This window comes from Ictalurus punctatus, chromosome 22 (genome assembly GCF_001660625.3).
Source record: "Ictalurus punctatus breed USDA103 chromosome 22, Coco_2.0, whole genome shotgun sequence".
NCBI lineage: Eukaryota > Metazoa > Chordata > Actinopteri > Siluriformes > Ictaluridae > Ictalurus > Ictalurus punctatus.
This window is the reverse complement of record NC_030437.2, coordinates 9,665,859-9,922,514: the sequence shown is the minus strand read 5'-3', so window position 1 is coordinate 9,922,514 and position 256,656 is coordinate 9,665,859. Positions and strand designations below refer to the sequence as shown.

At 39.0% G+C, this 256,656-nt stretch overlaps 5 protein-coding genes across 11 annotated transcripts; 4 read left to right on the top strand and 1 right to left on the bottom strand.

The window, feature by feature from the left end:
• The first annotated feature begins 1,899 nt into the window (after window positions 1-1,899).
• LOC108256022 (natterin-3) lies at window positions 1,900-6,131 on the top strand. The gene is made up of 3 exons (XM_017452486.3): window positions 1,900-1,975; window positions 2,419-2,512; window positions 2,780-6,131. The coding sequence occupies exons 2-3, from the start codon at window positions 2,419-2,421 to the stop codon at window positions 3,877-3,879; spliced, it is 1,194 nt and encodes a 397-aa protein (XP_017307975.3). The 5' UTR covers window positions 1,900-1,975; the 3' UTR covers window positions 3,880-6,131.
• A 22,860-nt stretch (window positions 6,132-28,991) lies between these two features.
• On the top strand, window positions 28,992-72,294 carry notch1b (notch receptor 1b). Its single transcript, XM_017452027.3, has 34 exons — window positions 28,992-29,336; window positions 30,671-30,743; window positions 40,274-40,536; window positions 40,776-41,114; window positions 42,452-42,574; window positions 42,734-42,967; window positions 43,069-43,224; window positions 43,408-43,593; window positions 45,298-45,411; window positions 46,942-47,055; window positions 49,023-49,256; window positions 49,397-49,507; window positions 50,146-50,338; window positions 50,995-51,140; window positions 51,243-51,356; window positions 52,194-52,313; window positions 52,475-52,627; window positions 52,723-52,951; window positions 54,131-54,332; window positions 54,552-54,705; window positions 54,862-55,046; window positions 55,666-55,798; window positions 56,088-56,345; window positions 57,011-57,123; window positions 57,469-58,043; window positions 59,163-59,543; window positions 59,636-59,781; window positions 61,364-61,580; window positions 61,809-61,896; window positions 62,353-62,515; window positions 67,233-67,531; window positions 68,623-68,770; window positions 68,918-69,015; window positions 69,279-72,294. Exons 1-34 carry the CDS (start codon window positions 29,279-29,281, stop codon window positions 70,605-70,607), a joined length of 7,449 nt encoding a protein of 2,482 aa, XP_017307516.1. The 5' UTR covers window positions 28,992-29,278; the 3' UTR covers window positions 70,608-72,294.
• A 7,490-nt stretch (window positions 72,295-79,784) lies between these two features.
• camsap1b (calmodulin regulated spectrin-associated protein 1b) lies at window positions 79,785-109,351 on the top strand. Of its 2 annotated transcripts, XM_017452183.3 has the most exons (18): window positions 79,785-79,938; window positions 80,660-80,820; window positions 86,561-86,823; window positions 90,848-91,009; window positions 91,647-91,721; window positions 98,211-98,352; window positions 100,925-101,064; window positions 101,181-101,277; window positions 101,439-101,604; window positions 102,518-102,609; window positions 102,736-102,814; window positions 102,928-105,175; window positions 105,262-105,398; window positions 105,756-105,970; window positions 106,787-106,889; window positions 107,015-107,124; window positions 107,342-107,460; window positions 107,588-109,351. In XM_017452183.3, the coding sequence occupies exons 2-18, from the start codon at window positions 80,661-80,663 to the stop codon at window positions 107,882-107,884; spliced, it is 4,605 nt and encodes a 1,534-aa protein (XP_017307672.2). In that variant the 5' UTR covers window positions 79,785-79,938; window position 80,660; the 3' UTR covers window positions 107,885-109,351. The 2 variants fall into 2 exon arrangements, with proteins under 2 accessions (XP_017307672.2, XP_053530272.1); XM_053674297.1 differs by lacking the exons at window positions 79,785-79,938; window positions 80,660-80,820; window positions 86,561-86,823; window positions 90,848-91,009; window positions 91,647-91,721 and adding an exon at window positions 96,049-96,169.
• Window positions 109,352-109,444: 93 nt separating this feature from the next.
• On the top strand, window positions 109,445-118,815 carry LOC108255390 (leucine-rich repeat-containing protein 55). 2 transcript variants are annotated; one of them, XM_053674300.1, is made up of 4 exons: window positions 109,445-109,644; window positions 109,745-109,843; window positions 110,015-110,542; window positions 111,950-118,815. In XM_053674300.1, the coding sequence occupies exon 4, from the start codon at window positions 113,806-113,808 to the stop codon at window positions 115,306-115,308; it is 1,503 nt and encodes a 500-aa protein (XP_053530275.1). In that variant the 5' UTR covers window positions 109,445-109,644; window positions 109,745-109,843; window positions 110,015-110,542; window positions 111,950-113,805; the 3' UTR covers window positions 115,309-118,815. Both variants share the same exon structure in this region, with proteins under 2 accessions (XP_053530275.1, XP_053530276.1).
• Window positions 118,441-214,934, bottom strand: kcnt1b (potassium sodium-activated channel subfamily T member 1b). 5 transcript variants are annotated; one of them, XR_008393201.1, is made up of 33 exons: window positions 214,237-214,934; window positions 212,134-212,179; window positions 211,566-211,733; window positions 161,692-161,771; window positions 158,202-158,307; window positions 157,013-157,093; window positions 152,990-153,038; window positions 152,747-152,806; window positions 150,591-150,665; window positions 150,204-150,287; window positions 148,568-148,662; window positions 147,289-147,469; window positions 146,992-147,156; window positions 145,410-145,546; window positions 141,776-141,839; window positions 140,622-140,730; window positions 140,273-140,381; window positions 138,410-138,559; window positions 137,854-138,089; window positions 136,148-136,361; window positions 132,652-132,757; window positions 132,013-132,185; window positions 129,282-129,353; window positions 129,034-129,168; window positions 128,824-128,935; window positions 128,135-128,236; window positions 127,570-127,653; window positions 127,181-127,309; window positions 125,976-126,273; window positions 124,686-124,748; window positions 121,704-121,788; window positions 120,403-120,932; window positions 118,441-119,223 (listed from the first exon to the last, which is right to left on the bottom strand). XR_008393201.1 is itself a non-coding variant. In XM_017452517.3 (32 exons), the coding sequence occupies exons 1-32, from the start codon at window positions 214,265-214,267 to the stop codon at window positions 120,815-120,817; spliced, it is 3,717 nt and encodes a 1,238-aa protein (XP_017308006.2). In that variant the 5' UTR covers window positions 214,268-214,934; the 3' UTR covers window positions 119,639-120,814. The 5 variants fall into 5 exon arrangements, 4 of the variants coding, with proteins under 4 accessions (XP_017308006.2, XP_017308008.2, XP_053530273.1 ...); XM_017452517.3 differs by lacking the exon at window positions 118,441-119,223 and having other exon boundaries at window positions 119,639-120,932; XM_017452519.3 differs by lacking the exons at window positions 118,441-119,223; window positions 124,686-124,748 and having other exon boundaries at window positions 119,639-120,932.
• Between the last annotated feature and the right edge of the window lie 41,722 nt (window positions 214,935-256,656).

The following is a 256,656-nucleotide window of genomic DNA, read 5'->3' as shown; positions in this document are numbered from 1 at the left end:
TTGAAATAGTCCAACACAATGAATTCTTTAAGTGGTTTCCCCAAATTCAATTGCAAATGCAATTTATAATGACTTCTCCAGTCTTAAAATTATTCAACTCCCTGAATAGAATCCCTCACAACAGCACAAATATGCAAAACAGGTGTTGTCTCAAACACACCTGATGCAACTAATCAAGGGCTTCATTAGTTACACCAGGTGTGTTGAGCTGGAACACATGAAATATCTGAACTGGCAAGGAGTAGAAAATTATGAAATACCTGGACTGGGAAGAAAAATGAAGCGGTCAACGGCTGCAACCAGATTTCTGAGAAGGCAGGTTGTGAAAAACCCTCGAGTGACTGCAAAAGACCTGCAGCAAGACTTGGTGGCAACAGGCACTGAGGTTTCAGTGAGCACAGTATGGCACGTACTAAACATCGAAGGTTTCCATGCCAGAACTCCAAGACGTACACCACTACTGACCCAAAAGGACAAGAAAAGTCGGCTCAAAATCATATAAATAAGCCACAGAAGTTTTGGGATTTTGTTCTGTGGAGCAATGAAACAAAAATTTTCAGCACAGTGGATCAGAGGTATGTCTGGAGGAAGAATAATGAAGAAAGAACACTCTTAAGCATGGTGGTGGCTCGGTGAAGCTCTGGGGCTGCTTTGCATCATTTGGCACTGGAAAACTGCAGCATGTGATACGTCAATGGATTAACTGAAGTATCAGAAAATCCTAGGAGAAAACATCATGCTGTCTGTGAGGAAGCTGAAGCTTGGGTGTCATTGTACCTTCCAACAGGAAGTCACCTGACTTGAACCCCATAGAAAATCCCTGGTGGGATTTGAAGAAGGTGGTTGCAGCACGCAAACCTGAGAATATTACTGAAATGGAGGCCATTGCTCATGAAGAATGGGCTAAGATTCCTCAGGAGCGCTGCCAGAAACTGTGCATCTCATTCGCAGCAGGTCATAACAGCAAAAGGGTGCTCTACTAAGTACTAAAGATGCTTGCCATGAAGGGTTGAATAATTTTGAAACTGGAGAAATCATTATAAGTTGCATTGTCAGTTGAGTTTGGGGAAACCACTTGAAGCATTCGTTGTGTTGAACTATTTCAATTGCTTTTGTTTGATTTGTTCATTGCAAACAATTTTGACAATTTACAATGATTTGCAATGGGGGTTGAATAATTTTGACTGCAACTGTATTATACAGCATTTGTTTACTTCAGCCATTAAATGTAAATTACATATAATTTGGTATTTCAAATGTGTATCAAAAATACAGCACAACCCTAATTTCAGTATATGGGGCCATTTCAAAGATCAATCAGCTAACAATGTTTTCAGCCTTTATTTATCAATGAAGCTCATCAGCCCATACTCATAAAATAACTGATTTTAAACACTCCTTGATGTCCTTAACCTATATACAGCTAATGATTTTATCAGGCATCTATCAGACATGTTGTGCCTGATAATCAATCATTGATAAAGAGGTTGTAATCCCAATATTTTATTAGGCAAACTTTTTCTTTGACCTGAGATTATCATTATCTTTGCACAGCAAATTCAAGAGGCCTGTTATTTGTGTGTCCCATGCAATTTAAAGAGACATTGAGATTGTTTATGAAAAGCAGCCAGTACAGTAATATTTTATTTTCTGTCCTTTAGTAGCTTAACTTTACTGAGAAATACATGGATGTACAGTACATATTCACCGGCAGTGCCTCCTGTGTGTGCTTTGATAAATTTGTTCTTATGGAAAATAAACAATGTCATTGAACATAAATAGTTTGTGAAGAAAAAGCTATACAAAGACAACAATTAAAAAATGCCATAATTTACAAGTGCATTTCTCTTATAAATGGACAGAGAATCACATGCGTAGGATGAACTTATCAGTGTTGGTTTATTGCAGCAATTATAAGAGCTTAAGAGCCCTCTGGCAGCAGCAGGCAGCAGCATTTGAAAAGGAGTCTGAGAAGGTAAGACACTCTTTTTTTATAGTTCTAAAACCCCGATGGTCTTCTTTAAACAAATATTTATATGAATATTAAACAGGTTTTGGTTATAAAATACAATTTTCCTCAGATGTAAGTCATGCTATATAACAATGTTAAGTGCATGCTAACATAAGCTTAAAATATATCATACAATAGTGTTTACCTAATTGCACAATTTTTATGGACTGATGAATTGTTTGCAATATATAATTGATTATTACAATGTTTTAAGAGGTAGTCTATATAATTTCATGACTATAATGTCAGTGTTTACCTTTAACATTGCAGATTTCTGATGAATATTTGTTTGTGTTCAAAGCCAAGGTTCCTGTATTAAGAAAATGCAGTGTGATATTCCATTAAAGTGCATATGGCTCTTTATTATTATTATTATTATTATTATTATTATTATTATTTCTCACCAGATGAGGGCAGCACTTCCTTTAGTGTTGGCAGTACTGCAGTTCTGTGCAACACCACTGCACTCAATCCCCACTCCAGATGTTTCTGCAGAAAACAGTGAGTTTTGTTCACACCCCCATAATCTTGAAGGGCAGTTCACACACAACATGCAGCAGAGGCTTGTCACATGCCACAGATATGAATTCAATTTAACGAGCGTTTCAATCCACACCAGCTTTGACAGAGGTGATTTAGATCTGCAGTTACACTGTTTCCTATAGGCTCAAGATCTACTGCCAGCATATACTGGCAATACTTAGATTATTCAAATAATCTTCCTTCTAAACTTTTTATTTTTTCATTCTTGTATTTCTTTTAATTCAGAGATCCATCTAAACCCTGACTTAGGGGATGTGGTACCACCTCTTGATGCCTGGACGACAGTAGTAAATTCTGATACTCCCCCAGAGTTAGTGTCCAAGGATCAGGGGAACTCAGCATTCATGTTTCAGGAAAATGTCAACTTAAAATGGGTTAGCTGGGAAGGCTCACTTCCAAATGGGGCTGTAGGCATCTACAATGGTTACACAGGACGCACTGACTATGTGTGCAAATTCAACTGTGAGTCTGGATTCTACACCCCAAGCAAAGGCCCATACTGCAAATACCCATATGCAGACGCTGAATACACTGCCACTAAGTTTGAAGTGTTGGTCAATGAGGACCACTTTGAGTTCCTGGAATGGAACCAAGGTTCCTATGGTTCTGTGCCCAAACATTCAGTGAAGACTTGTCCTGGAATTGACATCTTTGTCGGCAAAAACAAATATGGGCTAGGTAAAGTTGTAACTAAACATGAGGCCTTCTTCCTGCCTTGGGAAGGCAAGGAGTATTGGTACAAGTCATATGATGTCCTGGCCATTAACAGGGACACTTACAGCCAGCAAATCTCCCATGTTGTATATGCTATTGACCAGGTCAAGCTGTTCCATCATCCACCAGAGACCATCCAAATGGCCAGGGCCACCAACTATGAGTGCTCCAGCATTGAAAAGACAGTTCTTTTGCAGAAGTCTAGCACTGTAGAGAAGTTCTGGGACATTGGTAGAGAAACTCGAAATGGATCCACCTCAACCATGACTGGGAAAATCCCAATCATCAACCCAGACAATGTGGACTTCACCAAAGAACAGACAGTAAGTTTTTCTGAGGGGACAAGGATGATTGAGACTGTCAGCCACTCAATGTCTCTACAGGTCTTGGTCCCACCAAACCATTCATGCTTAGTAAGAATGGAGGCGAGAAGGATGACTGCTGATATCCCGTTCACAGCCCGGCTGAGTCGTACATACAACAATGGAAACACTCAATGGACCACTGTCACTGGGACATATGATGGTGTGAAGATTGGAGAAATTAATGCCGTGGTGGAACGCTGTAATCCTATCCCTGATGCCCCTCCATGCCTTTATGGAAGTGACTGAGGACAAAGGATCTGCCCTTATACTTCCACATTTGCATCACTGACAGAATAATTTCAAAAGTCCACTACTGAGTGACATGGTAATATCATAAATTAGCTGCCTTAATCGCATGTATCCGTGTTAATAAAGTACATGTTGCAGTTATGGATGATTGTATATTTCTGTAGCTTGATATACATTTGGTGACCATATTAATTTGCACACAACATTGTTTGTATTTTCATTTATAATCTATTATAGAGTTGGATACCAAAGGTTTTTCCCCCACAAATGCAGCCAGGAAACTTAATTTTGATGTTGTTTTGGAAAATGGTATTCATTTTCAACTATTACCTAAACATAAACTACATATTAATAAGTGACTAACTAGAACATGAAAAGCTTGTATAATACTAAATGCAATAGGAGATAAAGTTTACAAGTATACTGTGAAATCCAACTAAGAAACTTTATCAAACATGTTTTATATATTGACTACAGAGAAAATCCATGGAGTCTGATTTTTCACCATTAAATTCTAAAACCTTCTAATCACAGCCCAGAACAATGGAAAAGCTGTCTGGATATAATATCATAAAGATTACTTTTAAAGAATAGTCCTTTCATATTAACAACCAGTAGAGGTCACTGCAGTTTGAAATGAACATTTTTCATCACAAATCTGTATGTATATCTACTTTCAGACTGGGCGTTTATTATGGAAAACAGCTAGAAGTAAGGCCACCCTTTCTACTAGGTCTAACAAAGTAGGGGGAGTAAGTGGTTTAAGAAAAAATTCCCACAATCTACCTAAGATCCATAAGTGTTTTCCCTCAGTCAGCATGTTTAAACAAGTCCAGTTTCTGTCTCGTCACACATTACCATCTAAACAGTTGAACATTTGACAGGTGCTGTGTTTGGTGAGATAGTCTCAATCCCCTGGGCCCGTATTTATACTATGAGCCACACAGTGCATACTACTCCTATCTAAACAGTCGATCAGCTTGACAATCACACCATTTCGACTCTGTATGCAAACCCATGCAAACTAACACCAGACTCCAACTGTCCACACACTCTCCAAGAGCAAACATCGATATAAATAGGTAGTTGCTTGTCCCCATGCAATAAACGGTGTTATTATTGTTGGGACTCAACTGAAGAGTGTGGACATTATTCATGTAAACACAGGAATATTTGAGATTCACTCGCTTATGGTGTTCACACAAGGATTTGTTTGGGCAGTGTTGAGGGGTCAATATTGACTTTAGAGAATTGATGGTCTGTATTGGTCATGGTCACCACATTTACCTGTCGCTGTGGGAGATAGCAAGAAAAAAACGCTCAGGATAACGGACAGTATATGTAAACAACTATTAGACTTGAGATATGTAGACTTGTGCAAGTAGACTTGAGATATTAGAGCGATACATACCCATGATTTATTTTATTTTTTTAAAAGAGAGAGAGAGAGAGAGATACATAAGAAAGATTATTTTCCCATAGCATAAACGATTGGATGAGAGAACTTTCCCATTACACAATCTCTACAGTGTTCTCTCTTTCTTGCTCTCTTCCAGTGAGCAAGCGAATTGTTTCATTGATATGAGTATCAGCCTAATGAGGATAAGGAACATCTTAATATAGAATCCTAAATCCTCCATTAATCCTTCATTACAGCTCAAGTCTCATTCACAGCTCCTGCCTCCTTCATGAAGGCACACTCCCTCCATCCCATGCCATTGTTCTTCCTATGAAATACTGTATCTCTCAGTCTTTGTCCCATGTCACTTAAAGCTGATATGTTCTCATTAGGCTTTGATGTTCATTAGGGTTTAGACTGAAATATGCTTCTTTTGTGTGGTGTATGGTATTAGAAATATAAGACATATGTTTAATGAGTATAGGCCAACTGGGAGAGACTCATGTGAGATCTCAGGGAAGATGATATTCTGTGGTGAGAGAACTGTACTACATGGCTGCTTGAGTCTCTTTATGCATATACTGCATGCCTGATTTAGCTGTTGTTGTTTGTTTTGTTTTGTTTTGTTTATGGGGTTTATAAAGTGTGATGAAAGGCTCTGCTATTATAGATGTAGTACTACATTAAAACTAAATACTTTCATTTCCATTACTACTAACTGCTTTTGATATGAAATCGCCTCCAGCTGTAAATGACTCCAGGCCAAAGTCCAGTACATTTCCATGTTTCTAGCATACTCATAAAAGAGGGTAATATACTCATAAAAGGGTTTCTTGATGGTTTCTTTCTTCGGAGATGGTTCCAGGTTGTTCCAGGCAGCTTCTTTTAATTAGCTAAGAACTCCTAACTAGCCAAAAATAGAATATTGCACTTTAAAGATTATTAAAAGTTAGTATATCACTCATACGCTAATATAAAGGGAGTTTTGATGGTTCTTTGCATAGTTACGGGTTCTTAACTTATGAAAGAATGCAAATTTGAACAACTTGGGACTGTCTCTGATTGTAGGGCTGTCTGTTGTAGGGCTCTGTACAAAACCTCAGGGTGACAAAGTCACAGAACCCCTCTTAGACATAAACTACTTTATATTACCTTTTTTTTTTTTTTTTTGGTTTTTTTTTTTTTTTTTTGCAAATGGACAATTACTGGTTATAGGTATAGAAATTTCTTTTCTGAAAGGCAAAGCCCCTTTTGTAGTATTTTTAACAGAACCTTTAAAAATATCTACTTAAATAATCTAAGTAAATAATCTACTTGGCTGCTATATAACCCTCATTATTCTTACTATTGTACCAGTACACACACACACACACACACACACACACACACACACACACACACACACACAAACCACACCTTTGAATACTTCAGTAAGACTTATAAAGAAGGTCAATTTTGGAGCACCAATACAGAAGAAAAATACCTTTTTTTCCTCAGGGTTTTGATGAAATGATGAAGAGTGAAGCGAGATCAATCTAACTAGGCCTGTGTAGCTGAAGAGATTTAGGCCACAGTCTTGACATAGTGGGAACCCATACCACAAAATCCTCCTGTACACCTCAGCATGCTCCTCAGGCATAATTAATATTGGGTAGGGGTGAATTTCTTTTCTTTGTTTCTCGCAAAGAATATGATGAAATTTGGTGTTTACCTGATTGTATTCTGACCTGAGGGCAAAATATCAGCATCTGTAGTGTAGATCTTTGAGAAAATCCAGCTAACCTTGTGCCTAAGTAATTGGTATTACAGATTAATACAAGCTCTTTTTTTTCCACAAGTGAACTTTGGTATTAATAAATTCAATCATCCTGTGCTAGTTTTCTGTTTACACACTTATCAGTTTTGCATATGCAAATAGATTTCTCAGTTCATTCCCTCGGGTGAAATGTGGTGTGAAAATATGTCAGAAAATATTTTCATCTATTCACTGAATCATAAACATTGACAGCACTTCACAGACCTGTGCAAACAGCACACTGCCTGATCAAGTTCGAGCATGCCACCGTCTCCAGAGAGAGGAGAGACCAACACACCATCTAAACATGGTCATAGCAGTGCAGTCAACAAAAAAAAGGCATCACATGTAGTTTTGTTACTCTTACATGACCTTTGCCATTAGATCATTTCTGCAGCATTTTAAACTGATTAAAATGTGCAAATAAGACCCCAGCACAGCAGATACTATCATTTCGAGTTATCACCAGAGATAAAAGTGTAAACTGGGAATCCAGCTTTGTAAAGGTTAACACATTCAACCAGGTGTGTCAGGCTTGGGGAAAGTACCCTTTGTTCTGATTGCGTTTCTATTGGTTGTCCGTCTGCCTCCTCAGCCTTCTACCAAACCTTGCACTCCTCATTGCAAATGTTTGTCTTGTGCAAAGAGAGGAGCAGGTGCAGATCTGGCTCCTTTTTGTGTCAAATAGAGGGGGGAGCTTAACTGCAATCACACACCACCACATCTCTGGCACACCCCAGGCACACGTTAGAGCCTATGGCTTCATGCTCATGATGAAGTGTTGCTAAGATAGCTTTTTTTTTGCTACTGTGTGGAATGGGCTACAACATAATGGCTAAAAGCTACTTTTGTTCCTATCGTTGTCTTTATGAAAACTGGATATGTTTTGGCTTTGTACTGAAAGGTGAAGAGACATTAATGGTTGGAGCACAATAAAAGGCAGATTGTTAAGTATTTACCTAGAATAAATTAGTCATAAATAGATTTGATTTTTACAGACAGTTAATTATACAGTTAATAAATCATTAGACACTACTGTGGATTGGGTATCCTCTGTAATTCTTTGTTGACCTTTGAATGATTTGCTTGTTTTCACCTTAATGGAGTAACTAGAGCTGGAGGTCAAAGGGCTTCATGCCCTCTATTTAAGAGCGAAGGTTTTTGCTTTCTTTATTGACATGACTTTTGACTCAAGCATCCCTTGATGCCAAAGCTGGTATAATTTAGTGCAATTCAAATAGAAAATAATACACTTAAAAATATTTGGTTTTAAATGTTACCTATTTGTTAAGGAAAATACTAAAATTACTAAAATACTAATACTAAAATACTAAAATTAAAAATAAAAAATGTTGAGGTGTGTGCTGTTATAAGAAAAGAATTTAAGCCGGGGTTTGGTAATATGGCCCAATACAAAGCAGAGATATTGTTACAACCCCTCTGCTTCATGGAGCAATTGACCTGAAGACACTCCCATGGTGGCTTAGTGGTTAGCATGTTTGCCTCACACTTCCAGGGTCGGGGGTTCGATTCTCACCGTGTGTGCGGAGTTTGCATGTTCGGGGTTTCCCTCTGCGGGGGTTTCCTCTGGGTATTCTGGTTTCTTCCCCCAGTCCAAAGACATGCATGGTAGGCATGTTTAAAGTGTCCGTAGTGTGTGTATGTGAGTGTGCCCTGTGATGGATTGGCACCCTGTACAGGATGTACCCGATGATCACTGGGATAGGCTCCAAGTTCCCTGTGACCCTGAAAAGGATAAAGCGGTATAGAAAATGGATGTACTCTCCCATGGAAAAAAAGTTAGTGACCATTACAGTGCACTGACATCAAGACTCCTTCTATAAATGTATTAAAACATGTTAACTGTTTTGCAGAACTCTTCACCATATCAATGAAAATATGTTTTATTTGTTAAGCAACAACATACAACATATTCAAGAACATATTCAAGAACATATTCATTTTCGTTTAAGTAATTCCGTGTATTTTTCCAGTATAATTTTCTTGGAATGTTTCTTTTGTCCTTCAAAGCCACAATGTATATCACTAGTCAAAAGAAACAATTCTTACCAAATAAACTATTAGTAATATTAACAATTATTTCTTGCCCTTTTATTGATTTAATGAGTGACTGTGGTTGACCTGTGGTAACCCTAATCAGGAATTATTCCCCGTGAAACCACTTCTCTCAGGCACTTTAATAATCAAAGCCTTACAGAAGGGCTCATAATGAGAAGCAGTGGACTGTAGCACATTCTTTCAACAGAAAACTGCTTTAATCATAAAGCGTAGGTCTGCTAGGTTGGAAATTGGAAATTGGATTCTGATCTTAATGTTCCATTAATATGACACTTTAACCTGACATGCTTGTCTTCTTTTTGTCTGGGCGATATTATGTCAGTTTCACTATCTTTTAGCCATGGTTTAACTCTTTTTGAAAAGTGAGTAAAAAGATGAGCTCTCTGAACAAGGATAAGACAGCAGCACCAGAGAACATTGCTTGACTGTCTCTGAGACGTGTGCACATGTAGAAATGTTTTTACAGTAGGAAGAAGTCTTGCAATCATACAACGACTGTCATTTTTCATTCCCAAAAAGGTTCTTTCTGCCCAAAGAGCTTCCTAGTCCTTTATGTCTGCCAGTAGGGTGCATTAAGGAAACCCAATATCATGGGTGATCTGAAAGGGGGCAGGATCTTGCTAGAGACATCTTTGTCTCTGACATTCTAGGACAAGCTGTCCAAAGCTATTATTGTACCTGACTTTTGTCTCTGATAGTGTTGATGTCTTGTTTAGGGAGCAAAGAGTGATACATCCAGAAACTTCCTCTTCTAGATTTTTTTCTTTTTCGTTTTCCTTACAGAGAAAAGGAAGTTGTCGCCCACACAGTGGGCTTAAAAGCTTTAGATCTATTAAACACTACATTAAACAGTCAGGTCTGCAAAAGCCTTGTACATATATTGCGAGTCATCTATTGTTGTGTAGTACAAAAGTTTATTATTGTGAAATGTAAATGTCTGGGGAATAACATGAGTAAGGGAACCGAATGCCATTGAAAGGAGCCAAAACCAAAAAACTGCTTTAGAGGCTATCAGTGGAAAACAGCTCACTTTAGTTCATATGCAATAAGATGCTTTTGATTCTTTTTTTGCTTAGAAATCTCTAGAAGGATTATACTCAAAGATCAATGAAGTGCTACGGTGGTTGATCATTAGAGTGAAATACCTCTCCCAAAGTGTTAAAGAGTAACTTAATTCATTAACAGTGAAGTGACTAAACAGGCAACCTCCACTAAAATGAATTCACCTTTCAGGTTGTTTCCGTTGACTGATGTACTAACATTCCCAACCACCTGATATTAAGCCACATAATATCACTCTGAGTTCATTCAAAATTTTCCTTCATTCTAAGGGGTGGACAAATCTTAAAGTAATTAGTTTGCCCACTGCAAGTAAAAGGCCAGCGTGTTTCCCAGTCACATGTTTTGCTTGCCTGGGAACCTTATTGACTGGGCAAAAAAATTATCGGTAACACTTTAGAATACGCGTCTGTCATTAATGATTAACTACACAGGAATTAATGAATAATGCAATATTAATTTTCTAGTAGCTACTATTAACTAACTAGAAACTCTGATTAATGAATTAGTAAGTAATGGCACACAGATGAATGCGGTAGTTCATTATTAGCTAATCAATAACTACTATTTCTTTCATGCTTCCCGGAGAACTACTAAGAAACTATATACAGTTTCATAATTAATGCGAAACCATTACTGTTAATGAATAGACAAGATTGTTTACATAATCAATAGGTAATAGCAGACTTATGATTTGGGTAAGCTGTTTGTGAGGGACCAAGGCAGTCAAGGCACAACGGACATAGTTACCCAAAAAAGACTTTAATGAATTAAAATATATATTTGCAAATAAATCTAATTAAATTCAAATGATCAAAATCAACATTTAAGCCTATATAAGAGGTCACTTGTAACGGGGGCCACATCATATTCAATTCGTTACAAACTGAACAGAACTAAACTCAAATAACCGAGGACTGGACAGAACCAAACAAATAAATCAACAGAGGCGGCAATGCAGACGGACTAGTCCACTTTAGACAAATAGGGGTTGGAAACAAAATACTACAAACTTCAAAGTACAACATTAAAGACAAGGCCAGCTGAATAATTGAAATAAAGATAGAAGCAAATAAATCAAGAAAAATAAAGAAAGAAATACATGTGTGAATAAGAAAGTAAAGAAAACGATATAGATGTATATTGTTTCTTAGTACGTCTCCAGGAGGCATGAAAGAAACAGTAGTTATTAATATTGTTTCTTAGTACATTTACATTTATGGCATTTCGCAGATGCCCTCATCCAGAGAGACTTACAGAAGTGCTTTGAAGTCTCTATCAATAAATACATCCTGATATCGGTTCACTAGGTTACGGACTAAACTTACCATCAGTCTTAAAGCTCTGTTTGGGGGGGGGGGGGGGGGGGGGGGGGTAATATAGTAAGAAAACACACAGACAGTTTTTTTTTTATGAAAAGTGCTAATGTAAGTACTTTAAGAAGAGGTAGGTCTTTAGACGTTGTTTGAAGATCGCCAGTGACTCAGCTGTTCGGACATCTATGAGAAGTTCATTCCACCACCTAGGTGCCAAAACAGAGAACAGTCTTGATGCATGCCTTCCTTGTCCTGGTGTGGGAGAAGTTAGGGGACGGTTGAAAACCAGTCTACAGCTGCATTCTGGATCAGTTGCAGAGGTTGAATGGAGCTCAGAGGCAGACCTGCCAGGTGTCAGTTGCAGTAATCCAATCTTGAAATGACAAGAGACTGAACCAGCACCTGAGTGGCCTGTATGGATAGAAATGGACGGATCCTTCTGATGTTGTAAAGGAGAAATCGACATGAGCGTGTCAGATTATCAATGTAAGAGGGAAAGGACAGTTGATTGTACATAGTTTCCCAAAGGTTGTGTGCAGTAACCAAAGTTCTCTGGGGGGCATGAAAGAAATTGTAGTTATTGATTAGCTAATAGTGAACTACTGCATCCATCTGTGCGCTATTACTTACTAATTCATTAATCAGAGTTTCTAGCTAGTTAATCGTAGCTACTAGAATGTTAATATTGCGTTATTCATTTCTTCCTGTGTACTTAATCATTAATGACGGATCCGTATTCTAATATGTTACCAAGTTATGTAACATAATGTAATGTATGCGCAAGCTAGTTAGCTAGTTAAATGCACTAACATAGGCTAAGGAAAATTAGTGTATAGGTTGATTATTAGGTACATTAATTCTGCTTACACCGGCAGACAGATTGCACAACAGCCAGTGTGTGTAACGTAGCAGGCTGTGAGGTTTGGAAGCATGTGTTATAGTTATACCATCGTCGTGAAATGCATTAAGCTAAAACATACCAAATTAAATCTTTTGTTTAGCAGAAATCAATAAGAATTAAGGTGCTTTTCCTTGTTGTTGAACCTACTTGTATGCTGAGCAACTACAAAAAGCCCTGACATGAAATCTGCTTGTCCCAGATGCTCAGACTAGTTAATTTCCAACCCTGATTCTTAATGTCCACTTACAAACCTTCTTTCCTGCTCTTCACTCTTCACCTTATCTCTGATGAGGCCAAACACAACAACTGTTCCAAACTGGTTAATTTCCGGGGCAGTCACTGTGACTCTTTGGGCCTGGACTCTTCTTGCACAGGGGTCTAACCACGTCTGATGGCCGTTGACAGCCAGTCGCAGAGTTTCAAAGGAACAATGGAGGCTGTAGATGTGTGACTGCTCAGGCCCTAATCCTTTTAAAGCAGAATCCCTTCCGGATCTTTTTCATCCGCCCTCACAGAGACACGTCTTTTTCCAAGGACTCTGTAATGCAGCGCATTAGGAGATAAAGACCTCTTGCTCACAGCTGCGACGTGCTGACAGCTCCTCGGAAAAGTCACTCTCAATTTATCTCTCATTCTTTATCTCTCTGATTATCGCCCTCTCATTGTTAAAAAAAAAAAATCACCTGTAACCTCTTCATTTTCCTAAAGCCAATGTTTTCATGTCTTAAATCTGTTTTACATACAAATAATTCTGAGGACTTCATGACTGTCATAGGATCAGTCAGTTAATTTTATATTTTGACATACATCCTTGCTCTAAAACAACAACAAGAAATTTTTAAAAAATAATAAAAACATCTGGAAATTCCATTGGTTAGGACCAAATTATCAAATGTTCCCAGGGGACATATAAGCGTTTTCCCACACTAGCATTAGTTTGTTATTGAATGGAAACATTTGATACTTCCAACCTAAGGTTTTAACCTTGAATTCACTGTAAATAAGCTATGTTTATTATTATTTTTAAAATTCCATAATTGTGTTGTCGCATACTGTATATACTGTAGATCCATTTCATTTTAAGGACTTAGGTGGTCAATAAGGATGTTATTTGTGAGTGTATAAATGCACTATTGCTCATAGTAAGTGATGGATTCGAGTATTTTCCATCATTGCTTCACAGACTACAAGTTTGGCATCCCAGACGTCACATCTGCCACTGCTGCTCCCCAGAGACCTCTGGGGCATGGGAACCCGCCTCCTCCCTCTCGTGTGGGGCCCTGTGCTTTACCCTGCTCACTCTCTCCACTCTCTCTCTACACACTTCCATCATTTATCATATCACACTCCTACTCATTTGTTTTCCCTCACTCTCTGATCTCACCATCTCTCCTGACTAACCTCGGTGTCTCTTTTCCATTTTCCATTTTTTCTCCTTCTCTTGTCTCTTCCCTAACTCTCTCTCTCTCTCTCTCTCTCTCTCTCTCTCTCTCTTTCTTTTTTCCACCCTCTGCCCCAAGACAGTTGTTATGCAATCTAATTGAGGATGTGATATGAAAAACAGACATGGGAAGAGCAGGACTTTTTCCCAGAAAAGAATTCAGCTGCAGAACCCCTCCTGTCTGCAAAACTGTGGTTTGTGGGTTGTTCACTGTTACAGTGTAGTTGCACACCCAGGGATTCAATAGATATTTGGACAGTGGTGGAACTCTGACGGTAATTGGTGGTGGAGGTTTCTATTACTGTATATCTCATGCCAGTTATCTGTGAGTTGACCTGCATTAACATTAACGTAGTGTTAACCTACATAGTTTATATTTTGGCTCTCTACATGCAATCAACTGGGTTGATTCAATATCAGTTGGGATACCATGGACAGCAAATTAAACATTGCAATATTTGATCCATTTGATTCATTTGGTAGATTTAAATTTAGAAGATGAAACCTTTATTTGTCACGTATACATTACAGCACAGTGAAATTATTTTTTCAGTTTTGGTGGCAATAATGGTATATAAATTGTAAGCATGTGTGGGTATATTTGCATACAGAAGCTCAATACAACAGCAGAGATTAGTCACTTTATAACCGCAATATAAGACCAGGCATTAAATATCCAAATGCAAATATTTGCTCTGTTAAAGCTTTTGTGGTGTAAACCAAATTAAATACAGTATGCTCAGAATAATGGACTAGGATACGGTCCAAAAGTCTACATTTACTAATAAATGTTTTTATTTTATTTTTAACACACACACACACACACACACACACACACACACACACACACACACACACATACACGGTGCTATGAAAAAGCCCCCCCCCCCCATCCTGATTGTTGCTTTTTTATTGATGAAAAAAAGTTATCCAACACCTGTCACCCAGGTGAAAAACGAATTGCCCCTTTAAACTTAAAATCTGGTTGTGCCACCTTTAGCAGCAATAACTGCAACCAAACTTTTCAGATGACTGGAGATCAGTCTTTCACAGCGCTGTGGTGGAATTTTTCTCAGTCTGCTTTGCAGAACTGCTTTAGTTCAGCCACACTGGAGGATTTTCGAGCGTGAACTGCCTGTTTAAGGTCCTACCACAGCAACTGAATTGGTTCAAGTCAGGACTTTAACTAGGCCACTCCAAAAATTTAGCTGTTTTTGAGTCATTCAGAGGTGGACTTACTCCTATGCTTTGGATCATTGTCTTGCTGCATAATCCAGTTGTGCTTGAGTTTCAACTTAAGAATGAATATTCTCCTTTAGGATTTTCTGGTAGAGAGCAGAATTCATGTTTCTGTCAATTATTACAAGTTGTCCAGGCCCTGAAGCAGCAAAGCATCCCCACACCATCACACTTCCACCACCATGCTTGACCGTAGGTATGATGTTCTTTTTCTGGAATTCTGTTTGGTTTATGCCAGATGTAATGGGAACCCTATCTTCTAAACAGTTCCACTTTCGACTTGTCAATTCACAGAACATTCTCCCAAAAGGTTTGAGGATCATCAAGGTGTGTTTTGGCAAAATTCAGACGAGCCTTAATGTTCTTCTGGGTTAGCAGTGGTTTTCACCTCGCCACTCTTCCATGGATGACATTTTTGTCCAGAGTCTTTTTGATAGTGGAGTTATAAGCAGTGATCTTTATTGATGCAAGAGAGGTCTGCAGGTCCTTTGATGTTGTCCTTGGCTCTTTTGTGACTTGCTAGATGAGTAGTTGCTGTGCTCTTGTAGGAATATTTGAAGGTCGGCCACTTCTGTAAAGGTTCAGTGCTGTGCTGAATTTTTTCTGTTTGGAGATATTGGCTCTCAGTGTGGTCTTTTCAAAATAGCTTTGTAACCCTGATGTATTTCAGTCACCTTCTTCCTCATCATTTCTGGAATTTCTTTCAATTTTGGCATAGTGTGTTACTCAGTAAGACCTTTTAACCAACTTCATACTGTTGAAAAAGTTAAATAGTGTTGATTTGATTGAACAGGGTTCGCATTAATCAGGCCTGCTTGTGTCTAGTCCAGCTGAACCCCACTATGAATGCAGTTTCATAGATCTGGGGAATTAGTAACTACAGGGGAAAATACATTTTCACACAGGCCCAGTTGGTATTGGATAACTGTTTTTCATTATGCTGACTTGGTTTGTGTAGTACCTTTTTACAAAATTGTATTAGTTCATTAAGTAATATTAAAACTGCTCTTGGTACTGGAGTGTACTATACATTTACTTCACTATATTTCACTCAGCTCAAATGTGTTGAAATATCTCTGTATCAATCAAAGCATTTGGTCATTTAGAGAACTCTGATGACTAAATGTGCTTGCTCACCTGTTCCTCCCCAGCACAGGAGAACAGCTGGATGTCTATCAACACCCCCTGTGCCCCTATGCCTTTCCTTTGGGATCTTTGAATGATTCTGAACACATGGGCAAGCAGTTAAAGCAGTGTTTATCTGACCCTGAGGACAGTCCTAAATAAATGTTGTTTCTCTGTCTGTTTCCATTTTTTTTCATTAAGTAATAAATTCTAACAGAGTTTCTCTGGCCTTTATTGCGATGAACACTATATGTTGTATTTTATTAACAGTGGTTTAGGTATAATTACAGTATATGTTTGGTTTATTTAGGATTATTGGGATGTACTAAGGAAGAATATACTTATTCTCTTTCCCAGGCCGTGGGGAATTTAAGCCCCCACCAAGTCTCAAAATTCTACTTATGGTTTTGCATGTGTTTGCATAGCACAGGATTCCCAGCGAGTGGAGCTCATTTATACAACAAATAAGGGTTTTACCCTAAGTCTGTTAAAATTCTGTTAAGTTACAGTAATAACAACAACCATTAACCAATAACTACAACAGTCATTTAAATGAAGAACATCTCAGAGTTCCTGTCTATTTACTGTAAACAGACATGTGAAGCGAATTATCATTTTCCACCCGGACATCTCCGTTCCCAGGCGCTGTTGGAATGCAGCTGCTGAACCAGTCGAAACTGAGAGATCAGGTTGGACAATAAGCACGCTTCACTGCTTCAGGCTCACACACTTTGTTTCAAGGAGAGCTGTTGTGATAGGATATGATGCCAGGTGACAGGTGAGGGAAATCTGAGATACACACATATGCACAGGCTGTAAAGTCAGCAGTTTAGTTTTGCAGTCCTAGTGGAAAAGACGGATGGAAAAATAAGGGCCACTCACACTGCTCTCATACGACCCTGTAGAACATTCTTGTCCTTGTCCAACTGTGTTTTACATAATTATTTTGTTTGTGTGTTTAGCCTGAGAGTATGCAAAATATCTTGTGAGAGAGAAGGGACATGCTGACATGCTCTTAGCTAGACTGCTGTGAATGTTTTCCTGCTTCCTGTAGCTTAAGTAGGGTGAAACATTGCATGTTTTGCCAAGAGATCTTTAAAGCTATGGTCATTTCTTATTGACTAGCCCTGAAAGTCCGGGAAGGTTCTCAAGAACACACAGAAGAACTTGAGAGGTCTTGAAATCCATGGACCTTTCTCGTAGCTGTTTATAATTTACACATGACTCGATGGTAGGTTCTCAGGAACACCTAGGCTCTGTTTCGAAACACTCACCTAAACTATTTAAGAAAGAAGGTAGATTAGGGAACCTAAGTGAGTCCTTTGTCTCCCTTCTCACCATTTCATTCCCACACTACTCCCATATTGTTAATTTCTTCCTTTGTGATTTCCTATCCATTTGCAATTTCCTCAGCCAGACTTCACACCTCCCAGCTTAACATGAAAAGGCTTGACGTGAGCCGTCACCTAAAATTGTTGTTGTTTGACCAGTGTCGCTGCAGACATTTGAGGAGCCTGCGAACCTCATGGATTTGTGGGTCTCTGGTTAAGCTTCTGAACATGTGAGAAGATCTGTCTATAGTTGCTAGCCTGTTGTAAATGGATGTAAGTAAATAGTTAAATGAAGTACACTGGAAATCAGTGTTGTGTACGTTTGCTTTGTCCATACAATGAATCAGGAAGGACATGGCCACTTTTGATCTCCTTGCAACACTCTGTGTGTGGCTGTCCATAGGCTTTGGGGCAGAGTGGAAATGTGGTCATGGAAATAAAATCACTGGCTTCCTGTGGATATAGGATGTGTATTTGGACACTAAAATCTTGTGTAGTTCTTTTATTCTGACTGGAATACTGCACAGTATTACCCTGGAACACCTTCATGAGTCTGGCATCAATATTTTACCGGGTTATAATTTCATATTAAATATGAAAGACTTATCACCATTACACAAAGCCCTGATTGATTACATATACCCTCACCAGCCACTTTAATAGGAACACCTGCTCATTCATGCAATTATTCAGGTCCAAAACGGGACGGTTGAAGATTGGAAAAACGTCAAATGGTCTTTTTCCAATCTTCAACACCCCAATTTCAGTGAGCCTGTGCTCACTGTAGCATCAGATTCTGGGCTGACAGGAGTGGAACCTGATCTTCTGCTGTTATATCCCATCTGCCTTTCTGAGATGCGTTTCTGCTCAGCATGGCTGCAAAGAGTGCTATTAAAATAAAGAGTTACCACAGCATTCCTGTCAGGTCAAATCAGTCTGGCCATTCTCTTCTGGTCTATCTTATCAACAAGGCATTTCTGCCAGTGGAACTGGTGCTCACTGGATGTTTTTTGTTTTCAGCACCATTCTGTGAAATCTCTAGAGACTGTTGTGTGTGAAAATACCCCAGGAGATCAGTAATTTTTGAAATACTCAGACCAGCCGATCTGGAACCAACAACCATGCCACGGTTAAAGTTTTAGCGATGACATTTTCCCCCCATTCTAATGTTTCATATGAAGCTCTTGATTGTATCTGTATGATTTGGTGCATTGTGCTGCTGCCACATGAATGGCTGATTGGTTAATTGCATGAATGAGAAGGTGTACAGGTTTACCCATTAAAGTGGCCTGTGAGTGTATATTTATAATGATTCTATGTTACATACACACATATACAGACACATACTCTGTTCTTCTGTAGCAGCAAACTCCCAGCAATGAGAATAACAAGGTTAAGTCAAGTCACACCAGCATGGCAACTTTGTTTGGAGGTCATTAGCAAAGACCCAGAAGTCCAGGAGCTTCTTTCCCATGAGTGGCCTGCAGATATTTACCCAGAATATGGAGGAATGCCACAACCCCTCATGATCCATGATCCATAGCCTCCCACACACACACACACACACACACACACACACACACACACACACACACACACACACACAAGAAGTCAAGAAGATACTCTAGCTAAGTGTTTATTTTAGAAAGAGAGTCACATTAGTTTAACCTTAAATCCCAACAATAAAAGTAGTAAATAAATAACTAATTAACTGACCAAGTGGGTGCCTTATAATAAGGTCATTAAGGTCTAACTGACCTATTTCTGTATTTGCATGGAATGCTACCACAGTTCCTTGCAGATGCACTTTTAATGATCACTGTCTGGCTCCACCCTGACGGATATCATATCTACTGAATTCAACTGAACTTCAAGCTGACAGGCACGAACCAAAACACTCAGACCCCCACATCTAGAAGCTAGAAAAACGTAAAACAAGAAGACAAAACATAGATAAACTAGAGAGCTGAGTGGTGCTGCTGTGTCTCAAGAGAATCATGGATGGAAAAAGGCCACATGGTTCCCAAACAGTCCAGCCATGACTGGGTTTTTCCTCAACTTCACCTTCTGCCTTGATATCAGTGATTTCGCCTGATATGTACTTTGACGGTCACAGCTGAGGTCCTTGAGAAAGTTCAAGAGTTGCTGAAGGAAACTATAAATCAACCAAGTCTAAGAATAGAGTAAGCTCTATTCATATTGTCTCTATTTTTTTAATGCTTTACTTATTTTGCAAGTGCTTTTCTACTACTAATCTGGGTACAGGTGATGAAACACACAAGACACTGCTTGTTTATGTGAAGATGATCAACAAGGGAGACGTTTTGTGACATAAAATATTATATTTAATAGACTGCAGAGGAGGATTGTCATTCTAACCATATACAAGTATGCAGTAGAATGAGAAAGCATACTCCAAGGCCTTGGTGCAATATGTTATAGATACGTGACAACAGGGCAGTGCAAGGTAATCACTGGACATGTATTGCAAATTAAGAGAAGTTACAGTGCATGCATTGTCCAGTAAGAAAATCTTTCACATTGCCCTGCTCTACACAGGAAAAGATTTAAATGTACCAGTCATAAAGGAAATGCTAAGGAAATATATCAAAATAAAAAGTAAAGAAAATATAGTGAATGTTTCCCACTGTCTGATACAAAGTAACAGCTGATGTTAAGAAATTTCAGCACTGTTTTGGACATAATAACCAGTTTATTTTCACAAACTTGCTGGTGGAAACCTATCTATGAGGCTCACGGCTGGCATCAGAATGGTCACAAAAGCAACAATGAGGTCATGCCCCAGTGGGTGTGCCAAGAGAAGGATTAGCATTAAGAGATGCAGGGCGACACAGGGTCTACGCTGTGAACCTTCACACAACCTCCTCAAAAACAAAAAGGGGAAGTGTCTCTGTGTGACTGGCCCCAAGTGACTTCCTGTTTGTGACTCTGTGGCCAAAAACAGAGCCAGATACCATGCCCTTCTGCAGTTTGGACAGCGGTGGAGTGCCATAGTTTTGCCGGGTGTCTCTCCACACGTCGTCTCTCGACGTCTGTAGGTGGAGCGTCACAATGTTGGGAAGCAGCTGGGCCCACTATAAAAGAGACAAGTTTGTGTTTTTGTGTGCAATCATTAGTGGACCATAAACAAATGTTTTGTTGTGATATGTGATTATGTGACTCGTCACACACTGGTATGATATGACATTAGATCAAGTCTCTGTTTTTACATCACTTATCATTCATTACAATATATTCATTGTCTTAAACATTAGACAAGCCACAGGGCATTGTTTGATGAATGTGGGGGGTTGTGGGTGGTGGTGGAGAGGCAGGATGTATAAATCAATTGTTGATTCACTGAGGAAGCTATAACGCTACAATAGAACCACAATGGGACATTGTACCAATTTCAGGTGGTCACGAAAGGTCTTGAATTTGTAGTCATAGGCCTTAACAAATGAATGTTGCCAGAAATGATTGTGCCTAACCTCAGTTAAGCATTGAAAGTGCTAAATCACTAGAAAATATGTGTTTACTGAATTAAATTTTGACTGGAAACTAAGGATGTACCATGGTATTATATTGCATATTGTATATAGTAAATCTGGAATTTTGTATAGATTTATAGCTTATAGTATTATATGGTATAATATATATATATATATATATATATATATATACACATATATATTATACCATATTATACTATATATACAATATTATACCAATTCTAACAAGACAATACTCTGCGTAGGATAACCAGTATGGAAAATGAATGGATGAAGAAGAAATTGATAATAACATTGATTATCTCATTACAATGACCTGTCTAGGGGTGGACTATATTAGGCAGCAAGTTAACACTCAAGCATAATGGGCAAGCATAAGGATTTAAGTGACTTTGACAAGGGCCAAAATGTGATGGCTAGATGACTGGGTCAGAACATCTCCAAAAGGGCAGGTCTTTTGGGATGTTCCCAATATGCAGTGGTTAGTACCTACAAAAACTAGTCCAAGGAAGGACAACCAGTGAACCGGAGACAGGGTCATAGGTATATAAGACTCAGTGATGCATGTGGGGAGTGTAGGCTCATCATGTGGATGCCCAGGTGTGTTGCTTACCTGGGGAAGAGATGGCACCGAGATGCACTATGGGAAAAAGGCGAGCCGGTTAAGGCAGTTTGATGCTCTGGGAAATGTTCTGCTGGGAAACCTTGGGTCCTGGCATTCACGTGGATGTTACTGTGACACGTATCATCTACCTAAACATCATTGTAGAACAAGTACACCCCTTCATGGAAACAGTATTCCCTAATGGCAGTGTCCTCTCAGCAGCATGATACGTCCTGCCACACAGTAAAAATTGTTCAGAAATGGTTTGAGGAATATGAAAAAGAGTCCAAGGTGTTGACTTTAACAGATCTCAATTTTATTGAGCATCTGTGGGATGTGCTGGTGGCACAAGGAGGCTGATCGGTGTGTATATCCATCCATATATATATATATATATATATATATATATATATATATATATATATATATATATATATATATATATATATAAATCATAGTGAGTGTCTAGTTAGACTTTTAACCCATACTAGTTTCATTCTGGACTGAGAAACTTCCAAATGGAGTTTATAGGCTTCAAATTCACAGATGTTGAAGTGGAAGACACAACACCTAATGCTAAGCAAAGTGATTAGGGAAGGTGATTTTAGTGATCCTGCCCATTTTAGTGATCCTGCCAGGATCCATATACCCATTAAATAACTGTTAACACACACAGAAAAATGCCCAGTGTTGAATTAACACAAAGTCTAGCAGAGCACAAACTACAATTAAGAGTAAGTGTTTCTTAAATACTATGCTAATAATGAAATATGCATGTTTATCCTTGATATCGGCCTTTTGTATGATTTATCTTAGTTTGTCCCATCTGAGATTAGCTGGCAGTTTTGGAATGCAAGTGGTTTTAGCTCCAGCATCCTGACCAGTGTATAATGTTGTTTTTGGACAAATTCAAATCCTTTGTACATGTGAAAGCTTTTCTCACCTCTGATCCCAAGTCTCTGAAGTGTGAGGTGATTAGTGGTGATTTTGCAATGGTGTGAACACAATAACTTTTTGCGCTTTTCCACTGTACTTTTCCACTTTTCTCCAGATGGCACCACATCCAGTATTCACTTCATAGTGGAACAAGGCAAAACAACACTTAAATGCAACATACAGACATACATGTGTCATATGGACTGAGCTCTTTGTTCACTGAAGTTACAGAAGACCTGTTTAATCCACATCCTTCCTCTCAGCATTACTGAAATTGCTTTTTCCCCCCTTAGCTTCTTAGTTTCCCAAAGTGGCGCAGAATCTCTGGTGCAGACCATTCTCAACAGCAGATAAAAGAACAAGCCAAACTTGAGTGTACTTCTGTGCTCTAATCTCATGGTTTTATCATATTGTATGCTTTATGAGAGCCTTCTGGATTTAACCTGCAAACATCTGGGATCACGTTATCATCTCTGTTATGACTCTAGTGCTCTGGTCAGTGTTATCTTGCACTAGTAGGGAGCCCTGACACCCCCCCCCCCCCCCCCCCCCCCTATCATGTGAATAACTGAATAACTACAACAAATTTGGTCAATACCAAAAGCCAACCATCAACTTCTGTTCACTTGAGTTTTACGTATTCAGCTTTAGTGATGTAAATGTGTCTATCTGTATCTGCAGAAGACCACCAACCTACACGTAGATCCCCCGACTAAACAAACCAGAGCTAATGTACCTGATGATAATAACAAAGCTGTGTTGCTAATGGATAGGGACTGGCTGAGGATTTGCCCCAACATGTCTTGGGGCAACAGCTGCTGCTGTCTCTAGTAGCTCCTCCCAGTGAATTGATAGCAATAAAGGAAAGGCTTTTAAAAAAAAACTTTTCTGTGCAGTGTATTTTATCCCAAGCAAAATAACTTGTGGATTTAAGTTTAGCCCTCCTAATCTGTTTCTCAGTAACCAAACAGCATAGGTTCATCAATCAGGCAGTACATGAAGAACAATAAGATGTGGAATGTAGCTGGCTAAGTTAAATATTGGATCATGGAAAATTCTATTTTTTATGCTTTGGATTGATGTCTTGTTGAAGGACACATCCATGTTTCTTTCCCTTTTTTTATAAACTGGAAGTCACATTTTTCCTAATCTTTTCAAACTTTTGCCTTTAAATGTATATTTTCTAAGAATCTCAGAGGACGGTTATTTAACTGCATATATTAAGGTGGAAAAAGTAAAATAATCCTAGATCAGCACTACATGTTTGGCATATGTATCCCACGAGGTGACAGATGAATGCCAATCAGAGATAATCTGTAGTTTGTGGGTTTAGTTTGATTGCAGCACAGATATAAATCACAGCTAGTTCTGAGAAAAAAAAAACTTTTCTCTGGAGCATGAATGTATGAATCTTGAGACATTTGCCTGTTAAGCATAATTCATTTTTTACGTTTTCTGCCCTAAGTGTTGGTTGCACTGCTGTACTGGACTGGAGTATGGCATTTTAAAGACATTGTTGACAATACAAAGGTAAAAACATTAATATCTGTTGTTGGACCCTTCAAACATAAAAATTTGAGTAAATAAGTGTGTAATACTACATGTATAGATAACATATATTTTGTTACAGCACTTTCTGAAGAGCAAGCCTGGGAGAAAATACATTTATTGTTTGGCCTTGCTCTTAGAGGTTTTGTTTATTTTACAGAAGAATGATGTCTGTGTTGTTTCACTGTCGCAGGGGATCTGCAAATTTGTCAAATGTGAATTTCATGTGGTGTTTAATCCCTTTCCCATAACTATCTTCAAACGTTACTAACATGGATCAGGGGTGACAAAAGTTCAGAAAAATCATACTCAAGTGTCAACATTTAACTCAATTAAAAGTCATTTTAAAAAACTCCTCAAAATGATACTTGACTGAAAGTTGGAATGAATAGCGTCCAATTGTTTAAAAATAATCAGTGATATTAAGTGAAACTTGTAGTCACGGCTTTTTCCCCCCCAGTGCATTCCTATATTTGCTAATTTTTATTAAGTCAAATAACTCTATTTGTATTGAAAGTTATGAAGTTTAAGGTTAGAGTTCAGGTCATGGTTAGCCTTCATAATTTCTTACAACGTCAAGTGAAATTGAACAAAATAATTTATTTAATTAAATTATATCAATAATTTGGCTTTATTATTTTTTCAATTAAAGTATTACAAGCAAGTCAGACTGAGAGAGAATGATGAGTGGATGTGGTATTCCTACTAATGGGTATGGATTTGACTGGATGTTTTAATTACAGTTCATAAGTAAGGTTAAAGTGCACACAAATATAAATAATTGATATAGGTAGTTGAACAGAAAAAAAAATGTATGAGTCATGATTTTTGAGATTCGTGACTAAAAGTGAAAAATTTAAGCTGCAAAAGAGTGGATTTTTTTATTGAAAGTAATTGAGTATGAATTTTTAGTTATATTCAGGTAAAGTACACAAAATACCCCAAAACTATAATTATGAACAGTATAGAAAGAAATGTACAATCATTTAAGTATTTTAGATCTCTGACAGAGGGTCATGTGGATGCCACAGTAAAACAGAGTGGATGGATTCAAACAGAATGGATTTCTTTATTTATTTCATTGAAGGATCACCTTAGTGGTGGACGGTGATGTTTAATGAAAAGACAGACCATGTCAAACAGCTTTTTGAGACATTAGCGATACCCATGGCCTCAGCAGCAAAATGAATTCAGAGGCCCAAATATCCTTCTGAGGCCCAGACGAAGGAGCAACCACTCAAGTTGAATACATCAGCTGAAATTCACTTTTATAGACAATGTAGGCTATGACACGCAAAACAGCAAAATGAGACTGCAGTCCCAGATAGGATGACAGTTCTCACACTTCTGATCCCAGCGTGCAGTGTGAGAGCTGTTTCTGCATGTCTGTACACAGTTCTAATTATCTCCCTATCATGGATGCCGCCTCCACAATGAACCTCTTTTCCCCAGCCTTCAGGTCACACTGCCTCCAGAGATGTTTCCCACACTGCCTGCAGTTACCTGCAGCTTTTTGGCACCTACTCACACATACAAACCCACACCCTGAGGGAATGGTGCCAATTTGGAGTACTAAATGAATCAAGACGGAAAATCTAGAGCCTTGGGGTGTTGAAACTGCTTGTCACACCTTATACTTACTCATAATAGAGAAAAAGCAATTCACCTTACTCATTCCAGCAAGATGAATGGATTAAGTTGTGTTTTCTTTACTGTCACACAAGAAAGCTTTATAAGTTATATAGGTTTTTAATCACCACTTCTGTGAACTCCAATTTTTACTTTTGTCTATATTCTATTGCAGGTAGCCTATGGCATTTCTATATAAAACCATTTCTCCTTGTGGCAAATATATATAATTATGCCTTCTTGCATGAATTAAAACATAAGTACATACTAGTCAGAACGTTTCAAATGTTGAGGGTGCAGCTAAATGCTGGCCTACTGAAGGTGCAGAACTGCTTTCTTTAGTTGCTTAATCATCCTCATTGAAGCTTTTACCTACGGTACTTGCCTTGAAGATTAAGTAAATGAAGGTGGGGCACTATATGACTCTGTGTTTGCTGATAAACTCCTGAAACTCTCCCTGTGCCAGTCAACATTTTTCATCACATAAATTTATTTGTTCTTTAATTTCGTTGTAGTCCCAAAAAAGTGAAGCAGAGATTTAGTCACTGATCTGTACACAGAAACTTTTTATTTTATTTGATTTTATGTTTTGATCTGGTCAAGGGATTTTAAAGGTAACACACAGTATGTAGGCTATTAACGCTTGAAGTGTGCTTTTGATTTTCAATTTTTGTAGACTATATTGTGGTTTGTATTTGAAATGGAAGGCCTTTATCTTTAATAAAATAACAAAAACTTGAATAATTGAAAAAAAACTGCCATAATAAATAGCATGTCAGAAACAAATAAGTCAAAATGTCAAAATGGTATGTCAAAGATATATTAGTCTGGATATAAGTCCTGTCAGGATCATTATAGGATTTTGCAGCATTATGTAGCTTTTGTGACTGAGCACATTTGTAGGCACTTTCTGCTGTATATACTGTACACCCATGCTTCTCAGGGGTCAGTGAAGCATAGCTAGAGTGGTGGAAATCATTTATTAAAGTTAATATATTTACTATTGAGGTCTAATAGCTATTATTCTGTTTAAGTAGGCCTGTAAACATCATCGTGTCAGGACATTTCAGGAATAAAATACTATTTGACTGTTTGACTCCATCCATCCATTTCCATAGCGCTTATCCTACACAGGGTTGCAGGGGAGCCTGGAGCCTATTCCAGGGAGCTTGGGGCACAAGGCATGGACAAAGTGAATGGAGTGCCAACACATTGCAGGGCACAGTCGCACCCCCATTGACACACACCCTACACACTACAAACAATTTGGACATCGGCCTTCAACGCATGTCTTGGGACTGGGGGAGGAAGCTGGAGTAAACCCAGAGGAAACCCCCAAGTATGAGGGGGCTTTGCAAGCTCCATGCACACAGGGCGGAGGCAGGATTCGAGCCCCCACCCGGGAGGTGTGAGGCAAACATGCTAACCGCTAAGGTGATGTGCCCCCCTATTTAATGTCAATAAATAGCAAAATAGTATTGAAAACATTTAAATGAGGTCAATATCGGAATAGTTGTATTATGTTCATAAAATAAAATGCTCTGAGAGAGTCCATGATTTAAAAAAAATTTTTTTACAGTAAAAGTGGTCCTTAGCTGCAGAAAGTTTGAGAAGCTCTGCTGTAGAAACTCCACTTTAAGCCAGTTAACCCTTGTGTGTCCTTATGGACATTTTTATCTTTTTCATTTTGTAAAAATCATTTTGCCTGTGTAAATGCAAACAGAATCAATTTTCCAAAAGGTGTGAATTTTTTATTGAAACTTTAATATTTCACCCTCATTTGTTTTCATAAATCTATTTTAAACTAGGTACACAAAATAGTTGCACTCAGGACCTTAAGGATAAAAATGTTCCCACTGAAACACATTCAAACGGCAATATTTAATCCCTGTGACGTTTAAGCAAAAAATCATGCATTCTGTGTTAAGAGGCTTTTCTTTTGTTGACAAGGTTTCAAAACATTTATTTTTTATTTTCTGAAATGTGTACTATTTTCTCAGGTTTTGCCTAAAGGGAAAATACATGCTTTGTGTTTTTCTGATTCTGCTGTATTATAGAGCATTGCAGACCAACTGAATAAATGATGCAGCTATAATTATGTGGGTGTTTGTGTTTGTATGGATATCAGAGTTGTGGTTTGTTTGTGTGTACGGAAAATTGTATGTGTGTGTGTGTGAACGGTTTGAAAGAAAGAAATTATATTGTACTGGGAATCACAAATCCCACCCCATGTATATGAGTCAAATAAGGTTCTGAGCTTAGAAGATTTTTGCATTATGTAAAGAAACCGGCATTTAACGGGTTACAATTCTGAAAATGAATGAATCTTTGGTAATTATGATCAGTGTTGATGCTCGTTAAAAAAAAAAAAAATTGCAGTCAGTGAAAATGGAAAAAATATTAATATATGATATTTCTATAACAGTTTCTTGACATGGACATTTTTGTCCTCTATGGACCTGAGTGGTAGGGTTTGTTTTTTAAAATCTGACACTGCATAAAAAATATGAACACATCAACATTAATGTTGTTGTTAATCGCTGACATATCAAAGACTGTAATAACCAAAGAATAAAATTCTGCTTAGCATTTAATATATGGAAAATAATTATCATTTTTCTTTTTTTCATTAAAAAAAAACATATGTGGCATCATATAAATAAACCAGCATTTAAAGAGTTACAATTCTGATGTTTGCTAATTATGATCAGAACTGATGCTGATAAAAAATAAAATAAATAAAAATAAAATAAAATAAAAGTCAGTGAAAGTGGGAAAAAAATATGAATAGCCTATATAATATTTCTATGACAGTTATTGGACATTAACATTTTTGTCCTTTATGGACCTGAGAGTAACTTTTTTTAATTCAGGCACAAGGCTAAACGACTTTTACCATCCCAACACCCAAAACTAACTAGTACCCTAATTCTACAATATCAATTAACAATATGAATAAGCTACAGACAGAAAAATTAATGTTTATGTTTATTGGTGTAATGTTGCACATAAGAGTTTCATTGCATACTGTACACTGTCTGCTCCTTGACCACGTGACAATAAAACCTGAAATCCTTTCCCATCTATTTCCCGCTTCTGCGTTTTAAACGGATCGACGCGCGTGAAAGGGGCGTGTTTTTCCCACTGCCTCCGTGTGTGTGTGTGTGTGTGTGTGTGGAGTAAAGGAGAGCAGATGAATAGCTGTTGTAAAAAGTGTAGAGGCGGAGGGAGCTTTGAATCCCATTCACTGACACTGCTAAGGCCAGGTCACACGCGCGCGCAGTTTGCGGGGGAACAGGAAGAAAAGCGCCATATCTGGATATAATTCTGTATTCTCTCTCTCTATCTCTCAGTCTCTCTCTCTATATATATATCTCTATCTCTATCTCAGTGTGTGTGTGTGTGTGTTTTTTCTTTCCTTCGAACCAAACAAATGTTGGATCTATGTTAACGCGCGGAATCGTACAGCTCCATAAGAAGGAATGCATCTTTTCCTCGTGAACCTGATTCGTGTGATTTCGCTGATTGCTTTGACACATGGTAAGACGCCACGCCGGAAAAAAAAACATGCCTGTTTCTGTTTATTTACAAAGTGCATATCAAATAAATAGCTAAATAAAAATCTGAAACTGACCAGGATTATGAAGTGCGGATAAAAACAAAACAAAAACAAAAATCAACAATAAAGAAGAACCGAAAATAGCCCAGTATCAGTTAGAAACCCACTTGTTGCTCTCAGAATGAAAGTCACTCAACGCTGTGATTGACTTTAAAACGTTTTTAAAATTTACTATAAAAAGTTCCAGATGGTGTGGAAGGTATCTATATGAATGTATAGCAAATAAAAAGCACTTCACACACACTGAGCATCAGGTGAGTCAGTGTAAATCACATAACGGTTCCCTAACAGGCGCCGCTTCACTGCAGGTTAATGGTGTAGACTACAGTACAGCTAACTGTTAGACTCTGTAACGCGCTGCTCGTTAATATCTTATTAATAACTAATAACATAAGAACTTACCAGATATTAAGCTTTTTTTAAAAAAAAATTAATAACAACAAAAAAATGATAATAATTTTAAAAAAAGAGTTACAGTGTAACTTCGTTGACGCGTAAACAGCTTGTCTAACCGTAAACAAGAGAACTAGAGAAGTACACAGCTAACTAAATATGTACACTTTCAGAAGAAAAGGTAATAAAGTGTATTTGTGTAGTCGCCCGGTTGGTACCTTTATCTTTTGTACTTTTAATAGGCGATGTGTCTCCCACTTGGAAATGTAGGCTAGATATTGTGTACATTTTAAAATGTTTAAAGTTTACCGTAATTACCGTATAGAGTAAAGCTTGGAAAGTACTTTGCTAACATTTTTCTTGGCAAAAGAACAAGGGTACAAAACAGTTCATTTTTTTCTGAGTGTAGATAGATAGATAAGATAGATAGATAGTCAGTAAAGCTACTTTAGCACAGTTAGGTAAAGTTTCACAGAAATGGTTTAGCAGGTCTGTGTTAACAACCAAAAATAGCCTCATTCTGGAGAGCAGCTGAAGTTTGAAGGACTCGAGCAATGCTGGGTTCAGGCTCTCCTGCCACCAAACATCTCTTCAAGGTGTTAGGAGTCACACTTTTACGCCATCCCTTTTACTGTCTGTGGGCTTCGATCCACAGCATTTTGGTTTCTCTCCAACAAGTTGAAAGCATTCATTTACTTATAAATGAAAATTCGTTGGCACTTGGAGGAAAACAAATACCGTCTTTACGTGTTTTGTCTTCTTTCTCTTAATTAAGCTTGGGAATTTGGCATGTATATGAAATTTTGTATTTGTATCAGCTTGTGCAAGGCATTGTCTTACTGACATTTTCTTGTACTTACAGGTCTGAAATGTTCTGAGAAATGCCAAAACGGAGGTACGTGTGTGGCTACTGCAGATGGAAGAGGAGAATGCAAGTGAGTCTGAATCTCCGTGTGTTGAAAACATTGAGAGCACGAAGCCTGCCAGTTGTACCGTACCAATATTGGACCTCTTGTTTGATGCTTTCGATGAGTAGACTTGCCGAATTATGTTGTTAGTTTGACAGTAATTACTGATATAGAATCGTTGAAGTTTCATTGGGGTTGTACCTATCTTTTGTACCTTTAATAAGCATCTGTCTCTGAAAAATGTGGATATAGTGTACCTTTAAAATGATTTAAAGTACATAAATATACTGTAATTATGGTAATTAGTTTATAGGGTAAAATTTAAAGGTACTATATGTATGTATTTGTAGGTCAAAGATACATACTAAAAGCACAAAAAAGTGTACACCATCCCTGAGACAAGGAATAGCACCCTTTTTCCTTGACCGTGTACCCTGGCAATCGGGAAAAAATGTGTGATGGCATGCCTAAATACCGCTTTTAGACCAAGGCCCTACCTGACACCTAAACCCCCATGCTTTTGTAATGCTTACGCACGTTCTCGAAGAGAAGCCATGGTCCACACCAGCCAATGAAGGGGATGATGGTGATGATGTTGATGAAGGGAGGGAAATTTGGCTTTCTCTTGTCTTGCTATTTGTGCATCTTGTCTAACAGAAGTCTCAGAGACGCTCTAAGCCCCAAATCTTGTTTCTCTTTTCTTTTATGAAACGACAGCTGGGGTTTGCCAGAAACTCAGCATCCATTGTTCTCCCATCTAGATTAATTCTGTGTGACTAATCTGTGTCAGGCTTCCCAGAATGCCTATACCCCCCAACCCACACGCCCCTATCCTCGCTTGGGTGTTTTGTCCCATTTTGAATAGCTATTCTTTGATTTATATTAGAGGGACAGATGGCAGCAGAGTGTAATTGGACTGGATGTTTTCATAATTGGCAACAATTGAGCAGACGAATATAAAAAGCGAACCGCCCTAGAGCACATACCTTCACTCTCCTGATTAGAATTGGGGGTGGGTGGGTGGGGGGGTTGTTATGAAATCGCCGCTGGCTGTGAGTTGATTTCTTACTGAAGCTAACTTTTGATAGTTTTTTCTATCTGTGCACAATTGAGATACAAACGTGGTCTCGAGTTTCAGGGAGTTTGGCCGAGTTTAGTAGTGTCTTCTTTCTCGTTATCAGCAAGCTATCAGCGTGACTGGTTTGAAATAGGGACCGCGGCAATGTTTGCGGCCTCTTTTAGAGGGCCGTTCTCTCATGGGGCCATGCTGGCTTGGGGCCATGTCTTAATTCTGTCTGGCAGTCTCCCTGCCTCAGTTGAGCCACAAAGCGACCATTGTGGCCGGATACCCTCAGACTCCTCTAATTAAGCATAGAGATAGGACGAGGGCTGCTCCTCCCGCCCTGAGATGCTTGGTTACCATGTCCGCTGTTTGGTGTGTATTATTCGACTGTACAGAGTGGACGGGCCACTGGGCCTGCAGTGTGTCTGTCCAGCTCTCACAAGCAGCAAGTTCACAGGTCAGTTTTGACCACCCCATGCTGCTATCAGATGAGTCCATTGTGCATGCTCTGAAAATGCTTGGGAACAGTCATTACACTCATAGCATTTGGTTTAGCTTTGCTACGTGGGCACGTGCACGTTTGTTGGAATTTGACATTGAAAGTTTGTCTTTGCTGTAGTGGTGGATCGCATTCGGGAATAATGAAATGAAAGCAAATGTTACTATAGTATAATGCAAATGTCAGGCTTTTGATTTGACAGATGTATGGCATGCTTGTTTTATAAAACCAGCCACATGCTGTAATGAAGTGTTTGATAAGTTTACAGCTCCTAAACATGTGATTTTGCTTATTTCTCCCTTGAGCGCCAGCATGATGTGTGTGGCAAATTGTTCTGACACTTGCTTAAAGGGGTCATTACAGCTATTTGCACATTCATGAATAGACTATAAAACAGTAGAGGGGTGAGGTTTTGCTAATGGTTCTTTTGATCTTACAGCTTATGAGCATCGTTTTACTGCATTTTCCGGACAAAAACAACTTTGTGAAACATAGAAACTGTGGTATTACAGGCACTTTTTTTGGTAACTTTTCTCTAGCAAAGCAAGCCAACATTTTTGTCAATGCTGTAAGATGAGGTGTCTTTCAGCCAGTCTTATACAACAATGTGGAGATACAGAGGTCATGCTTTACAAACTGTGCCAGGAATGCCAAGGCCACAAATCTGGTGCTCAGTCTCTGGTGCTTAGCGAGGAAGTGCTATCTCAGAAGCCTGGACAAAGCCAAACATCTGCCTTGCTGAGAGTAATGGAAAGCAGCTTCCAGAGCTGGATTTTACAGCAGTGGACAAGGGAGAAATGACTGGACGAAACGAGCTTAGTATCCGATAAGGAGATGAAAGACGCAGGGCTTCAAGGGGATGTAGAACAGTTGAAGAACCTCAACCTGGCGTGCACCTGACACCTCAGAAAGCTAACCAGGCTTCTGCTCTACAGAACTATGAGCTTTTCTCAGCAAGGATGAAGTCTAGATCCAGTTGCAAAGACTGGGTGAGGGTTAATGTGTTTAGAAGGCTGGTGGATCCACTACACAACAGATGTCACTTCTGAATCTCTAGTGATAAAGCCATTTTAAAGTTCTGTGTTTCCTGATTGAGAATAAATAATGTTCTGGTTATTTATTATGTTCTGGTGATGAACTGATACATCAGTATATTGAACGACTGTTTAAAAGCGTGGCCATATTTTATTCAATGCTATATTTTAAAAAAGAATTCAGAATATAACACACAACTAAAAAATAATTTTTTAACCCAGGCACCAGAGTTTTCTTTATAAACATTTATTTCTAATTTCTCCACAAATTAGCTGACTCTAGATTTGATCATCACTTTCCAAATATGAGGATTTCTAAAAATTAATTTTGTGTCATTATTGATGGTGTGTAGCTTTCCGAGAGCAACCAACAAAAATGCCCATGCCTTGAACTTGAAAAATTTGAAAACAGATTAATCATAGAAAAAGCTGTCTTTAAATAGGATATGACAATTTCCCTTTGTATTTAAATAGGATATGACAATTACCCTACAATTACCCACATAACAATGCTCCTGTTATGTAACCTATAATACTCTTTCAGACATAATAACAGAGTAGTTTGGTGTCACATCAATCAGTCATTAAAATATACAAATATAAAAGAAATACAGTTAACTTGGATCCTGCCTCTCAGTGTTTAGTAAAGTGTTCTAAGTGTTCTAAGTCGCTTTATAATCATCAGTAATAACAGCTCTATACAGTATTCTGGGGACATACGATTTCTTCATTTTTATAGCTTTCTACAAAATTTTTTTCTTCCCCCTCCATTTTTCTCCCACTTCCACCCACAAGCCAGCTCTCTTCTATCAGCTACCAACCAGGAAGGGTGAAGGCTAACATGTGTTTCCTGCGAGACATGTAAAGCCAGCCGAATCCCTTTATCCTAACTGCTGCTCATGTTTCCTCACGGGGCAGAATAACACAGTTGAAGGGAAGCACTATCTGCCCTCTTCCACATACATTCATGTCCAAGCGTTTCGCTGATTGACAGGGGACAGAGAGTATTCAATCGCTCTCGCCCAGACAGTTTTGCTCTTTTGGCCAGTTGGAATTCAAACTCCCGATCTCACATCTTGGGAGCCCATAAATCATTTTTAAACCTTTTATGTTTTATATTGTTGAGGACATCAGTGACACGGTGGTACCGCACGTAGTGTTGCCCCTTCAATCCTCAGGTTTCTGTCTGAGAAGAGCTCTGTACGCTCTCCCTGTGTTTGTGTGTTTCCTCTAGGCTTGGGACGCTTGACAGTAGTATCGGGAATCGCCAATAATCACGATGGCTATCAAGTTGGATGATTTAAATGTCTGTCAGAAAACGTGGTGTCTGCCGCTTTCAGATCGGCAAAAACAAATTGTGTTGTATCTCGTAATATTAGTTTCCTTTTTGTCTATTTTGTATCCTGAACGAACCATAATAATCTGCTGTCTGACTTCAGAGCAAAGCAACAAGACAACTTTTTTCGATGCATCTTAGCTTCCCTAGTCCATGCTTGCCAAACAAATAAAGACGTGGATGTCTTTGCTCGCAAAATGTGAACGGGGTTTTAAATGAAGAAAATGAAACAGTTTGTTGTTTATCAGGGCTACTTTGCCAAACAAAAATTTAATAAGTATCTTCACCACAGAGCACATGCATGTGTATTTAAACTGACTAAACGCCAGCAGTTGCAGCTACAGCCGACTCGTAACCAGCTTACAGTGGTCTTTTCCATTGTAATGACATAACGTGTACACAGCACGCGTTACATATGTCTGGCCACGCCCCCTTCTCAACACCCCCCCTCAAAAGCCACAGGCGATAATATCATCAATCAGCAATAGTTAGGCGGCACAACAGGACGATGGCATGTTGCACATGATTTCTCAGGCATAGTTTCTTCTGGGTTCTCCAGATTTCTCCCACGGGATAGGTTCCTGCTCCACCTCAACTCTATCTAGGATAAAGCCGTTTCTGAGAATGAATGACAGAAAGAAATTATTAAGCACATAGTTTAAATTACTCATTCAAAAGGTTTGAACAGTTGTGTGTATGAAGAGTCATGTCATAGTGTTTGACATTTCATAAGAAATTACCTAGATGTCAATAAATACAGACGTATTTATTGAACCTCTGACACTAAGCTTGATATATTTTGATCAGTCACACTGTTTAAAGGGCAAACATGTCAGCAGCTGTAAAATACCCGTCTGTACATCTTTAACTTAAATATATTTGTTTAATGTAGCCTAACAAAGGTGACTTTCAAGTAACGGCATGTGTGGGTAAGCAATCAAAGCAGTCACTATTTTGGTCCATGGCCATCTATGATAAGTACTGTATGAAAGCACCCTCTTGTCTTTGCTCAAATGCTTCAATGCGAGCTTTGTTTACAGGGTCAAGGATGAGTTCCTCTGTGCTCCCCTCTGCATTCAAATACAGGAAATGCACTTCCAGAGCCAGGGAGGACTAGAAGGTCGAGCCTATTAGCATATCACTAGAGAAAGCCAACGTCTTAAACGAGGCATTAGTGTCAGAATCACTTAGCATGTACGTTATGGTAAGTTTTTGCGTCTTGTTGTATAAATGTGATACAAATGGTCACGCTTACATTGTGTTCTGCGAAACATTTGATCACACGTTCTCAAACAGCCAAGTGTGGCGGATCAAGTTCTGTATGCACAGCTGGCCAAGCAAAAAAAAAAATCAGCCGTGTTGTTTTTATTTGATGCTTTTGACCTGAGCCATCTGTCTGTGGAACATTGCATTACGAGCGATCATTATCAAGGTATTCATGCTGCTAGGTACCACACAATACATATCTACTGTCTGTGGTTTAAGCCATTCAGCTGTAGCAGTGGCAGCTGCCTCAAGAAATACCACATGCCGTTTGCAATTCTTGTGAAGCTATGTGAAAAAAGAAATGCTGCATATTGGAGATAAAGTCTCCTTGTGAAATGTCCAATGCAGCTCTATGTCCAAGGTGTTTGTGAAGGACATGTAGTAATATAGTTCCCAGACTTGCAAAACCATCATGACTAACACTCATTAGGTCCATATAGAGTTTCTAATGCCTGCTTCTTGCTTTATCCCTGGAATTGCGGGCCTTTCCCATGGGGTCCTACAGTACTAGGGATAAACAAGCATGTCTCTAATGAATACCAACAGATGTGGTCTTGGAAGATCAGGCATCCCATAGTGATTACAGAGCGTGCAGGGGAGCCTGAGGCCATCGTTTCCTAAAGATCAGACAAGGTGTTTAGACACCCAAATGCAGGAAATGAGGGTTTGAAGAGGGCTAAACTACTACCAAACTAAAAGGGTTATTCTAGTCTTGCTTTAAGGCATGAAAATTCCAGGTCAGTCGTAATGGCACCACCATAACCATCAGCACAAATCAACGTTTACAGTGTTTATCAGCGCCGATGAAGAAAAGGACTGAACTTTGAGCAGTTTCATTAAAGCAGCACACACATTTCCTCCCTATTCGAAAAGAGGAGTTCAGCCGTGAAAGGAAATCCGAGTTAGGGTTTGACTCCATGTGTGAGACAGAGCCTCCTCCACTGTACGACCTCATGATGGCAGATGGCAGATTGGGCCTTGGGGGAGGAAACCCCCCTGTATCTCATCTGGTTAAGAGGTCAGGTGTCAGCAAAACATCTGCTCTAGCCTGACCGCACATTGCTGCACTGGCAAAGACCTGTTGTCATGGGCTACGGGTGGCCACATAGAAAAGGAATCCCATCACAGACCAGAGGACAAAGATTTCTATTTAGTGCATAGTAAAGATTGAATAACATTAGTAGGGTCACTGTCTGGCCAAACAGCGTCAAATAAATCATGGCTGTTTACACCATGTCTGATTTGATGAATTTGTTTTGTTTTTATGAAAAACTTGTGTATGATTTGTGTGCAACCACACTTATTTTCCATTTAGAATACAGTTCGAATGCCTTTGGTCTCTAACCCGAACCATATTCACTGTCTTTCAAAGACAGATTTTGTGCTGACAGCAACATGACAAGCTTTTGCCAAATTAAAGACCAAACCGCCAAAGTTTTCTGCTCGAGTCTTATGTGCGCTTCCATTTATGTGTGTCTTATTAACAGAACTCATAGAGGGGATGACTATATGCATTCATGTGTTTTGACTTTTGTCATTCCCATGAGGCGTGGAACTGTTTGCCAGGCTGGGCAAGCACCAGCAGAGTTTTCAAAGCTGGTGTGATTTTTCGCTGGGCTCTGTGGAGTGCGGCTGCCAGCAGTCTCCACTGAGAAGTGCTGTCAGGGATGGGGACGCAGGCTGGGGTGAATTTTTTGTGTAAACGGTTACATTCCTCACTTACCAGGCTCCTTCCCTCAGACTGTCTGCAAAAACCCTTAAACCAGCCATCATATCTTTCGTTACAGACATGCTGGGACTGTTTGCTTTGTGGAACATAGAGTCATGTCTCCTAAAGCTCTTGACAAAGAAATTTATTAAACTATGATCTTTCTTATAAAGCTGACTACAATGGCAAAATCCCAAACTGATGATTTTGGAAGAGTAATGCCATCAATGACATTAGTGGGATGTCCAAAGTCGTGGCATGATCTGACCTACCAATACCCAAACACCTCCAGCAGGTCTACTTCCTGTATTAACCTGTTATCCAACTTGACATGCTTGGTTTAGTTTAGTATGAGGTTAAAACTGTGAAAGAATTAAATCTCTGACTTTGGCTACCAGTTGTAGCTTCACATTTCTCTCCAGTTTCCATGGCTGATGAGTTTTTGGTCAAGGATGGTGACCTCTGTCCAGATTGCAAAGTGATGAGAACAGGAGACTTTAGGGAGACTAGAGATGGCACGAGTAGCAAACCCTCGCCAAGACTGGTGACAGCAAATTGGCGGGAAGGCATTTAAAATGACATGCCCAGGATCTGAAAATGAGTGAAGGAGAGAGAAGGCAGGCAGGGGAGGGAAAGGAGAGGTTTGATAACTGAAGGCTCACTCAGAGGGGATGCAGGCGACCAAACCGCGTTCAGCCTGACTCTTGAATGGCAGCACGAACAATGGCCCTTCTCATGGAGCCTTTCAGCAGGGACACTATTCAGGGACTTTCAGCCTCTGCCGCCATATTCCAGGAGGGAAGTGGAGAGTGGGGGAGTGTACTAGGACCAGCAGCTGTCGCGCTCTCATTAACATGCGCACCTGCTCCCGAAGGCAGCTTCAGAAAGCCTGAGCATACTCTACCATGCAGGCTCCTGAGCACAGACCACCACTGTCTCTTCTATGATTGACAGCTTAAGGGCCTTGATTATGGATTTAACAGTGGCTTCTTGGTGGAAATGGGATTTGAACTCCTAAATGTCCATTCAGTAGCAAAAAGCCTTAAGCAATGAGACACCTTGGCTACTTATGTTAGTAAGCATGATAACAAAAAATATCATAATTAATAACCACGGTACGACTGTGATTTTCAATTGCATCAAAAACCATGGTTAGTTTTATAACAGTAGCTTCCATATAGGTGCGGGGGAACTGATAGTGGGACAACGACAGGAAAGGTAGCAGAAGCAGATGGAGTGCAGTTCTCACTGTGCTCTTAACTGGTCTGCCATTCCTGGTTTTCTATCCCTTGTTTTCTTTTCCTTGATAATATTATTGGCCATCCTAATCCTGATCGAAAAACAGTAAAAACACTACCACTCCCTCCAGGCTAGAGGCCCTATTGTGATCAGAGGCCAAACCACTGGGAACTTGTACTGCCTGCCACCAGGCTTTAAAGACAGTGCTTAGCTTTTCACCAGTGGTGTGGTTTCGATGTTAAAGAAAGGTTGTTTCAACATTGGCATAGTAGGGAAAAGCACCCTCTTTGTGTTACCCAGGAAAATCAGACGAAAGCGTATGCCCAAGCCAGTCCCTGTTACGAAGTCTGTTTGGCTCTTTCTTTTTTTATGCAGTGTTTGCTGTTCATCCCTTTGTGCCCCTAGCTCTTGACTGATGCTCGGATGAGCTTCTACTGTAGAAGAATACATGCTATTGAGGAGGTGGAAGGGGGCTTTGAAGTCCTGATAATGTTAGCCCAGGGTTCAAAGACTCTGGCATAGGCTCTGCCTTGTCCTTTGAGTGAATGGATGGTACAAAAATGCTGAGGCATGCAGAAATTTCCTACTAAGAGATGATGATGATGATGATTGGTGCTTTTCATGCAGCAGTTTCAAGCAGGATTATAGAAGTACAAGCCAGAATTTACAATGAGCTGAGTGGAATCCCATGATATTAAAAATGTTTTTTTTTTTTTTTACATTTTGTGTTGAAGAGATTTATTTTTTTTTACCTGACAGTTTATAGCTTCAGATCGGTACAGTGTAGCTGAAATAATTGTGATGGTTTATTGATGCGGTCCAGAATGCCAAACAGTTGAATGAATTTTGATGTTTTGCTTATTAGATAAAATAAATATCAGATGTGTGAATCCATAGCAAGTATGATTTATGCTTGTGGTTTATGCTTCAAGGGCCAATTTTATTTTTATTATATCAAGCCTTTGTAGAAGCAATATTTTGCTGTATATGACATATACACATTATTTAGCTGGTTGTCAGACATTCATGATTCTGTGTGTGTGTGTGTGTGTGTGTGTGTGTGTGTGCGTATGAGGGAAATTGCAACCTCACTGCCCACTTTTTGTGGTTGTTTGGGGCTTCCTTTATAGACACTGTTAAAACTGTACATTTAATGTCATACAGATTTGTTAGACAAAGTAATCTGTTCGCTTTCACATTACGATGTTACAGCAGTTGGATTAACAGTTTGTTATGATCAGTTGCCAAGTACCAATTTACAAAGTGAAAATCACACTTAAAATCACGGATCCTACGGGAAGAATAACAAACAAAAGCAGCGTGGCTCATGTCATCCACTAACTATGTTTATATTTTATGTAATTTATCAACCGAGCATTTATGTCACTGACTTGTGGTCTGTTTTTTTTAAGGTGTCCTGACAAATATTTGGGCCCGGCTTGTCAGTTTTCCAACCCTTGCCTGTCGAATCCTTGCTGGAATGGAGGCATTTGCCAGGCAAATATCCGTGACAACAAAGTGGACTATGTCTGCCGTTGTCCATTGGGTTACATGAACCCACGATGCCTCACTCCCACTGAAAACCCATGCCGAAGCTCCCCGTGTGGAAATGGAGGGTTGTGTGAGCTGACCAGTGTCCACACATTCAAGTGCAAATGTTCTCCAGGCTGGACTGGTAAGAATGTGTTATTTTGTAAACGATACATTTTCTCACAGTAAATACCTAATCTCCAAATCAGGTAACCGAGGGAGTATAACATCTACAGATTCAATTTCTACCATTATAATCCTATATATATATATATATATATATATATATATATATATATATATATATATATATATATATATATATATATATACATTTATTCCTATTGTATTATACTTCTATTATATACTATTCCATTTTTACAGGTAAAAACTGCCAGCAGGCTGACCCTTGTGCTTCAAACCCTTGTGCCAATGGAGGCCAGTGCAGTATATTTGATTCTCAGTACATCTGCACCTGCACGCCCTTCTTCTCAGGCGAGACTTGCAAACAAGATGTTAACGAGTGTGCTCAGTTCCCATCTCCCTGCAAGAACGGCGGTGTGTGCGTGAACGAAGTGGGCACCTATCGCTGCAACTGCCCAGCCGAATACACGGGGAAACACTGTGAGACTCTGTACCAGCCCTGCAACCCATCACCATGTCATCATGGCGGGACCTGCGTCCAGAACGGAGGCACAAACTACGAGTGTTCCTGTCTGCCAGGTAGGAAAGCATGATCTTATTTACGCGTTGCTGATTTCTAGCCAAAGAAGCTAAGTCTCCATTGGCAGTGTTAGCTTTTTTTTTGGTTAGTTTGTATTCATTGTGGACAAGACAAATGATAGCAGCCTGCTGTCACTGTCAAACACTGACACTAGAGATTTATAAGCACTAACTGGCCTTTATAATCACATTGTAGTGTCAGTGTTTTCCACCAGTGTGAGACTTTATCTAGGCTGGCTCTCCCAACATGTCCTCTCGTCAGCATGATGTAAATTCACCCAGTGTGTGTGTGAACTGGTCAGCAGGAAAGCATTAGCGCTTATCATGAGGAAGTGTCTGAGGGTCAGTGTCCTCACGGTGTTGTCTCTGGATTAAGAGGACATGGAAATGTGGGTCTTACCACATACTCAGAAACTCATACAGTTTAACTCAAGATGGCCAAACTACACAGCATGATAAGATCCCAATACTGTAGATAGTAAAATCAGAGAGCATGTTCTGTTTTGTATTTTTTTCCTGGCTGAACTTATTATTGTTATTTTATGTACAAACAAAGTGTACAACATGTGAAAATGTGGTTGAGGAACATCATTCTCAGAGTTCTCCAATCTGTCTGCATTTCTGCTGCCTACTCCTTGTGTGTACTACTTATTGGCATATGTCTTATCCTTTTCCCCCCTAGCTCTGTCACTGGCTGTTGTCCTTATAAGTTCTCCAACTACATGGGTGACCATGACTCAGAAAACCTAAGATTGGTGGTGAAATTGGGAAAAAAAAAATAAAAATCCAAGTGTACATTTAATTCAAAATGGACTTAGTGTAAAGCCATGCAGAACTCAAAACGATAGTGATAGTAGATAGCCTGTAGGCTTTATCCTCCTCACTCAATTCATTCAGGATTCCAAAAATAAGTAACAAATTCTGTAATATTTGCTCATATACCGCTGATATGAGGATATAAAGAATAGTAAATCAGGAATGTTTCATAACTGCTGTAAAAGTCAAAGGAAACTGTGGTTATTGTCAGTTGACTCTGCTGTCGCTGGTGTCTCTGACTTGAGACCTGGCACTGCCATTGTTCCTAGAAAAAGAAAACGGTCGACCACAAGACCATTAACCACACTTTTAGTGTGTAACAGTGGGTTTCACAAACACTGTATCCCTTTGTTAAAGCTAACAGGTATTTGAAAGCTACCAGCAATATTCAACATCCAACATAATAAACTGTGGAAACGTTGAATGTTTGAATTTAATCTTTCCTTTCCTTCCACTAGTCGAATGAACAAACTCAAAACACTTAAGCATGTTGAGTAAAGAAGTAACATCCATCTTCGCAGGTTTCAGCGGCCAAAACTGTGAGGAGAACATCGACGACTGTCCAGACCATCGTTGCCTTAATGGAGGAACTTGCGTAGATGGGGTGAACACCTATAACTGCCAGTGCAAACCGGAATGGACCGGTACGAATCCTACACATTTATTGTGCGTCATTGTATTCTGTGACAAATTACAGTGTTTCTAAAGAGCCACAATCACAAGATGGCTTTAGCTTGAAAACTCTGGTTGGATTCATTTAGCATGTGTATCATGGGTCTTCTGGGTCTTGTGTTCCCTGATAGGTCAGTTCTGTACCGAAGATGTCAATGAGTGCGACCTGATGCCCAACTCCTGTCAGAATGGTGGCACTTGCCTCAACACTCAAGGTGGATACAACTGCGTGTGTGTGAATGGCTGGTCAGGTGATGACTGCAGCAAGAATATCGATGATTGCGTTGATGCCGCCTGCCACACAGGATCAACGTGTCATGATCGCGTAGCGTCCTTTTTCTGCGAATGCCCAGCTGGACGCACAGGTCTGTATTTTTATACATTTCACTTTGCGTTCATACATTGTGTATATTTTTAGGTATATACTACTGTATATTATTAACCATTTCATTTCCATCTAATCCAGGTTTGCTGTGTCACTTGGATGATGCTTGCATTAGTAACCCCTGTCAGAAAGGCTCAAACTGTGACACCAACCCAGTCAATGGCAAGGCTATCTGTACCTGTCCTACAGGCTACTTTGGCTTAGCCTGTGACCAGGATGTTGATGAATGCTCCTTAGGTAACCACTTTAACACATTTTAAAGTGAGAGAAAAAAATACTCTACATCCAGCATGGATGGCTGGTATAAACGACATAGATAGATATTCGATTAGATTCATATCACAACCAGCCATCGCTGCTTCTGTCAATTTTATCATAGAGGACGTATTAGCTTGTAGTCTTTTGGTTGTCTTTCTATAGGTTCAAACCCATGTGAGCATGCTGGGAAGTGTCTGAACACTAAAGGCTCATTCCACTGTAAGTGTCTTCAGGGCTACGTAGGGGCTCGATGCGAACTCGACGTCAACGAGTGCATGTCCAGCCCGTGCCAGAATGATGCTACCTGCCTGGACCAAATTGGAGGCTTCCATTGTATCTGCATGGCAGGTAAAGAAACAAACTGTCAGTGTAAACATGCTAAGGTGAACAGTGACACACACACATAGTAGTTCAGGATAGCGTATGTTTTTTGTGTGCCTAAAGATGTCAGTGCATTATAACGTCTGACATTATAATAATGATTTATGGCTCAGTTTACATGTCTTCCATTTGGTATGTTAGACTAAGGTTGCACGGTATACCGGTACTACGGTAGTATCACGATACTAAAGTTTCAAAATATCGCCGATGCCACTATCTAAAACGACACGTCTCACTGCTTTTGCAGAATACGCAAAGGTTAGTGACATTTAACCTAAATTCTTTACTTTAATCTTGAAAGATTTTCTGTTTGCTAGCAAGCGAGCTAATGTTAGGCTAACCGCTGTGTCTAAATACTAAAATCAGGGCTTGTACAAGGTGCTTGAAGTGCTTGAATTAGGCTTTTTGAAATGTAAGTAATGGAAAACCTTGAAAATAGCCATTTTTAGCTATTTTCTATCTAGTGGTGTTTAAAAAGTGCTTGAATTGTAAAAAATCAATAAATACGAAATCGCGAAATAATTTGAAAGTGTTTATTTTCGACGTAACACGAACACAATCCTTTCGCTCTAAATATGACACCCTGCTGCAGCCCCTCCCCCTCCTTCCGCCATTCACTCACTCATTTTGACAGAGACAGCTCCGGTCCACTTCTCAGACTCCTTTTTTCCTCAGAAAAGCACCTAACGACAAATCTAGTGACTTTTTGGGCAAACCTTAACTACTTTCCGTAGAAGAGAGTAGCCAGTGCTGCCCTGCAAGCATGAGAGAACCCCCCCCCCCCGCCCCCCACCCTGTTCAGTGAGCGGAAGAGAGGAGCAGCACATTCATTCGCTTCTAGCTTTCTCTCGGAGTGATTTTACATATAGCTGAAATCACAGCACAGCCATTGTCAAACAGATGTAAAGGGCTGACACTAGGCAGAATGCAAAAGACCAATATGAATAGCGAATGACATCATCTAGCGACGTTTAGCAATTTTCCATTGAAAGTTGTTAGCAACAGTGCTCCTGTCACTCATCTTGACGTTATGGTGAAGACGAAGCAATGCCTGGGAAATGGAAATTTAGTCCAGAATTTATTAAGGTTTTTTTTAAATAAATAAAAAAAAAGAAAGAAATAAAGAATATGTTTGAAGGACATCTCTTGTATAATCCTTGAAAACAACAAAAAAATAGCTCTTGAAAAGTCCTTGAAAGTCCTGGAATTTCATAATGAAGCATCTGCACGAATCGTGTGAAATTAGCCGCGAGTTCATTCCAAATTCAGTTATTTATTCCTAATGTTGTGTTCATTCTCACTCTGAGGACAACTTCCATTTGCATGATTTCATTGCTGTCGGGAATAATGGATGAAATATGTGGCACATTTCACTAGTTGCTTGCCAATTGTATGATTGTTCTTGAGTTTTTTCCAATAGCCCGGTTTATCTGTTTCCTTTTAAATCTAGGTATTTCTATAAATTTGGTTCAGTTTGTAGATTTGAATTAATGAAGAAACACAATATCGCATGGTATCGTGATACTTCAGCTGGTACAGTATCGTAAGATATGTTTATGGTATCATGAAAACCCTATATTAGACAGAGAAAATAATCTGATCACATCATTAAGCCATGTTGAATTCTCTGACTAAAACTGTCTAAGCCTGTCTCTCTGTGCTAATTAACAGGATACGAGGGAGTCTTTTGCCAGATCAATACAGACGAGTGTGATAGCATGCCCTGTCTCAACAATGGGAAGTGCATCGACAAGATCAACAACTACCAGTGCGAGTGTCCCAAAGGTAAGCACGAGGGGGCCATTCAACCCCTGGACAGCACAGAGAGGAGAAACATAATCCTGCCCTCAGGCTGGCTTAGATAGCTCCAACCAAATTGCAAAAAAAAAAAAAAAAAAAATCCATATAGAAGGATTCTGAAACGTTATCTATTTCTACTAAGTTTGCAGACTTGCTCTCAAAAGGAAAATTTCACCATGTGACTTTATCAAAAGTATCCGGCATAACAAAGTGAGTACGTTTATGTGAAAGTATGTTTGCATGTCACAGAATAACACTTTGGGGACGTATTCCAGTTAGATCACATAATCAGGTGTAAGGTTCATTCACGTATTGCTGTTGAACATTGAATCTCCAGCTTTCCCTCCAAAGGATTTATTTTACTTTTATTTTGTTCATTCATTCCAAATGAAGTGGAAGTAATTTCGGTTGTAAAGTAGCAAGCATGTCATAAAAGCAGATCAGAGGGTTATTGTACAGAAAAGCGACCACTTCTTGTAGGGTGGAATGCATTTGTGATACAGAGGAATTCATGCATAAATACTGGGCTAATCGAGGTATGCTGTAAGGATTCTGTGATGAGGGGATGAGAGGCTTTTGGGGGTCCCTGAGCAAAGTGATTTGGAGTTGTGAGGAACGGTAAGCTGGGGAACGGAGTCCAGGCCACTCTACTCTGTCTTCAGATGCAAATTAGAGCACTGTTCAGAATGCAGGGCAGGGTTGCTTTTGAAGGGCATACATAGCGAGACCATGGTAACCACAATAGAGCTTTTTGAAATGTGCCATTTTAGAGGCCTGGAGGAAATCCCCGTTGGATTGTTAGGTAGCGCTGGAACACCACGACAAAGGAATTTCCACTGGGATGAGCGCTGGTGCTATTTACACTACAGCAGATGGCAATTTCTAATTTCAGCAATGACAATATTCAGGTATTTTAAATATAACTTAAGGGTTTTGAAAGCAGACGCTGGGCACAGACTGTACTTTTGAGGTAACTATAATGATAAGTGGCCTGCTTGTTGATCCTGAATGATGAGCTAACTGAATAGTGAAAGGTTATAGGTGGCAGAGATCTTTTTGGCGGTGTAGAGGTAAAGAGGGGGCCGAGGCAGGATGAGAGAATGCACATTGTGATGGAAAAGTTCTTCAGGACAAAGGAGGCAACCAGTGCAGCTTTGCATTTCATTGAATAGACTGTTCCCTTTTGTCTGGTGCCCTTGGTCAGGAGGCCTTGGAAGGTTTTTTTTTTTTTTTTTTTTTCCTTTCTTTTTTTTTAACAACCTCCTCTCCTCCTCCCTATGACGAGTTATTGAAAAAGGAGGAACCGGGAGCGCGCGAGAGAGGAAAAACATTGAGCAGTATGGGGAAATGTTAATGAAGCCTAGCTGGGGATTGTGTAGATGAGTGTGGTGGAATGAAGCAAGTGTGGTCTGGAGAGCTCACCCTAAAGGCGGCCTACCTTCTTTCTCATCCCCCTCTCACCCTGTCCACCCCCCCTCTTTTCACTCCTCCCTCCCTCCCTCCCTCTCTTCTCAGGATATTCTGGGAACCAGTGCCAGGTTGACATCGATGAGTGCGCCAGCACACCCTGCAAAAATGGCGCCAAGTGTATCGACGGGTCCAATATGTACACCTGCCAATGCACTGAGGGTATTGAGACCAATTGTTAAACACTTTTTATTTCAATTTTCAAATGAAATAATGCTTTTTCTCATATATTAAGTACATACAGGGTGCGTGTGGGTCCTTAAAATGTTTCATTTGCCTTAAATGACATCTTTTACATTTTAGACCATTTTATATCGCATATATATTATGCTTCACTCTGCTGGCTTTGCTTTCAATACACGTTGCTTCATGCTAATCACTGTGGCCTATTAAGTTCATTTTATGCCAGAAATAATGAGACACTGAGCTCTGAGACAACTAACAGAGACTGGAGCATTTATTTCTTGCACAGGGTTAGTTATTTCAATTAAACCCCACTAGGTAAACCTCACAAAATAACAAAAATATTTCATTTAATTGATAATGTTTCTCAATATGAAATAAAACTATGCTTTGTGCGCACACTTCTGGTGTAAAATAGGCGTAAAAACCTTCTTCCAAATGTAAGCGCTTAAATGTACAATCACAATGCAAAGTCTCCTGCTGTCTATGCTGAAAAATCACAATGTAAACATACATGAGCATAAACAATAAATATTTTTCATTTGTTCTTTGTTCTAGATACCTAAAAATGTATCTCATCACCGCAAATTTTTCTTACAATTAGGTTAAGTTTTAAAAAGGATTACATTTAGCTTACTTCCTGCATTAAATGCAGACGCCCTGTCTTTATAGAAGACATTATTATTACGAAACCTTCCATCAATGCAACCAAAGAGTTACAGTGTGTTAAAACCTTTCAGTTTTATATTATATAAGCATTTTTTCCCCTAGTTTTAATAAGATTCAGTATTTATTCATGTTTACTTAGCTTTACATTAACAAATTAAAAACTTCATAAAAATGCTTTTAGCTGATTGACCTCTGGCTTAGGAATGAGAAAAACTGCCTCCTTTTTTTGTGATTGCAATGGAGATTGTTGGAATTCTGAATTTTTGCACCTTCGTAAACTTTACAATAATCTGAATAGGGCATAATCAGGCAACCCGTGTCGGCTATCAAACAAAATGACCAATCAGCTGCCTCGCATCGTCTTTTTTTCCTCACACAGGCAGTCTAGTTTAGATAGTTGCATAAACAATGTAATTTAATGTTATGTCTATACTATGTTTATGTTACATTCATGTTCGGTATATATTTATTTTTATTCAAGTCCAGAGTTCTTGTGATGTAAATATAACACCAAGATACGTTGTTCTCATGTGACGAAGAACGTACGACCCAAGACGTACTACCAGGACTGAATTAAACCACAAAAGAACACTTTGTAATAAAGCTTACATTCAATTAAAAACTATTCCCTCTGTCATTATTATATCATTACAATAACCAACTGTCCACTACTGTCTAATCTAACCATAACTATACAGTGTTTTACTGTTTGATAAAAATGGATTTTCCTTTGTCAAATCTCATGAATCAGCTCATACTGTATACACATACAGTATATGGCCAAAAGTATGTGGACACCTGAACGCCACACCCATATGTGTTTGTTGAACATCCCATTCCAAAGCCATGGCCATTAATATGGATTTGCTCCACTCTTCTGGGAAGGCTTTCCATTAGATTTTGGTGAGAATTTGGTGAGCATTGGTGAGATGAAGCACTGATGTTGGGCAAGAAGGCCGGGATGCTCTGTGCAGGCCCTTTGAGTTCTTCCACACCAACCTGGACAAACCATTTCTTTATGGGCCTTGCTTTGTGCACAGGGGCATTTTCATACCTGACAAGTAAACTTATTCACCTGCTTTCTCTTAGCATATCACAGATAATCTCTGATTTGTACAGTAGGTGTCTTGAGATATTGACTGTACAGACTTTTTACCATGTTAACAGAACTATTTTAGATGTGTATACAAAAACAGAATGTTCTCAGAACGGAGGCATGGAACGATGAATGTTGTTGAGAAACACAGTAGTGTAAAGTATTCTCTATTATGGTCCAGGTTACACAGGACAGCACTGTGAGGCTGATATCGATGAGTGTCTGTCCAATCCGTGTCACTACGGCACCTGTAAGGATGGCCTAGCCGGCTTCACCTGCCAGTGCCACCTGGGCTATTCCGGTCGACTGTGTGAAGCCAACATCAACGAGTGTCTGAGCCAACCCTGCCAGAACGGAGGCACCTGTCAGGACCGGGCAAATTCTTACCTATGTGTTTGTCCTAGAGGAACCTCAGGTGAGGAAGTAATATGGAATTCTGTTACAGCCTGCTGTGGTTTAGATGCAAACTTTACATGTATATATCAAGCTTACTGCATCGACTGTGTCTCTTGTAATAGTTTTTGCTGTAGAGCTTGACTGGATTTTGGTTCACAGGTGTTAACTGTGAGGTCAATCTGGACGACTGTAAGAGCAGCCCATGTGACTATGGCAAGTGCATTGACAAGATCAACGGATACGAGTGTGCCTGCGAGCCGGGATACACAGGTCAGTTGCTTCCGGAAATCCACACAGATCGTGTCTAAGATGATGAGTGCAACTAAACCCTGTTTATTGACTGATTTTATATTCGAAATATTCATGAGCTGCATTTTTTTTTAAACCTGTGTGGATCAGATAAAGGCAGTGGGGTATGGGTGCTGACAAAAGCCTCCCCAGGTGAGTTCACCACAAACAAGGGTGTGGAGGGACAGCTGGCCAGCGAGTACACAGTCTGGCTGCGGTGTTGCCTTACACTCCCTCCCAATCCCCCTCCTGGCGCTCCGACATGCAACCTCTCCTGCTTACCCATTCAGCGGAAAGAGCTGCCAGGCATCTGGGGGGTGGGGGTGGGGGGTGGTTTTAAAGGACAAAAGATTTGCGAAAGATTTGTGTAAGCCGATCTTTTAAAAGGGGAAAGTTGGCGGGCGCTTTAAAGAAGATCGACAAACGAAACCTCCCTTTTCATGCTGTGCCTCGCGTCGGCTGAACGGTGGCGCTGCTTCAAGTGGCAGCAAAAAGCCGGTGCACAAAAAAAAAAAAATCAGTGAATGAGGCGATTCAGTTTGTCGGAAAAGAAAAAAATGGATTTATATACGTGTTATGTCTGAGTTAGTCATCTTACTCATAACGTTAAATGTTCACAGGAAAAATGTGTAACATCAATATCGACGAGTGTGCCATCAACCCCTGTCAAAACGGAGGAACGTGTATTGATGGAGTCAACGGTTTCACCTGTCAGTGCCTTGACGGCTATCATGACCCCACCTGTCAGTCTCAACTCAACGAGTGTCTCAGTAACCCTTGCATTCATGGACACTGCGAAGACAAAGTCAATGGGTACGGTGTCCTTGTTTCACTTATCAAAGGAAAACTCCAGTGTTTTCTTAACTTACTATCCATCCAGCTCATCTGTCACATATAATGACATGTTAATAATATTTTCAACATTTTCCTGTGCTGAGAAAGAAGAGTAAACCATTCAGTCCAAATTCACTCAAAACTATAATGAGGGTTGCTTAAATCTGTCATACATGAAAAATGAGAGTGTGATTTTTTTTTTTTGTAGTTTTATTCAACTTTCCAGTACTGAAGCGAGAAAAAAAAAGTAATTATGGATACATGCATGTTCTGGAACCTTTATGCTACCCATGTGCAATCAGGCTGAACCTGAGGCACTTGCATGATTACTATGATCCACACTTTTATAAAGCAAAACCACAGAAGGATTTAGAGCTTAATTTGCAAATGCCTTTCCCTAAAGAACACATACAATTGTTCTACAAAAACATATTCCTTAGTTTTCTGAGTAAGGATTTTGTTCTTTTCTCAGTACAGTGTTAAAATCACACACTGATAACAGCTAGAGATAGAATCCTTTCGTCATTGTGCTGATGGTGCATGAGGTCTGAGAGTGACTTATTTTTCTGATCTTAAAAATTGAGTGGTAGAACAGTAATATCTCACTTCCACCTTTTTTGTCTTTTTGCCTGTAGTTACAACTGTATTTGCGATTCGGGTTGGAGCGGCACCAACTGCGACATCAACAACAACGAGTGCGAGTCCAACCCCTGCATGAACGGTGGCACCTGTAAGGACATGACCAGTGGTTATGTGTGCACCTGCCAAGCTGGGTTCAGCGGTTAGTGCTGCTCAATTACTGTCGCTAATATACACCTGTGTGGTGGCTCCATTCGTAGCCTCAGTCAAACTGATCCGGGTTCCATGATTTTTTTTTTCTCAGGTCCTAGCTGCCAGATGAACATTAACGAGTGTGCTTCAAACCCATGCTTAAACCAGGGGACTTGCATCGACGATGTGGCTGGCTACAAATGCAACTGCGTGCTGCCTTACACTGGTACAAGCTTGATTATTTCTTATCATTCCACATCTTGAGGTTGACATTTTTCAGCAAAGTTTTTGTTGACATTTTCCTAGCTCATTCGCTTCCAAAATACAGCGATGCGAAAAACGTGCTCCCAAGGTCATGTTCTCTGCGCTCGGTTCAGCAACAGTGCTTCCTTTTTCCTTTCCCCACAAGCTGATTGCCTGTTTGGTCATCCTGGCCTGCTGAGTATACGCAAGCGCTGCTGATAACAGTATGGGAATGTGTTTGCAGAAGAGTCCACATTCCTTCCTTTCTCTGTATTATTTTACAAAACAGACAGGATCATTCGCAGCCTCGAACTGAAATCATGTTCATTTCCAGAGCCTTTTTTTTTTTTCCACACCGAGTTGGAGCTGGAATAACAAGTGGGTCCTGGTCCAGGCTGGGTGGGAACAGTAGCCTGACACATTTCCTGTTTGCCTTGCTTCCTCTCTCACAGAAAAGCAAATGGAAAGACAATGGGCGGAAAGGCCTGTCAGCTTCCTGTAGGGGCCTGGTATCGTGGAAACAGATAGGAAGACGGGCTGTGAGGCCACCCAGCTCTTCTCACCGCTGATCAAATGCTAATGTCTCTGAGAAGGGGCGAATCTTTAAAGGGCTTTTTCCAAATCCAGTGTCGTTAACTAAATATAGTGCTGTTAAGAATGCAAGAGCGTCTTCCTCCGGATTAGTTCCGTTCTTTAGGTTTTTGTTTTGCAGGAAGATCCAAAAGCAGTAGCGCAAACTGACAAAGTGCACTAATAAATGCTAGGAATCATTCGAGCCAGCTGCGTTGTGTTAAAACTGGTTGTCTTTTGTGATTCACAGGTGACAAATGTGAAACCTTGTTAGACCCTTGCAGTACCAAACCCTGTAAAAATGGTGGGGCGTGTAAGGAATCAGAAGATTACGAGAGATTCTCATGCGTGTGCCCTGAAGGCTGGCAAGGTTAGTAAGCACAGAGCAGCACAGCAAAATAAATAAGAAAAGTTGAATCGACAATAGCGTGCGATCTGCTCGTTATAAACGAATACTCCAACGCTTTTAAAGGAAGTCCAAGTACGTTTGTTGCATGTTTGTTGTGCTGATTTCCTTTCCTGTTATTGCAGGTCAGACCTGTGAGATTGATATCAACGAGTGTGTGAAAAACCCATGTCTCAATGGCGCCATCTGTCAGAACGCCATCGGCAGCTACAAGTGCAACTGCAAGTCAGGCTACACTGGCCGCAACTGTGAGACAGACATTGACAACTGCACGCCCAGTAAGCCCGTATCCTACTCTTTTTCCACACTCTGGGCCTTTTCTTTCTTGCTTATTCATCGATGCATGCATCCCCCATTCGTGTTTTTCACCCAGACCCGTGCAGTAACGGTGGGTTCTGCAAGGATGGCGTAGACACATTCACATGCACTTGCCTCCTGGGATTCCGTGGTCCCAAATGCGAGGAGGACATCAACGAGTGCGAGAGCAATCCATGCAAGAACGGAGCCAACTGCACAGACTGCGTGAACAGCTACACCTGCACGTGTCTGCCTGGTTTCAGCGGCATTCATTGCGAGACCAACACACAAGACTGCACCGAGAGGTAAAACCCACCCTCCGTTTGCTTTTCTTTTTTGAGCTGAGTCAGGTTCTGATGTGTAAATCACAGCTACACAGCACAGAACTAAACTGTCGTACTAAAGTCTTTAGCTGGGATCAAAAACAGGGAAAAAACTAAATGAGCATGGCAGTCCTGTTTTATTCCTCTTAAACCACAGCAATTTGCCAACAAAAACATTTGTGAAGCATACAGTACTGTGCAAAAGTTTTAGGCACCTTGTTTTTTTTAAGTACAAACTTTATTTTATTTGATGACTTTTACGTTATCGAGTCAGTACAAAAAACATTTTAGATTTCCAAATATTAGTTTTCTAGCACAAAATTAAATGTTACAGAAAAATGTTGGTATGTCAGTAAAGAAAGCATCATATTAAGTGGTAAGAGACACTTTTCAGACAAAAAAACATGACGCTTGCTGGATTTTGCAAAAATAAGAAGCGAGTGAGACAGTCAAAGTCTCCAGTAGAACCGTGTCAGCTTCTGGAAGATGCTCAATAACACTTACAGCTCATTTCCTTATAAACTGCACTAATTCTACTGTTTACCGCTGTTTATAGTATTTTTTAAATGGAGAAACATTTAATTTCATTATTTTTGAAGGTGTCTTTACTCTACAGTGTTTCTTTGCATGTGCTTAAGTGCACAGCACTGTGTGTGGAGCATCTGTGAGATTAGTTCCATGATTTCACTTATGTTATAGCGGTTATAAATACTCCTTCCCTCACCAGCCTCTCTTTATATGATTTATATGTATATGATCTATGAAATGATAGCCTATTAGAATGAGTGCATTAATATAAACCTGTGACTTGAATTGCGGTATTGTCAGAGCTGCTGTTATAGAAAATGAATCAACTACTTCTGACCAGTCTGATTCTGATCCAGCAGCCAGTATAGTGGCTCTGTGGTATAAAGCGTATTATTCAGCATCTGCTAAGAATTATTCCTAATTACAGTGTAAACAATAGGCCGAGCTAGGCAGGATTAACATGCGACAGGTATGATTTAATTAAATGTCATGGCAACAGGAACGAGAGCAATAAACATTCACCAAATGAGGAAAGTGGTCAGATTGTACAGATTCCTGAGATCGGCATCGTTTACACAGTACATGATGCTACAAAACCCTATTAATTTTTTTTCTTTGCTATATTTGACACAGTTCTTGCTTTAACGGTGGCACCTGCGTGGACGGCATCAATACATTCAGCTGCCTGTGTCTGGCTGGCTTCACGGGCAACTACTGCCAGCATGACATCAACGAATGCGATTCAAAACCATGCATGAATGGTGGCACATGCCAGGACAGCTATGGCACGTACAAGTGCACCTGCCCTCATGGCTACCACGGTTTCAACTGCCAGGTACCACCCTCTATCTGCAGTATGTAATCTGATGACACTGAAAAGTCAACCATTTATCAGTAATGTTGTAACGTTTTATAAATGACAAAGCAGTTCATTTCTTTTTCTAACACATATATTAAACTGGTGAGGTAAATCAGGGCACATCCTATAACCCAACACTCCCGAATAAATTAATGAATAAGGACCATTTAAAATTGTGCCCCCTATGCCACTCAGGACCTGGTGAACTGGTGTAAGCCGTCTCCTTGTAAGAACGGGGGTACCTGCAGACAGAGCGGCACTACTTACACTTGCCTGTGTCAGACAGGCTGGACTGGCCTCTACTGTGACGTCCCCAGCGTCTCCTGCGAGGTGGCAGCTAAACAGCGAGGTAGGGACTATGTGTGTGTTTGTGAATGCAGTTCTTTCTGCAACTGTACTCTCTTATGAGAGCAAGCATATTCAATGTATATTCTATGCTTTACCCAAACGTCTTTGCTTATGTTATGTCTTGCTCTTATTTCATTTCTCTTGGTCTGCTCTGTAGGTGTGGATGTTGCCAGACTGTGCCGTAACTCTGGTCAGTGTCTGGATGCTGGAAACACACACTACTGTCAGTGCCAGGCAGGATACACTGGCAGCTACTGTGAGGAGCAGGTGGACGAGTGCATCCCCAACCCTTGCCAGAACGGAGCTATGTGCACTGATTACTTAGGAGGATATTCTTGTGAGGTAAGCTGATACACAATGAAATGATACACAGTGGTACATAATGTTTATTTAGTCCCAGCTTCCTTGCTGATTTAAGAATAGCTTCTCACTGCTTTATTTGAACAAGATGACATGTTATATGAGCAGGAAAGCTGGCATTCTTAGGGTGTTTTCACATGTATGCTTTCTGATTTGGACCCAAGGCTGCACTGGGGTATTTGTATGCAAAATATCAATTGACCTACAGTTGCAATCAAAATGATTCAACCCCCATTGCAAATCAGGTTTACTGTCCAAATTTTACAGACTTTCAGCTGTTGAATAATTTTGAAACTGGAGAAATCATTATAAGTTGCATTTTCAGTTGAATTTGGGGAAACCACTTGGAGCATTGATTGTGTTTATCTATTTCAGTTGCTTTTGTTTGATTTGTTCATTGCAAACAGCTGAACGTTGTCTGTAAATTTTGACAGTAAACGTGATTTGAGATTGGGGTTGAATCATTTTGATTGCAACTGTATATGTTATGGACCTAATATAGTTAGCCAATTGACTAGGAACCGCTTGTCTGGTAAGACAATATTTATATATTAATATTTTGGCATTCAGTTTACACTCTTTTTCCCTTCCTCTCTCACAGTGTTTGCCAGGTTATCATGGAGTAAACTGCTCCAATGAGATCAATGAGTGCCTTTCGCAGCCCTGCCAGAACGGGGGCATCTGCATCGACCTCGTCAATGCCTACAAATGCTCCTGTCCCAGAGGAACCCAAGGTCAGCTACCTCCTCTGTCAATCTGTTCATCCCACACTTCACTAATTAGCAGACAGTAGTCAGCTTAGTAAGATTTTTTTCCTCTGTGATTGATTTTTTTCCTGGGTGTACAAAGGCCAGGAATTTAATTGGATTCTACAGGTAAAGAGAGGGAAAAACAACACTATACATGCATCAATCGTATTTTTTTCCACGTTTGTTATGATACTCATAGCAGAGCTTTGGGTATTATCAGCACAAGCCTGGTGCTAGATCTTATCCCTAATACGCTCTCCACATTATGCTCCAGGTGTTCACTGTGAAATCAACATCGATGACTGCACACCTTTTACTGACCCCGTGACCCAGGAGCCCAAGTGCTTTAACAAGGGACGCTGTGTGGACCGTGTTGGCGGCTACCACTGCGAGTGCCCACTTGGCTACGTGGGAGAGCGTTGTGAAGGAGACGTCAACGAGTGCTTGTCTAACCCCTGCGACCCACGCGGCACCCACAGCTGCGTCCAGCTCACCAACAATTACCGCTGCGAGTGCCGCACCGGATACACAGGTGCAATCGTGTGGATTATCTTCTATCTGTTCTCTTTTCTCCGTCCATAGATATTACCACCATCATAGAGCTTGGTCGTTAACTAATTTCATTTTCACTGATAACGTGGAGTTCGATAATGAGCGGCTGATGTACACTAAAGGTCAAAAGTTTAGAAAAACTCATTCTTTATTTTTATTATTTTCCCTACATTTTAGAATAATAATAAAGTCATAAAAACTCCAGAGTAACACAAATGGAACTATGGGAATTATGTTGTGATAAAAAAATCCAAACTAAATCAAAATAATCCCTTTGCATCTTCAAAGTAGACGCCCTTTTTGCCTAGAATTTCCAGAAATGAATTCTTGGCGTTCTCTCAACCGATTTCTTGAGGAATTCCCCTGAGATGCTTTTTAAACAGTATTGACACTTACTGGCTGCTTTTCGGAATATTTCACTTCAAGTCATCCGTTTAAAAAAATATTTAAATGAAAGAAATGAATATTCATTTCTAATGAAAGAAATGAATATGTTGGCACAATTATTTTTGTCTACAACACCGATTTCACACCTTTAATCATACACCTTCAGCTCAAAAGGTTTTTAAGATCAGAGAAACATTTCAGTCAAGTGTCTCCAGACTTTTGACCGGTAGTGCACATCTGTGTTTTTTTTTTTGATAGGTCTGCGCTGTGACACTGTGTTTGATGGCTGTAAGGGCAAACCGTGCCGAAATGGAGGGACCTGTGCTGTAGCCAGTAACACTCCTCATGGCTTCATTTGTAAATGTCCTCCAGTAAGTGACACATTTATGAATGATTAGATTCTCATCTATCTCCAAATGATTTCTGCACCAGAACGAATGCTTTTTATTTGTTTAACGCATGCCAATTCAGTGTCAAGGGTGTGTCACCTGAAATACGGTAGATGCACCTTTTTTTTCAGTAATAATCTTACGTAATAGATACCTGAAGAAAAACGGAAAGCATTTTTGGCTATAGAGTAGCATTTATTTGTCTAGAATTTGACCATATGAATTTTTCCAACAGAGGCAACTGATCACAATACTGTGATAATGAGGGGTTTTTTTTCATTTCTTTCCTTTGCTGAGGTGCAGTACAAACTCTCATCTCTTTTTCAGGGCTTCACTGGCTCAACCTGCGAGTATGACGCTTATTCGTGTGGCAGCCTACACTGTCATAATGGTGGCACCTGCATCTCAGGCCAGAAAGCCCCACTGTGTCTGTGCCCACCAGGCTTTAGTGGCCCAGAGTGCCAGCACACATCTGATGGGTACTGCACTTCCAAGCCCTGCTACAATGGAGGCACGTGCAAAGCCAACCCAGAGGCAGCACCCTACTTCCACTGTGTGTGCCCAAAGACGTTCAACGGCCTGTTGTGCCACATTCTGGACTACAATTTCGTCGGCGGCATCGGCCGAGACATCGCTCCACCGCCCAAAGTGGTTGCCAGCTGCCCGGTAGCTGAGTGTGCGGCTAAGAAGGGCAACGAGTTTTGCGACAGCGCCTGCAACAGGTACGAGTGTGAGTGGGACGGCGGCGACTGCTCACTCAACTTCCACGATCCGTGGAAGAACTGCTCGGCTTCGCTGCAGTGCTGGCGCTACTTCAACAACGGACACTGTGACAAACAGTGTCACAACGCTGGCTGCCTCTTCGATGGTTTCGACTGCCAGACGAGCAGCGGCGAGTGCAAGTGAGTTTCAGGCATCTGTTGGTGTAAATAATGTAGATACATGTTTGCTGGGCTGCATTATCTGAAGTGAATTGCTTTCAGTGAATTAATACACTGTCCAGACAGTGAAAAGACTCGTTTTTTTTAAAAAAAAAAACGCATTTCAATTTTGAAATAAATAAATAAATAAATGTAACATGATGCTACAGAAAGGTCTGTGCGATTAATCGAATTTTCGATTTCAATTTCGGTTATGGCCTCCGACGATTACGAAAGCAGCATAATCAAGATAAAACGGTTATTGTGCCGCATTGCGTTTCGCAATGTTCTCGTTTTTGTCTTTTACAAAACCGCATGACATTTTTCTTTACAGCGGCGCACTTTCACCCCTCCCTAAAAGGCCAAACTCTCTCCCCACCAGGCTGCGGCATTTTAGTTAAGCTCGAGCCAAGGCGACAGAAAGAGAGCCTTTGGTCGACAAGAAAGATAAAACCATTTCAGCCGTTTGGAAACAATTTGGTTTCAAGGACTCCGACTTGGAACAAAAAGAAGTAACGTTTGGTATCACTGGGCTTATTTGCTCTAGCGTCATGACGGCTGGTCTAAATACGGTCATTTCCTGTCTAGAGCTCACTAATAGTGGGAACCTACAGGCTGATCTAAACCGGCAGACAAAATTTCATTGTTTAAGGAAGTTTAAAGTTCAAGACATCTTCAAGATATCTTCGAGAGAGATATCAATACAGTAAAAAGAGATGCGGAAATCGCAGAAATTTCATGTAAGTAGCTATCCATAGCTCGAATAAGTAAGGAAAGTACTTGTAGAGGTATAGTGAGCTAATTAATTAAATATATATAATTTCATACAGTGAATACAAGGAAATCCACTAAAAAGGTTTTTTTTTTAAAGTTCAATAAATGCATGATGTTTCCAAAGTCAGTGAGTAATCATGTTTAATAATTGATTTCTTTATTGACCAAAAATAATCGTGATTATGATTTCTGCGATAATCGAGCAGCCATAGCTGCAGAATAATTTTCTACTTTTCTCCAGCCTACACCATCACTAATGCAGTCCAGGTTTCATCCATCTTGCCGTTCGAGTTTATTCTTTGCTCTGTCTCGCTGTGTATCTTTCAGCCCGCTGTACGATCAGTATTGTAAAGACCACTACGCGGACGGTCACTGCGATCAGGGCTGCAACAACGCAGAGTGCGACTGGGACGGACTGGACTGCGCCGAGAACGTACCCGAGAAGCGTGCGGAAGGCCATCTGGTGCTGGTGGTGCAGTTGCCGCCTGAGCAGCTACGCAACAACTCGTCATCTTTCTTACGCGAACTGAGCCGGCTGCTGCACACCAACGTGGTGTTCCGGCTGGACCTGCACGGCGAGCTTATGATTTACCCGTACTACGGCAGTACGCATGAGCTCAAGAAGCACAACATCAAGCGCTCGCTGGACTCACGGTCTGACATCTTTGGCTCAAGCCATCACGACCAAGACAGCGCTCAGGTCAAAAGGTAAGCCAAAAGCAAGCGTCTTTATCACTCTTTCTAGGAACAGTGAGCGAACGGGGGTTATGGTTTTATAGCACACTGTGTCTTCTCTCTAGCTCGGTGGTGTATCTGGAGATCGATAACCGGCAGTGCTACCAGCAGTCAACCGAGTGCTTCCAGAGTGCTACCGATGTTGCTGCCTTCTTGGGAGCCCTTGCCTCCAGTGGGAACCTGAACATGCCGTACATCAAGGCCGTCAGAAGTGAGTATTGAACGCCACTACACAGGGCTGTCATGGTAACTGTAAAACTGTGACACTCTGTATCTGCTGTGAAAAGTTATTTCTGTAGCCATCTTTGTTTTGTTAATTTCTCAAATCTGATTGGTCAGGTTTTGATTCATTTAATATAACATCATGGCTCTGACGATGACTATGTCAAAAAAAAAAAAAACCCAACCCTAATGCTAGGCTTTAGCGCTCCATTGACCTCCATTCAGAACCGAAATATGCTTATGCACATACTACGGTGAAAATTCAAATCTGGTGATCTCTGACCTGTGTAATCATCTCACATGAAGACGTGTGACCAGTAGATGATCGCAAAAAGAAGTGCAAGTGTAAAACGTAATTACATATGAAAACTTCAGTGCCCTGAAGTATGATGATGTCATATCTTGTTCCCACCCATATTCGCAGTGGTGTCTGACAAAAATACGCATGCTTAAAGTCTAGTGTGACCGCGGCCTTATTGTGAGGTATGGCAGAAGTTTTCTAATCAAGCAGTGACTGACACATGCACATACACAATAACTCGCACAAGAGCTTCATGTTGCCCGATATCCATAAATTCCCTGTTAAGGGACACTTACTAGCTCAGATGTTCTCAGAGTATACCAGCAGCACTCACTCTAGGCTCGACCTTTAACAGTCACCCCTTTCACACACACACGCACGCACACACTGAACACGGCAGGGATTAAGTGGATGACTTTGAAGTTCTTGTTTTTTTTTTGTACTCAAACACTAGAGCAAATGGAATTGCACGTCAGATGAGCTAAACAGTCAATGCTGCAGTCAGAGGGCAAATCTACCTGCTTCAGGCACTAAAATGGTTAATTGCCGTAAATCAAGCTCCCTATCACCAGATCTGTTTCTCAGATATCTCACACACACACACACACACACACACACACACACACATATACACACACCTAGTGTGGCCTAAGCATGGAAAGAAGCCGGCTGCTGCAACCTTCACCTCTCTGAATGTAACTCCAAGCCTTAGCCACATCTCTAAGGGTTTAGGTTAGGAGAGTTTATCATTTCAAAATCTTTAGCAGAGACAGGGAGAGGGGCAGGAGGAAAAAAAAAGAAGAGAAGCGGAGGAAAATTGATCGGGAGTGTGCTAGAAGTTGGGAGTCTTTGTTATCTTGAAAATCCTAATAAATCCTTCGTCTTTACAGCTTAAAGCGTGCGCAGTAATTTGAAGTTCATTAATCCCTCCCTTTTTTCCCCCTTAAAGAAGAAGTGGTAAAGTTGTCTCCTGGTACCCTGGGCTGAGGAGATGTGAGAGGAGGTGTTCTTTCTCTCTTTTTTTTAACTTCCTCGTCTTCCTATTTGCCAGCACCCCTTTTTTTTTTTGTCATGAAAAAATGGTTAGCGATTCTGATTATTCTTCCTGAGTGGCATGCGCACACTTTTGGAAGTGTATGCAAGAAACCTGGCTCACCTCGCTGCGTCACTAGCCCGAGCATCTTTTGCGTGTACGGGGACATGTGTGTGACCTCTTCGCACACCGTCCCGTACTTGTCCGCTGGGTCTGACATGTCTTTCCTTCTTTCAGCTGAGAGTGACCAAGACCAGCCTACCTCAGAGCTGTACCCGGTGTATGTGGTGCTGGCCGGCCTGGCACTGCTGGCCTTCGTGGTCGTGGGCATGGTGGCTTCCCGTAAGCGGAGACGAGAGCACGGTCAGCTCTGGTTCCCCGAGGGCTTTAAAACCAGCGAGCCTAGCAAGAAGAAGCGGAGAGAGCCCGTCGGCGAGGACTCCGTCGGCTTGAAGTGAGTACAGTGGGGGGTTTTTTCTGCGAGGAGTTTTCTTCGATGTAGGTGTAACCTCAGAAAAATTTAACATAAAGCTTATGGGATGCTTAAGGTGCGTTATAATAGACAGGAGGAGTTTTTATTTGCGTTAATGAATTGAACAATGGGTTGTTGGGACTTCTGATGCTGTAGGTTTGGGGATGGAGGGCACAGCAGCATGTCTGATGGGAATTTTTCTCATTACAGGCCACTGAAGAACTCCGATATTTCACTAATGGATGACAATCAGAATGAATGGGGAGAGGAAGAGCCAGCAGACACCAAGCGCTTTAGGGTAAGCCGAACATTATTACCGGAAAATAGTAATATTTTATTATAGGATTTTATTCATGAAAGTGTTGACAACTGGTTGCGATGATATCCTGGAGTGTGAGCTTTAAAAAATGTAATTGTTGATGCAATACTGTGTCCTTTTGTAGAGATTTATAGGAAGCAGAATCTTTATTGAATGCTTATTATTCAGTATTTAATATAGTATTAATTCTTATGTAAAATGATTTTAGCCTTAGACCATAGCCTGTTCACACTAGCGTGAGGATGTGTTTTCAACTTCAGTGCGTTTCTGTATGTCGCTCTGGATAAGAATGTCTGCTAAATACTATAAATGTGTATGTAAACATTGAGGCAGTTTTACAGCATGTCTTAGGACATATCATTTAATTAACCATTTAGTATGGATTGTGGTCATTTTCACAGCTTGTGTGTATTCGTGTGTCTGTGTGTGTGTTAGTTTGAGGAGCCAGCGATATTGAATCTGGAGGACCAGCAGGACCATCGGCAGTGGACTCAGCAGCACCTGGACGCAGCTGACCTGCGGATCCCCTCCATAGCCCCCACGCCTCCTCAAGGCGAGAACGAGAACGACTGCATGGACGTCAATGTCAGAGGACCAGGTAAGGTTACTGTACTCGAATACAATATATTGATAAAAAAGCAGACCCTGGTAGAATTTAACTTGCATCGGTTGTCAGATGGACTATTAAATGAATGGTAGTTATTTTTAAATTAAAGTAGCTTTTTTTGGGATGTACACATACAGTATAAATCCTCAACAATTATCCTAGAAATCCTAATGCGTATAACTGACAGTGTGAATGCAACATCACTACTTGTAGTCCACTGTTTGAATTGTACAAACACACACACAGTGTGTGGACCCTGAAAAAAGTATTTGCCCCCTTCTTGATGTCCTCATTTCTAGCATATTTGTCACACTGAATGTTTTTTATGTTAATACAAAAATCATATAATAATATACAGTAATATAAGTAATACCAGACAAAAGAAGCTTGACATTTATTAAGTTATTAAATGCTTATATTACCCATGTGAAAAAGTTATTGCCCGGTTAAACATAATAAATGTTGCATGGACTTTAGCAGCAGTAACAGCAACCAAAAAAAATAATCCTTTTGAAACAGTTGTTCACACTGCAGTGCAGCAGTGTTAGCCTGGTTACTTTCATAGTTTGGATTCATCAGTGCCCAATGAGGATAAAGTGGTCTAGAGTTCATTTGGAGCCTCTTGTGATTTTGGGGTTGAGTTATCACTGTGTAATTGGAAAGATCTGGCCAGGACAGCCACTCTTAGGAAGAGCCTCAGTTTCGAGTCGTATCTATATAAGAGATAATGGCTTTCACAACTGTGGTTCAGTAGAATCCAAGAGAATTAGAAATGGTTTAGTAACCCTTTTCACCTCTTCGTTCAATTACTTCATTCTTCAGGTATGGCTCAGTTGTATTATTATTATTATTATTATTATATTCAACATGGGCGGTTAAAAGTTAATGTGGATATCTGAGTAACATGGGGGCAATTACTTTTTTCCACATGTGTTATATGGGTGTTGGACAGTTTTGTTCCTTAAATAAATGATCATTTTAAAACATTATGTGTTTACTCATGTTCAATTTGTCTACCATTGCATTTTGTCTGAAACCATTCAGTGTGATATATAGTGTATGCAATAACAGAGGGAACTTGTTCATGTGTGTCAGTATAGCATTAAGTTGAGTGAACTGAGCACTGTTCAGGAGTTAAAGCTGCTGTAAGCAATGTTGGTTAACCTGCTAACTTCCACCTCATTGCGTCCATGCAGTAACACACTCGCCAGAACCTCCAGACCTTTTTTTTTTTCCAAAGCCTCCAAACACATGCACACACTCCATCACATGAGAAGCATCATGATGTAGGAAGTGCTGATGGGGTGCAGGTTTTATTTCACAAGCAGCAACCTGATTCCAGAGCAAGAACCTTATCGGTGCCAAAGCTAAGTATGAAAGGAATAAAACACAATGGGGCGTTTTGTTATAGGAAAGGAAAAAAAAAATCAACAAGCAGTTGGTGTGATGTGATTACCATTCTGAAGCTTATTCATTTCCTACAACAGCACATACCGAAGTGTTTCATTCCTCTTATACCACAGCAATTTGTCCAAAAATTTAACAGATTAAATAATATTTATTAACAAATGACATGTCATACATTTTATTTCTTTTAGGGTTACCTTTAATGTTGTGAAAGAAGTTAGTTCACTCACCAGTTCTTATGCTTGCCATTAATAAGGCAAAAATATGATCATGTCACCCCAATTGTTGCATGGCTCCATTGGCTCCCGATCCATTTTAGGATCCAGTTTAAGATTCTGTTGTTTGTCTTTAAAACTCCTTCTTATCTCAAAGATCTTCGCACACCACATTCGTACAGCAGATTTTTAAGATCTTCTGATAGGTTTCTTCTGTATGTCCCTCGATCCCGTTTAAAAACTAAGGGGGCTAGAGCTTTTTCAGTCGCCGCCCCTCGTTTATGGAATCAATCGCCACTGGACATCCGCCTCGCACCCTCAATTATCATTTTTAAAAAGAGGCTGAAAGCGTATCTCTTCTCCCAGGCATTTTAATCGAATTTGTACTGTTGTCTTTTGTCTGTCCTTATTTTATTCTTTGTAGTGAATCTATTTATTATTAGTCTTAGATCATGTGGAGCGTCCACATAAAAGATCCAGTCAGTTAGCTGTTACCGTAGATAACGTAGTAGAACGCGCGCATTAATATAAACTTGTGATTTGTCTTGCAGCCAGCACTACTGTCTGAGAAGTCCTGTCGTAGACAATTAATCAACACCTTCTGAGCAATCGCATTCGAGAATGTGAATGGGGCAGTGTGATAAGTTGCTTTAGCTATGTGAGCAAAGGCTCAAAAAATTCTACCTACAATCGCACTTTTGTAAGCAACATTGAATCAAAAAGAATTCACAGCTAAACACCGGTGTTGCATTTTTTAGTTTATTTATCATCTAGATAACTAAGTGTCATGTGTATAAATATAAATGTATACTCTGGGAGGATAAGCAACTTTTGGGAGGATAATAAATTACACCAAAACCTACCGAATACTCAGTCAGTTACCTGTCACGCGTCAGCTTGTTTCAAGACGGTTAAATCTCAGGTCTCTCCAGCAGTCACCTTCTTGTATGCTCCTATTTTTTTTTAAACGCTTTATTTTCTTAAGCTGTTTTGTAGTGTAAGCCTATCCTCATTTGTTGGCATCCGGGTTATCTCCCACTCTTCAAGCTAGCTCTTTGTTTCCCGACAGGCAGAGAGGACTGATTCCTTGTAAAATACTAGCCTGATTGGATAATGCAGCTGGTCGTGTCGAAATTTTAGTTGCTGATCACAGGGATGTTTTTTTTTTTTTCTTTTCTTTTCTCTCAAAGTAACTAATTTATTGATGGCTATCAGGATATAAAAAGACAGCTTTTTAAGACCGAATCATTCTTAAAAAATCGATCACAGCAGCTTTAATATACAGGGCCCACTGGGAAGAGAGATCAACTTCAAAGACTCACTGAAAGCTCTAAACCTTGGGGAGTGTGCCCAAGAGAAGCCCTCGTTCCCTCCATGATACCTGCTATTTCTTTACACGTGCCAATTAAACAGAAATGATATCAGACTCAAGATTTTTTTTTAATAACTCTCAAAAACCCAAAGAATGATGATAAAAATGTAAGGCAGTGTGCTTTTTGCAAGCATTTTTTTTTCTTTTCTCTTCACCTCCCCCCCTCCCCCCATTACTCTTTGAGTCAATGTGCTGGAATTGACAAAATCAGGATAGATCTGGGAATAGCTGTTCTTTTGAAGAAAAGAAGGCCCTGTTGAAGACGGCGTGTCAAGCCTCTTCTTAGAGATGATAATGCTCGCTTATACCAGCCATGAAGTTTTCAAAAGCCTAGCCCACTCTCTTAAGCTCCGCAGGAAAAAAAAACCACCTAGCGCTTGATTAGAATCTGTTATCGAAGAGATCTGGGGATGATTGGCAGAGGCAAACACGTCAAATCCGCTTTCGATTTGTTTGTTACTTTGGTGTAAGCTTTCCGTCACTTTGAAGAATGATGGGAGTAGACTATGCCCTCAGACTGCACCTCAGAGGTTCTTATAACTCACTCTCGGGCTGGGAACACGAGTGAGGGTTTTGGTAACATTTCTCTTTGGCTTGGTTTGAGTTGGCTTTTGTGGTGCTATCTTTCACCAAACCTAGATTGATGAACTGTCTTTACCTTTGTGTACCCGCACCGAATGAAACAGAGAATGTTCCCACAGTGTTCAGTTGGTTTTTCAGCTGGTTAGGCCGTGACATGCCATAAATAACATTCCCTGTTTTAAAAGCACGGTTAAATTTTTGGTTTGGTTTACAGCTGAAAAATGTTGCAGTAACGTTTTAGGAATGTTTGTATAACGTTATATAAAAAAATGTTCCCCAAACACCCAGGAAACTTGACATACGTGATAATCCTAAAACTGACTACATTTACATGGACAGCCGTAATGTAATTATTGACCGTGAATAAGACTACATTGTGATTAAGGTGAGTCAGTTTTAGAATATGAGTCACTTTTAGAATACTCCTTTTATGTTCCCATTTTACATGTTATAGAACATAGATCAATTACGTCCCCACGCCACGCCGTCCCCTCCAGAATTCCACGTATCAACATACAGTTGGTCTTCGTTATGGTACCGTATACAGTTTTGCATGTTTCTTTTGTAGTTTTACGAAAGCTTCAAGTGCAGTTAATTATTTGTCATGCTCTACGTGCAAATAGATGACTGCTTGAAGCTGTGGGCTGCGTCCCAAACCGCATACGTAACTACGATATAGTAGCTGAAATACATGTATCTCGCCTACTGTATACTGTAGTAGGTAAGTACGCGGTTTGGGACGCAGCCGTGCTCTCTCGTTTGCCGTCAAACGGTTGAGCGCTGCCATGTGTGATCGTGTCCTGTCGCAAAATGAGGTGAAAACTCCCACACGACGTTAATAGTGTGATTAAGGCGTGTACATGTGTATGCACTTCGATAATGCTACTAAAACAGGAATACTCCACGTCTTAATTCGATTTTTTGTGTTTACTTCGAGTATGACTTTACTCGGATTAAGGTAATCAGAAATCCCTGTTTACATGACAGTTTCTTAATCAGAGTATTGTCTTAATCGGGTTAATATCGGATTATTGCTGTCCATGTAAATGTACTGATTGTCAAGTTGAGAAAATGCTTTGACGACATGGGTCGGGTTTATACTGATACATCGTTTTCTTTCTCCCACGTAAAGATGGATTCACTCCTCTAATGATCGCCTCCTGTAGCGGAGGAGGCCTGGAAACCGGCAACAGCGAGGAAGAGGAGGATGCCTCTGCCAATGTCATAAACGACTTCATCTACCAGGGCGCTAACTTGCACAATCAGACGGACCGCACAGGTGAGACCGCTCTGCACCTGGCTGCGCGCTACGCCCGCTCTGACGCTGCTAAGAGACTGCTGGAGGCCAGCGCAGATGCCAACATCCAAGACAACATGGGCCGAACTCCACTACATGCTGCCGTGGCTTCAGATGCACAAGGGGTCTTCCAGGTGTGTGATCCTTTCTGTGTTGATTTGAAAGTACGTTCGGCTTATCCTCTTGTTATTGTCTACGGCCACGTCGAAACCTCCTGGCAGAGGCGATCGGGCTTTGGTCTGGAAATGTCCTGGTATTTAGCAGACGTCAGGATGCTATCAATCTTCACAAGAGCCCTTGAACAAATAGCCACAAAATAGCCCCAAAGCATCAATGATCCACGTGTATATTGCACAGTAGTTATCAGGTGCTTGTTCTTGTATCATGTCCTCTTGTCACCAAATATGCTGATCGTTTGCATGAGCAAAACTTTTGATTTAGTTCTCATCTGAACACACACAGTACCAGTTGTTTGATTTTCAGGTCCTGCCTTTTGTAACAGCTTGTTCTTATGAACGTGGCAGTTAAAGGTGCTTTTGAAACTGAAACCTACAGATGGGTGATAAATTAAAGGAAAACCCAGTTGCTCTATTACGCTGTTGGGGCATTTTGCTGGCATGGGGCGGCTGGGGCTCAGGTGGTTGAGCGGGTTGTCTACTAATCGTAGGGTCGGCGGTTCGATTCCCGGCCCACGTGACTCCACATGCCGAAGTGTCCTTGGGCAAAGCACTGAACCGCAAGTTGCTACCGATGGCAAGTTAGCGCCTTGCATGGCAGCTCTGCTACCATTGGTGTGTGAGTGTGTGTGTGAATGGGTGATTGAGACACAGTGTAAAGCGCTTTGGATAAAAGCGCTATATAAGTGCGTCATTTACCATTTACATGGTTTGGCTCAACTTGTCCCCCTAGAGCAGGGGTGTCCAGTCTTAACCGGAAAGGGCCGGTGTGGGTGCAGGTTTTCATTCCATCCAAGCAGAAGACACACCTGTATCTATTGAGAACCAAGATCAATTGATTAAACAGGTGGAATCAGGTGTGGCTCCTGCTTGGTTGGAATGAAAACCTGCATCCACACACACCCTTTCCGGATAAGATTGGACTTAGAGGGAAGCAAAGCATTTCAAAGTTCTTATAACTGATCACCTTATATCCCATGATGAAACATTTGCGTCTCCGTTCTCATTTCCATTCGAATCTCATTCCTACCAATATATCCTCATTTCAGATTCTGATACGGAACCGTGCAACGGATCTCGATGCCCGTATGCATGACGGCACTACTCCTCTGATCCTGGCAGCCAGACTGGCGGTGGAAGGCATGGTGGAGGAACTGATCAACTGCCACGCTGACGTCAATGCCATCGATGACTTTGGTAATGCTTAACGTCATACTTATCGCCATCGCTGCGGAAAAGTGATCTGCCCGGATCAGACCAAACGTCTGTGGGTTTTTTTCAGTGTTGTGTTTGCTGAAATGTTAGTGGAAGAGATTAAGATTTGTTTTTGTCTTCATGCACCAGGGAAATCTGCACTGCACTGGGCTGCTGCTGTGAACAATGTGGACGCAGCTGTAGTACTGCTTAAGAACGGAGCCAATAAAGACATGCAGAACAACAAGGTACAACAAATTTGAGATAAATACAGTATAGTGGAGTTAACAGTAAGCCATATCTATAGCTGTATTGGAGCTGCAAATCCGTTATTAAACACAATTGCTACCGCAAAGGTGCTCGAGTGTAGCACTTCTAATCGCTTAGAGTAGAGTAGTATTTGCATTATTTTCTAAGTGGAGCTGAGCACATTATGACTGCACAGCAGTGTAACTACGGAGTAAATAGTGATATCGAACACGAATGAACACAAATTCCTCTCACACTACAGGAAGAAACGCCACTGTTCCTGGCAGCCAGGGAAGGCAGCTACGAGACGGCCAAAGTGCTGCTGGACCACTTCGCTAACCGTGAGATCACCGACCACATGGACCGGCTGCCCCGTGACATTGCTCAGGAACGCATGCACCATGACATCGTGCGCCTCATGGACGAGTACAACCTGGTGCGGAGCCCGCCTATGCCCAGCGCTAACATGAGCTCCACGCTCTCACCTCCTTTGTGCTCGCCCAATGCGTATCTGAGTGGCATGAAACCGTCCATCCAGAGCAAGAAAGCCAGAAAGCCTGGTGCCAAGGGTATGGCTTGCAAGGATCCCAAAGACCTGAAGGCCAAGAAAAAGAAGCCACAGGATGGTAAAGGGAGCTTGTTGGACAGTTCAGCTGTGCTCTCGCCTGTCGATTCTCTCGAGTCGCCTCACGGCTACATTTCAGATGTTGCCTCGCCGCCTCTGATGCCCTCGCCCTTCCAGCAGTCGCCCTCCATGCCACTAAACCACCTGCAAGTTTCCGACGGTCATGTGGGAGTTAACCACCTGAGCATGGCTGGAAAGCAGGAGCTGGCACGCTTGCAGTTCGATCCCTTGCCTCCGCGTCTCACACACTTGCCCGTGGGTGGATCGAACGGATCAGCAGCCATGAACGGTCAGTGCGATTGGCTGAACAGGATGCATGCTAGCCTGAGTCAGCAGGGTCAGTTCGGAGCCATGAGGAACATCCCGGGCCAGGGTGGCATGTGCCAATCCAACCAGCACCCATTGATGACATCACTCCACAACGGCGTTCCTGCCAACGCGCTGCCGCAACTGTTGACCTACCAGGGCTTGACCAGTGCCCACCTCGCAACACAGCCACACATCCTACAGCCGCAGCAAATGCAACCCAACAACCTACAACAGCAGCAGCAAGCCAGCATCCAGCTGCAGCACCAGAACTCAAACCCAAATCAGAACCTGAGCAGCAGCCAAAACTTCATCAGCAACGAGCAGCAGCAAAGCACAGGGAGCAGCGTCCCCATCCACACAATCCTCCCTCAGGAGACGCAGCTCCTCAATGCTCAGACGCTGGCTCCCGGAATGGCCAGCACACAGTTCCTTACACCCCCATCACAGCACAGCTATTCAGGTGCCATGGACACCAACACACCCAGCCACCAGCTTCAGGTGCCCGATCATCCCTTTCTCACACCATCACCAGGCTCACCTGACCAGTGGTCCAGCTCTTCGCCCCACTCCAACATGTCTGACTGGTCTGAGGGCATCTCCAGCCCACCCACAAGCATGCACTCCCAAATCTCACACATTCCAGAGCAGTTTAAGTGAACCAGTTACATCTGGGGGTCTTTTGTTAGTGTACTCTTTGTGTAAAAAAAAAAAAAAAAAAAAAAAAAAACAGTAATCCAATTTAAATGAAACATCTTTTTTCTATGTATTTTGTACTAACCACATTTGTCTTTTCTTTTCTTTTTTTTTATTTATTAATGTATTGTAATTTATACTTTTTCTCACATGCCTGAGGAGTTTAAGTACATAAATTAGGTCACTGCCAAATAAGGAGTTTGATGAGTAAAAGAACCTTTGTGTGTTTGTTTGTTTGTTTGTTTGTTTTTGTAATATTTTGTCTTTTCACTAAAAACTACACTGGGTATTTATTTGCCTTTATTTTTGGAGTCAAATTGCCTTCACTTTTATTTTGTCATCTTTTTTTTCTACATGATTGTATAATTTTGTAAATCACGTGTGTAAGGGCATTTTATGGAGCAACTTTTTTTTTTTAATTAAATGAAGTTCTCAGTATTACAGCAGATGATTAGATTTGATGCTTATTTTAACAGTTACAGCTTATCTGTCATCACCAGAACAAGAAGAAGAACAGCGAGGTTTTTCTTGCCTGTACAGCCAATGGGGATTGACCACTCAAAGCTTTAGCGTATAACAGGTCCTCATCGGTTTCTGAAACCAGCCGTCTGGTCGTTTTTTGGTCATGGTGTCATAATTGCTCCTCAAATAAATGTACCGTGTATGTTCAAGTAGTAGTTCCTTATAATGATGGCTTCTTACTTCGGCACATTTGTACAGTTCATTTCGGAGAGGTTTTTTTTAATTATTATTATTTTTCTTAGAGTAAATTACCTGCGAAACGCAGAGTTGTAAAACTTCCACTGTGAGGGTGGGTGTGAAAGTGAGGATTTGGACTCCTTTATTAGGTGTTGATGTGATGTAATACAGTTTGCGGTTTAAAGTACTCTGTATTTTTTCCCCCTCCCTTTCAATTTTACTGAACTGGGCGAGTGGCCAGAAATGTATGGGGTCATGTGGATAGGTTTGTGAGCCTGTCTTTACTTCCTCTATGGTATGTAATGTTGGAGCCTATGGCTACTGTAAATAGACCTAGTGGGCATGATTCATATGAACAGGATTTTGTTTCAGAAATCTTAAGTCTTATACATGTCACTGAAAATTGAAACATTGGCTCAGTAGCTCTTTGTTTTCTGTCATAGAAAGAGACCATATATTTTGGTGGAGGTGGTTCCCTGGTAGACTAGTGGCTAGCATGTGGTGCTTTCACCTTCACGGTTCGATTCCCGGTCAGGGGGCAAACTCCAGCCCTTGGAGGGTTGCACGAGCCAGTGCATTCTCCCGGGTGATATAAGAGATGTATACAAATGATCAGTTCTATTTTACATGCCACATATAGGTAAAAATGAACAATTAGAAACCGAAAACGTTCTATCTATTGAGCATTAAGTTACAAAATCGATAATATTTGTGTTTGTTGGAAAAGGGGTAAGTTGATGTGTTGGTATAATATTATATATACATTTTGAGTGCTCAAATAAGATTACACAAGTCAACAGCATTGAATATGTAATATTTGTAAAAATAAATAAATAAATAAATAAATAATGCCTAACTCATAGTTTACATAAAGTATATTTTCTGTTCATTCTACTGTCAATCTTTAAATGTTATTATCTTGAGATAATAAAAGATACACATTTGTATCTGATTTCTGCATGTCTGGGTGTCTTTCATTGGACGGCGTATGGCTTTGCGCCGTGTTGTTTAATATGACGGTTCTTTCATTCCCGTGACCATTTGAGTGAAGACTCGTTTCTTCATATTCACCGAAGTGTCACAGATAATACTCACTATCATAAAGCATTTTATCCCATTTATATTCCGGCTCTAACTCGAGGGGTTTTTCTGCAGATTCAAATTAAATCGTCAATGACAAATCTTCACGGGACATCTGTTAGGACGTTTGAAGACTTTTGAAGACAATTTTAGGACTGGGCATAATCTGATTGAAGGACGCTGGTCCTAAACATTCCCATACATACAGTATATGTGTTATTATGGAGCCTAAAGGACTAGCTACACAGTGACGATTCTTTTGGGGGAAATATTGTAATATTATTTTTTCAATAATTTATATTTGTATGTGATATTGTCAAATGCATTTTTATAAGTGCATTTATAAATACAACATATATTTACATTCTTTGTTATATTTTCATTCTTTGGCTCAGCGAGGCATACTGGTAGTCATCGTCCTCTCGTAGCAATCTGCACTTCAAACAGATAAAATCGTGGAAAAGGACAGTATTTGAAGGTGGATTTTATGAGTATATGTACATTATATCCAGGGGTTGAGTGGTTGGCAATAGGTAATAGCATGTGCTGTACAAATAAAATGTACAAGGAATGGATAGGACTGTAGAAACAACTATTCCTTTCATCCTTTCATTCTGCCATCTCATTGCCAACTTAAACTAAACAATACTCATCTGCTGTGTTTTATTACTGGATTAAAGGGAAAGAAAACTTAAGCTCAAAAAAGACTCACAATGCGAAGGTGACCAGTCTGCAACATCTTTGAAAAAATGGACCAATCAGACTTCCCATTGTCAAAGCATGTGACATTACTTATACTCATTCTTATGGTCCATATTTGTTTATAGGGAAACTACAGTTAGTACTACTGTACAAAACACATTTATTATATACTATACTAACTTATTTGTGCACACAACACCAAGAGACAAAAAGCTCTAAAACATTCATTTTCATTCACCTTCAGTAACCACTTTATCCTGATCAGGGTTGAGGTGGATCAAGAGCCTATCCTGGGAACACAGTCCACCTACTGGTATGTTTTTGAGAAGGTGGGAGAAAACCATTCCACCATAAAGCTTGTCTGTCTGCATGACACACTGCCTTATTGCATGTCGTGCTTGGTTGGCATGGGACATGCATATAGGTTTACGAGGCCATCACTTTGAAAACACAGCTTTAAAGCCAAAAATTTTGAGCTCATGCTGACTTTTAAGTTTATTGCAGGTTCAGTTTTGCCTTTTTTGTTATGTATACATTTTGTCCAGAGATTAAAACAAAATCTGTGTTTTGTAATTGCCAGTAATCGCTGTTTAACTATGATATACATTCTCCAGTATTTCATGGAAACCACCCTGGAGGTCCTACAACCAATTGAAGGACTGCCAGGCCACCTGCCTCTTCATAAAACAACCAAAGGATGAGGATATTGCAGTGCAAACTTTTTATAGGCTATCCACTCCGCAAGGAAACAAGCACTAAGGAACACTCCACAAGTTCTGAAGGAAACTAACTGTCCTGGCAGTCTTCCACTTAGTCATAAACTTTGATATTTCTCTCTCAAAAGCATATCGCAATATTTCTCAAGAGTGTAGGATAAAGCTCAGTATAAGGTGAGACATTTATATAGCATTTATATCTTTCCCAGAAAAGACTAATAGTCGATTCCTCCTGAACATATTCATGTCATATTTATATTACTGTTTATGTAAATAAAACCCACCAAAGGTTGTGCAGGCTCAACTCAATTACTATATTATCTCATCTCACTATCATATGAATAATTCAAATACAGTGTCCGTTGTGTAGAGATCTGCTTTGGCTTTTGTTGCTGGCTGCAAGCATCAAAGCCATTATTATTATTATTATTATTATTATTATTATTATTATTATTATTATTATTATTAATTCAGTGTGCCCTTATGCTCAGATTTTTACAAGATAAACAATATTATTGTATTCCATTGAAGATCCCAAAGGTGATACAAGGCCATATGCATGAGACTATTGTGATTAGAGGTGGTATAATTCCTTATTCAGTCAAAAACATTTTAGACCTCAGCCAAGTATACAATCATTATTGTACAACCTTTACATACATAACTTTTTTATATCAAGGCTTTTTTCAAATTTCTGGCATTCCCAAATTTTCACTGACACCATTAAAATATACTCGAGGACTAAAATGTAATATTTATCAATAGCTCAACAATGAAACTATTAGGGCTGAGCAATGCATTAGATAGCCCAATGATGTCCTGAAGGGAAAATGTTAAATATATACACTAGCTTAAAGGGAACTAGGCACCTGCATACTGATTTTTATTTATTTAATATTATTTCAAGTACATACTGCTCTATTGGGTTCATGTTGTGTTATTTGGGTTCAAATTTTGTAACCCTTTTGTTCAAAGCAAACAGCTTTGTCTGTCCTTTTGCGTAATTTGTACTTTCATTGGACATTGTGTTCTTGGTCTGTTGTTAGTTTTTCCAAAACACATTTTTGAGATGACAGAATAAATAATCCACTTCATTTATGTTCATTTCACCCACAAATGTATTTCACATGCGCTTTCTGCTTACTACGTGTTACAGATGTGTCAGTGACATGGGCTGAAGTATATTAGCCCAAATGCAGATCAAATCTATGGGTGTACTTCACTCTGTGCAATCACTTTGCACCAGGGCCACCGGAGTAACAGGGGCGAGCTGGCATTTGGACCCGGAAATTTTCAAACTACGGGGGCGGCGACCCAGCACTTCAGGCAATAACAGACAGGTCTGACTGTCAGTTCAGCTGGGGGCTCTCCTATGAGTGATAAAGGGTTAACCGTGGTTTGGTGCTCACTACTGCTTAATAAACATGTGTTGAGTCAGTATCACTGACGTTTCAATATTTTAAGTGACATATGCACATCTTCTGTATTCTAAATCGATTACAGGGACATTCGTCAAATGACATCCTTCAAATATAGTAAGTAAGGCTTGCTGGAAAAATGTTTAGCGAAACAGACACTGATGAACAGCCCATCGCGGAACATGAACAGGCTTTCGATTTTTAAAACATATTTTAGTATTAGTGTTATCTGACTTTGTCAACGAATTTTTTGCTGTTATTAGCTTCCCAAGGAGTAAAATGCAAAATGATGGGTGTGAGGTTGAAAACAAACTTCACTGGTTAAAAGGTGTGTTATGCCCAGTTATTGTATTATAATCAGACCCTGGCTCCATAGCAATATATATAGTTAGTCTGTATTATTATTATTTTTTATTTATTTATTTTTTTTTAATAGACAAATGACAGATGTTCCTCTTCTCTCAGACAAAAATTTGCCCCACCACTTTTAGAGTAGTGGTGCCACTCCTGCTTTACACGTCTGTCACTGAAAGGCTGCATGAATCTACAGTTTGGTCTAGAAAGAAATCAGCCCCATCGTTGCTTCACGTCATTCTGTGTAGTTTCCACTGGTGGTGCTGTTGTTCTTGATTGCACAAAGATAAAAAGTAATTCACTTTAAGACATTTGTTAACAGCAAATAGTGTGATGTGGATATAAAAAAAATCAGTCTTACATTGATGTCTTTTATATTATTTATATATCTTTGAAAGCCACAGTAGCTGCTAGCACATTTATATCAGCTACTATTGGTTTATTTTTAGTTTTATAGCAGGGCTTCTATAATTCTCATCCAAATTCAAAATCCTCATAAAAACATGTGGATGAAACCAATCTACAATGCAGATTATAAAATGCAGATTATACCACATTCATAAAGCGCCACCTGCTGGTCTGAAATATATGAAACCGTGAAACATTCCCACATTCTCACTGGTCTAAGAAGTATTTTATTCACGGTTCAACGGTTGTCAGACAATACAACAGACAACATGGTAACTATTTAGAAGGTAAAATTGTAGATTCTATGTAGATGACCTGCATTCAGGGAATTTTACATGTTCATTCCTTTACCTAATTTGAAGCTCATTACGAAGAAATAATTGTTGTTGATAATTGTTTTTGCGAGAATTTATATTTGATTTTACACAGAATATATATATATATATATATATATATATATATATATATATATATATATATATATATATATATATATAGTGCATGGTATTTTCTTTATTAAACAATAAACAAATGGCTCTAAATAAACTCTTGACACTGAAACAAATATTTCAATTCGAACACTATCCAAAATCGAAGATTTTTGTTTTATGCAAATTATTGCATGCATCATTTAATAAATGTGCAAAACTATGGTACTCATATGTGTTTTATCATCATACCAAGCTGAAATATGAAGCTGTGACCATCGTGTCTCTTTCCAAAAAAAACTTTTAGGAATGAGAGGAATTAAACACTACAGGGGGTGTGTTTGTGTTTGTGTTATTGCTCTACTAAACTGATTTTGGTCTCGAGTGTGTGTAATTTACCTACAGTGACTTTGCTCTAAAGACTAAAAATTAAAATGACTGTTCATTTGGGAAATATTTCCTCCTGAGGCAGGGAAAACAGAAAAACCGTTACTGCTGGACGGCGGCCTAGAATAAATTTGGCTTGACGTTGGACGTTCGATATTCGCAGAAATGCGGAAATTAAGGGACTGTTTCTAAAGATACATACAACATTGTTATACATGTTTCTAAGTTCAATAGCATTTGAAGGGAATGATTTACAGTCATATACCTGTCATATAACTGTACAGTGTTTATCTAGGTGTCAGTAATGACGCACACTTATTAGATTTCTGATATTTATTAAAATAAGCTATTAAATCATATGTAAATATTGCCATGTATTTCACGACAGAATGGGCCCATACACAAAATATACCATGATTTAAAGCTCAATAGCATTTGAAGGGAATGATGTACAGTCACACAACCAACTGTAAAGTGTTGGACTAGGTGTCAGGTATGATGCACACCTTTTAGATTTTTGATATTTAACCTTACAATGCATGAACCAAAAAAAACCTTCACGAATGCATAAAGGGAGTCAAAATGACCCACACTGGATTGAATGGTTTTCTTCAAAAAATAGCTGTCCTATTAATTAAATAATTTATATATATATATATATATATATATATATATATATATATATATTGTGTAACAGTGTAAATTTGCTGTCCCCTCAAAATAACTCAACACACAGCCATTAATGTCTAAACCGCTGGCAATAAAAGTGAGTACACCCCTAAGTGAAAATGTCCAAATTAGGCCCAAAGTGTCAATATTTTGTGTGGCCACCATTATTTTCCAGCACTGCCTTAACCGTCTTGGGCATGGAGTTCACCAGAGCTTCCATTGCCATTGGATCCTCTTCCACTCCTCCATGACGACATCACGGAGCTGGTGGATCTTAGAGACCATGTGATCCTCCACCTTCTGTTTGAGGATGCTCCACAGATGCTCAATAGGGTTTAGGTCTGGAGACATGCATGGACAGCCCATCACTTTCACCCTCAGCTTCTTTAGCAAGGCAGTGGTCATCTTGGAGGTGTGTTTGGGGTCGTTATCATGCTGGAATACTGCCCTGCGGCCCAGTCTCTGAAGGGAGGGGATCATGCTCTGCTTCAGTATATCACAGTACATGTTGGCATTCATGGTTCCCTCAATGAACTGTAGCTCCCCAGTGCCGGCAGCACTCACGCAGCCCCAGACCATGACACTACCACCACCATGCTTGACTGTAGGCAAGACACACTTGTGTTTGTACTCCTCACCTGGTTGCCGCCACACACGCTTGACACCATCTGAACCAGATAAGTTTATCTTGTTCTTATCAGACCACAGGACATGGTTCCAGTAATCCATGTCCTTAGTCTGCTTGTCTTCAGCAAACTGTTTGCGGGCTTTCTTGTCCATCATCTTTAGAAGAGGCTTCCTTCTGGGACAACAGTCATGCAGACCAATTTGATGCAGTGTGCGGCGTATGGTCTGAGCACTGACAGGCTGACCCCCCACCCCTTCAACCTCTGCAGCAATGCTGACAGCACTCATACGTCTATTTCCGAAACACAACCTCTGGATAGGACGCTGAGCACGTGCACTCAACTTCTTTGGTCGACCATGGCGAGGCCTGTTCTGAGTGGAACCTGTCCTGTTAAACCGCTGTATGGTCTTGGCCACCGTGCTGCAGCTCAGTGTCAGGGTCTTGGCAATCTTCTTATAGCCTAGACCATCTTTATGTAGAGCAACAATTCTTTTTTTCAGATCCTCAGAGAGTTCTTTGCCATGAGGTGCCATGTTGAACTTCCAGTGACCAGTATGAGGGAGTGTGAGAGCGATGACACCAAATTTAACACACCTGTTCCCCATTCACACCTGAGACCTTGTAACACTAACAAGTCACATGACACCGGGGAGGGGAAATGGCTAAGTGGGCCCAATTTGGACATTTTCACTTAGGGGTGTACTCACTTTTGTTGCCAGCGGTTTAGACATTAACGGCTGTGTGTTGAGTTATTTTGAGGGGACAGCAGATTTACACTGTTACACAAGCTGCACACTCACTACTTTACATTGTAGCAAAGTGTCATTTCTTCAGTGTTGTCACATGAAAAGATATAATCAGATATTTACAAAAATGTGAGGGGTGTACTCACTTTTGTGAGATACTGTATATATGCATACATATATACATATGGATATTACAAATATATTCATACATATTCATACATATATATGCATATATACATATATATGTGTATATATAATAATAATAATAATAATAATTTTTATTATTATTATTATTATTATTATTATTGTTATTATTATTTCATTAATAGGACAGCTATTTTTTGAAGAAAACCCTTCAATCCAGTGTGGGTCATTTTGACTCCCTTTATGCATTCGTGAAGGTTTTTTTTAGTTCATGCATTGTAGGGTTAAATATCAAAAATCTAAAAGGTGTGCATCATACCTGACACCTAGTCCAACACTTTACAGTTGGTTGTGTGAGTGTACATCCTTCCCTTCAAATGCTATTGAGCTTTAAATCATGGTATATTTTGTGGATGGGCCCATTCTGTAGTGAAATTCATATCTAATTTACATATGATTTAATAGCTTATTTGAATAAATATAAAAAAAAATCTAACAGGTGTACGTCATACCTGATGCCTACATGAACACTGTACAGTTGGTTATATGACTGTAAGTCATTCCCTTCAAATGCTATTGAACTTAGAAACGTGTATAACAATGTCGTATGTAACTTTACAGACGGTCCCTAATTTTCCGCATTTCTGCGAATATCGAACGTCAAGCCAACTTTATTCCAGTGGACGGCGGTTACATTTTGAATTTCAAAGGGCGTTTCGCGCGCGTGCGCGCGGTCGGTCGCTAGGCTGAGCTACGTACGAGCGGCTCGCGCGCAGCTACCGCGGCGTTGTTGTTAGGAGGAGACGGTCCTCTGCTCGGCCAGCGGCTCCTCGTGAGTTCCGCTGCTCTGCCTCCTCACTCTCATGTTATCCACCAGCGGATTTCTTCACTTGGATTGAGATCATAAAACATTAAGGTATGGAGCGGAAATGCTGCGTTTAACACGGACAATGGGGTTATGCTGCTGTTGTTGTTTCCCCCAGCCCCGTTTCTCTGGCGTCTTCACAGCAGCGCTAGATTTAAGTAAAGCTAGTTAGCTAGCTAGCTGTCGTTATTACAGCCTGTGTGTGTATGTATGTATACACACTTCAACTCTGCAGCTATAGCTAAAAATATATTAAATATATGGTCATTTGTCACGGAGCTCAGTTAGAGCCGGACCGTTTACAGCAAATTGCTTTTATTATTAACGTAAACAGCGTAAATTAGTTGATAATCCCGGTCTGGGTGCGAGGCTTTGATAGAAGACTCTCCTATGTAGCATACCTGGCTACAGTTAGCCTGCGCGTCATCATTATAACGACGGCTAGCTGGCTAACAAAGTAGTAGCTTGCTAGCTGGGAATAATAAATGCTCTGCTGTTTAGTCTTTATTTAGCTGTCTGTATTGTCAGGCCGGTAGAAGTGTGCGCTGGTCATTTTGTAGCGTTTTAATACGTTTAAACAAACTCCACGGGCCGCCGGTTAGCGTGCTAATGCTGTATATTTGCATACAATTTGCTATTATGATCGCTAACGTTACAGAGCTGGACTTTCCCCCGGCCTAACCCTGTCTCTGTCATCGGTGCCTTTGATCTGAAGGTAAAGTGCAGATTATAAGGCGATACAGGACGCTGAGGTTGTGTTTTGTTGTCTCAGGATGGACTCGGATTTGGGGGCTGGAGGCGACAGCAGCACACGGCGGAAGATGGAGGCTGCTAGCGATGCAGTGGAGATCACACCGCTGGAAATGTATGATTCAGCGAGGGCCAAGATCGCGGCCAACCTGCGCTGGCTGTTCGCTAAAGCCTACGGGATCGGTAAGGTGTTTGTTTATCTTCGCACAACTGATGCTCCAGGGGTTAAGTGGCGAGCTGAGAGAAGCAGTGAAGACAGATACTCAACTACATCATGGACAAAATGTTTTAGAATAGGTTTGAAACACAGAAGGGCTGCTTTTGGCTTTAAAAACGTCACATGAGTGTTAAATACTTGGTGTGTTTAATATTAAGAGTGACAGTGCTTTATTTGTCCATTTGTATAATCCTCAGTGGACAATAACACACACCCCGAGCATTCAGGCTTCTCTCTTTAACCCTATTCGGACCCGGTTAGTTGTAAATGGGGAGGCGGGCTAATGTAGTGTGTCCGAAAAGTCTCCCATACATAAGGGAAATGAACATTTATTTATTTATTTTTAAGCAAAATAAAATTTTCTTCCAAAATTGTTCATACTTGGTTTATATCGTTGGCCGAGTTTAAAAAGCAGCACTATAAAAAAATAAAGACGGTTACAAGGAGTTGTCGGAGAAGTTTTAGGTGAGATTTTGCTTTCCTTTATCGGGTATAGCCGACACGCATGTTACTATCATGATCGTGATCAAGCACAAGAAGCGATTATAATGAAAGCAAAAACAACGTTTGTATTAATAAGTGGTGTGTGTAGTGCGTATGAAACATTTGCTGTGAATGACTACGGGTACATCATGAACATGACAAACACTCCAATCTCTGTGAGTTATACACAGATAGCTTATTATACATTTTTCCCCAGATAACCTTTAAGAACGCCTTTGAAGGGAAAGAACGTATTGAAAGCGTTCTCGTGGCTGGATCGGGAAGCTGTCGCAAGGTTGCGATGGACTTTAACAGGAAATATGGGAAACGCATCACACACATGACACCGCTATAACAAATGAAAAAAGACTGGAAGTGATGCGGACGTCCACGAACATCTGCTGTCGAAGACGCGACCGACGTGGTGCTGGTATACACAGTGTGTGTGTATGGAGACTTGTGGGACACGCTGTATTTATTACTGGTGTATCTCTCGGAGTTTAGTTCCGTCTGAATCCGTCATGTCGATAAATGTTACAGGCTGCGTCTTTTACATGATATAAAAGGACGTGTGTGACTATCCCCAGGTAATCCTGTTTTATCCTGTGAAGGAAGGAGGTTTTAGGCTTTTTTTCTGCAGCATAGAGACACTCCAGGGCTATTTTCTATCTCTAAACAGTCCGTACAGGATTTCAGAGTATTTTGCGATCGTTGTGGCCAAAAATGCTTGATTTTCCTGCGTCTTTTTTCAACATTTGCGATGCAATTTGTGGAGGGTTTTTTTTTGTGTGTGTGGGAAAACTACTTGAATTGGCGAGATTGCGATTGTGCGGTATTGTTTTGCATGGTCTTTTGCGGTGATGTTTGTTGGTAAATGAGAGCTTTTATCTGTACTCTTTTTCGACGCATGGGAATCTAAGAGGGCTATGGCTGAATGCGTGTCGTGATGACGTCACATGATGCGTCTTGGTGAAAATCTGTGGAAAATCTGCGGTAATTTTGAGAAATTGGAAGCTCCTCTGAATATTGCGGCGTTTGCTTGATTTTGCATTGATTTCTGCTGGCGCAAAATCCTGGCGGGACTGTCTAGGTAAAACCAAACCAACGCATTGGCCGAGTTTAAAAAGCAGCACTATAAAAAATAAAGACGGTTACAAGGGGTTGTCGGAGAAGTTTTAGGTGAGATTTTGGGTTCCTTGCTCGGGTATAGCCGACACGCATGTTACTGTCATGATCGTGATCAAGCACAAGAAGCGAATATAATAAAAGCAAAAACGACGTTTGTATTAAAGTGGTGTGTGTAGTGCATATGAAACTTCTGCTGGGAATGACTACGGGTACATCATGAACGTGACACACTCCAGTCTCTGTGATTTATACTTATCTCATGTGAACTGATAACGAGCACTACAGATGTCCTCTGTCAATGTTACTTCACACTCATTTCTCCGGACATTTTTTCCCCATCTGAACGGTAATTTAGACGTAAGGCACGATCTTTTATTTTGTTACTCGAGAATTATTCCAGAGTTTCTGTTCTCATACAGACTACCTTCTTTCTGCTATATGGCACACGGAGCTAATTTACTTCAGTGGTGGTGTTCAATCTGGGTCAACACAGGCATCGTTCCGGATGTGAGGCGCAGAAGTGTCCATTGATTGAACAGTCAGGATCAGCAGCATGTATTCTGTCTGCAGTGCTGGCAAGAGGGGAAAATGTTGTGGGTAAAACAGGAGCAAGGTCTCGCTTTAAACAGGGTTAGACACTTAATATTTACTTTCAGATATGCAAAGTGTGTGTGGTGTTTTTTTTTTTTTTAACGCCATGGGTTGTATAAGGAACTTCAAGTAAAGTAAATCTGGCGTTGTACAGGAAACGATTGCCTGTTTTCCTGATCAGTAATCAAAAACAGCAGATAATGTGTCATAAACTGTATTAATCTGTCGTTTGACTGAAAACACCCATTTATTTGCTGTCAAGACCAAATTATGACATCTCCGTCAGTGGTGGTCATCCATCTCTTGTGCAGTCGTTGCAAAATATCGTGCCAAAAAATTCTCCAGAAGTTTTATTTTGACGTACCTCTATGAACCCTGACACTTCTATACCTGAATTAGGGGAAATGTGTCCTGTTGATTGACGTGCATTGTGTTCAGGGAACTGATTGTATTCATGAGCAGAGAAGGAGGAAGGTGTGTAACCTCATTCTTCCTCTTTCCTTGTAAAATGTAACGCTTTAAAACATCCTCTGCGATGGGTGAAAAGCTGTGATTGTCACCTCTCAATATAACTGATGCTTTATCTTCGGCAGTATTATTTGCTTCAAACCGCTCCCTGCTGAGGTTTTATTTGTTTTTCTTCTTACGATAATTGAGCATAGTTTCACTACACTACCAGTCCACCACAGGATGGAACAGTGAGAACCAGTAATCCTGTTGTACAAAGTATATTTTTAGTGCTTTTCTTGGCACTGGCCAGCACAGGTCTGTTTTACACTGGCAGTGAAGTGCTCAGGCAAATGTCCCTACAGGCTGTAGACTGAATTTCTTGCTATTTACATAATTAGTGGAGTTTCTGGTAAGGTCAGTCCGTTTTATCCTGTAACGTTCTTCCTCTTATTTTGAATGCTCAGTATTGTTTCAAGGTCTTTGTAGGGATGAGTTGAATGAACGTTTGGTCCTATGGTCAGGTTTTGAGCTCAAAATTTGCCTTTGTTGATATCTCGGGGTTCATGCAAAGTTCTTGAAGACAAGTTATAAGAGAGCGTGTGATGATCGGCTTGGTGTCATGCAGTATATGGATCCTGTCATAACTGGCTGGGATTCCTGTCAACTGTGTAATTTCCAGTCAAGACTCGCTTGCTCTAGTATTCAGGATTTATTTTTAATGAAGCAATGATGGTTATCTAAGCAGCCATGTGGTTAGGACAATTTGTATGAATGTGTTTTATTTTCTCTAGACATTTACATGCAGCAACGTATTGTTTTCCCAAGATGTGTTGCAGATTTCACACACGTGCCATGCTGTGAGGTTTTTTTCCTTTTGACTTCTTTGACAGTGTGTCTTGCCGCTGCCATAGCAGCAAGTAATGTTTTTTCCCACCAATTATGATTAGTTATCCAAAGGTCATTATCCATAAATGCTGGACATGCTGTAATGCAGGCATAACCCTTGTCTTTTAAGACGTGCAACAATCATAACTGGCAGTCATACACAATGGAGTTGCTGTCCTTGTCTACTTTATCATCTGCTTCTTCAAAATACTAGCAAACAGTCCAGTTTAACCACAGGCGCATCGCTAAAACAAACTGATTTATTGGATTTATTATACTTGAAAAAATTGTAAGTAATGTAAGCTTCTGTTTAGCCCAGGTGTTATTTAAGGCAGCGCGTTGTATGCTCCTGTTCTGTGTTGTATTTGAGACATGTAATTAAAAAGTACTGGTGGATATGGAAAGGATATAATATCCAGGTTGATATTGCTGAGATTTGTTCCTAGAGTCAGTGTCTGAACAGCCGCGTGGTCTGAAAGACTTTGCTGATGAAACCAAGCATCTTAAGAATGGTCTCACCTTTACAAGACTTATTAGGGACTCGCTTTATACTTCCAATCCTCATGGGATAAGAACAATGTAAACAATAGTCCGTTTTCAGCCGTGGTGCTGTTTTTTGATTTTTATTTTAAAGTACAGCCCGTTATGTTCGACGAAGCTAACTGTTTTGAAATTCAAAATTCAAACAAATCCAGCCCGTCCCTTCAGTGTTCCCTCCAAAACCACACCTCTTTACACATGTTCATGCCTGCACAAGAAGAAGGGCTTTCTGGATTTACAGGCATGCCTCCTCATCATTACTGCTTGGATGCTGGGGTTCCTCCACAATTGTTTTCTTTCTGGTTTACAAAGCCTAGTGTGTCACAGAGATCAGCATTTCTCCTCGCTGCTGACTTTTGTCGACCGATGCGGGGACGTTACAAAGAAATTGAGGGGTGACACACAAGGGCTGATTTTGCCATGTGACGTCCAGCAGGACAGTAGCCCCGGATGATGCTTGTGCTGCTGAGTGTGGGAAGAAGGGACAAGGTGTTTCCTATCATAGGGCAGATCTACCGTCTCTCTTTTGTTAAATGTTTCCGCTCCGTGTTTACAACCGGGCCCCAGACGATACAGTTCATATAGCCAGCGTGGGAGCTCTTAAACTGTGAAACAGAGCATCACCGCTTTTTCACACCCTCCCCATGATAAAGTAACACTTGGATCCAAACTCCCTTCCAAGCAGTTAAATAAAACCAGGCTTAGTCACGAGGCGTTATTGAATCCAGTTTGCTGTACACATTAGCATTCGATCTGTCCTCAGCAGGGGGTTTATTTATGCATCCCTCATTTCACCGTGTAAAATTTCTACTGAATGAACTTTTATAGTCTATTTCAGTGTTCTGCAGCCAGGAACTGCTTTAACTGTAAAAATAAATAAATAAATAATAATCCAGATTTATTTTATGACCATGAGTCAACATTGAAACATTATTTAAATGTGTACAGTGTTTTACTCCGTCTATCTCCATGGTACCCACTTGTGCCCATTCCAAAACCATAGGTATTAATACGGAGTTGGTCCCCCCTTTGCTGTTATAATAACCTCCACTCTTCTGGGAAGGCTTTCCACTAGATTTTGGAGTGTGGCTGTAGGGATTTGTCCGTTCAACCACAAGAGCATGAAAGGCCTGGTGTGTAGTCAGTAGTGCATAGAGTTCCTGTTATTTCCAAAGGTGTTCAGTGGGGTTGAGGTCAGTGGGGAACTCGGTCCACTCGAGTTCTTCCGCTCCAACCATGGCAAACCATGTGTTCATGAACCTCACTTTGTGCACGGGGGGACTGTCATGCTGGAACAGGTTTGAGTCCCTTAATTCCAGATTGTAATGCTACTGTATACGAAGGCATTGTAGACAATTGTGTGCTTCAGCTTTATGGCAACAGTTTTGGGGAAGAACCACATTTGGGTGTGATGGTCAGGCATCCTCAAAATTTTGGCCATATGTTGAAGCTATTTATGGGGGCCATATAGCATTTAATTTGATAATGGTGGGTTATCTTGTACATCCTGGCTGTGCTTTATGGACACTTGGGTCTACTTATTAACCAGCTTAAATCAGGCTGCCAATTCAGTGTTATAACTTCATTAGTCTTTATTTCTCATTTATTTTCCATTTACCTATTTTTCAGATCACATCCCAGAGGACATGCGGGACCCCTTCTACACAGACCAGTATGAGCAGGAGCACATTAAGCCTCCTGTGATCAGGCTGCTGTTGTCTTCTGAGCTCTACTGTCGTGTGTGCGGACTCATTCTCAAAGGGGACCAGGCGGCCTCCCTTCAGTCCCACCAGTCAGTCATCCAGGCTATGTCTCGCAAAGGCATCTATGTCATGGAGGGAGATGACACCCCGGTCACAGATGGCGACCTCACGTGTCAGCCAATCAAAATGGTGAGAGTTGAGTCTACCTGCATTGTCTGACTTTCTTTCTTTAGCTGATGGAATTGGGACGAATGGGATGCAGAAAGGGTCCAAATGCGATGTGTCGGAAAGTCACTGCACTGCAATATAGCTTGCGATGATTGCTACAAGCCGTGATCTTCAGTGACAGATGCACTGGGAGGAAGGAAATATGGCATCGCGTGGCTAGAGTCTGTTCTTCTGTGTGCGGAAGTTTTCCTGTAGTAACATGCCTTATCTCCAGACCAACAAGGCAGGAAGGAGAAAGCGTGTGCTTTGGGGTTTTTTTTGGCTGTCTGTTGTTAATATCTCTTTCACCAGTGCAAACATTAAAGCAGGAACTTCTACTAAAAGCTTAGAAAAGCAGTGGATTACATTGACTTCTGTCATTGTGCTTTAAGTCTGCAGTGATTAGAAATTGAAAGTGCTGGTGATTCAGCACTGTCCACCCACCTGTGGCTTTATCACTGTAGATGCAAATGTTTTTGATCGAGTCCACACCCAGTACAAGGCTTTATGTGGCTTAACCCACATGAACCTGTTTGACAGAGCCTGATTGTTACTGGCTATGAGTTTGTATAATTGAGTTGATATTTGCTTTGTGTGAATCTGTCATGACCAGTATTGCACCAGCACTTTTAGTACCATACTTAAAGCAACCCAAACAAAGTAGAGAGAACATGTAATTGGTGTTAATTTGTTGAGTGTGATCTTTTATTTTGGGAATGATAATGCATAGAAAACCAGAGAGACGTACCACTTTATAAACAGCCTAACGTTAAGCACGATTTTTAAATTCTGTTTACAGTTACGTGTCCTATGGGTAAGAAAAATTACAGCAGATTAGGGTTGTCACGATACTAAAAATCTAGTAGTTGATAATCGATACATGCAAAAGTACACGATTCTCAATACCAAAGTCGATACCACTGTGTGGTTTAAAAAAAAAAACCATGAAAACATTTTTAAAAATAAAATTAAAAACTCTCCTGGAGGACATCCTTCTCTGTCTAATACTGGCAAAAAAAGAGAGAGGGGGATTTTTTTAGTTATCAAACACTGTCTGACTAATAAAACAGTGGAGGCTACATGTGCTAAGGTGCACAACTAAACACACACACACCCCTTGTACTCTGAATGCAAGCATTAGTTTAAATTCACTGATATGGTGGCAGGCCAAAAAGATTTATTAAATGCATGAATGTTTGAATAATTATTAGTGACATTAGGCTACATTTAGCTGACAGGACACGGGCTGAATGGCGATGCACGGTGGCCCATTCGGAGGTAGTTTATAACACTGCAATGTGTTAGCATCGTTAAGAAATAACTGGCTATCGCTAACATTACATGGAGCATAACGTTAGCTGGTTTCATGACTACAATGCCAGCTGCCTCAAACAAACATAATATAGGACCGTCTTTCAGGTGCTTCACCAAATTCCAGGTGTTTCCTCGCTTTGTTTGAAATGAACGCTAGCATCGTTTGCACACCGGCTTCACAGCATCAATTATATGTTTGTTGTCATCCGCCTCGAATGCAAAGTATTTTCATATTTGACTCTTACCAACTTTCGTCTCAACGAGTTGGGGTGGAGCTAAACCTGTCGTCGTCTTCTGTAGTTTTTCCCCATGTGCTTGTAGGCGTTCTTCTTCACCACTTGTGGACTGACTAAAACACTTGCTCATATTTGCTGCCCCCCTTCAGTTCCAGAAGAATTGCCACTTCGGTACCTTCATCACCAACGGTACAAATACTACTGCAGAAAAACAAATACCGTCACGTTTTAAGAATGTTGGTACCGAAGTATCGGTTTTCGTGACATCCCCTACTGCAGATTACTGAAAGTACAGAATTATGAATGTGGGGATTGGTTACAAATAAATTAGTGAAGGTAAGAGGCAGCCTAAATAGTTTCAGCACAGAGTGAGCGCAAAATGAAGAAGAAAACGACAACATGCAGACTATATCATAAAGGAATTTTTTTAAATGGCAAAACGCACCAAAATGTGAATCATTTTGCTGTGGTGTTCTGCACTGTCGTTTTTGTCTTTGCTTTGTACTCAGGCTGGGTATTTCCACCAATCACATGCGATCATGGCACGTCGGGGGAAATATTTAGCCATATTTAGTCTGAAGAAGTTTAGTAGTACTTCATTTATAAATAGCTTATAATATGTGATGAGAGCAGGGCAAAAAGCAGGAAACAAGCATGATTAATGAGAGACCGGTTACCATGACAACCCTGCTGTAAACAAACATGGTAACGAGTGTACTTTCAGGGTTGGGTTCTGTACAGTGAAAGTGAATGAACTGTTCCAGTGCTGGGTTTTTACAGCATGCTGATGCAGTACGTCAAAAGTATAAACTGTACAGTTATTAAATATTTGTAAACAGTTATTATGTTCTGGTGTTGTGATTATAGTCTCTTTTTGACATGGCTATTATACCACTGGATTTTGTGCTGATTTTCAGTCTCCGTAGGGACAACAGATACAAACATGTCATTTAACCACTTCTTTAACGAACACAAAAGAGTGACTAATTTCACGTACTAAGCATAGGCTGCTCACTTCGCTGTAAAATCCCAACCACGAAAAGTGCTTTCTTTTGGATCTAACTGTGGTCTGAGCTGGTCTGTTAAGGTTGTGATAAAACACTGCTGTTTTGTTTATGACCGTGATAACATCCCATATTATATTTATGAATGTATTATTCGTTTCCATTTTGACACGGCAGTTTCTCACACACACACACACACACACTCGCACACACAAAATATTAGAAGCACTTGGACTTTATGCTCCAGATTTCCTCCAGCATGACCATGTTCCCAACACAATTTCCCTGTGCACTGGTGCTTCATGGCCTACATTTGCATCTTTGGACACAAGAAATTAAGCTCTTTTGTGTTTTCTGGTGTATTTGCCTGTTATGTGTTCCAGATTCCAGTGTGCCATTGCATTAAATTATTATTATTATTATTATTCTTTTATCTCGTCTTGTTTCTTGATAGAATATGGTAGAGATTTGACACTCTGACCAGTCTGGAGACTCAAACGCCTGTGAAAAAATCCTGTCAAAAACAACAAATTTGATGCTTTTTTATTTTTTAGTCTGAATGTATATATGTCTTCTGGCATAGATTACCTTTTACTATCTTCCTTGGCAAACAGATTTCCTTTGGATGAAGGAGGATGTTAATCTCCAAGAAATGCTGTGTATAACTGAGCTGATAGATCTGTGTGGAATAAAAGGCCAGTCTTGTAATTTTGTGATTTTGCATCATGTAGCCTGTAGTTCTTTATTTTACTGCAGAATTACAGATTTAATTTTAACACTTAATGCCACAAAGGAAAATGTTATGATGTCTGCATATCTGTCCTTTATAATATTTAGGCTTTATTGCACTTGGCCTTATGACCTTCTAATTAAAAAGTAGCTCATTAATTTGATATTGACTTCAGTGTCTTGTTGTATAACTAGGCAGTAGGTGTATATTTGGGCAGCATGCACAAATATTTACATGTTCAGTACAGACTAATGGCCAAGATTTGTTTCCTGGCTTTTAGTCTCTCTTACTTTTATTTATGATAATCTCATAAATGATGAGCGCACTTTAATTGACATAATTAGGATTGTAGCCACTTGGGGAAAAAATGCTCGGTGCACCAGCCATCTACTTTTAACTTCAGCTTGCAAAGAAGTCTTAGGTGGTTTGTTCAGGGATGCACTTCTAGACCTGAGTACACTTCTGGACCTGACTAGTTTCATTCAAATGCCATTGCATAGCGTCTGAAGTGTCCTAGGCTTTTTGGATGTATGATGTCATTATGAATGCTTGCCAGCGTGCTGTAATATGTGTCGGCCGTTGCAGTTAAGAGAGTAGTACTGTGGTTTGTTTGCCTTTGTGCATGAATATGGAATATGAGCTCAGTGTGTGACTTTTTTTTTTTTTTGGTATTCGCCAAAAACATTGCTGTGCTGACTGTTGGTTTCTTAACTGTGTGATAGAGCTCACACATGCCTATGATTGATGCCCTGATGATTGCCTACACGGTGGAGATGATCAGCATTGAGAAAGTGGTGACCTGTGTGAAGCGCTTCTCTACCTTCAGCGCCTCTAAAGAGCTTCCCTTTGACTTGGAGGACGCCATGATCTTCTGGATTAACAAGGTAACGGGAACGATGGGGAATTTTTGTGTTGCAGTTAAATAGATTTGTCTTGTCTGTTGCATAACAAGGTAATGATATTGTGGGTGGCTGAGATAAACACCTCGTCATAGTTGTTTGAGCAGAATTGTTGGGTATATTTTCCTGATGTCAGTAAAACGGTGAATTTGTCTCCCTGTAAAGGAGCCTTTTAAGCCGATACAAAACGTGTCACAGTAATAAAATTATCTTACAGATAATTAAGAGAAAAACAACGAAGAGTTTTGTTGGATTTTCCCCCTCTTTGTCACTGTTTAGTGTACATGTCTAAAAGCGAGACAGTATTCATAGTGCTTAGGAATAAGATCCATTTATTTGCATAAAATATTGGAACATTACTAAAGTTTGGCTTACCTTTTAGACTTTGGTACCAAAACCTGCACAAGGCAAGACATGATAAATGGTAATTTATGCAATGCAGCATTGTGAGATGTCATTATTTCCAGTGATAATGAATGGTTTGTTGTAAAACTGCTGTGTAGGTGCACTTAATGTAATGGAGGAGTGGTTTACGCCGGGTGTAGAAGGTGTACCTGATTGTCTAGGAAAGCAGTCCGTTGCGTTATGTTTGATATTAATATTTCAGTGTTTAACACTTCAGGTGAACTTGAAAATGAGGGAGATCTCTGAAAAGGAATACAAAGTGAATCTTCTGGATTCTCCCAGTCATCAGAAGGTATCGCCCTTTTCTTCTCTTCATTTACTTTCACACTTTCTGTAAGTTCAGAAAAGGTGCAGTGATACTATGTGTACTATAGTACCAGTGTTTTGGTAGTCTCTTGTTTCTTTGGACTGTCTTCACTGTAACAGAGAAAAGATCCCTATTACCAGTCCCAACCCCCTCCTGTGCGCTCTCTCTCTCTCTCTCTCTCTCTCTCTCTCTCTCTCTCTCTCTCTCGCTTTTGCTTGCTCTCTGCTAGCAGTGTCAGTTCTGTTTTTTCCTTTTCTCTGACTGTACATTCCTGTCTACCCCCCCTCACATCTCTCTCCTTCTACCTTCCTCTCTCGCTACTTGGATAGTCTCCCTCAAAGTGGTATTGGAAGCTAGTACCTGTAAGTTTGCTGCCAGCGCAATCATCTCCACCACTGCACGCATTTAGTGTGTTGATGTGTGCACATACACACCCTACCATTGAGGCTTTGCAGTGAATTACAGTGGGAAACGCTGATGCCTAGCGGCTCATGCTGTCCAATAATCACCCAACAATATCAGCCTTCCACTCCCCTGAGCCCAAATGCATTCCTGTGTGTGTGTGTGTGTAGAAAATCTGCGCCATCCCAGCTTTTGGTCCATTCTTTCTGACTCCATTGCTTTTAGGCTGTATAATGATTTAATCATCTGTAGATGCTCTTGCATTACCTCAGGACAAAATCCAGTCATGTTGTCCTCAATTGTTAGCCTGTATTACTTTTAATCGTTTCTTATCTTTGCATTTTTTTTTCTATATGAATATGTTTATATATCTTCGTAGTTGCTAGGCGGACATATTGGGTCGGTAAGCTGGTGATGTAGTGAGTGCCAGTGTTTTTCCTTCTCTCTTACATCTTTGAGAAAAAGACAACACGTTTTTCAACCGTATGTTTAAATGTAATGTGTTTTACAGTGGAGAAACACACCTCGATGCAGTAACTATAGCGCACGTTACTCATTCTGTCTGCTGCACGACACACATCGGCTAAGGCACTGCCTGACCTTTAAACAAATATATTACTAGATGAATTTATTCATACGGAAGACTGAGCTATTCAGATTGATATCTTTAATAATGATGAAAGGATCATAGCTAGATGATAGCAAACACTTTTAGTCAGTAAGGGATTTTTTGCAGGAATAGTGTTTGTTTGTTTTTTTATTTAATTTTTTTTAATTTATTTGCCCCCCCCCTTACATTGAACCTGGAAGTATGAAAATTGTTACTTATGTTTCTGACCGGATTTGCTTTCACTTGCCTAGTAGGCTAGTTAATGAATTTATGATTTGTCCATCATTGCTTGTGATCCTCTTTCTGGGTTCCAAAGAAAAATGGTACAATGGCCAAGTTTTAGCAGTTGTTAAAATGTATTTATTTATTTATTTGATAAATGCTTGGAAATTAATTTTAACAGTTTTGCATGTAAGATATGTAAACCAGATCAGAAGTGCTATTATTATTATTATTATTATTATTATTATTATTTTATAGATAATCTGTTATTACTAAACATAACCTTCAATTCCTCATTTAAATACTTATTTATTTAATTATATGTATTACATATGCTGTTTATATGTAGCCTAAACCTGTAGTATAGTGTGGATCAGTTCAACTGGTGTTCAGGCTATTTATTATTTAATTTTTTTTTCCCGTTTTTAAGCTTTGTTGTACATCTCTGTACGATTGAATCATTCATTCTGTTTGTTTTTTCTTTAAAGTTAAGTTTCTTTAAACTTAACTTTAAACAAACATGTTTAATCCACTTGCATTCGGTCTCACAGATATACAGTGCCCTCCACTAATATTGGCACCCTTGATAAATATGAGTGTGAAAACTTGTCTTTATTGTTTAACCTTTTGATTTTTTTGTTCAGAAAATTAACAAAAGTACTCCTCACTCATGAATATCAAACAATTGCAAACAAAACACAGAAAATATCTTTGTTAAATATGTGTGTGGCACAATTATTGGCACCCGTTTAGTCAGTACTTTGTACTACCTCCCTTTTGCGAAGATAACAGCTCTGAGTCTTCTATAATGCCTGATGAGGTTGGAGAATACATGGCGAGGGATCTGAGATCATTCCTCCATACAGAATCTCTCCAGATCCTTCAGATTTTGAGGTCCACGCTGGTGGACTCTCCTCTTCAGTTCACCCCACAGGTTTTCTATGGGGTTCAAGTCAGGGGACTGGGATGGCCATGGCAGGACCTTGATTTTGTGGTCAGTAAACCATTTTTGTGTTGATTTTGTTGTATTTGATCTTTTGGATCATTGTCCTGCTGGAAGATCCAGCCACGGCCCATTTTAAGCTTTCTGGCAGAGGCAGTCAGGTTTTCATTTAATATCTGTTGATATTTGATAGAGTCCATGATTCCATGTAACAAAATGTCCAGGTCCTCTGGCAGAAAAACAGCCCCAAAACATTAAAGAGCCACCACCTTATTTAACCATGGACATGAGGTACTTTTCCATATGGCTGCCTCTCTGTTTGTGCCAAAACCACCTGTTTAGGATTCATCTGACCATAGAACCTGATCCCATTTGAAGTTCCAGTAGTGTATAGGAAACTGAAGATGCTTGAGTTTGTTTTTGGATGAGAGTAGATGTTTTTTTTCTTGAAACCTTTCCAATCAACTTGTGGTGATGTAGGGGACTTTGGATTGTAGTTTTGGAGACTTTCTGACCCCAAGACACACCTAACTTCTGTAATTCTCCAACTGTGATCCTTGGAGATTTTTTGGCCACTCTGACCATCCTCACCTTTTGTGAAGCTGAACAACATTTTGCTGCACATCACAGCTTATGTTCCTTGGTCTTACCCAATGTTATGAATGACTAAGGGAATTTGGCGTATGCGTTACCTCATATTTATACCCCTGTGAAACAGGAAGTCATGGTTGAACAATTTTTTGTTCCTAGTCACCCAGGTTTACTAAATTTTTTTTTTTAAATAAATAACAATGGGTATATACCTCAAATGTATTTTTCTCATATGAATTCATAGGTGTGCCAATAATTGTGGCACACCTATATTTTACAAATAATAATTTTTTTTTGGATAAACCTCTGGTGTTTGCAATTGTTTGATAACCATGAGAGCAGAGAATTTTTGCAAATTTTCTGAACAAAAGATCAAAATGTTAAACAATAAAGACGGTTTTTCACCTTCTTCTTTGCTCATATTTACCAAGGGTGCCAATATTAATGGAGGGCACTGTATATATTGGAGACTTACATAGCTGATTATGTCATGCTATACATAAGTGACGTTAGGCCCCTTGGACGAAATGTGAACGTCTGCCCACCGAGAATGCACGCTATAACAAAAAAAATGCACCTACAAACAAACCTTCGTCGGTGTCGGTGGTCATGACAATCGCAGGGGAGTGTCACGTAATGTTTCTGCTTGAGTGCGCACTATGACAAGTACAAAGTACAACATTTTGTATAAGTGTAATAATAATAATAACAGTTGCTATATCCATTTGTATTTATAGCCTTCCATATAGCGGGAGATTTTATATTAATACACATTACGTAATCATAATCAAACGCCTTAAATGGTGTTGTCTGTTAGTTTGGTGCGGGTTTGTTTGAGCGCGGCAAAATCCAGCCAGGCGACTTTTGCGATTTCACTTCGGGATCTGCCACTGCGATGGATCTTTTGGGGAAACCAAATGTTAAGTCTGCGATCTGGGAACATTTTGGATTTGTACCTAACGAACGAGCTGATCCATTAAATTTGGATGAAGTCATTTGTCTGCTTTGTGGGGGGGGGGTTTATATAAGTGTTAAACGGGCAAGCACTAGCCTACAAATCTCAGGATATATCTCCAGGCATGTCACTTGACCACATTTTCAATTTTATTTAATATTTAGCTTTTTAACATGTTATTTAGGTTTCCGTCCTACTGGTATTTCCTTCAGTTTTATAGGCTTGTGGTATACTACACTTGTAAAAGAAATAAAGTACACCTCAGCGAAACGTGCGTGTTTCACTTTTTCACATCTCCTCTATACCATATCCCACAGCTCTTTCTTATTGCATCAACACGACAAAAAATGGCTGTATTTTTTTGCTAAAATAAAGCCTCATTTCATTTTTTTTATATTTAGGTTTTTGTTTAATTTACGCCTATAAACTTATATATATATTAACAACCGTGGTGGTATAAAACTGCCACTGTCACAGCCCTACATACAAAAGTACATCATTGCTTTTTTTTTTTTTTTCTGTTGTTTTTAATCCTTCTTTATTTTCTTAAACATGTACAAAGAGTCTGCATACCATCAGGAGCGTTTGGGATTAAACTGGCTTTTAGGAATTTGGGTAGCTGACCGTGCAGGAGTGTCCATGCTGACAGTGGGGACATTGATGTTAAAATGTATATCATTTTGAGTTTTCAACATTGTGATCATGGAAATGTAAGTGATTTTAGTGATTGTTTACAATACATTAATTTATGTACTAATTTAACTCACTACATTTGACTGGCCAGACCTTAATGTTCAGTTTTCCTTTTTTGTTTGTTTTGGAATCAAATTCTATCAAATTGTATTTGATAGAGAAGAGTCCAGCTCTGTAAACAAATAAAAGTGTCCCTGAGCTCACCTATGCAAGTGTCATTTGAAAGCGCTGTACAATTGTAACGGACTTCGTTTTAAATTATTTAAGAAAAATCGGACAAAACAAAAACACCTCGCATGTCTTAAAGAAAACAATCTCTAAAAATAGGATTGAATCGATGCAGGCTATTGGAGCAGTGACTTGCGGTGTGCACCCTCTGACGCTATCGAGGTCTTTTAATATGTATATCTGCCATTGCGCTCTCACTCCATGTGCCGCTAGCCCCTGAACTCATGCTAGCACCCCTAAACCATTGCATGCTAGAGGCTGTCATGTAATCCACACATGGGACAATGCTTCTAAATCCTCCATGTCCATACTGTATTCCTCACTCACTTCCTGCTCTATTATAGCCCTCACTGTGTGTGTGTGTGTGTGTGTGTGTTTGTGTGTGTGTGTGTATGTGGCTACGCTGTGTTTTAGATAGCTGTTTTAGCTGAGTCAGGGATGACCGTTCCTCATCCTGTCTAACTAAATGTGCAGTGTTTTTAAATTGGACATTCATATGTAAAATTGCTGAAATGGTTCTTAACTCTGGTCAAGTATCGGTTTGCTGTGGAACGGACAACCTTGAATCTTGAATTTAGCAAAGCAAGTTAATGTGTGTATTTGGTATGTCTTTTTATTTGAAGCTATGCTCTGGGTATGGATTCTATTGCAAAAAAAACTTCAGTTGGAATGTGCACGTATACGGTCTCATCTGAAAGTATTTGAACAGCAAGGCCAATACTTTTGTTTATGGTATACACTGAAGACATTTGGGATTGAGGTGAAAAAAAGAATGAGTCTATAGATCAGAACTTCAGCTTTCACTTCCTGATATTTACATCTAGATATGTATAATAGAACTTAGAACGTGGCAGACCACCCAATTTTTACGTGAGCAAAGTATAGGAACAGATAGTCTTAAAGTAAATAACACTTAATATTTGGTTGCATATCTCTTGCTTGCATTAACCGCATCAAGTCGGAGACCCACTGACACCATCTTGTGGTGTGGCCTCTGTAATTCTGTTCCCAAAGTCGTCAAATGGTGGATTGTGGTACCTTTATTCCTGCCCCTATCAACTGCTGCTATTTTCCTTGGCTGGCCTGCTTGATGTCTGTTTGTTAGTACACCAGTGTCCCCCCAGGACATTCCAATTTGTTGTATTGGCTATGCCCAGTGCTTGTGCAATGGCTCTGAATATGGCTTGCTTTTCTCCCATAGACAGCTCTCCGGTCTTCAAGTTGGTTTATCCTTTTTAACAACAATTGCAGTCTTCACAGCCAAAACCCAGAGCCCAAACTATGAGTAGACAATCAGAGCATTTAATTGTTTAACCAATCAGTCTAACAGGGCACACCTGGGCAACAAGAAATACCTGTCAATCACATTTTCACAGTGTATTTGATCACTTGAAAAACAGGTGGTTTCTAACAAAAGGTGCCATGTTCTAAGTTACACATCTAGATGTAAAGCTGAAATTCTAGTCTACGGTCTCATTCATCTTGAAATCCAAATGTCTTCAGTATACTGGCTAAAAAAAATACAAATAAAATTAGAACTTGCCATTTTAATACTTTTGGATGGGACTGTATTATATATCACTTCCTAAGGGGTATACCCTCCATACTAGCTAAGATTAGTAAGTCCTGTTACAGCTATGCAGCTAAATGTATACCTGTTATGAATAAAATTCTAATTATTAACAGAGTTTATTTAAAGGAATTGAGTTGGTTCTTCTTAAAAGCTTGATGTGGCACTATTTGAAAGATTTTTGTTATATACGTTGTTAATTCTAGTTAGAACTTGTTGGCCAAGCCGCCCTGTTCCGGTCTCTTCTCTTGCCTGTTCAGGTACGCTATAGACGGGAACACGCCTCAGGTCGTCCACTTCCCCACTTTCCCCTGCTGGAGGATCTTATGAGGGATGTGTGTGATGGTGCTGCCCTACTGACTGTAGTCCACTACTACTGCCCAGACCTTATGAAGCTTGATGGTAAACTGTCTGAATAGAGACTTAAATATGCTTTGTTCCAGGATGTAGACTACATTTAGTTTGTTTACTGCAGCTTTTTCTGCCTTTTCATGCTACTGGTCTTCTTCTTTTTTAAACTTTAGATACCTTTCTTTGGGCATGTGTGGTCTTTTGGAAACATCTATTGACTGATTATACACTAACTGGACAATATTATATGAACACCTTTACACCTGCTCTTTCATGCAGTTATCCGATCAGTCATGTGGCTGCAGTGCATAAAATGAGGATGCAGGTCAAGAGCTTCGGTTAATGTCCCATCAAACATCAGAAACAAGGTTCTCTCAGTGACTTTGACTGTGGTATGTTTTTGAGTATTTCATAAACTGATAATCTCCTGGGATTTTCACACACAACAATCTTTAGAGTTTACACAGAATGGGGAATAAAAAAAAAAAACATGCAGTGAGCAAGTGTTCTGTGTGTGGAAATGCCTTGTTGATGCAAAAGGACTATGGCTAGTCTGGTCTGAGCTGACAGGAAGTCTACTCTCAAATATAAACTTAAAACCCTGGTGAACAGAATAGCATGTCAGAATGCACAGCATGCTGAAACTTCAAACAGATACAGTGGTGCTTGAAGTGTGGTAAAACCTTTAGAATTGTCTATATATCTGCTTAAATACGACCTTAAACCTCATCAGATTTTCACGCAAGTCTGAAAAGTAGACATAGAGAACCCAATTAAACAAATGAGACAAAAACATTGTACTTGGTCATTTATTTATTGAGGAAAATGATCCAATATTACATATCTGTGAGTGGAAAAAGTATATGAACCTCTAGGATTAGTATTTAATTTGAAGTTGAAATTAGTCAGGTGTTTTTAATCAGTAGGATGACCATCAGGTTTGAGTGAGCGCCCTGTTTTATTTGAAGAACAGGAATCTGTTAAAGTCTGATCTTCACAACACGTTTGTGGAAGTGTATCATAGCATGAATATAGTAGATTTCTGAGGACCTCAGAAAAAGAGTTTTTGATGACAATCAGGTTGAAACAAAACCATCTCTAAAGTGTTTGGACTCCACTAATCCACAGTCAGACAGATTATGTACAAATGGAGGAAATTCAAGGTCATTATTACCCTCCCCAGGAGTGGTCCGCCAACAAAGATCACTCCAAGAGCAAGAAATGTAATAGTCCATAAGGTCACAAAGGAATCCAGGGTAACTTCTAAGCAACTAAAGGCATCGGTCACGTTGACTAAGGTTCATGAGTCCACCATCAGGAGAACACTGAACAACAATGGTGTGCATGGCAGGGTTGCAAGGAGAAAGCCACTGCACTTCATACAGAACTGCCTAAAGACCACATGGACAAGTCAGAAGGCTGTTGGAAAAATGTTTTGTGGTCATATGAGACTAAAATAGAATTTTTGGTTTCAATGAGAAGGGTCATGTTTGGAGAAAGGAAAACACCGCATTCCAGCATAAGAACCTTATCCCATCTGTGAAACATGGTGGTGGTAGTATCATGGTTTGGGCCTGTTTTGCTGCATCTGGGCCTAGATGGCTTGCCATCATTGATGGAACAATGAATTCTGGAACAATGATGGAACAATGAATTATTCCATTGAATTCTGTTGGAAAATGTCAGGACATCTGTCCGTGAACTGAATCTCAGTGGAAAGTGGGTCATGCAGCAAGACAACAACCCTAAGCACACATGTCGTTCTACTAAAGAACGGTTAAAGAAAAATAAAGTTAATGTTTTGGAATGGCCAAGTCAATGCCCTGATGTAAATTCATTAGAAATGTTGTGGAAGGTCCCTAAGCAAGCGGTTCATGTGATGAAACCCACCAACATCCCAGAGGTGAAGCTGTTCTGTACTGAGGAATGGGATATAATTCCTCCAAGCCAATGTGCAGAACTGATCAACAGTTATTGGAAATGTTAAGTTGCCGTTATTGCTGCACAAATGGGTCACATCAGATACTGAAAGCTTAGGTTCCCATACTTTTGCCACTCTCCAATGTGTAATACTGGATCATTTTCCTCAATAAATAAATGACCAAGTATAATATTTTTGTCTCATTTGTTTAATTGCGTTCTGTTTATCTACTTTTAGGACTTGTGTGAAAATATGATGTTTTAGGTCATATTTATGCAGCTATATTGAAAATTCTACAATTCACAAACTTTCAAGCACCGCTGTAGGCTACTACAGCTAAAGTACACATTAGATTCCACCATTATCCATGAACAGGAATCTGAGGGTACATTGGGCAAAGACTAACACAAATTGGACTGACGATTGGGAAAAGCCCAGATGATGTTTTTCCAATGTAATCTGGGCTATTTTGGGGAGATTACGTTTTTCCTCCTATTCTCATGTTTGATGTGAACATTAGCTGAAGCTCTTGGCCTGTATCTGTATGAGTTTATGCAGTTTGGCTGATTGGCTGATTGGCAGGTGTACAGGTGTTCCTATAAAAGTGGCCAGCCAGGTGTATAAGTGCTGGCAAGTGTGATTTGAAAATGATGCTAACTACATCAGAACCTGTTTGGTAACTTTATCTTTTCTGCCATACAGATATTTGCTTGAAGGAAGTCACCTCAATAGCAGACAGCCTGTATAATATCCAGCTACTGAAGGAGTTTGCCAATGAGTACCTAAATAAAAGTTTCTATTTAACACTAGAAGACATGCTGTATTCACCTCTGGTGCTCAAAGTAAGAAATTTGACTATATATACTTGCTTTGTATATGGCCTTTTTCTTTCTTTCTTTCTCCCCCCTATAGACCCTGTGTACTGCTTATCCTCTGTTATTTTCCCCGTATTTTTCAGCACAATGTGATGGTATTCATCGCAGAACTTTTTTGGTGGTTTGAGTTTGTGAAGCCTGAGTTTGTCCACCCAAGGGATGTGCAGGAATTGAAAGATGGTGAGAAATGCATAATTTGTGGATGTTTTTAAAGCTGTTTTTCTATGTGCTCATCCATTGTTTCTGTGCAGTGTTTATAATGTGTGAATGTGTTTAACATGGTTTGTTCCATTAGGTTTAAAATGACTAGATTTCTCTGCATCTGATGCATCTCTTTACAGCAAGAGCAGTGACGCAATCGAAGAGCTCCCGGCCCTCCGTGCCCATCTCCAACGCTACCAAACGAAGCTTCCTGCTCTCACCTGGAACCGATTCAGCTCATCCTGTCCCAAACAGCCCCGAAGTGTGTAACAGGTACTTCCTGCACACTGAGGAATCTGATCCGTCGTAAGTCTTGAAATCCCTCATTTCTTCGTGCATAAACCTTTCATCTCGGTATAGGCTAATATAATCTGATTGTATGGGTGTGTGTGTGTGGTCAAACACAATCATCACTCACGTTTTCGAAAAGTTGCTCTGTGTTAAAAAAAACAAAACAAAGCTTATTCATGTAAAATGTTTAAACCTCAAAACTTTGTCTGTATGTAGGGGGAAAAAAATCACAAGTTTATTATAACTGTGTGTTAATGAACTCCTAAATAGGTTCGTGCAGTATTTCATAAAGCAGAGTTAAATAACTTTTTAAAATATGATCATAACAAATCTTGTTTGCGTTCAGTCACTGAAGCCTTTATCAGTTGCTTTCTGTTAGATTATCTGTGATCCTCTATACACCTGCCTTTCTTTTCTTGTTTTTTTTTATATAATTTATCTTGAGTATCACGATTATAACCAAATCAACATACAAAAGAGGAGAGTGGGATGGGCCTCCAACTTGTGTTGTGAAGCAGAGTAACTCCTTTGTTTCTCACCTTTAGGTCAATAAGTGCTCACACTGGCATAATTTATGACTTGTTATAAATATACACTATTTTAAACAGGTGATTAAAAGCGTCTCCCGTGTTGTCATTAAATATCACTCCTTGCATGTGCATAAACATTGATGTGGATTACACGTACCATACAGTATTAAGCACGCAAACGTCAGGCTAATTGTAGCAGTGGAGTGTTTTGGTCACATTTAGGGTGAGAGTACATTCTGTCCTAATTAAGGATTTTAAGCAGATGAAAAACTAGTTGTCCAGCCACAAGAGAGATGTGTAGTGTCAGTTAAGATTAGATATTGGGCGTAAGTGGGCTTGGATATCCTTTGCCCTGATTTAGTTTTTTGGTGACATGGCAACAATTTTGTCTGTTTCAGTAATAAAGGGAATTCCACCTTCAGCCCCTCACATCCACTTTTACCACTGAGACAGAGGCAGCAAAAAGCTCAGCAGGGAGAGGATGTATCAGGTAGGACACTAGAATTAGCAACTTTTTTTTGAGGCTTTTGAATTCTTTTTCACAGTGGTTTTGTCAAACAGTGAAATCTAGAAGAGATATTTATCTGATGTCCTATTTTGTGTTTTGTTGTTACAGGCTGTAGAAATCGTTCTAATTCGCTGACACAGGAAAGTCACTCTCGAGGGTCTGTGGCCTGGTCAGAAAAAAGACAAAGGTATAAGAAAAACAAATTTTGTCTTTTGATGTTTGCATCAGTTAACATGCTTTACTCTGTACTGTTAATGACTTGACCATTGTATGACCTGTTTCGCTTGTAATCCTAACCAGGCCACTCTCCCAGCTGAATCGCTATGTTCTCCACTGTGCCGTGGACACTGATGCAGACTTGGCCTCAGGTGACAGTGCTAGCCTCACATGCTCCATCAGTGAGGACAGCCTGGCCTCTACTGTCACGCCCATACACCAGGGTCATCCAAGCCAGGGTGGTCCTCGACGAGTCAATGGTAATGGTCATGGACTTCTTCTAAATGTTAACATGGATGAAGCAGATGATACGATGACTGTTATTCGGGAGGAGTCGTCTAAAAATGAGGTTACTTTGTCAAACTCATCGGATGTAGAACACCGGTCTGCTACCCCTAGTGCTAAAACAAGCTCACGGGGAAGACAGGAGGAATCTCCTTCAGATTCCAGAACAGCCAGTTTCTACCTGGAACCACTGATGCCTGCTGTCCTTAAACCAGCAAAAGAAAAGTCTGTATGCTTAAATAAGGAGGAAGAGTCAGGAGAGGGACGTCAGCGTGGGTCAGCACGGAGGGGTGGTGCTGGAGAGGGTCCCAACTCTTCAGCTAAGCGAAGACCTACATACAATCTTAATCGGACCTTCAACGCCAGCTCCATCTCAGATCTTGAGATAGCTTCTGAACCCAAATCCAATGAATCTGTGCCTCCCTCTGCTGGACAAACTCATGCCTTCAGACACGCAGCCCCAAACAGTGTTGAGTCGTCTGCTGAACATTCCCCTGGGTTCTACCTGCACTCATCAGTGGCTGAAGACAAGAGGCCTGTTCAAGCTTGGGGTGTACTGCCTGACGACAACACAGAGACTGTGGAGACGATTGAAGATCAGGATGCAGAACTAACCAAGGAACTTCATCCACCTAAGAGACCGTTTTGTGAAGAGGATCAGGAATCTGCAAAGCTTCAAGAGGACCTGAGTGTGAAGGAGCATGAGGATAAGGATGAAGGAAGTAGGTGCTCCAGCCCTGCTCTCAGTGTTCAGTCACAGGTCAGTAGTGTGGCTAGTGGCAGTGTGAGAATGACTAGCTTTGCAGAGCGAAAGATGCAGAAGTTTGGCAGCAATCAAGACATTCGCTCCAGCACCAGCAGCTCGCAAAGGACTACGCCAGATGGTTCTGAGATCTTCCCTTTTTCCCTCACCTCATGGAGGGTGAAAAGGGACCAGAGTCCTACACAGCAGGGCAAGGACAACAACAATATGCTGGCTTCGGAGCTTGTACAGTTACACATGCAGCTCGAAGAAAAGCGCCGTGCCATTGAGACTCAGAAGAAGAAGATGGAGTTCTTGTGTGCTAGGCAAAGGCTCAAGCTCGGAAAAGCTGCCTTCCTGCATGTAGTAAAAAAAGGAAAGAGTGACACACTCCCTCAGTCCTTCAGATTAGACCACTTGAAAAATGGCCAAAAGCTTAATGGAGAAAAAGAGCAGTCATCGAAAGACGACTCCTGTCTTGATGCTGTGAGGGATACGGCGAAAGGCACTGAGGAGCCAGAGAAGGCATCCCTTGAGTGGGGGAGTGCAGCTGCTACACCATCTAGTGCCTTAGACGTAGATGAGGAAATAGACCTTAATGAGTGTAACCGCTCCATAGAAATGCTTAACGAGGCCATCAGCAGCATTCAGCAGCAGATGATGCAATTGTCTCTCCAGCAGGACCTACTTATAAAGCAAAACGTCCAGTCTCCTCCAGGTGCTGCCCCACCCCCTATCGATGACCGAGGAAATTTACATGAACCAAAGGTTCGAGCAGCTGTTCATTTTGTAGAGCCGAGCGGCAGCCCTGCAGTTCGTAAGCCCCCCAAGCTGACCTCCGCACGGTTACGCTCCAAACCCTCTGAGCTGAAGCTATCCAAGGACTACAGCAAAGGGCAGAAAATATCTACGCCCACTCCCGTTGACAGTCCCACTGCTAGAGTGAGTCCAGGAGGCAGGACCCCCAAAGCAGAGCCTGAGACAGTCAGTCAAACTGATGCGACACTAACGAAGACCACATTCCATCTCCATGACGAAGCTAACTTGCGTACAGTTTCAAGGGAACCGAGCTCTGTTGCACTCGGAGTGACTTACGATGAAAGTATGCCTAGTACGTTACAGAACCCTGAGGAATCCTTTGACATTGGTCCTGGGATTGAGAACAGCTCGTGCAACAAGGCCAATCTGGTCGATGTGGACATGTCAGTCATAGCCCAGTCAGATGAGCACAGTTCTAATGTATTAGAAGTACCTACTGATGCACTGGATGGAGAAAAGAAAACTGGCATGGGCTTTTTCTTCAAGGTATTGGCTTGTTTCACTTCAGATACATGCAGTGATAAAGATAGCATCTTACTCACTTGTTACTTTTGGGTTTTTTTATTCTTCAGGATGAGCAGAAGGCAGAGGATGAAATGGCCAAAAAGCGTGCAGCATTTCTCCTGAAACAACAGAAGAAAGCAGAGGAGGCTCGGCTACGCAAGCAGCAGCTAGAGGCAGAAAGTGAGCTTAAGAGGGACGAAGCCAGGTATTTCCCAACCTCCATAATGATCTAGAACACTTGTGTATGAACATGAACGCTTAATCTAGAGATGTTAATATGGTTATTAATGAATGAAAGCTGCCTAGGGCAAGTTAGTATTATAATGTCACTAGCTTTCATTTACATATTACCTGTATGTTAAAGTATAACATATAATGTAGTACTCGAGTGAGATAGTTTACTGCAGGTACATGCAGTAGATTAAAAATACTGCAACATGCTGCATGTAAAAACAGATTCTATGCTGCACTGTCTAGTAAGAATGTTTTTTTTTTTTTTCTGATTTCTTATTCGCCATGGTAAAAACTCATTGAATCTGATAAAAATATCTTTGCTTTCCAGGAGGAAAGCTGAAGAAGAGCGGATGAGAAAAGAGGAAGAGAAAATCAGACGAGAGCTAATAAAACAAGAGTACCTGAAAAGGAAACAGCAAGAGTTGTCTGAAGAGCAGGAACAGCCTAAGCCTAAACCCAAACCCAAGCCCAGGAAGCAGAGACCAAAGTCTGTGATGAAGGAAGAGCTTTCCACAGAGACACTTCCAAAGTGCACTCCTGCTAGTAAGTTTTGTTTTTCCTTGCGCTTTCTTTCTTTATGTTTAAAACATGTATGAGAGCCTTTACTGGACCCCTTATGCATCTCAATTATACAGTAATACTACTTTCATGCTAGCAAGTGACCGTGACAATGCGAGAATTCCAGAGGATCGGTTCAAATGATTTCTCAGAACGATCTTATGGTGCAGGTGGTCCAATGTTTTTACAATTCCGCACTCACAACTTTAATTTCTATCTGCAAGAAGTTTCCATTTACTGTTTGACACGCCAAAAAAAAATAAGGAAGATAAATATATAACCATGGTTTCTTCTCATCCTATCACATACAACCTTTCATTAAATGTGTATCGAGTCATTATGAAAAAGTTAGAAGGAAGTAGCAGGTCTTGGTGCATTCAACAGTACAGTACTGGACAACAGTAGCAATTGCTGCCACACCCACAAGAAACAAACTACCAGCAACCCGAGTGACTTGTCCTTTGGTATTGTGAACCTAGGGTTATGCAGGCGTAGGGTGTCTGGTGGGGTCCCCCTAAAAGTTTTCATTTGTACATGATCTCAACTTATTCTTCACCATATTGGCTCCTCCTTCTGATGAGCTCATTTTACAACAGAAACAAAAAAAGCACACTTTTCACTTTAGAGAGTATGAAGCATTTATTTCTTGAAAAGTGAGTTTTAAATTACATTTGAAGTGGCTTTAATAAAGTCATTTTAACTTGACAATACTTAGACACCTTGTAGCTGCTTGTGTTGAGTTTCTTATATTTTATCATTAGTAGTGATGCGTATTATTTAAAAATTGTTTTCGATTTCCAGATGAGAACCTGATGAGTGCCCAGTCTGGCTCTAATCTCTCACTGGCCTCCCTGGCCACTACAGAAGCAGACAGCGTGAACTCGGGAGGTGCAGGATCTCAGCGGTAAGTTGTGTGCATGCCTTTAATCATGCTTTCAGAATCAATTCAATTTCGAACTAATCCAGTCTGTGGCCTCTCGATGTTGTCATGCACTATTGCTCTTATTGGCGTGTTGTTTCCACGAACAGGGGGGAATCCGTGGAGTCGTTTTCAGTCCTCAGTCGGACAACCGAGCGCGACTGGGACAACGGTTCTACTGCGTCTTCCATTACATCGACGTCTATGGCGGAATATACCGGTAAAGTATTTCACCTTTATTTGTAGAAGCAGTGAAAAAAATTAACCTGTATTTAACAAGGATATTAAAACTACAACCTGCTATCCATGGTTAGCAGGATCTGACTTACATTTTAGAAAAAAAACATAATTCATTCTTATAATAGCTTATTTTTTTTAATTATTATTTTGGGTCTGATTTCAAACTTTTTTTTTCTTTTTTTTTTAAATCCCTGCAGGGCCAAAACTTTTCAAGGAGCCAAGTGCAAAGTCTAACAAGCCGATAATCCACAATGCTATTTCTCACTGCTGCTTGGCCGGAAAAGTAAATGAACCACAGAAGAACGCCGTTCTTGAGGTTTGCTTTCATCCAAAAACAGATTAATCACACCACGTTATATAGATTAAAGGACTTTATTCATTAAAATGAACAATTTAGTTGAAGTTGACTTTAACGATAATTACGTTTTCACACTGATCCGCAGGAAATCGAGAAGTGCGAGTTGAACCACTTAATGATTCTCTTCCGTGATGGTGGCTGCCAGTTCCGTGCACTCTACTCATACTTTCCTGACACCGAGGAGATTCACAAGCTCACTGGCACAGGGCCTAAAAGCATCACCAAGAAGATGATCGATAAGCTTTACAAGTACAGCTCAGACCGCAAGCAGTTCACAGTCATACCTGCCAAGACCGTGTCGGTCAGCGTGGACGCCCTGACCATTCACAATCACCTCTGGCAGGCCAAGCGGCCTGCTATGCCAAAAAAGAGTGCAAAATGAAACTTTTGGGAACTGTAATCAAGGGACGCTCTTGTACCTACTGTATGTTTGGAAAGACGATAAAGATGTTCACAACCAACTTCTCTTCTTGTTTTGTGCTGCACCAAGAGTGGCTGTGTACAAGTGAATGTCTGGACAGTCAACATGCTCCTTGTTTGATCTGTACATGGTGGAGGTTTTGTTCTGTACCTGAAGCCTGTGGCATTTTTATTGATTGAGTTCTTGTTACTTGAAATACATTTTCAGTTTGGCAAGCTCACGCACAGCAGAGCTTTCCTTTCTGATCGGCAGATGTTTTGTCTTTTTACTGTAAAATACAGACTGAGACAGCTGCATCGAGATAAGGTCTGCTGCTTATGAAGATCATAACTCAAATTCATGTAGAAAAGTATTTGCAGAGTTTCTCTCTCTCTTTCTCTTTCTATCTTTCTCTCTCCTCCCACCCCCCCTCCCAAATCATGCTGCTTTGAAATGTCTTCTGTATCCGTCACTGTATGACAATCCCAGTCATACACGTTGTTGGCCTTCACACATCATCGTGGTACTATTGTCTATTTATTCAGCGCTTACAAAGCAAATCAGCTGTAGCACTGCTGTATAGAACTAAGGTGGACTTCTTTTTTTAAAAAAAAAATATTGAATGAAATAGGCTTTGGTACATGTCTCAGATGCTCTTTTGTTTTGCTACTCTAACTCTACAGGTAGTGATTTCTCCACTGGACAGCTGCGTCCTTTACAACGGTGCACTCATGATTGTTTTAGTGCTTTATTCATGCAATGTAACCACGAGTGATGTCGTCTCTGAAGCTTTGTTTCTCAATGCAAAAGAGCAGCATGCTCTATTCTGAAGAGTGTCGCTGTAGTTTGAATGACAGTATTTAATATATTCATAATCGGTTACTTCCTTTGCAGTTGCTGTCTAATTATTTACCCGTGTTTGAAACATTCCTTGGAGACAGGAGAAAAAAAAAAGGTGTCAACACTGCCGTGTCCTTGTTTTAAACGTTTAAAACTTTTGTTTTGAGTTGGGGGTCAAGAACAAAATAGTGTTGCACATGCACTTTACTTCTTTAGAAAAAGTGATTAGTTAGGGATTGAAGGGTGCACAAGACTTGTGCTCAAAAGAATTGGCATTAAACTGCTTAGTACACTAAAAATCTTCAAACGAACACTAATTTAATTCAGATGAGCAAAACTAATGGCCCCGTGAAAGCTCTTTAAACTACTGCTTTTCAGAAGGTGTACTTCAGACGTTGGGTCTCTAATACGTTGCTGCATTTGTTTACTTTTAAATTACATTTTTGTATTGTCTGTTTATAAATCCTCTAAAAATTGTACTGATTTCACTCACCATTCTTTTAAAACACTGTACTTTTGCTCATTTTACTCTCTCCACCTTACCATTATTTATTTTAAACGTAGGCACTGAGAATTGAATAAATTTTCAATAAATTCATTTTTGTCATTTTTCGTTTATCATGTGATGTCATTGACATTGTTTGTTTCATTTTGTTTTTCATGCATCCGTTCATGAGCATTTCAGACTATTGGATTGTTGATTTATATTTCGGAGTTTCTGTGGGTCTGACATGGTGTGTAGGATGGTTACCCGACTGTGTCTACTGTATCCTTGACAATCCACTGAAGTTACAGATGTAGCATAGCAACATCTAGTTTATCATCAGTGGGGGTTTCATGATCTCAGGTATTTGCTGGATGGATGGGTGCTTAGAGGGACATAAACTTTTGCAACATGAAAGGTAGGTATATAGAGTCATGATAATTTTATCTAGTGCAAAATAGACAAGCCAAAACAAACTCGTCTGTTCGTGGTGTTTTTTTTTTCTATTCTGTGTTTAGGTTTTTTTCTGGTCTGGGGACTTTTCCAAAGTTTGGACTTTGTGTGTTCTGAGAGCTGTGTGCAGGCACAGGACTATGTTTGCAACCAAATCCCAACAGGTAAATGATTTTGTACACGCAGGTAATTTTATCTTTCTATACAGACCAAAAAAAAAAAAAACGAAATTAAGGTACACTCTTATGCAGAATGTCGGTCAGATAGTGAAGGCGATCTGATCTGATCTTGGCTTAAATCTTATTTCTATCTGTTAATGTGTATCATCCTTCTAGGCTATCCTCCTGGCCTGTCCTCTGTGGTGTTTTTTCTGAGAAACATGGGTGAGATCAACTCGACGGTTTTTAACCACACAAATCTGTCCTCGGTCACCAGCCTCACTATGACACAAAGCGGAATTACAGCTATAGCACCAGGGGCATTTTCCCAGTTCCAGAGTCTCAAGATGCTCAATTTACGCAATAATGAGCTCTCCCAAATTTCCTCAGACTGGTTTATCCATAAAGAGGTACTAGAGAACCTCCTCTTGACAAATAATAGCATTAAGGCTTTGAGTGAAGATTCCTTTGCTGGCCTTGTGGGACTCTTAAACCTGAACCTGGCCCAGAACCAAATTCACACTATTACATCAGACAGCTTTCGCTTCCTGACTAGGTTAAGACTTCTGGACCTGTCCCACAATAAGCTAAGACATTTAAGTGTGGATACCTTCCTTCCGTTAAACAACACTAAAACATATGGAATGCATGGAAACCCCTGGGACTGCTCCTGCAGTGTGAATGAGTTCTCTCTCCATCTAAGAGGTGAGTGTTGATGAACAATTTATCTACAAATGGCGTACAGGAATATGGTCCTGTTTATACCATTGGCTGGTAGAAAAGAGGTTTCTGGAGCAAAATGAGCAATGATAGTGCTTGGCTGAGGTATTGAAAATATGTAATGCAATATGTGTTAATGAACATTTGTCATATTGCCTCCTTTATCAATTTTTTGTAATCAAGGTTTATGTAAGATTTTCTTGTGTATGTCGATAAATGTCAATCACCCATAAATTACCAAACACTTTCGTGGCACAGATGATTTGCATTTGGTGACACCCACAAAACTATAAAAGGCGAAGCTCACAGAGCTAATGGTGAAAGAGCGCATCGTAAAGGGCACTTGTGCTTAATCCATCAGTTATTGTAGTCAGACTCTTGCTATTGGAGCCATTTCTTTTGTCCCAATTTTGTATTTACCGAATGAACTTTTCACAGCATGTTCATTAAATTCACGTGTGGGAATGAAATTAAACTATTTATAGATGACAGTGTAATTTGTATATAAAATTGCAGTAAATGCCATTTATATCATTAGAAGCATGTCAGTGTAGGTTCACACTGGTGTCTCCTTATCAATACATTTACACAGGAACTCATAGGATGTGAACATTTTCCCTAACTAACTAGATTTTCAAACGATTTATGGATAAATTAATTTGTGACCAGTTTTGATAAACGAAGCCCAGTGTTGGCACTTTCAAAATGTTGTAATTATCCTTCCACGTGATACATGAAGTGAGACATAATGAGAGCTGGCTATTCTTTATAGTTTTATTCTTTTAAGAAATATTGTGGTGTAAAACGGTTCCTACGGTCCCAAACATAGATACTGAATAGATTTGCACCTCCAAAAAGTCTCACCCTTGTTTCAGTGGATAATCTCACAAGAACCGCTGCTGTAATTATAAAGACGGTCCTGTGCTCATTCCCAGACTTTTATTCACAATATGCCTAAGCTGAACATCCTTTCAACACACGGTACTGTTTGACTTCATACTATACAATTATGGAGTAGTGATTTATAAGAATACTAGCTGGTTTCACCCAGAAGACTCCGGTTCCTAGTTTTCCTTGCCACTGTGATCTCTTGCTTGCTCATTAAAGATCTAAATATAAATCTACATCCGGATTTCTGGAAGTCTGTGTTGTGACAATTTCAATTTTTTATTTGGGTAGCATACAATACAATAACATTGAATTAAAACTTCACGTATGTTCATTAACATATGGATAACATACTGGGTGAACTATATATGTGGATTAAAATGTCATAACTACGATCCCAAATATCTCAAGTCTACAGCATGTGACCCACATAGTATGGCCGATAGTTAATTATGTCTCAGCACTGTTCTTTCAGTTCTAATTTGTGTGTGTTGTCGTCTGCAGATCTACAAAAGGCCTCCCTGCTGCAGAATGAGATGGAGGTGCTCTGTGAGAGCCCAGCTCATCAGCGAGGAAGACCTGTGTGGAATGTGTCCAAATGTGTGAATCCTGTAACCGATATAGCCCTTACAACTGGAACTAGCCAAACCCTCACACCAGGAAGCACTAATCTGTCTACGATTATCAGCTTAGTAGGTAGGTTTTCCTAAACACTGGAATGACATGGCGGCTGTGACTCAGGTGGTAGAGCGGGTTGTCCACTAATCGTAGGGTTGGCGGTTTGATTCCCGGCCCACATGACTCCACGTACCGGTGTCCTTGGGCAAGACACTGAATGGGTGTGTATGAATGGGTGAATGAGACACAGTATAAAGCGCTTTGGATAAAAGCGCTATATAAGTGCACCATTTACATGAACATGTTTTATACCCACATTAGTGTAGAAATTTGTGTATGTGCTCTATTTAATTATGCATAGTTTAATTGAAACATGCATAATGGGTTTGCATTCAAGTGCTTTAATATTGGATATTTAAGGTTATCTATATTCAACAACAACAACTTGACGTGCCTTTAACTAATCATGTAGCATGTATGCCTCAGAATGGCTAGATGTTCTTCATTAAAGGGGTCGTATGATGCTTTTTAATCATTTCCTTTTCCTTTAGTGTGTAATGTATCTGTTTGTGCATGTAGAAGATCTGCAAAGTTACAAAGCTCAGTAGTAGTTGTCTCTAGTCTGTAGTCTCCCACAATGGGATTTATTCTATCTAACAGAGAACACTGCTCCAGACCTGCCTAAAACGCCTCGATCGAAGTCCAGATCTTACTTCCGCAAACGTCTGCGTCGCAATTATGAAATATCAGCATAATACCGCCATAATTAAAAAAAAAATTTTTTTATGTTTTTTTTTTTAACTGTATTTTATGCTGTCACTTCATGACATAAAGTTGTTACAGTGAAGAAGACAAATTAAACCGTTATAACATCGTATCTGAAAGGTAAGAGGGTTACAAGACTTTCCACTGTGAAACGTTCTGCTCAAGTCGTGCTTGCAAAGTTGGTTCCGATTGATCTGCTTGATCACCTGCATTTTCAGAATCTGACTCGGGCTCGAACAGATACAGTAAAACCGACGACATTATTAACTGTGTTTGTTTATAATTGCTTTAGAAGCCTTGGAAACTGAAGCTCGTGATTATGGTAAGGGGTGTTACATTTCCGACACACACTTGAGGTTTTTGGCCAATCGCAACTCAATGGGCCAGCTGGCCAATCAGAGCAGTCTGGGCTTTTTGGAAGGAGGGGCTTTGGAGAAACCAAAGAGAACTCAATCGGAGCGTTTCAGACAGGCTGGGAATATAGGTATAACAATAATGTACAGTATGTGGAAAAATAATGTTTTTTTTTTTGTTTGTTTTTTTTTTACACATTAAAGCATGTTAACCTATTCTATTACACCCAATAAACAAAATAATGAACTTTTAAAATCATCATATGACCCCTTTAAAAAATCACCACAACTGAAGTTTGGACCAAACATGAATTGACCTTGTTATTTATCTCAGCTGCAGTAGAAATGGTTCTTTAATTTCTGCCAATTGGCAACTTTCTACTGGTGTGTCATTACTATCAGTAAACGACCAATCACTCCTCTAGAGACACACAGATTGTACTATAGAATACCAGAAAATCTAATAAATATCATCTGCCAGTGGTACTTTGTGCCCTGGTACTTGTTATCTGTGTTTTGTCAGCTTTGTACCACAGAAAACAAGAGCAAAAACATCGAGTGATCATCCAGCCCTTTCTAGAAGAACAAGAAAGCACTAGACAAGCCCAACCAGACTACAGAGCAATGCCAGAAACATCTAACAAGGTGAAATCTGTTTCCTGTGATCAGAAAAGTAAACAGTCAGATAACAGACTTTTATTAAAGCTGAACCAGACAGCACTGGAGTCACAAATTTACCAGATTTACAGCGCAGGAATATACCAAACAAGAGAGATGACTGGCCGAGTCAAATCTGCAGGGCCTGTACTCTCTAGAACTGATGGCTCTGGGAGACGTCCAAACACTGAAATGGAAGATCCAGGAGTGTGGATGGTGAAGGATCAAGAAATACGCGCTGGATGGACAGATCAGGAGCTTGAGAAGTTAGATGGTAAAAGGACTGAATCGAAGGAAAAAGAAGGCGAGTATGGAAGCAAAGTAGAAGAGGAACAAGCAGGAAAAACTGAAATGGAGAAGAAACCTAGTCATGTTGACAGACAAGATGATGAGTTTATCACTACTTTGAAAACAGGAGTCAAGTATGAGCAGAATTTAGAGGGAAATGTACAAGATCAGGGATTTCTGCATACTGAAGACTCTGTGCCCAGTGAGGAAGAATTTGATTCTGATGAGGATGATTATAATTCAAACTCCAGTTTAGCAAGATCTCAATGTCCTCAGGAGCATTATAATGGCTTCCAGCCTGTGGAAGAAGTTGAGAACATGCCTTACCTCACTATTGGAGCTGATCCAGAAAAACAAAGCCCAAATCCAGAGCAGATTTGCACTAAGGCTTCCACTGGACAGTTCAATTTAAGACCCATCAGGCGCACATTGTCCTGGCCTCCTACTGCAGCTCAGTGGAAAAAGCAATGGGCTCAAACCCAGCAGGTCCTCAATGTTTCTCCAAAGCTCATTTTTGTCACGCAATATGAGTATCATATAGGCATGTTTCCCTCTGGCATCTCTTCAGCTATTCCAGAAAATATCCCACAAGCCTGTTGTTCAGGGTTTCCTGAACAGCAACTACAAATAAAGGACCTTGAACACATTCAGTCTGCGGAATCTTCTATGAAAATTGGCGAGTTCGTCAATCGATCTTGCGCCCAAGACTTGTCCAGTGTGACCAGAGATTATGTTGAGATAAACGAAGGACAGTCTGAAATGATCAAAAGTCATCCTCCAGTAAATAGTGAGGCACATTCTGACTTGGTCACTATCAAACCACTATGTGAAAGGATGAGCTCTGAAGCTGCCAATGAGGTGAAGATGAGAAACAGCAAGAAGAAAAAGACAAATCAAACTCCAAAGGATGAACAGACACGAGCAATATCGGGGAGGCAGCCGAGAAGAGCAGAAAGAGACGGAAAGAAAGTGATAAGAGACAGACCGAGGGATCAGTCTCACTCTGGCTCAGGTGCACACCCTTCTGGAGGATCTCCTAGTGATGACAACCTGCTAGTGGATAATGAGTACACCTTAGATCTTCTACATGAGGTGGTGGAGAACCATGGCCGCTGGACACGAGACAGGTGGAGGCAAAGTCATACGAGCAAGCAAAAAACTAAACAAGTCACTAAACCTTGAGGAACCACCGTGGCAAGCCATAAAATCCACAGTAGTTTAGTCTAATGACCTAACGACCTTTTAATTAAATAAATGGGCAGCAGGAAAATATAATGTCCTCTTGTAAACTATAAGGTCAGTTACTAAATGAATTTCTATCACAGTGTTGTTGAATTCTCAAATCTGAATTTTCTAAAATGGCCCTCCACTAATATTGGCACCCTTGGTAAATATGAACAAACAAGGCTGTGAAAAATTTTCATTTTAGATAAATTTTTTTTTTAACAAAAACATTTTGATGTTTTGTTAAAAAAAATACTCTGCTCTCATGGATATCAAACAATTGCAAACACTACACAGATTTATCAAATTTATTTGTTAATTATGTGCAACGATTATTGGCGCCCTTTTAGTCAATACTTTGAGTTACTTCCCATTGCCAAGATAACAGCTCTGAGTCTTCTCCTATAATGCCTGATGAGGTTGGAGAATACATGGCAAGGGATCCGAGACCGTTCCTCTGAGACCAGAATCTCTCCAGATGCAATTCTCCAGCTGTGATCCTTGGAGATTTTTTGGCCACTCGAGCCATCCTCTTCACAGTGCGTTGACACAATATAGGCACACGTCCAATTCCAGGTTGATTCATAACATTTCCAATTATTGCCCTGATGGTGGAAATGGGCATTTTCAATGCTTGTGCTATTTTCTTATAGCCACTTCACATTTTGTGAAACTCGACGACCTTTTGCCGCACATCACAGCTATATTCCTTGGTTTTACCCATTGTTACGTACAGTGTTGGTTAAGTTACTCAAAAAAAAGTAATCCACTACAGATTACTAATTACTAGTTACACTACTGATTGCTGCATGTAAAAAGTGATCAGATTACTAATTGCTTTCAAAACCTATCAAACCTACAAAAATACACTACAAAGTGATTCATAGTTCGTTCAGTAATTTTAGTGAGCGTCAATGTATGACATGATCAGAAAAAGCTGGGTTTATTATAAAACATGTCTCGGGTGTTGTCAGTGTTTGTAGAACTACCAGACTGATACAATATCAAACTTTTCTAACTAGGCTAGTTTGGTGTCGCTAGCCAATGGGAGGCACAACTAAGCTATCAATGTATGTGTTTAGCTGCTACAGTGCCATGCAAAGTACATTATCTTTCCTTATGCTCTGCTCATATCATGTTCACGTAAACTGGAACTCATATAGACATTTAGACACCTTGTTTTCCTGATCAGCATCAGAGGATGTTACTGTTTCAGTTTCAACCCCTTTACTGGTTTAAAAAAATCTGCGTATATCCATTTTTCCTCACACTGACTGTGAGCTAGAGTTTGGTAGAATTGAGAGACTGTCAGCCAATAAGACACGAGTGTTTCCATGTATTTTCCTGTAAACCCTGTCTGATTAGTCTCGCCTCTGTTCATTGAAGATATAAAATTACAGGCGGTCTTCTTTTACTGACGTTCAGTTACGTAGTGACAAACCGAAAACCAAGTGGAGAATTATTCAGGGCTAAAGAAAAAATCTACGGGGCAAAACGTGATTCATTTTAGAAATGCATTTTACTTTATATTGTTTTCTTATCAATACATTTGTTACAATAGTAACGTAATTTTATTGACATCATCAACTGCAATCAAATTACATACATTTTTAATTTAGCTTTACGCTACAAAGGGTATAACACGTTATACCCAATTCTGGTTATGAATGACTAAGGGAATGTGGCCTATGTATACCCCGATGTATACATTTATACCCCTGTTATGGTTGAACAATTTCCTGTTTCTATTCACCCAGATGTACTAAATTTAAAAAATATTAATGGGAATATACCTCAAATATATTTTTCTAATATGAATTCATAAGGCTACCAATAATTGTTGCACACCTATATTTAACAAAGATATTAGTTTTTTTGATAAACCTGTGATGTGTTTGCAATTGTTTGACATCCTTAAGGGCAGAATATTTTTGTGAATTTTCTGAACGAAAGATCGAAAGGCTAAAAAATAAAAGACAAATTTTCAAAGTCTTCTCTGCTCATATTTTACCAAGGGTGCCAATATTAGTCTAGACACTGTAGCTGTAATTCAAATGTATATTAATGTGCCAATTCTAATAGGTTCTAGTTTCTATAGTTACAGCTTATTCACAGGAACTTGTATGGTCCACATAATATATGCTTAATAAAACATTAATTAAGAAACTTTAAGGAGATGCTTATGTAACATTCATGGAAGGAGTCTCCAGTGTCAGTGCTTTGTAACTATTTTCTGAGAGTCTTCAGGACAGAGGACTTTCCGGGTTTCTTGTTAACATGAGAAGTTGTATTTATTAACTTAAGGAGAGAGTTTAAACAAAAAAAGGTTGGTGAGGGAATGAATGTGCTGTGACAACAGGAAATAACTTGTCTTGCAGACGTTCCACAACATTAGATGTACCTATAAACAGATAAAAATTATTTTGTGTAACAACATTAATAAATAAATTAATCATTAATAAATAAAAAAATGTAGTCATGGCAACTTGCTATATCATAAGAAGAATAAAACACTTTGGGATGTACTCTCATGGGAAGTAATATACTTCAGGGTGATGACAGTTACGCCGCTTCCCATCTGACCACATCACACCATCCCGTCATTGACTATTTCCCTATAACAGCACACCTCATCGTGTTTTATTCCTTACTTACAATATGTCTGCAAGATCAGAAGTTTTATGTTGCCTGGGCAGATAATGATTAGAAAACTGTTTTTGAGTTCAATAAATGTAATAAATAAATACAAATAGTGGTTAGTACGTTTGCCTCACACCTCCAGAGCTCTAGAGTTCGCCCTGTGTTCGTGGAGTTGCGTGTGCTTCCGGGGTTTCCTCTGGGTAGTCTGGGTAGTTTCCTCCCACAGTCCAAAGACTTGCGTTGTAGTCTGATTGGAATTTCCAAATTTGTCAATAGTGTGTGAATGTGTGTGTGACTGTGCCTTGAGATGGGTTGGCACCCCGTCCAAGCTGTCCCCCGCCTTGTGCCCTGAATTCCCTGGGATAGTCTCCAGGCACTTGTTTAGCATAAGCGGTATTCAAAATGAATGGATGGGATAAACGCAAATGAAGGAAATCATTATTTCTGGCTGCATGCAGCATTTATTGAATCATTCGTACATGTTAGAAGTACACAGACTTCATATAAGAAATTGTACAAAATGGATCAGTTCTCCTTTACAATGTACTGTTCTACACAAATAAAACAGGAGCCAGCAAATGTAAACATAGGTCTCTTGTAAGTTTGGCAATAAAAGGACATGCATTGTCCATTTGTCTTCTACCTCTATTGAAATGCTCACACGACTCTACATACCTTGAAATCGAAATAGCTGAAGGTGATCAGTGGTTTGGTAAAGAAATGGCGCGTGTGCAACTTTCAAAAGGAAGATTGCAGATTATGCCAACATGCACGATATGCTTTTACAAATGACAAGAAGAAGAAAAGGAAATAAACCTTGATTGGGCAGTCCACTTTAAGGTAATCCGCTTCTCTAACAACTTTAAGGTAGTCATGAGCATGATCATGGTGGGACCTATTGGATAAGAAGCATCGACTATCTGCTGTAGGCTTCCAGACAGTGAAGGACCGTGTAAACATGCGGACAAACCGAGCTTGTGCTCTTCTCCACCCTTCGCTCAAAAAACACCCGATGGCTTGCCTTGAAACAGACTACAAGCATGACTGGCCAAAAATGATGGCACAAAGATTCTCTCGATATGGCTAACAGGTTTTGAGGGCTACGGTGATAGTTCTGCTATTCGCTTTGAATCAATCTCCCTTCTGCTAGCTCGACTGCTTCTCCTCAGTCACCTGAGATGAACAGGTTGGGAAATATGGCTCGACAGATATCCATTTGATCTTCAGGATGCACTACAATAGAGGTCGATACAAAAAAAACTACAGTAGTCACTGGAGAGAACCATGAAGGGCCAAGAGAAATACACTGCTGCAAGGCATATTCGATAAATATATTTATTATAAATATAATCCTTCATGAAGTGGCTATTGAACCCAACAGAAATGTTCGAGGTTTGCAGTTCTGGCTTCACATATCAAAAATTGCCCTGAAAAAATTCAGAAACTGTTCTACACTACTGTTCCGATGTGGCTTTAAAATGGCATGCAACATGTAGAAATGAGCTGTTTATATATGCTCTATAATGATCCTCTTTTGTATTTAGAGCAAAAACAAGAACTGGAAACGTCTCATACGATAGCACTGCTGCCTCACTTCCTCGTAGTTTAGGGTTAAAGGGTCATGCTATACTACGCTACTCCGTTCGGACCAGCAGAGCTTAGTGCAAAATATCTGGCAGATTCTAGTAGTCTAGTCATGATCTTTAAATGACATTAAATAATAAATATAGTGTCCAAATAAACATATGGATCAAAATGTGAGAACTTTATGAGAACTATTTAACTTCTGGCACGAATACAAATTGGGAAAATACTTCATTGGTAACATTCAGGCAAAATGGCATTGAAAAATAGCAAACATGCAGAGTGTAATTCTGAATGTTTACACATTATGATGTGTAGCAGTAGGAAGAATTTTCAATAAAACCATTTCTCTTGAGCAGCCCTTCTGTGGGAGCCATGTTAGTGAAAAATACCCCCTTTACTTTCTATTTCTATCCCATTATAATGACAGAAGGCTCTCACTTTTAGCAAGGTGTCCCTTAAAAACAATTCACAATATGCATGAAGCATGTGAACGCTTGTAATATTAGATAGAAAAGTAATTACAGGTCCAGTTTTTTTTTGCTTTTGCTGCAGGTTTTTAAAGTGGTGATTAAAGCACCCGAACTGGATCAATAAACATATTTCATACTAAAAAACAATACTTGATAATAATTCACTAGGTTTTGATCAAATAGTTTGTGGTGAAAGATCGATTTCACTGATTGGGTAGTTCTAATCTAAAATACTTGTGCTTCAAGGACAAAGCAACAATATGATGTATGAGAAATACTGAAGGTCTAGTGAACATGTAAAAGGATATGTACCTACATGTATATACAAAAAAAAAAAGTTTCACTTTATACTTACTGATTGTTAACGTCTTCTTAAAATCTCAGCTCATTAAATGGCAGTCATGATCTGTTTCTCTTCCTTTCACTCAGCTAAATACTGCATTCTTCTTTTTTAGCATACACTGTCAGAAGGGGGGAAAAAAGGGTTTGAACAGTGTTTGGTCCAGAACATGAAATCTCCCCGTCTTGTAATCTTGTCTAAACTGCGAAAGGTGCAGCAGCCATTTTGCTGCAACGTGCACACAGATTCCACTTCTGTCATAGAAAAAGTAAACGCAGGGGAAGTTGTTGGTGATGGTGTAGTTACCCCGTCCTGCGCCCCCCCCCCCCCCGTATCCTTGGAAGGCAGCGTGCTTCATGGGTTGTGACTGTGTGTATGGGGAACAGGAGGCACTCTTCATGCAGCGCTCCAAGCTGAGCTCTGGTTTTCAGAGATGAGTCTCTCCTCGTGTCTCTGTGCCGTATTCCTGCTTCAGCCTGGCGCCTGCCTGGCACGCGGGCAACTCGTCGGGTACGTGGGCCAACGGGTCTGACCGGATGATATACCTGGAGCAGAAAATGTGTTTGTGTGCGTCATTCAGCCACAGTACTGTGTATATACTGTAGTACAAACCCAAACTCTGATATTCAACACTCCCTTTACAGCAACTTTTTATTTAAATCAACGTCCCACTCTCCAAACTCAGATGCTATGGATGCTATCCACACCAATCTGCAGTGTGTTTGAAGAAAATGTGAATCCAATAAATAAAGACTCCAGTTATATTACTCCTCTAACTCTAGGTGGTGCTAGTGTACCAGGGCATGGGAAAATCCTTCACATGGACACTTTTTTTTGTTTGTTTGTTTTTTTGGTGGGGGTTTAAAGTATATTACCAATATTTCTGATGTTCTGTAACAAAGTCTGGATGGCTGTGGAATCAATTATAATTCTAGCCCTTATATCAAATAATGGGAAATAGGCTCCTGCTTTCCCAAAGACCCCTCTATATTCAGTTTTCCACAACAGATTATCCCCCAATAGCAGGGTTTGGGAGTATGGCTTAATCTACAATTCCTACACGTTAGGGGTGTTTTCTCTGCTTCCCTCACCCCTCACTAACAGGCTAGCCTTCCAGGATGTTAAAACCATTCATATTTATAATAACAGATTTAGGCACAATGATCTCTAGTAATGGAAGACCATTAAATACTGTCCACTAGGTAGGGTCGGAGCATTCTTAATGAATTCCGCCTCACTTATTTTAGGTAATAATGTAGAGTACATGCTCATTTCAATTGGCAATGATGAAAATGCTTTCATCCTGCGAGGCTTACACAATATCATTGAGCTCCAGAACAGTGTCTGGAGGAGGGTTGATCAGCACGTAGGACAGTGTGTTCTGATGATCATTCATTTCATCTGCAAGGGAGAAAAAGAAAGAAGACGCTGTTAATGTGCAAAGCTCCTCAAGACACCACTTAATGATCACTTTAAAACTTGAGCATTTTCTCTACTGCATATGTTAGTCAAGCTTAACGTATAAGACAAACTAATGGCTGTATAGTAAATGTGATTTGGATTTGCTTCTGAAAATAAAACAGAAACAAAAAATATTTTCTTGTCTGGTATTAGATTAAAAACAGAATTTTCTACTATAGATACTTCCTGCCAGTTCCACTGTAAACCATCACTATGGATTGTGTGTGTGTGTGTGTGTGTGTGTGTGTGTGTGTGTGTGTGTGTGTGTGTGTAAAACTAAATCCTGAGAGTCGTACTTCTTTCTGGTTTGGTCGAGTGGGCTTTGGGGCCAGCGCTGTGTGTTTTACCTGTGTGTGAGTGACTGAGCAGTGTGATGCTGGGGAGATAGAAGGGGGATGCAAGCTCGGGGACAAAGTGCCTCTGCTCGTCCAAACCCACCTGTTTGAGCCACTTATTCGGCCAGGCCGGGTAAAAAGAGAGAAAAGGGCTGACCGTTATTGAGCGGCCAAGGCTGTGTTTATGTACCACCATGCAGCTGCAAGCGCTTCTCATGCGCCCACGCATGCACACGCTATCTGCGGCCAATCATCGAGCCATCCACAGACCTGGCCTATGCATCGATGCCATTCCGAGAGACCACCCACCTCACGCACGTCGCCAGCTTGCCATGCCAACACGCAGGACTGACACACAGATAAAGGCATGCTCAGAGCATCTGACACACCCACCAAGGCAAGGCTCAACCAATCAGAGTGAAGCAAAATACATTGGTAGTGTGGGACTTAATAGAAAACGGAAAAACTGAAATATTTACAGGGGGGGGAAATGCTGTGCTGCGCAACTGTGTCTTCCCTAGTAGTTTCTCTGAAATATCTTACAGCGGGTTTAAAAGTGTGACTAAAATCTCAGGTGTCACCTTCCCAACACAGGCAGAATGCTTTCTACTCCACTCTGTCCAAAAACATCCTGGAATCAAAGTCCTTCAGCATATCATCCTCATCCTCATCATCATCATCCTCATCATCATCATCATCATCAGGTGCCTATAACTAGGAATGTACCTTGTGTACCCTCTGTCATGTAGGTACCCTCTTCAGGTAGTACCATACAGAGGAGAAAAAGAACTACATCACTAGTCTAAGAGGAAAATCAGGGCCAAAAACAGACTAAGATAATCATCTTTATCGTTATGACTCATGACATGACTCGCGTTCTTTTTCAATGGATGAACAGAAAATTCTGGTTTTGGAATCTATTCATGTGAAACATTTATACAAAAAGGTATTTATGACAAACTTAAAGAACAGACATGCAGTAGCATACAGGAACAAACTCTTGCTTTTGCATTGACACACTGAAATGAAACTAATATAAAAGATTATATAAAAGAGTCTTTTCTTTTTTCCTAAAATGGCATCTTTTAATCCGTTCGCTTTTGTATGCTGTCTGTATGATTACATAACGGAAAACTCCACCCTGAAACACAGTAAATATCATTATATTGAAATATTTCTGATTCGTTATTCTCGTGAGAAGTTGCGGTTGTGTGTCAAACTGTCCTAACAGAGGGACATTGCTGGCGCAGTTGCAATGGTATTCAGTAAGGTTTGAAAAAATGTAAACATCCCAAACATAATGGATAAATGTAGGGTTTTGCTGTTACCTCCTAATAACATGAGCACGAGCGTATTTCCTCACTCACCATTTGACAGCAAGGTCCATATTCATAAGAAATCCAACAAGACCGCAAATGTTGGACTCAGAGTCCCAGAATGCAATGCAGCTATGCAATGTGCTGAGTTACGGCAGAGACTTGACTCCGCTTACTACTGATCTACTGGATCACAAGCACAATGATGCTAGCATGAAAGTTGAATCTTCTCTTTGAGTGTCCACAGGGGAGGAGGTGCGAGAGCTGGACACTTTAAAGTGCTAAAGCACTGCTGCATCACTCTCTTTAGGTCACACCACTATCAGCAGGCTTTCGAATGGAATTTGACGGGTTTTTTTTCTAAATTTGCGATGCAATTTGCAGAGTTTTTTTACTCTTATTTTGCAGGCAACTATTTAAATTGGTGAAATTGCAACTGCATGAAATTGTTGTGCGCGGTCTTTCACAGTGATGTTTGTCGGTAAATGAGACCTTTTAGCTGTACTCATATTCCACGCACGTGAATCGAAGAGGGTTTTGGCTGAATGTGCGTCGTGATGATGTCACATGACGCGTCTTGGCCAAAATCTGCGGAAATTCTGTGGTAATTTTGAAAAATTCCAAGTTCCTCAGCACTTTGCAGAGTTTGCCTGACTTTGTGTTCATTTCTGCAATCGCAAAATTGTGAAGTCCTGGAGGGACTGCAAAGTGAAAACAGAGCAAGTCAACTCAGAATTTTATTTTATAAAAAAAATCTTTGGACGCCATTGGAAAGCGCATGTTAATTCTAAAGATTCGAATGCAAGTCGTTCAGGGTGGATTTTTCCTATAAAAGCAAACTTCACTCAAGAGGCATTACACCATTTTCAATATTGTGCTCGTAAGCGACTTCGACATCAGATGGAAGAAAACAGAACTGCAGGCTTCAGCTTTTTGGAGATATTCAAATCATCCTGATGTCTAATCATGTTTTCATCCAGCAAGATAAGATTGAAGAGAGCAATTGCGCTCTGAAGTCCTATATTGAAACAAGGTGGTTTTGCCTCGGTACACGATAATTATGACCTTTTCCCCCACACAAGAAGTCACGAATCTAAATACAACCCATATAATAAACAAAAATTAGTGAACTAATCTAGTGGAATGGGGTAAGTAACACATACAGTGACATTTTTTGCGTTGTTACCTTGCAAATATCCGAGATTTACTCGGTTCATCACATCACTCGCAGTTAAATTAGCTACGTCCTCTACAGAACAAGGAGGAAAGAAGCAAAGCAGAAAGAGAAGAAGAATGCAGGGGTCAAGCAAGCAACACAGAATTTATCATGCACATAAGAAATTGAAATCAAGAGTATATATATATATATCTTTGTGGATTTGACAAACCTCCTAAGAATATTAAACTCTCAGTATATACTGCAGGAACAGTACTGTACTGTAATTTCAATAGCTGTCTTATTATTATTATTATTATTATTATTATTATTTGAAATGAATACATGAAGCTGAATAGAGTGAATAGGGGAAAATAAGAAAGAAAGCGAAACTTAAGCTGATGCAGGAACAACATCCACATGATGAACAGTCAAGGGCATAGTGATATAATAATTTATAGTCGCTATAAACATTTTTAATATACTGTGATTAATTTTTTCTTTACTGAAGATATTCCATGTACAATTCAAGTAAGCATGATGTGTGCTGTTTTAAGAAAATAAAAAGTGACTAGGTTGTGTGCTGCAGCCTGGCATACATCCCAAAGTGTTTTACTCCTCTTATACCACAGCATTCTGGCAACTATTAGAATATACAATTCATTAATGAACAAAATGTCATACTTTTAACCATTTACAGTTACATTTAACGTTGTGGAATGTTTGCGAGACAAGGTAGTTCCTGTTAGCACTTACAGTCGTGGTAATAAGTTTACATACATCTCCAAAATGTTAATAATTTAAAATAAATAAATAAGCGGGATCATAAAAACTGCATTTTGTTTTTTTATTTAGTTCTGCCCTGAACACGCTATTTCACATAACACATGTTTACATATAGTCCACAAGACACAATACTAACTGAATTTACACAAATGAACCAGTTCAAAAGTTTACATACCCTTGATTCTTAATACAGTGTGTCGTATTACTGTGTTTGTATATGTGAGAGTTGTTCATGAGTCCCTTGTTTGTCCTGACCAGTTAATCTGCCCACTGTTCTTCAGAAAAATCCTCCAGGTCCTGCACATTCTTTACTTTTCCAGCACCTTCTGCATATTTGACCCCTTTCCAACAGCGGCTATATGATGTTGAGATCCATCTTTTCACACTGATTACGACCGAGGGACTCGTACACAACTATTACAAAAGGTGCAAACATTCACTGATGCTCAAGAAGGTAACATGATACATTAAGAGCCAGGGCGGTGTAAACTTTTGAACAGGACACGTTACAAACAGATTTTTTTGCAGACTCACCGTAGCCGATGGTGGGCAGACCCAGGTGCTTCATGCGGTTCTTCACCAGTTCGGAGAGCTCCTGTCTCTCTGAGCGTCTGTAGAGGTTGAGGCGCTGTTGGTTGATGCGTTCAGCACGGCTCGGGGGCTTTGTGCTCTTCCTGCTTAGCCTCCGTGCCCACTGCATGCTCTTCTTCCTTAGCAGTGGATGTTCTGATTGGTCGCTGCCTGTCGAGTGCCTATGGGCCGTTTTCTCTTTCCAGGACTCGCGCCGGTCCCGTGGGTCCTCACACTCGTCCACGTTTACAGACACCTGAGACTGCTCACCAACATAAGAAGAATCAATGGTTCATTATTATAGTTTGACGGGTATTTTTTTAAATTAGAATTATGTTTTTTAGAAGCACTGAGAAGCAAAACGGGGCTGCATTTATACCATTGGAAAACTTCAAATACTAAGTCTCAATCAATCGAGCTCCAAAAACTAGGGGGATGTACTGTATACTGTTTTTGTATTAGGAAATGTACCCAAGTAGCCTACATATCAGAAAATCATATCTACAAGTTTGAAGCTTAAATCTGACTTGTTTGCCTTCAGGAGTTGTTGTATCCGAGCTGTGTGATAAAAGAAACACATCATCAATCTCTGGCTGCAGATTCTCAAATAAAACACTGTCAGGAGGCGTGTTAATGTTTAGCCAAGCGAAGGACCAGCTTTTGTTCGAACTGAGAGAGCTAATGAAGCCTGATTCATCTGCTTAGACACTAATCGCAGTGTGGTTGTCAATGAAGTAATAAAAATGCCACCAGTGAAATCGGGACGAATTATTTAGAGTTGGCCTCACTGTAGGGAAAAACTGGCCATCACTGGCTGAGAAAATTGGAAATATGAAATATTGCAGATTGAACAAAAGAAATCACACCACTCTTTCCTCCAAGCAGGAATATTTAGCTCATTATTTTATCAAGTATCTCAGAGTACTTCTTGATAAATGGATAAGATAAACATCCTAAAGCATAGCTAAAGCTAAGAATTGTAACACGCTGGGTAATAAGACAAACTTATCACACACTTTCAACTAAGGTGGATAAATTGCTAAATGCTACATTAGAGGGTATGAATGATTACAGTGGAAAAACATCAGATCACAGTTGTAGTGGCAATCCACATCAAGTAGTCATACAAGGGGGCAGAATAAAAAATGTAGTAGCTCTTTAAGCTGTACCTCTGACGATGAGAACATGTGGGACTCGGTGCGGTACAAGCCGATGGGGATTTCAGCGCTGGAGGAACAGAGCTTCTGAAAAAGCCTTCCATATGTCCGGATCCATAGGTCTTCCTCTGTTACCTTCATCTGTTCCACCAGAGACAGTGAGTTCGATTAGTATGTGCGGTAAGCAGCTTAGGCATTTCTCTTGTAGAACTGATTCGTGTCTAATATCTTATAATATAATTTTATATTACAGCAGACAAAAACAATCATGATTTATGACTTATAATATTATGGGACTGGTATAATATCCAATACATTAAGTGTTGTGTGTGTGTGTGTGTGTGTGTGCGTGTGCGTGTGTGTGCGCACGTGCGTGCGTGCGTGTGTGTGTGCGCGCTTACCATACAGAGGTAGCCGGAGCCTGGGGTAGTGTCTAGCCCAAGCAAGAGTCTAGCAATAGGAATCATGTAGTCCTTAACAAAAGACTAGAAGAAACAACGGGAGGAAGGGAACAAAGCTCAGAAGGCGCACATGAACCACAGAAAATCAATATCATTCCTCTGTCTGAATGCCTGAGTACCACAAAACTCATTGAAACCTGAAATCAGCTCGAAAACTTGAATCCAAGCCAAAACACATTCTGATGTTAAAAGACCAACCCTCAAGAGGGATAATGTGTACTCCCGTGAAGGGGGGTTGGTGGGTAAAAATACAGTGAACAGTAAAATAAATAAAAAATAAAAAAACACATAATGGGGAAACTCATTTCAAGGGACAATGTCATAATATTCAATATTTTTGAAACTCGTTTCCACGGTACCCTGCAGTGGATCTGATCTTGTAATGGGTTTTTCCCAAAAACGAGTGGTCCCCACCCATACCCCTCAAACGGTGATGCCGAGCCCACTGTGGTGTCGAGCAGAGCCAAGCTTAGAGGTGTAGTGTGTGTTCAGAAAAACAGCCCACCTGGTAGAGGAGTGTATCCAGCATACTGATACTAAACACCCTGCCTGCAGCAAACGGGAGGCGGAACATGAATGCAAGATTAGAGCCCTTATCTCTCTCGATCTGAAAAAAGATCATAATAAGTCAAGTTATGCCACAGTCAAAGGTCAAGCTGTTCCTTTAAGTGTTCACACAGAAAAGTCTTCAAGACAGAGTTATGTCTGGCCATATCATGCCTGTCTTGTTTTTAATTCACTTTATACATTGGTATATATAAACATGTATTGATAATATTTATACAACAGTTAGGTCCGGTCCACTAAATTGATTATTCGAGCAGTGTTCCGAGAGTGCCTATATTCCCCATAAACACAGTGGGACGTTTCACTGTGTGTATCACTCCGCTCATCTGTGTTCGCCATGAGATGGCAAACGAAACTTTTCAGGATTAAAATATGAACGCTCATCAGATGAAGATGAAAAAGAAGAAGGGAAGCCAATTTAACTGGAAGCACTTTAACAGGAACGTACATATCAATGTGCACTAGCTAGCTAGCTAGTCGATGTGATATAAAGTGATTTCTAGCTTCTTCGGGATCTATCACTATTACTATTAAAGCTAGCAGAGCAAAAATAAACTGAGCACATGGCCATATTGTAAATAATCTGGCAAGACGAGAAAATGTGCTTTGTTGGTGATGAGATTTTACCTTCTCTAATTTGGAGAGAGCCAGGGAGTAGCAGTCTTTGGCTCGAAACTGCATGAACCTCATATTAGAGGGATGAGTTAGTTCAGTGATAATACTGAGACTTGGAAACAACCTAAAGACAGAGAGAGAAATTAAAATAAATAGTGCGTAGACGTATAGACATAGATGCTCCTTATTTGTGCTGTTATGTGATTAAAGAAAACGACTTGCCTAAACATGGTCTGAACGTTGACAATAGTTTTAGCATCAGCCATGTAGTCCTCCTCTGCGCTCATAGTGCTTTCCTTATCCACCACTACTAGGTTATCAGCGTAAATAATCCCACACTGCAGCAGATTATCCAAACTACAAAAACAATTCAGCATATATTCATATTAGGGTGTGGCTATTTCATTCTGAAGGATGTGTATGATTCCCATATGCCTGAATGAAATAAGTGGCAAACCACGAGTACCTACTTGTCTATGGTGCCGGCCATAAAGTACACCATGGGGAAACAGCAGATGGCCTCCAGAAAATGATTATCTGGCCTAGAGGAGGAAAAAGAGCAGCTTGAGCAATATAATCCACCATCCCTGCTCTGTGAGTGCCAAGGTAGCACCTGGTCCTTGCAGAGCTGGGTCTAGTTTATACGAACATGTGACAGCATTCGAGTGTTGCTATGGAAATTCTGGAGAGTGCAGGGAAAGCAAACTGTCACGCTCTAGAGACGACGGAATTTAATGAGCATCATATTGTGTTGTGAAATGTTCCACTTTGCATCAGCAACATGCTGCCAAATAACAATGTGAAAAAATACTGAGTGGGAGCCATTACAGCTAATCCACTGAGGGCCCTGCATACCTCGGTGCAAGTCTAATTAAAACCATTCCTCACACTTTTCCCCCAATTTTCTCCCTCAATTGTGGTGACTTAGCAACTTAGCAACTGGGGAGGATGAAGTATCTGACAAATGTATGGGGAGAGGTGCAGCTTACTGCAGAACAGCTGTCCTTCAAGACACATGAAGCCAACCAGCCACATGTTTTCCAACTGCTGCCCATGCTGTGTCACAGGGCAGAACATTCGAGAAAAACAATAGGTTACTGACTGTAACCCTGGTTCTCTGAAACATCAAGTGGAGAGATCCATCTATGGGAGTGCCCAACACACTCACAGTAAGGCCCTGTAAGCTAGGGGATGGTCACCTAGATAGGTGGTGCTTGACGCCTCCCATAATGACGTGCCTGGTAACACCATGCACAAAGGTGACAGTGGTACGCAGGGGGAACATGAAATACATGCTGGTGACATGAATAACCGAAGTCTGACAGCCCAAGCTTCATCATAGAGAAGAGGGCTTAAGAGAGGACAGAGTGAGCTACCAGGGACAGAGTGAGCTATCGGGGTCCTAGTGACATCGAGCTGGTAGTATCTGACAAATGTATGGGGAGAGGTGCAGCTTGCTGCAGAGCAGATGTCCTGCAGTGAGACTCCCCGAAACAGAGCCCACGAGGTAGCCATGCCCCTAGTAGAGTGTGCTCCGAGGCCCTCTGGAGGCTGCACTCCCTTTGATTCATATGCCAAAGTAATACCTTTCACAAGCCAATGGGATAGGCATTGCTTAGAAATGGGGCAAGGACACCTTTAGGGATAAAATTCGGGTTGGGCCTAAGAAAAAACTTTTCCACTGAGAGAGAATTTAGTGCAGGAGGCATGAACAGAGAGTGCATGTAAATCACAGATACGTTTGGCTGAAGCCAGGGCCAGGAGTAAAACTGTGTTCAAGGACAGAAGCTTAGGGGAAATGTCCCCCAGGGGCTCAAAAGGCTGTTGGGACAGAGCCTCCAGAGCGATGAGTGCCCTTCATGAACCGGCGAACAAGGGGGTGTTGACCCACTGTTGTGCCATCGAACCTAACATGGCATGCAGCAATAGCCACTAGGTAGACCTAAGTAGCGGGAAAGGATTTACCATTACGTCCATAAGGTCATGCAAAAAACATCAAATATCTGAAACCGAACACTGATACGCTATCAGGCATCACCCATCGCATCATTCCTCGAACACACGCTACTTACAATCATATAGGAAATGTGTGGAGGAGGCCCTAGCACTCTGTATGGTGGTGACCACATGTGGAGGGAGCACCAATGCATTCAGGTTTTCCCTCTCACGGGCCAAGCCCAGAAGCCCACCCTGTCTGGGAGGGACCATGGTATGGCACCTTGTGCATGTGCTTGACCATGGCACTGCCACTATAATGAGGGTCAGGCTCTGAACTCTCACCTGGCTATGGTGGGGGCTACTAAGCAAAGGGGAGGGAATGCGTAGAGCAGCATGATGGGCCACGGATAGGTCAGTTCGTCAACGTCGAGGGGTGCGTCCCTGTCCCTTAGTGAGAAGAACATAGGACGATGCATGTTTTTGTGCGAGGCGAAGCGATCAATGGCAGCCTGACCAAATCCTCCCACAATAAGTCCACTACTTGCGGGTGGATGCGCCAGTCTCCATAGAGTGGGTTCCCGCCTCCGCACACAGACAAAACACTCTCGGACTAAATGAGAGACTGGAAGGAAGAACTGTGAATTCGCAATGAATGCCTTGGTAGGCAAAACGAAGGAATTTCCTGTGCGGGGGATAACTGCTTACGTGGAAAAAAGCATCTTTCAGATCGACTGAGAGCCGGCATATTCTTAACCACCTTAACCTCCCCAGCAGTGTTTCATGTGCTTGGCACACGTGGGGATGACCGGGAGGAGTTGTTTTCTCGGGCCGGAAGGGGGTTCCAGGAGTTTCCCATCGTAAACACCCCTCTCCTGGTCAGTAGCACCTTGCACGGCCGGCCATTCGATATTTGAGGCAATATCTCGCTCACAAAACTCAAACAGGACGGACTGAGGTAAGGCCACGGGAACATTAGCCTGGGGTGTTAAAGAAGATGGAGCTGGGAATTTGAACCCCCAACCCCAAAGGTGTGAGGCAGATGTGTTAACCACTAAGCCCCACATGTTAATTATTTAAATCTAAAATCAGTGCTGAAGAAACTGCACTTAGGTACTGATTTCACATTTATCAGTGTAATTATTTATAGTCTAAAAAACTAATATGAAAAATAAACAACAGTCAAAGCTAAAAAGTTGGGAGAATTTAAACCAAGTCTGGTTCTACAGTTTTTCAGTCTAATTTAAGAGACAGATGTTTTCTTACGGATTGTCTAATAGCAGCACGATGGGGTTGAGCTCCTTCCTGGGTCTGTAATAAGCACGCAGTGGAACGATGAAATTGTACAAGCCGTTTCCAGCCGTTTCAGCAGAGACAATGATCAGCTTGTTCTTGAAACCGTATGCCTTGGCGTCTTCAAAACTGTTATGGCGGCAACCCTGAGAGAAAGTGATTGAGAATCTACAGTGTGCCTAATAATAATATTATTATTATTCCATTTGAACATTTAAGAGTTAACACTTTGAAGATTTGAAAGGAGCAGCTTGTAATTATTTGATTCGTTTCTTGCCTGTTGGGCAAACTGCAATGAAAACATGTACAGTATGTGCTTTACCCTTCTTCCAGTCGACACCCACCATGAGACAAACTATGCTTTTAAGGGAAAGAAGCAGTGCTGTGTGGCTGGGGGCGGGGCCAATTTTTTGTTTTTAATCAAAGAAACTAGTGAGACTCACTGTATTCCTATAATTCAATAACAGATTTCAAATATTAGCTTCTCTTAGAAATCCTGTGCTTAATATAGGTTTATAAATTTTTTCACTGTACAAAATGTACCTTTAAGCATTATTCCATTTGAACATTTAAGCTCAGAGAAGTATGTTTTGCTAGAATAGTTCTGGGAACCTTGTCTAGTCGCAGACAGCAAAATGGAGCTTTCTCTTGTAGGAGGTGGCACAGTGTTGGTGAACTCCCGATGTATGGTGAGTTTGGAGGATATCCTTTGACATATCTTAAAACAGAAGGACAGCTCAGTTAGTGCAGAAAGAAAACATACTCTGTCATTGTTTTAAAAGACTTATTTGTACCACTTTGCTAGATTACAACTGAAACGAAATCCACCAACAAGACAAATGACCTGTTACAGAGTTTGCTACAGTATTTTAGTGCTGGGAAGAAGAATGATGATGGTGCAAAAAAGTAAAAACTGTTCATACGCCCAGGTTCTTCAGTTGAACGAGTGCTTAAATCAGCACCAACTTTTAATCTCTCTAGCAGTCTAGGAAAGATGGATAGTTTGGTATTGTTTATTGAGTTGTTATGGTCTACATTACCTACATTATGTCTTTAATGGGAGCCTATTGAAAGAAAACAAGAAAATAAAGTTAAAAATGAGATCCTGTAGGCTGATTAGTTTTCCCTTTATAATGACAGCTACAACAAGTTTGTAGCTTCTCACTTACTACTCGTACATGTCACAATATTAAGATTGTACTAGTTTTCTGTAAATAAAGTCACGATACAATAATACCACAATTTGTGAAGCAAGCATGAAAAACAAGACAATAAAACTCAGAGAAACTTACTCAGACATTGCAGATGCCATGCTAAGAAACTAAGAGCTGTGACTGATGGCCTGAATGAATCTACAGTCAGAAAGAAATCAGCCCCAGCCATTCTGTTTCTTTTTCTTACAACAATTGGTGATGCTATTGCTCTTCGTTCCACAAAACTAATCTGACTTGAAGCATAGGTTTGCTTCAGAAACTGACATGATGCGAATGGCAAAACTGAAATCCTGTACTGATTTATTTATTTTTAATATAGACAGGCTTAGCAGAGCTTGCACATTTACCCCTGCTGTCCCTGTTGCTAACATCTTTGTACTTCCTTAAACCACTGAATAGATAAGGGTGCATAAAAACTAATACATTACATGGCGAAAAGTATATGGACACCGGATCATCACTCCCAAATTGTGGTTCTTCCCCAAACTGTTACCACAATGTTAGAAGCACACAATTGTATAGAATTTCTTTGTATGCTGTAGCATTACATTTCCCCTACATTGGAACTAAGAGGCCCAGGCATGTTCCAGCATGTCAATGCCCCTGTGCACAAAGCAATCTCCACGAAGACATGATTTGCCAAGGTTGGAGTCTAAGAACTCTACCACAACCCCCCTAAACACCTTTGGTATGAACTGGAACGCTGACTGTACCCCAGGCCTACTCACCCAACATCAGTGCCTGACCTCACTATGCTCGTGTCTGAATGAACACAAATCCCAACAGTTACGCCCCAAAATCTAGTGGAAGTCTAGTATCAGTAAAGGGGGGACTAAATCTGGAACGAGATGTTCAACAAGCACGTATAGGTGTGATGCCCAGATCTCCACAAACTTTTGGCCATAGTGTTTTTTTGAAAACATTTTTTAAAATCAGTTTTGGGTGACAACATTGGGTATAAATGGTGATGAAAGTATACCTCAGCATCCACTATGTATAAGTTACACCTATGCATATTGTTTAGTTATTAATCTTATAGCATATTATTCAGGAAATACAGTTAATTACTAGGTACTACAGAGAAATGAGTATGAACGTGTAGTTAAGTGAGAGAGAAGTGTACATCTGTTCTTGAGAGTTTAAGTGGTTTGTCTCTCCATGAGAACGTTTAGGTTTTTACCACTAGAGAGCGCTACTGACACGTTAACCAGATTGTCGAGCCCAATATGCTAGGACTTTGGGTGAATCCTCCTTACATCAAAGAGCAGTGATAAGCAGAAAAGTGTGTGTGTGTGTGTGTGTGTGTGTGTGTGCACTGACCCTGTTTGAGGTAAACCTACACTGTGAGTGCTGTATAGCGTGACTGCAGCATGGATGGCTTCTATTATTCATTCTGCAGTGTGCAGCTCTTAAAGGCATGGTTTAGCAATAAAAAAATCACATCGAACACAATTTTCCTTTCAACCCAAATGCAGTCGATCAGCAGAGACATGGTGTCTGATTTTTGCTCCTTTAGTTTGCACTGAAGCTGAGAGATGGAAGTCGATATAAGATTTCAGTCTGTATTTACAAACTTTAAACAGTTTCAGATTACAACTATATTATCCTCTACACAATAATCTTTCCATGTTTTATCATTTTATGCAGCATAAAACCGTATTGGCTTAAGGAAAAAGTGATTCCAGCCAGCTGCCCCATTAATGTTATAACATTCAGTTACATTTTCATTATAAATTACAGTCAAAATGTATCCTAAATCATTTAGGCAAATAGGTGAAATTAGTGAACAACTAAATACAGGTTGAGGCAGGTTTACAGTGTGTGAGCTTTCAGGAAAAATGTGAGTGCTAAAGACGTCATTTACTTGTTACTTATTTTAGCCTTGTAAATAATTACTTAAATGCTTTTCGATAAAGATGTTTGGTGGCATAACATCCTACATAATTAATATAAATAGGACAATGTACAGCAGGAAGATCTATTTTTACACATAGTGATAACATCATATTGTCTTCAGCCATTTAATTTGGGTTCTTTCCATAATTAAGGGTTTGGAGCTTCCTAAAGGGGTTCCAGGAAGGCCTTATAGTTTAGATTTAACCTTTCATATTGAACATCCAGTGTCTTGCATAAGTATTCACTCTATTTGAATTGAATTGACTTAATTTGGATTATATGCCATGAAAATCAATATGGTTTGCAAAATTATTTACATAATTATTTGCTTAATCATCCACCCCCATCGCTGTGAAACCCCTAAATTAGTGTCCAGCAGTCACCATCAGAAGTCACATAATTAGTCAAATGGAGTCCACTGGTGTGCAATCAAAATGTCACATTATCTATAAATACAGCTGTTCTTGGCAGGCCCAAGAAATCCACAGCTCAGGTGGGAGAAACTTTTCAGAGGACAACCACAGCCCAGATACTCCCCAAAGCTGGGCTTTATGAAAGAGTTTCAAGCCATGTGAAATCCTGTTTGCGAATCGCCAAAAGCCAAGCTTGGAGGCTCAGCAAACATGTGGGAAAAGGTTTTCTAGTTTGTTGAGACCAAAACTTAACTGTGTGGCCTTGGGACAAAGTGCTAACCCTGACCCTAATACCATGTGAACACCATAGTCTCAGTGAAGCATGATGGTGGTAGTATCATGTTGAGAGTTTCTGGTTGCTTCTATGAATAATCCTCTCTTCACCCAACGGGGTGAATACTTACACAATCACAACTTTTTCATTTGTAAATAATTGTGCAAACTGTTGATACTGCTTTTCCCCTCACTATTATAAGCTATTTTGAGTAGATTTGTGACATATAATCTCCACTTCAGTTCCAGGTTATAACACTACAAAAAGTTGAGTATTTATACAAGATACAGTATGTAAACAGCATTACTCACTCTGGGGCAGGCACTCCTTCCTCGTCTGATTGGTTGGTCTCGTCCTCGGAGGGGTCACTCAGGAGGTCACAGGGCAGGATGGCAGTGGAGTCAGCCAGCTCCAGTACAGGGGCGATGCTGGGCCGCCGGCTGCCTGCTCCGTTCTCTGTGGGCAGTGCCAGTTTGCTGCTGTCACCTGCGGGCTCAGGGTTCTGCAGATCTATGGCCACAGTGCCTGTGGAGGGATATGATGATGAGAGAGAGAACATAGACACTAAGAGGACAGGAAGAGAAGATTAAGATTCTGGATGAGATCTGCCCTACTACTGTGTATACAGAAAGATGATGAAGTACACAAATGGGAAAACAGGCTACAAGCACTAAATGGTTCTACTGCTTTGGGTGTGAACTTGTGTTTTGTTGATAAATATGTAGATCACACCGTGTCGGTCGAGTGAAAATGATTTGGATCAATAGTCCTAAAATGAATTTGGCTGTACAAAAAAAAAGGTTCTAAGCAGATGCATGAAACTGCATGGCTAGCTCTTTAAACATGCAAATAGAATAGTCATCATGATCACCTATACATATAACAAATTGGATAGACATTTAAAAATGCTTTCTGGTGAAAGTGTGCTCATAGTAGATTGAACTACCTTCAGACAGAAAGCTGACCATGCCTGAAATGACTAGCAAAAGATTTTAAAAAACAAAACAAAACAGAAAAAGTACAGATTTGCATAAATGTAAACATTTATACAGACATCATAGACCAGTGGCTTTCAATGCCCATCCTGAGAACCTGCACTTTCTTGTGTTTTCCCTCTTGCCCTAATTGGATGGGTCATGTATATACCTAGAGGGAGCAAGTATATACCAAGAGTGAACTACAAAAATGTGCAGTTCACTGGGCAAGCAGGACTGAGAACCACTGTCAAAGTCCAATGTCTCATGATGCCGTCGCCTCTAACGTTAAGGAAGCCGCATGCACAGACTTACCATATGAAGTAGACTGATCGACTTTACCAAGTCAAAGAAAAAGAAACAATGAAAGAAAATCATCAGCCACACCATCTGACCACTCATGCAAATTTCAAGCAAACACCAGGGGGAAAAAAACTGTTTAAATAACCACATATCTTGCAATTATGCTACAAATATTAACAGTTCTCTCATGTGGGCTTTTAGGTTTGCACTTACAGGGTCACAGGTGGTACTTCTGCAAAACGAACTGATTTAACTGCAGACCTAAATATCGCTTGGAATCCTAGTTATATACATGAGGAGTTCCCACTCATTCTGCTCACTGGTGCAACACATCCCTCTAATGATCCTAATTAGCTATTAAGTAAGTGTCTGGGTAGAAATATGGCACGGAACAGATGGATAACCAGAACATGCTGGCTGTGCACAGGTCCACACGTCTGTCAAAGTGACAATGGCAAATTAGGTCATTTGAGCTCAACAACAAATAACCGCCTGGATTGGTTACATTTACTTTCCAGTTCTAGCCTGGTGAAGTGATAGCACTGGCTATAATCTATTAGACCTCACACGCTGTAATTATTGTGACCAAAATGTATAGATAATCACTGCGCGTGTTCCTGAAGTGGCTAAAATCACCGCAGGCCCCTCCCCACTTGCCGCCTGATCATGGTACACTCCATTGGAGGAGACATCATTTGACTGGGTGTGCTTATTTGCATGCCACAGGGCTCTGCACTCACCCATGCTGGCTATGATGCTCTGCACGGGGAGCCGAGAGGGGGCGTCATACAGACCGCTGACTAGCAGGCCCTTGCTGTGCTTCTCTTCCTGTTTAAAGATGAAGGCGGAGTTCTCCTCTTTGGTGATGTTGATGTAGTAGCAGGTGTCTGTGGCGGCCATGATGTGGCGGGGCCCAGGGTTGAGCAGGATGCTTTTATTCTCTTCTCTCTTTACGCCAATTAGGCAAACTCCATATCTGAGAGAAATTGGACACACACACAGAATTGAAACTTTTTAGTACTGTATCTGTAGCTAGAAACAAGTTCCCCCTATTTCAGTTCCCATAATGCACTTGTGCCTTGATCTGTGAGCACTTACGCCAGCACAATTGAGTTTCATTACATTTCTATTAGCGATGAAATATGGTTTAACAATTTTATCATACATGGACAGCACATGCATCATTAAATTGTAAAATTGAACAGTTTTTTTAATTGACTAGGCTTATTGCCGCATTGCAAAGTCATACATTTTTAACAGATCTAACAGATGTTTCAGCAATCAAAATCCACTTACTTTTTATGCGCATGAAAAGAGGCGTAAGTAAAACTTTTCCCATCGTACTCTCCAAAAAATTTGCTGTCCATGAGGCGGATGTGGTAAACTTCATTACCCGAGCAGCGTCCGTATGTTCTCTGCCACTGCTCTGGAGACGTCTGTCCCTCTCTGTAACAGCAACACCACAAGAGATTACACTGGAAAATGGACTAGAATATGAAAATACAACCATATCTACAGTATGTGCTCTTTTTTTTCTATTTTTATCTGAGATAAAAAAAAATAAAAAATTCCAACATAAATGCTAATGCTGCTAATATGAAATGATATTGAGCTAAACTGGTTCCATTACAATTACAACCGAAGCTGTAAAACTGTACTTGAAGCAATCATTTCATTAACATTCTTCCTGCAATATTTATTTCTGTGGCTGAATCCCAAATTCAGTATATAATGCACCATGCTCTCTAGCGCTGAACAAAATCGTTCAGCGCTACAGAGCATAGTGCATTATATACTGAATTTGCAGATGCAGCTCAGCGAAAATAGGAGTTACTCTTACAACCTTGAAGTTGACCATGTTCCTATAACATCATGTCTTGAAGTGTTATCATGTCTTATTCCTGTTACACCACAGCAATTTGCTCACACTAACAATGTTTATTCATTAAAGAATGACATACTGTACTTGCATTTAATGTTGTGAAATTTCAGCGAAACAAGTTAGATCCTGTTATCCCTTCTGTTATAGCCTTTCAGAGTTCTTTCACACAGTAAATGTTAAGCAGAAAGCTTCACCATATTAACAGTCATTGTGTAAAAGGAATGTAACAGGCCAACACAGCAGCTAGGATGCTATGAGTACTGCGAGCATCCTTTTATGTTATGCCTCACTGTTCATAAATAAATAAACACGTTAAATCATTTTTGTGTTCATTTTATACATGATGAATGGTTTTAATCTCCTCACCACCTTCAGCCCTTGCTCAGATATAAAAATCTGATCATGTGTAAGGAGTAACCCAGTGCACAAGCAATGCTAGCTTTTTCAGCAGTTACTCTCATACTCTTGCTGAGGTAGTTATTATCTGAGTGACTACTTTTTCATTCAATGAAAAATATAATTTTTTTAAACTATTAAGTAACTACTTTTACTTCTAGGTGTCTACCCAAGGTGGTGGGGAACAGGCAGCATTATAAAATTGAATTACGCTAACTTGTCCATAGCCTTAATTGATAGTTACGTACTTGCTAAATGTCCAGCTCAAGAACTTCAGCTGTGCAATCAGTCCATCTCATTCTCACAAATGATCACTGATCCATTAATGGAATTGCTCCATTCACTCAGACAAATAATTGCTTGTAAGAGTCCCAGAGAGGTAAAATATTATCAAGAATCGTTATGCTTCATTACAAGTTTTAATTGAATCTAATGAGCTTGTAGCTTGTCATTATTTGTCAGGCAGGTCTGTCATGGATGGTATGGATGAAATCTATATATAATCAACACTTAGACAGGAAAAATAGGAGACATTTCATAGCACTATGACTTTATTCTGTGCCTCTGCATACACAGCAAAATCCCCAGTGTGCTATTAATCCTCACATTCGACATGTGTCCAGTTGGATTCAAATACAATGAGAAGTGTAGGTGTTAATACAAGTGCAGTGGCACTAGACTGAGTGGACAGTAGATCAAGCTTTCCTCACTAATTGCTTTTTTTCTTTGACATTAGTTCACGGAAAACATCATTCCTCTTCAATTATACGGTGCAACCAAGGTGCCTTTATCTTTTAATTAAAATAGTTGGAGAACATGAGAAACATGAGAATAAAGAGTGCCTGATTGGAAGAAATTCAAATCACTGCAGATATACTCACTGTCCACGTGAAGTATGGACCAGAAGTGTAACCAGTGTAGACGTGGCTGGACACACACAGTTCAGAGCCAGCATGGCATACTTGAACTCCTCTTCACACACCACGTGATCTAATACACAAACCACACACACACACACACACAACACTTACACACTCTTCACGGTGTAAATGCACAAAAAAACACAACAATCTCAAGATATCACAGTCATGATTATCAGCATCTTGCAATCGATAAATAACTCTGTTTAGTTTTTTTCCTCCTGCTGTGGCTGACAAATAAGACCATAAATGAAAAATCCCTTTAATACATTAATAAATTACTACAACTTTGGAAGGCAGAAAAACTCACCAGCAAACTTCACATGGAATTTATTTTCAGGTTTAAGGATCTGTACGTAGAGAGGACAGTTTGGGGCGAAGTCCTTCACTGCCCAGGCTCTTAGGATAGTCTGATGGTCCTAAAGGCCAAGTGAGGACAATGTTACATTCGATGTGTTTGTAAACACCACCTACAACAACACTGCATTTTTTTTTTCTTAAATCTGGGATTATTTGCTGTCTGGAAATAAGCTATAAACTTTAAAGCTAATGCTTTAGATTTGCTGAGTGCCTTTTAACACCCATCAAGAGGAAGTATTCTCGCTAAGTACAACTGGCACTGTCACGACTAGAGCTGTTCCCTGGACCCTAGTTTGACAGCACTTAAAGAAGTGTCTCATTCATAAATGTCCATAAATGGACATAAATGTCTCATTAATGGTTCTACTATCATATTTTCACACTTTGGAATTTATGGAAGAGTAACATACACTAATGTATGTGTCTTTATCTGGTTTACTCATATGCACACAACTTAGAGATGGACAACTTGGAGAGAACCGAAAAATTGAGGGTGTGATTGTATTTTAGTTGAATGCGTGCAAAAACATGTGTTGTCCTAACAGCAGTAAAATGCTTGTAAGGAAGTTGAATACAACAATTTGGCAAAACACCCATACAAGCTTAATATCCTTAAGAACTGCACTTTGAACATCTTTGAATGCAGGTATGGCATAACAGAGGGATATGTGGCATGTGCTAGGCTACAAGATGAATATTATTATTATTATTACAAACATACAGGAAAGCTATTTTCACTGGGTTAATAATGAATTGTTACAAATAGACTAATACATGGAGGATCATACTGCTGAGCTTATAATGAATTGTTACAAATAGCCTAATACAGGAAACGCAACAAACACGCAGACTAACATAATTCTGTTTTCTTTTCTGACATAATATTAGAAAAATAACCAACAATCATACTGAGACTGTCCCCAACCAAGAAACCAAGACCATATCATTGTCCCAAACAATGATAGCCATCACAATACCCATCCCTAGTCATGTCAGCTGTTATACCAGTCACATATAGCATTCATTAACAAGTAGTCATACTGTATGAGTGTGTGTGTGTGTGTGTGTGTGTGTGTGTGTGGTAATAATGAGAAGTATGATTACAGCTGCAGTGCGGTCCACTTCATTCCTGCTGCTGAGGATAAAGCAGGCTTCTGCATCATCCATCCTACAGAAACACAACATGAGCATTATCACTCACTAAAATACACATTCAATTAAAGAATAAAATACTCATCACCTTAATTATTACATGCATTCAAGAAAACAGCAGGGAGTGCTTTCATAGGTCGAAAAAAATAGCTAAACAACCAGGTGCTGTGTTGTAGAGATTGTGTTATCACCCCAAAGTTCTTTTCTCATACCAACACATCCCGGAGTGTTTTATTCCTTTTTATATCACAGTACTTAGCCAATGATTTGACACGTGCTTTTGATCTATTTATACTCACTCACTCTCTCACATTCAGTAACCGCTTTATCCTAAGAAGTTTCGTGGTGGATCCAGAGCCTATCTTGATAACGCTGGCCATGACGCATGAATACACCCTGAAATCACTTGCCAGTCCATTGCAGGGCATCATGCACACACATTCACTCCTAGAGGCAAATGATCTAAGCCAATCTGCCTACTGGCAGGTTTTTTAAAAGCAGGAGGAAACCCTAGAACCCATGAGGACACAGGAAGAACATGTGAAACTCCACACAGACAGTAACATTTACATTTTATGGCATTTTGGCAGACACCATTATCCAGAGTGAGTTACATTTATCACATTTATTCAGGTTTGAGGGCCTTGGTCAAGGGCACAGCAGTAGCACCTTGCAGTAGCACCTTGCAGTAGCACCTTGCAGTAGCACCTTGCAGTAGCACCTTGCAGTAGCACCTTGCAGTAGCACCTTGCAGTAGCACCTTGCAGTAGCACCTTGCAGTAGCACCTTGCAGTAGCACCTTGCAGTAGCACCTTGCAGTAGCACCTTGCAGTAGCACCTTGCAGTAGCACCTTGCAGTAGCACCTTGCAGTGCTGGGATTTGAGCCCATACCTTCTGAGCAGAAATCCAACACCTTCACCACTGAACTACCACTTCCCCAACATGATGCCAGCAGCAATTCATGTCATTAAACACTTGTTCTCTCACTAGCCCTTCTTTTTTCTCTCACTTGTCATTTTACAGAGAAACCTCTGTGCAGGAGACTTTGCCTTGTCAGAAAACCTAAAGGAACAGCTTGATCTCTTGCTATTGCAAACAGCTGACACTGGAGACTTAGATCTTATATCTCACAGAAAACCTCATCATATCAGCAACTGCACATTTTTGTATCCATTTATATGGAACATCCTCCATACAAGTCCCTGCATAAGCTGTTTCTGTAGAAATAAAAACTCATTAGAACAAGCACATTCATATTAATCTGTGCTTTGCCTTGCAGCCAGAAGTACTGTTTGAGCTATGTTCTTATAGAAAATGAATGAAAAAAATAAATAAATACAAATAAAAAAAGAAAGTGAGAATATCTTGAATGCAGACAGATTTATCTATTATGTCCTATTTTAAGATTACCATAAACCAAATATAAGATTATTAAACTTTTTATATTGAATTAAAAAAATGTTTTTAATTAATTTTGCTCATTTTAAGCATTTATTTTATAGAAAGAAGCAAACTTAAAGCTTTAAATTAGTAAAAATGTCTTAAAATAGGTTTAATAATCTATATTATATTTGGTTTATTGTAACCTTATAATATAGGAAATACTAGATAAATGTGACTATATTCAAGATATTTTCACTTGTTAAGTTGCCAGTTTTTGCAGTTCAAGTTCTGACCAATCAGATTCGCACTTCTGTATAATCATTATTAATTTCATCAGAAAATATTTAGAAATAATCAGAGAGTTGTTCAGAATCACTATCTGCTCATGATGTGAAAATATCGATCAAGTCTAATCACACAGGAGTGCCTGAGAAAACAGTGATAAAAATGTAACAGCCTATAGAGAGAGCACATCTCACACCCATTTAATCTCCCGAGGGGTGAGAGGAATCGGCGTGACACAGCTGTACACTCTGCTCCCTGCTATTCGTGCAATTGCTGTCAGAAAGAACGGCATTACCAAGATTAACTGTGATCGAAAAGTTTTAAGACAACCTCCTGCAGCATCATTCTCGCTTCACCCATACGGCCTGTGACAGGATTGATCTTACTGAGCAAAGGTCTCTTACTTTCTAAAACGTACAGCATGCATGTCAATGGGAATTCTTCAAGCTCAGAAAAAGGAAATGGCTTTTGGGCTTTGGGGAAAGAATACATCTATTACCCTGACAGAAATACAACTGCTTCATGGATTCAGTGAAACGTGTGAAATTAACCTACCCACCGACTCACGTTTTGACACTAACTCTCTTTTATTCTCATTATGTTTAATCTGTCAGAGTATTTGTAGATTTGTTTTCCTTCGCCAGGTTTTCCAAGTCTGTTTCAAATTGTATGTTCTTTGAATTCTTTAATAAACACTATACATGAATCCAGAGAATAGCTCCCAGTACTGATACTGTAGCAGAGCTGGAATAAAACTGGGAATAGTTCAATGATTCTAGTATACTAAATATTAACCAGTGTGACTTCTATAGCAAAAGGTTTATGCGATTGCATGGAATTGCATGGAATGATTTAGCTGAAGGCAGCTCATCAGATCACAGACTAGCTACCAGGCTAGCATGATTAGTTCAGAAAGGGGAGAGGTTTCACAGACGTTCATAGATTTTTCATTTAATTTGCACAGCAGTCAAGTCTCCTGGTTTACCTGTTTTTTTTTTGGTTTTTTTTGCAATGTCACAGTTGGGAATTCGATCTCACATTTTGAAGCATACCAATTTAGCTTCAGCCGGCGTAAATGGCCAATTCCAGCTGTTGAGTTAAAGCTCATAATGGGCACAGTTAAAGCTCATAACCGGCAGTTAAACAGAATAGATACGCAACAAACAGGTTGGACTGATTACACTGAAAAAAAAGCTCATTGAATTTACTTCATTCAAATGCGTACATCGGTTGCACCTGATTGACTTGAGTTACATTAACATAAATTGTTTTCGTACATCCAACATGATTCGATCAGAAAGCCATATAATAGGAAGACATATATTAGCAAGGCTAATAATAATTTTAAGTGGATGCAAATACTTCAGGTTTTGTCCACTGAATACATAATTATCTTAATAAACTTACTAAGTGCACCAAATGATCAGACCTGAGACCGTCATCATTTAGAAGACAGATTTTCTCATCAAATAATACTTCAGACCAAATGATCAGACCTGAGACGGTCATCATTTAGAAAACAGATTTCCTCATCAAATAATACTTCAAACCTAATGATAGACATTATCCCATTGTGAAGTTAATACTGAAGAAAACTGCAGTACCTAAAATAGAGTTTCATTTAATGCTCTTTAGTGATGCACTGGCTAGATGAGCCTGTCAACCATTTATCTCCACCTGCATTTCCAAATCTACAAGTACAATCTGAAGTCTAGAGTTGGGCTGAATCTTACGTAACCCCAAAAACATTGATACAACATCAAAATGTACTGGAAAAGCATAAAAAAATTTCAAAACCTTAGAATTACTGTCTGTCATGAATTTGACAGAAACGTATTCATGCTATGTGCCGTGTATGTTATTTAAATGTGTTATTTATGGAAATATTTCATATGTAAAATGAGCAGTGAGTCTCACTTGGCTCTCATGAGATCCTGGTCCTTCAGTGCAGAGCCCTGCAGGTAGATGACTCTCTGAGACCACAGAGGAATCTGCAGCACTCGCCTCACTTGGATGTCTATCTCTGTGGGGCAGAGGATGACCACGTAGTAATCCTGTAAAAAAAACAACCCAAAGCATGTTAAGGTACTCTTTAAGGGCCCTAGAGAAGTAATTAGCTATAAGAATACAGGTTCATATCAGAGGGCAAGTTTACAGTACATACGTTATTTGGCTGCCATTCACATACAATCTGTTAAGAATAATAGGGCAGTGGTGGCTCGACGTTTAAGGCTTTGGGTTACTGATTCGAAGGATGTTTATGTAGTTAGTGTGTTGTTTTATGTAGCGCCATGGTGCTAGAGGAACATTGTTTCATTTCACTGTGTACTGTACCAGCTGTATATGGTTGAAATGACAATAAAACCACTTGAACTTCAACTAAAATATACATACTAAAGCGACAGAAACCAGCCCTTGTTCTCTTTAGAATCAGTCTCACATTCACAGACTCGCATTGTTCTCATTCTTATGGTAACGTTGATACTAAATGCTGTTCCACACATCCATAGAAATTTGGATTTGGTTAACGAATGAAAATGAACAGGAATATGCCACGTTTAGGGTGCAGCTAAAAAGTTCATTCAAATGTGCATGCAGAAACAAACATGATATCTACAGTTATATTCACTTCATAAAACTTGACCTTTGAACAGAAGCTGTTAAAAGCAGGCTGTTTAGATCCGACAGCTACAAAGAAATTAGGCTAAATGCGCACTACAAGTGCAGATGAGCATCGTAAATAACAACTTTTATCTGCATCCCTGACACAGAGCTCTGCTGTCTTAATGAAACACTTGTGTTGAGTGACTCGTTCTCTCCATATAAATTACACTTCTTTAAGAGTTCAGCTTGCAACAGATTAGCATCATGCTCAAGTTTTCTTTATAATCAGGGTTCCCACTCCAAGTCAAACGTAAAATTCCATGACCTTTCCCTGACTTTCCCTGACCAAAATCTTGAATTTCCATGACCTACTTTACGAAGAATTGTACGATGTATTGCCTGGGTACTGAGCAGAAAAAAACTAACTATTTCAACCCATTAAATCTGTAAGCTCGATTTCCTGGTTAACAGACATTTTCAGTGCAAAACTTAGTTTTCATTGCTTAAAAAGAACATATACTAATCTTTACACCTCATAAACAAAATGGTCCTAATAAAACAAAATATATTTCTTTAATGGAAATAAAACCAATTCATTTACAAGGTACCATGAGCCATTTTAAGTACATTTTTAACCCATAACACCATGTCACATTCAGCAAATGAGCACACTGTAAAAAAAAGAAAAAAAAGGAAATAGAAAAGACTGATATAATATATATATATATATATATATATATATATATATATATATATATATATATATATATATATATATATAGTAATTTCATTTATTCTAATATCAACAGTATTATTAAGGCTGCATCACTTACACTACACAATTTCTATAAATAAATTCAAACTTGCTTGACAGCAATGGGTTTGACTAATTTACCTGTAGTCTGGGATGCGCATAAAACTCATTGAGGAAGTCCATGAGGAGGTCGATTTTGAGTGAACTGACACAAAGCACCACATGTTTTTCAGTCTGAGCTCGATGTCTGCTGTAGTTACCGCCTGATTTCTGCCTCTCCATCCACAGGTACGCTAGCTCCTCAAACTGTGCAGAAAGACATCAATAGACAACAACAACAAATGAAGCCACTATGTCCTACTCATATTATAGAACTGTTATGTTAACACACAAACAACTACCAAACTTTAACTCCAACCGCATGTGAAATGGTCTTACTTGTAATGGCAGTACTACAAGAGCCACACATATCATTATGACCACCAGTAGCTGAGAGGGCCAGATCTTCGGTGTGACGTCTCCATAGCCCACAGTTGAGAAGGTGACGATGCAGAAATAGAGCGAATCAAACAGGGAAAGATTCTTCCCTGCTCGCTCTAGGTGTTGAATCCCACAGGCTCTAAATATTTTTTAAATGAAGCAAAACCAAAAACTTCTCACCATTAAAAATGATTACAGTGATAATATCAGTGGGCTGACATTTGTCATTTCAGTCAGCAGTAAAAATGCAAAAACTCAAAAACTTTCAAACCTTCCAGAAAAATAAAGGTAACCATACTCGGATCAAATGTTCAACTCCTATGAGTGATTCACAAATAATACTGTGCTAATGAACTGAACTCACATAAATTAACATTACTGATTATTACTATGAAGAACAGTATTACTGTTTGCACAGTTGTATTAAAGTTTTTTGGTTTTTTAAAAGAAATCTTGATAAAGATTTGCATGAATTACTTTGAGAGTGAAAATCCTCATTGCAGCATTGCTGCATTTAAAAATAAAAAAGAAACATGGAGATGAAAATGTCAAATGTACACTGGTATTGGGTAGGTGACTACAAGTGACACTGAGTTATAAAATATATAAGCCAATCATGTTCCAGTATGCAAATGAAGGCCATCAAAAATGTTTCTTGTCTTCTTGTTTCTTGATTTAACAGGAAAAGCAGTAGACGTGTGTAGAGCTGGGGACTTTTTCTAATTTGAATATTCATAGACTCTGGGTTTCTTGATGAGTGTATAAGTGTAGGCGCTTCTGTACCTTTTTCTGTACCTTTTGTCTAATGAAATATTCATAGAAACATCAATCAGTGTCTTATTTAAAAGGGAAAAAAATAACAGGTGATTTTGCAATCAGAGATCTGACTGTAGCAGGTGGGTGCGTGGTTTGGCGGAAGTCTACAGTGTGAGGGAAGTGTCTGGAAGACAAGCTAATGACTAACGTGGCATGCTTAAGCCCTGTTGCTCCTAAAACAATGAATGTGGCCTTGATTTCTCTCTCAATGTCTCTTTCTTCTCTAAAGAAGAAACTTTATTTGCTTTTCCCTCACTTTACATTATTGTCTGTGTAGAACACCAAGGTTCATGAGCAACAATAAAAAAGCATGTGCAATCTCACCCAGGATCTGCTGTGTTCTCCGTCACTGCTACACTGACATAACAAAGGAGTTGCTACCTGAGAAGAATGTAATGGATCAGAGGATCATCGCGCTTACCCGGTGAAGACCAGGCAAAGCAGCGTGCAGATGAGGATGAGCACCTGGTTAAACATGGCAGAGTGTGTGCGCTGGATGGCACGGTGAAGATCATTCTACAGGAGAGAAACAGCTTGATCACAGGGTTCCTGATATTGTACAACTGTTTAGCAAGAATCTGACCTTGGCTATAAACATAATTATACTGACATGATCTATCTATACCAGTGATATTCAACTAAATTTGGAAAGGTCCAGTTACATAAAATTTCCTGCTTACAAAGGTCTGGATAAGTAACTACCATGACGCAATGATGTCAACAGACAACAGAGGACTATTACTGAGTAGTTTATGGCTGTAAATAAGACAATTAGAAGTGGCTATGTTTTATTTTGCACCAGCACACCAAATGACCACTTTTGACTAGCAGGAAGGACTCTGAAATAGAGGAGCACATAGTTGTTTTTTAAATTATGTTCAAGCTTCCACAGTTATTATTGTCCCTGATCGTTATATTTTCTAACACATATCTTCCTATGTTAATGAACATGGTCTTTCATTGTCCTGTATTTCGTCTTTATACATTCTTCTTTTGACATTTTTTAAGCAAGTCATGTCATCAGTTCATAAGTCCAACCAGAAAGGGCTGTGGCTCAGGTGGTAGAGCAGGCTGTCCAGTAATTGTCGGGTTGGCGGTTCGATTCCCAACTCCAAATGCCAAAGTATCCTTGTGCAAGACGTTGAACCTCAAGTTGCTCCCAATGGCAAGCTAGCACCTGGCATGGTAGCTCTGCTGCCATTGGTGTGTGAACGGTGAATGAGAAACGCTTTGTAGTACCACTAAGGTTAAAAAGCATTATATAAGTGCAGGCCATTTGCCATAAATAAATAAAAAACCTTTTCTGCAGCTCTGTTTCCCATACTAGTCTGTGGTCTAAATAATTGACATCGGCTCTGCTACAGTATTTTCTCTGCCAGTTGATGAGCCCTGGTCTACACCATATCAACATCTACACAACAAAAGGTAAATGATTAATTTATAGACATTTATTTACACTTCTAATAATAAGCTATATTTCGTTTATGAATGCTATGGAAAAATCTGACTATTTAAATTATAAAACAAAATTATCATGCTTTCTTCTGACTTGAAGACAATAAAACATGAAACTGTAAAACAGTTCTCCAACTGGTGTTCCTCACTTTGATAAATCTTTGAGCAGCATCTCACAACTGTTGTGCCAAAAAAGCTCAATATTTGGCCTGTTTCCGTGCGAGCTGTGCCCTAACATCACTTTACATTTTAAGTCAGTTTTTCTTGACACCTCTTAAACAACTCAAATGCTAAGTATAATTTGTCTGATTGATATCTGACCTGTGCTGTTTAGTACAATCCACAGTTGTATAATTCAAAATAGTACATACTCCCTGCCAAGTTCTTCTTGGCCATTTGACCCGACCATCTGCCAGGAGAAAGGATGTTGGCATGTACGCAACTTCTGATTATTGATGACTCATTGTTAAATTACCATGCTACATATTATGTACAGCTTCCTGAACTGCTCTGACTGGAGATGGCATTAGACAGCAATTGTTTTTCCACCAGATATTTTTAATTAAATGCTTATCCATTAGTTGATTCTGCTGATTACTTACGATCATGTTCTCCAGTGCCGACTTGGCAAGCCAGCAGTTCAGGAATACTGGGACAAATATGTTCCTCCATGAGGGCCAAAAGATCTGAAAGAAAGTCAGTATGTAAATGAAAGAAAGCTATTTAAACAGTGCAATTTGAGAAATTAAAAAAATGCAATTTGTGAATTGGGTTAGGAATGTCCATTAGTGATCAATACATAAGTTATATTTAAAACCTTAGTCTCCCAGGACTTACGTTCCCCACCAGCTTCACAGTAGATAATAATTCAGATCGACTAAACAATGTTTATGCTTTAAGATAAATAGGCTGGGACTTTAAGGCTTTAAAATGTGGGATATATAAAAAAATCTTTTGGATTTTATAATGAAAGCAAATTAGCCACTTACCGTAATTATGAATGGCACTGTATTGATCATCTCAAGGATGAAGGAAATTTGGAAAATCTGCTCAAAAATGTTTCCCTGAAACAAACAATTACCCAAATAATCAGAGACTGAAAGGGTCTGGTCCCTTCTAATGCAAAACACTCATTCCTTCATTAGTAAAGTCCTGGCCGCCATTACTGATTCCCATTACGCTGTTAGTGTAACATAATCTTGTTATACTGAAAGGCTAATGTCTTGTTGATTTGAAAGACTATTACAATTTATCCCTTGAGCAGAATATTATCTGTTAATCATAAAACAGGAAGAATGAAAAAGTAATGGCCATATGTCTCAACACTGAAGGCCAGATGCACTAAACTGAAGTTATTTCATATGTAATGATTCTGTGAAAAAATCTTGTGTGTTGTGTATGAAAATGGCATACAAGGCTAAAACAAAGCAGTACAGGCCAGGTGCATTGGGATATATTTGAATTGCAAGTGTGAGAACAGGAATCTAAGGCTACAGTAGGTATAGCTTCACCAAAACTCGTCACTTAAAGAAAAAGAAAAGGACTAGGTGATATGTTTCCAATCTGTGTCAGTTATAGCCTCAATTTCCTGTTCATGGCTGACAGGACTGGAATCTGATGTGGTCTTCTGCTGTTGCAAACAAGATTTGATGTTCTGGGCATTCAGAAATGTGTTTCTGCTCACCACGTTTGTTGGTTATTTGAGTTCCCATAGACTTCCTGTGAACTCAAACCTGTCTTCCCGTTCTCCTCTGACATCTCAAATCAATCAGGCGTTTCTGTCCACTGAGCTTGCTGCTCACTGGATGTTTTTCTGTTTTTCACACCGTTCTTTGTAAACTCGATAAACTGCTGTGTGTGAAAATCCCAGAACATCAGGAGTTTCTGAGATCACAGTTTTCTCCATTCTGATGTTTGATATGAACATTACCTGAGGCCTCTTGACCTGTATCTGCATGATTTTATGTATTGTGCTGCTGACACATGATTGACCTGTAGTTTTATTACATTAAAGAGCAGGTGTACAGGTGTTCCTATATACTGGACAAAATTTGAAATAATATGAGGTCAATTTTAGGACCCTGGTGACAAAGCTATTCAAAACTATATGGACAAAACTATAAATTAACTACATTAAACGAAACCAAACTCTGATCTGGCAGTCCTGGGGTCATAGATACAATACACAGTCAAACGTTTGTGGATATCTGACCAACTGTTGTCACAAAGTTGGAAGCACACAACTGTATAGAATGTCACTGTATGATGTAAAATTACAATTTCCCTTCACCGGAACGTAGAGGTCTGATAATATTCCAGCAAGACAATGTGCATCATGCACAGCATGTGCCAGTGCACAAAGCAAGGTTCCATGAGGACATGGTTTGTCAAAGAGTGTAAGAACTTGAGTGTCCTGCACAGAGTCCTGACCTCAACCCCACTGAACACCTTTAGGATGAATTGGAATTTCAACTGCACCCCAGGCCTCCTCGCCTGACATCAGAACCTGATCTCACTAATGGTCTTGTGGCTTAATGAACACAAATCCCCACAGCCACGCTCCAAACTCTATCAGAAAGCCTTCAAAGACGAGTGGAGATTATTATAAGTGCAAAGAGGAATTCAGTGTGGAATGAGATGTTCAAAAAGCACATATGGGTGTGATGGTCAAGTGTCCACATATTTTTAGACATAGAGTGTACATCAATTTCTTCACATCTAACCAAAAATGTTAAACATAATTTAAGTTAAACAGTATTATTGTACACTTATGTGAAGCAGATTATTTAACAAGCACTTTATTAACACATTATCTTTTGGTCGTGAATCGTGCTTTTTAGTCCCAAGCTTTGATAGGTTGACCATATCCACCACTTTACTGCGGTTTTTAAATTGTTTTAATATGCACCTCACACAGAGCATATAGTAGATGCCATGTGCATTTTGTGTCATAAACTACAGCCTTAGTCAACAGAATGTTTATTTCAGATATTGCGAGTGCAGTGCAAGTCTTGCTTGTGCTATGAGAGTATGCCTTCTGTTTGATTATGCTATGTGAGTACGTCCATCTGGGCTTCAGAGTTCATTTGGATCAAGATTATGAAAAGGAAACTGAAAAGGAAAAGGAGAACAGCAGAGACCATACCTTGTAACTGAGATATGTCAAGAGCATGGCTTCTAGGAAGCTAATTAAGGCCACTGTCACCTAGACCATAGGAAATACAGAAAAGAAGGGTGTGTGTAATTTAACAGTGTAGAGTCTGTTTCATGAACCAATTATGAACAGAAAACAAAAGCTGTGTAAAGACCACTGTTGAAAGACTCTTTCTACCTCATTCTACCTGTAAGCAGTCAAAAAAGCAGTACAGTAACTCAGATAGCCGCGTACCTGTATAGCCCATACAGGAGTCCTTCTGGTCACCCAGAATATCAACTCCCTGAAGAGGAAAAAAATATATATATATATAGTGGACAGGAAAGCAATCAACAGTTCATGACCTCAGTACTTTAAGATTCTATCTGGCATTTTGTCAGTAGGTCATATTTTATTTCCCTGTAGTGCCTCCCTTTTTAATATTTGCAAAAACAATCGAACAAATAAACACCCATCCCTAAACTAACAGATATTCAACCAGCTAGCTAATCATCATCCAGGATGAATATGCAACATACAGCCCTGTGGAAAAAAGTATTTGCCCCCATCTTGATTTCTTCTGTTTTTGTGTATATCTCATACTAAATAGTTTTAGATCTCCAAACGAAATACTACATAAAACAAAGGAAACCTGAGTAAACACACAATACAGATTTGATTTTTTTTTTATTATTGAAGCAAAATGTTATCCAACACCTATCACCCATGTGAAAAACAAATTGCCTTTAGAGCAGCAATAACTGCAACCAAACGCTTCAGATAATTGGAGGTTAGTATTTCACAGTGCTGTAGGTGGCTGTCGGGCCAATCAAAATCCATGTTTTATTTACGTGTTAACAATACACTGAGATGGTGTTTGCTGGTCTTACAGTGTGTAAACATATTGCAAAGTGTTCAGCTTAGTGGAATGCTAATACATTAGCTAGCACCAGATAGATTAGCCTTTAATGTATGCAATACTCATCAAACTGACCCTTCCAGTGTAACTGATTTCATTTGTAAGATGTGTGCGTCACAATGTGTGTATTTTAAAACTAGACTAGACTGTAAAAAAAATCTTGAATTTCCAATGTGAAATACCCTGCATTTTCGATTTTAGAAAGTAAATTCGGAAAAATCAAACTTATTTAAAAGTACATATGATCATGACATTGTCATGGGCCGGGCTAGGCTCCTGTGGTTTCCCCGTTCCCTTGTGTTTTTCTGTTTTTCCCCTTCCGCATGTTTCCTGTGTTTGTCTCTCCATATCTTTCTGTTGTGTGTGTGTCTGTCTCTGTGCAGGGTGCGCCACTTCATGCCTCTTCCTAATTGACCAGGGAATGCACCTGCTCCTCATCTTCTCGTCAGACTGAACACAAAGCCTTGTTTGCACTCCGCCCTACTTCCCGTCCTTCGTGGCTCACAGGCACCCGACCTACACTCAGCTAATCTGGGTTCAAGTATGGGCCTCGACAGACACACCTGCCCCCTCCCCCCTTCCTCACACCACTACTTTCACTTATCCCTTCAATAAAACAAGTTTAACCTTCTGCCCAAGAATCTGTGTTCTGCTTTTGGGTTCTAAGCTCTCCTTGGTTATCACAAATGTTGTCTTAATAAGCTTAAAATATTTGAGACTGGGAGGTTGTTTAATGAGGAACAGCCAGATAGAATCTTATAAAAAAAAAAAAAAACAGTATATGAGCTTACAGGTTTGATCCATGTTTATTCACTCTTCAAACATTTTCCCAGAATTTTGATAATGTAGATTAGAAGTAAGCATACAGTGTAAGACTTGTTGAAATATAAATTTAGATTACAGTAACTTAGAGTTTTGCTAGCTGGAATGTCAAATCTTTGATGCCCCATATCTCAAAACTGCTATTCACTCAGATAGACCCTTACAAGACTAAGGTCATGGGTTACTATAACTTACTGTAAAAAAGGAAAACCACGCCAAGGACTAAACTACCCGGGAGCGTAGGTATTCAATGCTGAGAGAGATTTTAGCAGAAATACTGCAACTTGGTCAATAATAAATAAAATGTAGATGTACAGTAATATTGTATATTACATGCATTGAGTTGCTAGTTTATTAGGTACACCATCCACTTTCACACAAACTTAAATCGACATTCAGATAAGATGGACATCACATGTCTGCGATAAAGCAGTAGGCAATAAGGCAAAATATTATATCATGATACATTTAGAGATTATGACAATATGCAAAACACAGTATAGCATACTGTAAGCAGGCTTGTTATTTCAGTGCAAATTAAACAGTATTACTTCTACTTTTAGTTATACCACAGTGCTGTTGAATTCTCGATTCTGATTGGTCAGAAGGTGTTGATTAATTTTCTATAACAGCAGCTCTGACTATAGCATCAGCAGCAAGCTAAATCAGGTGTATTAACATGCTGCTTCAAATACGTTATTCTTTCTATAGTAACAGCTAATTCACAGGGAACTGTAGCAGACCCTCCACATAATCTGAGACTAATATTAAACAGTTTAAAAAAAAACAAAAAACCTCCAGTGTCCATTTTCCTGTAACAGCACATCCTAATTTCCTTAAACGTAAAAATAGAACTTTCGTGCCCAAAAATATTTCAACATCCATTCAGCTTGTTACTATGAGTAACATTAGTGTTATTAAAACTACTTGAGATATTGGCAATACTTCCGGAGCCTGTAATGGAATTCATCAACATATTATACAACAGTTAGTTCCGGAATATAAAGTGCTTATATTCCCTATAACCGCACTGGGACGTTTCACTAAGCTTGTCCGTGTCTGCCATGTAAAATTCCACTTCCTAATTCAGCAGACATGGCAAAAAGGACTTTTCAGGAATATAACTTTTGACGTAAAATATGAAAGCTCGTCAGATGAAAAGGAAGAAATTGTATCAGAAGCACCTTTAACAGGAATGTACAATCCAATGTGAACAAGCTAGCCAGAGTAATGTGGCTTCTTCAGGACCTATTTCAGCTAATTAATTAATATTTTTTTGTTTATAGAACTGCTGTATATAAGCAATATCGCACTCGCAATCATGATTATCCTACAGTTCCTATGGCCGAATTGCAGTCGTGCCAATATTCAGTATAACTACACTCTTGCTTGTGCGATATTTCTTAAATAAATGTCATATCACATAAAGCTGATGAACAAGCATTTCTAGTAGGGATGCGTCAATATTACACTTTTCCTGACTGGGTTCGAGTAAATGATTTTTGGCACTCATCAATGCCAATAATAATACTTATAATGAAATGAGTAATCTACTTAGTAATCATGGGTGTCATGGAACATTTTACTTAGCTTTGTTTATGTTGGTTGCTGCAGTGTGCTGCTAGCATTGAATGCTTCATGCTGAGTTTGAGCAGTTTTTAGCACAGAGCAGTATCAGTGAGTGTGGACATTAATAAAATGAGTGCAAGGTCCTGTGAATTGAACCTCACAAGCGGTGTGTTGACCCTGGCAAAAGGAAGTGCGCATGTCTCAGTGCTCCATCCTCAAATAACTGAAGTTCTCTCATGTGCAACAGTTTTTCTCATGGATATCTTTCTGTATGATCAATTCATGGCATTCTTAATGCCATTCTTAATGGCATTCACTCATTCTTAATGATCACACGCGCTGACACTCACCGGTCAGCTCCCCTCAGGCTCTTTATTAAAGATACCATTTAAATGCCGTAAGAAGTTTTAGAACATCATTTGTGTTGTAGGAAGATGCTGAAGTTCCTCCTCTTGAAATTTTAGCAGAACACGGTCTGGTTTTTTTTTTTTATCATTAATCGTGAAATAAATCCAGATCGCTGAAATTTCTTGTCGACCTTTCATGAGCATAGAAACGTACTACTGGCTTGCACTTGCAGAAGATCATATTAAGAGCTGATGCCAGCTAAAGAACAAGAGAGAGCATCTCCAGTGGGTGGAAGCATTAAAATTGGAATATTGAGGCTTGGAAAAAAAATAAAAATTTCAGGCGTGTCACGCAAGAGAAATTTACAACCATGCAAACTGAACAATATCCTTTTGCTACAACATTCCTGTTCAATGCATGCAGAAGCTTGTAGAATCCATATGCAGGAGAATCCATGGTGCTCTGTTAGCCAAAAGAGTTGCAGCATGCACAAGATAGTTGTACCTAATAATCTGCAGCTCCAGTGTACAGTACAGTTATTTATTGCAATCCTGTAGCTACTCACTGATGAAGTTCATGAACTACATACAGCAAAGTTGTGCGCATCAGTAAATTCTCACCAGTTGATCTGGATGGGATCTGTCGTCTGATTGGAACAGATTTTACTGCACAGAGCATCAGTGACATTGGAGCAGTGCTTCCTGCAAGCACAGTAACACAGACAGACAGAAAATTGAGTTCACTTAAAAGTCAACACACTTAAATAACACAGGGTGTCTGAATTTTAGCCACCTAATGGGTGTCTGGAAGGAATTCATTTCAGGGGAGGGGAGGAAATATAGATATAAATTATATTACCATGTGATCTGTACAATTAAACTGATAAGTCCAAGAGCTTATGTATGCCATAAGTAGTACGAGAGGTCTTAGTATGAATTTGTTGTTTAATCATTTAATACACCATACAACCAATCTTGTCCCATGAACCCACTCAAAATTGTTAAAAGAACATGGTAGTAATAGGAAAAAATGACATTTTATCTTATAAAAAGATACCTAGCTTTCATTTTCTTCCCTTGCAGTACTTTATAGACTCTCACTTCCATTTCCAGAGTGCACAAGAAATTTCAGAAATGGGGAAAAATGCACAATTCTGATTGATTAATCCTGTTTCTCACAACAGCACCTGTTACCCAATAAAATCTGATCAAACAAACTAGTCGATGTGCCCATTTGACGTTTAGGGTAGTTAATACAGAATGGTAATGATGACCTATGTTGACCTTTTATGAAGATAATTATAATGTAAATATTGTGCAAAACATGCTATTTGACACGTATATAATTAGCTGCGCTATAAGTGTGTTATGTTAACCATGGCATAAAATATTTCAAACCCATATAGTCCATTATCTCACCCCCTGCCCCCCAACCCCCTATGCAACTATGCCTCTGGTGTCTGGTTTCTATGGGAACATAGCAGTGCCTTGATATTTTAGTGTGCTCTCTAGTCATAGTATGTTTCCACACTGCTCCAGCTCTCCACGTTCTCTCTTACACCCACACGCAGGTCCATAGACACACATACACATAGCACATAAACACAGAGTGCTTCATCGCTTCTCCAAGCCTAGATGTCTGCTGTTGACAGAAAGGGAAATGGACTGTAATGGGTTCATAACCAGATCAGACTTACTATTAGACAACGTGCACCTGTAAGCAGTTTGTTGCTGTTATTCAGGTACAGCTATCTAAGTGTGTTTATCTCTTAAGTACTGAGAAATCACTCCATTCATCGTACTGTCTTACCGTTCACATGTGACTTGGGTGGTGGGGTCATCCAGTGATACTCGGAGGATGTAGAGGAGACACGTTAACAACTTCAGCGAGAGGTTGAAAAGGCGTATTCTGAGGCCTTCAAGACACAAAAAACAGTACAATCTGCTACAGAGTATGGCTGTCAAGTTTCTTTAAAATGCATTAAAATTTTAAATACTTAAAAGGCATTCAAATGCATTTTATGCCTCCACGCACAGTATGAACATTAATAGTAGAAAAAAGGCAATATCATCATTTTATCGTGCACTCAGCTAATAGTTTTATATTTTATATTCTAGGTTTTATATTTCTTAGGCAAGCATAAATCCATGTGAAACCCATTCTCTGGCTTCAATTCATTTTCATGTAGTGCACTACAGTACATAAGCGCCTATTGGGAATTGCTAACTTGCTTACATGTAATATGACTTTCATAACTATTTACTATTTAAATAGAAAGAGGACACCTAATTGACAAGAGCCATTTATCTAAAAAGTCAGGTCTTCATTAAACGTCTTACAGATCTTAGATCTTTGGGAGCTTAAATATCTGAATATGAATTATTTTGACTTCATATGCAAAATATTAACTTTTTAAATAGTATTTTAACAGAGACCTTCATTCTGACAGCCCTACTCATGAGTATGTCTCTGTAGTATATGCTTACAAGGAACTCACTTAAGCCGACTAAGCATATTGTGATATAAATGTAATACTGCAGTAGATGGTCAATAAAATTTAAAGGCACAGCACTTTATAAAACCAAATTCTCCTTTTCACCAAACAAGACCCTATTTATCAGCTGTGAGTAATACCAAATGGAGTGCACTGCTGATGAACTGTGAGAATGGACAGTAAAATTGCCGAGAGGCCTTTTAATTAGCCCTCCATAGCTCTAAAAACAATGCTACTGCAGGTCTATAAACTCAGAACAGAAAGGTATTTCCTTACATAATCATGTATGTGCTTATGGTTCTCAGTTATTAGTTTTGTCTCACTAATTAGTGCTCACAAGGAATCATCCTTAATCATCAGTAAGAGCGCTTTCACAACAGCGCTGGCTGGAGGGCTTTTTATGCTGGTATGAAAAACAAAACAAAATGGCAAAGCGATTTGCACACTGTAATCATAACAATGCATTAAAAAATGTACTATCTGATAGCAGCTAACTAGTTGGAAACCTAGTTTGTTTGATACCTAGAATAGATTTATTATTATTAGAGATGCACCGATACTAAATTTCTCAGCCGATACCGATAACCGATAGTTCTGCCTTTTATACCTTCTTTTAAATTAATAATGATTCTTTTAAAAGAATTCTTAAAGAAATAAAAACTTTATTCATTCCATTTCAACAAGTTGTTTCACAGTAACTGGTCTCATAAACACAAACTCAAATGATCATTAACACATGAACTAAATTCTGAAGATTAAAGTAAGATTATTAACTTATTGAATGTTATTAATTCATATTAACATTGACTGAATTCTAAAAAAAACAACAACAACAACAACACTGTTATGCTTCACATTCACTCACCACAAACAAAAGCATTTCTACTTCATCAATTACATTAAACTGGTAATATATATCAACTTATATAACTGAAATACACTACCCTACAAATATATTTGTATGTGCAATATATACTTTTTTTGTCAATTCATCTTCAACTTAAATCTTTTAAAGGTGTACTGGCCCTTTAATTCAGCGTGAGGGCGAGTGGACAGAGGGGGATTGGACTAGACACCAAAACTTAAAATTTACTAAAATTAACTTCCGGTGTAAAGTTTTAGCACTGCAGAGATTACAGAGGTTACAAACTGCAGTTTTGTCGTCATTCCACACAAGAGACATCTTCTTCACACACAGCACGAAATCGATTTGTTTTCCCACCCTCTTTTGATTGACAGGATATAATCGGCCCTGATCATCGGATGTTTCTTAACTATTGGCCGATAGCCCATAGCGGGAAGAATAACCTTAAAATACTTAAAATACATAAAATAAAAATACATCGGTGCATCTCTAATTATTATTATTATTATTAGTATTATTATTATTATCAGTAATGAAGATCAAATACAGATTGGACAAAGTCTGTTTATGAGGAGGTTGAAGAAGAGCAGCTGCATGTACAACCTTGTTTGTATTGAATGCAGTAACTGTTAAAGCGGGACGTCATATCACGCATCGGTGAATAACACAATAATAGCCATTTTCTTATTGTAGTCACGTTGCAATGTTAGAATATTTGCCGTGAAACATGTCTATTCAAAATAATCTCCTTATTGGCCCACTAACGAGATTTATTTCACTGGCACCCTGTCCTTCTGTCAGGTAATTTATAGAAGCAGCAGATGCAAGTGCAAATTTTATTAAAGTACAGTGCAGCCAGATAACCAAAAAAAAAAGAAAGAAAACAGGAACTAGAACAGAGAAAACTGGGCAAATCATAACTGGGACTGTGGCATAAAAACAACAGGAGCTTGACAATGAGAGGGTGAAAAACAGGAACTTAAACAGTGGTGCATGATTAAGGTCGAACAGGTGTGAGTGAACATGTGACATGCAGAGGTTGATGGGTAATGAGGTCCAGTGCTGATTTTGGCATAACCCTGATACTTTCATGTTTGACTGATGATTGATCAGGATTTTTTTTTTTAAAAAACAAACAAACAAACAAACAAAAAAACAACAACAAAAGTACGTATGACTTTTTCTGAAAAAAAAAATACTTTTTTTTTTTTTTTTTTGATGGTTGGCAGCTGAGAAAATAAACACCAAGTGTGAAAGCTCCCTAACTGCAGAACTTGTATAGAACATTATTTAACTAAATATTGTACTCAGTTCAAGAGATAATTGAACTTGAAGCATTAAATACATTGATACTTAGTGAAGATGCCATGTGTGGGATATAATGCAAATTAAACAGAATAATTTAGATGATTTCTATATTAATTGGAAAGCAACAAACCACGCAGTGTGAACCCCAAACCAAGTGCCAGTACACACACAATGTTAGGGATTTAAGTTGTCAGTATCAGAATGAATCAAGAATACAAAATAAATGTTTGGCTATGGACATACAGTAATATGTATGTCCCTCCACTAATATTGGCACCCTTGGTAAATATGACCAAAGAAGGCTGTGAAAAATTGTCTTTATTGTTGAACCTTTTGATGTTTTGTTTAAAAAAAAAATTAAAAATCACAAAAATACTCTGCTCTCATGGATATCAAACACTTGCAAACACAACACAGGTTTATCAAAAAAAAAAATCTTTGTTAAATACAGGTGTGCAACAATTATTGGCACCCTTTTACTCAATACTATATATGTGCTACCTCCTTTTGCCAAGATAGCAGCTCTGAGTCTTCTCTGATAATACCTGATGAGGTTGGAGAATACATGCCAAAGATCAACACTACAGCAACGCTTTTTGGATTAATGCTTTAATAAGCTTCACTTCACTTACTTGACCTTTGGTTTTTGATGAAGAAGAGCTTCAACCGCTCTTTAAATGTGTTCTCATTCACATAGAACTCCACCTGCACCCTGCACAAGAAATTAAAACACAATGAAGTTGTTAAATATAACATTTCCATAGAACATAGAAAAGATAAAACTGTAGATTGTACACAGTATGTTTCCAGTAGTACATATAACACAATGCTATTAAGACATAGGAACGATAATTACAGTTATACCGGAACAGTAGCATAACAGGGCCTAGGAAACGAGAACATAATGGACAAAAAAAAAACAAAAAACCAGGCAGGTTCCATCATCTGTTTAAACAAGTTATTTTGAAGGTCTTTGTTCTCTGCTACTTATACTTGCTTTCAACAGAGCCTGGCTCTCACACTGCGTACTTAGAAATATAATATCCACATATTTGCATTACATTACAGCTGTTATATCTCAAAGCTTTGACTTGAATAAGAAACATGAGATAAGTGAGACAGGTTACAATGCACAGCATGCATGACCCCCCCCCCCCTTTTGTTTAGATATACAATGAGCTCCATGAGATAAACAATACAATTGTGTTTCTTCTGCATTTGAAAGACCGTCTATTTACAAGTGCTTTTACATTCATCTCCAGATAAAGAGGGAAACCTTTTTTTTATTGAAATCTGGTTTTACGTCAAATACAGTCAGACCCAATGCTAGACTTTTTGAATGCTGTAGAATGATTGTTTTGCCAAGAAAAAACAAACCACAAGTACAATGTGATGTCGAGCACTTTGGATATCATCATCACTCATCAGCATCACTCAGAGAAGGTTAGTCTATCATGTTTCAAACAAGCAGGAAACAGCACAATAAAATCTCCACTGCATTGCGTCTTCCTAACGGTGTATGAATTTCAGCTGACACACTGGGTGGTTAGACGGTTTATACCTCACGATCAGTCCTATGTGTTTATTTATTATTACTATGCACTAGGTTATTGTGATATCAGAAACATCTTATAATGATGAACATAAGAGGTAGGTACATAGGTAGGAATCAATTCATGTATATTCATCACAGTGCTGTTGATTTCTTGATTCTGATTGGTTAAGAAGGTGTTGATTAACTCTGTTTAACAGCATTGCTCTAACTGTAGTTTCAACTGCGAGGTTTATATTAATGTCCTTGTTCTAATAAGTTGTCGTTTCTATAGTGACAACTCACTAAAGGACTTGTGTGGCAGACGCTCTACATCCGTGGTCTGCAGTCTTATCTGTAAAGGGCCAGTGCAGCTGCAGGTTTTCATGCCAACCAAGCAGCAGCACTCGATTTCCATTGTTTAATCAATTCACCTTGGTCTCCGGTCATCTATAAGATGTGCGTCGTATTTGGTTGGAATGAAAACCTGCAGCCACACTGGCCCTTTATAGATAACACTGAAGACCCATGCTCTACATAACCGGATTTAAAAAATGTGCACTTGTTTACATAATGAAGTTTTCTGTGAAGAAACGTTTATTTAGCATTTTTGGAAGGGATTCTTCTCTCCAGTCACACTTTGTAACAGTCAGAGCTAAAGGTGTTCCTTTAAGTCTTCAGCATGGAGGCCTTTGCAGTTTCTCGGTAGCATAGCAAGCTGCATTTTTGTTTTATTAACTCCGAGAGAGAGAGAGAGAGAGAGAGAGAGAAAAGAAAAGCTAGTACGGGAACAACTGTGAAACAGTCAGTATAATGTAAGTGTTAACAGGAACTAACTTGTTTCACAGACAACATTAAGCACAACTATAAATGGATCAAATATACAACATGTTGCTGTTTATTAAATAAATATTGTTAGCGTTGGAAATAAGTGCCATGATAAAATACTTTTTGAGATGCACAGATATTAGATTATAATCAACCACGGGTGATTATACTTGATGATTATAAGTCTATTATGATTATACGTCGATTTCTTCCTTGAAATAGATCCTCTTGGTGTGACACTGTTTGGCTACAAAAATACACTCCAGGAAAATGTTGCAAGTTTTCCCAATAATACAGTTATATTGACAGCAAAAATGAATGAAGATAAAGTGGTCTCGATTAAAGATTGAAGCTGAGCCAATGAATAATACATGTGATTAACATTTTGGCATTCATTTCCTTTTAAAAGCCAGATGGCTTGAGAATGAGGTGCTATGGGAATCGGTATTTGTTATTGGAGATCTTAGAGCTATACATTGCTTGTACCACAAGCAGTTCAGTGGGGAAGATGTAGAGGTGGAGGAACAGGGGGAGGAGAGAATGTGTGGAAGAGAAAGACAGAGACTGAGAGTGGGAGAGAGTGAGGGAAAGAGAATTATCTGTCAGCTATTGTTTCCCGCTTCCCTGCTCCCACGTCTCTATGGTGATAGCATTAAAATGGGGCATACAGTACAGTATATAAGGAGAAGGACAACTACAGAACCAAATAAATACAACAGATAAATAAATAAATACAAATAAAATAATAATAATAAATAAACAGGACCAGGCTCAGAGAGGGTCAAATGCAGTAAAATCATTTGACCCTCTCTGAGTTACCTATACTTAGAGCTCTATCCTTAAAAAGCTCTGCTTCTGTATAGACTTCTTATATACATTTATCCTAACCCACACGTGCCTGCACATCCTCATCCAGGCACTGTGCAAAGGCTATAAATAGTATTAGAGACATGAATATATAACTGTTGAACATTTGCCTGTCATCAAGCTTGTTTTAGCCTCCATGGTGAGAAAAATGCAGTCTGAATAATCACACAGCAGGAACAGTACATGGATTAGGTCATATGCATAATATACAGTACATTATTGTAGGAAAGAAGGAAAACCTTTCAGACAGCAGATTTAATTCAAACAGACATCTTCCTCATGTTAAATTATTCCTCAGGTTATCATTCTCTGGGAGTAAAACCATGAAGTAAATGAGTAATACGGTATGTGGGGATACAGTCTATATCCACAAGTAAACCATGACAGCTGCTTAAAAATGCACAAAAATATGTGAGATTTTTATATTTGGTTATTATGAATGCTGCCCATGTTATTTAAAACCTAAGCATGAAACTGAAGTACTGCTCACAACACTGCGAGCAAAAGTAAACAATCATCTCGATGTCTTCTGTAATGTCAAAGTTTCAAAAGAAAGCTAATTATTTCCCACAGTGAAAGTGAAAAAAATCTCCTTGCATGATCCCTCACAGATCCTGGGGCTGTATTGACAAAAAAAGAAGAAAAAAAAAGGGGGGGGGGGGACCATCAGTATTCAGAACTCATATGTAACTATGAGTTAAGCACTATTCATAAGTTATGAGAGAGTTACACACAAGGTGGAAAACAGAACAGAGATGTTTCAGTTACGCACAGTTCTGACCTTAAATTTAGGCTCAAGTGAGAAACAAGTCCAGCACCACTGTCTGACAGTTTTATGTAACCACAATATCGCAATGAAATATATGTTTTGTGCTGTAATTAGACAAAAAGAAACCCCAAAAATATGAATTGATAAAAATGTAACCCCCCCCCCCCCCCCCCAAAAATAAATAAATAAATAAATAAATAAATAAATAAATTAAATAAATAAATAAATAAAAATATTGGATGTGCTGGATCAGGTGCTATTTTATAAGTTTCAAAATAATGACGGTGAAAGCCATATTATAATGTGAATTACTCAGACTACAAATCGGACTATTTATGAAGAAATATTTTGGCAACATACTGCACGTCCATTAGTTGTTTATTTGAATGCTTCCCATCTTCTCGTCCATATATCATCATATTAGTCTTTTTAAAAAAAATTTCATTTATGAAATTGTCTCTTGATTTTATGTTACATCATATTATATTTGGCAGCAAAAAAACAAAAAAAACAAACATCAACTGCCAGTGGCAGTTCCGCAGCACATCCATCACTATGTAACAACAACAGCAAAAAACGTAGTCACGTCCCATTTCCTTGATGTAAACCACCAACACGCTAAGAATGCGCCTATATACACTCTTTCCCACTCTTTGCTCTCTTTTTCTCTACTTACTTTCTGTACATTCTGACTCACTCACACACACACACACACACACACACACACACACACACACACACACACACACACACACACACAACAACAACAACAACAACAACAACAACAACAAAATCAGACGAGAGAAAATAAGTCAGTAAGCAATGATACATCAATTGGTAGAAACCACTCGAGATCAGCAGAATGCACAGGAATTTATTAGCCGGCATGGCAAAGCAGCATGGTGTCACAAAATCTCACACAATTTGGTGAGAAGAAAACTCAGGGCATTAGAGTTCAGAACAATTGCCCCATAATGGACATGGCTCTGTGCTTTCTGAACTTACTGTGCATTAGTGGAATCCATGCTGTACTCTTCTGAATACCTGAGAACAGCACATACACAAACATACTGAGGTAAAGGTAAACATGGCTACAGTGCGGGATTCATGCAAAGTCAGGCACAGTGCAAGCATGCAGCAAACCAGGGAAGTTACAATACATCTGTCCATATATTATATGTTATATATATATATAATATATTATATTATATATATTCCAATACTTTTGTAATGAACGTCACACTGATACATGACACATTTCTGTTTACGATTGCTGGAAGAAGCAGATAAAGGATCAGGTATAAGATTTGAATAAAACAAACAGAATACAAGTTACTCCTGAAGGCTGAATTGTCATTGGAGGCTGGAATGTAATAGAAAGTGAGGGCTGAGTGCACAGGACACTAGCGATAAGAGCAGAAATAGGCTTTTAATTTGCTGTTTTCAGGTAAAACTGCTGTCCATCCCTCTATGAACCATTTCTACTTCAAAATGAACACAAAACAAGTACGTCTTGAGTTATCCAAGTGACTATATACACAACTTTTAAAGGTGGGGCCAGTTATTTTAAAGTCAGAATATGTAAAATTAGTAAAATTCCAGAAGTCTCAGTCCAATTCTCCAGTGTCTATGGATGCTCCAAACCCTGTAAACTACATCAAAAACCAACATCCCACTAATCAGGACAAAAATATATCTCTACTTTCCTGTCAGTCATATTGCATGCTACCCTATTTACACTAGCATTAGTTCTGGTGTAGCTGTTTTAGGGCCAGAGCTTTGGAGAGAACAATAAAGAGACGGACTGATTTGTTTTTCTGATTTGAATCCGCTTGAAAATAAGCTACACTCAGCTATTTATCAGAAACCTCTGCCTATAACTTTATTCACCGCTTGGCAATTAAAGATTCCCTGGATAGGATATAAATATTCCCTCGGTGCACAGTGTGAACTAAAAAGTCCCTCTGCATGAGCTGTCATAAACTTTCTCTCAGCATGCTTTGAGGGACTGCAATAATTATTCCCACTGATCTACAGTAGATTTATTTTAGTGAAGACCTATCTCAGTGGCCAAAAGCAATTACATTGGTTTTAGTGGAGTAACCAGAATCTGTCTATACAACTATTTGAAAGAAGCTGGAAATACACGATATGGCCAAACGTATGTGGATGCCTGACACCCACATGTGCCCATTCCAAAAACTATGGGCATTAATGGGGGCTGGTCCCCCCTTTGCTGTTATAATAATCTCAACTCTTCAGGGAAGGCTTTCTTACTAGATTTTGGAGCGTGGCTGTGGGGATTTGTGATCATTCAGCTACAGGAGCATTAGTGAGGTCGGGCACTGATGTCAAGTGAGAAGGCCTGGCACACAGTCAGAGTTCCAGTTCAGTTGTTCAGTGGGGTTGAGGACAGGGCTCTGTGAAGGACACTCGAGTTCTTCCACTCCAACCTTGACAAACCATGCGTTCAAGGACCTCGCTTTGTGTACAGGGACACTAGATAAATGGTCGTGCTGGAACAGGTTTTGTTCCAGTGAAGGGAAATTGCAATGATACAGCATACAAAGGCATCCTAACTGTATTCTTCAAACTTTGTGGCAGACATTTGAGGAAGAACCACATATAGGTGTGATAATGAGGTGACCCTAACCTTAACCCTAACCCTTATCTTTTTGTATAACAAAAGTCATTAAGTGCTAAGGGTACTAATGGTTTCTTATATTATAAATGTATACTGTATTCTTCACATTGGAATCCTTTGAGACTGGCAGTGAAATAATACAGCGTGATTACTTTCTGCTTACTGTATATGGTAATTCTGCTAAGAATTACCTGCAAATTACCTGCAGTTTTTACTCCACTCCTCTCCCATGCAAGATATCACAGGGCTGGAAACTCATCACTAATCAAATACGGAGACAGCCAAAACAACAAGTGCATTAAAACTGTTTGTTGATTTTAAAAAACAGTACACTATAGTAATGTAAAAAACTGCTATAGAGAAAGAACATGACAGCATGACGCAAAACGCTGGAAAGACTGAAACAAAATGTGTGAAAATGAGGGAAACATGGAGAAAAATGGAACTGTTGATGATTGAATGAATGCTTCCTCATCTGTGAAATATGGTGGCTTGCACCGTGCATTGGGTTCATTTATCTTTATTGATATGACTGTTGATGAATGGTCATGCCTTTCACTTACTGAAGATAAGATTGAAGGCTAAAAGCTAATGAAGCCAGAAGGAAACGAAAATGGCTAAACCAAAGAAGATACCCAGACTCGGATACCCAGCCGTCACTAATTAAAAGGGATTTGTTAAAAGTGCAATACATGACAATTGTATTTATGATTATACAGTGGGGGAAATAAGTATCGAATGTGTCAGCATTTTTTTCAGTAAATATATTTTCAGTGAAGTTATTCACATGAAATTTTCACCAAACATCAGTGTTAACCCAAGAAATCCGCAGATATAGAGAATTCACAACATTAAAGTCCATAAATAAAGTTATGTGTAATAAAGTGGAATGACACAGGAAAAAAGCATGATGTAGTAGTGTGATGTAGTAGTGGTACATTTTATTACATTTAAGTTGCCAGTGGTATGTGAAGGTTAAAATATTAATTTAACAGCTCAGTGTTGAGTTTATAATTGCAATTTCAAATCTTTTTTCAATTTAATTACTTTCTGGACTCGGCCGGACTCGACTCAGACTCGGCCGTTTAAGGACTCGGACTTGGTCCAACTCGGCCCCTTTTGGACTCGGACTTGATCGGTTAAGGACTTAGTCTCGATTCGAACTCGACAAAGGTGGACTCGGACCCAACATTAGATATCGATAAAAAGTTTCCATCTAACACATGAAAATGTTCACTGCCATGGAAAAAATCAGGGACATTCATTAAAAATACATGTAATATACCCTAACCTTCTGAAGACTATTGCCCTTTTTCATTATTTGAGGAAACGTTTACAGTAACAGCAGAAAGATGGGGAGACATCGGTCACACAAGTCTAAAATGCAAAATAAGAAAATTCAAGGATAAATGATTTACAGTTGCTCAACTCCTTGTCAATTTACCCCTATACAGTGTCCTTCAGTTTGACACGGGCACTAAATTTAATCTGAAACCAGGAGCTTAAAAAATAGTGAGGCTTTATGCAGAGACCTTGAATCTGCAAAATAATTTTATCTGCCCTTCTTGGAGCAAAACTACAGCTACCTTTACACCTCTTACACAGGTCTTATGTTTGTACAGTGCTTTTCTTATGGATATGCTTTATGAATATTCAAAACACTTTGTAAGGAAACAGAAAACAGCAATCAGTTGATGATGAAGAAGTCCTACCAATCTCCATGGTGTGATAAAGCATGTCAGATATAACACCACCAGTTAAATTGAACAAAGAAATCTAGAGAAATCAGTTAAACTGACATATAATAATTTACATTATAGATTAAAGTCATTTGCTAATGCAGTTAGTTTAATGAAGAGATGTCATCAAACTTCAATTACTGTCTATAACTGCCCACATTTAGAACCATTAAATTCAAGGACACTTACATTTTATGCAGATACACTGTCATGTTCATTTTAAACAGGCTGACAAAATGTTGGATACAAATACTCAGGCCCTAATTTACTAAAGGTTCGCTTGTGTAAAAACATATCCAAACTTGGTAACACCGCAAAAAAATATGCAAACATATTTACTAAAGGAGGAGGACTGTGTTTTTCAAATTAGAAGTGTCACGTTTCATATTAGATAACTGTTGCACATTTGCATGTCTAGTGACAACAGCATTAAAATAGTTACTCTGAGAAGGTTTTCATTCACCTTAACATACAGGACAGTCATGGAAAAATCTACACCCTCCTCCACTTCTATCCTTTTATTTATCAGGGCTTAAATAACAATTATGTGGTCTATAAACAAACATTTTAAAAAATGTCAAACACATAATAGATTTCAATATATAGTCTATTTCCCCCCAAATCTAAACCAACGTTCAGAAACCAGGTGAGGACCACCCTGTCAAGGGGGGGGGGGGGGGGGGGGGGTATTATTAGGCAGCAAGTGAACAGTCAGTTCATGAAGCAGCAGATATGGGAAAGCGTAAGGATCTGAGCGACTTTGACAAGGGCCAAATTGTGATGGCTAGACGACTGGGTCAGAGCATCTCCAAAACAGCAGGTCTTGTGAGGTGTTCCCAGAATGCAGTGGTTAATATCTACCAAAAGCGGTCCAAGGAAGGACAACCGGTGAACCATCAACAGGGTCATGGGCACCCAGGGCTCAATGGGTGTGGGATGTGAAGGCTAACCCGTTTGGTCTTGAGCATTCACGTGGATGTTACTTTGAAACATATAACCTACCTAAACATTGTTGCAGACCATGTACACTCCTTCATGGCAACGGTATTCCCTAATGGCAGTGGCCTCTTGGAAACAGGATAACGCGTCCTGCCACACTGCACAAATTATTCAGGAATGGTTTGAGGAACATGACAAAGAGTTCAAGGTGTTGACTTGGCCTCAAATTCCCCTGATCTCAATCCATTCGAGCATCTGTTGGGATGTGTTTGTCAAACACAGATTAGATCCATGGAGGCCCCACCTCACAACTTACAGGACTTAAAGGATGTCCAGATACCACAGCACACCTTCAGATCTTGTGGAGTCCATGCCTTGATGCGTCAGAGCTGTTTTAGTGGCACGAGGGGACCTACACAATATTAGGCAGGTGGGTTTAACGTTATGGCTGAATTAGTGCATAAAGCTGTAAATGTTGAGGTGATGTGAATAGATTGCCATCATTTACACATATTAGTCTTACAGACAAAGTAACAAAAACAGGTTGTTTTATTCTGTGTAATGCCACATAATAAGTGGATTTCTGTGCAATTAATAAAGTACAAGAAAAACTTTCAAATGCAAACTGAATTGAAATCTGATCATGGATGGCTAGTATAAAAGGGCTGTCTTTTAAAGACAAAAAGACATCAATATTTCATTTTTAGTGCCCACATCAGATTATCTGCTGTTTAAAAAATAGTCTTAACACAGATTATTTTGGATTTTTGTGGGAGCAAATGCAACAGCACCACCAATGGTCATAAGATAAATACACAGAATGGTATGAAGACCTGAGGCTCCATAACCTAGACCGTAGATACACACAGTGAAAGTCATGTCAGGTGATTACATAGAGTGAAACACCCCCTATATACACTATGATCTTAATTTTCCAGGTGGATTATTCACACGATCATCCTTTTCCCCCTAGAATGCCTTTGGAGGAGAAATTAAAGTAGACAGTCCAAGCACTGATTGTCCAATCAAAGTTACACACGAGGAAACATAACAGAACTGAAAGTTTAGTGGGTGACAAACAGAATAGTTAGCACGTTTGCTATTCATAGGAAATAAAACATAAACCTGGGAGGGCGTAGAATAAATACAGCTGTCTGCTTTCTTTTAGCTGTGTGTGTATGTATACTCTTATTACGGCATCAATGAGACTGATAACATAATGCACAGCTTGCTTAACCCTGTAAGTTTAATTCTCAAGCTACTGATGGATACTATATTACAGTCTTCCCATCTAATGTCATGACTACCTTGAATTCCTGAAGAACCCATGACTAACAGAGCTCACACCATTCCCTGTTTTTACTTTTCAGAGTTAAACACGTCTTAGAGCAGCGGTCTTCACTCTTCGACCAGAGGAACCCCTGCACAGTTTGCTGTTTGTTTTCTCTGCCCTAACATCTGATTCAACACACACAAGGCTTCTTAATTAGCTGATATGTTGAATCAGGTGCTTTCAAAAACGGAAAACACAAAACTGCAGTGTAGGGGTCCTATATCCAAGGCTGAAAATATCTCCTCGATGAGAACTCCTAGATAGCATGCTTGAAGAACCTCAGGCCAGGTCTTTCACATTTAAAAGAACAATTTGTCTTTGGTGCACTATGTAAGGACTTTATCCTGTGATGGGGTGGTTATGGATAGAACGGTACTGTTCACTGAAACACAGTTACTATCTCTGAGAGTAAAATTTCTGTAAACTACACTTTCTGACTGACAACTAATGTTATATTGTTACAGTATGGTTCTTCAAATAACATACACTCACCGCCCATTTTAGCCAGAACACCTGCTCATTCAAGCAATTATCCAATCAGCCAGTCATGTGACAGCAGCATAAAATCAAGCAGATACAGGTTAAGAGCATCAGTTGATGTTCACATTGAACATCAGAATGAGGAAAAAATGTCATCTCAGTGTCTTTGACACTGGCAAGGCTGTTGGTGCCAGAAGAGTTGGTTTAAGTATTTCAGAAACTGCTCCCAGAATCTCTCACATGCAACAGTCTCTACAGTTTATACATAATGGTGCAAAAAACAACATCCTGTGAGCAGCAATTCTACAGGTGGAAATACCTTGTTGATGAGAGAAGAGAATGGCCAGACTGTTTTCAAGCCTGCATGAAGGTTTGAACTCACAGCCTTCTGAACAGTTGTCCAACATCTTAACCACTGAGTTCCCACTGCGCTTTACAACCATTTACTTCAGACAGACAGGCTACGACCGCAGAAACAGATCAGATTCCAGTCCAGTTTTGGTCAAATGTGCAGTTTTTGAAATACCCAAATCAGCTCATCTGGCACCAGCAAACACGGCCCAGTCACTAAGATCACATTTGTCCACCTTCTCATGTGTGTTGTGAACATTATCTGAAACTCTTGATCTGTATCTGCATGATTTTATACATTGCACTGTTATCACGTGATTGGCAGATTGAATAATTGCATGAATGAGCAGGTTTATAGATGTTCCTATTAAAGTGGTCAGTGAGTGTAGAATAGTAATTGAAACTCATAGAGTGAATGAATACCTCCTGTCTTGTTTAAATGGTTGAATGAATAAACACAATTCTGTCAACAAGCTCTTAAGACTTCAAAGGTGTGCTCAGTTTATATCTTAGTTGTGTAATGGTTATTAGATTTTGTGGTAAGAGAAACCGAAGTCTTTAGACTCTAGTTAGGTTCCTTGTCACTTTTAAGCTTTATTTAGGATACCTTAAGCATCCTATGAAATGGCGTTTAAGTGTGACACTGCACACAAATAAGCACACTGTTCTAGAAAGACAGGAAACCTTTCTGAGGATCTAGATGTACGATATGGTTTTCTGCTTGCGGGGGCGTGCAAGCTGCAGCAGGAAATCAAGAAAGCGCATGTACGTGTATGTATGTATACAGCCGTTTCTCAAAGAAATGAAAGTTAAAGACACTAATCTGAACGAGTGTGTGTAACACTGTCCTTGTGTCACGTTACACATAATGTCACTGCTATGTCACAGAGCACTTCTGCAGTTTCCTCACCTCCCTGTTTTCTGTTTTCAATTATGTTGACTGGAAGAACAGTTCACCCACATTTTACCCACAGTGAACAAGCTTTGTCTTGCTACACAGTTCTTTACGCAGATGTCCACTTAACTATCCACAACTTATCCACTTACCCAAAGTTCCTGTTTAAAACAATGGGCTATATTTCAATGAAGACACAATTGAAGGCTTTAATGTCCGCAAAGAGTACAAAACAGGAATGAACAGAAGTAATAAACATAGATATTAGCTAAAGATTTATAATTCAATACATTTAAGTATGATTTAACAAGATGGAAATCTTGATTAATACAAGGCTGAAAGGTAAAGAGCTCTCTGGCAAATTCAATATTTTTTTCTAGAGCGGATACACACCCAGGATAAATACCATGGATGGATGGATGGAATGATGGATGGAACAAAGAAAAAGGAAAGAATGAAAGAAAGAAAGAATGTTTTCCATAATGTTTCGTGTTTTCTTCGATTCTCAGGCTCCACTGATCCACACTTGTCCTCCAGTTAACTCTGCCCTGGACGTGTCATCCACTGTGCTCTCCCACTGTCACAGGCATTTAAAACACACTCTGAGAGTTTACAATAACACCAGCCAATTATAATAAAACTGAAGGACAAGGGTACAGGCATCCTGTATACCTCACTCATAGAAACTTGTGACTATATTTTGAGTCACTGAGCAAGTTCCTCAAGGGTTGATGGGTTGTACTTAATTAACGAGACCCTTTCAAAAATACTTCTATGGCAAATATGACAGTATATGACTGGTATATAACAGTAGACATATGGTAGAGTTTTGTTGTTTTCTGAACCTTTCTTGTTTATGTAAGGAATGGAAGATGTTGGGACATGCTGTTATGGGAAAATAATCAACAACAAGGTGGTGATATGGCACAATGCAAAGCAGAGTCACCATTACTGCCACAAAGTGGATTATTTTAACCAGCTTGCCAGTGATTATTTTTCAATGTGTCAAAATCTTACTCAACTAAAATTGGAAGTAAATTGAAACGACTGGATGCTAAACTGAGCCCGTTCCATTGGTGTAACATACCCCTAAATGAAAAATCTATGGAGTAAAAAGTGTAGATTTTTACATTTTAGAAATGTAAAAGTACAAGTATTCAGTATAAATATGCCAAAATAATACTTAAGTATAGTAACAATGTACTAAAGTATGCACAAGTACTTTTCACCCTGAGTAAATCACACATTTGTTCATCCCTTTCATTTTAGCCTTAGATTATGTTCACAATCAGCCTTACAAGTCCCTGTGCAGCTGTTACGATAGAAACAACACCATATTACAATGTGTGCAATATAAACCTGTAATTTGCCTTGCAGCTGGAACTACTCTCAGAGCTGTTGTTATAGAAAATTAATTAACTTCTGACCAATCAAATCGAGAATTCAACAGTGCTGTGGTTAAAAATGACAACAAACTGATTAACAGAGTACAGCCTTATAGAATATAGAGAGAAAAAGAACTGCTGAGACACTTGGTCGCTAAGTGATTTTTTTTTTTTTTTAAATCATAGCACCATGTTGGCATTTTCTATATTTTATTGCTTCTCAAAGTAAACTAAAAGTGGTCAGTTTCAGACTGAACTGCACAGAATTCAGAGGTCCAGTTCAACTGGTATTATCAAGAATGATTGAGCAGGTTGACCCTGATTCATTCTCATGTCATCTAGCTGTAAAATGCACCCAGGCTGTGCTTTTAGGGCCGTTTCTGCAGCCTTGCTAGAATGACATCTTGTCCTTTCCACTACCATGAGTGTCGAGGAGTGCTGACCATGAAAATTAGCTTGAAGAATTAGACAAGTCTGTCAAAGCGACAGTGGCTCTGAGCACGTCACTTCACATCAGTCAGCTAATCTGAGCTGGAACTAATGCATTTTCGGGACGGCGTGGAAGATTTGGAATATTGGGGAGTTTACAACACTCCTGATCTTACTTATTTTAGGTATATTTCAATCTTCTTTCATCATACACAACAATTCAGCAAAAAGTACTTTCATTTAACGAAATTATATAAAAGTTTTGCAAAAAAATACAAAATGAAAAAATACTATTATATTGGACCGACTGCATGGAGAGCATTAACAAAGGTCTTTCAGCAAATTAAAGTACAGAAAATGCTCGTATTCAAGAAATGGAAGACTAAGATTCTTGTCTGCCATTTCCAGTGTAGCACTCACATAAATTGGGCTTTCTCAAGCGAACTCAGTAGTGATCCCAAGAGTAAAACTCAGCGTGCGGAATTGAATCGAGGATGATTTCTGGTCACACTGCATCTTCCCTGTACTTCAAGAGACATTTCCAAGAACCGACAGTTCTTCTTTCAGGTTTTGTAACTTGGCAGAGGCAGACACAAACTCTGCATGCCTAACAAAGGCAAAGAGTACAACTTTGGTCAGAAATGAATTATGATTAAAAAAAATTTAAATAAACAAGTTGGACTTTTTGACCAGATTCAAACTCTGGAGAAATCTGGTTTAAAAACGCTACCTATAATATATTCAGCAGGACTTAAAATTGTTGACGCCATTAATCTCATTTTCAGTCTTGATGTAGTTACTGATAATTGCCTTTGTAAGAAAGCACAGCCGGTTTGTTCACTAAAATATGTCCCGTCAGTGAGGTTTCAAACAGAACTCATGAAAACATTGATACTATAACAGTGACAGAGACTACAGACTTCATTCCCCTGCAACTACTCACTTAGTGAGCTCCTTTAGACTCGATTACGTTCCAGCATACTAATACATACTAATACCTTACTTAAGCTTTATGATCTCTAAAAGGCTCTGTCAGTTAGAAACTCCCGAAGAGTGCATGTCAGCAAATTTCATCAATTATTAAGTGTTGTAACATCTAATGTCTTCAGATTGATAGCAGGAGACAGTGGAATCAATCACACTGCTCACACTTCTCAACTCATAAATCCTCCAGGAGTACTATATCATCAAGCTTCACACACACACACACACACACACACACACACACACACACACACACACACACACACACACACACACACACACACACACAGACAGTGTTGGCCTTAAGATGGGTGTCTGTCAGCCAGCAGGTTTGTGCATTACTCTGCTATAGGGCTGGGTGATATGACAAAAATATCATATCACGATACTTGAGGACATTTCTACAATAGCTGTGTACCTATCGTGTGTATCACAGTATATAATTTAGCTAACAAACTGTCTGCAAAACAGTAGGAAAATAAACCAAAAAAAAAGAAAAAAAAACAATGTTAAACTGAGTTTGGCAATTCATTTCTTTAATACCTACAAATACAAAGAAGTTTAAGTTTTTAAAAACTGAAATCAAATCAAAAGCATCCATTCAATACCATTTAATTTGTAATGATTAAAAATGTTAAAATATTTATATATATATACATCACTACACCAACGATATCTCAGAAAAGTGTAGCGCGTAATCATTTATCACGATATTGATATTAAATTGATATATTGATATATCGCCCAGCCCTACTATTCTATAAGGATATGAAGTGATGCTTCATGAAATGAGTTTAGGAGATAACTGAAGAAGCCACACATCTTGACAGTGAAGATACTTATAATGGCGGCACATCTGGATTTTTATATGGCTGATATTTATTTATGATTAATTTTTGATGGCTTGCTGAGACAAGAAATAATTGATAAGGAAGTTTACTATATTATTTTATAATAGTAAAATAAAATAAAAAAGTTTTCAGAGCTGTGACATAACATTATTACACTTAGGAAGGAGTACAGACAGACAGAAAGACAGACACAGACAGACAGACAGATAGACAGACAGACAGATAGATAGACAAATAGACAGAAAGATAGATAGATAGATAGATAGATAGATAGATAGATAGATAGATAGATAGATAGATAGACAGAACGATAGCTAGACAGACAGACAGACAGATAGATAGATAGATAGATAGATAGATAGATAGATAGATAGATAGACAGACAGACAGACAGAAGACAAATAGATAGGTAGATAGATAGATAGATAGACAGAAAGATAGCTAGACAGAGAAAAATAGATAGACAGACAGATAGATAGATAGATAGATAGATAGATAGATAGATAGATAGATAGAAAGACAGACAGATAGATAGCTGCAGTCACTAGGGTAGAGATGTATTCATAAACTATGTAGCACCCTTAAATGCTCTTTGGCTTGTTTCCATAAACGGGGCTATACAGAAACCTATCAGACTGTCTCCCTAGAGAGATTTTCAAGCAGAGCCCCATTTGCTTGAAAAACCCTCATCTATCCACTATAAGATCCTAACAGGAACCCTTTTTACTCATCTGTCTGATGATTAAAATGATCCAAAAACTCAAAATGTGATGTGACATGGAGCGGAAAAAAATGCTGATTCGGTTGTCGAAATTAACAAAAAAACAAAAAACAAAACACAAAAATAGCCATTTATGGACACCAAAATCTAAGCCTGCTCATGGTGTGTCTCTGCTCACTAGTGAAACAATGCACATGTACACACGCCTCTTATTTGACTGGCAAATGTGTAATCAGAACTGAAGCTGCTGCAGTGTACTGCACTGTCGATGAAAAATGAGAAACCTGCAGGCATTCGCAGTCAGAAGTCAGGTGTGCTTCTCAATAAATAAGTTTAAAATGACTGTAGGCCTACTTCATTCATTAGATATTTCACTAATGTACTTGCCAATTAGAGAGGAAACAGGTGCAAAGCACTACAGACTCTAAGTACTGTCCTGTAGGTTCTCATCGGTCTTACTGAGGACCAAATGGTCCTGTTTGATTTGATGCAAACTTGCCACCAGTGCTGGCAGCTATTAAGTAATTTGTCCAGGAAGGTTGCAGCCTTTTCTGTACATGGGTTATAGCATGGTCGAAATAAGCACTACAGAAATGTATAATGTCCATATACAGTGTAGAGAAAGAATTCTGCCAGCATGCGACATTTCACAAGCATCGTCCACACTGACAGCTTTCACACACATTACACGGACGAGCATTTCACAAAAGCATGCCGTGCTCGAGCTTTGGCTGAATGCAGCGTTACCAGGTGCTGAGAATTTAAGTGTTTTGAGCCCGAACCGCATTTTGCCGCACCGGCTGATCCGGGATCAGCTTCTCGTTTCTCCTGTTTCTTCTACTGATGCACTGCGAATGATGAGGCTGCTGCTAAAAGCACGCATCTCAATCAAAACGGTTCAGTTTGGAGAAATAAAGGCAGCGTGAGCTAGTAATGATCGTATAGGCTATTTGTAGCCTGATTGTTGGAGTGCTGATCGTGCAGAATGATGCAGCGCTATAGGTTAATCGGGGTGCACCTGGCAGCGCGGTGCTCGGACTGATTGCTGATCTCTGCGGTACCTCTGGCCGCCGTCGCTCGCCATGGAGCTGCTGGTGCGAAGCGGCGTCGCCGCGCTCTTCTGCTGCTGATCCGCTGCTGAGTTCCTCAGCTCGCTCTTCACCTCCTGATCGCTGTCACACGGAGACTCGGTCCGTTTAGCACCCGCCATTCGGTCCGGGACCCGAGCTCAGGCAGGGAGGAGAGGAGGCGGGAACATGGAGGAGGAGGAGGGGGGTCCGAAAAACAGAAAGTCGTCAGGGCGCGCGCGGTGCACTGCCTATATACAGAGAAGTGAACTCACTGAAGGCACGACTCAGTCTCCATCGCCCGGGCGGACGTGTGTGTGTGTGTGTGTGTGTGTGTGTGTGTGTGTGTGTCTTTTCCAGTTCTCTCACATATGACGTTTCACACCGAGCTGAACACATCGCACCTTTTTTTTTTTGTTGTTGTTGTTGCTTAATAATCAAACCCGAGTTACTTTTCCTCTAAAACGAGTGCAGAGTGAAATGTGAAATTCTGCCCAGGCAGCCAAAGTATTTTGTGAGCATTTGATGGGCCATAATGTATAAGGCTATGATAGCCTATATTTATTGTCATATGATCTATTCTGTAAGTTAACATCAATATAGGCTGTGAAAGTAGAATAGGATGTTTCCAAGGGAAATGAAAAGAAATAAATTAACCAAGCTATTCTAGTTTTGTTTTAAATATAGGCCAAAACCCGAAAGTTTGTAGAGACCTGACCATCATACCCGTATGTGCTTGCTGAACATCCTATTCCAGATTTAATCCCTCTTTCCGTTAGATTTTGGAGCGTGGCTGTGGGGATTTGTGTTCATTCAGCTACAAGAGCATTAGTGAGTTCACACACGGATGTTGGGTGAGGAGGCCTGGGTGCAGGTCATTCAAGGTGTTCACTGGGGTTCTGTGCACGCCAACCTTGGCAAATCATGTCTTCATGGAGCTCGCTTTGTGCACAGGGGCACTGTCATGCTGGAACAGGTTTACTTTCTTTAGTTCCAGTGAAGGGAAATTGTAATGCTACAGTATACAAAGACATTCTAGACAACTGTGCTTCTAACATTCTGGCAACAGTTTGAGGAAGAACCACATATTTGTGTGATGGTCGGGTGTCCACATACTTTTGGCTATAATGTGTACTAGACATGTAACCAAGTACATTAATCAGATTCAACAGATAATGTGGTCTAGGGTTAAAAAATATACAAGGACGCATCAAGTGGGGGAAGTGCTCAGGAACTGCTAAAAGAATAATGTTAATAATATAAAGACAGTGCACATCACATGTTTACAGCTTAGAATTCTAGCACCCCAATATAAAATACCTTCCCACTTTCCCACATGCAAATACAGATACTAACAGAATGTGCACTATTTTTCCAGCCATCCATTTTTCATACCACCTATCCTACAGGGTCGCAGGGGAGCCAATCACACACTACAGACAGTTTGGAAAAGCTAATCTGCCTACAATGCCTGTCTTCAGACTGGGGAGGAAATCAGAGTACCCATTGAAACCCCCCGAAACACGGGGAGAACATACAAGCTCCTCACACACAGGGAATTGAACTCACAACCCTGGAGTTGTGAGGTTAAAACGTGCTAACCACTGTCACTATTTATTTATTTATTTATTTATTTATTTATTTATTTATTTATTTTTACATGGAACTTGCCAGAAACTTTCCCCTGGGCATCTGGTTGAGACAAGCAGTATTTAAATAATTTTTTTTTTCTATTTTAATATTATTATTTAAGTTTGACACCTGTGCTCTAAAATGATGTAAGATAAACCCTCCAATCCTCAGTGCAGTGCACTGATTACTCACTTTGGAACTACTCTGGCTCAATTATTTTACCTGAGCAGGTTCGTCAATATCATTTTTAACAAATTGACAAAAGGGCTTGGGAATCAACATTATACACATGCTTTGTGCGGTTGATCCGACATATTGTTCGTATAAGCTATTAGTTTGCATAGCAGCGTTAAGCAGATAAAGTGTTTTTGTGGATGGTGTCTTTTGGTGTCTTTCTTTGGGACAGATAATCTAGCAAGAACAAAGACATTGAAAATATGTCTTTTCTAATGTTAAGTTCATGTCTAGATTTATTGTCATTATACCAGTACAGTACAGCATAATGGAAAACATTAAGAACACAGCAGCACAAAGTAAGAAAAGGACAACACTATAGGTTCTGCAAAGCAGTGAGAAAAGTAAGGCAGTACACAAATTGAAAACAAACAAACAAACAAACAAGCAAAAAATATTACAAGCTTTATCTATTTACCATAAGTATTATGACCAAGTTTGACCAGGCGTGACCAAAAAAAACCACTCAAAAAGTATAAAATTTCATATTAAATTCACAAACCGGTGGATAAAGGAATGTGACTGAAGGCATTTTAGCTGTGTCACACAAGCCTGGGACAAATCCTAGATTTTTGACACATATTTTAATCAAATCCCTGAACATCTAACCAAGGAATAGCTATAATCCTGCTCAAAAAAATCTAGCTTAGACTGACCAACTACCAGCTGCCAAAATACAGGCTGAGTTGGTAAGTGCTGTTGCTGCGAAGACATTTTAAGCTAATCTTAGCCATTTACTGATCAAATTATTAATTAGGTATAAGGAATCTGGAAAATAGCTAACAGCAAGCAAAATTGGTCTACCAGTTTGACCATCTTGGCCTGTGTTTGGCAGCTGGTAGATGTTCACACCAAGCTTGATGTTTCAGCAGGAAAGTGAATCAAGTCATGCTGAACATTTAATGTTTAGAGAACTGAGAAAAGACTTTATTTTACTCGAACAATATATAACCTAATTGGAAAAGGCCAAAATCTTTATCCCTTTAATTAGTTATTTGTAGAACATTGTATTTATGTGTTTCATTTAATCCTAGCACTGTCTATAAGTCTTTTATCTAAAGGCTTTAAAGGTTTACCTTTAAAGTGTGCCTGCTTTTAATAAAGCTCTCATTTAGAGTTTCATTAGGGTCCGAGACTGAGCAGTTCCTGAAAGATTTAATTTTCTTAATTTAATTGCTATTCTGTGTTGTTTTTGCTTGGTCAATGGCAATAGTAGTGATTAAACTGTAATAAAGAGGATGAAACTCCAGGTGTTCCAACACTTTTGATTGGCAGGGTATAAATATAGCTCTGAGTGCAAACCTTAAGCCCAGAAGAGATGATTAGCTTCGCTTATTAATTCTCTGTTCTTTCTCCATTTTCTCTCTTTTGAATAGACTAATGCTTTGTTGAAACAGTAATAGCTTTACATAACGGAGCTTTACCTCTACTTCAGCAAGTGAAAGTTTATTCTATCAGTCTATATTGGTGTAGCTGTAGGCCGAGGGAGTTTGGCAGGATAAAATAGAGTTTCTGCCAATTCACACTCTATTTTGGTGGTGTATGTGCCTGCTTTTCCAGATGCTAAAAAAGGTGTTGCTGGCTTTTAGCTGGCATTCAATATGATTTTACATATCTCTGTTGGATAACCCATATCCAGTAGGGCGCATAATAAATGTATATTCTTCACAATTTGTTAAGAAATAGTTATGAGTAGACTGGAAAATTAATCTATGCCCAACAAATATCCAAAACCACATGCTCCCCAAATAACAAAAAGGAATGGTGCATTAACTTTGAATTATTTAAACACTAACATGGCAGTTTAACAAAACTGAATTACATGAGCATTTTCATATGCATGTAAGCAATCAAAATAATCAAAAAGAAAGTTACGATTTTATATAAATAAATAACCGCGATGACAGGAAGCTGTGAGAAGCAAGATTAATTGTTGTGATTTTGAGAGGAGTCTAAGGTTCAGATAGACGAGCACAGTCCCTTGGGCATAACAATAAGGAGGAAAAAAAGAAATACACATGAAAACACAAGACATCCATTCCAAGAAATCCATTTCAGTGTCAAACTTGCTCATTTCAAAGATGACTAAACAGCTTCAGGCAGCAACATCACAGCAGAATAAGCAATTACCTTGGGCTTGCACCTCTTTCTTTCCTCTTTCTGAGAGAACGTGTTTTAGCATATTCATGCCCAAATGCAATGGACCACACAGGGCCACTATTTAGAAAGGGCCCTTAAAAGGTCTTTTATTTTTTTATAGATAAGAAGGGAACCCACAGAGACCATTTTTTTTCACAGGTCTAGACATTTGTAGATGATCGAAAACATCAATACTGCCTCTACCGAAACTTACATTTGAACCGTCTTATAGTTTGTCCCTTCTCGGAAGGGGCACACATAGACCTAATACAGATATGTGTAAAAGTAATGATCGCTAGTGTTAAATTCAATCTTTTAATGAATTTATGTATATAAAGGCAAAGGGGTATTATGACACAGGTACATACACCTGGGTGTATCTGCTTGTAATTCCACGAAATGTGTCTTATTTAAAATTACAGGTATTGTATATTACTGTACAATATATAAGTTAGACTGAGACAGACTTATTACTTACAGAGTTCAAACCAAAAATCAGATTTAATTAAAATGCCAGCAAACAGTCCAAAATAATACGCTATCCACAAATAAATCTGAAGGTCAATTTCATCAACAAAATGATATACTTCTCAAGTGATAGAGAAGAAGGACAAAAAAGTACCATACATGGAGATGGAGAAACTAAATAAACAGACAGAATGCCGAGCTGACCAACAAGACCTAATGAAACAAACTGTGTGAGGAGAATGATAGCAATAAATTAGCAACAGGAGATTCTGGGAATTGGAGCTTCTAATAGATGGATTGTTTGTGGCAGTAAAATCTAAATGTAAGAGAGCAGTCAGTTGATGATATACAAAATATATATCAGAATGTATTTAAGCTGAAATGCATTAATGAATGTTATACACTAATTTACACCACATCGCAGTTTAACCCTCGAATCTGATTGGCTAGTAAGTGTGCAATAGATTTATAGAACAGCACAGGTAGTTCCAGCTGTAACAAGAAAGATACATCTACATCAGGGATGTCTAAGGAGGGCAGATCAAAATATTCGATAAACAGTACTATATATATTTATATGTTTATGTAAATATGAAGCGAAGACTTTCAGCTTTAATTTGAGAGTATTTACATCCAAATTGGGTGAACACTGTAGTATTTGCAACACTTTTTATACGTGGTCCCTCTTATTTCGAAGGTAATTGGACAAACTAAAAATCATTGCATTATCATAAATTAAATTGACATTTTTAATACTTGCTTGCAAATCCACTTTAGTTAAGGACTCTTACAAGAATACATGGAAGGTTTAACATGCTTAGTGGTTTTCAGTTCTTTTGAAATTGCTCCTTCTCACGGTTAACTTTTCCTTTTTTCTGTAGCCATGACGATCCATGTGTCCCAATTGGCATTCTATCTGTACTAAATAGTATCTGAGGTGAGAATTAGTGTGTCTCAAATCGTAGTAGGTTGAAATGAGTATCCCAAAGGTACCAGGATGGTCTACTACTTCTGGTAAATTTTCGTAGTGTGGCTCTGTGGACACTTTTTCAGCTAATGTTGCCCACAACTCTTTGCGCTTTTAGAGAGGTGTAAATGAAATATGGAAAAAAATAAATAATGGGAATGGTAAATATATTATTAAAAAACCTGAAAAATAGTTTTTCAGTCACTTTCTCCTCACAAAGTCACCACCATAAACCCACTGCTGAGCCGATGTTATTTGGTTGGTGTACATTCCCAGTCAGCAGTGATCCTGACATATCATTGTCATTAGTAAGGCTAACATTAGAATTGAGCTGGCAGGAATAAATAATTTGTTATTAAATTACTTTTGGGAAATTATCCATTTCTCATTTCTATTTCAGTTGCTCCAAATGCCTATTAGACACACAGCTCAGGGTGATTTGTATAGCCTGTCACATTAAAAAAAAAATGGACACATCCATAACCTAGGATTTTCTACAGGTAATTTAGAGTACCCTGGGGCTAAAGGTCTCCTTGGGTGAAATCAATAGGAAGGCATAAATACTGTTGAAGTGCTTCAGGAATCACATATCTCCACAAATAGCACTTTCTCCAGTGCCCAAGGTTGGTGCTTTACAGTTACAGTCATGCATGTTAGTGCATATACAGTGCTGTGCAAAAGACTTTGAAAGGAAATGCTGTACAGAACAGATGCCTTCAAAAATAAAGACATTAAATGTTTTTACATTTAAAAAACAAAATACTATAAAGTGCTGTAATAAACAGTAATAAATGAAACAAATTCACTATTTAGTTTGACGACATTTATAAGGAAATGAGATGTAAGTTTTATTGAACATCTTACAGAAACAGACACGGTTCTTCTGGAGACTTTCACTGTCGCACTTGCTTCTTATTTTTTCAGCAAAACCCAGCAGCCTTCATTATGTTTTTTTGTCTTAAAAGTGTCTCTTACATAATATGCTGCTTTCTTTACTGACATACACATTCAATATTTAATTTTGTGCTGGAAATCTAATGTTTGGAAATATAAAATGTTTTTGTACTGACTCGATAATGTAGAAGCCATAAAATAAAGTTTTGTCCTAAAAAAAGTAGGGGGCCTAAGACTTTTGCACAGTACTGTATATATACACCATGTATATCACATACGTGTTCTTAGCTTCTCAAGTCTCAAATGTGATTGTTAGAAGACGTTGATTAATTTTCTTTAAACCACAGTGCGGTTGAATTCTCGAATCTGACTGGTCAGAAAGCGTGCATTATTTCTATATAACAGCATGGCTCGAACAGTTGTTCCAGCTGTGACATGAACGATAGGTGAATATTAATGCGCTTGTTCAAATATGTTTATGTCTCTATAGTAACAGCTCATGCACAGGGACTTGGACAGTGGACGTGCCACATAATCTAAGACTAATAATAAATGGATTTAAGAAAATATACTGATGTTTAACAAAGTGAAACATATAATCGTTGATGTGGTGACTTTTTTTCGGAGACATTCTTTTTAAATACAATGCTGTGAAAAAGTATTTGTCCCCATCCTGATTTCTTCTGTTTTTTTGTACATCTCATACTAAATAGTTTTAGATATTCGAACAAAATACTACATAAAACAAAGGCAACCTGAGTAAACACACAATGCAGTTTTTATTTATTTAATTTTTTTTTTATTAAAGCAAAAAAAGATATCCAACACCTATCACCCATGTGAAAAACTAATTGCCCCCTTAAACTTAAAATCTGGTTGTGCCACCTTTAGCAGCAATAACTGCAACCAAACGCTTCCGATAACCTAATGCTAGGCCTTACTCCATATACTTTGGATCTTGTCTTGCTGCATAATCCAGTTGCGCTTGAGTTACAGACTGAAGACCGGATATTCTCCTTTAGGATTTTCTCGTAGAGAGCAAAATTCATGTTTCCCTCAATTATTACAAGTTGCCCAGGCCCTGAAACAGCAAAGCATCCCCAAACCATCACACTTCCACCACCATGCTTGACCGTAGGTATGATGTTCTTTCTGTGGAATTCTGCTTGGTTTACACCAAATGTAACGGGACCCCTGTTTTCCAAACAGTTCCACTTTTGACTCATAAATTCACAGAACATTCTCCCAAAAGGTTTGAGGATCATCAAGATGTGTTTTGGCAAAATTCCGATGAGCCTTAATGTTCTTTTGGGTTAGCAGTGGTTTTCACCTCACCACTCTTCCATGGATGGCATTTTTGCACAGTGTCTTTCTGATAGTGGAGTCATGAACAGTGTACAGGAGAGGCCTGTAGGTCCTTTGATGTTGTCCTTGGCTCTTTTGTGACTAGATGAGTGGTTCTTTGGAGTTCCAGAGCCTTTGAAATAGATTTGTAACCCTTCCCAGACTGATGTATTTCAACCACCTTCTTCCTCATCATTTCTGGAATTTCTTTCAACTTTGGCATAGTGTGTTACTCAGTAAGACCTTTTAACCAACTTCATGCTGTAGAAAAAATTCTATTTAAGTGTAGATTTGATTGAAAAGGGTTTGCAGTAATCAAGCCTGGTTGTGTCTAGTCCAGTTGAACCCGATTGTGAATGAAGTTTCATAGATTTGGGGAATTAGTAACTATGGGGCAAATACATTTTCACACAGTCCCAGTTAATATTGGATATCTTGCTTGCATAAATAAATAATTTTGTAATTTAAAAACTTTATTTTGTGTTTACTCAAGTTGCCTTTGTTTTATCTTAGAATTAATTTTAATTTCTGAAAATATTTAGTATGAGATATACATAAAAACAGAAGAAATCAGCAAATACTTTTTCACAGCAATGTATATGGAAGGAATATCTGTTGTGAGCACCTTGTAACAATCAAAGTTTCCCAGCTCAGGAAAGTCTTCAGGACAGAGGAATGCTTAACTTATGCTTTCTGGTTTCTCTGTATGTTTTTATTATGTTTATATATACAAAAAAATTATATATTTTTTCCTTTTTTCTTTTTTTGAGAGAGAGAGAGTCTGGTGAGGGAATGACTGCTTATTGTGAGGGAATGACTGTTATTAGCAATAATGTAGGTGATAACAGGAGCTAACTTGTCTCTACGATGTTACACATCATTAAATCTAGCTGTAAACTGTTAAAATGATTGACATGTCATTCAGCAATAAATGAAACATTCTAAACATTGGCAAATTGCTGTGGTATAAGTGGAATGATACACTCCAGACTGTGCTGTCATGTGTTATTACTTACATAACAGTAGCTCTGATTATAGTGCTGACTGTCATTTAATCAGTAGTTTTATCATTTCTATAACAACAACTCATCCACAGAGACCTGTATGGCATAATCCACATAATCCAAACAAAATAAATAGATAGTTTAAAATGTTGCTATTTAAATTTTTTTTTAAAATGTTATTTAAAAAAGTATAGTTGTTCATATGATTAAGCTTTCTATAAGGAGATGCGTATTTACCATTTATGGAAGAAGTCTCCAATTTCAGTGCTTTGTAATGGTCAGGATGTTTTCCACCACAAGAGAGTCTTCAGAACTGAGGAGTTTACACATTCCAGTTTCTCTGTAACTTCTCAAGCTGCATATTTTTCTTATTAACTTCAAGAAAGAGAAACAATTGAGGCTTCTGTGGGAATGATTGCTTATATCTGCTATAATGAAAGTGATAATCTTATAAGCGGTTAAAAAATATGTGTCATTCAGTAAAAAATGAAAAATTGTCATGGTTGGAAAACTGCTGTACTACAAGAGGTATAAAACTCATTGGGGATGCAAAGTTATAGGAAAATAATCAATTTCAGGCTGGTAAGAATAACTCAAATTCACTTCAGGCCACATCACACCACCCTGTCGTTGATTATTTTCTTATAACAGCAAACCCTGTCATGTTGCATTCCTTAAATATCTGTTTCTTGTAAAGGTGTTAAAATTCATGTTTGAAAACGTGTAGTCTCCCAAAAAGTCTCCAAGTCATACCCACAATGCAAACAAACTACTGTATACTATGTGTAATATTGTAATATAGACTGTACATTTACACTCACAGTATGCTGTTCCTATTAAAGTGGACAGTGAGTGCATATATATACATAAATACATATATATACATATATATATATATATATATATATATATATATATATATATATATATATATATATAGATAGATAGATAGATAGATAGATTTTTATAGTTATATAGTTCTTACTGATGCTAGGATTAGGCAGACAAATGATCTTTTGATTCAAAATGGGCTGAAATATCACGTCCATAAAGCTGGTATTGCCCATTCCTGGGTCAAAATAATTAGTCTAAAGTACAGCTCCAACACTGAGGAACTTTTCTCTCTCACTCTGATTCAGCTGTAGGCAAATGAGAAACCTTCTGTCCTCACACACACACACACACACACACACACACACACACACACACACACACACACACACACACACACACACACACCTTAGGTGAACATACTAGGTACTCTAACCCCCTGTTCACAAAATATACATTTAAGAGCTGTCTCCTGCCATGCAATTACAAAATGAAAACCTAACATTAGCAGCCTGTCTCAGTGTCTCTCAGGCAGGCAGAGCAGACAGGCAGGTTTAGCCACTCAGACTTGTTTGCCACAGCATGATGTGATTTTCTGGATGTAGATTAAAGAGGTAGACAAATTTGGCATATTGCAATAACAGAGAAAACTGCAATGGTAAATGTACTGGAAGATATTTGATGCTGATGTTGCCATCATCATTTTTCAGCATTAGTTGTTGATGATGATTATGATGATGGTGGTGATGGTGGCCTAGTGACACTTAACTATTCCATCAGATTGGGAACCCTTGAGCAGAGATGCTGCTGAGCTCCTTTCTTCTCTTTTCTCATCAAAATGAACTGTCAGTGTAGTCCCACTGTAATTTGTTCCCAGCACATTTTCCTTGTTAACACCTTAGTTTCTAAATTTATACTCTACACCTACAGCCTTCTTCATCATAAAGCAGCAAAGCATTAATGATTCACTATGTAATATTCCAGTGAACGACATTTCATAGTTGGTACAGAATCAAATTCTTGTCACTGTATAAATTCATGCACATTTGCCTCACATCTCCAGGGTTGAGGGTTCAGTTCCTGCTGTGGCCCTGTGTGCACGGCATTTGCATTTTCTCCCCGTGCTTCAGGGGTTTCCTCCCCCAGTTCAAATACATGCATTGTAGGCTGATTGGTATGTCCAAAAGTGTCCGTAGTGTATGAATGTGTGTGTGATTGTGTCCTGTGATGGATTGGCACCCTGGCCAGGGTGTCCCCTGCCTTGTGACCTATGCCCCCTGGGATAGGCTCCAGGTTCCCCACAACCCAGTAAGGATAAACGGTACAGAAAATGGATGGATGGATGGACAATTCATTATTACAATCCATAATCATGTTTAAATAGAAAATATATGTACGTAGTTTCTTGTTGCGTAATCGTTTTCATTATTCTCCGTCAAAGGTTTCTGATCTCTTAACTATTTAGTACAATTACTAATTAGTTGTAACTTTTCTGTTGAAAGTTAAACTTTTTTTTTGCTACTATATTTTTCAGGCAGCAGAGATGGTGGAAGTTGCAGGTATCATGCTTTATTTAAAAACTGGTAAACAAATCCAAAACATAAGGCAAGGTCATTGTCATAAAAACGAAAAGGGTCAGGAAAAGTATGAGAATCAAAAACCATGAAAGAAGAAACCAGATCAATAATTAGTATTTGAAAAACACATGGGATATAAGACTTGGTACATTGCAAAGAACAGTAGGTTTTGAGTGTTTATGGGAATGTTATAAGTCCAGGTGTGTGTGTGATTAGTATGATGGCGATTGAGAACATGACCCACCTTATGTAGGCTGTGAAGGAGGTTGGGAGTTGTTGTTTGTAATGGCCATCTTTGTAGGCAGCGATGCATTTTTGGGATTGTAGTGTGATGAGGACACACTGGAATGGGGTGAGCTGGGTGGTATTGATAGAGTTCTGACCAGACCAAATACCCCCAGCTTTTTGATGCTCCCTCATATTCGTGATGTGAATTGTGCCCCCGTCACTCAAAATATCTTCTGGGGTGCCAAAATACCTGGTTGAAGACGAGTTAAGCTGTTGCTATGTAAGACCATGGTTGCTGGGAGTAGTTGTCTGGCTGGCAAGGTTCACAAGGTGATGAACTTATGAATGTCATGTGGGGAGAATGTGGGGCCACCAAAATTTACTCTGCAGGAGTTCTGTGGGTACCTGGGTATTCTGTAGCTGGTTAGGTGTGTGCCTACATGATGAGTTTGTCTCTGAGATGGGTTGGCACATACTTTTTTGCTGACTGGACAGCAAAAGACAGATTCTCTGTTCAGAACTGATGTCAAACTCATGGTCGAACTCCCAGCTGAAAGCCCCCACAAATCGTGACTGTGGCAAGATGCATTCTTCTATGTTCTCTTTGGGAGAGCCAGGATATAAATATATCCTTGGAGATATATGAGATATATGTTTTGGTGTTCTTGGAACCTGGTAAGTCTGAGAGTGTGAAGTGAAATCGGGCAGAAAATAAGGCCCAGTGTGCTTGGCGTGACTGTAGTTATTTGGCAGTGTTGATGTATTAAAGATTCTTGTGATAAGTACAGATTTCAAACAGGAGAAGTTGCCTTTCCAGCCTGTGATGCCATTCCTCCAGGGCCAGCCTGATGGCAAGAAGCTCCTTGTTTCTGATATCATAGTTTAATAATGCTGGAGAGAAGAAGAAAAAAAGCCACTGGATGGAGCTTGGGTCTCTCACCAAACCTCTGTGATAATACAGTGTCCACATCAACTATGAAGGGTCTGGAAGGATCAGGTTGTTTCAGGATAGTCACTGAAGTGAATGCCCTCTTGAGATGTTCAAATGCTTGGTTAGCTGAGTCATTCCAGTGGAGGTTTTTTGGTCGCTTCTTGATCAGTGACGTGAGGAGTGCAGCAATGGAACTTAAGTCCCTGATGAATCACCTATAAAATTTGGCAAACCCCAGAAACCTCTGCAGCTCCTTGATGGTGGTGGTAATGGCCCAGTTCTTGATTGTTGTAACTTTGTCTTGAGCCATGAGAACTCCTCCAGGCCTGATTATGCATCCTAAGAGCAAGACCTTGTAAACATTTCTCTCCCCCTTGATGGAGAGATGTTTTTCTTAGAGATGAGTCAAGACCTGTGTATTTCTTTGGATGGGGAGTAAATCAATATGTCATCCATCTATGCAATGACGAACTTTCCCAGCATGTCTCAGAGGACATCATTGATGAAGCACTGGAACACCAATGGAGCATAAGAGAGCCCATATGGCATCATTCAGTACTCAAAGTGACCAGAGGTGGTGCTAAAGGACATTTTCCATTCATCTTCTTGGATGTGGATTTTAGTGTTATACTGCTGCTGATTCTGATTATTGTTTATTGTTCAGTAATATGTTTTTAGTCTATTTTAGTAATACATGAGTTTTTATTTGTATCAGAAATGTAATTCATTCATTTTCAGTAACCGCTTTATCCAGGTAAGGATTGAGAAAATTCATTTCAGTCTATCACATGGCACCATGCATATACATTCATACCCAGGAGCAATTTAGCATAGCCGATCCATCTATCTGCAGGTTTTTGTACAGTGGCAGGAAACACGCATGGACATGGGGAGAAACAACACAGTAACCTGAGCTTGGGATCAAACCGAGAACCCTGGAACTATGAGTCTGCAATGCTGCACACTGCTGTGTTCATAAACTGTCAAATATGCACATTATCATACTGCTTTTATGATATTATTATAAAAGTGGCAAAATCACCAAAAAAGAACATTCAATTAATCACAATTAATAGTCAGTTAAAATTTCAGAATTGTGGCAGGCCTATGTGTAAGCAGGATCAGCGAGGCTCGAACTATATTTCATTTTATTATGGTTTAACAGTATATATATACGTGTGGCGTCACACATTTGCCTCGCACCTCTGGGGTTGGGGACTCGAATCCCACCTCTGAACTGTGTGCGTGGAGCTTGCATGTTCCCCGTGCTGCGTACTGTTGGTTGATTGGCATCTCTAAATTGGCCATAGTGTGTGAGTGTGTGTGCAGTTGTACCCTGCGATGGGTTGCCACCCCATCCAGGGTGTCCCCTGCCTTGTGCCCAGAGTTTCCTGGAATAAGGATAAGTGGTTCAGAAAATGGATGGATGAATGAACAACAACGGTTAACTTGACACTCTAAAGCGTTAATAATACAGTGAATGTGTTCAGATGTTTCTACGTGTGACAGTAAGACTGCATGGATGGAGTGTGAATATGCTGCTGTATCTCTGCTCTCCCGCCTCCTGGATGTGGCTGTTATGTAACATTACTGAGGAGACAGAGCTAACAGAGAGACACCGTGTGGTAGATATGAGAATTACATGATCTATACACCGTTCCCTTCACATCGAACAGAGTTGAGGGCATTTGTGCTCACTGCAATTTGATTTCCATTTATAAATGACAACAAATTATGCTCACCACAACATTAGTAGATTAAAATCTATGCAGTGATTATTTGGGAATCAACATAGTTTGTAGTTCATCAATCATGTAAACAACTTGCATAAATCCTTCTGACATAGAATTAATGAAGCGTCTCCTCTGACTAAACACCAAACTGCCGCAGGGCAACCAAACAAGCTAACTAAGTTCGACATCCTATTTTTTTTAATCCCATCATGATTATAGCAGCAACAGTAGATGATAAGCAGAAATGTTCCACAGCTCTCACAACACCTCATTCAGCAGTTATGCTTCAGTTCACAGCCCAAAACGGCAGATGGAGGTGGAGAGCTGTGCTTGTGTTCTGCTATTTCTCTGTATTTGGAAAAATTCACAGTCACACACTCCACACTCACAGGGACAGCAGAAACTGATTTTGCTGTCAAGTTATGGTTTTTCTGGTGGCAGAGAAGCTAAAGGATAGCAAACCATGGTTATACCACTATGGTCACTATTTCACCCTGTTAGTGAATCTGTCCATTATGTGGGTTTGCAGAACTTAGCATGTTAGACACTTGCTCTGGATAAAAGCATCATGCTATAAATGCGAATGTATAATTTAGGAGTTTGTTGTGTATGATGTACGCCTGCTACAGTACTTTTTATTACATAATAAAACTGCACCTTAATCCTGGAAGAAAGTGATATCACATAATAAATGACTAAACTTGGATTACTGAGCTTTTATTAATGATTGTGTGGAGCTTTGCATGGTCTCCCTATATCTGCTTGGGTTTCCTCTGGGTTCTCTGGTTTTCTCCCACCTCCAAAAACATCCTAGTGAGTGGACTGACAGCTCGATATTGTCCCTTGTGTAAGTTAGTTTGTGAGGGTGTAAGTTAGTTTGTGAGTAGTTTCCAGGGTGTATTCCCTCCTAACTTCTAGTGTTCCTGGGATGTGCTCCAGATCCATCCGTCAATTAATTAACTGCTCAGGGTAATGGTGGCTCCGAAGCCTATTCCAGTGAAACTAGACACAAAGTGGGAATACACTAGAGATCACAAAACTGATCTATCGGCACTGATTTATTTCAGTAAATCCAGTAAATTTTCATGGTACAGACAGTACTGTCTATTTTACTATCATTTGATTAATTGGTTATCAGCAGGCACTGCTGAACTTACTCATTGGTATCAGTAAAATCGGTTGACCTCTAGAATACACCCTTTGAGGGATGACCGTAGCACACCACACACACACACGCACACACACACACACACACACACACACACACACACACACACACACACACACACACACACAATCACTCACTCATTTACAGTTGCCAGTATATCTACAGGCATGATTTTGGGCAATGTGAGGAAACCTGAGAACCCAGAAGAAATCCACACAGCCGGGGGAGAAAATGTCAAACTCCACACTGACAGTAACTCAGAATCAAACCCTCAACTCTGGAGCTGTGAGGCAGCAACACTATGCCCAATTGTTCTTCTATATTCAACAGCAACCCAGTCAACAATATTGTAATCTACAGTACAGTATTGTCATAAGAGTTAACAGTAAAAGCCATGGTGAGGCAGTGCAGGCTTGACAGTTAAGGCTCTGGGTTTCTGATCGGAAGGTCGGGGGTTCAAGCCCCAGCACTGCCAAGCTGCCACTGTTGGACCCTGAGCAAGGCCCTTAACCCTCTCTGCTCCAGGGGCGCTGTATCATGGCTGACCCTGTGCTCTGACCCCGACCTCCTAACATGCTGGGACATGTGAAGAAAAAAGAATTTCATTGTGCTGTAATGTATATGTGACAAATAAAGACTCATTAATGTAATTATCAAGAGAATAATAACCAGTTAACATAAAAATACTATTTGTATTGTATTATCAAAGGAAAATCATGATACTACTCCAGAATGAATAACTACAGTATATCTACAATAAGCACCATAGTAAACCCAAGACAGACTATTGTAAATGTATGTAAGGAAAGTTTAATAATGAAACCAGACAACCAGATATTAGTTGCAGTTTTACCAAACGTCATCCATGACTGGATGGATGACCCAAGTTGTCTAAGGCCTCCGGTTTTTATGAGCTAATCCATCATTTCTATTTTCAAGCTTTAGTTGTGCATCCATTTCTGCAGATGACTTACTGGGTTACATTTTTTCACTTGGATTGTATATCAACAGCGTTTAGCACTAAATTTAAATCAAATTTCAAATCTAAAACATCCTTTATTGTATTTTTGTTCTACAGGGTGTCCGAAAAGTCTCCATACATAGGGGAAATGAACAGTTTTTAGCAAAATGTCTTCCAGAATTTTTCATATTTTGCTTATGTTATATATATTTTTTCAGATCAGTCTTGTGTGTTAGTGTTGCGGACCAACCGAGAAGTGGATGTCTATGAACATCCACTGATGAAGGCACAATTGACGTGGTACTGGCATACATAGTCCTCTAAGTATGGAGACTTTTGCGTCACCCTGTAGAAAGATCTCATTAGTAATTGTGTCATCCTACTGCTACTAATCAAACTTATAAGCATAGAATATACAGTTATGAGAGTGAGGACAGTTCTTCATGGGATTTTAAGCAAGCTGTAACCTGTAACTGCTATGTTGTTAAATATTGTAACTCACAACAACTTAAACTCACCTTGCAGCAAAACTCTAAGTGTTACGATGAGGAATATGCAAATGAACAGCCAAGGCACAGGTGTGCAATTTTATTAGGGCTCTAGGGAAAGTTTGGCAGTATGTACTGCTTTTGGCTCTTAAGCAAAGTGTGCGCTACTTTATTTATTTATTTATTTATTTGATATACAACATTCCTATTGCAGCATTTTGGAAAAGAATACCTTAAAATGTACTGTATACATAAGGCATAGAAACGGTTTAATTTCAACCCGGCGACAATAAAATCCCTTACAAAACATCAACCAACAGGGGACTGTAATGTCAGCGTGTGGTTTTATAGCCAGACTGCACACAGACGCTGAGCCTGCCTGAAGACACAGAGGAATTAAAAGACAGTGAACAGAAAGAAAACTACTCATAATGCATACATATGAAGGACTGAAGAAACCAAAGGAAACCTAAATAAACAATGTATCCAAAGTCCAAAAATTATGTATTAACAAGCAAACCACGTATATCTTGTATAATTAATCATATTTGTCAATGTCTATAGTGCAATCCAGCCATGGGCTTGAGCATTTAATAACACTATTGCACTAAAAGCAGAGGGAAAAAATAGACCGAGGGTGAACACAGAATATTAAACAGATGTGTGAATGCAACTAATTATTTGCCGTGGAATTGCTTGGCTGAGAACTGCCGCGCAATCATCACTAGCGCCTAAAATATCATGGTGACGTCTCAGAGAAATCATTTACACATCTGAGTTTGTGGGGATTGAACAGTGATTCTGCTGAATGTGAAGTGCATGTTATGTCTGAACGTGAAACAGGATTAATATTTGATCAGTTTCGTATCTGATCGGTTGCCTTTCAGCATGAAAGGCATCATGACTGCACAGAACTATTATGCTCATATGTTCAGTACATTTTGATTATTTCGAACATGCTTTGGCATGAGATTGAAGTACAGAACATTGTGGATATGCAGAGCATTATAGTAGAAAATGATGTTGATGTATTTCCACTAGATGCTAAGCAGCTAAATTGCTGGAGCACAAAACACCAACCTGTTGCTTCTAATACCCCCTGCTGTTGCCTTACCAAACACTGTGGCGTACAATCTAGTTCTCTCAGTAAGATTTTCATGAGGCTCTGCATTAACAGTTCTGGTCACATAAGAGCACTAAATCCTCCACTCTCCTGTCGAATCTAACCCCTGAGACTGCATCTCTTCACACTGCACTGAGCACCATGACACACACAAACAGTTTCCTTCTCTCTTCCCTCCCCGAAGCATCTTATTACACCCGACAACCAGGGCTTCAACAGTGTCAATTCAACAGCTAATTTAATTGTCAGGGCACGGCTTGAGAGCTCATTTTCAGCACTGCAAGAAAATTTCATACAGACAAATAGAATCATTAGGTTGCACTGATGATGCACTCACCAATCACTTTATTAGGGACATCTGTACACCTGCTTGTGCAATTATTCAACTGAAGAATAGTTATGGTTTTTCATTATAGCACTATATTTACAGTATGGTATGATATGTAATTTTCAGACTTACTGGAGCATGTTCTCAATATTTATGTGTTAATCAAAATCTCCTTACAATCCATCTCTTGTGAACAGGATGTGTTTGCCAGGACCGAGGAGACAGTTTTATGTGTGTGCTGACCTTGGCTTAGCAGCCTAAGTAAGTAAGATGTTTTGAGAAAGGGTTTTTGGGCTGTAGGAAATTGAGGACTGAATGTTGAAGGGACAACATCCGTGTATATACATGAAGCTTCAATGAAAGGATTCCTCTTCTACAGGTTTGTGCCTGCTTGCATCTTTATGAAGAAAAAAATCAGAAAAGTACTTCACAGTCCATCACAATGCAACGCATAATATCATGCAGATACAGGTCAAGAGCTCCAGGTAATGTTCACATCAAACAACAGAATGGAGGAAAATGTGATCTCAGTGACTTTGACTGTGGTATTGATAGAGTTGACTGTTTCATAGAGTTTACCCAGAATGGTGGTATAAAAAAAAAAAAAACATCCAGTGAAATGCAGTTCTGTGGGTGGAAACACCTTGCTGATGAGAGACATCAGAGGAGAATTGAGCTGATAGGAAGGCTATTGTAACTCAAATAAGCACTCTTTACAACTGTGGTGAGCTAAAAAGCATCTCAGAATGCACAAAACATCGAGCCCTGAGGTGGATAGCGTACAACAGCAGAAGACCACATCAGGTTCCACTTCTGTCTGCCAAGAACAGGAACTTTAGGTAGTTCTTCAATACTACAGTTTCACAGTACTGTGCCCACTTTAGCCTAAAGTTCCTGTTCTTGGCTGACAGAAGTAGAACCTGATTTTCCCATTTTGATGTTTGATGTGAACATTAATCGACGTTCTTGACCTGTATCAGCATAATGTTATGCATTACACTGCTGAAATATGACTGGCTGAACAGATAACTGCATGAATAATTAGGTGTACAGAAGTACCCAATAAAGTGGTTGGTGAGTGTATAATATAGACATCAAATGAAGCCTATACTGCAAAAAAAAAAAAGCTCCTTTAAAGATGAGATGGTTTTCACAGACATGGTAACAGTGAGTTAACATAAATCCAGGAAGTGATGGTGCAACCACAATAAGCCTTGATCAATGTTCAAACTACAAGAAATCTATTCAATTCAATTTAGAGGAGGAGACCTGCCTCAATCACACAGTGTGCTGATTTAACCATTTGAGAGAACATCCTCGTTACATGATCGTGCCCTTGCCTGTATGTATTTTTTTCTTCTTTTCCTGACGGTAAGGCTTTCTGCTGCCCGCCCACTCGCTGTACAGTACATCAGTGACTAATGTGGCCTTTAGTCTAGACTGTAGCGGATGACGAACCACTCAAAGTGCCCAGCGCAGCTAGCTGAGCACTCACCTCCCATCAGCCATCACACTCACACGCGCTCATTAAACACCTCCAGACTCATACAAGCATAAGAGGAAGGCTAAACACCTCCAGATTAACAAGTGTACGTAGACGGACATCAAAAAGGTCATTTTGCTGATATTATAAGGGAGAACAAACACAGATTAACATTACTAGTATTTCTTCTTTGCGTGCTGTAAGTGTTTTGCATACTAGTGGTATGACATGTATGTACTTATCATCAAACTAATAAAGACCGTCCTGCTTTATGTTTTACTTAAATATCCAGCCCCGGCTGCTCCGGCAGCAGACGTGAATCCAACACTCCACATTTAATCACACTCGACAACCGTGGTGAGCAGAAAAGCATCTCAGAATGCACAACACATCAAACCATAAAGCAGATGGGATACAACAGCAAAAGCCACTCCTGTAAGCCAAGAACAAGAATCTGAGGCTACAGTCAGCACCGAATCATCAAACCTGGACAGTTAAAGATTGGAAAAAGACCAGGAGATGTTCTAATTCATTTAATATTTTTTTCTCGCATATAAAAAAGCACGAGGCTTTATGGATGAATAATGTGTTTGTTCTACTTTATAATAACACTTGTGTATAATGTTTTATACTGTAGATGATTCTCTAAAAGTCTGTCATAAAAGCCAACAAGTACATGGACTGCAATTTAACTATAGCTAGAAGCTAGAAGTTAGAAATAATCAGGTTTTGGCTCTTGCTGTCCCAAGTTAATCTTGTAAACTACATGTAAATAGCTGGGCTACTGAGCCCAGTTTGTTTGTGCTGTGTTTTGTGAATGTTGTCGTTTAAACCCTTTTACATTCTCTTAGGTTCTAAATTATGTACACTATATGTGTTTGCTTGTATGTACTTCGCTGTGATAGCAGTTGCTTTGACAACCAAACTGTTTAAATTAATAATAATAATAATAATAATAATAATAATAATAATACACTTTATTTTACAGAGTGCCTTTAAAAGCAGCTTCTCAATAGTAATAGTATTTCAGCCTAATTGAGATACTAGTAAACCTTTTTTTTTTTTTTTAAACATTTTACAATGTTTTAAAATAATTTTTTGTGATTTCTTTGTGAAAGTGACCTCACTGTATCTATTTAAAAGTTACAACTTAATGACATGGACCCTGACACAACATTGGTAATATACACACAATGGCTATGTACTTGAGTGGATAGTATACATAAAACTACTGAACACATTGCTGAAAATAATATGGGCATTATACATACATCTGTAGCGATTAAATATTCATGAGAACTCATGAGGTTTATAAATTAGGCCCAGAGGCTTCTTCATATAAAAGGTCATGCTAGTAAATGTCCCACTTTACACAATAACCAATTGACATGAATGAGCACTCACTAGTAGACATATGGCCTTTAAAAGTATTTTCTTTGTTATATATTACACGTAATGCTTTGATGCTAAGCATGCTCTAAATACAAACATGTTTGTATGTTTTGTAATAAGGTTGCTTCATCAGGTCTCTCATTATATCTTTAGAATGTGGAACAAAACACTGCTGCGAAGGACGGAGATTAAATCATGAAGAAGAAGCTGCTCATTATACCACCATTGTTCACAGACTTCACCATTGTGCACAGAAAACACTTCAAATATTTTTTTTTCTCAAATATTACCTTGATTATACAGGTGCATCTCAAAAAATGAGAATATCATGGAAAAGCTAATTTTTCCTGTAATTTAATTCAAAAAGTGGAATTATAAATTCTTTATTCTAATATTCTAATATAGATATTAGATTTTTGATTTCCCTGAGCTGTGAGCCATAATCATCAAGATTAAAACAAAATAAAGGCTTGAAATATTTCACTTTATGTGTATTGAATCTAGAATATATGAAAGTTCAACTTTCTGAATTAAATTACAGGAAAAAAATACTTTTACACGATATTTATATCTTTGCAAATACACTTTTAAATGGCTCATGAATTTGTGAGTTTTGTTTAATGGAACCGAAATGAACAAGAAATAAGGCAAGTTAGTATTTAATCATCAGAAAGTCATGAATCTTCCTGATATTTACTCCAGACTCCTTGTGATAAGTCATACTGGCCATTACTCAACAAAGTTGCATAAAAACAAATGAACAGTACTGTAATGAGCAGTTTCTATACAGTAACTATTAACTCCGGTCGATTGGAAACAAGACTTCGCCCACACGCCTCTTACCAGGCACAGGCACATTATATAGCCATAGCACATAGTCATATTTAATACATGTATTTAATTTATTCAGGTGTAAGGGTACAAACCAATAAAAAGCAAGTACTAGAGGTTTTTTTTTTTTTTAAATAGCAACTATATATAATCACAGCTCTTAATTTTCTCTATTCTTTATACCTTTATTCTCAAAATCCTATATTTATAACAGCTTACGAAGCTCGGTGGTGGCTAAAAGGGACAGAAAGGAGAAAGTTGATCCACACAAGTCAGGAACTGGACGCAAAAAAGTATGTAAAATACCATTAAGCACAATCAGCACCATAATTTTTAAGAAGTTTCAAAAGTTCACAGTTTCAGAATTTCACTTTAGTTGATATTGACGTTGTCAAGAGTCAAAATCAGCAGGCAGATATCATTCCTAGCCTACACAAAACACGTCTTATGGTCTTAAGTAGCCTAGGTTATGTGAACATAAATCAAACCAACCGTGCATATCTTTGTCATCTCAAAGCTCAGTCTATGATGTAATCTGTAATACAGTCACATGTGCACTTCCTTTCCCCTCACCCGCCACAGTCTAAATTTTGCTCGTGAATCAAGTTCATTAAAGTAAAAAAGCCATGACCTAAAGTAAAAAAAAAAGTCATTTATTTGTCTGTGTTCATAGTTTTAGTTGTTGTTTTGAACTATATACAGTACATTTCAAAATCTGCACTTGCATCCGTCTCCTCTACGTGTGCCTGACACAAAGTCACAGCTTTCACCTCATTTAAAGTCTGTGTCAAAGTCTTCTCTGCCACCCTCCTCTGGTTTAACTATTTATGGTGGTTATTTTCCATGCAATTACCCAAACACGATGATTCTGTTATCAGCACAAGCCTAACTGTAAAGGAAAAATAAGCCGATCCAGTGTAAAACATGGAGGACACTTTAAAGCTGTTTTTAGACCTGGTGGTCTAGGGCTTTTTTGATGACATCATAAATCCTGCTAAGCTCAAACCTTGGTTTCCTCTGCCAAGAGATTAAGCTATTAATGCCAATAGGATAAGCCTGAACATGCATCTAAACCAATACAAATCTGCTGCCTGGATAGCATGTAAGTTGACTGTGGAACTCAGTTGTGTGGACCAATTTCATGTTCACACCATGTGCAGCGAGAAAATGTTGGACTCACAGCGGTAAGTCCTGGCTCATCAAAACTGTGTGGGGATTTTGATTAAGTAGATGATTGCAATGAGGTGAAAACACGTGTCTGCAAAAACATGACAGCTGATTCCAGTTACATTTAGGCCTGTCCTTTTTAATCACAAAAAAAACAATTGCTTCTAGGCAGAATTGGTCACACAGCGTCACATGCTAAGAAACACAAAACTAGAACAAAAGCACCTTTAGATAGCATTACGCAGTGCATAATTCAGGTACCTGGCCTACACTAGAGACGTGTGTGCCACTTCTGTCGTAGTGGCACCACAATCCTGCCTCTACTGAACAGAAAAGCACTGTATTCTCTCCACTGAAATTACGTCTCGGTTCAGTGAATCCACTAAAAAAGACAGTGAAAGGGAAGATTGATGTGACTGGCTGTAATAAGAAGCGGCGAAAAACTGCTGGTGCTCTGGAGTCGTTCTGACATGAGTGATTTTTCCCTTTCCACTTGTCAGTTATGTGGCTCTCCAGCTCCCACACATTTAAATGCAGACACACATAGATATACACGCACACATACACACACACACACACACACACACACACACACACACACACACACACACACACACACACACCCAAGAAGCAGAAGGAAAGACCTCAAACCACTCGATTTGGAACACATCCCTGGAGATAATCACAGTGCATAAACGACACCTGTAAACACACACACACACACACCCCTTGGCATAATGAAGCATGTAGAGATTCCCTCTCTGAACGCCTACACTCTGTGACCAAGCAGAGGTGGATAGAGCAGCCAAACACTGTACTAAAAAAATGACTCAGGTAACAAGAGAAATGGCTCTCAAATTCGGAGAAAAAAAATGACCACCGCTATAATAAGTATCAATTTTAAATGTCTATACAAATTCAGTTCAGCTCACTACAAATTCAAGTCTATTCTTTTCTCACCCAAGTACAATGATTTGGCATCCGATGGCTCCAAATGTAAAAACACTACCCAGGCCGTTCAAAACACACACAAACAGTATGCACACACATTATTATATTAAAGGTGGGGCCAGAAAGTAGAATGCTATGTATCCATTCATCCATTACAGGGTCGTGGGGGAGCCTGGAGCCTATCCCAGGGAACTAGGCATAAGTGGGGGATACTCTGGACGATGTGCCAACCTATCGCACACGCCCGTTCACACACTAGAGACATTTTGGAAATACCAATCAGCCTACAACGCATGTCTCTGGACTGGGGAGGAAACCAGAGTACCTGCAGGAAACCCCCGAAGCACGGGGGGAACATGAAAAACTCCACACGCACAGGGTGGAGGTGATATTCCAATCCCCAACCCCGGAGGTGCGAGACAAACATTCTAACCACTAATTAGCGTTTTCTATAGCTACCATTTTGCTGGATGACTTATGGCACCAAGCAAAATCAGCCCTTATGTGGGCATACACTGTAAGGTGTGCATATATACACACATGATCTCTCTAGGTTCCTATGTGCAAAAAGACAGCTTTATGGTCCTTTCACACTGAGCGCGAATAAGCGACGCGAATGTTTGACAAGATGACACCTTTGACTCGAAACAACAGATCCCTATGGAGCTATTCACACAAGGTAGATTGAAGTGATACAAAAAATTAATGCAGGACTGTCTATACCTGAGACAGGTAGAGGCTCACAGGCTTGCCGAGGCGTTTCGATAAAGTGTAAGTCCTTTCACAATATAGCCTAATGTTAATGTTAACGTTTTTAAAGTCCTTATAGCACAGCACTGTTGAATTCTGAATTCTGATTGGTCAGAAGGTGTTGGTTCATTTTCTGTAACACCATGACTCTGAGAGTAGTTCAGACAGGCGAGGACTTTAAAAGAGCATGTATAATAGCTGATAATGTGAAGTTTTCTGTGCGGAGAAGATTTTTGGAAGGAGTCTTCAGTGTCGATGCAACAGTCACAGATAAAGCTGTTTGATTTTCCGACTCAGGAAAGTCAGAGGACCGTGCACTGTGCTCTTGGTAATATGAAAAGCTGTTTTTTTCTTGTTTTTATTAACTTCAAGAGAGAGAAAAAACTGAGAGGCCGATACGTGGCAGTTTATAAGATGGAATGTCATCATATTAAATTTAATATCACATTACTGGTTCCTCTGTGTGTTTTTAAAATATAACCAGGTCTACTACAGTCATAACCACAATAGAGTATTTTGTAGATATCCCACAGCCCTAATCACAGCCAGTATAAACAGTCCTGGTGTTTTCCTGCTTGTTCACAATTTACTTTCAACCACTGAGTGTGTTCCCATTTCTTACTATTTTCTAGTTGCGACCTTGTTTGTGTTTTCTGCTTTTGAGTGGAGATTTGTCCATATTACAGAATTCGTACAGATTCGTACACATAATGAAATTACAGGACTTTCAAGGGCTTTTCAAGCACTACCTTTTTTTTTACTACCATCCATTTTCCATACTGCTTATCCTACACAGAGTCATGAGGGAGCCTGGAGCCTCTCCCAGGGGACTCAGAGCACGAGGGAGGGGACACCCTGGATAGGGTGCCAACCCATTGCAGGGCACAATCACACACACACTCACACACTACAGACAATTTAGAGATGCTGATCAGCCTACAACGCATGTCTTTGGACTCGGGGAGGAAATCGAAGTACCTGAAGGAAACCCCTGAAGCACGGGGAGAAGAGGCAAGCTCCACACACACAGGGCAGCACAGGAATCAAACCCCCAAAGCTGAAGATGTGAGGAAAACGTAATAACCACTAGGCCACTGGGCATATTCTTTATTTTTTCTTTTTAAATTCCAAAAAAATTCATAATAATATTAATAATAAAACAGCCAATTTTTATAAGGTGCCTTTTCCAGCCATGCAGGACTATATTAGCATTTCTCAGGCATTGCTTCGTCTCCACCATAACGTCAGTATACTCCAGGTGAGTGACAGGAGCACTTCTGCCAACAACTTTCAGTAGAAAGTCACTAAATGTCGCTAGATGATGCCGTGCGTTAATTAGCATATTCATTACATCATCGCGTCATATTTGCCTTTCCAATAAAGCTGTTCTCATTTACATATTTTCTGTTTCTGTTGTCAGACAACGAAACAAGTATGAAATAGTGACTGAAACGCGGCCCGTTAAGAGACTACATGTTCACCAGCTGTCACATCCAAGCTGCTGCTCTGCTTAAATCCTGATTTATAGCCACATCGTCTGACAAAATCACCATTCATATAAGTTAAAGACAACAGGTGTGCAGTGATTTCAGTTATATTTACATGTAAAATGGTCGCTCAGAGAGAAAGTTAGAAGCAAATGAATGTGCTGCTCCTCACTGCTCCTCACTGAACAGAACAGCTGTGGAGAGAGAGGGAAAGAGAGAGAGAGAAAGAGAGATAGAGAGAGAGAGAATGACATGCTCGTGGGGCAGTAATGGCCACTCCTTTCTATGGAAAGTAGTTAAGGTTTGCCCAAAAAGTTGATAGATTTGTCGCTAGGTGCTTTTTTTGAAAGAAAGAAAAAAAGTCGGTCTGAAAATTTGACCGGAGCTGTCTCTGTCACAATGAGTGAGTGAATAGCAGGAGAAGGATAAGGAGGAGGAGGAGGAGGAGGCGGAGTGGGAAGGGCTGCAGTGGTGCGTCAGTGGGTACAGTGAGTGAAAGGATTGTATTTGTGTTCTATCAAAAATAAAGACTTTATGTTTTAGCAATTTTGTATTTGTTGATTTTTTTTTTATATAATTCAAGCACTTTTTAAGCACCACTAGATAAAATATGGGTATTTTCAAGGTTTTCCAGTACTTAAATTTCAACAAGCCAAATTCAAGCACTTCAAGCACCTTGTATGAACCCTGATATTACATCGTTTGACCCTGAGGTTTAGAAAAGCCGTAACAACGTAACTTATTTATATCAAACTCCCTCGGGCTTTAGTGTATATACAACATAAAAGATGCCCTCTCACACATTCATACATGCACACAAGAAGGCACACACACACACACACACACACACACACACACACACACACACATTGCTTGTTTCATATGAGAATGTACAAACCCTGGGTATTTACTAAACTTTTTTTTTTTTTTTTTACTATTACTACCCTTTCATTTTGGTTCATTTTAAAATGTAACTTTGCTGTCCTTTAACACAGATCTTTAAACTGGTTCATGTCTCTGGAGAGGAAACCAAACCTCTCTCACTACCTATTTTAAGACAGCATACATTATTTATCCACTTCAAAACAGAGGGGTGATAACGGCAGGTTTGATTTTACATACAACTGAGGGCAAGCTCTTCATTGTGTGTGTGTGTGTGTGTTTGTGTGTGTGTGTGTGTGTGTGTGTGTGTGTGATTAATTCCCCTGATATAGTGGTGAGAAGCAACGCTTTCCGATATAAAAAAGAATAAGAATGAAACCCTAATCACTATTTCATTGATCATGTAAGCATATTAAACAAATCTTTTCTTTACTGCTTTGACTAATCATTCAATTAAAAAAAGCGGTCTTTGTCTACAGCGTTCAAATGTTGAAACTGAACAAGACATGTTGATGAATTGAATTTAAATATGCAAGGAATAAGTATGTAAGAAATAAAACACACAACAGTGCTTGCTGTTATTGGAAAATAATCAATTGCAGGGGGATGAAGGTTTTTTTTCCGCTATAACAGCAAGTGTTTTATTCATCTTACTCTATATGACAGAAATGTTGTACTTTTTATCTGTTTATAGTACAGATGCACTGATGTATCAGCCGATAGTTTAAAAACATCTGAGGGTCAGGGCCGATTATATCCTGTCAATCAAAAGCGGGCGGGAAAACAAATAGATTTCATGCTGTGTGTAAAGAAGATGTCTCTTGTGTGGAATGACGAAAAAACTGCAGTTTGTAAGCTCTGTAATCTCTGCACTGCTAAAACTTTACACCGGAAGTGAGCGGCAGTGAAGCGGGAGTTTCGACGTCGAGTCTAATTTTTAAAAAAACATTTTGCTGCGCTGCTCGAGCTGCTCGCGCTGAATTAAAGCGCCAGTACACCGTTGAAAGATTTAAATGAAGATAAGTTGACAAAAAAGTAGTATATATTGCACAGAAAAGTATATTTGCAGAGTTGTATATTTCATATCCAGTTAATGTTAATATATAAAAAAGTTTATATTATATATGACCAGTTTGATGTAATTGATGAAGTAGAAATGTTTTTGTTTGTGGTGAGTGAATGTGAGACTAACAGGAGTTTTTTTAGAATTCAGTCAATGTTAATATGAATTAATAACGTTCAATAAGTTAAGAAATCTTTCTTTAATCTTCAGAATTTAGTTCATGTGTTGATGTTAATGTGAGTAATGTGTTTCGTCTTTATGAGACCAGTTACTGTGAAACAACTTGTTGAAATGGAGAGAATAAAGTTTTTCTTGGCATTTCCTTCAGAATTGTGGAATTAATTATTATTCATTTAAAAGAAGGCATAAAAGGCAGAACTATCGGTATCGGCATCGGCCGATATCACTCTGAATAATCAGTTCTCGGTATCAGCTGAGAAATTTCATATCGGTGCATCTCTAGTTTATAGTTATTTTCGACGTTGTAGAATGCCCACAAGACAAGTTAGTTACTGCTTTCACTTAGTGATATAACAGCTATAAACAGTATTTCCCTCACCAGCTTTTCTTTTCATTCATGTTCAACAGTAGACAAAGTAAAAAAAAAAAAAACCTCCTGAAAGAAGAGACACCTTTGGTAATATGTTACTTGAGTGAAAGTCTACTATTTACATTTCTATTTGAGTTAAAGTACAAAAGCACCAATCTTTAACTGTATTTAAGTGTCAAATATAAAAGTATTGCCATTTTAGTTGAACAGTTTCTACGACAATAACTGCTACAGTTGCAATCAAAATGATTCAACCCCCATTGCAAATCAGGTTTATTGTCAAAATTTACAGACTTTCAACTGTTTGCAATGAACAAATCAAACAAAAACAATTGAAATAGTTCAACACAATGAATGCTTCAAGAGGTTTTCCCAAATTCAACTGAAAATGCAACTTATAATGACTGTAACATTTGTGTTACAGTCAGTTGTGACATTTGTGAGTCATTCTGGTGTTTTACTTTGCCTATTTCTAGACCATTTCTCTGCACATCACAGAAAAACAGAAACAAAAATTCATGCACACTTTACAACGTGACAAAGGTATGCCGAGATAAATCTATCCATTTCTCAAAATCATAACTACTAATTTTCAATATAATACCTTGGACCCAATGGGAACCTTTCATTCAAGTACATTTCAATTGCTACAAAGTTTTAGTGCCCAAGGTTTCTCTGATCACAGTAACAAACAGAGCTGATAAAAGTGCCACTGCTAATGAAGCAGAACGGTAACTATTCAATAACCAAACTTACTGCCAGCAATGTATTTCCATTAAGAACAGCCATAAAGAACACGCATATTTTATGAGCTTGTGTACAGCGTACAGTAACAATGAGACTGGAAGGGAATCTGGTCACTAAGAAGGCAGTTCATTTAAAGCTGGGTGGCAAATGGATATCATATACACACGCTGAAATCCTGCTTTTAATTCAATTTAATAATGAGAATGTGGAATTTTGAGGAATTAGCAGAGTAATCATCATGATTAATGACATTATCTCACAATATTTTAAGGGTAATGTTTCATGATATGGAATATACTGTAAAGTGAAACAAATGATAAAGAAAACATTTCTGTAAAACAACGTTTAGTCATTTTTTGCTTCCTGAATGAACTGACTGAAAATTAATGAGCTTAGATAAAATGAGCTAAGTTACTCAAAAAAGTCATCCGCTACAGATTACTAATTACTACATTAAAATCGTAATTTGATTACATTACTGATTACTGCATGTAAAAAGTAATCATATAACTAATTACTTTACTTTCACGTTACTTTCAATACCTACAAACTACACTACAAAGTGATTCATAGTTCGTTCAGTAATTTTAGTGAGCGTCAATGTATGACATGATCAGAAAAAGCTGGGTTTATCATAAAACATGTCTCGGGTGTTGTCAGTGTTTGTAGAACTACCAGACTGATACAATATCAAACTTTTCTAACTAGGCTAGTTTGGTGTCGCTAGCCAAGGAGAGACACAACTAAGCTATCAATGTATGTGTTTAGCTGCTACAGTGCCATGCAAAGTATATTATCTTTCCTTATGCTCTGCTCATATCATGTTCACGTAAACTGGAACTCATATAGACATTTAGACACCTTGTTTTCCTGATCAGCATCAGAGGATGTTACTGTTTCAGTTTCAACCCCTTACCTGGTTAAAAAAAAGAAAGAAAAAAAAAAAGAAAAAAGGGTGTATATCCATTTTCCTCACACTGACTATGAGCTAGTGTTTGGCAGAATTGAGAGCCGTCAACCAATAAGACACGAGTATTTCCATGTATTTTCCAGTAAACACAGCTCACTTCTTTTACTGACGTTCAGTTCCTTAGTGACAAACTGCTCCAAGTGGAGAATTATTCAGGGCTAAAGAAAAAATCTTCGGAGCAAAACATGATTTTAAAAAAAAATGCATTTTACTTAATATTGTTTTTTTTAACAATAAATTTGCAATGCAAGTAACATAATTTTATTGACATCAGTAACTGTAATAAAATTACATAAATTTAAAATATACGTTACATTCCGACATTATCAGAAAAGGTCATTAGATTACAGTAACAATGACCAATGACCAATGTAAATAACAGTGTCTGATTGGTTGAATACATTCTTGGCTTATTTATTTTATTTGGAGGCACACTGTTTATATGCATCATTTCAAAGATTAACACAATTAATGTGACCAGTAATGTGTTTGTGTCATAACGACCACCTCCTAATCAGGAATAAATGGTCACATTGAGTCAGAATTTTTGGATCTTTTGAAAGTGAAGCAACTGGGACGGTTTTTAATACAGCTGTCTGTCAATCTTGGTTTCTGTCTCATATTTGCTTACAGAATTTGCAGATATTTCCTGGAATCCATTCTTCTGTCTACCTGTGCAATTTTTCCTGTGCCAGTACTTGCCACACAGCCCTAAATTATAACCCACATGTTCCACCCCATGCTTAACAGTTGGAAAGTTGTTGTTTTCATCAAATCCTGCTCCTTTTTTCTGTCTCTAACAATACCTTTTTATTTTATTGGTCCACAGCACTAAAATGCCTCTGGTTCATCTAGATGATGTTTTGCGTACTTCAGATGTTGACTTTTGGGAAGAGGTTGCAGGTAAGGTTTCCTTCTGATGATTCTTCCATACAGATCAAATTTGTGCATGCAACGCTGCACAGTAGAATGGTGCACCATCACTCCTGTGTCAGCTAAACCTTCTTGCAGCTACTTGCTGTCATGTGGGATTTGCTGTCATGTGGCATATAGGGATTTGTCTTTGCTTCGCTTTGCTGTGCTTTGACTAATGACCAACTCTTTCACCTTCTACACAAAATGGCAATGGGTGCACTTTTAAGTCAGAATAATGGTAAGTTTTATTCCGTAAGACCGCTATCTATTATCTATTATTGCATCTCGTTGCCCTAAAAGTAATATTAAATACCACAAGATAGCACACAGCACTGTGACAAAGTATCAAAGCCACCAACAGAAAACAATATCATATCAAGTATGTATTTCCTCTCCCAGCTGAAGTGTACAAAAGAAATGGAAGAAATATGAAACATTCATTTGAAATTTAAAGCATATAATTATAGGCAGCAGCTTCCTGTCATTGAAATAAGTCAGAAAAAGACATTTGGACAAAAGATAGCCTTGAATTTATTATAAAGGACTGAGTCATTTAGCAAATGCTGCAGTGATATTTAAACCCTGATCCATTCAGCCTTGTACTGTTTCTCTCTTTCACAACACTGTTGGTTCAGCACCAGATCTGAGGACAGCTCCTTCAGCACACATTTTTCTACACCACGAGCACACTGAGCATGTGATCTAGCTTCAACTGTACAAAACATCTTCTGAGTGTGTGTGAAGACCTGCGCCTGATACTTGCAACAAGAAATATTTTCTGTCATTGTGCAATTCTTTATACTAAACAGAGATAGTGCTTGGACCTTCACATCGTTGCACATTCATAAGCACTGCAGTAAACGTTATTCATTTGTCATTACTAAGAGCTCACTAAGAAAACTTTAAGGGGTGTTCTATGTAGTATTTACGGTACATACAATCTTAACCTTTATGGCATCCATTCAGTACTATTTAATTTGTAATTATTACAAACATGAAAAATACCAACACATCACCATACCAACAATATTTCAGAAAAGTGTATAGTGTAATCATTTATCAAGATATCAGTGTTATATTGCCCAGCCCTAGTTTAAAAGTTAAGGATAAAAAAATTACAAATATACTACAATGTTTTTCATATAAAGACAACGTTATATAAAGTCTTATCCACCACCACTGCTTTACGAAAGTTGTATGCAACTGACGTTCATTTGTTGTGAAGGCACAATATAGGCACCCGTCAAGTAATGTTATCCAAATATTATGAAGTCTCGCAAAAATGTGTATTAAAGGCACACATATAACAGCTTGTTGCATGATTCCCTCTGATATTCATTTCATCACACGCTCTCAAACTCCAGAAGACGTGTTAAGAATGCATGCATTTACCCAGGCCTCATAAACTCTTTATAAACATAGGACCCCATGTGTGATCTGTAGAAACACTTTTACCTGTCGTCATTCTGAAACGACTGATCCCCCAAAAGCAGGTCTCTGAAGCGGTAGCGCGGTGGGAGAGGAGGAACCTCCGAGTCCACATCGGCCATCTTCAGCGCCGAGCTGTCCAGAATCAGTCCAGTGTTTCCGATGCTGGTCTTTTTAACCGTTTCAGCAGGCGGCCTGACAGAAAAAAACAAACATGAAAAACATGCTGACAAATAACAGAAATGTCATGCAGAAGCCATTCCAGCAGCACTGGCAAAATTCTACACAGCTGGAACGGGCAGTGACTGACAATGACATATGAGGTGCAGAATTTGTAAATATTTTGCTATAGCGTCCTGCTCTCTTCTGGTATACTGCACTCACATGTGCTTTGCTAATTGAGATGCATGTTGATTGTTTGATGGAGTGCACTTAATGACTTAAGGAAAAAAAAAAGCTTTAATATGTATATACCAGTGTTTAATGGTATTGTGAAAAACGTTAATGCCAGTTCTTACGCAGACGTCTGCACACAAGCTTATCCTGATATCTGAACACAGAAAGTGTGCAAAGCATTAAGATTGTAAGTGCGTACCTGTCACCAGGGTTGGATGGGCGCTGTGGTGGAGTCATACTCGCCTCTGGAAACAGAGACAATTGTTAGTTACTTCCATAAAAAGACAGTCCATTCAGACAAGTTTTATGAATGAATAACTGACATTATGATGTAAAATCCAAGCAGATCCCTTCAAGACCTTTTTCCCCCACGTTCAGTCAATGTGTTAAACCAATTTTCATTTAAGGTCCGCCGTGCAATGTGTGGTAATTTCCGTCTCTGTCTATTCAAATGTGAAGCCGGTGAATCACCAGTAATTACATCCAAGCAGCATCCTGGTATATCTCCTAAGCAGCACCTCCAGATACACTTTTACCAACAGCCTGCCTTTTACGTAATTATAGGTCATTTCTGAAAGCATGTTTAATAGACGGTTTACAGGGAACAGCCCGGAATTACACCTTAAGGCCAAACAGGACGTCTGAGGACTAATTTTCATTGTTATTATGTTGTCCTTGTGGCAAAAGGGTAGACTGCAGCAAAGTAGGTCCTCTGTAATTTCTAGAATGTTCTCTGCATGTTCTCCTTTGAGTGCCCTCAGGTGGGTGTGTGTATGTGTGTGTGTGTGTGTGTGTGTGTGTGTGTGTGTGTGCGCGCGTATGTATTGTGCAGAGGTGAGGCGTGGGTGCAGGGTGACTTTAATGGCAGAGGTGTAAACAAAAGAGCAATGTGTTGCTGAGCGTGCTGTATGGATTGTGTTTACACTTTGGCACAGACAGTCGCAAAAAGACTTGAGTGTCAGCACGCAGATATATGGTATTCATTTTTTAAAAAGTAGCTTGGGCAGCTTTGAGAGGTACCAGCGAGGCTGTTATGTTTTTTAATTTCGAAGCAGTAATCCCTCTGCAGTGTGTCTTAATAACTGAGAGGGAGAGATGCCAGAAGGGGGAAATGTGTGATAATTGAAAATGTAAAATGATATCAAATAGACATAGTGGCTTCACAGACACAGTCACAGAGCACTCAACAAATATTGGCTAATTTGCTTAATTGATTTATAATAGGCTGTTTATCGCTTTTTGTATAATATCCATAGTTGACTGGGAAAACAGTCGACAGGGGTGTGGAAAAGAAGTACACGCAGCACGCCTTGAAATAAGTCGTGACGCCCTGACTCTGGACTTAGATCCCATCTCTGAGAGGTCTGATACTCTATCTGATTTATGCAGAGTTGAATCATGTTCATTTAAATCATGTATTTTGAAACAAACAAACAAACAAACAAACAAACAAATCCCAGTATTATGAACTAAAAATTAACTAAAACTCTAAACTAAAGTTCTGTACTTTTTCTAGTATATTTTCTGCACCTTTAGTGTCTATCCTTTATCTGAGAAGATGCATGTGTTTAAAAATGTTTCAAGGTATATCAGTGGTCCTTAATGTCCAATGTGTATATTATATTGTTCACGTTTCCAGGCAAAAGATACATACTACATGTACAAATGATGTTTGATGATACCACGCCAGCGACAAGGAAATTTCTGAGCGTACATGAAGCCAGTGCAGTAATAATCATGATGTTGCCCCGAGGAAAACAATTCATATGTTCTACAAAAACAACTTCAACAACAACAACAACAACAACAACAAAAAACAGGAGCTTCGCCACGTCCATGCCAGTCCCTTCAGCTGACAGTGAAAAGAAATAATCTTTAAAGTGATCTGTGTGTAATTATCAGCAGACTCCCTCCATCATTCAACTCACAACAATATTTCATCGCTCTCACACTTTGTCAGGTTCAGAGGAGAATAAATGGTGGTTTCATTACGCCAGTGATGCACTACTGCTGTTTAATCTAATACCTCAGTAAATCATTTGTGTTTATCAACACATCCAGTGTTTGTAGGTTCTGGGATTGAAAGGTTCTGGGTTCAAAACCCACACTGTTAGTGCTGGGTCTCAAGTGTAGGTCGCTTTGGATTAAAAAAAAAAAAAAAAAAAAACCGAACAAAACAAAAAACAGCCCAGAAATGAAATGAGCAAAGGTAGTAAGGAATGTATTCTAGAGCTGTGAGCTCTGAGAGTTATGCGGACAGTTATCTGTAAGGTTTTGATAGGCTATGTGTGAGATATCTTACCTGGCTGTGGCTGAGTGCGCGGTCCCATCATTGTAAAGAAGCGTCCTGGTGGCGGATACAGCACCACACATTTTCCTCCAAATCCGCAGCTTTAAGAGTCCACACAGGACTTCCTATCGTAATGTCCTCTCTGTGGCTCGATGTCGGAGTGAATGCATGAAACGGGTGGGTGACGACCCCGAGTGGAGAAGCTACACAAGCCCACCGGGTCTAATACAGCATCCAGCATCTTCTCTCGAACCCTAGTGGTGTGAAGACGAGCTGCTCATCATTACCGGCTGAAACGTCTTCCTTCATTTCTCCCATCTGTCACTGTATGGCTTTGAAGGTTTACACATCACACAGTCATTCAGGGCACTAACATGTAGCCTAAGTGGACTTGAACTGGAAATCAACTCCTCCTGTGGGATTCGATCCAAAAAAAATACATATAGATCCTTTGCTTTGAATTCTGCTTTGGAAGAAGTTTTCCTCATATGAGTCCAGTACGACAAATATACCTGAGGATCTGTCGCTGTTCATTTAAAAAAAATAAATAAATAAATAAAATAAAATAGAAAAATGTAAAGATAGAGGGGGAAAAACGCAAAAGCGCAAGGTCTTCCTTCAGCGTCCTCTCGGTGCGGTAAAAAGACGCTGGCTGAAACCCAAACGACTGCCTCGTCCCTTTATAAGTGCCCTATCTAGTGTTAGGATAGCGGTTTATCCACACTACAGAGTGCACAGCGTGTCCTGTATTCTACACATTTTGGGATTAGCCTGCTGTCACTTCTGTACATGACTCTCAAATGGCTCCCTAGCTTAAAATAATAATAATAATAATAATAAGCTTCAAGTGCACTAAATTTGTCCAGCATGGAGACATTTAGGATTCAGCCGCTGTCACCTCTGTATAGGAGCGAGCTAGAGGCTTGTGCTCGTCCTAAAAGCTTGACATCTCGTTCAGAGTTGACAGCGCCATCTCCTGGAGAACTCTGGGACTTTCTTTACCATGGACACGACCCAAGAGAGTTCAAGCAAGTTCCCAAACCCAGTCCTTGAGGACCTCCTGTCCTACACGTATGAGAGTTTTCCTAATTGGCTAATGAGTAGCCCTTCCTGTGTGTTGAAACAGGGAAAATACTCAAATATGCAGACCAGTTGGGAAAACTGTTCTCCTGAGAAAGCCTGGTGTTTTCTACAGGAAATTCCAGACTGTTCTATACACAAGAAAATCCTATTTTAAACTTCAATCCGTGTGAAACTACTGAAATACTTAAAACATGATCTGACTTCATCACATTGTAATATTGCTTGCGTTTAGACAAAAGTACACACCATTGTATTATGTGTGATTTATTCAAATGGTCTCCACGCAATATTAGAAGGCATTTTCACTAGTTGGAATTTATTTAGAAATGTGTACATCTTAACTACCCTAATTATTTGCGACAGTATCTGATAGCATATTCTTCATCTTATCAATGAAGACATTCTTCACATTATTTTGTCTTACTCCTTTAGTCAAGAAAGTGTTTGGGAAGAAATCATTTAGGTATAAGGCCCCTGCAAATTGGAATAATCTACGTATTCATACGTATTAATGCTAAGCAAACACTCATACTTCGTGTTAATTTTGTAGTGGTGTGTTTGCTGTTTTGAATATGGTGATTGTTGTTGTTGTTGTTGTTGTTGTTGTTGTTTTTGTCTTGTGTTATGTTATTGAATTTTTTTTATATTAGGACCACCTTGAAAACAAACTGAAACATCACAAGGGATTTATCTTAAAGCATAAATTTGTTACAAAAGTAATGATCTTTTACCAGGGCATCTCCTGAGAAATTCTCAGTAAGTCACTTCTCTGACTAATTCCCTCATTACCCAGTCATTACCTTTTGGTGGATGGTATCCTGTAGTTCCAGTTTCTCTCCATGTTTTAATAATGGGTTTACCGGTGCTGTGCAGGATGTTAATCCATCCATCCATTTTCTGTACCGCTAACCCTACACAGGGTCATGGGGAGACTGGAGCCTATCCCAGGGAACTCTGGGCACAAGGTAGGGCATACCCTGGACGGGTATTGCAGGGCATACTTGCACACGTACTCCAGATAATTCAAAGATACCAATCAGCCTACAATGCATGTCTCTGAACTGAGGGGGAAACCCCCAAAGCACAGAGGCAGGAATCAAACCTCTAACCGCGGAGGTGTGAGGCAAACGTGCTAACCACTAAGCCACCATGCCCCCCTCAGGATGTTCAAAGTTGTTCGATTTATTTATCTTTTTACTACTTAAAATATTAAATATTTCTCCTGAAACAGAAATGTTGTTTGTTTAGGTATGTTTTCTAACAAACTCTGGAGCCTTCCAGGAATAGGTGTATTTATATTCATATATTTATGCACATTTTATACCTATGCTTAAACGTAGCCCAATGCATAGTGGCTGTGGGAAAGTTAAGCAAGTACAAAAATTTTCCAGAGAAACAGAATGGTTAGCTTAGTGCTTCTGAGGCTTTAGGGGTTCAAATCAATTACTATTCAAAATGGTTGATGATGTATTAGTTGTCAACACTTCTGAGAGTTCTGAGAGTGTAGATGAGCTCTTCTCTCAAGGGTTCCTCACTTTGTCGCTCCCAGAACAACCAACAATGCAAACAGAGATGTCATTAATGTTATGTCCATTGCAGTTGAAGTGTCATGGAAAGAAGAAATCCTTCATTCTGATGGTGTGCTGGTGCTTGTCAAAATGGTCTCCAATTTTTTCCAATTTACAGCTGATTACACTTCTTACAAGTGGGAAAGACAAGTGGGACGATAAGTGGAATTCTCTTTGTCCTAGTGCTGGATTGTTTAGAGGTCAGTCCATCTGTTCTCTCAATACTGAATGCGACATCTGCAGCATGAATACATGGACCTAACATGCCTTCTGTCAACAGTTCAGGCTGGTGGTGGTTCTGTAATGGGGTGGGGAATGTTTTTTGGTCCATTTTGGGCACCTGGATATTAATCAATCATCCTTTGAATGCCGCGTCATATTTCAGTATCGTTGCTGACTATGTATATCCCTTTATGAGCACAATTCACCCATCTTCTAATGTCTACTTCCAGCATGATAATGCGCCATGTCTTGAAGTCCCCTCCAACTGGTTCCATGAACAAATGTTTTCAACAGCTTGTGGAATCTATGCCACAAAATCTAGAGGCTGTCCTACCCAGTATTAATATGCTCTTCATAAGCCAGTGTATTTCTTTTAAAATGCTACTTGCTGCAAAACTGCCGCACATACAGTGAGAGGAAAGGAGCATTTGGACACATTTCTTTTTGTTATTTAATACATAGAAGGACTTCCACTGCATATGTCCACTTTACACAGATGTCTTTTGACTTTGTACTTAATATACTTGATATATACATATATAAATATGTATATATTCATACACAAAGTGTGTATTTGTATACAAATAATGTTTTTTGCATAAACAAATATATGTGTTAAAAGAAAAGACTGATGGAGGAAAAATATTGGGATACAACACATTACTAATATAATTATATTGTTGAAAAGCTGTAAGAAGTAGCTTTTTTTCAGCATTGTGATGCAATTTTGGCCCATTCCTCTTAGCAAATTGGCTTTGAATTCCCCAAGATTGGGGGCTCTATGAGTACATTGTTCCAAAAACATTCTGATTTGTCTAAATGCATTTAGAGAAGATGAAGTAGATGTTGTTCTTGCTGCCTTCAGGTCATCCTGCAACTCTTTTTGAGTGACTGCTGGCTTTTCTCTTACCTTCTTTATCATTAATCTGAAAGCATGTTATGAAATCTTGTGTGACATACCAACTGTACTGACAGGGATATTTAAGTTTTTTGCTGTGGCTCTGTAGTTTTATCCATTCAAATGTTGATTAATAATTTTGTCCCTGAGAACTTTTGGAAGCTCCTTCAGCTTCACCATGATTTCTGCCTGCATGAAATCTTCCCAATTTGTCAACATCTTTTATAATGGCACCAGGTGCAATTTGCAGGAGAACATTTTTTCGCAGCGTTTATATCTAGATTTCGGTTTATTTTTATGTCAAATTTAACTATATATATTTTTAATTTAGTGTGTGAATACGTTATTCCCTATTCATTCCATTTTTAAATGTATATTTGTTTATGCTTATGAATTCATACCTTTTATTCATTTTTTAATTGTAAAGTCAAATTTGAAGTGGATATGTGCAATGGAAATATATTAAATAACAACAACAAAAAAAAAAACCAACCTGTCAGAATGCTTATTTCTCTTCACTGTTTGTTCTTGGGGTTGTAGTAAATTACAATCCTATTGCTTCAAGGCTGGTATTTATTATTTTTAAGCATTTTTTAAAGTGTATTTTTATTTAGTGTATTTTTATTTATTTGTTTGTTTGTCGAATTTTCACTGTTTACCACAGTAGAGTTTACTTTATTTTCCTGAAGGTATCACATGGCATCTGGAAGAAATACTCATGAATCCTCATCAAACACATTTGACATCCATTTGAAGTCCAGGATCAATCCTTCCATAATCTTTGTGCGATCTACATTAAGTGTTTCAATTCACAGTGCATGCTGCTTACAACTCACACAGCCTGGAGCTTAATTTCTGTTTTCTTGCCAAGATAAAGGTAACATAATGTGCAAATGCCTGCATTGGTGTGTCTGGATATTATAAACATGCATTATTACTGTATACACACAATTCAATTTATTATCCCCCAAATATATATTTATTGTGCATGTCTAACAAAGGAGTGCATTGCAAGTGTTATTGTTATTGGCTTTTAACTCTACTTTACTATATATAACTCATTATAACCTTGCATATAAATGTATGTGATACTAACCAGACAAGGCTATAAGCTTTCAAAATGACCCAAATGCATACAGTATCTCTATCTTCTATAGGCAAGCAGGTACATCATCAGAGAGCATTTTTCTGTGGTTGGCCCATTACACTGGCATCAAAGGAGTTTCACTGCAGCAAGACAGGCTGTTGGTGTTGCTTTTTAAATGCTTTCAGTGAAAGCGAATAGCCACTCATTAGCATTGAGAAAATTTTATTATGCAAATCTATTGCTATTGCTATTAGTTAAATCAGAAATGTAATAATGCTACAGTATTACTGTAAGCTTTATGTCTGAAAATGTAACCCTCATCCATGTCTTCTAGTGTTTTCCAGACCAAATGCATCCAGCTTTAATGTAAACCTAAAAAAAAAAAAAAAACTTGTTTGTTTCTTACAGCCATACTTCCCTGTGACATGGAGGGAGAATTGCTAGTGCTCAGCTACTCAGACCTTTGAGGTATTAGGACCACTATCCCCTCAATTTGTAATGAAACGGTTCCACTGGGGCCCATTTATCGCCTCTCTCTTCTCTCTCTCTCTCTCTCTCTCTCTCTCTCTCTCTCTCTCTCTCTCACACACACACACACACACACACACACACACACACACACACACACACACAAACACAGAGTAATATCTCTTTTAGTTGCTTGGCAAAGTAATCATGTAATAGCGAATCAACATCAGGACTCACCCATGTGGATAGTGTTGATTCCTCAAATACACAGTTCAGATGAGACAGTGACAAAATGTACAAACATTTATTTTTACAAAAAAACAACAACACAATAACTACACAAAGTCCAGTTTTTTTGTTGTTTTTTTTTTTGTTGTTGTTTTTTACATTTTTTTATTGATTTGAGAAGATACCATACCCATAGGCTCTGTTGTCACTTTGTCACTTCTGCTTCTCCTCAAGGTAAAGAAAGTGTCAGTGAATTGAATTCATGGCCACACTAATGTTGCCCACGGCATGATACCAACGCATAGCGACACACAAGAGGTTTCCTCAGTGAATTCACTTTAAATTCTTTGCACTGTCAAAGAACGGCTTTCCATTTTCGACATGTCCTTGAGAGTGACAGAGACCATCTTTCCCATACCAGAACACACAGCTGTGTTTTGTTCCAACTACTTTCTATGTCCTTTTATATAATTCTATGCGGTACTCTTAGGAGAAGCAGAAAAGCAGTCCTTCCCTGATGTTTCAAAGCAAACACTGCATGTATTTCTTTCTTCTTTATTATGACAGTTGTTTGAAATGACTCATGTTCAGATGTGAGCACTTCATCTCGCTCTTATGCACAAAGGTACATATATTGCATTATGCATTCGACCATTTCTTATTTTATTCTTAGTTTAGTCTGATGGACTCACTTCCATCAGCCTATAAAAGAATTCTTCTGAATGCTCATATTGCATCTTCACCATCAAACACATAATACGCATTGGTCCAATTGATCAAATCAAAGTACTTTGAAATGCATATAAATTTATATATAAAAAAACATTTTGGGGTGTTTTGGGACATGAATAGAAAGGTTTAAAAAATGGATTAAATGTTTCTATGGATGGATTAACAAACCGAGAGAGAGAGAGAGAGAGAGAGAGAGAGAGAGAGAGAGAGAGAGAGAGAGAGAGAGAGAGAGAGAGAGAGAGAGGTGGGCTGAAGAACAGGCCTACTGATCAGTAACATGATATAAAAAAATGACAGGTGAAAGACATGATGCACAAACACGTTATTCTACAGCACAGTTGTAATTCTCAGTTCTGCCTGATCAGAAGATGTTGATAAATTATCTATAACAGCAGCAGTAGTGCTGAATGTAATTCAAATAATAGGTATGCTATATTAATGTAATTGTTTTGAAAGTAACAACTCACAGGAATTTGTATGTTGGATGTGCCACATAATCTATGCCTAAAAATGAATGGATTAAAATGTGTTTAAAAAAGAACATATAATCAGTGCTATGGTGAAGTTTTCTATAGAGTGACCCCATTAATGGGAGGAGCCTCCATTGTCAAAAGTTTGTTTTGGTTAATAATTTTTCCACCACAAGAGAGTCTACAGACTTTCTGGTTTCTTGGTAACATGTGTTATTCTTATTTGTCATATTAACTTCAAGGAAAATCAAAATGAGGCTAAATGATAACAGAAACTAAAGACTTCCAGGCACATAGTACCTACAGTACAGAATGTCAGGAGCAATTTCTGTATAAATCACAGAGATGGGAGTATCTTCACGATGTAGGCATGGTCAACACACAGAAAATTCCCTGTTTTACATACACTTCATTTGAATACACTTCATTCTTTTGACCTATATTATAAGCACCTATATTATACGTTTTATTGTGTGTGGCTGTGCAAGTGGCACATGATCACTAGCAGATCACATGGCCATAACATGTACTGTATGTAGGCTATTACCTGTGCTAGGTGCTCAATAGCTTAACTACAACTGTAATGTCTTTATATTGAAGAAACGTGATGATAGATTGGTATTAACAGGCCCAAGTGTGCCAAGAAAACATTCCCCACAATATAACACCACCTCCACCAACCTGGACTGTTGACACAAGGCAGGTTGGGACCATGGATGCATGCTGTTGGCGCCAAATTCTGACCCTACCATCTATGTTCTTCGGCAGAAATCAAGCGTCTTCAGACCAGGTTATGTTTATCCAGGCTTCAACTGTTTAGTTTTGTTGAGCCTGTACCCACTGCAGCCTCAGCTTTCTGTTCTTGGCTGACAGAAGTGGAACCAGACATGGTCATCTGCTGTTGTAGCCCATCTGCCTCAAGTTTCGAAAGTGTGCGTTCTGAGATGCTTTTCTGCTCGCCACAATTGTACAGAGTGGTTATCTGAGTTACTGTAGCCTTTCTGTCAGCTCGAACCAGTCTGGCTATTCTCCATTGACCTCTCTCATCAACAAGGTGTTTCCGTTCACAGAACTGCTCACTAGATGTTTTTTCTTTATTGCACCATCCTGAGTAAAATATAAGAGTCTCTTTTGCAAGAGAACTCCAGCAGATCAGCAGTCATAGAAATACTCAAACCACCCCTTTTGACACCAACAATCATGCCACGATCAAAATCACTGAGATCACATTTTTCCCCCATTCTGATAGTTGATGTGAACATTACTCAAAGCTGGCCCATATCTGTTGTTTTGCACTGTTTCCACACAATTGGCTGATTAGATAAATGCATGAAGGAGTAAGTGCATAGGTGTTCCAAATAAAGAAGGTACCTTCCTTTACAAAAGTTAAAATGTGGTGTAATAATTTCAGACATGCCCATGTATAGTCTGAAAAAAAGTACTGACTTTACAGTTTCAGACATAACTAAAATCACAGAGATTCAACTTATATTAGGTAATTACCACAGAGGTAATATAATAATCGCCAACTGAATCCAATCTGAATAGGCCTTAACTTATTTTGTAAGGATTATAAATCTTGATAGTTCAGAGATTGGGTGAGCCTCCTACTGCCAGCAGTCTTCCATCTAACACCAGCAGAGACACTTAGATATTAATGAGACAAATGTAACACACAGCACTGCACTAACCACTTACTAGGCCTTCACCTGTCAATCACCTGACAACCCACACAGAAGCAATTTCCCATTTCAGCACTCCCATAGTGCAATATATGTGTATGATGTCACTCATATTGCAAAGTGTGGGAAAAGTCTTCCAGAGAAACTGATGATGACATACTTGTGTCATACGTGTCGTTTGCTCCTCAGGTTATGGATTGGAGTCCACTTAAGGGAGTCAGGGTAAAAATTTTCCACACTACAGAGCTCCAAGGAGAATTCATCTTGGCCTCCAGCCATATAGCCGGCCCTGGTAGATAACACAGCGTGGTCTCCCTTGGGGTGTATGTGGGGGCACATGTCCACCATAATCCCTGGGTTAAACTGGAGAATGCAGAGAATACAGCAGAATAGGAGAAATGACCAAAGATGATTTTGAGACTACACTGACTTAACCTCTGTTTTTTTATTATAGTAAATATCAGACTGGGTTTATTGTTAATAAAAATGTTGTTAGAAGTTAGTGGGGCACGGTGGCTTAGTGGTTAGAACATTTGCCTCGCACGTCTGGGGTTGGGGTTGTGTGTGCAGAGTTTGCATGTTCTCCCTGTGCTTCGGGGGTTTCCTCTGGGTACTCTGGTTTCCTCCCCCAGTAAAGACATGCACTGTACTGTATACTGACTGGCAATTCCAAATTGTCCGTAGTGTGTGAATGGGTGTGTGAATGCACCCTCTGATGGGTTGGCACCCCGTCCAGGGTGTCCACCACCTTGTGCCCCAAGTTCCCCTGGCATAGACTCCAGGCTCCCCTATGATCCTGTGTAGGATAAGCAATATTGAAAATGATGGATGGATGGATGTTAGACATTATTGCTAAGTATCATCATTAAGATCATAAACATATTAAGTCTTGCCAATATTATGCCAGGCTTCTGATTTTGCTTATTACTATAGTTTTTCTTTTTCTTTTCTTTTCTTTCTTTTTTTTTACAATGCGTATGATTTGACTAAGTTCAAAAACTGCAGGGAAGCTTTAGAGTGCAGTCATGGGAGTTTCCCTCAAGCTGCCTTCTCACAGAAATACATGGGTATTTATTTAGTTATTTTTAGTTATTCTTGGACGTTCTGGTTATGAATGATAGAGCATGTGAATTGACAGAGAATATGAGCTGGTCTATGGCCTTAAGAGGGAACTTAATGTTGTATAACAGTTTTATAAGTCTATTTTGACTGGCAGAGCATCCTCTACAGTATGCCATGAGTCTGATTTTAGCTCAGTTGTAAAAATACAGATTTGTACAAAATTGTAATGTTTACCTTAGTATATTCATCAATAGTTAATAAGAGTTTTACACGCCTCTTGAATGGACAGTTAAACCAGGATGGATCAGAAATCAGATGTTACTGAGAAGAGTAACGGTTGTGTCCTTTAACAGGATGCTTAATATACATACTTGCTAGGGATGCCACTGGATATGAACACATTATTCAGATTGGAATAATGGTGTTTTGGGGATTAAATTTTTATTTATTTTTTTTTAAGAAAACTTGCCAGAAAGATTCCCAGGGCATAGAGTTAAGACTAGTGTGGGCATTGAGACTGGAAACACATAACAAAACAAGTTGCCTGAGCAGGAGGTCTTTAATTTCATGCATTCATTAACAAATATGCAGTGGTCCTTTATAACTACCTGGCAATCATTGGGAAATAGAACCAACTAAAATATTGCAGGCATGTACAAACAAAATTAGGTATATTTGAAGCACTAAACATATACAAATAAAGATACTTTCCATTATTCAGTGACTACCTGAACTTCCATAACACCCATAACATACAAGCAGCCATTCTCTTCAGCCATGGCAGCTCCTGAGTGATGCTGCATCATGGGGGGTATTTTATTAGCTCCGCATCTTATATCAGGAGTGAATGATAACATTATAATACACAACGATTATTTCATATGCCTTGGGGATTGCATTATACAGTACATAATATGTCCTTTCATCTCCTTTATTTCAGACACAACAATACAGAGCCAGATGTTACATGATTAGATTGTAGCTCTCAACACTGCTGGTGCAGGTAGTGTTAACGTAGGCCCCCCCAGGGCAAACATGTAACTGTCCGTCTCCACCGCACATACAGCACTACAGGGAGAGTTCAGTGATGCCACTTCACTGCTCCACACATTTGTCACTGGGTCATAACTGGAATGTTCCAAGAACCATGCTGTTGTATTTAATCCCACTGATACATCTCTCCTGAGATTATCTTTGCGTAAGAGGCTTTTTTGGAAGGCATGAGATGGGACCAGGGAATAAATCAGGAGGTTTTGGATTGCTTATCAGCCTGTCTTATCTATTGTTTACATACTCAACAGTGATCCATTCACTCTCCTTGTGTGGCCATGAGAACCAGCTACATTTGTATGATTCCCTGTGCTTATGGCCAAAAGCAATGCAGCTAAACAAATGTCTTTTCCTGACACTCTGCGTCCCATCAATATTCAGAACCACACTACACAGACTGATGGCTGCTGATCCTAACCTTTTCTATACCATGTATTTATTGTTCTTAAAGAGAAATGTATCTTTCAAATGCTCAGGAATGATGTCATTATTTATTTATTCATAAATAGTACTGAGTAACTACTGAAAAATTAATAGGCGGGTGATTAATGAGTTAAAAAGGCAATGCCTGTAAAATTAAAGTTAAATCTCATCAACAGTGGCCCATTAGAGTTAAATGAACAGTCTAAGCATAGTGATTGTTAAAGGAATACTCCAGCATATTTCAACTGAATCTCCATCTATTGTGATTGTACTGTGGGTCTGATTACCAAAAAAAAGAATTTGGCATGCCTACCTGTACTGAGAAATTGTTGACTCAAATCTCACTCATGAAGGTCTAAGGGCAGATGCATTTAGTCAAAAAACATTCCAATTATGTGACTCTGTAATGCAAGTTCAAAACAACAACCTTTACAGTCTATAAATAAAGGTCTTAGAATGAGGCAAACATAAGAAAATGTCTCAACAAGTCTGTTTTTGTGTAGTGCTATCCAACATTCAACCAAGGTTTTCATGCCAGAAACAATGGTAATGATGTCACTCACTGATGCTTGAAGATGTACCGCTGTTCCAGTATCCAGCACTCAGTTCTAGACTATGCAGAACTCTCAGTCACTGTCACTCTAACATATTACCCCCACTGCTTATTTTGGCTGGACTCTAGTTAAATACCATGCCACTCCATAGTCTCTTTGTGAGATTTTTCCATCTTCTTGTGGATTTCTGAGCATGAAAGTGGTGAGCAGGAAAAATCATCAGTGACACATCCCACTCAACTAATTACCTATTCCAAAAACTCTCATTAGGAAAGCAATTCTGCTCCTTGATAACAAAAACTGCACGCCATCAAAAAAGTTTCTTTCCACTGGTAATTTCTGTTATTAACCAGACTGTCAAGGCAGCATTCCGTGATCACTACAATGCTGGCCTACCGCAGGCAATCTGTAACAAGCAATCTGTGCTAAATGTTATTATGAATAATTGTATTCCTGGCACCTGCACTAGATACTTGCATATTATTATTATTATTATTATTATTATTATTATTATTATTATTATTATTATTGTTGTTGTTGTTGTTGTTGTTGTTGTTTGTTGTTGTTGCGGTTATTATTATTATTATTATTATTATTATTATTATTATTAATAATGATAATATAAATATAATTATTGTTTTTTTGTTATTGCTATTGTTACTGCTATTATTATTGTTGTTGTTGTTTTTGTTTGTGTTATTGTTGTTATTGTTGTTGTTATTATTATTATTATTATTATTAGTAGTAGTAGTAGTGGTAGTAGTAGTAGTAGTAGCAGTAGCATAATAGTCATAATGATCATTATAATAATAATAGTCATATTAATATTACTAAAACAATTGTTATTATTATTGTTGCTTTTGTTGTTTTTGTTATTATTAGTAGTATTTTTTGTATTGTTGTTGTTGTTGTTGTTATTGTTATTATAATTATATATATATATATGTGTATATATATATATATTTTTATTGTTCCACAACATTTAATGCACCATGATCTGCATCCAGCTGCTATTTCCACCTCCACTTTAAAGCTAAGTACAACTGAGCCTACCATTTCTGTGATATTTGTATATTAGGATGGTAATTGTGTTGCATTGTCCGAGATACTGTGTTGAATGTATTGTGTTGTGACCAAACACCAATCAAAATTCCTATTACATGTAATGTATATGGTGAATAAAATGATTCTGATTCTTGTCTGTACTGATTCTAAGTGTTTTGTATTTTCTTTTATTTGTTTTTTACTTTACCCTCATAGTGCATTGCATTGTTCAGTGTGTTTTTTAGACTACATTACTGCCAGCCTTTTTTTTTTTTATTTGTCACTGTGTGACAAAGTGTGACAGTTTGTAACATTCATAAATTCACCTTCATTAACCACTTTCCTGGTCAGGTTTGTTGTGGATTCAAACAGCTGAAGATCAAGCAATGTTTTTCCAATCTTCAATTATGAAAGTGGTTAATGAATTTTAGGTGATGATGTGCTTACTGCAGCCTCAGATATCTGTTCTTGGCTGACAGGAGTGTAACCCAGTGATCTTCTGCTATGTAGCCCATCATTTTGGGCATTATGAGATGCTTTTCTGCACACCAGGCTTGTAAAGAGTGGTTATTTGAGTTAGCGTAACCTTCCTGTCAGCTCGAAGCAGTCTGATTCACCTTATCAACAGGACGTTTCACAGGATGAAAATCCCAGCTCAGCAGTTTCTGAAATATTCAAACCAGCCGATCAACATGCCATTATGATTTTTGATGTGAATATTAACTGAAAGTCTTGACCTGTACCTGCATGATTTCATGTATTATCCTGCTGCCACATGATTGGCTGAATGGATACTTGCAAGAATGTGCAGGGGTATAAGTATTCTTAATAAAATGCCTGGAGAGTGTAAACATTAATTGTTGTGCTAGATTTTCAGTTCTTTTCTCATTTCAAAGCAAATATGTGGAAATTCTTCTAAATGGTAATGTAGATGGTACACATGCTGTAGATACAGGTTGATAAACATGAGTGTTTTAATATTCACTGAAATATAAGTAAATCAGTAGTGTGGGCTTTGTGGTGACACATTTTTGTATTACATCAGTTCTGCAGTGCTGGAAAAATGATGCTCATGCAAGGAGCAGATTAGGATGCCATTAGATGATTGGATTATTCTCTCATTAATTGCAGACCCAGAGCCAAAAGTCTCAAGATCAGGAAGCTGAGTTTGTGCGCGTGTGTGTGTGTGTGTGTGTGTGTGTGTGTGTGTGTGTGTGTGTGTGTGTGTGTGTGTGTGTGTGTGCGGCTTTTTTTTTGTGTGTAAGTTTGAGGAATTGTATCCCATGGCTCTCATTTACCATCAATATTCAACCCAGGGGTTCAGGTTGCTAATTGAAAGCTCATCAGGAGATCCATAAGAACAAGATGCACTCACATCACTCTTTCAGTCAGACACAAATGTTCACTGTTCAATCAGCCATCTTAACAACAATTCCATGTTTGCTCACATACTGTTCAGTAAGACCTCATCGTCTCATAAATTACTCTGGGGAGCTATAATAAATGCATTATCACTGGACCAGACCCGAGCCTTCAGTGCTGCTATATGTCCAAACTTAATATTATACCCTTTGCAATCTTTATGTAGGAGAGACATTTTAAATAAAGACGAATCCAAAATGGCTCTAAGCTAATGATGTGATGGATATATTCATTTGCCTTGATGAAGGAATATTTGTGAAAAGCCTGTAAATTCCTTTTTCATTAGTTGTTGGACTTTAGCTAGAGACAATAAGCTCCTTTGAGAAGCAACTGGGTCCGTGTGCATTGCATTCATTCATTTAAAAAAATAAAATCTAGGAAAAGTTGCTTTTTTCTTTTTGTTATTCTTGGCACATGCTAAAATAAGAAATAAGTCACTATGTTCTTTCATATTTTTTTTTTTAATTGACAAATTTTAATTGTTTCAGCTTGCACAAAGTCTACAAATCATATATTCATGAGTCCAAATATGAAAAATGTCCAATATTTTCTGGCTGTGTGTGCTCAAAATGGGAACATGTGCCGAAAAACATTTTGGGTGATTTAAATATGTTTAAAATGCGACAATTGGAAAATCCTTCATTTATTTATTTTTTTTTCCAGCCCCACAGTGATGCACCTTCACTATCGTCCTCTTGCTTTTGGATACATTATTATCCATATTTGCAATACGTCAGACACTACTAGCTACCCAGTACTTGATAATACTCCTGTGGATCATCTCAGAAAATCATCTCAGAAAAGGTGGATAGGCTACAACAGCAGAAGACTTCGACTTCTAGTCCTGTCTGCCAAGAACAGGAATCTGAGGCTACAGTGGTACTGTACCTGCATGATTTTATATGTTGTGCTGCTAATAGATGTTTAGCTGGATATTTAGATGAATGTGCAGGTGTATTAATATTCCTATTAAAGTATCCATGATATTGTGCAATTTAATCAATAACCTATTTATTAATTAGGTGTTACAACTAAGGTTCCAAATATTGACATTGATGTCAGTTTAGCATCTGCTTGCACTTCTGTGGTTTATTTTGCACTGGCTATAAACTACTGCACTATTATGGAATAAAAGCAGTCTTGCATATATCTCAAGGTAGTGTCTGTAATTTGGCAAGCACAAGCTGCAATGAATTCATGTCTGAGATTTATTTCTGAAGGGGGCTGTATTTATGCCAGCATGCTTTGGGTACTTCAATCTCAGCTTGAGATTTGTGAAATTGCCCGCTGACAGATATGTGGTATGTAGCCATGAGAAGGTCCACTCACCAGGCACTGCAGGACATCACTCATCATAACGATGAACAAACAAACAAACAAACAAAAAAAGCATCAGCACGACTGGAGCCATAACTTTGCTAAGTAAAGCATCCAAAATCATCACCATTCATACAGTATGATACTTACTTTTCCACAGTGCTGGCCCAAGTGACATTATCTTGCCTGCCAACAGTGTAGATCATTCCTCCCGGGGTGCAGACGCCTACATCTTTTCGGTGCCCAATCATAGGAGCCATTGACTTCCACTCATTATACAGCGGGTTAAAGCACTCAACAGGACATGATGGGTCCTTCGGTGTCCAACCACCAACTGCCATAAAGCCAGGAGAGTGAGAAGGCAATTGGATCTGAAATTACTCAAGGAAAAGCAAACCGGTTTTGCGGTCATTTGCAATCACGAGGACGCAAATACACAGTATGCAAAGAGAGCACTGAAAAGGGACATTTTCTTGTGAACATCCATCATGAGGTCCATGCTGTCATTAAGTTATGCAGTCATTCAGCAAACTAATAAAAAACAATTCTAAGAAAAGCAAGAATTTTAGTAGCATGCGTAACCCAACTTACTGAGACTAAGCAGTAGATGTATGGTTTATGATTTTTTTGGTAATAATAACATTATAAATCTTCATGCTTTTATCCACAGGTGCCTCTGAACAATCTGTCATGTCATGGTCAAAAGTTTAAGGGTTATTTACTGCCAAATAGAAACATGATGCCAAAGCATTCAAAGCTGGATTAATATGATACAAGCCCCCCAAATACCAGAGTTCATCTCACTCCAGCTGGTGAGTATTTGTCATCTTGGGTTTGTCCTGAGACCAAGCTTTTATTTAAGGATGAACTGTTTCAGGATGGCCCAGAACCAGATTTTAGTGTGAGGTTGTAAGTACTGTGTGCTTATAATTCATTTAGAATAAAAGCATATACCAAATCAGAGCATTAAGTTCCTCTTTATACACAGTATTTATTAAATCACTGAATGAATGGTGCAAAGAACTGCATTTAAAATTAATAAATAATTTACATGCATTGTAGTGCAATATAGTTAAACCCATTAGTGCCCACATACAAATTTCGAATCCTTTGCCCTCCATTACAGTAAAAAGATATATCTAAAAGCTTTAAACCTCAACACCAGGGGACTCTATACCACAAAGCTGATGCATTATACAAATCAATTATTATTATTTCATGCCCTGCTTTCAATCGTGAACACTGACCTACAAAACATCACGTGAGTGATCCAGATGGTTCTTCCTTGATGTCCTTTTGTAAAACGTGGGCCATTGAGGGCTTTCCTGTGTTTCCTATACATCTTGTCACACTGAGGATCTCCTGCAGGACCTCTGAGATGAGATTCAGCAGAGGAAACAAGCTGTTTCGAACCTACACATATTGTACGCACAAACATTGTGCAGGACTGAATATCTGTGCAAGTGGAAGTTTCAGACAGTATTATTTTTTCGATTGCAGACATTTTGCTGAGTCATGTCACCATGAAACAAAGCTTTCACAATGGAGCCAATAAGATCTTCATGTTAACATTTTGTATGATGAAAGAAGAAACATAACTAGCAACACGGTTTCACAAAAGAACTATTCTAATGTATAAACCTAGCAAAACATGATTATTTCTATGTTCTGACTGTAGCTTAAACATCTTTGTAACACATTACAACTGTAAATGCTTCTATTTGAGTCATATAATAGACAGCAATTCATAGCTAATAAACGTTGCTAGAAGTAAGAAACAACTTTATTCAGTGTTTAGTATTATTAGCTTGTACTCTAGGTGTGTCCTACTTAATAACTACTGCTTCTCTAAATGTGCAGGCATTTATGAGATTTAATCTCTTGAGGGCCCAGTTAGAGTCGGACCGATCATTTTCATTATCATTATCATTTTAATTATCATTAAGTAACCTACACATGAAGTGTAGTTATTAAGAAAAAACAGGGAACACCTAAAATATAAGGAACATAAAAATATGAAAACACTGCATAAAGTACTAATCAACTTGCATACTAGATCCCGTACCTACATGTTTGTTTAAACAGATTGGTCCAGTAGTAATTGAACCACTTCTAAATATAATCAATTCTTCCCTAAGCAGTGGCTATGTACCTAAATCACTTAAATTAGCAGTTATTAAACCCTTGATTAAAAAACCTGATCTTGACCCGTCTCAATTGTCCAACTATAGACCAATATCAAATCTCCCCTTCATCTCTAAGATTTTAGAAAAGGTTGTAGCAAAGCAGTTATGCTCGTACTTAGATAGGAATAACATTCATGAAATATATCAGTCAGGATTTAGACCTCATCATAGCACAGAGACAGCGTTAGTTAAAGTAGTAAATGACCTTCTACTGACTTACGATCAGGGTTGTGTCTCGCTGCTTGTGTTACTCGACCTTAGTGCAGCTTTTGATACTATAGATCACACTATTCTCCTTGATAGATTAGAAAATGTTGTTGGTATTAAGGGAACAGTCCTCTCCTGGCTCAGGTCTTATCTCACCGATCGTTATCAGTTCGTAGATGTAAATGGTGAATTCTCCATGCGTACTGAGGTTACTTTTGGAGTTCCACAGGGTTCTGTTTTAGGCCCACTGCTCTTTACTTTATATATGCTATCCCTAGGTCAAATTATTCGTAAACATGGAATTAGCTTCCACTGTTATGCTGATGATACACAGTTGTATGTTTCAGCGAAGCCAGAGGACAGACATAAGCTTAGTAAAGTTGAGGATTGTGTAAAGGACATTAGACATTGGATGTTAATTAACTTCCTTCTGCTTAATTCTGATAAAACAGAAATACTTTTATTAGGCCCACGTGTAGCTAGAAGTATTCTTTCTGATCACATGGTTACTCTGGATGGTCTTTCTGTTTCATCATGTGCAGCAGTTAAAGACCTTGGAGTGATTATTGACTCCAGCCTATCATTTGATGCTCATGTAGATAATATTACTAGGATAGCCTTCTTTCATCTCAGAAATATTTCTAAAATAAGAAACATATTGTCACTACATGATGCGGAAATACTAGTTCATGCATTCGTCACCTCTAGATTAGATTATTGTAATGCCATACTGTCTGGATGTTCCAGTAGGAATATAAATAAGATCCAATTAGTCCAGAATGCAGCTGCTAGAGTCCTAACTAGAACTAGAAGATACGACCATATCACACCGGTATTATCAATACTGCATTGGCTCCCAGTAAAATCTCGCATTAATTATAAAATACTCTTATTAACCTATAAAGCACTAAATGGTCTCGCGCCACAATATCTAAGCGACCTTTTGGTTTTATATGATCCGCCACGCCTACTTAGATCAAAAGATGCAGGCTATCTGACGGTACCTCGAATAGTGAAGGCTACAGCAGGGGGAAGAGCTTTCTCTTATAGGGCCCCACAGTTATGGAACAGTCTTCCTATTAGTGTTCGGGACTCAGACACAGTCTCAGTGTTTAAGTCTAAGCTTAAAACGTATTTGTTTACTCAAGCCTACCCTGACTAGATTCTGTTCTACTTTCTCCCTCTCTCCTTTCGCCGAGCCCCACACGAATTTATGGAGATACTAGAGATCCAGATCCTTTCTGCCTCTGGATGGAGCTCAAATCTTCTTTAATTCCAGACTGCTGGGACTACGGCTGCTCTTAACGCCATACAGACTTCATATAAATCCATAATGAACTTTTTCACAATATCTGTTGTTACCCAGATGAGGATGGGTTCCCTTCTGAGTCGGGTTCCTCTCAAGGTTTCTTCCTCTTAAAACATCTTAGGGAGTTTTTCCTTGCCACCATCGCCACTCAGTGGCTTGCTCAGTTGGGATAAATTCACACCTTTAATATCTGTTTACCGTGTTGATATTTCTGTAAAGCTGCTTTGAGACAATGTCTATTGTAAAAAGCGCTATACAAATAAAATTGAATTGAATTGAATTAATGAGCTTTTCCCACATGTCAGAATTCAGGAGTCATGTATTAGACAGTAATTCATAGCTAATAAGTGTAAATAAAAGTAGGCAACAGCTTGTTAGTACTTTGTGTAGTGTTTTCATATTCTTATATTGTAGGTGTTACTCCTGTTTCTCCTTAATAACTGCAGTTTTTGTAAATGTGCAGGTGAATTAATGATTAGGAAAATGATTGCAACACTCTTAATTGATATAAAACCTCATAAATACCTGGTCTTAAATGTTTGCATTAAGGACCAAGCTCTGTTTTACAGTGCAAACGCGAAAGAACTGGGTAGTTATAGTATATCAAAAAGATGTTAAGCACCAGACAGCTGAAGTCAATTACTATTAAAGGATTCCAATTGATGGAATTAAAGGAGACCAATTATGTGTAAACAGAATATCCAGGTTTCATATCAACTTTTTGTTTGCATTAATACATTTGTAATGCTGAAAATAATTTCGGTGTTCTCTACGTATGTGCACAGTTCTTAGGTGTGAATTAATATCTTCATACTGAAGTTTTACCATTTGTCTCTATGTAGACTACAAGTCGAAATGTGCTTATCACTGAGGTCATCCTGCCAGTAATCCCAAATCGAACTCATTTTAAAATGCATATCACTGCGTCAGTGCCAATTGGCATCCTGTGGTCTCGTTGTTTCCCATTAAGAGTCTAATAATGCTAAGCCTAATGGCACCAGCTTTTACACTAACAGCCACACTGAACAGTATTCAGACACTCCTTCATTAGAGCCAATGACTAGCCTGTTGTTCACTTTTACCCTTACTCATAGGCCATCCCAGCACTCCTTTTCAGGAAGGAGTTGCAGTTGCTGTTGCCTTCAGCTAAAGTACCAAAGAAGGCTGATTGCTTGTCCTATGTTCAAGCAAGTGGTAGTTCAGATAAAATGGTGGGTCCACTGTCATTCAAAATGACTTACTTAAGAAGATTGAGTAAGAGTGTGAGAGAGAGAGAGCGAGAGAGAGAGAGCGAGAGAGAGAGAGCGAGAGAGAGAGAGAGAGAGAGAGAGAGAGAGAGAGCAAGGGAGGTAAACTGTCATGGGTCATGTTTTAGCACATCTTGAAGACACCATGGATGGAAATGTCAGTACATTTCAAGAGCTCACACAGTGTCTACTGCAGAATGTAATAACAGTGATTATTCGTGCCCTCAGATGTGGCTGTGGCTGATATCTTGAAAACAAATTTCATGCCAAATTGCATTTTCTTCCTATAACATACTTTGAAACATCAACCTTAAAGAAACCATTAATATATTTCACCAAAACAAAATGGAAATGTTTTTTATTTGATTTTTAATCTTGCCTAGGCCATCTTCCTGTAAAGATCATGTTGAGTGAGAAGCCCGTTTAACAAAAGTGATGGTAAAAGCAGTCAGTCTACTTAAAGATGTCTGAAATCTTGCCAACTAAGTGTGATTTTTCTCACACAGTGAATGTCAGACTCTAGCAAAACAGATAAAGTGGCTACTGAAGATGCATGAAGGCTTTTGCTTGCTAAGCTTTGAGAGAGCAATAGCTTGTTTTGCTTCCCCCCCTCTGTCCATGTCACTCATTATTTTTGCTTTTGTGAATGATTAAACACTATGATACAACTGTCAGCTAATACATAATTGGGATTACTCTGATTTCTAATATGACTCATCCTCTATCTCTATCTCCCTGCTGTCTCTTTCTAGCCATGTTCACACATTTTCAGCATTTTTTCTTCAGACCAGTACTGTCTAACATGATAAATGATGTACAGTCTGGCAAAATTAGACTTTTGTAAATCTAAATGTACTTTTGCTGCTACTCTAGATACTGTAGTTCAGCTACTATCCCTCCATTTGTACCGAATACAGTATCTCTAGGAATTTGTTTCTCCTCTATCTTTGAATCAGTGGGCAGAACTGATCTAAACTGTCCTTTAGATTGCATAACGTTATCTCATGCAACCACATGAGCTTGCTGGACAGCAGTAAAAAACTAAAGCCAGCTTAGCAGCTGAGGCAAAAGTATAGCAACACTACTGACAAGCAGGAAATATAACTGTAACCTTAAATTGGATTTAAAGTGTCTAACAAGTCTTAGTCTTGATTTTCCCCATGAAAAAACATCTCCAAATTATCAACTTCTCTACTGCTTCTTGAGAATGAGCAAATGTATCATCAATGCTAGTGTCATTAACTTTAGTGTTCAAACAGTCTAATAGACCACCAAAAATTAGCATCTCCTTTTTCAGGACTTACATAATTCATAAACATAAATCACCAGAAAGTGATCATATCCTTATGGAAACATCACGTACATTACACATGCCACTACAAAAATGATATCTTAGCAAGAAAAATTTTTTGAATGTGGACAAATTTATCTAGCATTTCTTATTATGAGACCACTATGAAGCAAATGCAAGATTATTCAGCCTCTTTTTAGATGCTCAGATGCTTAAATGTTCAGTTGGTTTAGTTGCTACAGTGTACAGTATAGTCTAGTGTGTATCAACTTTAACCATTTTCTTCACCTCCATATACTGTATGTAGGCAGTAAAGTTCCATCCATCCAACCATTTTTGCATACTGCTTATCCTACACAGTGAGCCTAGAGCCTATCCCAGGAGACTTGGTGCACAAGGTAGGGGACACCCTGGATGGGGTGCCAATTCATTGCAGAGCAAAATCACACACGCACACATTTACACACTATGGACAATTAGGAAATTCCAATCAGCCTGCATGTCATTGGACAGGGGGAGAAAACGAGAATACCCAGAGGAAACCCTGTGGCAAACATGCAAGCTTCTCTCACACAGACCATTCGCACCCATAACCCTGGAGGTGCGAGGCAAACGTGCTAACCACCAAGCCACCGTGTCAACAGTAGCTTTATTACACTTTTTTCCTTCCTTAATAGTTATAAACATGCTTCATTTGCATAAACACTGCATACTGTGTATGAGGTATATTGACTCTGTCACTAAGACAAGGTCATGTACACACATCAGTAAGTCAAGTCAAATCAAAGCTATATTGCCATTTCACTCATTACAGACAGGTGTAATGTTAAAAAAAGCATATAATTCCTCCGGAATCACAGTGTTACACTTTCCATGAAACAACGACAGACAATGCAAAGTCAGTAAATACAGAACACAGGTTATTTGTAGCGAAATAAACTCAATAGTCAAAAATGTCAGTAGTCTTGAGCATATATGAACATATAAAGTGGCTTGTGCATGTGGAATTGGCAAGTAAAGGGGCTGAGTACAGTGGATAGGGTATGTGGGATGAAAAGAGTTTGAAATTTAATTAAATGGGCATCAGGCAGATCTGTTTAAGAGTCTAATGTCTTGTGGGAAGTAGCTGTTCATGAAACTGGAAGGCTCTGCCCGGAAACTCAGCAGACGTCTCACATCTGGAAGAGTGTGAACAGCCCAGGGGACAGATAAGAGAAATCACTCCTAAAGCTGCAGGCCTTCTATATATACTGCTGTATGTGTAGATGTGCTCAATAGCAGAAAACCATGACATAATGTGGACTAGACAGCCTTTGACTCTGTCCTTTAACCTGTCCTGTCTAAGACAGAGTAGTATGACTACTTCTCCCTGTCGCATTGCAAATGTGTAGAGGGGTGTGAGTTACTCAGGTTCTTCTGTAGTCAACAATCATCTCTTTAGTTTGTTGACACTGATAGAGAAATTGTTGTCTTTGCACCAGTCCTCAAACAGTCTCAATAACTCTCTGTAATTGTTACAAATGACCCCTGTCTTGTTTCTTGCTTCTCTCATGTTTCGTGCTTTTCACCTACCTAGTTAGCTTGGGTGTATTTCCTCAGTTCTATAGTACTTATATTAAATAGTTTTTTTTTTTATTATTAAAACCTTCATGCATCACAATAGAGCTTATTGTTGTTGGTGATGAACACACAGTGGTATCACCATCAAAGTGACAAAGATGTGCATTAAATGAGAGAATTTGACTCTACATTTGTTCTTTTACCTAGAGAAGATAATTGCACCTCTGAGAAAAGAGAATATATCAAACTGACAAATAAAAAAGAAATGTTGAATAAATCATGGCAGCTTAGGGACAACAGGCCCATATTTAATACAAAGTAGGAAGCAATACTAATCAGTTAATGTACATAAATGCTGAATTGAAAATTCACCTCTCCTTAAAGAGGAATTCAACTTAAGAACTTAATTAAAATTAAAATGCAGGAATGGAAATGCAACTTGCAATAATTGAGGGAAACATGAATTCTGCTCTCTGCTAGAAAATCCTAAAGGGGAATGTCCGGTCTTCAGTCCGTAAGTTGAAACTCAACTTTTTTCACATTGGTGATAGATGTTGGATAACCGTTTTTGCTTCAGTAAAAAAATAATAAAAGCGCTATTGTGGGTTTACTCAGGAAGAGTAACACATATAAACTGTGCCTAAATACATAAACAAAATGTATTTAATAAAGGCTGTGTAAAAATGTTCAAGCACAAGCATCTACGCATATTTATAGTGTCCCTTATGCATTACACAAGGGAATTAATACACAATATGTCCTAGGAGCTAAAATTTCTTGCAGAGAAACCATTTGTTATTGCTTATGTAACATAAGTAATGGGTGTTGTTTGTAATAGACAAGCGATAGATAGGAAATATGTTGTAGCAGAGGCCTGCCAGAAAAATCCAAGACCTCAGCAGCTGTCCCTCACAACCAAGCCAAAACCTGTTCATTAGCACAGAAAGGTGCTGAAAGGATGGCACCAGGTGGAAGGCACGAATCTCAGCTCTCAGAGTTTGTGGATGGCCTGTGGGGATTGGTTTATGAGAGCTGGTGAGACAATAATTGACCGGAGTTGGCACCAGTCACAGACAGTGATCGAAAGTGACTGGGAGATATTGACACATGTAATGATGTTTGTCAGGGAGGCCTTTCAGAGTTAATGTTATCATCACACATTGTTATGACTGTTAATGAAGGCTGAGTAGATGATGAAAAATGTCATTTAAAAAAGCCATGGTTACGTATTGAACATGGTGTCCTGGATTGAAAGGGTTATATTAAGTAACGGAGGATGGGTCTTTTAATGAAGTGGATGTTTTAATGGAATGAATTGACTGAGCAATAATATTCAGATCATTTCATTACATATCCAGTGGTTAAGATCATTATTATTTAATTTAATTGCAATTTACACTCACCATCTACATTAATAGATACACCTGTACAGCTGCTCATTTAAGCAGTGATCCACTCATCCAATCTAATGCAGTCTGCATGATTTTATGCATTGTTCTGCTGCCACATGATTGGCTGATTGGATAACTACTTAAAAGTAGGACCATCCTTTGCTCTCAGAACAGCCTCAACTCTTTGTGACACATTATCATGCTGGAAGTAGCAGTTATAAGATGTTTACAGTAAATTATGGCCATAAAGGGATGCACATGGTCAGTAATAATCCTCAAATAGGCTGTGACATTCAAGTGATGCTTGATTGATATTAACTGATGATCCTGTGTCCACTGTAACTTCCTGGATGACAGGACTAGAACCCAATGTGGTCATCTGCTGTTGTAGCCAACCAGCCTCAAGGTTCAATGTGTTGTGCATTCTGAGATGCTTTTCTGCTCACCACGGTTGTAAAGAATGGTAATTTAAGTTCCCATAGCTTTCCTGTCAGCTGAAACCAGTCTGGCCATTCTCTTCTGATCTCTATCATCAACAAGCTACTTCTACCCTGCAGAACTGTTGCCCACTGGATGTTTTTTTGTTTTTGCACCATTCTCTGTAAACTTTAGAGACTATTGTGTGTATGATGTGCAATTCCTTGTACATGCAAATGTGGTTGGTGAAATAAAATGATTCTGATTATAATTCTGATAATAAAGTTGATTATATGTAATGATAGCACCTACTACTGATGTTTTTCAAACCGGTCCTTATAATCAAGCCCAATCTTTGCCAGGGATTGACATGCAAGGGGAAGGGGAGTTACTCTTTTTCTATAAATCCTTCACATTTACATCCTGCCGTCATCTATATAAAGAATTGTACATGAGGCTCATTGACCTTTTGATGTCCTGCAGATGACACTTCTTCTGCTTTCACCAGTTGCTGAGCTGAGGTAAAGCTCACGCGTGGCAACACCTGAGCCAAGATTTAAGCGAACGTGAATCCTCCACATCATAATCCCCAACCTTTCCCTCCCTGTGTTGACTTCAGGGACATCGTGCACTCTTGCTGAATTCCCAGGCTGACTCAGTTACGTGCACCTGAAATAAGCAGGTCTGTTGGTGTCTTACATCATCTGTAGATTCCATATGTAGGCTTTTTTTAATGTAGGACAGAATAGAAGAGAGAGCGCAATATTATTTATTTAAAGCTCTGGAGCCAACACATTGCCTTGTTTGCAAAGTTGATGTAAACCCAACCGGATTTACAGTCAAATTCAGTGTAATTTGCAAAGCTAATTCCCTCATCTTTACATAGTGTTTATGCTGTCTGATAAAGCCTTATTCTGCTCCCGCTGTATTATCAGTGCTGCACATTTTTTTAGTAACACTGTGTGCTGTCTCCTGTCAGCATTCTGGCAAAAACAATACTCTGGCAAAAAAACAAACAAACAAACAAAATAACACATTATTTATTTATTATTTTATTTATTAATAAAATGAAACTATAAAGTTAGAGCCCATATTTAAGCTTAGGTACTGAGTTAGGTTTTACGTGTAGGTGTTGCATTACTTAGCCGTGTGTGTGTGTGTGTGTGTGTGTGTGTGTGTGTGTGTGTGTGTGTGTGTGTGTGTGTAAGACCATTCAGTGCTTTATAGGTCATTAGTAATATTTTATAATCACTGCAAAATGGGAGTCAATGCACTGTGGATAAGATAGGGGTTATATGATCAAATCTTCTGGTTCTAGTAAGGACTCTTATGACTGCTGCATTCTGGACTAGCTTGTTTATGCAACTTCTAGCTGGCTGTGGTCCTAGTACAAGTACTTCTGTCTTGTCAGACTTAAGTAGGAGGAAGTTACTCAGCATCCAGTGTCCTTTACATGCTCCTCAGCTTTGTTAAGCTGGTGTCTGTCATCTGGCTGTGCTGAAATATATAACTGTGAGTCCTTGGCATAGCAGCAGAAGCTAATGGCAATTTTATGAATAATTACACACACACACACACACATATATATATTTGTGAACCCGTTAGAATTTTCTATACATCTGCATAAATATGAACTAAAATGTCATTAGATTTCCACACAAGTCCTAAAAGCAGACAAACAGAACCCAATTAAACAAATGAGACAAAAATATTATACTTGGTCATTTATTTATTGAGGAAATGATCTAATATTAATATTAATTAATAATAATAATTAATAATTAATTAATAATTAATAATATTACATATCTATGAGTGACAAAAGTATGTGAAACTATCTGGTGTGATCCCCTTGTGCAGCAATAACTGCAACTAAATGTTTCAGGTAACTGTTGCTCAGTCCTGCAAATGAGGAATTTTAGCCCGTTCCTCAGTACAGAACAGCTTCAACTCTGGATGTTGGTGGGTTTCCTCACCTGAACTGAATGCTTCAGGTCCTCCCACAACATTTCTAATTGGATTAAGGTCAATGTCTTTGGACTGGGGGAGGAAACCGGAGTACCCGGAGGAAACCCCCGAATCATGGGGAGAACGTGCAAACTCCGTACACACAGGGCCGTGGTGGGAAGCGAACCCTCAACCATGGAGGTGTGAGGCAAATGTGCTTTATAATACTTATATTTATAATTATTTATGAATATAAATAGGGGATTCTTTTATAGGATTATTTTAGGAAAGTAAAATGCATTTGAATTGGCATATTTTTCAATAAAGTCACCAATTGTAAACTGTGAATAATAAGGCTAGCAGCATTGACTACAACTGAGCTTTAGTCGGATACACAGTTTGCATTGTTAATAATAAAAGTTATTATTGCCTAGGCACTATATCAGTAGCAGGCAGGTGAGCTGTGTGGCATGTGTTGGGAGCAGCAGGAAACTAAGAATCTGAGCTTTTTCTTTTCTCAGTCCCACAGTGTGCATGAAGCTGCCAAGTGCTCTCATATCCTAGTATGCACTCTGCTGAATTCCACCATCATCTACACTGCATAACAACACTATACATCAGTCTTAATGTGTCTTTGTATGTCATAGAATTTGGATGTGTCTGTTTAAGGACTGAATTTGTCTCATTCTCAGTTCTTGGTGTTTAGACAGTCAAACGGTATTATTGAAAATTCCTCACATTGCAATGAGTCTAAGAGTAAAGCATTTCTTTATCATGTATGTGTAATATAATTACGTGCTGTGTAGAACACAGAGCGGAAAAAAGAAATAAGTAATGTTGGTGCACCATTCCTGCATTTGTATTGTGCACCTGTTCTTCTGTTTCTACCTTAACGTCTTCAGTTAAAATGTTTTGCATTTAATCATAAGACATATCAGGGCACAAAAAAATTTATATAATAATAATAATAAAAATACAGTACAAAAATAACGGAATTGGACATAAATCCAACATAGTTGCATTTGCAAATCAATTAAACTGTCATGAAGTCATATGGCTGTAATTATACCAGTTTTCCAAATGCACACTATTCCCAAATACTTTATAATATACAGTAGGCTATGATGAGACAATCAAACAAACTAGAAGAAAAAGATGTTCTAGGAGGCTCTCACTATCATTCTTTTCTGTGATAAGAAGACAGATGATTCCCTGATTGGGATATAATTTGTTTTCCACTGATATTACACTTACAAACATGTACTGTTTATAAAATAAAGGTAATTGTCCTACGCAACAACCTATACTCATATTTCAGATATGTATCTTAAAACATTAATAAACACCTACTTTTTTTTTTTTACATGTCCCAGCCCACAATGACTGCAATTTATCTTGAAATAAATTTATTAAATACTTCAAAAAGATCTAATTAGTTTTGCATTGATGTATGTATCCATTCATGCTTGAAGCCTTCATTTCAATAAGTCATCCATTTTATGAAACTTGTTCATTTTAGTTCCAACAAAAATTGCTCAACTAGTCACATATACTGTACAGGAAATTTGCATTATGCAAATTTCCTAAAGATCATGGGAAGAGGAAAATTGAGTTCTCTTATTCTTGCTTTCTGTAGATACCCCCCCCCCCCCAGCCTTGTATTAACTGATAAAGTCACTTTGACTATACAGCCAGGTTATTATTATCATTTTAGGTTGAAAGTAAATCATTAATGAAGAAAATTGTAATGAGATAAAATGAGATGTACGCCTGAGATGTTAAATGCTTGTTTTCTTAGTTTTAATGTAGAAAATGATAACAATAAAGTTTCATTTTTAAAAGTTACAAAAGATAACTGGCACAGCAGTTGTGGAGTCACCCACGATTTTTGTGAAATTGACTTCACATTTATTGAACACATTTGTGGGTGAAGGACAAAGTCCCTTGAGTTTGGGTAAAAATAAAAGAAGGAGGAATGTTGAACCTGTCTAGAGTGACTCAGCGTTTTGCATCTAGTATTTATGAAATTCTCCCTAACGCTGACGCAGTATACAGTACAGTAAACAAGAATGTCATTTGACCTCAGACTGTTTTGTAGTGTGGGAGAAATGTTCCCAGTGATCAGGTTTCATTTATTGCGCTGGACATACTTGGAAAGAAAACTATACACAGTACCAAGCCAAGAAGACACAGAATGGTGGGGATGATTGGGGGATTGTGTCCAGCAAGCCCCACAGTGGACAAAGCCGGATCTCTAGCACCCCCTGTTGTTCCAGGGCTGGTATAGCTGCATGAATTTTTCTCAGAAAAACCTGTCCTCAGTATCCCTAGAGTTCAGAGCAATATTTCATAACATGATATTCATATTGTGGCATCCTGCTTAGTTGGAATTAAAACCTGCACCCACACTAGCCCTTTACGGATAAATTAGAAAAACCATTGACCTATACTACAATGTACAAATTTGTTGCAACCTTATATACCAGCATGTATATAGTTGAGTCCTAGCACTACATATAAGGTGTAATAGTCAAAGGTTTAAAAGTCTAAATGTCACAGTGAAAGGAACATAATCAGTATTGTGGCTAACACAATTTTCCAAAATTAATCAGAAAAACAACCCCAAAGCACTCTTATCTTATTTTAACTGTCCTCCTCTGAATCCTGCTCTGATGTGATTAAAAGGAGTAGGAAAAAAGTTGCCTGCTTCAGCCAAACACAACATTAAAGCAGGGTCTGTGTAGATGGATGTTTTGGATGTTTTGGAAGTTTTCCTTAAGCTAAATTTGTGCTAAAGAGCACAATTTTAGATTAGCCAAAGTGGATATATGTGAGTGCAGGAAAGTCCCTAAAGTGAGTAGCAACATTTAGAGAAATAATTCCATGGCAGTGTAGATGGTATACATCACTGCTATAAATGGCTCAAAATAAATAAATAAATGAAACACAAGATTGCACCAGCATACCTGATTAGACTCATCAGCCAAGCATACATACACTTAAATGTCCAGCTAAACATGCACGTCAATGCCAGGTATGTCAGTGCCAGTTACTATGTGGTGTGGCAACTTTTATTTAAAAGGGTGGCAACCGCAAACTGCAAAACAAAGCCGTTCATTGAGAATCATTGTGGGGAAAAAAGTCATTGAGATTATTGATGATGGTACCACTTAAAAACCACGAAGATGGCTTTGGAACACAATTCATATGAACAGATATCTTACGATTGCTTAGGACTACAACTGCTGTGATAGCTTGAGGACTGCAACTCCTGGAACAGTTTTTCACTCCAAGTCTCCATCAGTGAACATCTGATAACAAACAAAATAGACTTTGTGTGAAAACTGTAATGAATTTCCTGGTTACACAATTGCATTTTTCGATCATGTAGTACACAGTTATGAAGGGATTTATCTATAATTGCACTATCCGATGTCATCCAGATAAGGACAAGTTCCCTTTTGAATCTGATTCCCCTCAAGGTTTCTTCCTAATATCATTTCAGGGAGTTCTTCCTTGCCACCATCACCTCTGGCTTGCTCATTAGGGGATAAAAAATTATAAATTTAAAATGTATATCTATCTCTGTAAAGCTGCTTTGTGACCACATCCATTTCTAAAAGCACTAGGCAAATAAGACTGAATTGAATTGAATTGAACTGAATTGAAAACCGAGACTAGTGATATATAACGTTCTTGTTCTTTCCTCAGCCAGTTAGAAGCAGTAGGTTCAAGCCCATTATCCATTAATGAGAGACCAGAGCAGTGCGCCAACACCAGGCATCAAAGCTGTCAGCCTCTCAGATATCACCTTGGTGTGGCACTAGAGCAGCGAGTGAAGGATCAACAAGGAGATGAAAGATCGCATCATTACTACACATTACTACAGCACCTGGATTAGTCTTTTGTCTCCATAAAAGAATAGCAGGTAGGATGACTTTTGTTCAACTATTTGAGTAATCACATCTTCAGATTACTTAGATGTCAGCTGAAATGAGCGATAATTGTTTGGTACTATTCATAGACAGTATTTTCTCTGGAGTACATTACATCCAAATATGAAGACCGTGTTTTTTTAAAACCCTTGTTTGACAAATGTTCAAAATGAAGAAAGTTAGCCATAGTAATAATAGTCAGTAATGTGGATAATAAAATGTAAATAACATCAATCAAAATACTTTGAATATAAACAGTGTCATAAACTGTGACTAGAAACTGATTATCATCATTTATCTTTCAGCGGAGAAGGCTCAGTGCTCAGTACTTGTACATGCATTATGTAATGCGTTTCTCCATAATGCTGGTCGTTTCCTTGCCTTCTTGTTCTCTGGAAACCAGATGACGTGACACTGGACTTAGAATGCTATCATGTTTCACAGACAACTTATTCATTAGTCTTGGTAGAACTGAAATGGAGCAGAACAGCTTTTATCTTCTCTGAACAATCATCACTGTCATGATCTTTTAATTACCCCGTATAAATGACCAACCATAAACGTTTGGCTTTTTTTTGTAGAACAGCAGAATCAAGAGAGAAGCAGTGACGGAAACCAGAAAGGTGGCGCTTTTCACTAGGCGCATCATGAGACGTAGCCAGAGTGTCCATGAGCATTTTGATAAAGGAAAAGGAGCAAAAGTCAGTGTGAATAAAGTCAGTAAGCTGAGTAACATGAATAAGTAAGAGAGAAAGAGAAAATAAAATTCTGCATATTTGTTTTATTACTTCCACTACAGATTCTTACCCAAAGTAGGACAGGGAAGAGGACACCTACATACTTCCACAGACTGGCCCTGGACACTGTTATCACCAGCAAAGGCAGTCTCGTTCTACTAAATGGACCTAATGCTATTGAGGTTCACAAGGTATATTCCAATACATTAAAGGAAAATTCACATGGGATTTCCATTTTCAGAGGGTATTCATTTGGAATTGCTGAATTAGCACTCACTGAATATTTTACTGTACGTACTGTAAGTTCATAAAGGAGTTGCTGTTGGATGTGAATGGCTTAATCATTAAGTAAGTACTAAAACACAATGAGGTGTGCATTACAGGGAAATAATTAACGATGGGGTGATGTGATACAACTTAATGTGATTCAACAGTAATTTGCCAACACCAGCAATTTTGTATTTATTTATTAAAGTATACTTTAATTAATAAATGAAAATAGCTGGTGTTGGCACATGGTACTTTATATCTGTTAACACTTATGTTAAATGTTGTGTGGATGTCCATGGATCAAGTTTGTTCTTGTTGTCACTTACATTATAACAGCTATAAATAGTCGTTTCTTCAACAGCATTTCTTTTTCCTCTTTCTTGAAGTAGGTTATTTTTTTTAATGCTGCTTGTCATGCTAGCTATAAAGTCCTCTGTCCTGACTTGTTTACAAGCACTTTCACTGAGTTTCCTTCAACATTTTTTAAATAATAATAATAATAATAATAATAATAATAATAATAATAATAAACTATATAAATATATAAATAAATAATCCTGACAGAAATCATCATATCAACAATTACACATGTGTTTTAAATCCCTTGAGTGATAAAGATATTCCAGTCTTCCATAGAAGAATAAATGGGAATAATATGAATTTTCATAGGGTCCCATCATTTTCCATGACCAAGACAGAATAATTCATGGTTTCTTTGCTTTTATATAAAATCTCATATAACACTTGTAAGAATGTATGCACATCATCTAATTTGCATGAAAGTTGCAAATGGATAAAGGTGTGTAAACAGCTTTAAACAGAATTTTATTTATCATCGTATGAACTCATTCTTAAAGCAAAGAGGTTAAAATTCATTGCATTTGGTAACCAGATCCATTGATTAAACCCACACACCAGATCTCTCAAAGTCTGAACATTTGTGGACTACTACTGTATATCGTGTAGATAACTCGCTGCATATTCTTGCCAGTGTGCCTCTGTATGATTTTTACAGCCTTTGGATTTTTGATTTTCCACAACACAGCCCAGGAAATTGAGCCAGCTGGTGAATGGAGTCCAGCTGACTGATGTTTACCTGCCAGACATCACAGAAAAGACATCAAACCTGCAAGCAGCGAGAGTAAATCTCAGCCATTCCTGTCCATATGAGCACAGCAGCAGACGCCGCAGATCCACCTCCTCTGTTATTTCACAAACAGTCTCAGACTTCAGTGCTAAACTGGTGAAGAACCAGCATACAGCTTTTAGTTTTATAGTTAACACAGATACACAAATCATTACTTAGGCAATGCACGCATGTCAGTATTGAGATGTATCTCTGGCTTTGTGGATTTCTGGCAGAACAATCTCAGCTGCACCACTTTATACAATGACAGACCATTTTTTCCCCTCTGTTGTATACACAGCTTCCATTAGTCACTGGCTTTTTTGTTCAGAAGTCTTTGAGTTTTATCCAAAGTCATTAAAGAGTACATGTTTACTGCACAGAGTGGATTCAGAATAAGCAATAATATTGCCAGTTTGTAATTTTTAGAGTCTTCTCCAGCTTCAGCGGTAAATCACAATTGCAATGAGAACACTGACAAGTCTCTGCAAACAGTTTTTCATTTCAAGGCCAATAATACCTTCAAAAGAGACCTTAAATAAAGACACAAGACAGATTCATTGTTTGGTGATATTGCAAATTTAATTAATTCTTTCATTCATTCATTCCTTTATTCATCTTCAGTAACTGCTTTCTCTTGGTCATGGTTGCATTGGATCACTGGAGCAAAATACACCCTACATGGAATGCCAGTCCATCACATTATCGCAAATCACACTGTCTTTGTATAGACTTAGAATTATGAATTTTTTTAAATTAATCAGTAAATTATTCTTTAAATAAATGTTTAAATTCTGGAGTTTCCCATATGTAAGACTGCAAAGTGTTGTACCTTTCAAAGATTCAAAACGTTTTGCTTTAACGTTCAAACATCTTCATTTATTTTTATGTTTCATTTCCTAATCAGAGTTATCTAAAGGAACAAAAAGAGTCAAGGAAGTCTAATGTCTTAGTGACAATGCTGTACCTGGGCCGGGGAAAGCCTGGGACCACCCAGGACGAAATGAAAGTGCTCCAACAGAAATGTGGAGGGGAGAATATCTGTGCCTTTAAAGGATCTGTTCAGCCTGGAGGTAATAACAGCAGACACTGCACACCATGGAGCCAGGAAGTAAAAATTCAATAATTCAGAGATCTGAGACATACTGTAGCTTAATTTCATACCTGGCATGGAGGACCAAAATGATGGCCCATTTTCCCTAATGTTCTTCAGCCGAGTAGGAAATAATCACCATAATTGTGATTAACCATAATTTACAATGTCATTTACAGAGCAGTTCCAGTTTATTTCTCAGAGACATCTTGGCTACCCATTCAGTGCCACCTTCTTTGTCAATGGAATAATGGCCGGTAGAATAAGCTCATGCTGTGAGTATCGTTACACCCCCGGCTTTCAGCAAGGCCGCAAGAGCTGTTTCAGATTGATCCAACTGAGTGGCGGGAAACCCTGCTATAAGTAAGTATTCTCTGTAATGCTTTTGATATACTGTAACTTTGGTATAATACTGAACATAATGTTCTGCTATTGGAGACCATTCTTGCACTACTACTATGAAGTGATTGTTCTTGTCCTGCCCTCTAGTATTTCTTTCCTCTGTGTTGAAATTTTGGGTTATTGTGTGTACATCAATAGGACCATGATTAATTTTGTTGTTGTTGTTATTATTATTATCCATCCATCCATCCATTTTCTGTACCACTTATCCTTACTGGGTATGGGGCACAAGGCGGGGGACACCCTGGAAGGGGTGAAAGTCCATCACAGGATACAATCACATACACATTTACACACCTATTCATACACTACAGACACTTTTTTGGACATGCCAATTAGCCTACAATGCATGTCATTTGACTGGGGGAGGAAACTGGAGTACCCGGAGGTAACCCCCAAAGCACAGGGAGAATATGCAAACTCTGCCCACACAGGGCTGCGGCGGGAATTGAACCCCCAACCCTGGAGATGTGAGGCAAACGCACTAACCACTAAGCGCTAATCACTTATTATTATTATTATTAGTAGTAGTAGTAGTAGTAGTAGTGGTAGTAGTAGTGGTAGTAGTAGTAACAACAACAACAACAACAAAAACAACAACAACAGCAACAACAACTGGAATGATGTTGAGTTAAATTGAGTTGAGTTAAGATTAATTAGTTCACATGAAGGTGAATTAGAATGACTTGACATTGAGTTGTTAAATTAAGTTGAAACTGAATTAGATTGAGTTGAGTTGAAGTTGAAGTTGAGTTGAGGTGAAGTTACAGTATGCTGAGTTGAGTAGAGCTGAGTAAGGCTGAGTTGATGTTAAGGGGTAAAGTTGAAGTTGATTTTGAGTTTAGGTTCGCTTGAATTGAAATTGAGTTACATTTCAGAATTTAGCTAATGTTGAGTTTAAATAAATTAAGTTCAAGTTGAATTGAAGTTAAATTAAATTGAGTTGAATTTGACTTAGCTTCATTTAAACACAGTTGGAATTGGGTGGAAGTTAAAGTTGAGCTGCTGTGAGTTTGAGCTGAATTGAAGTTGAGTTGAATTTAGTTTAAATTGAATTTTAGTGGAATTAAAGATGAACATATTGTTGAAATTGAGTTGAACTGATGTTAAAATTGATTTGAGTTTGATGTTGAAATTAATTGAGATAGGTTGAAGTATGATATAAGACAACACAGTTCTGCTAATGTTTCCTTTTATTCCAGATGTGTGAATTCTAGACATGGTATTGGCAATGGACCAGAAGCTATTATTCATCACAGTATCCACACCCTCAAATCTCATGAAGGTTGGATGAACTGCACACCAATGAATAGTACCATTTTTCCATCTATGATCAGTGTGTACCTAATGTCTGCATTATATTGGATCATATTTTATATACTTTCTAGGTAATATCGAGTCTTGCCCTTCTTCACCTTTGTTCATCCCTACTGGAATGGAGACTTCTGTACAGACAACAAGAAAGCTTCCCAAAGATGCCAGCAAGGTGCTAACAGATAGTGAAGATATGAATGACATCATGACAGACAGGAAACGATATAAGCGTCGGAAGAGGCGTTATGGCCGGCGAAGAGACAGCAAGGGCTCTGAGGCAGCTCAAGACAAAAGAGACACTATAGAGGATAAAACCAAATCAACTGTCTTGAATAGCCCAATACTTCCTCTGGAAAAATCAAAGAATGTGAAGGACCATGGCAAAGAGAAGCCAAATAACAGCAATAAAGACAAAGTCCTAGGTGAATATTTTACTTTTTTGAAAGATAATTTTGCTTACAAAAGGATTGGACAGGGTCACTTTGGCACCTTATTGTATGTCTTAAAACTTACAACCAGTCTAAGCATAAATGCTATATTTCATTTTTATAAAACCCTTCAAACAACAGAGGAGTTACGGGCAGTTGTACTTCTTGAAGATTTATTACAGGACAGAGAAGCCCTGAGTAAGCAGATTGAAAAGAAAAAGCTAGATCCTTGGGAATCAAATGGCAAAAGCAGAAACAGGGATAGACTGAGAGACTTCTATGAAGAATGTGTTGAAATGAGTACTGGTCTGGAATCAGGCCTAGAACAACACAAGTGGTTCAAAGCAAACAGTAAGTAAAGAACTGTGGCTTATTAGACACAGACAAGGTTCCCATTGAGTCATATAATTTGATTCCCACTGACTCACTTTTACTAAATCGTTCAATACTGCAAAAAAATTTTTTTTAATGCAGCAATATACTTAAGGTATCTTGAGAATATGCCAGAAAGATGATTTAAAAGCTATGGATCTTCTGAATCTTTCTCATCACTCAAACCCAGTGAGGTTTATTGTCAAATATGGACTACTGTAATCTATAAAAACAAAACATACTGGAGGATTTTAAGACCATAGTTTTAAGGTAGTTCAACTAATAGTTTTAGATCATAGAGAATGAAACATGGTATTTTAATTGTGCTGTAACATCAACAGTTTTTTTTTTACATTCTTAGAATTTGAGAGAAATAAGCTCAGAGAGCAGCTTACCTTGGGTCTTCATCCGAAAGACTCATCTACCGAGCTGGAACTTAGCGGAGAGAGTGATAACAATGATGTCCATTCAAAGTCAGGGAAGACCAGGACTGATATGAAAAGCCAAGGTTAGTATGACAAACTCAACACACATAAATCTCCTGTGTAAAAACAAAACAAAAACATTTGCCATTTGTACATTTGTATGCTACTCCAGTGTGATTATTTAACCACAAACTCTCTTTTTAGAGATCCCAGAGAATGATGCTTTTGAGAAAAAACAAGTATTGCAAAAAAAGGTTGGTTCAATCACCGAAGCGTGCATAAATTATACATTAAAAGTTTATATAATATGCACAAAGCTTTTGATCAATTTTGAGTTAAAGTAAATCAAAGATTATGTCTAGCTGAGATCTGGTCAGGAGTGAGTCCAAATAAAAGCAAGGGTCAGCGTTAGTAAAGAAAATAGGCTAATCAAAAGATGACTTTGTTTGAACACTTTTAAGATGATGCATCATAGTGTAACTGCATTTCTCTTGGTGCTAGTTAAAATACTCAATCTGAATACTGAATTGAATACTGAAAGAGATTAAAAATAAGGGAGATTATAAGAGAAAACAGTACTGGAGGTATAAAACCTTATGTGAAACAATATGCATATGAGAAAAAAACAATATTCTGCATGTAAAAGCAAAACACTAATCCATGCTCTGGACTACAGCTTGTTTCACTGAAGTCATTACAAACACTTTTTGCTTTGTTAAACCAAGCTTTATTACTCCAAAATTATTAATAGTAGACACGGCGTCTGTGGCCAAAATGAAAATGACGAACATGGATAGAGCTCAGGGGCAAATTTTCCTGGCATCAAGCAGGTCTATTTTTGAATGAAATAAATCAATGCCCATTTTCCTGATCAGCTGGCTAAATGAAGCAGACCCAATGACTTTGTTTTGTAGAAAGACTTGAGTACAGTTTAGTGCTGCATAAGCAATGACCACACTAAACCACTGCAACTATGCCAAATGGTTTACTCTGACTTGAAAAAAAATGATGTATAATATGCAAGTAGCCAGCAATAGTCCTATAGTGATCCCTTTCAATTAATAGATGCTGTAGAATGACTGACAATTGAATAGAAAAAAATGGGCTACAATGAGTTACCTACAAAATGTACATACACTCACCAATCACTTTAATAGGAACACTTGCACACTTGCTCATTCATGCAACTACCAAATCAGTCCAAGTCATGCAATTATCCAGTAATGTTGCAGCAGCACAATGCATAAAATCATGCAGATACAGGTCAAGACCTTCAACTTATGTTCACATCCAACATGTGGACATGGGAAAATGGGAAAATAATGGGAAAATAATGTGATCTCAGTAACTTTGACAGTGGCGTTGTTGGTGCAACATCCCATCTGCACAGTGGGTTGTGCATTCTGACATGCTTTTCTGCTCACCATGGTTGTAGAGTGTAGATATTTGAGTTATCACAGTCTTTGTAGCCTTCCTGTGAACCAGTCTAACCATTTTCCTCTGACATTCCCTATAAAATGTATTAATTATCAGGTAACTCAGTGCTTTTGATTGGACAAAGAAAGATAGAGATACCTTTAAATTTTGCATGCACTATTTATAGAATTTCTAAAAAAAAAAAAAAAAATTCCTATGTAACATACCATCTTGCATCAAGATTACTTTAATTGATCTTTGCAATATTTGGCAGGCCTGAACCTCTAATGTTCTTATGTAGTATATTGCAGCAGTGCTGTATACTGTACTGTACTTTCTAGAATAAAGTACTGTATATTGTATAATCACTGAAATTTTCAGAGAATGTCAGAGAAATCATAAATGTGCTTCTATACATTTACTGCAGCTGGATGCTATGATGGAGGTGTTGAATACATCAGATGAGGTGGAGCTGGTGCTGAGAAATACAGGCATGACAGATGAACTGCTAATGAGTTTTGTGCCAGCATTGAAGAACAGCCTATCTGAGGTCACATTGGTCAACCTCAATCTTAACCATATCGGACCTCCAGGAGTTAATTTACTACTAGACCTTCTACAGGCCAAATCAGAGATCAAGGGACTACTGTAAGACAGCAAACAAACTGACCTACACTGTCAAACTCACTATAAATAAATTAGACAACGTTATAGAGAGTTTATAGATTATAGATTCAGAGTCTTCTGAATCATCCTGTAATTATTAATAAAATTTTCTTTTCTGGCTAGGCTGTTTGGAAATCATCTAGGTGATATTGGTGTTCAGATCCTGCTTAGTGGAGTTGCTGATCTTCAAGAGAAAACAGCAGCATCACCACGAATGCCAGCATATCCAAGACAATTCTACCTTACTGAGCCAAGCTTCACACTCATAGAGTTGGACTTGGGTGGAAATGGAATTGGCAGTGAGGGACTGAGAGTATTAGGCACCTTCATAAGGTATCACTCCCAGCTGCAATATCTGGGGCTGGCCCAAACATGTTGCTCTAGCATGGAGGCCTGGTACATCTTTTTTGAAAGTCTGACGGTAAACAATAAACTAACCCACATCATTCTAGATGAGAACAACCTGGGAGACCAAGGAGTCAAACTATTTGCTGAGGCTCTGCAAATTAACGAAGGCTTGCGGAAAATAGACTTGGACCGTAATAATTTTGGTGAGGTTGGAGGAAATGCTCTCTTCCATGCAGTCTCCAGGAGCCAGTGTTCTCTTGAACACTTAAGCTTGGAGGAGAATTACATCAGTACAGACCTGATGAGCAAATTTCAGGAAGTGGTTAAAACTAGTGGTGTACAAACTACTTTAAAAGCCTAGGCCTGGAAATTTTACTTTTGCTTGTATCTTTCTCATTTGTAAGTCACTTAGGATAAAAGCGTCTGCTAAGTGAATAAATGTAAATGTAAATAAATGTAAACGCCAGAAGGCAAACTGTAAAATAATTGGATTCCGTGCATCACCAAAAAGGGAAACTTTGTGACCTGTGTGTGGGTGGCTTCCAACAATTCCAAATGAATTGCTTTATTCAGAGTTCCATCTGCTTGGCTGTTCAATACAAATATTTGCCTCAACTCTTGAGTGGGGTTCTTGAGTCCCGCTCTGTGGGCAGCTCGTATTAACATATCTTTGAAGTCAATAACTTGTCTGTAATCCTACAACAGTGAAATTTTATTTTAAAAAAATAAAAAGTTGTGATTCAAAGACCCCGTTCACTGAAGTCAATATTTATTTTATAGTCCCTGACTTGAATACAAGTACTGGCTTTGTGATCATCATGTTCTTTATGTTTTTATTAGGGAGGCAACATGGGTAATTTGGTGTGTATTTAGTCTCTTTTCCAAATTGTACTTATTCTTAGTGAATGAAATTGCCCAGACCTAAAGCTGACATGCACATTGCACTAGTAATAAAACAATTTGCAAGAATTCTGCATATAAATATTACATATATTAAATATTAAGATGAAAAGCCTTTTAAGGTAGCAGTGTTATTATATGTGATTCTGTTTAGTCAATGATTATTGAGGAATACTACATAACGTAATACTGGGTTTTCTCCAGATCCTCCCAAAAGCATACCAGTAGGTGAACTGACTACACCAATTTGCTTCTATATGTGAATGAGTATGTGAATGTGTGTGTGCCTGGTACCTTGTGATGGACTGGTGTCTCATCAAGGGTGTATTCCTTCCCTATGCCCAGTGTTCTTGGTATAGGGTCCAGCTGTAAAGTGTCAGCATTACCAGCTGTTTCATTGTGTGGATCGACTACTCCACCACTCCATCAGCTTTTGCTGATGAGCCAAATAAATCTCCAGAGAGTTCAGCAGTGAGACTTGGAGTCCCAGTGCCAAAAGGCATCCTTCCTGTTCACTGGCTGTTCTTCTCAGCAGTTTTAGAGAGGGCTTTGATGGCTTGCCAATGAACCTGCCCTTGTACTACAAAAGTACACATATTAAATGCAATACAATAAACAATAAGTACAACAGAAAGTTCACATACAATATAATGAATACAATAACCACAGTACAAATACAAAATACACATTCAATGGTATCTGGTAAAGAGAATGTCAGTTTTACTTATTGGTTATAGATGGCTTGTTGAGAAGAATGACTGCTGATGGGGGAAAACTGTTCTGTTTCTGATGGAGCATTACCATTTTTTGGACAAATGTAGTGATTTAGTAAAATAAGTATTAAATAATAAAAAAAAATTACATAGCTCCAAATGTAGGTTTCAGCCAGTTACAGTTAGACAGACATTGTCACTGAAGGAGAAAAGGAAAATAAATAGAGACTACCAAAAATAAAGAAGAGGGAAAGATAAAGAGGAGAGCCTGAGTTGACAGCAATCCTTAAGGAACTAGAGACAAAGAAAAAGGGGTAGAAGAAGGCAAAATGTAATGCATCAATACATGAAATGAAGAGAAAAGACACATAACAGAAAGCCATGGAAATTGTCCCAGAAAAGATCAAATGAATGCAGGAAGAGAACACAGGAACAATTTTCTGAGGAAGCAAATATGGTGGGAAAAAAGCTCCAAATAATCACCCCCACAAGATTCACCCCATACACAGACTGAGAAAATGTTACAGGGAAGCAAGCTAGAAACCCATTAATCATGACAAAAGTAAAATATCAAAGTATGAATCTAATAGATGCAATGAAATGACTTAAAAAAAAAAAAAAAAAAAAACTTATGTCTGTCAACCAAGAAGCCAGGCTTCACACTCATAGAGCTGGACTTGGTTGGAAATAGAATTGGCAGTGAGGGACTGAGAGTTTTAGGCACCTTCATAAGGTATCACTCCCAGCTGCAATATGTTGCTCTAACATGGAGGACTGTTACATCTATTTTGAAAGTCTGAAGGTAAACAATAAACTAACCCACATCATTCTAGGTGAGAACAACCTGGGAGACCAAAGGGTCAAACTAGTTGCTGAGGCACAGCAAATCAATGAAGGTTTTTGGAAAATAGACTTGGACCATAATAATTTTGGTGAGGTTGGAGGAAATGCTCTCATCGATGCACTCTCCAGGAGCCAGTGTTCTCTTTTTGAGCAACATGCTCTAGAAGTCTTCATAAAATTACAGTTCTTACCACAGACAAACTTAAGACCCAAGTTTAGTGGAAACAATGGAAAGGTGTTAATAAACAGCTTATGAAACTGACTTGAACACACTGGCAAACTTGCAGAGCTCATGAAAATATATTTTTAAAATGTATTTCCTAAAATATAAACATATTAGTAGCCTAATTTAAACCACTGTAACCCTGACCAGGCAGTTACTGCCACAGAACTGTCACACATTCATGTTAATGAGCATGGTCTTATTCGTCCTTCAAGCATCACATCTGGCAGCTCACTCATGTCCACATGAAATTAAAAATCTCCTGTTTTGTCCTGTGGGATCAATCCCACTCTAGTCTCAACCAGATGCTTTGTGAACTGTTCTGACAAGCTTTCTAAAAAAAACAAATAATGAAC

Excerpts from the sequence above, each read along its gene's own strand:
- LOC108256022 (XM_017452486.3), top strand. The coding sequence starts at position 2,419 with ATGAGGGCAGCACTTCCTTTAGTGTTGGCAGTACTGCAGTTCTGTGCA. Across the intron at positions 2,513-2,779 it reads AGATGTTTCTGCAGAAAACA|AGATCCATCTAAACCCTGAC; the intron begins GTGAGTTTTGTT and ends CTTTTAATTCAG.
- notch1b (XM_017452027.3), top strand. The coding sequence starts at position 29,279 with ATGCATCTTTTCCTCGTGAACCTGATTCGTGTGATTTCGCTGATTGCT. Across the intron at positions 41,115-42,451 it reads CGAGTGTTCCTGTCTGCCAG|GTTTCAGCGGCCAAAACTGT; the intron begins GTAGGAAAGCAT and ends CCATCTTCGCAG. Across the intron at positions 42,968-43,068 it reads ATGCCCAGCTGGACGCACAG|GTTTGCTGTGTCACTTGGAT; the intron begins GTCTGTATTTTT and ends CATCTAATCCAG.
- camsap1b (XM_017452183.3), top strand. The coding sequence starts at position 80,661 with ATGGACTCGGATTTGGGGGCTGGAGGCGACAGCAGCACACGGCGGAAG. Across the intron at positions 91,010-91,646 it reads TGATCTTCTGGATTAACAAG|GTGAACTTGAAAATGAGGGA; the intron begins GTAACGGGAACG and ends TTAACACTTCAG. Across the intron at positions 102,610-102,735 it reads GCAGGGAGAGGATGTATCAG|GCTGTAGAAATCGTTCTAAT; the intron begins GTAGGACACTAG and ends TTGTTGTTACAG.
- LOC108255390 (XM_053674300.1), top strand. The coding sequence starts at position 113,806 with ATGCCAGAAACATCTAACAAGGTGAAATCTGTTTCCTGTGATCAGAAA.
- kcnt1b (XM_017452517.3), bottom strand. The coding sequence starts at position 214,267 with ATGATGGGACCGCGCACTCAGCCACAGCCAG. Across the intron at positions 132,758-136,147 it reads GAAGGAGTGCCTGCCCCAGA|ATATGTCAAAGGATATCCTC; the intron begins GTGAGTAATGCT and ends TTCTGTTTTAAG. Across the intron at positions 120,933-121,703 it reads CTGGAGCTCAATGATATTGT|GTATATCATCCGGTCAGACC; the intron begins GTAAGCCTCGCA and ends TTTCTGCTCCAG.